This window comes from Gorilla gorilla, chromosome 5 (genome assembly GCF_029281585.2).
Source record: "Gorilla gorilla gorilla isolate KB3781 chromosome 5, NHGRI_mGorGor1-v2.1_pri, whole genome shotgun sequence".
In the NCBI taxonomy this organism is placed as follows: Eukaryota; Metazoa; Chordata; class Mammalia; order Primates; family Hominidae; genus Gorilla; species Gorilla gorilla.
The window spans coordinates 73,789,573-74,033,365 of record NC_073229.2 but is presented as its reverse complement, the minus strand read 5'-3'; the positions used below and the strand labels follow the sequence as shown (position 1 = coordinate 74,033,365).

Here is a 243,793-nt window from a genome sequence, read left to right as displayed (position 1 = left end):
CTGCGAAATGCCATCACAACAGTTTCCTAGTTTAGGTTAGTTTTTTCTTCTTCTCCTTCTTTTCAATTAAAGGAGTTGTCTTAAAGGAACCCTATGAATATTTCCCTAAGTATGTATGTGCCACATGGCATATTTTGGGAATGGGGATGATGAAATCAAGCAACGATTGTGCAGACATGTTTTAAAAAATTGTGAATTCACTTAGGACAAGAATAGTTCTCTAGAGAGCCATGACAAAATTTAGAGGAATATTTTACAGTTCAGTTAAAACCAGTGCATTTTATTTCTTATTTTTAATAACATCTTTATTGACCTACAATTCATGCATCATAAAATTTACCCACTAAAATGGTACAAATCAGTGTTTTAAAACTGATATATAATTCACATACTATAAAATTGACCATTCTAAAGTCAACAATTCAGTAGTTTTTAGTATATTCAAAATCGTCACTATCAGCAGGAACTCCAGAGCATTTTTATCACCCCAAAGCAAAGCCCATTCCCATTAACACTCACTCCCATTTCTTCCTTCTACCAGCACTTCATGTATTATAGGTATGGATTTACTACATACTTCAAGTAGTTATGGATTTGCTTATTCTGAACATTTTATATTGACAGAGTCATACAATAAGTGTTTTTTGTGTGTGTGACTGGCTTGTTTTAGCTAACATGCTCAGGTTCAACCATGCTTTAGCATGTAGTGTTTCATTCCTTTTTATGTCAGAATAATATTCCATTGTAGGGATATAACACTTTTCTTATCCATTCATCTGCTGATAGACATTTGGGTTGTTACTGCCTTTGGCTTTTTGAGTAACATTCCTATGAATATTCATATAGAAGTGTTGATGTGGATATATGTTTTTGATTTTCTTGGCTATCTACTGAAGAATGAATTTGTCAGGTCATAAGTTAACTCTACATTGAACATTTTAGAGAATGGCAAACTGTTTTCCAAAGTGGCTTAATCATTTTTACAAGCCCACTAGGAATATATGAGTGTTCCAATTTCTCCATATCCTCCCTAACACTTATTGTTTGTCTTTCTTATTTTAGCCATCCTAGTGGTATAAAGTGTATCTGCTTGTGGTTTTAATTTTCATTTCCCCAATGGCTAATTACGTTTAGCATTCATTCATGTTCTCATTGGCCATTAGTAGATCTTCTTTGGAGAAACGTCTAAATACTTTGTGCATTTTAAAACTGTCTTTTTACTCTTGAGTTGTAAGATTTTTGTATATCTGGACGCAAGAATCTAATTGTATAGATGGTATGCAAATATTTTCTTAGTATGTGGGCTGTTTACTTTCTAGATAGTGTGGTTTGAAGCACAACATTTTAAATTTTGATGGAGTCTAACTTATTTTTTCTTGAATTGCTTGTGCTTTTGGTGTCATATCTAAGAAGATGTTACCAAATCCAAAGCAATGTTCTCCTATCATGTTTTTGTAACAGTAGAATCTAACACGAATGAATAAGGAAATTCAGGAAATGATCATTTGAAGATGTTTGTATCACACCTGAATTAAGTGAGATTTAGTTATTGAAGAAGGCATTTCTTTGTGAACCTGTTCCCACAGGGAGAAATTAATTCACACATTCATTTAGCCAATATTTATCGAGCACCTTGTATATTCCAGGTATTGTTCTAGGCTCGGGGGACACAGCTGGGAACAAGACCAATTTCCTGCCCTCATAGGGCATACCTTGAGTTGGATAGGAAACACACAAGCAACGAAGATATGAAAAACTTCAGATAGCAATAAGTGATCTGTTGAAACCAAAGTGGGGTTGGGCATTCCATTTGGATGGGATGTACAGGAAGGACTCACTCTCAAAGTGTCACTTGAGTGGAGAATTTGATGAACAGAAGCAGGCAACTATGATAAGGTCTGGGACAGAGTTTTGGAGGCAGAAGAAATGCCAAGTGAGATGAGATCACACTGGTGTGTATAAGAAAGGGCAAACAGGTCTTGTGTGTGTTGGGGTAGGAGGGGTGCAGGGTGAGAAAAGAAAAGTTGCAGGTAATAGGGGACGCATATGAATGTTAAATAACTTTCTGGCTGCTCTGTGAAGAATGGACTCAAAGGGGCAGAGCAGACAGCATCTTTATCTTGTCATAAGGCTGTCACCTTATTCCGAGGCTTCCTTTGTAATCGCTAAACCCTTAAAGGTCACTGCCTACTTGACTATTTGAAAGTGAACTTCCCTCAGGTTTTGGAGCAGCTCTTACTTTTGGTTAAAAGCAAGGAACATCAGTCCGCTGCAACGTACCTTGGAGCCCCAGAGGGGGGTTCTTCTTGGGCAAGGGAGGCAGGCCTCCTTCGATCAGTGCAGGCGATGCTCTGGTGTTGCCCAAGTCTTTGCCTCCTTTAGTGCTTGCCCTTTCAACTGAGTTGCCTTTCCTGCTTTCCTGGCAGTCCCTTATTTTGCCTCTCTCCTCGCGCTTCCCTGGTCCTCCTTCACCCTCGTTTTCAATCCTCAATCGTGCATTTTCTGATGCTAGCAGGATTTGAACTGAGTGTTTCCACCAGGGCGACACTAGCAGTTCGCCCTTCAAGATCCAGATCCAAAATCCACCCTCTGGTCTTCGGCCAAGGAAAGGGGGCGGGTGGGGAGCGCGAACCTTATCTCCCGGGCTCCGCCTCCAGGGGGCTGAGAGCGAGTTTCTGAGCCTCTGCGCTCTGCACTGGCCGCTGCAGGGAGAACGGACTCCGGGCGGAGGGCAGCCAATCCGTTTCAGCGCAGGTCTTGCTCGGGTTGGGCTTGCCACTGCCTGGAACATACCTGTCCCCCTGGCGCAACACTCAGCTGGCTGCGACGGCAACCCCGAGCCTGGACGCTGCGCCAGGTAAGGAGACACCTCCTACTCCCCTCTCGCTGCCAGAATGACATCTCGGGGGGCCTCAGGGCTGGCTCTCCAGGGGCTGCAATTTGGCATTTTGGGTTTCCTGGGGGTGCAGTCTTCTCCCTGCGCCAAAGCAGTTGGTGAACCGTCCGGTGAATTCCGCGCCCAGCTGGAGGCTGAGATGTCAGGATTTGTCTTGCAAAGTTACTTCATGTTAATGAATCTTGGGAGGTTCTCTGGGTGCAGATTCCTGCCTTGGAGTGTTTGGCTTCTGAGTACGATAACGTGCGTTGATTTACTCCCCTGAGCTCAACCCCACCCTCAGCTTTTAGCTTCTTGGAAGGGTCTCCAGCGTCCACACGTGGCGCTGAGCGCGCAGGGCTGTGGGTCTGGGGCTGTGTTGAGTGGGCCAGTGGTTCTTTACGGCTGCTGCATTATGGACTCATTCCGGGACCTTTAAAAAAATCGGTGCTTGAGCAGCACCCCAGACCAATTACTCAGAATCTCTGGGGGTGGGACTTTGAGCATTAACATATTTAAAACTTTTCTCAGGTGATTCCAACGTGCAGTCGAGTATAGAAAGCAGCGAACTACAGCAGTGATTCGCTGTGTGGCATCTGGCCCGCAGCAGCAAGCACCTGGTAACTTTGAGAAATACAAACAAAATCTAGGGCTCTAGCTCCGCCCTAGACCCACTGAACCTAAAACCCTGAGGTTGGGGCCCAGAAACCTGTGTTTTAATGAGCCCTCCAGGTGATGCTAGTGCTTGCTCAAGTTTGGAAACTGTTGGGTTGGACCTTACTTAATCAGAGAAGACACCTGCAATTTTCCCTTCACCAAGGGAGGAGGCAACAGACCACTTTTCAGAAAAACCTTAGTTATTTATTAGCAGAGTTTTGCCCATATTGAAAAAAAAAGCATATTGGGGACTTTGAAAGATCTTATAAAGGGGAGACTTAAGCATCACCGAATAATTTTTAAGCAGTAGAATTTGTATACTTGCTTTAGGAGAGAATAGGAATTTTTCCTTTTCTAAAAGTTGAAATGAAGCCAAGGAAGAAATATACACGAGTCTTCCAGCTGTAATAACAGGAATCTTTGACCCCTGATGAAATGTTCCTGGATCATCACTGTCATCAGTGCAGGTTACAGAACTCATATGCAGTATTTTTTCTTTTCCTAAAGTAGTTGAGGGTTTAAGGGATTCATGCCAATTCTCTTTAGTGAAAGGGAATTCAGTGTTGCAGGCCTCTGGATTATTGAAGTGGACCATTTTTTTTTTCTTTTTATAGATATCTGAGATTTCAAAATTTTGGCTAAAATAGTTCCAGCTGTTTCTAAGCCATTAGTACAAAAATAGAATGACTTTGCAAATGGGCTTAAATGGATTAGAAATCTGACATTGGATAAGAAAATCTAGAATAGGCATGACTCCAATCCCAGCACATGTGTGCTGCAATGAACACAGGGCTAACTGTACCAAGACTTTCTGTACAGAGAACATTTATTTTCCAAACTGCTTTTTTTCTGTGCCAATTTGTGACTGAGGTATATAAACTTGTTAAGGGTTAGGTACTAAGCTTGTATTTAGAGAATTTGGGGGAAATTTAGATAGTGGTTAGGAACAGGAACTTTGGTCTGAGGCAGACCTGGGTTCAAGACCTGCTCTTCTGCTTCTCTGTGCTCTTGGATAGTTGCATAGCTTCTCCGAGCCTCATTTTCCTCATCTGTGAAATGTGGGGCGTACTGGTACACTTACCTCATAATTCACATTGTTGTCAGAGTTAAATAATGCTTCTAAAGTGCCTAGCATAGTAAGTTAAATATTTGTTAGCTCAAAATACAAACTCATGTATACACACCATAAAACAACATAATCCTCAACCACCTTAAAATAATATCTATGTTGATACATGATTAGATTTTTATTTAAATATCAACTGCACTCTTAGAAGGCGACTATATGGACATCCTCAAATTATCCTTGTAATTTGATTACATACTTTATATGGAACTTTCTGGAAAAAGTTTTAGATTAGCTTCAAATCAATAGCCTAGGTTTTTTTTAGTCACTGTGGTGAAGGATTTCACCTTCTGGTAGCCTTTATAATGTATTAACATTCATATTTAAATAGCCGTAAAATCTGGTTCTTCAGAATACTTTTCTTTATAAAAGAAAATCCAAATGAGAGAGCATCTAAAAGTGGCATGGTGTAGTCTCCAGGAAAGCTAGTTTAGAAGTACTATCTGGTGTTTCTTAGGTTCTTAACAGAGTGAATAAAGGAAACCCTATCCAGTTACATCATGATTTGTTCAAGAAAATATAAGAGAAAGCAAAATGAGGACACAGAGCAAGGACAAGCCTAAACTGGCAAAAAGAGTAGGTGAGGTAATGAGTCCTTTTCTTCCTTAGCTGCAATAATTTCAAAATGCTTCAAGTCACACACACACGCATACAATCAATTCCTTTCACATTATTTGATTGGAACTGATCTCTATTATCCTCTTAGGACCAAGTAGATCTAGTGAAAATATTTATGGTATTAATGCCAAAAAAGATGCCAAATGATCTGTACTTTGAAATTAATTTCCATTCTCTTTTATTTTAGCGATAAGTTGAATAGTGTATTACTGAGAATGCCTTTTATGACTCATCTGGCATCTTTAAATGCAAGAGGTTGTAACCTGCCAATTACCAATCATATATGACTTCTATAAGACTAAACATAAAGCAAGTTCCGGCATCTAAGCACTTTAGTAAGTCCTCCATTCAAGAAATCAGATCTTCATTAGGATACTTTAAAAATTATAATTTAATATTATTAAAATGATTAGAATTAGAATTTAATGTTATTAAACTAAATGTAATTCCAATTTATTATAAATAGGGTTTTCTATTTGACTCACCGTGGAAAGAGGAGTAGCTGTGGGGATGAAAAAGAAGGTCAGAGGCATACCTGTTGATGGGGAAAATGGAGACATATAGGAGCAAGTTCAGATTCTCAGTAATCAAATGATGTGTTCTGGATAACTTAACTGAAAAGCTAAGAGAGTCTATGATGTTGCAATTCAGAGTGACAGATGGGGCAGCACTGCTTGCAGTGAATGGCCAACTAGGAATGATCAATATTGCAATGCCCCACAGTGACTTTATGATTCTCCTCTCATAGGTATAGGGTCCAGAGCAGATATAATCATAAAGAAGTTGTGCTTGGTTTACATAACCTGGCTCACTTAGAAATGTTCTGATGAGGGTTACCTGGCATTCATTTAGGTTCATTTTCAGGGCCCTCTTTGTTCCATAGTGGATGGTTTTACTATTAAGGTCAATCTTGAAACTGTTGTGTGTAAGGCCTATCACAGGAAATGGATACGTGTTTTTATTTTGTATTTATTATCTTTGGATTATATTTCTCAGCATGCAATAGTAATTCTTTAGTTTGCTTCATTATTATTCTTGTGAGAAACAAAGTTGAAATGTTTATTTCTGGTACGTGGTCCAGTCTCATAGGAAGAAAATGAACCATGAGGCTAAATTCCCCAACTTTCTGCATAGACTCTTGGTTAAAGACAAGGTACTCTGCAGCCAGAGTGCCTAGCCCTGAATCCTGACCTCATTACTTTCTAGTTGTTTAAACTTGGACAAGTTACATAATCACTTTTGCTTCTGTTTCCTCATTGGTAAAATTGGGGAAGTAGAACCTACCTCAGTAGGGCTGTTGTGAGGAGTAAATGAGTTAACATATGTGAAGTTCTTAAAACAGTGCCTGGCTCATAGTAAGTGCTTAATAAGAATTTGCTATTATTTTACTTTGGGCCTTAATGAATGCTTTAAGCTGAAGCTCTCTTTTCTGTTTTCACCTCTGAAAGTGAGATCCTAAAAGGAAATAGTAATTTAGGTTATTAATTTGGTGTTCCCATGATTTTTCTGTTTTATTTAATGGGATAATTTGTCTCAGAATAAGTGAAGTACTTAAAGTTTCTCAGAAAATAATAAATTTAGAACAACATTTTTGTAAGGTCCCAGTTGATGCTACTGTGGCTGGCCAGAGACCACACCTAGGGAATCACTGCTTTAACCCACTGGTTAACCCACTTGACTGGACATTTGAATCACCTGAGAACAGTTTTTTAGACTGTGTTCTGTGTTAGAATGTTTGAAATTTATTGTGAAAAGAGTAAAGTAATCATGTCATTTATAAAGAGAGTCCCTGGAACATATCTACACACTATATCCATGGGATTCTCATGTACTCATAGAATTTTTAGAATGGTTAGGGATATTAGAATTTGCTTAATATAAATGAGGGAACAGGTTTGGAGATGTCATTCTTAGCCAAGGGCTCATGAAGAGTTAGTGGTGGCACTGGATAACAATTCATATTTTTTTAGTACTTTAATCCTACTTAGTACACTTTTCATTCAACTGTCTTGCATTCCAAAAAATCAGATAATGTTGACAAAGAGATGCACAATCCAACTTACAGAATACCACTGGAATACTATAGTTATACCTGTTCCACTTATCCCAGTTTAATTTCAGGGACATTTACTTAAAATATTTCTTTAATTAAAGAGCACTGAAAGCAATATGTTTACAATGCCAAGAAAATAAATCTGAAGTTATCAGTTGTGAAAAAGATAATTTTTTCACCTTTGTCACTTCAAAGAATTCAATATAATTTTTTCTCCTTGTTGTTTCTTGGACATTTTCGTTTTTACCAGTGAAATACTCAGATAAATCTTTGAAAATTTCAGGAAACATTGACAATTTTCTGAAGTCCAAGCTTAGTGACCTTCTGGGAATCCTGCCAGATGCTTGTGTTTGATTCAGTGCTTAGTTTTTGTTTGGACTTGTCTTGTTTTCATCTAGGTCAATTTAGCCATGATTGCAGTGTTATGCTACCCCTTAACTGTTTGTTTGTGTACTCATTGGTGTCGAGAAGAAAAGACTAAGGACCAAGAAAAAGGTTTTTTTAATTCAAAGTAAAATGTTCTAGTGAAGTTTGAGCTTTTTAGAAAGTTCTTTTAAAAAGATTCTTTGGAATTTTAGTCTTTTGCATTAATTACGTAATGGAGTAAATAAAAGCACTCAAAGCTTATTTTTATATTTTTATGAGAACCTTTAAATTCATAGGTGATTCAATGGAAACAACTTATTAAAATATTAAATTAATATACTTTAACATTTTTAGACCTTGTTGTATACGTATTTTGCAACTTTATTAGGAAGAGAGAGTTTGGTTCCACTTATAGGGTATGTATAGGCATGTGTTTTCCAGCAGTACTCAGAAGATGGAATATTAAAGATAAAACAGGGAGGAACATTCCTTGTTAGTGTTCAGCCATTCATCAAATAACTATTAAGTGTCTACCAAGTGGTTGGCTATCTTAGGTAAAGGGGATTCCGACAAAAAGTTGCTAAAGTCTGTTTCAGAGAGTCTATTAATAGCCAATCTGCTGTTTCTTTTTTAAAAATGAAAAACTCCCTTCAATTCATTATTAAAAAATAATATTTTGTAAATACCTTGAACAATGTAGAAGGCAAAATGCTTCTAATTTAAATTTAAAAACCTCAACAAGCATAGCATGATGTATCACTGGATTTCTTAAACCATTTTTGATTGTCGTTTGACATAATACTGTTTATTAATCTTTAGAAAGTGTTCAGTGTGGTTTGAAGTAATGTCTTGGCAACAAGTGGGGAGAGATTATCCCAGAGAGAAGCATTGTGGAGAAGGTAAATACCCAGGGTCCTGAGAATCAGGCTGCTCTCCACCGTTTCCCTATTGATCATCACCTGTTCTCTTTGGCAGTTTGCCTTTGGATCATTTTACAGCTCTTTTACTTTTTTTCTCCCTGTTCAGATTCCTTGTTAGCTAGCAACACTAGGCTGAGTTTTGAAATGAGATAAAGAGAAATATCAACTAGGGATGATATGTGTCTCAGTTAGCCCAGGCTGCTAAAGTAAAATTCCATACAGCAGGTGGCTTAAACAACAGAAATTTATTTCTCATGTTTCTGGAGGCTAGAGAGTCCAAGATCAAGGTGCCGGCCAATTTGGCTTTTGAAAGGGCTCTATTTCTGGCTTACAGAGAGTGATATTTTTGTTCTTTTCTCATGATGAAGAGAAAGAAAACAAGCTCTCTGTCTATTTATAAGGGCCTACCAGTCCTGAGGGCACCAGTCTTGTTATCTAATTACCTCCGAAAGGCCTTGTGTTCAAATATCACCATGTTGGGAGTTAAGGCTTGTACACATGATTTTTGGGAGGGCAGCTTTCAGTTCATAGCAACATGATAATTGTTTTAACCAGAGTGGTATAGGAATGGGCAGAGCTCCTACTTGGGTGCCTATGGAATGGGGAGGGAGCAGGGTTGAAAAGGGAAAGTAAGATGCAGAGCTCTTAATGGAAGCAGAAGCACTTGGAACCTAATTCAAACTTTTGTATTTTTGTAACGACAGCAAACATGTGAGTGTGAAGTGTGAGCGATAGGTACCTATAATCTAAATTATGTGTCATTTCTACACTACTATTTAGATAATGTTAATATTGACATGTCAAATACTAAATAAAGGCCAAGAAGACCCTGGGCCGGGAAATGGCTTCTCGTCCAGCCTGCCACCAACTTACTGAGATGCTGGAAGCTTAGAAAAGCCTGCAGTAAGGAGAGTTAGACAGGTGTGCTTGCAAAGTTCTCTTTCATTTTGCCATTTGTATATTTTTCTTAGTTAAAAGCACCATTATAGGCCATCATGGAACATCTAAAGGGTTGCATCTGAGAGCATCTCTATATAGAGTTTAAGTCAGCATGAAGTCATTGGATCCTTTAGGAAATCGGTTTACTGAGAAATGTAGAGTTTATTTATTCCTAAGATTCCATTTGAGGTATATCTCAGTTCATTTTATGCTGCTATAACAAAATACTTGAGACTTGGTAATTTATAAAGAACAGAAATTTATTTCCTCACAGTTCTGGAGGCTGGAATCTAAGATCAAGGCACTGGCAGTTCTGTTGTCAGGTGGAGGCTGCTTCCAGGGTGGCGCCTCATGGCTGCACCCTCCAGAGGAGAGAAACACTGCGTCCTCACATGGTGGAAGACTAAGGGAAAGCCAGCTGAAAGCTGCCTGAAACCTCTTTTATAACAGCTTTGTATTATTCTGTTCTCACACTGCTGATAGAGACATACCTGAGACTGGGTAGTTTATTTAAAAAAAAAAAAAAAGTTTAATGGACTCACAGTTCCATGTGGATAGGAAGGCCTTATAATCATGGTGGAAGGCAAATGACACATGTTGCCTGGTGGCAGACAGAGAAAATGAGAGCCAAGTGGAAGGGGTTTCCCCTTATAATACCATCAGATTCCTGAGACTTATTCAACCCCATGAGAACAGTATGGGGGAAATCATCCCCATGATTCAATTATCTCCCACCGGGTCCCTCTCACAACACATTGGAATTATGGGAGCTGTAATTCAAGATGAGATTTGGGTGGGACACAGGCAAACCCTACCAGGCTTTAATCCCATTCATATTGGAGGAGCCCTTATGGCCTAATCACCTCCTAAAGGCCTTACCCCTTAATACAATCACATTGGCATCATGTAAATTTTGGAGGGGACACATTGAAACCATAGCAACATACTTGAATGTTCACTGAAGATGGTTGTTACTGTGAATGGTGAGTAATAACAGCTTTTTCTTCCAAACAAATTGTAAACTCTTTTTCATGATGACTAAACAAATTTATCTTTGACTTCTATGTGGAAATTATATAAAAAAATTTTTTTCATTGGTCTTTCCAACACTTGAAAAAAAATTTTAAATTTGAATTATGGCTTTTTGTTGGAAATCATGTTTATATGAGTAATCAAATTATATTTTCGAGCTCTAAATTACATGTTTCCCAAAATGTTAACAGTTGTGTTTGGGTTGTGAGATGGTAGACTTTTTTATGCTTTTCTTTGTTTTCTCATATGTATTTTTAAATACATGTATTATTTTTATGATGCAAAAATGAATACTTAGATACATGCTTTGTATATGGAAACATTTGGAATTATAATTCCAAATTCCCATACAAGTGAGAGATAATGATTGTTAGAATGTGATTAATTCATGTTCCTATAATTCATAAAGTACACGTTGTGCCAGATGTACTTAGACACTAATTAGAGATGGTAATATCTGGTGAAAATGAAATAATTATTTCTAAAAAGCAGAAAATATTATTACTCCTTGTGAATGCAAAAAAATAGTTACATGCTCTAATACATTGAGGCCATATAGAGTAATAGCTAAGATTATGAGTGTTGTATGGTTGTGGCTCTGACATTTACCACTTGTGTGACTTTGTGCATGGTGCTTGACCTTTTAAAGCTTAATTTGCTATGTGTCAAGTGTGTATTCAGAGGACCTACTTCATAGTATGGTCAGAAGGGTTAAATAAAACAATGCACATAAACCCTTTGGCATAAGGGCTGGCAGATACAAAGTATTCAGATTAGTTCAAATTAGTTATTATCATAAGTAATATTCTCCTAAGCTTTTTCACACTTACATTTGAATCCCTATGTTTTGGAAAGCTTGTTGCTTCTTTAGGTGAGAATATTCTTCATATAACTGAGGACCTGGAGCAGAGGCAAATCCAGATTTTAGCCATTATCCACCTAGTACTTGGGAGAGGGAACTGAGAATGCGGGAGAAAGGTATCTGCTGAAGGTGGCAGGGCAGTGGCAGCTCTAACAGAAGCTTTTGAGGTAAAGCTTTGTGGCCGTAGGTGTTGATTCTGGGGTCCATGAGGCTGTCAGTCTTTGCTGTAATGGCACAGTTGTGGTCACTGTGGTGGTTGGGTGAGACTGAGGGTATCCTCAGGTCTTGCTTGTAACTGCAAGTGGTTTGTGGTGAGCTCCTGGATTTAGCAATTGTGGAGGCTTTTTTGTTGTTGTTGTTTTTGTTTTTGTTTTAAGAAGACTGCCCCGAGTTTCAGCATCCACTGCCTTCTCAGCAGGTGCCTTCATGCTTCTGCAGTCCAGATTTGCTGTAACAGTATAGATATGCATCAATTTATCCATTCAACAAATATTTATTCAGCCTTTTCCATAGATTAGATGAGGTGCTAGGGATGCAGCCCTAAATATGACATGATTCCTGTCCTCGAGCACTCAGTTTGTTAGTCAGTTTCCCCTTAGATTCTCTGGATGCCATGACTGGTTGTCATATCACAAGGCTCCCAGCCCTAATCAATTGCTGCTTATAGTAGAGTACTTTGAGCAGGTTGATGATTGTTTCATACCCAGTAATGTGAAGGCTAATAATTGGAATATGTGGTCAAATCTATGTTCTCCTCAAAACTGTGGTGAAGTCTGTGTATGTAATGTACATAAATTTTTACATGGTATTTAGACTAACCACGTAGTCTATTAAGCTAAAAATAAAACAAAAACACCATAATTGAATTGAATGAACTGAGGCTTTATAGAATAAAGCTGTGGAGGCACTGGGAGAATCAGAATCAATTACTTTTAGACTATACATCTCAGAATACTGGAAAAAATGAATATTTTTGACCTCTGATTCATTCTAAATTAATTAAATGAGTGTCCAGTTGCCTCTGTAGAATAGTTATAGCCATTTACGTATGTGTGTTTCCTTAACTGTGCCTCTAAATATTTTTAATTTTCAGGTGGAGAGTGTAATTTCACATTGGACATTTTTGGCCAGACTTATGACATTATTAAATGCTAAGGTTGACTAATTTAATAAATGTACATTTTAAATTATTCTATGCCACTTTGGATATGGTTGCTAAGTTGAGTTCCAAATCTCCTTTCTAGTAACCTGTCATATTTTTGAGCCTTTGGCCTAAAGAGCCTAAGCGAGATTAGAGAAGCAATTATATTTTTACATTTTCAAACTTGATTTGAACACTAATGACTTAATTTAAAACCTAAATGTGTTTATGCTTTCTACCTTATCTACTCTTTCATTTTATCCCTAAGGATTAGCATTTATCATAAAGTTAACTGAGGAGAACATTTTCCTTTTTAAAAATTTCGTTGTTTTAGTATTGCCAATGCTTAGACAGGACAAACCTGTTTTACTCAAGGAAGTGTCCTCAGGTAATCAGGACGGTATAGAGCTGCAGACTTTTCAAGTTGCAATGAAGACATGTAGCCCTGGTTCTTTAGAGTGCACTACTTTGCTACTGTCTATTACTGTAGACTCTAGAGAATTTTAAAATTTGGCTTTTTTTCCTTTCGAATTTTTCTTTTCCTGGGATTTCTGTTTTCTCAGAGCCATCTATTGATAGGTTCTCATGTAAAAACAGGGAGAAAAAGGCACATTTTGCTCTCATCAAAAGCTGTAAGAATGGATTTCAGTTTTTATAACCATTGTTTTCAATAGGGAGTTGAGAAGTTTTAAATGGAAAAATATAGAAATTTTAAACTATCAAGATGGAGAGGCACCACCAGGAACTCCCAAATAGTCATTACTGTATATTTCATCACTTTTGCAGCAAGGAGGTATTGTCAGCTGTAAAAACATTGAATATATGCCATAAGAAAACAAGAGGAGCAATGAGTAGACAAGTTTAATTTCAGTGGCCATTAGGTACTTAGTAGATCGAGGCAAGCCATAGCCAGATTGCTTATGATACAGTTGTGAGATGGACTATTTTAAATACAATTTTTAGAAAGCAAACTAACACTCTGTTTAATTGAGTTCCATATGGTCTAATGCTAGAGGTAAGCACTGTGGAAGATATGATCTGTTTTTGTCATGATTTGCTTCATGGAGGAGATGGGGCTTGACCCAGCCTTTTGAAGCATGCTTCAGTTTGAACAAATGTTTCTGTTTAGACACACTCTAGTTAACACAAGTCATAGGGCTGGCAGTATCCTACAAATTGTTGTTCGTGATATGAATATTGTTTATCCCAACAATACTTGATGCCTTCACCCCTCCTTATAGCATACATATTGAGCATACTTTCCAATACCAAACACCTCCAATGATGGGAAACTTTCTATTTTAGGGAAATCCCCATCTATTGAAAACTTTTTTCTTAAACTGAAAAACTTCTCCCTGGCGTTTCCAGGCTTTAGACCTAGTTGTGTACTCTGGGAGTGACAGAAACAAGCCTTATTTCTTTTTCCATGTTCCCAGCATTTGAAGACAGCTAATATATGCCCCAAGTGGGACATCATATTCTGAAACGACTTCTTTGAGATGGTTTGTATTTATATCTCCACTCTGGTCAGCCTTCCCTAAACACATTCAGTTTTGATATCTCTGGCCATTGGTTGCTTAATAGAAAGGATGTAGCCCTGTTCTTTCCTCAATGTAGTTCAAGAGCAAATTAATTCTTGACAGCCAGTTCACATGAATGAATTCAATTTGGCATCAGCTAAGACCATTTAGTCAACTCAGACCTGCTGCTGTTAAGCCACTTTTTTCCTAACGAGCATTCTACAATCCAAATTTTGGATCCCAGAAGTTTTGTATTTCTTTTGAATTTTGCCTTGTTGCAGTGGTCTATTATTTATTCAGTTAAGATATTCTTTTTGTCCAAAGTCTTCTATTCCATCAGTTAGTCATCTTTCAGGGTTTGCTTTGTCTAGAAATTTAATTTGCAAGCCATCATCTCCCTCATTCAAATTATGAATAACCAATTAGACAGGGAAAAGCATAGAACTCTAAAACATACCACCAGAAACCTCCTACCAGGCTGACATCAGGTGTTATTCTTCATTAGGGGGCCATTTAAATAGTCTTATATCCAACTGACATTAATTCATTTTCATTTTTGAACTATCACGAACAGTATTCCCCTGATGTCAGCCTAGTACAGCTATCAAAGAAGTACAGGTTAGTTTTATATGATCTATTTTTGACACTTAGCAAGCACTGCAGAGTGTTCAGTGACTCATTCCTTTTGTAATTTTTGTAAGTGCTCACAAACGGGAGTGAGGCTTAGAATATTAAACAATCAGAAAAGCCAGAACATCAGCCAATTGGAGTGGGTTCAGATCCAGTCAAAACAAATGTGCATACACAATCTGTACAGCAACCTTGCTTTCTACCAGCTGAATATAGGCCTGGTTCACAATTGTTTTTAACCTTCAGGCTTGTGGGTTTACCAGAGGCATATATATGCATTGATATTCATAGCTATTTCTGTTCCCTTTTGCCTCCCATTTCTTGATTGCATATACAGATTACTTATACCAAGTTTCTGTAAGTTTGTGGTGTTTATTACCTAGACCCTGAACATTAATCTATAAGCCACAAATTAAGGTGTGTTTTCAGATAAGCCTTAGAACTATGAATGGAAATGGCTTATTTAAGGGACTCAATATAACTTGCCTAGTAGGAATGGAAGGTTTAGGTGTGGAGAAATAGGAAATAAGATATTTCAGTATGCACGAACTGAAGTCCTTGAGTGGGAGCAATCACTGGAGCAGGGGAAGATGTTGTGTTTTCTGGATGAGGGGCAGTGATCAGTTGGCTAAGAATACATTTGTCAATAGTCTGCCAAAAACAAAAAGGCCAAAAGAAAATGACCAATCAGGAGAAAGGATAGCTTTTAAGAGATGAATATGAGAAAGCATGAGAAGAGTGATTAAGAGTGTGTGATTTTTTAAGCAGAGGAAGACAAAGGAGGGAAGTGCGAGAGTATGGGTGAGGGAGCTATTGAATTGGGAAATGAGGAGGTCATTACTCTTCAGGTGAGCATTTCTGCTGGTGATGGAGATGAAAGTGCAATTTTTTTGTATTTTAGAAAAAAAAAATCCTAAATGTGTACTATTAGGGAAAACGTTGCCTTTTGTATTGATTATGAAGCAGTGTTAAAAATGATGTTTAACAGTAAATGTGTCTTTAGAGATAATAGAAAATATAGAAAGTAAATAACTTTATAGAAAATGTTCATGACAAAATATTAAAATGGTTACAGTTTCATAACTTATTTCTTAGGAAGTGCATCTTATATAAATATGAAATACTCCTTTTTGATCCTGTTTAATACTTTTGCTTTGAATTCTATTTTTCATACTATATTTATTTTCTTTTATTAGTATTTACCTAGTAAATTATATTTCTGCCCCTTTATATTCAACATTTTCTGTCACTGAGTTTTAGGTGGATTTCTTGTAAACAGCACATACAAAGACTTTAAAAAACACAATTTCAAATTTTTCTGGATCCCAAATAGGCAAATTTAACCCATTAAACTTTATTATGATTGCTAATATGTTTGGACTTTTTCCTTGAAGTTTACTTATGTTTTCTGTTTTTACCATGCTTACTTGTTTTTTATTATAATGATTTTTTCTGTTATTTGGAATTGTTTACTTTATTTTCCTTTTCTACCAGTCATCTCTGGAAGTTATAATCCTATTTATATCATAATTGTTATAATTACATTTCTACGTATTAACTAAAACATATTTTCCTATTAATGGCTGATTGGTATCAGTTACCCCCTCATTGTTTTTTAGCTTCACTTTTGTGATAAGAAGTCTCTAGACAATTTAAATTTATTTCTTTTTAGGCATCCTGCCCCTCCCCCAAACACTTAGGATTTTTTTGCTCTATTTGAATTATAACTTTTCACAAAAATATGAAATAGGTCTTTTTTTTTTTGCCTATTCAAGCAGCTTGATATTTGTAATGCTTTTTCAGTTTGAAGATTCAAATGTTAATTTAGCACTGAAATTTTTTCCTTTACCGTTTCTCTCCTATATTTCTCCATATGTCTCTTTTTAGTTTTTTCTTCTGAATATTCTTCTGAAATATTTTGTAAAATCTGTGTTCTTTTGCATTGTAATCTGGTAGAAGTCTTCAACTTGATTTTCCATCTAGCTATTTCCATCTTCAACTATATCCATTATTAAGTTTTTAATTTTCTAAGATACTAATTGATTTTCTCTTTTTATTCACTAATATTCTTACATATATATTTGAATATATCAATTAGATTTAACTGAGTCCTTTTACTGTTATTAACTGTTTCTATGGCTGTTAATGTATTCATTGAGTTCATGGTTTTTCTTCATGTTGCTGGTTTTTACTGATATTTGTTCACTCTTATTTGTTGCCTATTTTCATGTTTGCAATTTTGTATTTAAAACTATCTGGAGCTTGCCCCCAATAATTATAAAGTTGGGCAATGTATTCGTGTCTTATTTATTGGATATGGCTGCTTCTTCTCTTGGGTTTTGCTAGTGGGGAAGCTACCTGGGGCCTGTCTTGTCAGTCTAGTCTAAGTGCCCAAACTCATAGATTACTGTGGATACAAATAGAAGGGGTTGCACAGTGTTCAAGAGGCCACTCTTCCTCATTTGTGTAAAGTATATCCTTCTCTGAAAGGCACCTACCTCTGTCAGAGCACTTTTCTTCCCCCTGCTCTGAGAATTCTTTTACTTCCAGCTCTGAGTATTATTGTTCTTCTAATCTTCCCAGCAATATAGGCTATGGAGTTGTAGAGGTATCCCATTCAGTGTTAATCTGACAATATTCTAAAGCACCTGTAATTATAGAAAGGAACAAGAGTCATTTTGATATCTGCTTTATTACTTCTACTATGTAGTGAACATTTTGGACCAAGCAATATGTGGCTCTGGGGATCTTGTTTGCAATTTCTTCTGAAAAGCATTTGGATGATGTAGTAAAATAAGAGCATCTCCTTTTGGATAAAGTCTGACATACTGTAATTATAAGACTGCACTTGGCACATGCTTGAGAAATGTCTGTTTTTCAGGATGAAAGAAGTCCAGTGCAGCTGTTTCTGCTTTACACCATTGAATCTGAAAGTCTGTATAACAGAACGTAACCAACTGACTTTGGAGTGAACAGTGAGATAGGAAAGTTTCCCACCTCATGAATCTCCTGCTTTGTAGGAAGCAAACTTGATAACAATACTGTCTTGAGTTTATACAACATGACCCCTTTTAGAGATCTGTTCTGCAAGAATTTTTCAAAATATTTAATGACAGTATCAATGTTTGTAATTCACTTTGTCATGCTAGTCTAACATAGCAGAGTTTAAAATATCTTTTTAAACACTGCATATTGTTCTTGTTTTCTAAGATGTGAGGCAAAATATTTACTAATTAGATTGTTTTTTAGTTCTCTTGAGTTGCTTTTTCCTAGGATGTTTTCATTTTTTACTCAGTTGGAAGTATAGTATTGTCAATTTTCAGAATGCCAGACATAGTTTTATTCAAATATAAGAATAAGACACATTCCAGTGCCCAATTATATGTCTTTCCCAACTCTCCACAATTTAAGGTTATATGTACTAGTTCTCTCTTGTCATCCCACTTGGCAGATAGTCAACATTTGACTGTAGTATTCATTTGCTAACTTTTTTTGTGTGTGTTGAAAACAATGTCAAATAGTTTAAGAAATCTCATATGTTGGAGTCCTAAACCACATACTGCAAGAAATCAGTTGGATTTTTGAAGTGCTTGTTACTCATTTAAAAGGAAGAACATTTTCATGGGATTATTTTTCATCTTGATAGCTTAGCAATCAAAAAACTTATGAAAAGAGAATGATCTGAATGTTACCGTATATGTCTTTGGAGCTCTTTAAAAGTAATAGAACTAGGGATAGATATTATAATTTTGATCATAAAATGTTAATTATAGAGAAGTCATAACACATTAGATCTAGTGGATCCAGTTTGAATAATGAAAACGAATGACTTTTTTTGCAGCTTTAGAAAGCTGATTATTAACCATGTACTTACTAGTATACATAATTGGTAAAATATTTAAGACAATAGAACGGTAGCCAATTGGAAATGGAAGAGATTCTCAAATTTGCTTATCTTCTCAGCCCCTGGTTTTACAGAGGAGATACTGAAGTCTAGCCAGGCTTGTTTTCTTGCTCAAATTCCTGCAATGTCTTAGTGGTCTTGGTTGGGATACAGAGAGTCTAGTTCTCAGTACTATCCTCTTTTACCCACACCTAGCTGAATAACGCCAGGAAGGAACTGAATATTGTGACTCATCACTTTTAAAAAAGTTGCTGTTACCGAACTGAATATAATGCTTCCTTTACTAACAAATGCAGGATGTTTATCATTTTTCCATACCAGAGCTTCCTTTTATATGGTAAGAAATCGCACACCAAGTTATTTTTGAGGATAGTCTTTTTATTTTCCGTTCTTTTAAACATAGTCATGTTTTATTTGGGTCTCCTGAATGTCGGGATGGTATTAATTCACATTGATTGTTTCTTCCTCAGGAAACCTCTTCTGGCATCCTTAGTAAATGGCAGTAGAGTCATCTGGGAGGTAAAAGAAGATTGTACCATGTGAGGTGTGTTTTATTCTTGGCTGGTCAGCAAGCATTTTTCCTGTAGAAACAAAAGGCTGGCTTTTGAACTGGTGGTGCTATGAAGGCTAGGTAGGAAAAAGCATGGCGGTTTATTTGAGGGAAGGGTAGAAAACACTGATTGGAGCTCGTATATTTAAGTAAGCAATTATAAACCTTTCACATGGGTGATAGAAACTAAGAGTTAAGATGAATTTATTTTGGAAATGAAAAATTTGAAACTAAATTGATAAATGACATGTTTCCCATAAACATGTACAGCTAGCGTATTTCAAATTTGTATTTTCTCAGTTGAAAATAAGAAATAAAACATTTAAAATTGTGCAATATTAAGCATGTGGTAAGGAGTTAGATACTCATACAAAAGGTATTTTGCAATCGATTATGGTTTTGAAGTGTGATTTCTTCCCTTAAACATCAAAAAATAGTAAGCCTGATAAAAATCATCACCTTATAAAACATGACAATACTTTATGTTAATAACAATACAAACTAAAAAAAATTATATTACAATTCATCCTCGTCAAGGATGCCATTTGAATTAATATAAGAAGTATATCTATTCCTTAAAAAAATAAAATGAGGCTGTACGGAATTAAGAAAAACTTTGGAAACTTGACTTTTTTTATTTTAGGAGAAATAAAATGTAATTATACCCTTACCACTTGAAGGATGCTAAACATTGAATTTGCTTTATGATATTTCTTGACTGATTTATCACTGAGAGACCATACTATTAAAAAAGAGTAAAAAGTTGACTGAGTTCTTTGAGATTGATACAAGATTCCCCCAGCCTTTCACAGAGTCATAGGGCACTGGACTAGAAAAACCTAGTATGCAAATTGTTATGTTTCCATATATCTGGCTTAGTTGGGACTCCTATAGAAAAATGACTTTCAATTTTTTTTACAGGACCCACAGGAAGAAATAAATTTTACATTGTGACACATCTGTATTTATTCGAAATATGTATACCAAATATATCATAATATTTACCTTTTGCACATTCAATGTGCTCTGACATTTTCTGTTCCCTTCCATTCTATTAAACACTATTGGTCATAGACCACTGAGTTGATTTCAAGATCAACCAGTGAATCGTGATTTGCATTTTAAAAAACACTACCGTAAAAATCCCTCCAGTTTTTTGTTGCTGCTGGTGGTGGTGGTGGAGGGGATGAATTTGTACTTATAGGAGATCCTTATTAGTTCTGTTTGTCAAATAAATTTCAGGTACACAGTCAGATTACGTTTTCTGGCCCCATGATACTCATGGCCAACGAGTTGAGTGGAAATTAACATATATTTCTGCACTGGAACATTTATTTTCAGTGTGAGAACCTCCAGAGCTCTTTACCCTTACCTTGGAAAATGACCATACTCCTCAGACTCAATCCTAAAATGAGGAATGTGGAGCAGAGCCACTAGACAGTTCATAGTGGATGTAGAGTATGAGCAAAAAATAAATGTTTGTTGTTATAAGGCACAACAATTTTTGGATATATTTGTTACTCAGCATAATCTAACCTCTTGTGGTTAGTGTACGACAATTCAATTATGTGTTTTGCTGGTGGAGCACAGTCTCCTTTAGAGATATTAACTTTATCTAAAACATATGTAAGTTTAAAAATGTTTATTATTTCTGATTTTAAAATAATGCATATTCTGTTGTTTTTGAGACAGGGTCTCTCTCTATTGGCCAGGCTAAAGTGCAGCAGTGCAATTCAAACTCCTGGGCTCAATGGTTCTGTCCCCTCAGGCTCCTGAGTATCCAGGACTACAGGCATGAGCCACCATGCTCAGCTAATTAAAAATTTTTTTTTTTTTTTGTAGAGACAGGGTTTCTATGTATTGCCCAGGCTGGGCTTGAACTCCTGATCTCAAGCAATTCTCCTGCCTCAGCCTTCTAAAGTGCTGAGATTCCAGGTGTGAGCCATCATACCCAGCCAAAATAATGCATATCCTTTATAGAAAAGTTGGAAAGCATCAAAAAATAAAAATTACATATCCATAATGCTATTATCTGGAAGTAACAATTTTTGACATTTCTGTGAAAGAGATATAATATCACATAATTAGCTTACTATATAGTTTTGCATTTTTTTGCATTTTTTCTTTTATTGATATTTTTAAAATTGTCATTAAGTATTCTTGGAACATTTGAATTTTATGCCTCTGTAGTACTCCATCATATGCATGAACCAGCAATTACTTAGTTATTCTTGTACTTTAGTCATTTGTTTTATTCCATACAAGGAGTTTTAATGGACTAAAAATCTCACCCTTGACACTCAAAAGCAAACAGTAAGCCAGACCAGAATCCATGTCCACTCACTCTGCTTAGCGTCAGTTGCATCTCCCCATTACTCAAATCCTGGCACACAGGGGGTCTATATATTCACCTGTCAAGTAAGCATTTTCATCTGTCCATACGTTTTTAGAAAATTAAGCACAAATTTCATGTATGAACCATTTCATGTCCATACATGAAATTTGTGCTTAATTTTCTAAAAGCTAAGATGCTTTATATTTCTTCTCCTCTACCCTCTAGCAGGAAAATTTGGTTTATATTTCCTGAATTCTTTCAGGGAAAGACATCGCTATCCACAAGACGTTCAAGCCAGAGGCTGGGGTCATTCTCTTTCTCCTGTCACTACAATCAAACAGTCATAGGACCTGGCCCGTTTTTAACTCCTGAATGCCTCTCAAATCAATTTCTGCTCTCACTATCCTTCAGGCCCTTACTGCCTCTCATTTGACTGCTGCCATAAACTTTCCATCTTCCTGTACACCATTCTCCCTATTGCTGCCATTGTGAGCTTTCTAAAATGTGAACCAGAATATGTTTCTCTCTGCTAAAAATCTTTCCTGTAGTAAACTTTAAAGACAAAGTCCACTCCTCTTCACTTAATGCAAAAGACCATGTTCATGCTCTGTTTCCTGAGTACCTGTCCCATCATTCATTTCCTTCACACCTCACCCCTTTCCCACTCTCCGTGGGCGGTTCACTTCATAAATACCTTTTCACTGAGCACATCTTGTTCTTTAGTGATGTTAAGCATTTTCAGGTACTATCTTCCTGTCTTCTTAAGGTCATCTAGCAAATCCCTGGTTTGCCTTTAATTCACAGATGAACTTTACTTCCTCTCAGAGAATGTACCCATTTCCTCTCAGCCAGCCAGGAACTAGGTATTCACTCCACCAAGCTCCCAATACCCTGCACATACCACCATTAACGTCTCTGTTATTGTATTGTAGTTATATATTTGATATCTTTTCACAAAAACCCTATACTTGCTGAGGCTATCACTAGGCTTTCTCATCTGTGTATCCTCAGTGCTTTGTACATTGCCTGAATAATAGTAGATGACTGTGCATATTGTGGAATGAATGGATAAACAGACAAATAATAGTGGGAAAATATGTATTAAATTTTATCTCTTGATGATTCTTTCTTTTACAATCTAAACAACCAAGCTTCATGTATTTTTCATATCAGAACCAACTGTCAAGACAGGATCTGAAGTTCATTTACTCTGAAGTGTAATAACTGATAAAAGTTTATGTCTCCCAAGGGGGTTTTTATTGAACAAGGATGGAATGCTTAATCTAAAGAAAGGAACCTTACTTAGTAGAATTTCCCACAGGCTTAACAAGCATATGGGATTAGTTTTAATTGGGGATTGGAGGTGGGACTTAGAGGTTTTCTCTTTACTCCAAATAGTCCATAGGCTTTGTCTAGATATGAGACCAGTTTTCTTGCTTGCTGGCTCACAGAATGAACTAGCATGTCATATTACACAGCACATTCATTTTTGTTTCTATTATACAGCATAGATCCTATGAACTTCACATCTGGTAAACATTTGTACATTGAATGTGCAGCTGCCAAGAATTGTGGTTTCTTGGTAACATCCCAGTGACGCTGAGTCAAGGTCACAAAACCAGCATTGCAGAGTTTTCATGATCTGGAACTGTATCCTGCTTTTACTTATTGAGAAAGTTGCTCTCTTAGTTCCTCTGAGGACCTGTCATGGCACCATTTTAAGTTTGGAAAATAACTTGGGCGATTCGAAGTCCATTATACTGTTTGTGGGCTCCCCCTATACGAGCCATCCCACAGAGATGGGAATCTTATCTACTTAAAAAAATCCAAAGAAAGTATTTCTTAATTCTTCTCAGTGACCTGTTTTCAAAGTTTGATAGTCTCATCGAAAGTTTCATTGTCATAACAACATAACTCTTCCCTAATTTAGTTTTATCACCTTGCACTGTTTTTTATGGAAGTGAGGAACATTGGATTTTCATATAAACTGCAGTGCTGAAGATACCAGTGCATTGTACCATAAAAGCAAACCAAACAACACCATCACACAAACAATTCAAGATAAATTGTTAGGAAAATGGGGTTTCACAGTGTGACTCAAACTAGGCTTGCCAGTTAGCTTTTGCCTCCAAATGGAAGTCTAACATTTTGGTGTGTGGTTTATATTTTCAACATCCTTAGTGAATTCTGTCTTGAAAAGCCAGATACCATTAATATAATGGAGGAACTGGTTTATTTTATATTGATATAATATATAAAGCTTTTAAAAATGTTTCATGATAGTTACCTTTTCCCTCTGGGATTATGAGGAAGAGGGACAAATATCTATCTCTTGAAAGTTACAGTAGAATCATTAGTAGATGTGTTCATATACATTAAATAATGAGGAACATTTTGTAAAAAGTTACTTTGCTCTTCTTTCTAGAAAGGAATGATACAACATTCCTATATTTCCAGGTGAAGAAAGCAAAGTGACTTTTTTTGGTATACACCTGACTGTAAAAGCTACCCTGTAGGTAATTCGGCTATGCCCTATACTTATTTTTCTCCCTGATGTTAAATGAATTAACAATTGGTAACATTTCTAAAATTAGATTTGAAAAGAAAAAGTCAAGATATTTGGATTCTTTAAACAATTCTATGTACTATTTGTACTCTTATTCTTGGGAAGAATATTTGAAATAAGGTGAGAAAAGGACATCATGAAATGCAGGCATAATACTCTTTGTAACTTCCAGAAACGTGTACACCACAATGAAGACAAGATGCTCTGTGATTAATCTATTTAAACACTGTATGCTTCCAGGGATCTCCTACCCGGGAAACAAAGCCCACAGGAAGACCATCACATAGGAATGGTAAGACATCTCAGGCACTTGGGTGACTAGCTGAGTCCAATTTTACCTTCTGCCATTCTAGAATTACTCAAACTTAATTTCAAAATATTCTTTTTTGTTCCCATAATTATTGTGTTTCTTGTCTTTTTAAAGTAATTAAATTTTAAGAAGACTAAAAAAATTAAAGGCCATGAATATGTTTAAAATTTGGAATCCTTTTGTTTTTATGCCAAAGTTCTCATCAGATTATTTTCTGATGTAGATTATTTTTCATTGAGTACCTGAAAATAGCACATCCTTTGGACAGGAACAAGCTGAAAATTTGCCCAAATGGCAACCTGTAGGCAGCCAAATACCAGGTCTCTGCTGTCAAGTACATTTTTGTTGCCTTCATTCCACCAGCTACCATAGATTCCGTCTGGGCTAGAGTAGAGAACTTAGCTGCTTAAGGCTTTCAAGTTTCCTTACTGAGGAGTGAGTAGTAGCCCACCCAAAGTGAAGCTCTAAAAGAGTTCAGAAATTTTGAGTCATTCTATCACTCAGCAGCAGGTGTTGGAATGAATGAAGACCAGTTGACCTAGTGGTTAGTTTCTTGATAGCTTGGGGGGTTTCAAAAAGATTTAAAGAAATGATTGTTGAGTACAGGGGCAGTTGTTTGCTTTAGTAGAAATCTTATTGTAACTTGCATAATGTCAAAGGAAAATGAAATGTTTTCAGGCTTTGTGGGGAAAAATTTAAAATTTGTGGCTTTGGAGGAGTCAGTGGTGTTTAAACTAATTTAGTGGTTAAAGTGATCATTTTTTAGAATTTGAGAAAAGGGCAATCTTTTCTGACTTTTTTTTCCTGGAGGGTCAGAATTTTGTTTTTCTTTCCCTGTTTATTACATTTTAGTTTTATGTTACAATTTACACTGCATGCATGGTATCTTGCTCAACAGCATTGCTGTTCTTTATCACCATGAATTTGATGATGAGAGGTAGGTAGGAAAAGAGGTTGGTGTGATTTGGTTCACTAGTTGTGATAGGTTAAGTAGTACTTTTTGTTAAATAATGAAGTTTAATTTAACTATAATATTTCAGCATATTTGTCCAAATGAAATCCAGTATGTCATTATTTTCATTTAATGGCCCATATTGATGTGCCTTTTCCATTAAGGGACTTGGTAAAACAGAGAAATATCAGAGAAAGAACAGCCCATAATGTCGATGTTTTTGTTTTGATTTAGTTACATCTGCTGATTTTTAGAAACCCAATCCTTTTTTGGTATTAAATATGATTTTTAAAAAATTCGTTTATGTCTCCCATATTCCAAAAAGACTGTGAATTATTCAGTAGCATCACTTATTGACATAAGGTATATGGGTTTCAGAATGAGAAGCATTAAAATAGTATTTTTGTTTTAATTACATATAAAATAAAGTACAGACTATGACACACTTTTGCTAAAGAAAATTGTAAGCCTCCACGTTAAGTCATGGAATTCAGCTATACATGGATATTTGTTCTCTTTGTTTAAGAAGTAATTATTGTCTGTTTACTGTTTTTATATCAAGAACTATGAGCCTGAGATTTTACCCTACTTGCAAGCTAACTAGTCTGGTACAGTTTTATAGGTGTTGGCAGAGAGGAGACTGTTGAGTCAGGGACAAAAGACTTTATTACTCACAGCTTCATGTTTGCATTGGTTGCTTTTTCCCCTAAGCCCCGTGGGGTGATATGGAAGGACCCAGATAGATGCTGTGTACATAGTGGGTGTGTGTCATGGCTGAAGAACTCCAAGCTCAATAAATCCCCAGTCTTATAAAAAGGGTACTAGTAAATCTCTCCAATGTTTATACTGGAAAAAATTACCTTTATTATTTCAGTCAGGAAACAAATTTGCCCTTATCCCAGGAGAGAGATACTGTCTCCCAAGGCTGTAGGGGATGTATCTCAACACCTTTGGGAAAATAGGTGGAAATAAGATGCACAGAACACTCCATGAGTATCTTCCAATACTTTACAGTTTAAAAAATCAAATAAAATGTAAAGTCTTAATGCATGTATCAATTAATTTACTTCTCATAAGGTGAAAGCCTTTTGGTGACTATCAAGATGAATCATGGTACATTTTGTTACCCTGGCAATAGCTAATGATGTTACACACTTGAGCATCTTTGATTTAAAGGTAGTTTACCATGAATGCATTATGCAAATATCATTCTACATTGCTTAAAATTTTTATTTTTTTTTAAAAATTAGTATTATCCCCTTACCCAAAACCCCAATGTAATAGCTGGAATTATCATAAGAAACATTTACTGGTGACTGCCAGAAAATTTTAATGTGTTTTGTTTGGCACATTAAACAAATGTGCTAAGCATGTAAAGAAAATTGCATAAACCTAGTACCTAAATTTTTAGAGGAATTTAATATAGTTTTTAAATTTAATGATTCAGTTACTTGGAAAAGCAAATAAATAGGTGTTTCAGTAAGTCATGTTATAGAATGAAGGATATTACTTATGGCATCCAAACAAAGCCTGAATAAAATATGAAATAAGAAAGTACAGTCTTTCCCTTCACATTAGAGGGACACTTTTACTTTTCAGTGGGAAGACAAAAATAAGCTCAAGACAATAAAGAGGAAAATGATATAAAAAAATAACATGCTACTGTCCTCTCATCTACTGATGTTACTGTCAGTCATGATCAGCCTGTCTTCAGATGAAAAGACAACAAATACATGAACTGATTATCCCGGAAAGTAATGTTGGAAGAACACGGGTTATCCCAGAAGTGACTGGTAGAGTAACAGCAATAAAAGCTTATCCAGGGATTTCAATTTTTTTTTTGTTCTGAATAGAATGTGGATATCTCTTCCTTTAATATAACTTTGTCCGCATTTAATAAAAAAAAAATACTGATTGAGTCACATGATACTCACTGGTATGAGAGCAAAAAATGTAGAAGGATGGTCAAAGTCAAGGACATAGATTAATCCACTCACCCTCCATTGCCAAAGCCACCAAGTAGGCTTTGGTTTTTTGGAAACTGTAAGTACTAATCTGTGTGACTCACTTTGAAATTCTTGCAAACATTCCCTGGGAGTCCCTTTTTTTTTTAAAGAATAGGAGCTTACACTGAATAAAAAGATATCTGATTGATAACCTCATGAAAATCCTCTAGGCTGAAAGCCAAAGAATCTTTGTGTACATGATTTTTTTCTGAACCTTAAATGTAACCAGATGTATTTTCTTTTGATACTCTCCTACTCAACTGATTTAAATGAATGATTTGTCTTCTAATGGGAAATCTGCGTTTCATCATAGAAATGGATTACATGTCTTAACTTTAATTACTCCCTAGAGAAGCAATGCCTCTTTTGTTTTATATTCTTTAAAGGTACTGAAGACTTATATAACAATTTTATTATAGGCATGAAATATTAGAGCTTTTTAGATGAATGGATGGAGAAATATGAAAAATATAACCACCATTATCATGTGAGTAAAGTATAATAAAAATCCTCATAGACAACATTATTAACCTCCATTTTACAATTAGTTACCTGTAAAGCTAAAATAAAATAAAAGGAAAACACTTTCAATTTTTTTTTTTGAGACAGAATTTCACTCTTGCTGCCAAGGCTAGAGTGCAATAGCACGATCTCGGCTCACTGCAACCTCCACCTCCCGGGTTCAAGTGATTCTCCTGCCTCAGCCTCCCGAGTAGTTGGGATTACAGGCATGCACCACCATGCCTGGCTAATTTTTGTATTTTTAGTAGAGATGGGGTTTCACCATGTTGGTCAGGCTGGTCTCGAATTCCTGACCTCAGGTAATCCATCCGCCTCGGCCTCCCAAAGTGCTGGGATTACAGGCGTGAGCCACCATGCCTGGCCAACACTTTCAATTTTAAATGGACTCCATAGTTCATGGCCAAAGAATAAAAAGCAAATATAAGCCATGAAATTGTGTGTGTGTTTAGTAGCTTTCTCGATTTGCTTTTAAATTGTTTTTTGGCAATACTTAATCTATTTCAAAAACATTTTGATTCTGAAATAGAAGCGTTACCCTGGAAACACTGATAGTAAAAGAATAGAGCTACGTCAAACCTGATACAGAGAAGAATATCCAATAAATTCAAGTCTTTATAATATTTTATTTTTTATTTTTTAAAGAAAGTCTTGTTCTGTCACTCAGCGCAGTGGTGTGGTCATGGCTCACTGCAGCCTGGAACTCCTGGGCTCAAGCAGTTCTCTCACCTCACCTCCTGAGTCACTGGAATTATAGGTGTGTGACACCACAGTCAGCTAACTTTTAAAAATTTTTTATAGAGGCAGGGTCTTGCCATGTCTTCCAGACTGTTTTAAAACTTGTAGGCTCAAGTAATCCTCCTGCTTTGACCTCCCAAAGTGCTGGGATTATAAGCATGAACCACCGTGCCCGACCCTTTTCAATATTTTAAACAAATTGAGCTTTTACCTTAACTGCCTTATTTGGGCAGAGGAATGTGAACATGGTGGCTGATTCCTAGTTTGGACCCTAAGACTTACAAACTTCAAAGTCAGTTTCATTAATTAAGGTCCAATTATCAATCCTTGAGGTAAAGCCTCTATTTATTGACTAAATCAGTGATTTCCAATAGAGGGATTTGGTGCCACAGAGAAATTTGTTCATATCTGGGAACATCTGTGGTTGTCACAGCTGGAGGTGATGCTACCAGCATCTGGTGGGTGGAAGGATGCTGCAAACCTCCTAAAATGCATGAGACAGACTCCACAATAAAGAGCTAATGTGGTTTCAAATGCCAGTAGTTGAGAAACTCTGGACTAATATACATAACAGTACACTTAATGCATAAAGAAGAACTACAAAATATCAATTAACAAGAGGCAGATTTTTCCCTTAAGAATGGAATTGAATTGTGTAGTGGAAATCAGAGGTCATATAACCTCAAAGAGACTTTGCTAAAACTGTGGGCTCCACCTTTTTGTGACCAGCTTCCTTTAAATATCTCAGAGCCTCTCTGTGCTCTTGTAAAATTGAGGTAACAGTATAGTTTCTACTTCAAAGTCTTGTAGGATTAAATAAAATAATATGTGTAATTGCTTAGTCCATTGCCTGGTTCCTATAGGATCTCAATAAAAGTCAGCTATTTTTCAAAGTATGACAATGAAGAAGAGCCTTGTAGCAATCAGAACTGTCTAAAGATAGAATGGTTTGTTTAGAAGGTAGCAAGTTTCCTCTTCTCGGATAAGTTCAAGTACAGTGTGGACATCTTGTGTTCTTCCGACTCTGTTATGAGTGAATGGCATTCCATCTTTCTTAGTTATACAGAACCATTCTTAAATAAAACATAAAGTTTTCGTAAAACATAAAGGTTTTTCACAAGTCTTTAGCAGTTAAGAAATTTTAGGTAAGAATGACACCAAATAAGCATAGACAACACTGATATTGTTCAGCAATTTTAAACTTCCTTTGTGTTTTAATACCAAATGATGACTAACTTTTTTGCAAACATATTCCCTTTGTTCCTTCTACTAATCAGTGTCAGTTATTTGCTTGGATTACCCCAGGCTATTTTCTCTGCTTCTGTAGCACCAGAATTCTTTGTACATCTTTTGTGTGGTTATTGCCTGTTACAAGTCGTGGCTGGCCTGCCATTTATCTCTCCATATAACATGACATTAATTGTGCACTCCTTGTATGCCAGTACTGTGCAATGTGCTGTTTATGTATTATGCCATTTGATAAGCAGGCAATAAATGTTAATTCAATGTATAAATATGTTAAGCATAAATGCAATATTGATTGAGCTTCAATGCATTATATACCAATACAGTCTATTATTGAAAATTGAAAAAAAGATAAAAAACACCTTGAGCCCACCCTCTAAAAACTCTTTTTCTGAAGAAACAAGATAATTTATAGTAAACTTCCTGTATACAGTTAAGTGCCTTGATTGGAAGAATTGTGATTATTATGTCTTCATAACACCTCAGTGTTTATCAGGCATTTAATAAATAGAGGTATTCAGTAAATCAGGCACTCAATACATATTTGCTTGAAAAATGAATAAAGTGTAAGTCAGTGGATAGATGGGCAAAAATATTCATTGCAACAAGTCAGCTGCTTGACAAAATGCTATCTTAATTGGGTAATAAAATGAAATGTATCCTGATGATATCACGAATGATAATTGACGTGTATCATCACATCCATTGTCAGGATATAATAATATGCTTCAATTATGCAGTAGATGCTTTATTGCAATTTTTTTGTTAATAACAGTTTTGTAAACCAGATCATGTTTATTTATTTTAAATAATTTGAATTTGCAAAAAGTCGAGACTCTTGAAGAAATGGTAGTTTGTTGGCAAGAGGTCAGGTGAATAAGGCGAATGAAGCAAAAGTTTGTAGCCCAATGTCTTCAACTTTTGAAGTGTTGGTTATATGGTGTGCAGTTGGGCATTGTTGTGGAGAAGAATTGGGCCCTTTCTGTTGATCAATGCTGGCTGCAGGCATTGCAGTTTTCAGTGCATGTCATCAATTTACTGAGCATACTTCTCAGATGTAATGGTTTCGCTGGGATTCAGAAAGCTGTAGTGGTGCAGTGGATTAGACCGACAGCAGACCACCAAACAGTGACCGTGACCTTTTTTTTTTTTTTTTTTGGTGCAAGTTTGGCTTTGGGAAGTGCTTTGGAGCTTCTGGGCTTGGCTCAACCATTGAGCTAGCAGTCGCTGGTTGTTTGCATAAAATCCACTTTTCATTGCATGTTACAGTTTGATCGAGAACTGGTTCATTGTTGTTGCATAGAATAAGAGATGACACTTCAAAACGATGATATTTTTGATTTTTGCTCAGCTCATGAGGCACCCACTTATTGAACTTTTTCATTTTTCCAATTTGCTTCAAATGCCGAATGACCATAGAATGGTTGACACTGAGTTCTTCAGCAACTTCTCATGTAGTTGTAAGAGGATCAGCTTCAGTGACTGCTCTCAGCTGGTCATTGTCAACTTCCGATGGCTGGCCACTATGCTTCTCATCTTCAAGGCTCTTGTCTCCTTTGCAAAACTTGAACTACTACTGCACTGTACATTCATTAGCAGTTCCTGGGCCAAATGCGTTGCTGATGTTGCAAGTTGTCTCTGCTGCTTTAAGACCCATTTTCAACTCGAATAAGAAAATCGCTCAAATTTGCTTTTTGTCTAACATCATTTCCACAGCCTAAAATAAATGTAAAATGAGCAGTAAGTAATAAGACATTAGTAAAAAAGAATAAAGCAAGAAATGTGCATTTAAATAGTGTATAACATAACACATTTATTTAAGAATGTATTCCAATATCAAATGGCAAATTTCAACAAGGCAAAAAAACACAATAACATTTGCACCAACCTATTTCCATCTAAGAGGGAGCTGTTGTCTTATAGATTTATAACAATAACAAGCCATGTGGTGATTTTACTATACAGTTAAAGAGCAGCTTTTGATTTTAGGAAGTGTTGGGAAATGTACTAAGAACAAAACAATGATATGGCTAACAACTTTCATGAATTTATTCTGTTGTTTTTCTTATTCTTTTTTTTTTTTTACAAAGCCATATACTTTTATGCTAGGAAATAATGTTAGGGGACAGTTCTGAGTATTGAATATTCATCAAGTGCATTTTCTTTACACTTTGAAAACAAGGTAATTCAGCAAAGTTTGACTATCCCCCTAATATTTTGTACCAAGTTTGTGATCTATAAACATTTTTAGTGTATTCCTCTTAAAAGAGGGTACTAAATTGTGTTTAGACAACTTTATAGTACAGATTAAGCAATCTTCTCATTTAGGGACACAGAATTTTAAGTACTTTGCATAGTGTGTCATAATATGTGAAGCTCTTGAGGTTTCATCATTACATGTCATTCTCATGTGAGATGGATTAGAATTGGCTTGCCATCCCCTTTTACATATGCAACCTCTAGCTCTCAGAGGTGCTTAAGCGATCAGGAGGATCACATACCTGGTGCTTTGCAGTTAGGACTGGAGTTGACTGGGGTTGGAATGGTTTTGCTCTGTGTTGAGAAGTGAGTGAAGTTTTCTTGTTGTTCCTAGGATACTACATGTGGGTGGAAGCCTTCTTCATGTTTAAGCCATGCACTGACTCCTATAGGTTGTTTCCAGAGCAATAACATTATGCCTTTTCCCATTTTAAGAGAGACAGTGTGGTAGATTGGAGAGAACACAGTTTGGGGAGTCAACGCACTCAAGTTCTGATATTGGTCTGTCATTATACTTAATACTGGTTAGAATATTTAACCTTATTGTGCTTCAGATTCTATCTGCTAAACAACGAAATTGGGTTGGAAGGACGTTCTGGTAACTTTCGGTCATTTGGTTTATGTTTTTGAGGAAAATTCTCTTTATTTTTCTATTTATAGGTAGTTTCTTATTGAAATGTATTTAATGTGCAGTCTTCTGAACTTCTGAGAAAATTCATGGTTGACAGTGCTGTGGAGGGTGAGAGCCACATTTGGGATGGAGTTCTGTTCAGACAGGTAGTTATCTGAGATAAAGCATTGACTTAATTGGTGATTTTGTTTCAGATGACCCAGGAGTGGGAACCCACCAAGTGGAGTCCTCCTTATTTATTGGTCCAGTTGTTTAGACAGAGGACGCCATTCACTGGAACTAATATAGTGTCCATTTACAGAAATTATAATTAAAAAGCTAGCAATATACTTTTATTACACTTGAGAGTATTACTCTCCAACACTATTCCTTTTTATTTGGAAACTTAATATATTTTATAATTAGTACCCAAACTCTACACCTTAAAAGTTTCTTAAAAATATAGATTGGCCATATTTTTATTAGAATTTTAACATTTGAAGAATATGTGCACAACTGAATGTGTTTGCTTAATACAGAAAATACTTGTAGGTTGCTTTGGAACATCTAATCAGGTCTTACCTTCTAAATATATATTCTCATGTTCTTAATTTTCAGAAAGAAATTATTCTGTAATTATCTTGCTATTTTAGAAATAAAATTGATACTGAGATAGATGATCTCATAAGATTTTTCATTGTTTAAAAATGCAAGCAGGTATGGAAAAATCCAGCTTAGTGCCCATGTATTAAGAAGTTTTGGCCTGAGTAAAAAGATATGTCGGGAAAGTATAGCTTCAATATTCTACAGGTGGTTAGAGAAAAGAATTGAACTGGAATCTTCTCTTGGTCAGAGGCTGCGAATAATGTTGACCTAGCATTGGCTGTGTACAACTAGTGAGTCTCACATCTGTATGATGTTGACCCTTATCAAGAATTTCTTTTGATGATTCCCATGGGAATTATTTGGTTAACAGAGTAAAAAGAGATGGGGCAGAATTTTCAGCACATTTAAAAGTTATCCTAGTATGAATTGGGCTTTAAAAGACTTCTTTGGTCAAAAAAGGAAAGTTAGGCGTGTGTGAGCAGAAGAGGGATAAATTTTTGCTGTTTGTATATTTGGTTGTATCAACTTTTGGCTCTACTTGGTTCATACTTTCAAAGCTAAAATATGAATTTCCTAAAAATAAATTATCCAAAAATAATAATGTTGGTCCTCTCTGTAGGGTTGGATGTATCTGAGTTGGCTTGGTTGGTTGGAACACGGCCACTAATGCAGCAATAAGTCCCATATCGCAGTGGACTATATAGTGTTCCACATGTATTCTGTACACTTTGTCCTAGCCAGTCATTCCACTGATATGTGGCTCCAAGAGAAGCCATCACAGAAAGTGTAGGTGGATTAGCATAAATTTATCACCATTGTGAAAAAATGAAACTAAATGTCTTACCAGTGACAGGTGAGCCATTAAAATATTTAATTGCTTGTAACATGTGAGGAATTGTGAGGTTAGAGAATTATTGGCTTTAAACTCTGCCCTCAAGGAACTCACAGGCAAGTAGTCAAGCAGTTGGAATATATAAACATATACACATGAACATGTAATACCTTACAGAAAAATGACAGATGACTGCTTGCAATTAGCAGATAATGCATTATAAGTATTCAGGAAAAGGAGATTCCTTTCTTTTTTTTTTTCTTTTTTTTTATTATACTTTAAGTTTTAGGGTACATGTGCACATTGTGCAGGTTAGTTACATACGTATACATGTGCCATGCTGGTGCGCTGCACCCACTAACTCGTCATCTAGCATTAGGTATATCTCCCAGTGCTATCCCTCCCCCCTCCCCCCACCCCACCACAGTCCCCAGAGTGTGATATTCCCCTTCCTGTGTCCATGTGATCTCATTGTTCAATTCCCACCTATGAGTGAGAATATGCGGTGTTTGGTTTTTTGTTCTTGCGATAGTTTACTGAGAATGATGATTTCCAATTTTATCCATGTCCCTACAAAGGACATGAACTCATCATTTTTTATGGCTGCATAGTATTCCATGGTGTATATGTGCCACATTTTCTTAATCCAGTCTATCATTGTTGGACATTTGGGTTGGTTCCAAGTCTTTGCTATTGTGAATAATGCCACAATAAACATATGTGTGCATGTGTCTTTATAGGAGCATGATTTATAGTCATTTGGGTATATACCCAGTAATGGGATGGCTGGGTCAAATGGTATTTCTAGTTCTAGATTCCTTTCAACCATAACAATCACTTGTTTTTCCACTCATGCTTTTGCAAATTTTGCTGTTAAAAAATTTAAAGGAAGGGAAGAAAAATATTATTTATTTAGTTCTTACAGTTGGTTAGAGACTGTGGAAAGTGCTTTTATGCCATTTTACTTAGCATTTTACTTAACAACCCTTCAAGGTAGTTGGGGTAGATTTATCCTTGCTTTTAGAGAGGAGGATAGTAAGATTTAGAGAGAATTAAGAAACTTGCTTTAGTCACACAGGGAGTGAGAATTTAAGCATGTTTTAACTGAAAACCAGTACTGTTTCAACTATGCCATAGTTTCTAGTAGTATGTGCAGGGAGATGCAAAAGTGCCTAGATTTGGGCAAATCTCCAGAAACATTTCCATCTTGATCCATAGTTGCACTGCCAGGTGAGGATTGTGGACCCTTCTGCAAGTAGTGCGTGAGTCTGGAGTCAGAAGGGTGTCCAAAGAGAACACAGCTGCAGGATAAGGTGTCCTACACCGGTCTTTGAAAAGCGGATATTTGGGATAATAAAGGATATGGAAGAAGAGAGGTGCTACCCACACTCTCAGAGATATTATTGCAATGGGTTGAATATTTAGCAGGAGGTGAGAAAATGGACGGAATCAGATGAAGACTTCTGTCTCATCAGGCTTTGCCATGAGGGGACGGAAATAAAAGAACATGCCAATAAAAGAATCAAGGGAAGAACAATACTTCAAGATTAAGTGTCAAATTTCTCAGTTTTGAAATTGCCTGCCACACGTATATAACATAGGACGTTAAGCATTTGTGAACATGGTTAGGAGAGAGTTACTGGATGTGATGAAGAGCTGACCAAGGTTATGTGACTGGACAGTTTTAATTTAAAGTTGACTGTTCAGCTATATATTAACCTGCCCTTTGGCTCTTTTTATTTGTTGTGCCTAAAAGCATTGAGTCACGTAAAAGAAACTTACATGAAGCAAAGTCAAAGACTGGAGTCAATCCTGGGTTAACAATGAAGTGCTTAAATAAGGGTAAAAACTTTTAATAAATGGAAAACATAAGACAAAAATCTTTTTAAAATCATTAATGTAAAATATAACCGTTTTGGTTCTTATTTTTGTTTTGCTTAACTACCATATGCCATGATCAAACGGATTTCTAATTTGCAAAAAATGTTCTAAATGAAAAAAAAAGGGGGGGCCTTGACTGTTTAGGGTAGAATGTTGAGTCTATTTTGGTTATCATGATTCAGTAAAAGCTATTAAACCCACAGACTCTGCTAGCCTGTAATAGAGGAAGTCCTTGTCCCTGTTGTTTCTCCAACATTGGAATCAGAGGATAACCATACTCTAGATTCTATTTATTCTGGCACAACTTAGTTCATTGGATTTGTTTCCAATTTAAATGATATCTTTGCCAGGTGAAGTTGGTAATGATTAAAGGAATTTAAAAATGTGTATTCAATTCAGTGAAATGCTTTTCACATATTTAGCTATCATTTAGAAATTCCATTCATGATAGGATGGATAAATATTTTAAGTTGCCAGATTTATTTTTATAGTTGAAATTAGCCCAAATTGCCAACTTAAGTTGGATTGCAACAAACCAGTTCAGGGTTTCCATGGAAACATGATTTCATCCCATCTATGAAAACCATTTTGTGTTTTCTCCTTTATCATGGAACTTGAAATTCTGCAATGTTTTTCGTGTGATTCCTGCTCCAAGAAAAAGAAAACAGGTTTCCAATTATACAGATATTCACATTTAGCTTATTAAAGTTTAACTCCAAGGGACATTTTAATTTAGGGAGATAGACAATGCTATAGCGTAAAATCTTTCCTGTTTAGGTACCACTTTGTGTTTCTGTTATTTTTGTTTTTTATTTTTAAATACTTGGGTCACCCTCCAGTCACAATTGTTCTAAGCTATGTTAAATTCATACTTCTAATATCCCTGTTATTTGGTGTTTAGCTGATTTAGAAATCTTCAGGAAAGAGCTGTGACATTCTTCATTTTTACTTTCTCCCATGCCTGGTGCAAATAGGTTCTCAGTAAATATTTATTGAATAAATTATGGATCTGACATTTGTGTGCCCTCTGTGGGCTTAGCACTGTTAAGGGCTCTGTAGTACACACACAAAAAATGTATACAATATACTATTTTTTTTCCGTAAAGGAGTGCTCTACGGAGGGAAAATAATGAAATGTATTTGCTTGATACTTACTATTTAACCTCATATATGCCAGAGTTTTACTATTTTGTTTAATCTTTACAACAATCATTGAAGGCCTAGTGAATTATACTGATGTCTTCAGATGAAGATACTGTGGCTAAGCAAGGCTAGGTAAGTTGCCCATGAGAGTGATTGTTGGGCCAAGGTTTGAATACCAGCCCAGCATTGGCAAGTACACTTGCTAGTTGGAGAGACAAGTCCCTCCACACAAAGCAATTAGTGAGCTAGGAGGTATTATTGGCTCTGAGGAGTTCAGACAAGGAAAGATTATGTAGATGAGGGTAATCATGGATAATGTAAGTGAAAACGTCATTACGTAGTGAGCTCTATACCATATACTAATCAATACTACATATTTGTATTTTATCTATTGAAATAAAATGTCTTGGCTTTTGGACTTGTTTATTAAATGTATACAATTTTTTAAAAATAAGACTATGAAATGGCATACAGATACTTTTGTCATAGAAACAACCAAAGGAATACATGCAAATTGATTTATCATAGAGTCACAGAATATCAGACTGGTCAGCCCTCTACTTTTTAACAGAAAAGAAAACTGAGTCTAAGATAGCAGTCACACCTAATTTTTTCTTTCTCTCTTGCTTAAATTCATATGATGGCAGAATCAGGCAAAACTCAGTCTTCCAACATCCACTCTAATATTCTTTAAGCTGCGTAATGCTTTCATTCTTTCATTTGCAGCATAGGTACCTATTAATGAATAAAAATAATTATAAGAATTTTGAGTATATATCATTCATTTTTTCATGCTCCAATAAACTATTATATAAACATGTTGTGGTGAAAACCATGCATTTCACATCCTTGTGAAGATATTCTTAGAGATCATTGAGATGTTAAGTGCTCTATTAAGTGAGGTGAAAATGATGCTCTGTATCAATTCATTACCTATTTTTCTGTGCCTTTTCCTTGGTTATATTTTGTTTCTTTGCTGACTCCAAGCTATAGTTTTTTCCTAGGTCTTCTCCTGGGTTCCATGTAGTGTTAAGCACTTTTGTTTTTCATGATTAGTTGTTTTCCTTGAAAGGGAAAAGTTTCAAGTTTAGAAAGATAATTATAATCATTCTTAAATGCTAAGTCCTTATCAATACGTCATTAGTCTAACACTAGAATTTCTCGTATAAACCTAGAATCCCTCAGAGTAGGAATAGGTATTTTATTGGTAGCAAACCTATGCTATAAAATTTCTTATTAAGTAGTGTATATTCACAGTAAGAATAATATTCTTTTGGTGGAGGGCTGTGTTCCTGATTAGCAATTAACATTAAATAATATGTATCAATGGTGATCTCAGAATAGCAATCACAGAACCAGGATAATTCAAAGTAGAAAAATAATGATCCAAACTTTAAAAATGAACCTAATTAGAGAGTACAAATCAATTATACAGGGCTCCAAAGAACCATAATGCATTTCTAGGAAACCCTCTATTGTATTACATATACAATTTGAATATAAGAAATGTTAATGAAGTACTTAGCACTAATCTTGCTTGCCCTTCTTAGAATTAAGAATAATTTAGGAGTGAATGATTTAGGTTAGACCAAATTTCTTAAACTTTCCAGGAAATTTGAGTTGATACCACCTTTTTCTCCAGTGCCTACGTCACAATTTTAAAATCTTTCAAACTCATCAAACTTGGTTAGAAAAATTTGAAAAATAATTACTCAACTCTTCCTTAGAATTGCTGACATATGCAATGAACAAATATTCATTGGGTTTTGATAAAAGTGGTATAGATTGATGTATTTTATTAATTAGGCTGGCTTAAATTGGTTCAACTGGAAACTAGGGACTGGGAGAAGGGGCAATTAAAAAATAAGTAGTTTGAATTTTTAGAGACTGACCCAGTGAAATAGCATTTGTTTAAAAAAATGGTGACAATCACAGTAATTTAATTATGTGTATCATACATTCGAGTGACATCTTCCTCTCTCCCCCAGTTTGGTAATTCTTCTAGAAACACTGCAAATCAGATGAGTTGTTTTTGCCTTTTGTTTTGCTTTGTTTTGAATTGAGGTAAATAATTCAATATAGGACTTTCCTGCCTGCCACGGCTGTTTACATTACTACCCTGCATGCTCTGTGAGAATAATGCTGCTATTGGCCACACCTAAGAACAGGAAAGAATATTTGTGACATATTTTTTAGTAACTCCAACTAGTAAAAAGGTTTAAGGTAAGAGAAAAACAAGACTAACTGGGTTAATTTTTTTCTAACTCATTTTAGAAACAAATTAGAAATAAATAAAAATTTGTATTCAGAATACAAATTCCTTGGTGACTGTGCATTACAAATATTTTCTCCCACTGTGTGGCCTATCCTTTCATTATATATACATATATATGTATGTATGTATACATTATGTATACATATGTACATATATGTATATATGTATGTATAATGTATATGTACATATACATTATGTATACATATACATATATATGTATATGTACATATACACACAAAATTTACACACATAGAATTTGCTTTTGCTATATAAAGATTATATATATTTATAAATAAAAGTATATATATAGAATTCTACATAAAGCTTATATGTCCATTTGAATACTTAAGGACTTAAAGGAAACACAACCACCTTGCTACTGTCACACACATTTTTTTTAAATGGTGAATATCATCTAATGTCCTGTCCATGTTCAGTTTTCTCTGATTGACTCAAAAATATCTATTTACATTCAATGGTTTAAATTAGGATCTCAACAAAGTCCACAACTGCATGTAATCGATGCCTCTTAAGTTTCCTTACCCTTGTCATACCATTTATTTATTGAATAATTTTAGAATTTCTAGATTTCACTGATTTTGTCCTCTTGGTGTCATATAACACAGTACTGAATTTCTTTTATTTAGGTAGCTATAGAGACTTGAGTAGATTCAAGTTTTACTTTTTATTGACAAAAGCAATTCACAGAAGAGGGTGATGTGCTCCTCCTATTATATCTTGTTTGGAGGAATATATGTCTTATTCTACTTTAATGATGTTAAGGTAGATTAGTGGGTTCACATGTAGTACAGCCTAATGCATCTGTCATAAATTTTCTCTCTAATCTTCCACCTAACAATATTAGCAGCCACTGGTAGTCCTTGCCTAGATTTATTATTCATTAAGGGTTGAAAAGCATGAATTTTGAATTCTGTTACTCTAGAATTTATTGTTTCTCCATCATGTTTTATTACCTTGAAATATCATCATGTAGGAAAAGTAGGATAAATGTTTATTATCTTTATTTGTGCCCATTTATTAGCAGCCTTCAAAGGTGACCGACCCATCGTGTTTTCTTATATTTGTCATTGTAAGCTCATATGTAGTTCAAGCTATTTAAATTATTCTTTTTTTATTATTATACTTTAAGTTCGGGGGTACATGTGCAGAACGTGCAGGTTTGTTACATAGGTTTACACATGCCATGGTGGTTTGCTGCACCCATCAAACCGTCATCTGTGTTAGGTATTCCTCCTAATGCTACCCCTCCCCCAGCCCCCCATGACCCAACAGGCCCCAGTGTGTGATGCCTCCCACCTGAGTCCATGTGCTCTCATTGTTCAACTCCTACTTATGAGTGAGAACACGTGGTGTTTGGTTTGCTGAGAATGATGGTTTCCAGCTTCATCCGTGTCCCTGCAAAGGACATGAACTCATCCTTCTTTATGGCTGTATAGTATTCCATGGTGTATATGTGCCACATTTTCTTAATCCAGTCTATCATTGATGGACATTTAGGTTGACTCCAAGGCTTTGCTATTGTGAACAGTGCTGCAATAAACATACATGTGGATGAGTCTTTATAGTAGAATGATTTATAATCCTTGGGTATATACCCAGTAATGGGATTGCTGGGTGAAATGGTATTTCTAGTTCTAGATCCTTGAGGAATCGCCACACTGTCTTCCACAATGGTTGAACTAATTTACACTCCCACCAAGTGTAAAAGTGTTCCTATTTCTCCACATCCTCTCCAGCATCTGTTGTTTCCTGACTTTTTAATGATCGTCATTCTAAATGGTGTGAGATGGTATCTCATTGTGGTTTTGATTTACATTTCTCTAAAGACCAGTGATGATGAGCATTTTTCATATGCTTGTTGGTTGCAAAAGTGTTTTCTTTTGAGAAGTGTCTGGTCATATCCTTTGCCCACTTTTTGATGGGGTTGCTTATTTTTTTCTTGTAAATTCATTTATGTTCTTTGTAGATTCTGGATGTTAGCCCTTTGTCAGATGAGTAGGTTGCAAAAATTTTCTCCCATTCTGTAGGTTGCCTGTTCACTCTGATGGTAGTTTCTTTTGCTGTGCAGAAGCTCTTTAGTTTAATTAGATCCCATTTGTCAATTTTGGCTTTTGTTGCCATTGCTTTTGGTGTTTTAGTCATAAAGGCTTTGCCCATGCCTAAGTCCTGAATGGTATTGCCAAGGTTTTATTCTAGGATTTTTATTGTTTTAGGTCTTAGTTTAAGTCTTTAATCCATCTTGGCTTAATTTTTATATTAGATGCCTATGTCCTGAATGGTATTGCCAAGGTTTTATTCTAGGGTTTTTATTGTTTTAGGTCTTAGTTTAAGTCTTTAATCCATCTTGGGTTAATTTTTTTATAAGATGTAAGGAATGGATCCAGTTTCAGCTTTCTGCATATGGCTAGCCAGTTTTCTGAACACCATTTATTAAATAAGGAATCCTTTCCCCGTTGCTTGTTTGTGTCAGGTTTGTCAAAGATAAGATGGTTGTAGATGTGTGGTGTTATTTCTGAGGCCTCTGTCCTGTTCCGTCGGTCTGTATACTTGTTTTGGTACCAGTACCATAATGTTTTGATTACTGTAGCCTTGTAGTATAATTTGAAGTCAGGTAGCATCATGCCTCCAGCTTTGTTCTTTTTACTTAGGATTGTCTTGGCTATGCGGGCTCTTTTTCGGTTTCCATGTGAAATTTAACATAGTGTTTTCTAATTCAGTGAAGAAACTCAATGGTCACTTGGTGGGGATAGCACTGAATCTATAAATTACTTTGGGCAGTATGGTCATTTTCACGATATCGATTCTTCCTATCCATGAGCATGGAATGTTTTTCCATTTGTTGTGTCCTCTTTTATTTCCTTGAGCAGTGGTTTGTAGTTCTCATTGAAGAATGCTTCACATCCCTTGTAAGTTGTATTCATAGGTATTTTATTCTCTTTGTAGCAATTGTGAATGGGAGTTCACACATGATTTGGCTCTCTGTTTGTCTATTATTTGTGTATAGGAATGCTTGTGATTTTTGCACATAGATTTTGTATCCTGAGACTGTTGAAGTTGCTTATCAGTTTAAGGAGATTTTGGGCTGAGACAATGGGGTTTTCTATATATACAATCATGTCATCTTTCCAAATATACAATCATATCATCTATTTGAATACTCTTTATTTTTTTTCTCTTGCCTGATTGCCCTGACCAGAACTTCCAATATTATGTTGAATAGGAGTGGTGAGAGAGGGCATCCTTGTCTTGTGCCAGTTTTCAGAGGGAGTGCTTCCAGTTTTTGCCCATTCAGTATAACATTGGCTGTGGGTTTGTCATAAATAGCTCTTATGATTTTGAGATACATTCCATCGATACCTAGCTTATGGAGAGTTTTTAGCATGAAGGGGTGTTGAATTTTGTCGAAGGCCTTTTCTGCATCTATTGAGATAATCATGTGATTTTTGTCATTGGTGCTGTTTATGTGATGGATTATGTTTATTGATTTGCATATGTTGAATCAGCCTTGCATCTCAGGGATGAACCTGATTTGATTGTGGTGGATAAGGTTTTTGATATGCTGCTGGATTCAGTCTGCCAGTATTTTATTGAGGATTTTTGCATCAATGTTCATCAGGGATATTTGCCTGAAATTTTCTTTTTTTTGTTGTGTCTCTGCCAGGTTTTGGTATCAGGATGATGCTGGCCTCATAAAATGAGTTAGGGAGGATTCCCTCTTTTTCTATTGTTTGGAATAGTTTCAGCAGGAATGGTACCAGCTCCTCTTTGTACCTCTGGCAGAATTCGGCTGTGAATCCATCTGGTCCTGGACTTTTTTGGTTGGTAGGCTATTAATTTCTGCCTCAATTTCAGAACTTGTTATTGGTCTATTCAGGGACTTGACTTCTTCCTGGTTTAGACTTCGGAGTGTGTTAGTGGCCAGGAATTTATCCATTTATTCTACACTTTCTAGTTTATTTGTGTAGAGGTGTTTATAGTATTCTCTGATGGTAGTTTGTATTTCTGTGGGATCAGTGGTGATATCCCCTATATCATATTTTATTGAATCTATGTGATTCTTCTCTCTTTTCTTCTTTGTTAGTCTGGTTAGCTGTCTATCTATTTTGTTGATCTTTTCAGAAAACCAGCTCCTGGATTCATGGATTTTTTGAAGGGTTTTTCCTTTCTCTATCTCCTTCAGTTTTGCTCTGATCTTAGTTATTTCTTATCTTCTGCTAGCTTTTGAATTTGTTTGCTGTTGCTTCTCTAGTTCTTTTAATTTTGATGTTAGGGTGTCAATTTTAGATCTTTCCTGCTTTCTCTTGTGGGCATTTAGTGCTATAAATTTCCCTCTACACATTGCTTTAAATGTGTCCCAGAGATTTTGGTATGTTTTGTCTTTGCTGTCATTGGTTTCAAAGAACATCTTTATTTCTGCCTTCATTTTGTTATTTATCCAGTCGTCATTCAGGAGTAGGTTGTTCAGTTTCCGTGTAGTTGTGCAGTTTTGAGTGAGTTTCTTAATCCTGAGTTCCATTTTGATTCCACTTTGCTCTGAGAGACTGTTTGTTATGATTTTCATTCTTTTGCATTTTCTGAGGAGTGTTTTATTTCCAATTATGTGGTCAATTCTAGAATAAGTGTGATGTGGTGCTGATTAGAATATATATATATATATATATATATATTTATTTATTTATTTATTTATTTTGTTGAATTGGGGTGGAGAGTTCTGTAGATGTCTATTAGGTCCACTTGGTCTAGAGCTGAGTTCAAGTCCTGAATATCCTTGTTAATTTTCTGTCTCGTTGATCTGTCTAATATTGACAGTGGGATTTTAAAGTCTCCCATTGTTATTGTGTGAGAGTCTACATCTCTTGGTAGGTCTCCAATAACTTGCTTTATGAATCTGGGTGCTCCTGTATTAGTTGCATATATATTTAGGGTAGTTAGCTCTTCTTATTGCATTGATCCCTTTACCATTATGTAATGCCCTTCTTTGTCTCTTTTGATCTTTGTTGGTTTAAAGTCTGTTTCATCAAAGACTAGGATTGCAACCCCTGCTTTTTTTTTTTTTTTTTTTTTGCTTTCCATTTGCTTGGTAAATATTCCCCCATCCCTTTATTTTGAGTCTATGTGTGTCTTTGCACATTGGTTGGATCTCCTGGATACAGCACACTGATGGGTCTTGACTCTTTATCCAATTTGCCAGTCTGTGTCTTTTAATTGGGGCATTTAGCCCATTTACATTGAAGGTTCATACTGTGATGTGTGAATTTGATCCTGTCATTATAATGCTACCTGCTTATTTTGCCCATTAGTTGATGCAGTTTCTTCATAGTGTCAATGGTCTTTACAATTTGGTTTGTTTTTGCAGTGGCTGCTACCGGTTTTTCCTCTCCATGTTTAGTGCTTCCTTCAGGAGCTCTTGTAAGGCAGGCCTGGTGGTGATAAAATCTCTCAGCATTTGCTTGTCTGTAAAGGATTTTATTTCTCCTTCACTTGTGAAGCTTAGTTTGGCTGGATATGAAATTCTGCGTTGAAAATTCTTTTCTTAACGAATGTTGAATATTGGTCCCCACTCTCTTCTGGCTTATAGGGTTTCTGCCAAGAGATCTGCTGTGTCTGATGGGCTTCCATTCGTGGGTAACCCAACCTTTCTCTCTGGCTGCCCTTAATATTTTTTCCTTCAGTTCAACCTTGGTGAATGTGACGATTATGTGTCTTGGGGTTTCTCTTCTCAAGGAGTATCTTTGTGGTGTTCTCTGTATTTCCTGAATTTGAATGTTGGCCTATTTTGCTAGGTTGGGGAAGTTCTCCTGGATAATATCCTGAAGAGTGTTTTCCAACTTGGTTCCATTCTCCCCATCACTTTCAGGTATGCCAATCAAACATAGATTTTGTCTTTACACATATTCCCATATTTCTTGGAGCCTTTATTCATCTCTTTTCACTCTTTTTTCTCTAATCTTGTCTTCTCGCTTTATTTCATTAAGTTGACCTTCAGTCTCTGATATCCTTTCTTCCTCTTGATCGATTTGGCTATTGATACTTGTTTATGCTTCACGAAGTTCTCGTCCTGTGTTTTTCAGCTCCATCAGGTCATTTGTGTTCTTCTCTAAACTGGGTTATTCTAGTTATCAATTTATCCAACCTTTTTTCAAGGTTCTTAGCTTCCTTGCTTTGGGTTAGAACATGCTCCTTTAGCTCGAAGGAGTTTGTTATTACCCACCTTCTGAAGCCTACTTCTGTCAATTTGTCAAACTCATTCTCTGTACTGTTTTTTTCCCTTGCTGGCGAGGAGTTGTGATCCTTTGGAGGAGAAGAGGTGTTCTGGTTTTTGGAATTTTCAGCCTTCTTTTTGCACTGGTTTCTCCCCATCTTTGTGGATTTATCTACCTTTGGTCTGTGATGTTGGTGACCTTTGGATGGGATCTCTGAATGGACATCCTTTTTGTTGATGTTGATACTATTCCTTTCCATTTGTTAGTTTTCCTTCTAACAGTCAGGCCCCTCTGCTGCAGGTCTGCTGGAGTTTGCCATAGGTTCACTCCAGATCCTGTTTGCCTGGGTATCACCAGCGGATGCTACAGAACAGCAAAAATTGCTGGCTGTTCCTTCCTCTGGAAGTTTCATCCCATAGCGGCATCTGCCAGTTGCCAGCCAGAGCTCTCCTGTATGAGGTGTCTGTCAGCCCCTACTGGAGGTATCTCCCAGTCAGGATACACGGGGGTCAGGGACCCACTGTGGAGGCAGTCTGTCCCTTAGCAGAGCTTGTACACTGTGCTGGGAGATTTGCTGCTGTCTTCAGAGCTGTCAAGTAGGGATGTTTACGTATGTTGAGCTGCACCCACAGCCACCCACCCCTTCCCCCTGGTGCTCTGTCCCAGGGAGATGGGAGTTTTATCTTATCAGACCCTGGCTGGGGTTGCTGCCTTTGTTTTTTTTTTAGAGATACCCTGCCCAGAGAGGAGGAATCTATAGAGGCAGTCTGGCAGCAATGGCCTTGCTGAGCTGTGGTGGGCTCCGCCCAGTTTGAACTTCCCTCTGGCTTTGTTTACACTGTGAGGGTTAAACTGCCTACTCAAGTCTCAGCAATGTTGCATGCCCCTCCCCATACCAAGCTCAAGCATCTCAGACTGCTGTCCTAGCAGCAAGAATTTCAAGCCAGTGAATCTTAGCTTGCTGGGCTCCGTGGGGGTGCGACCCACAGAGCCAGACCACTTGGCTCCCTGGTTTCCGCCCCCTTTCCAGGGGAGTGAACGATTCTGTCTCGCTGGCGTTCCAGGTGACACTGGGGTATTAAAAAAACAAAAGCAAACAAACAAAAAAACTCCACAGCTAGCGGGGTATCTGCCCAAACGGCCACCCAGTTTTGTGCTTGAAACCCAGGGCCCTGGTGGTGTAGGCACCAGAGGGAATCTCCTGGTTTACTGGTTGTGAAGACCATGGGAAAAGTGCAGTATCTGGGCCAGAGTGCACCATTCCTCCCAGTACAGTCTCTCATGGCTTCCCTTGGCTGGGGGAGGGAGATCCCCGACCCCTTGCACTTCCCAGCTGAGGTGATGCCCCACCCTGCTTCAGCTCGCCCTCTGTGGGCTGCACCCACTGTCCAACCAGTCCCAGTGAGATGAACTGCGTACCTCAGTTGGAAATGCAGAAATCACCCACCTTCTGTGTTGATCTTGCTGGGAGCTGCAGACTGGAGCTGTTCCTATTCGGCCATCTTACCTGGAAATTAAATAATCAAATGATTTCGTCTTTAGTCAATGGAAGCCTTTCAAATTGGCTCTTGGGTCCCGTTGATCTAATCCCAGTAGAGTTTGACAGTTTTCTTGTTTTCAGAATGACAAGATATCTGTCTTATGTCTCACATGCCTCAGATCTGGAATCTGCTATTTTTCCAAAGAGCTTTGGTTCCTTTTAATGGAAAATGATATTTAGAAACTGCAATTGGGGTGGTAGAGTTACTTATTGATGATTTTATTCATATCACTTGATGTCTCAAAGACTGCTCATTTCCATTCATTTCCTTTCACTGACTCCTCTTTTGTCTATGCCTTTTATTTTGATTTACTATCCTGTATTATTTAACCTTGGATATGCTAGCACTGTATTTTCTAAGTAGGCAAACCAGGCACATCCAGGACTGGAATTCACATCACTTGACTTGCTATCCAGAATTCTTTTTGGTGTATCATGAATGAATTGGAAGGTTAGATAGTTGGAGAAAAATTTTGACCTGAGTTAGAAATTTTATTAGTCTTAGAAGTTTTATTAGTTTTCCATTTGGAAACCAGTAAAATAAAATATTTTGACAATATTTTATTGTCAAAATTAAAGCTGAGTCAAGAAAAACAAGTAAGAAATTAGGCTAATTAATGTAATGTAAGAGGAATTCAGAGCTAGAGAAAAAGGCTGCATTTATAAGCAGAGTTTAAAATCACCAATGGAATCCTGTGGCCTGTTTTCAGTGCATTTGCTGGCACAGGCAAATAAAATACACTGTACACCATTTCTTGGCTTGCACTGGTCTCATTATATAGACATGTATATTCTTTTGTTGCTTGAATATTTAGAAGTTGCTATGGCCAGATTAGATTTTTAAACTATTCATACAAACTCCAGACAAGCAAGTTACTGCAGTTCTCTCTTTCATGTGTGGTTTTGACGGATATTATGTAATATAGTGTACAACCCAATCAAGAAATAACTCACCTACTCTGCAGTGTGAAAACAGACTCTGAAACTAGCAGTTTAAATTAGGTGGGGATGTGATAGTGGTTAAGAGATCACTTAGGTGGATACCACTGTAGACTAAGTGTGAGATGAGGAAGGCATTATCAGTGGGGTCAAATAAGAGGATGATAGAAGAGATGCTGGAAGTAGAAAAAGATCGAATTAAACCAACATTTATTGAGGGTCAGTGATCTGCCAAGTACGATTTGAGGCACTAATCATGCAGTGATGAAAGAGAATGGCAAAGTGGTCCTCCTTATGAGTTATCCATTAAATTTAGGGGAGATAAGGAAGATGGATGTGTGCTCTTGGGTTTTTAGCTTCAAAAATGGCTAGAAGCCAAGCCATTACTGTAGCAATGGGAAATGCTGTGATTTTCCCTTTTTCCTCCAGAAAAACAATACACAGTTTTATTAATTAATTGACACATCTATGATGCCTTTACCCTTGCATTTTTGGTGGTACACTCTTTAGTTACCTTTTCACACTACATTTTTAAAAAATATATCTTTCTTTGGAAAGAGTAAAAACTTCAGTCTTGATCATCTAGATTGAAAGATAGTTTAATCTTTCATCTGTACTATCCTTGATTAGGGTTAATCAAAATCAGTGTTTTAGGGGATTTCCTTTGATCCTGAACTTTTTCAGTTGGAAATGGATTATTATTCTGTTCTTATACTTCAAGCCAGGTATTCAAATAATATTAAATAATATTCAGTAACTGAGGGAAGAGTAAACATTTTTATGAAACAAGTTTAAAAATGAATGCTTTAGTTTCTCATTAATTTTTAGTATACTAAAATGTAACAGTTAAATAGTGGGTTGGCTATAAGTCTTTATGCTTCCTATTCAAGCATTTATTGTCATTTTAAAAATTGAAATGTATTTTTGTCTATAATTATGACAATAGCTTCTATTTATTAAGAGCTCACTAATTGTCAGACCCATTTCTTTGTGGTTTCCATACTTTATTTCTCATAGCCTTATGAGAAATTAATACATATAAAGACACATACAAATGAATTCTTAAATTTTTAAATGCTGCATATCTACAACTATCTGATCTTTGACAAACCTGACAAAAACAAGAAATGGGGAAACGATTCCCTATTTAATAAATGATGCTGGGAAAACTGGCTAGCCATATGTAGAAAGCTGAAACTGGATCCCTTCCTTACACCTTATACAAAAATTAATTCAAGATGGATTAAAGACTTAAATGTTAGACCTAAAACCATAAAAACCCTAGAAGAAAACCTAGGCAATACCATTCAGGACATAGGCATGGGCAAGGACTTCGTGTCCAAATCACCAAAAGCAATGGCAACAAAAGCCAAAATTGACAAATGGGATCTAATTAAACTAAAGAGCTTCTGCACAGCAAAAGAAACTACCATCAGAGTGAACAGGCAACCTACAGAATGGGAGAAAATTTTTGCAACCTACTCACCTGACAAAGGGCTAATATCCAGAATCTACAATGAACTCCAACAAATTTACAAGAAAAAAGCAAACAACCCCATCAAAAAGTGGGCAAAGGATATGAACAGACACTTCTCAAAAGGAGACATTTATGCAGCCAAGAGACACATGAAAAAATGCTCATCATCACTGGCCATCAGAGAAATGCAAATCAAAACCACAATGAGATACCATCTCACACCAGTGAGAATGGTGATCATTAAAAAGTCAGGAAACAACAGGTGCTGGAGAGGATTTGGAGAAATAGGAACACTTTTACACTGTTGGTGGGACTGTAAACTAGTTCAACCATTGTGGAAGTCAGTGTGGTGATTCCTTAGGGATCTAGAACTAGAAGTACCATTTGACCCAGCCATCCCATTACTGGGTATATACCCAAAGGATTATAAATCATGCTGCTATAAAGACACATGCAGACATATGTTTATTGCAGTACTATTCACAATAGCCAAGACTTCCAAGCCAAATGTCCAACAATGATATACTGGATTAAGAAAATGTGGCACATATACACCATGGAATACTATGCAGCCATAAAAAATGTTGAGTTCATGTCCTTTGTAGGGACATGAATGAAGCTGGAAACCATCATTCTCAGCAAACTATCACAAGGACAAAAAACCAAACACCGCATGTTCTCACTCACAGGTGGGAATTAAACAATGAGAACACATGGACACAGGAAGGGGAACATCACACTAGGGCCTGTTGTGGGGTGGGGGGAGGGGGTAGGGATAGCATTAGGAGATATAACTAATGTTAAATGACGAGTTACTGGGTGCAGCACACCAACATGGCACATGTATACATAGGTAACCAACCTGCACGTTGTGCACATGTACCCTAAAACTTAAAGTATAATAATTAAAAAAAAGCAGATCATGATGCACCCATGCTTAAAACCCTTTAATAGACACACTTTGCATTTAGGGAAAACAATTCTAAACTGAACGTAATGCTTGTGAATCATGCTACTTTACTTTAGTCCCTGTCATTCTTCCTCTTGCTCCCACATGCATGACTCACTGACCTTTCTGTTCCTGGGACAAACCAAACTTACTCCATCAATGGAATGGAAATCTTCTCCCCAGATCTGATCAAGTGTGGCTCCTTCATGTTGCTGAAGTGTCAGCTCAAGTGTTACCTTTTTAGAGAGGCCTTCTTTGACCTCCAAATCTAACAGAGCCCTTCCTCTCCTCCTGGCCTCAAGTGATACATTACTGTTTTCATTATACACTTACCAGTATCTGAAATGATCTCATGTATTTATTTAGTCTCTGGCACAAACTGCATGGAAGCAGATTCCTTATTTAGTTTTGTCACCTCTGAATTCCCAGCACCTAAAAGAGTATCTGCCACACAATAGGCACTTAATAAATGTTTGTCGTTGAATGAATGTAATGGAAAGGACTCTGGAGTCAGCAAACTTGGTTTTTGAGTCTGTTGCTTTTGAGTACATGCAGGAGGCAAACCATATGACCCAATCAGGCCTTATTCTCTCAACATTCTCAAGATTAAATAAACCAAAGTTTTCTCAAAGCAGTTTTAAAAGTATAAATTTTAATTATCACAATAATCCTTTGACGACAGATAATATAAATCATTGTTTTCATAGTTGAAAAGGAAGATACAGATTACCAAGTTTACCTCTCTTTTTTCTAAGCATTAGAAAACCACTAAGAAGGATGTTCTTTAAGTTATAGTTAGTTAATGGCAGTGTTAACTCTATAATCTGGATTTCTTGGTGTCTATTTAGCCTACTATATATTCCATATTAACAGGTGAGCTCAGTTTAAATTCCTACATTCTGGTAAAAATAATTTCTTCTTTTTCTGTCACCCATTAAGAATTATTTATGTACCATTAAAAGGTTGATTTAAAAAAAAACAGAATTCCATATTTGAGAAGGTAGCATATATATCAATATTCTTTACAGCCCAATTCACTAGAAGTGAGGCAAGTAACCAAGGACTTTCTGCTGTTGAGGATGTAAGCATCATTTAATGGAGACCCTACAACTGTAATAGTTACCATCACAAGCAGGCTTTAAGCAGTTCTGGATACAGGTTAGACCCAATTCTGCAGGTGAATTGCAGCACTGTACCTCTGTCTCTGTGGTAGCATTTCTCACAAGGTTTTGTGGGAAGAGCGGAGAAGGGAAAGATTCAATGTCTATGCCCAGGATCTCTGACTCCAAATATCATCCTAGTCCTTCTACATCTGTAGAGCCCCTTTCAGTTAATAAAAAAGAAAACTCATGTTTTAATTAGTAATGTCATTCTTGAGGGAAACCATTATTTTCCATCTTAGTTCACTCCTGCCACCATAGTTATTCCAAATTCATATCAAGACAAATTTTAAGCATACATATTCTAAAGCTTTTGGAAAACTAGAATATAGGCGAAGTGTCTAATGACCCATTTAATTTCTTACTGAGAAGGAAGATGAGCTATGATATAGTATTTCCAAATGACATGTGAAATAGATCTGAAAGCATGGCCTCCTTACTCTCCCTTTCACTTTTTGTTTCTTAATATAAAATACTTTTTGTTTGCTTAGTATGCCATTCATTGGTCTATGGATTGTGCTGCAGGCCTTGTTGGCCTGTATTCTTTTTTTCTCATTTTAATCATTATTTATGTGAGGTCAAACAATTTTACCCCAGCTTTTTGAGGTATGACTGACAAATAAAAATTGTATATATTTTAGGTTGACAACATGATGTGATATAAGTGTACATTATGAAATGATTACCACAATCAAGCTAACTGGCATATCGATTACCTCATTAGGTATCATTTTTTTCTGTGGTAAGGAAACTTGAGATCTATCCTTTCAGCTAATTTCAAGTATAAAATAAATTATTAACTGTAGTTACTATGCTGTACATTAGGTCTCCAGAATGTATTCATCATATATCTCAAAATTTGCACCCTTTGACCAACATCTCCTCTCTTCCTCCTCCCCAGCCTGGGTTAATCAACATTCTACTCTCTGTTTCTGAGTTTGACTTTTATTTTTTAGATTTCAACATGTGATCATGCAGTATTTGTCTTTCTGCGTATGGCTTATTCACTTAGCTCACTCTCCTCCAGCTTTATCCATGTTGTTGCAAATGGGAGGATTTCCTTTTTTTGTAAGTCTAAATAGTATTCTCTCCTGTGTGAGTGTGTATACATGTACACACACCCCAGTTTCTTTATTCATTCTTCAGTTGATGAACACTTAGGTTGTTTCCATATCTCGGCTACTGTAAATAATGCTGCATTGAATATGGGACTATAGATACCTCTTTGAGATAGTGATTTTATTTCCTTTGGAAACATCTCCAGTAGTAAAATTACTGGTTCATATAGTAGTTCTATTTTTAATTTTTTTGAGGAACCTCTATACTATTTTTCATAATGGCTGTACCAATTTAAAGTTCCACCAACAGTGTACAAGTGTTCCCTTTTCTCCAATCTTCACCAACGCTTGCTATCTTTTGACTTTTTGATAATAGCCGTGCTAACAGGTATGAAGTGGTGCTACTTTGATTTGCATTTCCCTGATAACTAGTGATGTAGTGATGTTGAACATCTTATATACCTGTTGACCATTTGTATGTCTTCTTTGGAAAATTGTCTATTTACATCATTTGCCCATTCTTTAATCAGTTTTTTTATTTGCTATTGAATTGTATGGGTTTCTTATGTATTTTAGATACTAATTCTTTATCAGATATATGGTTTGCAGACATTTTCTTCCATTCTGTAGATTACCTTTTTATTTCATCAATTGTTTCCTTTGCTGTGCATAAACTTATTAGTTTGATGTAGTCCCACTTGTTTATTTTTATCTTTGTTGTCTGTGCTTTTGTTGTCAAATACAAAAAGTCATTGCCAAGACCAGTGTTATTAAGCTTTTCCCCCGTGTTTTCTTCTAGGAGTTTTGTGATTTCAGGTCTTTTGTTTGTCTTTAATCCATTTTGAGTTAGTTTTTGTGTATGCTCTAAGGGTCCAATTTCATTCTTTTCCACATGGATATCTAGTTTTCCCAGCACTATTTGTTGAAGAGACTATCCTTTCTTGACATTTTGTGGAAAATTAGTTAATTATATATGCGTGGATTTATTTCTTGGTTCTCTATTCTGTTCCAGTGGTTTGTGCATCTGTTTTTATGCCAGTGCCATATTGTTTTAATTACTATAGCTTTATAATATAACTTGAATCAGGAAGTGTGATGCCTCCAGCTTTGTTCTTCTTGTTCAAGATTGCTTTAGATATTTGGGTTTTTTTGTGGTTCCATACAAATTTTAGGACTTAAATTTTCTATTTTTGTAAAAAATGCCATTGGGATCTTGATAATGATTGAACTAAATCTATAGATCCCTTTGGGTGGTATGGACATTTTAACAATATTAATTCCTCCAATTCATGAACATGGATATCTTTCCATTTATCAGAGTGAAGAATTGTATCTGTGTCTTCTTCAATTTCTTTCATCAATGTTTTAGAGTTTTCAATGTACAGATATTTCACCTCCTTGGCTAAATTTATTCTTGAGTATTTTATTCCTTTTGATGCTATTGCAAATTATATTCCTTTCTTAATTTGTTTTAGGATAGTTCATTATTAATACATAGAAATGACAACTGACTTTTATATGTTGATTTCGTATCCCACAAGTTTATTGAATGTACTTCTTTTAATACTTTCTTGGTAGAGTCTTTATGGTCTTCTGTAATAAGATTATGTCACATGCTAATAGAGACAATCTTACTTCTTCCTTTCCAATTTGGATGCCTTCATTTCTTTTTCTTGCCTAATTGGTTTGGCTAGGACTTCCAGTACTATGTTGTAGAGAAGTAGTGAGACTGGGCACCCTTGTTTCTTCCTGATCTTAGAGGAAAAGCTTTCAGCTTTTAACCATTAGTATAAAGTTAGCTGTGGATTTGTCATATATGGCTTTTATTATGTTGAAGTTCATTCATTCCATGCCTAATTTGTTGAGTTTTTTAAATTATAAAATGATGGAGAATTTTGTCAGATGCTTTTGTTTTGGTATGTATTTAGATGATTGTATAATTTTATTCTTTGTTTTTAATGTGGTATATCATGTTTATTGATTTACCTATGTTGGACCATCCTTGCATCTCAGGGATAAATCCCACTAGGTCATGCATATGACACTTTGAATGTACTGTTGAATTTAGTTTACTAGTAGGTTATTGAGAAATTTTACATCCATGTTCATCAGGGCCTGTGATTTTTTTTCTTGTAGTGTTCTTGTCTGGCTTTGTTATTAGGGTAAAGCCAGCCTCATAAAATGAGTTTGAAGTATTTTCTTTTCTTTAATTTTTTGGAAGAGTTTGGGGAGAATTGGCATTAATTCTCCTTTTAAAGTCTAATAGAATTCATCATGAAGCTGTCTGGTCCTGGACCTTTTCTGTTGGGAGGTTTTGTTTACTGATTTAATCTCTTTACTAGTTCTAGGTCTGTTAGGATTTTGTATTTCATCATCATTCAGTTTTGGTAAATTTTAAGTTTCTAGAAATTTATTTATATTATGCAGTTTGTTAGCATATAATTTTTATAGTAGTCTCATAATTTTTTGTATTTCTGAACTATCATTTATAATGGCTCCTCTTTAATTATAATTTTATTTATTCAAGTTGTCTCTCTTTTTTTTTTCTTAGTATTCTAAGTTAACTAAAATAGATATTAAAATACTCACAATTCTGCCTCTCTTTCCCTCCCCCACCACATTTGTTTCAGGAAGACAGAGAGACTGGGGCTCAGATTCTTAAAACCAGGGAGATACTATTCCTGATATTGTATAAATTTCAATACTATTTTTACTTTTGGGAAAAGAACAACCAAAGACAAAAACTTTTAGCACCTAAATACACAAAGTATGGTCTATGGACCAGCAGAATCAGCATCACTTGGGAGCTTGCTAGAAGTTGTTTTAGTATGTTTTCTATTGCTTGTAAGAGAATACTCAAAACTGCATAATTTATAAAGAAAAAAATTATTTCTTATGGAGGCTGAGAAATCCAAGGTCAAGAGGCCACATCTGGTGAGGCCTCCATGCTTGTGGGGACTCTCTGCAGAGTCACAAGGCTACAGAGGGCATCACATGGTGAGGGGACTGAGCATGCTAGCCGAGGTCTCTCTTCCTTTTTTCATAAAGCCACCAGTCCCATTCCTATTCTAGTCCATTAATTTATTAATTTATTAATCCACTAATCTGTGAATGGATTAACCCATTCAAAAAGGCAGAGCCCTCATGACCAATCACCTTTTAAAAGCCCTGCCTCTCAGTACTGCTGCATTAAGGATTAAGTTTTAACATGAATTTTGGAGGGGACAAACATTCAAACCGTAGCCAAAATGAAGGCCCTTCATCTACAGACTAAAGCTATGTAATCAGTATCTACATTTTAATAAGATCTCTAAGTGATTTTTATACACCTTAACATTTGAGATATGGGAATGCTAAAGGTCACCTGATTACTCTGAGTATCAAGGCTTTATAATTTTTTTGCTTGTAGAAATTCTGAGTTATACTACCCTATTTTGGGTTGCTAATTTACTTCTCTACCAAGGGAATAGGGACTTTTTTTCTTATTTACCATTTTGCATTGCCCCATACTAGAATTTATAAAACTTTGGTGCATGTTAGCATATGAGGAGATTCATTTATTTATTTTTAAAGAATAATTGGTCCCTTCCCCTACAATCTGAAGCTACTGGATTAGGGTTAGGGCATCCATATGTTTAACACACTCCCTATTCAACTAAGTGTTAAAACTTGATAAGCCTAACTTCATTTGAAGTGTACATAAACGTGTATAATGAAATATTTATGAAACACACTAGTTTTAATGATTAAATAACATGGTAATAATATGAATTTAGTATCCTTTTGTATCTTCTATTTTAATGATTGTCAATTTAAATTATAATAACATCAGGGAATTAACTTTACCCAAAAAATCTGAATGAATTACATATACATAGAAATACTGAGATGTTTTTGGTAGAGGAGCTTAATAACTTAATTTTGAGGCTTTTGGGAAGAAAGGTGGTGAAAATTTATTAGGACATGTTGTTACCATAAAACAGCACATCCTGGTGATGACTCATCAAAAATGCCTCTCAGCTGGGCATGGTGGCTCACGCCTGTAATCCCAGCACTTCAGGATCATGAGATCAAGAAATCAAGACCATCCTGGCCAATAAGGTGAAACCCAGTCTCTACTAAAAATACAAAAGTTAACGGGGCATGGTGTCGCACGCCTGTAGTCCCAGCTAATCTGGAGGCTGAGGGAGGAGAATCGCTTGAGCCTGGGAGGTGGAGACTGCAGTGAGCTGGGATAGCACCACTGCAGTCCAGCCTGGTGACAGAGTGAGACTCCTTCTCAAAAAAAAAAGCCTCCTTTTGTACCTTTATAACTCTTTATGCAGAGGGGTGGGCCTAATTTGGAAATAGACAGTAATGGACTAATTTTTTTTTCATTGAAGTATAATTTATAGACAATAAATTATACAGATATAACACATCTGGTTTAATTGCCTTAGATGAGTTTATATATCTGAATACTGACTTTGCAAATGTAGCCTATGTCTGTGACCCAGGAAGTTTACTTGTGCCACTTTCAGGCAAAGGTTTCCTGATTTCTAACACCATAGATTAGTTTTGCCTGTTTTGGGGCTTCATACAACTAGAAACATACTGTATGCATTATTTTGTGTCTGGCTTCTTTTATTAAATACAATGTGTTTTATATTTATTCATGTTGTTTCCTATAACAGTTCATGATTTTTTGATTGCTGATTAGTATTTCTTTTTTTTAATTTTTTAATTTTTATTTTTTATTATATTTAAGTTCTGGGATATATCAACAGAATGTGCAGTTTTGTTACATAGGTATACAAATGCCAGGGTGATTTGCTGCACCCATCAACCTGTCACCTACGTTGGGAATTTCTCCTAATGCTATTCCTAGGCCCCCACCCCCTGACAGGCCCTGGTGTGTGATATTACCCTCCCTGGGTCCATGTGTTCTCATTGTTCAACTCCCACTTATGAGTGAGAACATGCGGTGTTTGATTTTCTGTTCTTGGAATAGTTTGCCGAGAATGGTGATTCCCAGCTTCATCTATGTCCCTGCAAAGGACATGAACTCATCCTTTTTTATGGCTGCATAGTATTCCATGGTGTATATGTGCCACATTTTCTTAATCCAGTCTATCGTTGATGGACATTTGGGTTGGTTCCAAGTCTTTGCCATTGTGAATAGTGCTGCAATAAACATATGTGTGCATATGTCCCTACAGTAGAATGATTTATAATCCTGGGATTGCTGGGTCAAATGGTATTTCTAGTTCTAGATCCTTGAGGAATCACCACACTGTCTTCCACAATGGTTGAACTAATTTACACTCCCACCAACAGTGTAAAAGCATTCCGATTTCTCCACATCCTCTCCAGCATCTGTTGTTTCTTGACTTTTTAATGATTGTCATTCTAACTGGCATGAGATGGTATCTCATTGTGGTTTTGATTTGTATTTCTCTAATGACCAGTAATGATGAGCTTTTTTCATATGCTTGTTGGCTGCATAAATGTCTTCTTTTGAGAAATGTCTGCTCTTATCCTTTGTCCACTTTTTGATGGGGTTTTTTTTTTCTTGTAAATTTGTTTAAGTTCTATGTAGATTCTGGATATTAGCCCTTTGTCAGTTGGATAGATGGATAGATTTCAAAAATTTTCTCCCATTCTGATGGTAGTTTCTTTTGCTGTGCAGAAGCTCTTTAGTTTAATTAGATCCCATTTGTCAATTTTTGCATTTGTTGCCATTGCTTTTGGTATTTTAGACATGAAGTCTTAGCCCATGCTTATGTCCTGAATGGTATTGCCTAGGTTTTCTTCTGGGATTTTTATGGTTTAAGGTCTTATGTTTAAGTCTTTAATCTATCTTGAGTTGATTTTTGTATATGGTGTAAGGAAGGGGTCCAGTTTCACTTTTCTGCATAAGGCTAGCTAGTTTTCCCAACACCATTTATTAATAGGGAATCTTTTCCCTGTTGCTTGTTTTTCTCAGGTTTGTCAAAGATAAGATCGTTGTAAGTATGTGGTTTTATTTCTGAGGCCTCCGTTCTGTTCCATTGGTCTATATATCTGTTTTGGTACCCGTACCATGCTGTTTTGGTTACTGTAGCCTCGTAGTATAGTTTGGAGTCAGGTAGCATGATGCCTCCAGCTTTGTTCTTTTTGCTTAGGATTGTCTTGGTTATGTGGGCTCTTTTTTGGTTCTATATGAAGTTTAAAGTAGTTTTTTCCAGTTCTGTGAAGAAAAGCAATGGGCAGTGTGGCCATTTTCATGATACTGATTCTTCCTTTCCATGAGTATGGACTGTTTTCCCATTTGTTTGTGTCCTCTCTTATTTCCTTGAGCAGTGGTTTGTAGTTCTTCTTGAAGAGGTCCTTCCCTTGTAAGTTGTATTCCTAGGTATTTTATTCTCTTTGTAGCAATAGTGAATGGGAGTTCACTCATGATTTGGCTGTCTGGATTTTTTTTTTTTTTTTTGAGATAGAGTCTTGCCCTGTCACCCAGGCTGGAGTGCAGTGGTGTGATCTCAGCTCCCTGCAACCTCTGCTTCCCTGGTTCAAGCATTTCTCCTGCCTCAGCCTCCCCAGTAGCTGGGATTACAGGCAACTGCCACCACACCAGACTTTTTTTTTTTTTTTTTTTGTATTTTTAGTAGAGATGGGTTTCACCATGTTGGTCAGGCTGGTCTTGAACTCCTGACCTCGTGATCCGCCGACCTCTGCCTCCCAAAGCGCTGGGATTATTGGCTCTCTGTTTGTCTATTATTGGTGTATGGGAATACTTGTGCTTTTTGCACATTGATTTTGTACCCTGAGACTTTGCTGAAGTGCTTACCAGCTTAAGAAGATTTTGGGCTGAGACAATGGGGTTTTCTAAATATACAATCTTGTCATCTGCAAACTGAGAAAATTCGACTTCCTCTCTTCCTATTTGAATACCCAATATTTCTTTCTCTTGCCTGATTGCCCTGGCCAGAAGTTCCAATACTATGTTGAAAAGGAATGGTGAGAGAGGGCATCCTTGTCTTGTGACGGTTTTCAAAGGGAATGCTTCCAGTTTTTGCCTATTCAGTATGATATTGGCTGTGGGTTTGTCATAAATAGCTCTTACTATTTTAAGATACGTTCCATCGATACCTAGCTTATGGGGAGTTTTTAGCATGAAGGGGTGTTGAATTTTGTTGAAGGCCTTTTCTGCACCTATTGAGATAATCATGTGGTTTTTGACATTGTTGCTGTTTATGTGATGAATCACATTTATTGATTTGCATATGTTGAACCAGCCTTGCATCCCAGGGATGAACCTGACTTGATTGTGGTGGATAAGGTTTTTGATGTGCTGCTGGATTCGGTTTGCCAGTATTTTATTGAGGATTTTTGCGTCGATGTTCATCAGGGATATTTGCCTGAAATTTTCTTTTTTTGTTGTGTCTCTGCCAGGTTTTGGTATAAGGATGATGCTGGCCTCATAAAATGAGTTAGGGAGGATTCCCTCTTTTTCTATTGTTTGGAATAATTTCAGAAGGAATGATACCAGCTCCTCTTTTTACCTCTGGCAGAATTTGGCTGTAAATCCATCTGGTCCTGGACTTTTTTGGTTGGTAGGCTATTAATTACTGCCTCAATTTCAGAACTTGTTATTGCTCTATTCAGGGATTCAACTTTTTCCTGGTTTAGACATGGGAGGGTGTATGTGTCCAGGAATTTATCCATTTATTCTAGATTTTCTAGTTTATTTGCGTAGACATGTTTATAGTAGTCTCTGATGGTAGTTTGTATTTCTGTGAGATCAGTGGTGATATCCCCTATATCATTTTTTATTGCATCTATTTGATTCTTCTCTCTTTTCTTCTTTATTAGGCTTGCTAGCAGTCTGTCTATTTTGTTGATCTTTTCAAAAAACCAGCTCCTGGATTCATTGATTTTTTGAAGGGTTTTTCGTGTCTCTATTTTCTTCAGTTTTGCTCTGATCTTAGTTATTTCTTGTCTTCTGCTAGCTTTTGAATTTGTTTCTTCGTAGTGTCCATGGTCTTTACAATTTTGTATGTTTTTGCAGTGGTTGCTACCAGTTTTTCCTTGCCATGTTTAGTGCTTCCTTCAGGAGCTCTTGTAAGGCAGACCTGATGGTGATAAAATCTCTCAGCATTTGCTTGTCTCTAAAGGATTTTATTTCTCCTTAGCTTATGAAGCTTAGTTTGGCTGGATATGAAATTCTGGGTTGAAAATTCTTTTCTTTAAGAATGTTGAATATTGGCCCCCGCTCTCTTCTGGCTTAGAGGGTTTCTGCTGAGAGATTCACTGTTAGTCTGATGGGCTTCTGTTTATGGGTAACCTGACCTTTCTCTCTGGCTGCCCTTAACATTTTTTTCTTCATTTCAACCTTGGTGAATCTGACAATTATGTGTCTTGGGGTTGCTCTTCTCGAGGAGTATCTTTGTGGTGTTCTCTGTATTTCCTTAATTTGAATGTTGGCCTGTCTTGCTAGGTTGGGGAAGTTCTCCTGGAAAATATCCTGAAGTGTGTTTTCCAACTTGGTTCCATTCTCCCTGTCACTTTCAGGTACATCAATCAAATATAGATTTGGTCTTTTCACATATTCCCATATTTCTTGGAGGCTTTATTCATTCCTTTTTATTCTTTTTTCTCTAATCTTTTATTTCTTTTTTCTCTAAAGTCTTTTCACTTTATTTCATTAAGTTGATCTTCAATTTCTGATATCCTTTCTTCTGCTTGATTGATTCAGCTATTGATACTTGTTTATGCTTCATGAAGTTCTCGTGCTGTGTTTTTCAGCTCCATCAGGTCATTTATATTCTTCTCTAAACTGGTTATTCTAGTTATCAATTCATCTAACCTTTTTTCAAGGTTCTTAGCTTCCTTACATTGGGTTAGAACATGCTCCTTTAGCTTGAAGGAGTTTGTTATTACCCACCTTCTGAAGCCTACTTCTGTCAATTCGTCAAACTCATTCTCTGCGCAGTTTTGTTCCCTTGCTGGTGAGGAGTTGTGATCCTTTGGAGGAGAAGAGGTGTTCTGGTTCTTGGAATTTTCAGCCTTTTTGCACTGGTTTCTCCCCATCTTTGTGGATTTATCTGCCTTTGGTCTTTGATGTTGGTGACCTTCAGATGGGGTCCTTGAGTGGACGTGCTATTCCTTTCTGTTTGTTAGTTTTCCTTCTGACAGTCAGGAAACTGTCTGCTGCAGGTCCACTGGAGTTTGCTGGAGGTCCATTCCACATCCTGTTTGCCTGGGTATCACCAGTAGAGTCTGCAGAACAGCAAAGATTGCTGCCTGTTCTTTCCCCTTTCCAGGGAAGCTTTGTCCCAGAGGGGCACCTGCCAGATGCCAGCCAGAGCTCTTCTCTATGAGGTGTCTGTCGGTCCCTACTGGGGACCCAGGATAAACGGGCGTCAGGGACCCACGTGAGGAGGCAGTCCGACCCTTAGCAGAGCTCGAACGCTGTGCTGGCATATCCACTGATCTCTTCAGAGCTGTCAGGCAGGGAGATTTAAGTCTGCTGAAGCTGTGCCCACAGCTGCCCTTCGCCCAGGTGCTCTGTCCAGGGAGATGGGAGTTTTATCTATAAGTTCCTGACTGGCGCTGCTGCCTTATTTTCAGAGATTCCCTGCCCAGAGCTGCGGAGTAGTATTTCATTGTATGAATATATCACACAACTTGTATATTTATTGTCCTGTTGATAGCATTTGGGTTATTTTTAGTTTGGAATTATTATGAATAAAACTACTGTAAACATTGCTAAAGTCTTTTGCTGTGGACACACAATTTCATTTCTCTAGATTACATATCTAGCAGAAAAATCATTGGCCATAGTTTAACCTTATAAGAAACTTTACCTAACAGTTCTCTAAAGTGATTACATCTGTTTTCAATCTCACCAACAATGTATGAATTCCAATTTCTTCACATATACATGTAAACATTGGATATTATGTCTTGTAATTTTAGCTATTTTTGTAGGTGTGAAATCATACCTTACTGTGGTTTTACTGTGCATTTCCCTGATGGCTAGTGATGATGAGTACTATTTTATGTGCTTATTGGCCATTTCTGTATCTTCTGTAATATGTCTGTTCAAGACCTTTTACTCATTTAAAAAATTGTGTTGTTTTTCTTTTTATTATCTATATGTTTTCTGATATGAGTCATTTGTCAGAAATATTTAATGCAAACATTGGCTTGCATTCTTAAATGGTGTCTTTTAAGGAATGGAAATGTTTAATTTTGATGAAATCTCATGCACTTATTTTAAAACTGCTAGTGGTTTTTGTGTCCTGAGAAATATTCATCTTAATCCAAACTTGTGAAGATACTCTCTTATGTTTTTTCTTTGAAGACTTATAGTTTTAGTTTTTACATCTAGATCTATGTTCCATTTAATTTTCTTATGTGAAATGAGGTAGGAGTCCAGGTTCATTTTATTGCATGTGTTTATTCAGTTGATTCAGCAATGTTTGTTGAAAAGACTTTCCTTTTCTATCCAACTACTTTGACATTTTTGTTGAAAATCAATCGACCATGTGAGTGTGGGTCTGTTACCGAAACTCTATTGTGTTCTGTTCTATGCCTATCTTTATGTCAATATAGTACCATGCTTTCTTGATTTCTGCAGCTTATAGTAAGTTGCTATGGTTTGGATGTTTGCCCCCTCTGAAACTCATGTTGAAACTTAATCTCCAGTGTAAAGGTACTGGGAGGTGGGTCCTTTAAGAGGTGATTGGGTCATGAGGGTTCTGTTCTCACTGTTAGATACATCCTTATCATGGGTTAGTTGATTAGTGGGTTACCATGGGAGTGGGTTAGTTATCAGGAAAGTAGTTCTGTTGTAAAAAGCCAGGTAGGTTCTCTCTCCTGAGCCCCCTCACCATGTGGTACCCTGCACCACATTGAGACTCTGCAGAAAACCCCCACCAGCTGTAAGGTCCTCACCAGATTTCGCCCTTAGACTTTGGACGTTCCAGCCTTCAGAACTATAAAAAATAAATGTATTTTCTTTATAAATTACTCCATCTCAGGTATTGAGTTATAACAACAGAAAGCAGACTGACATAAGTCAGTATCAGTTAATATCAGTTCTCCAACTTTGTTATTAAGAGAGTTCTTTTTCAAGACTGTTCCAATTCAAAATCATTTGCATTTTATATCTGTTTTAGGATATTTGTTAATTTAAAAAATTGGGATTTTGTTAAATCTATAGACCATATGCGGAGGGTGGACATGTTAATAATATTGAGTCTTTTAATTCTGAATATGGATCTCTCCATTTATTTGGTTTCTTTAATTTTGCAATGTTTCAGTACAGAGGTCTTTCCATATTTCATTAGCTTTATTTCCACATTTATAATACTTTTGATACTATTGAAAATGGTATTTTTTTCCCAATAAAGAAACCATTAATCTTGTGTATTGTGACCTTGCTAAATTCGCTTTGTTCTACTATTGTTTTTGTAGATTCCACTTTCTATGTAGATTATCATGTTTTCCATAAAAAATGATGGTTTTATTTTTTCCTTTATAATCTTTACATGTTTTATTTCTCATTTGTGCCCATGGCTGTAGCTAGAACTATCCTCGTACATTTTTGAATAGAAATGGTATGAGAATGTATCCTTAGCTACTTACTGATTTAAGAAGGAAAGAATTTAGTATTTCACAACTCAATGTGATGTTATATGTAGATTTTTTTATAGACAGCATTCACATTCATAGGTTAAGTTCTACTCTTAGTTTGCTGAAAGTTTTATCATAAATGAGTGTTAAATTTTGTTAGGAACTTTTGATGCTCTACCCATAAATTGAGATGTTCATGTGATTTTTTTTCTAGTCTCTTACCATAGTACATTATATAAGTTGAATTTTGAGTGTTAAACCAATCTTGCATCTCTCTAATAAATCCCACATGGTCATGATATTTTAAATTATATTGCTAGATTTAATTAGCTAGTATTTTGTTTTAGATTTTTATATCCTTGTTCATAAAGAATAATGGAAAATTTACTTGTATGCTAAATCAATGGACTGTAATTTTCTTACTTTGTAATATCTTTGTCTAGGTTTTCTTTTAATTAGGGCTATGTTGGCCTCATAATAAAAATTGGGGGGAGTTCACTTATCCTTTATTTTCACTTAATTCCACCGAAACAAATAGTTTTATTTTATTTTTTTCCCTTGACTCTTTTGTAGAAATTGTTGGAAGAAATTACTGGTGAAGCTATCTGGACCAGGAGTTTTCTTTGTGTGAATGTTTTTGATTAATAATTTAACTTCTTTAACAAATAATTGGACCAATTTCAATAAATAGTGTTTTTCAAAGACTTTGTTCATTTTGCCTGTCCACTTACCCTTTTAATGTTTATACAATCTGTAGTGGTGCTTTCTATTTGAATACTGACTTAGGCAATTATTTATGTTTTCTCTGTTGTTTCTTGGTTATAATTACTAAGGCATATCAGTATATTTATTTGTCCAAAGAATTAACTTTTTAATTATTTATTTTTTAATTGTCTTTCAAATTTATATTTCATAGTTTTTTATACCTTTTCTACTTTTTTTCTACTTTTTTATTGTACTTTTTCTAGCTTCTTAAGGTGGAAGCTTAGATATTGGTTTCTTTTTTTTAATATATGCTTTTAAAGCTCAAAATTTCTCTGTAAGTGCTGCTTTAGCTGTATCATGAAATATTTGATTTAAAAAATTATTCAGTTTGAAATATTTAAAAACTTTTCCTTTGACTTTTTAAAACTCATGGATTATTTAGAAGTATGTTGCTTAATTTCAAAGTATTTTAGGAATTTCACTTCTGAAAATCTGTAGGACAACTACAGATCCTACAGATAATAGAAAGATGATAAGTGGACAGGTGAAATAGCCAAAGTCCTAGAAAAATACTATTTATTGAAACTGGTCCAATTATCTATTAATAAGTTACATTTGTAATAAAAAGCATTTCTGCAAAACTTCATATCCAGATGCCATCACCAATATTTTCTAATTAAATGCCCTTTGGTCAAGGAACATAATCTGTATGGTTTCAATTTTTTGAAATCTGAAACTTGTTCTCTCTCCAGCGTATTGTGTTTTTGGTGACTGTTTCATAGGCATTACAAAACAATGTGTCTTCTTCTGTTGTTAGTTGGAGTGTTTTGTAAATAATAACTAGGTGAAGCTGGTTAATAATAGTGTTGTCCAAACCTTCTGTTCCACTACTAATTTTTTCTGTTCTAATTAAATAATACTGAGGACTGGATATTAAAACTTCACATTATTTTTAATGTGTCTCTGCTTATTTTTTTTCATTTTTTGTTTCATATATTTAGAAGCTTTAATATTAGATGTCTACACATTTAGGATTTTTATCTCTTTCTGATTGAATGCTCAGTTTATTACCAGAAAATTTCTGTCTAAAATTCTTACTGCTGTCCCTCTGTAGGTAATGTATCACTTTTCCTCTGGCCACTTTTAGGAATTTTATATTTTATTTTGATTTTCAGTTGATTGAATATGATATATGTAGGCATGATTTACTTTGTGTCTCGCTTGGGGTTTGCTGAAGTTCTTTGATCTGAGAATTGGCGGCTTTCATTAATTCGGAAAACTTTTGGCCATGTCTTTTCAAATATTTCTTCATTCTCTCCTTTTCACCAGAAAAATTTACTTATATGCTAAATCAAGATCACTTGATATTGTTCCATAAGTTCTAGATGCTCTATCCCTTTTGTCATGTTTTTATGCCTTGGGGTTTCATTTTTTGATAATTTCTGTTGACTTATCTTCAAGTTTACTTATCTTTTCCTCCAATGGATGGAGGTAAACCCGTTGCATAAACCATTTTCTGATGTTTGTTTAATTGCAAGCATTTTTCTTTGTATCTTTTTGTATAGTTTTCATCTGCCTTCTGAAATTTCCCACATCTTTGTACATGTTTTCCATCTTATTCACTAGATCCTTTAATGTATTTATCACTGCCATTTTGCAAACACTTTTTGCTACTTCTGATATTTAGATAATCTTTGGATCTGCTTATGGTGTTTTTCTCCTGATCAGGAATAAAAATTTCTTGCTTCTTTTCAAGTCTTGGCCACTGTTTTATATTTGAGGAAGTCTCTGGGTACCTGGATAGGAAGAGGGACAGACTCTCTCTAGGCTGTTCTATACTGTTTCCAACTTTCTGTGGACTACTTATCTACTCCGTATATTTAGTTAAGGCTCACCAGAAGGAACTGCTGAATGAAGGAATGCTTGTTGCGTGGCAGAGACTCCTCAGATTTCCAATCTGTTACACCAGCTTTGAGTGATTTTTTACATGCTGTGGCAAATTCCTTCTCATCAGTATTCCCTTTCTGCCAGAGATTAAAGCAGTTGTGAATCATTTCTATATGATGAAGGGTTAATAACTTCTGGAATTTGGTTCTTTTAGGTTTCTTTAAATTATTTCATTTCTGCTGGGCTTAAAAAGCATATGAATTTGTACTTTATCTGGTATGTACTCATTGTTGTGAATGACAGTCTCTTGCAACTTTCTACATTCTAACCAGAAATGAAGTTCTTGGACTTATTTTAGATGGTGTATGAAAACTATGTAACTGAGTGTTTATGAATTAAATAAAACAGGTCTTAATGTTTATAATTACATCTTATTTTAAAAATTAAATTCCATCAGCTGTATCTTAGAAATATTTTCACTAAATACTCTTTGAGTGTCCCTTAAATACAAACCCACATTTAAAAGAAAAATGTTTGCTAATATTCAGATAGTAAAAGGAATGAGATAAGGTTCTACAGGCTACGCCCAAAGGATAAATTTGAGTAAATATTTTGCAAAAAGCTCAAATTTTAGAAAATGTGTATACTTTTCTGAAGACAATTAAGAATTAAGGTTTATCATGGTCTTTAGCCACTATTCATTGTCCTCCTGCATTAATATATTTAACATTTGGCTGTTTTAAACAGATTTAAGTTAATTCTAATAGTCACAAAATTAGCTGTACTTCAATTGGCTCTTGTTTCAAAATATAAATGTATAATGGCTAGATGTTGACTTTAATTAATATATTTAACTTGCCTTTTTTTTCCCCTAGGAGTCCTAAAACCAAAATATTAGAACGAAAACAGAAACATGGCTCACTATATTACATTTCTCTGCATGGTTTTGGTGCTGCTTCTTCAGAATTCTGTGTTAGCCGAAGATGGGGAAGTAAGATCAAGTAAGAACTATCAGCATTGTCCTTTTTTGTTATCAACAAATTAATCTGGAAATTAAACTAGGGGAGTTCAAGTAATGGTTTTAAGGATCTCATTCTTACTGTCTTTGATTCTATAACTCCCTAAAATAAATGAATTACTATGTTACTCATTAACTGAGAAGAAAAGCTTCCCTCAGAGATAATTTTGAGATGACTCTATGGCAATAGTTTATTCAATGAACACATCAAGCTTTGGAACAAACAGTCTGGTATTGAGTCCATGTTCAGCCACTTTTGAGCTGCATGATAGGAAGATGAGAAAGCCTTCTAGATTGGTTATCAGGACTGAATGAGATAATGCATGTCAAAGGCTTAGCACAGTACATCTCAGTGAATGTTATTATTGCTTGTAGGAAAGCTTGCCTATAGAGATAAAGAGCTATATTAATTATAGTTCTGTTACCCAGACTATCATTTAGAGATATCACACTTTTTTTTTAAAAAAAGTTTGCGTATGTTCACATTTTAAAACTCATAAGCATCCTACTATAAATTAACTAAGGTCTCTATAAAAGTTAAATGAGATGGTTTGACAATTTGATTCAACTTGGCTTAAAATTTATTAATACAATAATATTTAAAGCTTGCTTAACACTTTTATAGTTTAATTCATGCAATCACTGTATAATGTGGATGCCCTTTCCTTTGTTTTTTCTTGGGTGGGAAAAGGGATTTTAATAAGTTAAGGGGCTTACCTAGCATCATACAGCTTGTGAGGGCAGTAACTAGTATTTGAACCATGTTTTTGCTCTTCAATCCCATTTCTTTTCTATGATGTCATTCATCTCTCTAAGGAAGAGGTTCTCAGGACGGATATTATGTCTAGGGCTTATAAATGGCATTATTTGCTTGTATGCCCATGCTCTTGACTAACTTTACAGTTATGAAATACATGCTCTGTGGCCCTGTGACAGGGAGAAGGGTAGGAAGGGCCAAGAATAACCCTCTTAGAGTGAAAACCACTGAATCAGGTGGCACACAAACACTAACAACTTCAGACAACGAGTCTCAGTATTTAGGAAGGGCCACCATTGAAAAGCTCTGCCAACAAGCTTTTCTATCCTTTCGTCTCCCCGCAAAAAAAACACAAAAAACAAAAAACAATAAAAGCATAACCCTTTAATCCTAGTCCATCCAGCTTCCAAGCTTCCAAAAATAACAGAAAAATTGCATTCCCTTGGGTTAGGAAGTTTGCCTCTGGACAGAACTCCATTTCTGCTGTCCCTACCTTGACCTCTGGCAGTGGCCGCCATGGCAGAGGTTGTTGGAATTGTGTCCCTTACACCTTCTGAGGATACTACCACCTGCAGTAGAACACTTTAGGAATAATGTCATAATCACAGACACATTTTTGAGACAAATCCATATTTTGGCAATTCTTTTTATTTTTGGAACTTCTTGACTGCTATAAATTTAGGAGGGGATGGCAACCTAACTGTAGAAGGTCAGGACAGGTTTTATGATAAAGCTGACAGGCGATCAGAGATCTGAAACAAGAGTATTAGTCAGGTGAAGAGGAAGACATTCTAATAAAAGGGAAGAGCAACTGCAAAGGCCCAGAGCTGGGAGACTAACACAGACTAAAAGATAAACTGGTTCGTTGGGGCAATTCCAATAGTTTGGAATGGCTAACAGAATGCGCAGAAAAGAACAGCTATATTTGTCTTCTTCTCTAACTTCTGTTCTTAAAGCAGCAGTAATAGTTATTATTTATAGCCCGTATGATAATGAGATAATTTTATATTCATGCTTTGTTTTACATTTAGCATGTTAGCATTTGTAACAGGGGAAGTCTTTTTCTTTCCACAACTGCTTATAACTTGTTCAAATGTAACTTGCACCAAAGATGGTATTTTTTTTTCCCCAAAAGGACCTTAGGATGTGTTGACCACATGTGTTTCCTGGTATCTTGAAACAAGAATCTCTATCTCTACTAAGCAAGGAATAGCTTTATACCTTTAACCATAGATTGTTAGTACAAGCTAATGCTCTGACATTATTCACTGAATATGAGACATCAGACCTTTAGAAACTCATCTTGGATATAATGCAAGAGTTGATTCATTGGGTGATCTTGGTTCATTTAACTTTTATCAACTATTAATATATCAAAGATGAAATTTTATTAGCTAGCTAAGTCCTGGAGTTGGTAGAAAATTTGTTTTTAATTTTTTTCTCCCTATTCACTGGCTTATATTTTTGTAATATTTCAGGTTAGCATTAAGCTAAACATATTTCACTGACAATTTAAAATAAGCAATGATATTAGTGTACAGCTGAAACTCATATATTTAAAATCTCTCCCTTTTTGCTTTTTATATAAAAGATGTGCTATGATGGTTTTCTTTTGCACTTAGGTTGTCGTACTGCTCCGACAGATTTAGTTTTCATCTTAGATGGCTCTTATAGTGTTGGCCCAGAAAACTTCGAAATAGTGAAAAAGTGGCTCGTCAATATCACAAAAAACTTTGACATAGGGCCGAAGTTTATTCAAGTTGGAGTGGTTCAATATAGTGACTACCCTGTGCTGGAGATTCCTCTCGGAAGCTATGATTCAGGAGAACATTTGACGGCAGCAGTGGAATCCATACTCTACTTAGGAGGAAACACAAGGACAGGGAAGGCCATCCAGTTTGCGCTCGATTACCTTTTTGCCAAGTCCTCACGATTTCTGACTAAGATAGCAGTGGTACTTACGGATGGCAAATCCCAAGATGACGTCAAGGATGCAGCTCAAGCAGCAAGAGATAGTAAGATAACATTATTTGCTATTGGTGTTGGTTCAGAAACAGAAGATGCCGAACTTAGAGCTATTGCCAACAAGCCTTCGTCTACTTATGTGTTTTATGTGGAAGACTATATTGCAATATCCAAAATAAGGGAAGTGATGAAGCAGAAACTTTGTGAAGGTAAGCCTTAAAATGCCTTAATATAATTTGGAAGCAATTAATAATTGTGCTTTTTACATTTTGATATAATTTCTTCATTAACACTGGTGTAAATTGTTATATTTAATGTCAATTATAATGTTACAACATTTATAATGTTATAAATGTTATATTTATACTGTGAGCATAAATTTTTTGTGTTGTATGTATTTAGGATAAATTTTGGTTTTTAGAAATAATTTACAAATCTATGTATGGAAAATACAATATTTTGTAACGTTTATTATTTTTCCTTTCAATTATAACATGTCTATTGTAGAAACTGTAGAAAAAGGCACAAAGAATAAAAATATATATAAATCACACATAATCATATCACCCCTGTTAATGAGTTTTTCTGTACTTTACATTCTAGTTTTTTTCCTTTTTTCCCCAGTGTGTTATAGTTTATCCTTCTGCCTAAATCAAGATACTATTGCATATATAATTTCATACTTTATTTTTGTATTATATACTCTTGTGTATACAATTTTTATACTCTATTCACAGGATAGCAGACAATTTCCTACTGTAATTTATTTAAAATTTTTCCTGTTTTTGTACATTTAGTTTATTTCTAAGTTTTGCTAATATAAATGACAAAAATGAATATTCTTGTACATAATTCTGAGCTAGAATTTCATTATTTCTTCAGAAAAAAGCTTCAAATTACTGACATTTTTAAAGTTGGGGGAAAACGTTAAAATTGCACTTTAAAAAGCTTAACTTCCCTTTCACAGAACATTTGAAAATAACAGTTTATTAATTATGTTTATATCATTTCATAAAATCTAACTTCATGTTCATGATAACTGCATGGTATGGGAGGGTCCCAGTTTTGGTAAATATTAATCCTATTAGGGCATAGATATGCTAATATTCAGATTATTTTAGGGGAGAGTAATTTTTTGTATCTCTTATTTTTAATATTATAGGCATTTAGTGTACCATATTAAAGTAATATTCATATAAAGTGAATATTAGTTTGTCTACAAAAACTCCCAAAGTGGGTGGCTTCACATTTGACAAAAAAATCCTGTGTGTTTATGAGTTAGGAAACAAATTATATCATTAATTCCTCTGTTTTCTTCATATTTGCTTGTGCGATATGGTAGAGAAAAACATTTTTAAATTTTCATATTTAAGAGAATATAGAAAATTAAACGTCTTCTTCCATGAAACTTTAAATAAAGGTACTGTAATAAGTACAAATCACCACCATAGTTCTTCTTTTTATGAATCTCTAGTAGTTAGATTTTGTTGACATTTATCATACTGAACAGGCCAATGGGATTTAAATTTTTAATATGTGGTCATATTAGTTAGAATTCTTTGATTTTGAAGCCAGGTATATTTCATTCTTAAAACAGACTTTTCCTGTAGAAATTTCACTTATCATTCATTTTTATCTTTAAATATAAATGTAACTGATAAAATGTTTGTTCAATATTTGCTTCAGAGACTTTTTCTGTGGATCTGTATTTTGGTAAATGCATTCTATTTTAATGATTCTAACTACACATGAAAGAGTAGATGTGCTTAGAAGAGTTAAACACTCTTTTAGCTAAAATGTATCATCTATAAACACAATCAAAATTGAAATCTTGCCAAATATATTTTCATCCACACTCAAAAAGATATAAATAATTTATGTGTCTAATCAGTTCACATCTGTTGCACAATAGCCATCTTTTAAAATCTTTTTGAAAATGCACTTATGGAATTTATATGGATGTTTTCTGCACTCGACTTTTTTTTTTTTTTTTTTTTTTTTTTTTTTTTTGAGGCAGAGTCTCGCTCTGTCACCCAGGCTGGAGTGCAGTGGTGCAATCTCGGCTCACTTCAAACTCCGCCTCCCGGGTTCATGCCATTCTCCTGCCTCAGCCTCCCGAGTAGCTGGGACTACAGGCGCCCACCACTACGCCCGGCTAATTTTTTCTATTTTTTAGTAGAGAACGGGTTTCACCGTGTTAGCCAGGATGAATCTCTATCTCCTGACCTCATGATCCGCCCGCCTCAGCCTCCCAAAGTGCTGGGATTACAGGCGTGAGCCACCGCACCCAGCCTGCACTTGACTTTTTATACTGTATTAGAGTATGATTAATGCATTAAACTAAAACATTGCTATATTACAACAGCCACAAACCATGTAATCTGTATTTGAATCATTTGATAAATTCACATGCTTTTTCTTTGACACATACTTAACTTCTATGTTGAAGTGTTAGCATGTAGGATGACCATTTCCTAATACTGTTTATTTTTGTACTCTGCTGTAGTTGAATCACAAGAAAATATTATTGAGTTAAATAATATTTACCACAGTTTATTCCATCTTTATGGACCTATTATTTCTCTGGAAGAGTTGTCTCTAATACTTTCCTTTCTCTGATAGGTGATGATTCCTTTATCTGTGTAAAAGACTTGTGCTGCTGCTGCAGCTACTACTGCTAGTACTGCTACTACTACTACTACTTCTACTACTACCACTTCCTCTTCTACTACTACTTCTTTTTCTACTACTACTTCTGCTACTACTACTACTTCCTCCTCCTCCTCCTCCTCTTCTTCTTCCTCCTCCTTCTCCCTCCTCCTTCCTCCTCCTTCCTCCTCCCCCTTCCTCCCCCGTCCTCCCCCTTCCTCCCCCTTCCTCCTCTTTCCTCCCTTTCCTCCCCCTTCCTCCCCTTTCCTCCCCTTTCCTCTCCCTTCCTTCTTCTTCTTCATTTTTCTCTTTCCCCCTCATATAAAACACATTAACATGAAACCTAGTCTTCTAACAAATCTTTAAGTGTACAGTATTGTGAATCATAAGCACAATGTTGTACAGCATATCTTTGGAACTTTTTCATCTTGCTTGACTGAAACCTCCCTCCTTCCTTCCCTCCCTCCTTCTCTTCCTTCCTTCCTTTCTTCCTCCCTCCCTCCCTCTTTTCCTTTCTCTTTCTTTCTTTCTTTTTTTTTTTTGGTAATGGCCAGTCTAACATGTATGAGGTGACATTTCATTGTAGTATTGATTTGCATTTCTCTGATGATTAGTGATGTTGGACATTTTTTCATATACCTGTGGCCATTTGTATGTCATTTTTGGAGAAATGTTTATTTAAGTCCTTAATAAAATTCCTTAATCAGTTTTTTTTTGTTGCTGAGTTAGAGTTTATTATTTATTTTGAATGTTAACCCCTTATCAGATATATGGTTTGCAAATATTTTATCCCACTTCATAGATTGCCTTTTTTACAGTGTTTTTTTTTCTCCTTTGCTGCAGAGAGGCTTTTTAGTTTGCTGTAATCCCAGTTGTCTATTTTTGCTTTTTTTGTTGCCTGTGATTTTGGAATAAATCCAAGAAATCATTACGAGACTGATGTTATGAAGCTTTTCCTAGTTTTCTTTTAGAAATTTTATAGTTTCAGATCTTATGTTTAAGTCTTTATTTTGAGTTGTTTTTTGTGTATGGTGTAAAATAAGGGTCCAAAGTTATTCTTTTGCATGTGGATATCCAGTTTTCCCAGCACTATTGATTGAAGAGATCCTTTCCCCGTTGGGCAGTCTTACCACCCTTGTCAAAGATAATTTCATTGATGCATGCAAGAGTGTTTTCTGGGCTCTGTATTCTGTTCCATTTGTCTATATGTTTGTTTTTATGCCTTTACCATACTGTTTTCATTACTCTAGCTTTGCAATATATTTTGAAATCAGGAAGTGTGAGGCCTCCAGCTTAGTTTTTGTTTCCCAAGATTGTTTTGACTGTTTGAGGTCTTTTGAGGTTTCATATAAATTTTAGGAATGCTTTTTCTACTTCTGTAAAAAACGTTATTGGGATTTTTATAGGGATTGCATTGAATCTGTAGATCAAGTTAGGCAGTATGGACTTTTTAAATAATATTGTCTACCAATCCGTGAACACAAGATATATTTCCATTTATTCCTTCTTCAGTTTCTTTTATCAATGTTTTGTAGTTTTCAGTGTACAAGTTTTTGATTCTTTGGTTAAGTTTATTTCTAAGTATTTTATTTTTATGTTTTATAAATGAGATTATTTTCTTAATTTTCTTTTTAAATTGTTGTTACTGAATAGAAACACAACTGATTTTTATATGTTGAATTTGTATTCTCCAAATTTGCTTAATTGGTTTCTTCTAACCAATTTTTTTTGGCATGGAGTCTTTTATGTATAATCATTAGGGTTTTCTATGTTTATGATCATGCTATCTGTGAACAGAGATAATTTTATTTCTTTTGTGATTTGAATGCCTTTTATTTCTTTTCTTGCCTAATTCCTCTGGCTAGTACAATGTTGAATAGAAGTGGTGAAATTAGGTATCTTTGTCTTGTTCCTCATCTTAGAGGAAAAGCTTTTAACATTTTATCATTGAGTGTGATGTTAGCTGTGAACTTTTCAAATACGGTCTTTATTATGTTAAAGTAGTTTCCTTCTATTCCTTACTTGTTGAGTGCTTTTATCATAAAATAGTGCTGATTTTTGTCAATTATTTTTCTGCCTCCATTGAGATGATCATGTTATCTTTTCCTTCATTCTGTCAATGACACATTTATTGATTTTATATGTCAAACTCTTTCATCCTGTGGATAATTCCCATTTGGTCATGGTGTATGATGTTTTTGATGTGCTGTTAAATTCAGTTTGTTAGTGTTTTATTGGGGATATTTACATCTATATTCATCAGGGATATTGGCTTGTAGTTTTATTTTATTATGGTATCTTTTTCTGGCTTTGGTATCAGGTTAATGCTGGCCTTATAAAAATAGTTTAGAAGTGTTTACTCCTCTTCAATTTTTTGAAAGATCTTAAGAAAGACAGATATTAATTCTTCTTTAAATGTCTGGTAGAATTCACCACTGAAGCCACCTGGTACTAGGCTTTTATTGTTGGGGTGTTTTGATTACTGATTTAATTTCCTGTAATCTCTAGTTATAGGTATGTTCATATATTCTATTTATTCATGTTTCAGTTTTGGTAGGTTATATGTTCTAGGAATTTATTCATTTCTTCTAGGTTACCAATTTGTTGATATATAGTCGTTCATAGTGGTCACTTAAAATCCTTTTTATTTCTGTGGCATCAATTGTAATATCTCTTCTTTCACTTCTTGTTTTGAGTCTTCTCTGTTTTTACTTAATTTAAAGTTTTGTCAATTTTGTTGATTTTTCCAAAAAAGCAACTCTTAGCTTTGTTGACTTCTTTCCATTTTCTATTTTATTTATTACTGCTTAAATCTAAATTATTTTTTTCCTCCTGCCAACTTTGGGCTTAGTTTGTCTTTTTTTTTCTGTAGGTCCTTGAGGTGTAAAGTTGTTTATTTGATTATTTGATATCCTTTTTCTTTTTTAATGTAGGCATTTATTGCTATAAACTTCTCTCTTAGTACTGTTTTCCTGCATCTCATAAATTTTGGATGTAGTGATTTTGTTTGTCATCACGTATTTTCTAACTTTGTCTCTGATTTCTTCTTTGACCTGATGGCTATTCAAAAGTGTGCTATTTAATTTTTACATATTTGTGAATTTTTCAATTTTCCTCCTGTTGTTAATTTTTAGTTTTATTCCATTGTGGTTGGAAAATATACTGGTATGATTTCAGCCTTCTTAAATAAGACATGTTTTGTGATTTAACATGTGGTCTGTCCTGGAGAATGTTTCATGTGCAATTGAAGGGAATGTGTATTCTGCTGCTGTTTGGTGGAATATTCTGTATGTATCTGCTAGGTTCATTTGGTCTATAGTATTGTTCAAGTCTTCTATTTCCTTATTGATCTTCTGTTTGAATGTTCTAATCATTATTGAAATCCTCTACTATTACTGTGTTTCTTTCTATTTCTCCCTTCAGTTCTGTATATGTCTGCCTCATATTTTTGTTATCATGATGTTGGCTGCATATATAATCATAATTATTATATCTTCCTGGTGAGTTGACCCTTTTATCGTAGTAGGATATCTTTCTTTGTCTCTTGTTATAGTTTTGTACTGTGTGATGTAAGTATAGACATCTCTGATGTCTTTTGGCTACCATTTGCATGGAATATCTTTTTTCATTTTTTCACTTACAGCCTATGTGTGTCCTTAAATTTAAAGTGAGTCCTTTTCATTTCTCTTTTCTTTTCCTTTCCCTTTTCCCTTTTCCTCACTTCCCTTCCCTTTCTTTCCCTTCCTTCCCCTTCCCCTTCTCCTTTCCCTTTCCTTTGTCTCATTCTGTTGCCCAGGCTGGAGTGCAGTGGCATGATCATAGCTCACTGCAGCTTCAACCTCCCAGACTCAGTCAATCCTCCCACCTCAGCCTCTTGAGTAGCTGAGACTACAGGCACATGCCACCATGCATGGCTAATTTTGTTGTTTTTTGTTTGTTTGATTTTGCTTTTGTTTTTGTTTTTGTAGAGATGGGGTTTTGCCATGTTGCCCAGGCTAGAGTCTTTCATAGATAGTATATAGCTGGATCTGTAGCTCTAAACCATTCAGCCTTTCTATGTACTTTGATTAAGGAGTATAATCACTTACATTTTACTGATCACTTACAATCACTTACAATTACTGATAGGGAAAAATTATTGTTGCCATTTTGGTAATTATTTTCTGTCTTTCCTGTAGCTTTTTGTCCCTCTTTTTTTCTTTTACTGTCTTCCTTTGTGTTTTATTGCTTTTTTTGTAGTGATGTCCTTTATCATTTTATTTATCATCCATAGGTATTTTCTTTGAGGTTATCATAGGGGTTACATGAAACATCATGTAATTATAACAACTTATTTTAAGTTGGTATGAAATTAAATTACATATAAATATTCTATATTTTTGCTACCTGTCCTTTGTTACTGATGCCACAAATTGCATCTTTTTATATTTTATATCTGTTAACATATTTTTAAAGTTACAGTTTTTAAAAATGCTTTTGTCTTTTAACTTTTACACCAGAATTAAAAGTCATTTATGCACACTATTACAGTATTATAATATTGTGTGTCTGTCTATATATTTACTTTTATCTGAAAAATTTATACTATCTTATGCTTTTATGTTGCTGATTAGTATACTTTTGTTTGATCTTGAAGGACTCCTTGAGAATTTCTTATAAGGCAGGTCTGATGGTGATGAACTTTCTCAGCTTGTGTTTATCTAGAAAAGTCTTTATTTCTCCTTCATTTTTGAGGAACAGTTCTGCCAGACATAGCATTCTTGGTTGGCAGGTTTTTTCTTTCCTTTCAGCACTTTGAATATGTCATCCCACTCCTGGCCTGCAATGGTGCTATTGATAAATCTGCTGATAGTCTTATCAAGGTTCCCTTGTACATAACAAGTCTCTTTTTTCTTGCTGCTTTCAAAATGTGATCGTTGCCTTTAACTTTTGACAATTAGATTACAATGTGTCTCAGTGTGGATTTCTTTGGGTTTAACTTAGCATATATTAGGCTTCTTGAATTCGAGTATCCATATCCTTTTCCAGATTTGGGAAGTTGTTGGCCTCATCTCTTTAAATAAGCTTTTTGTCCCCTTTTCACCCTCTTCTTTTTTTTTTTCTGGAACTCGCAAAATGCATATATTGGTATGCTTGATGGTGTTGCTTAAGTCTCTTAGGCTTTCTTCACTCTTTCTCTTCCTTTTTCTTTGTGTTTCTCTAACTGGATAATTTCAAATGACCAATTATTGAGTTTGCTGGTTCTTTTCCCTCTGCTTGTTAAAGTCTGCTATTAATCATCTTTAGTAAATTTTTTCAGTTATTGTATTCTTCAGCTAAAGTATATCATACTTATTACCTATATAGCTGACTATGTAGTGCTAATGATTATTCTTAAGAAAATATTCTTTATAAGTATGATTAATATATAATTATAGATGAGATAATATGTCCGTCTGAAGAACTTTCATGAATAGATGGGACCCACGTTAAGTTTTTTCCAGAGAGACAGACTAATGATATTTGAGCTATAGAAATATAAGCTGCTTGAACTGGAAAGAAAAATCAAGAACAGAAAATACTTTTTACCCCTTAAATGCTAAGAATGCAAGAAAAGAATTTTAGTGTTCATTTTTGAATTAAATAAATTAAAAGCATTATCCAAAGTTGTATGACTAGTTAATAGGGAATCCTGGATGAGAATCATAAATCCTGTTCCATTGTTTTTCTTTTCCATAGGTGTTAGATTGTCTCATATTCCTATTGTCTCAGTTTTTGCTAAAGACAATACATTAACAAATATTTATCTTATATTTTTGTTTTACTTTAATCCCTTATTTTTTAGAGAAAAAAGCATATTAAGATCTCACTCTTAAATGTGTAAAATACTTCTACATTTTCTCAGAAAATGTATTCATATACATTTATATACTATACATTTGTATACATATGTAGATTTTATAATTCTAATGATAGAATACTATATTGTCTAGTATTTCTCCCTTGATTTTTCTTTTATTGTTTGAGTAGTCCATGATTAATCAACTTTTATTGCTTTTGCTTTATAGAATCTGTCTGTCCAACACGAATTCCAGTGGCAGCTCGTGATGAAAGGGGATTTGATATTCTTTTAGGTTTAGATGTAAATAAAAAGGTTAAGAAAAGAATACAGCTTTCACCAAAAAAGATAAAAGGATATGAAGTAACATCAAAAGTTGATTTATCAGAACTCACAAGGTATGCATTATATGTTGACACAACTTTTTTGGGGGGATATGTCTGTGGACATGTCAAGAATTCTTTAAGCTTACACTTGCTCTTCTTTTTCTAGCAATGTTTTCCCAGAAGGTCTTCCTCCATCATATGTATTTGTGTCTACTCAAAGATTTAAAGTCAAGAAAATTTGGGATTTATGGAGAATATTAACTATTGATGGAAGCCCACAAATAGCAGTTACCTTAAATGGTGTGGACAAAATCTTATTATTTACAACAACCAGCGTAATTAATGGCTCACAAGTGGTTACCTTTGCTAACCCTCAAGTTAAGGTAAAGATGCCTGGGATAATACCATGATTATGATATTCATGGGGAAGTACCATTGGGTTTATGTGTGTTGGGGAAAAGAGGGCTATAATTTTAACATGATTGGAAATATTTTTACTTTAAATTTTAATGTTTCTGTGTTGAAGAAAACTAACAAAGAAAGGAGAATTGTTTCTTGATCAATATGGGGACAAATGCTGAGGGGAACTGACATATTTTGAGTGCCTACTACTAGGTACCAGGCACATTTAATTATAATAGCCATCCAATAAAGAAACCATTGCTCCCATTTTGCAGACAAACTGATATTCAAGGATGTTAAGTTCTCCCTCAAAGTAGAACAGCTAATAAGTGATGACATCAGGAATTAAATTTTGGTCTAGTTGATGTCAAAGTCCATATTGGTCTGTTTTACACTGCCATGTTCTACAGGATATTTACATGAAGACATATCTGTTAGAATATTAAATACCAGATACATAATAGGTATGAAATTTACCTTAATTTAGGAGGACATTTTATTTCCCAAATGGAATACATATTTAATAGAATATACAAACTTGAAAAAGTTTATTTTCAAAATCATGTTTTCAGAATCCAGATGCAATAATAAAAGTAATTAAGTTTTGCTCATTATTATAATTATGATAGTCTAAAGCCATATTACACAGTTTAGGAAATATATATGGTAATATATATAAAGTATGCAATTTCTTCATTTAGTAATTATATTACATTAAAAAAATTGTTATTTGCTGTCTTCATTAAAGCCAGTGTGCCAGATTCTGTAAGAAATGACAAACAAATAAGGCATGTTTCTTACCTTCAAAGAGCGTATTTACAATAGGATATTCAAGGCAACTGGTATCAAATAGAAGTACAAAGTGTTAGTGGAATGTGGATGGGAAAATGTGTTCTAACATAAAATAAGAGGAAATCTGCATAAATGAAATAATTTTTGAACTGGACCTTGAAGGATGTATAGCATTTTGATGGAGATGAATATAAGGGCGCATTAAATAAATGATTCAGTATTGAGTCGTCAGGTGTGTAATAAAATGCAGGGTTTTTATTTAGAGAATGCAAAGTGACTCTCCTGTGTTTACAGTATAAGATGCATGGAAGAAAAAGCTATCTAGGTGTAAGCCCAATTTATGAGGGTCCTGGAAAGCCATATAATGTGGTTTGGACTTTATTCAGTGAATGTTTCATCAAAAGGTCTTGACCATAGTGTGTCACGGTCAAGGCAATCTTCTCTACTTCTTTTTCTTCTTCTGTCCATAAATAATACTTTCAACTTTATCCTAAAATTAGGCCAGGTCCTGGGGATACAGGAATTAATAAGATGGAACATCTCCCCTAACAGAACTGTAGGGAGAGAGATTAATTCTAGTGGTGATCTGAAGGATGGCTTGGAAATGAAAGGGTGAGAGATCTAGATAGATATGAAAATTATTGAAGTAAAACAAGAGTTCCATGAGCCTAAATTATGGTAGTGACAATGAAAATGAAGAAATGAATTTGAGTCAAGTTGAAGAAATATATTGGGTAGAACTCTGCATCTGGTTAGTTACTGCAACTCAAAGAAAGAAACTTATGTTTAGAGGATGCTATTACGTAGGGAAATGGGGTCAAGAAGAAAACTCTGGGGGGTAGTTCAAGTTTATTTTGTTGCATACGTTGTTGGGCTAATTGTGAAACATCCTGAAAAATTATTCTACCTAGTATTAGAATTATAGGACCCACACATAGGAGAGGTACAGGCTGTTAGTGTAGACATGGGAGTTATTATATACCAGTGATAATTGGCCTGGAGGAATGGATGAGTCAAAGAGGGGGTGAAAAATGTCCAGAATAGACCTATGAGTAATGCCCTCATTAAAGGGTAGGTTGAAGGAGAAGAACACTCAGAGACAGAGAGAGAGAATGAGCAACTAGGGAGGAAGAAATGAAAATGATCAAGATTGTTTGAATTCCAGAAGTTGAGTGAGATTATCAAGGAAGACTGATTAGTTATGGGGCCCAAAGTTGCAATGAAATAAACGAGATGAGGAAGGAGGGAAGCCATTTGGATTTAGAGATTATTAAACTCATTTATGATTTTGAGGTAGTTGCTTTAGTAAGTTGTTTGACAGTTTCTTTGAAATATGTAATAGGAACTCAGATAAAGATTAATGAAATAATTGGTGGATAGCATATGAGGTCCACCTTGGATCAGGGTGAATTAATGTATAATACAGTCAGTCTGTGTGGGATGAAGTTTCTCAGCAATGGTTAGGAACAAGGGAGTAAGAACAAAGAAAATAAAATATTGTTAGGGGCTTTATTTATGAATCTTCCACACTTTCTTTTTGTAGACATTGTTTGATGAAGGCTGGCACCAAATTCGTCTCTTAGTAACAGAGCAAGATGTAACTTTGTATATTGATGACCAACAAATTGAAAACAAGCCCTTACATCCAGTTTTAGGGATCTTAATCAATGGGCAAACCCAAATTGGAAAATATTCTGGAAAAGAAGAAACTGTTCAGGTAGATAAATAATGATTTACTCTTTGAATTATATAGAATGAAACTTTTGCTGTCCTTTGTAATCGTTTTCACCACATTTGATCATATTTAACGTAATTATGAATTCCCTTAAGTTGTTCACCAAAATGTGGTCAGTTCATTAGTGAAATTATGCGTATGTATATGTATTAAAATGCAGAATTGGACTTAATCTATTTCATAAGAATATTTAGAAAAACGTTCCCCTGGGTTCAGGATAGAATTCTACATTTCTAGGAAACATTAATTTCATGTTTCCCAAGAGAAACATAGTTTAAGTAATAAATTTGGAAAAGAAAATATAGTTTCATCTGTAATTGGGGCTATAAAAATGTCTGCTGCTGCAAGGATAAAATTAGATTAATTCATGTCAGGGTTCTTCACAAACAAAACTGTTCCTTAAAAATAAAGCAATTGTGGTATGTTCAAATTATACCTACAAAAGTTTTGTTTTGACTTTTTGATACCTCCTTAAACTGGAGTATCTGTATTTGGATGGAGAAATGTGTCTGTAAATGCCATTTCTAGAAAAACCCTTTATTTGAAAAGGTATGTCCCTCCTGCACTGTTTCTATTAAAGGAAGAGTCTGTCATTTTCATATACATGTTTACACATGTGGTCTCTATGAATTAATGCTACATGTCAAATTGTAGTAAATATTTAAACATTAACAGGTGCCGGGCCTACTAATCACACAACACTCCATGCCAGCAACTAAATAGCGAAGACCAAAGATGGCTTCTTGAGTCCACCCTATACCGTCAGGAATGTTGTGGAGATTTAAGATAAACACAGAAAACCTGGGAAAACTTTTAAGTGTCTGACAAAATGCTCTTTAGATTAGCTTTTAATACAGGAGTACTAAAAAAGCCTCACTGAGTTCTGGAAGAAAATCGATTTGCTCTTGGTTCTAGGGAATTTTTCTTTAGTAGTTATGTTGCATCACATCTTTATAGTGTAAAGTATTAAAATTTTGTATTTTCATTGTTTTAGCTAAATGCTGTGATGTAAACCTTACACAATTACTAACCATAGTGGATGTTTCTATGTATCTGAGTTGCTCTTATAAAACAATTAGCTTGTGCCTCAACTTTAATTCTACTGGGTTTATGTTCTTAGTTTGATGTCCAAAAGTTGCGAATCTACTGTGACCCAGAACAGAACAACCGGGAGACAGCATGTGAGATTCCTGGATTTGTAAGTAGGAGGGATTGTTTTTTCCCCAGATGTTGCTTTAGTACTTTCAAAGCAATAAATAAAAAGCAGATACTATCTGAGTATTAATTTAATATGTAGACTTAATTTTATCTTTTAATGTGAGTGGAAGTGAAGTTACATGAAGCAAAACATATTTTGAGGTTATAATTGAAATGAAATTGTTATGTGTCACTGTGCAAGCGTGAATGAAAGACCACAAGGAAATGTTTTCTTGTTGTGTTTTGTTTTTTTTTTTGATTTGGAGTCTCACTCTTGTCGCCCAGGCTGGAGTGCAGTGGCGCGATCTCGGGTCACTGCAACCTCCGTGTCTGGGTTCAGGAAATTCTCCTGCCTCAGCCTCCAGAGTAGCTGGGATTACAGATGCCCGCCACCACACCCAGCTAATGTTTGTAGTTTTAGTAGAGACAGGGTTTCACCATGTTGGCCAGGCTGGTCTCGAACTCCTGACCGCAGGTGATTTGCCGGCCTAAGCCCTCTAAAGTGCTGGGATTACAAGCTTGAGCCACCACGCCCTGTCAGTAATGTTTTTCCCCGTCGTCTATGACTATGACTATTCCAGTGCTCAGGTAAAGCAAGATGAGACCTGCTCCAGAAAAATGTAGGATGCTTTGAATGTCAGTGTGTGAAATACATTATTATACTTAATATAATCATGTATAATATAACATAACAATATAATAATGTACATTAAACATGTGGACAGAACACCCCAAACAGCACAGTTCTGAAGAGCAAGAAATAATTATTTTTCCTTTTCACTGACACTTTTTCTCAAAGTATCAGTGTAATAATGAATAGATACTTTTCTTGTTGTTGATATTTAAGTAAAAATTTATTATAGTTCTAGAATATAAGCAGTGTTTCTATTTATTTAGCTATTTTCATTAATGTGTTAGGAGGAAAAAGATTATGAGCTAAAATGTTATAGCATCGCATGGAGTGTGTGTGTGTGTGTGTGTGTGTGTGTGTGTGTAATCAATCCCCTTTCCCCTGGGCAAAATATTGGTGTATTACTGCCAGTGGAAATATGGTAGAATGTTGTACAACTTTTTGAGAATGTAAATTCCCAGTGATATTTGAGTCAACCATAGTTTTTAAAATGTGTGTAGTTATGTTGTCATCATCTTCTTTTTTCCCATCAAATGGAATAACGTATGGATTCACATGTTCTAAAACCTTGAAGACACAGAACAGTACATTTAAAAGATCTGTAATCAAACAGAGTTTTCTAGAAAGGATTTATTCTGGGTTTTCTAGATAAATAACTGTTTAAGCACTATAGTTTTAGATATTTATAACTTGAAATATAAATCTGTTTTAAAAGTGTTAATAAGCTATGGCATTTGAGAATTCATTGTGCATACTTCATTTATTGATGTCTCTGCATTGACATATGATGATTACCATTATCCTTCTGTATGATGAAGCACAGCTTTAGATAGCTGATTTTGAATTCTCCCTTCCACTTTATGTTTTAATGTCTCCTTCCTTACTCTCAGATGTGACTTTCTGTGGCCCGTTTGCCTTTTGCACCTTCAATCCAACCTTCTCATTTTTGAACTAATTTTTATTGATTGGAAAGATGATTGTCCTTTTAAAATTGTATGTTTAGGAGAAGCTCTCCTAAAGTGCAAGATTTTAATGCATGCAGTTTGTGACTTCCTCAGATGTGTTTCAACATTTTTTTTCTGGTTCTTAAATGATTTCCTAAAATTTCAAGACAGCATATAAATCTCATCTGGAGGTATTTTTTAATCTTGCATGGCTATTATATCAAGCAGCTCTGGTGTTTTAATTTTCTTCTTCTACTCACCTTAAAAATATATATCCTTTCTGTATTCTCCTATATGAATGGAGTAGTAACATGTATAGATAGGTGACTTTTTAGGATAAATGCAGGGAAATATTTTGGTTTTTGTTGGTTTTCATACTTCATATATCTCTAATCTGGATGGTGAAATATCTGTAAATTAGGCTGATAATTTATAAATTTTATTAAAAACATTTTAAAACACATTTGTTGTTTTTCTTTCAGAATGGAGAGGTAGGCTTGGATACTGTTGTTCCCCTTAAGGTAATATTTGTATTGTGGGACCACTTAGCTCTTTTCCAACAACTGTAAGTATGTATATTAGACAAATGGAACCCATTTTTATGTAACTTCAATGTATTTAATATTTATAGATTTTTGTGATTTGGAATTTCCTATTGGGTTGGGCTAGATAAAATTTGAAAGTGAATGTGAGATATTTTTGCCATTTTACACAAATTTATAAATGCATAAACATACGTGTGCATGTACCTATATGTCTTTCCATGCTTGTTGTCTGTTTCCATTTTTGTCTTTATAGTGCCTTAATGGTCCCAGTGATGTAGGTTCAACTCCAGCTCCCTGTATTTGTCCTCCAGGAAAACCAGGACTTCAAGGCCCCAAAGTGAGTAACACCTAACTTGCTGTTTTTGTTAAAACACACAAACAAGAGCTGGGTAAACCATACAATTCCTAATCACCATTGATCCTGTTGAGAAATTTCTATCTGATTTCTTATAGAGTTTAAAACCTCAGTTTTAGTCATTTTTTTTTCTAGAAAAACAAGTGTATTCTAGCCTAGATTAGGATACCTTTTGAACCCAAAACTGTATCTGTCATCCACATTAAACTGAGACAGTATTATTTGTTTGGTTGGTTTTTTTCCCCAAATACTGCTGGTAGATCCCAAGAACAATACTTCCTTACAATCTGGTAAAAAATGAAGAAAGGGCATTTGTGAAGACATGGTCTGAATTCTTAAATGTCTCAGTTCTTAATTTGTCAAAATAATTTTTGGATGGAAAAAATGAAGTAAGAAATTTCAAATTGATTTTATTATTGTGAGTTTGATGTCTAGTTCAAAAATAGAGCCACATACATTTATTTCACTTAATCATGTACTTTTGGGGAGTATATTCTTTTAGTCATTTCCATATTTCTATATATGCGCTTGTTCCAGTTACATTTACATATTGATTTGTATACAAATGTACATATACATTTTTATATGATCGGAGCCATTGTGTGCGTACTACTTTATAACTGGTTGTTTTATACATAATATGTTCTGAATATTTTTCTATGCAATTTAATATTAATGACTAAATTTTTTTTTTTTTTTTGAGACGGAGCCTTGCTCTATCGCCAGCTGGAGTGCAGTGGCGCAATCTCGGCTCACTGCAAGCTCCGCCTCCCGGGTTCAAGCGATTTCCCTGCCTCAGCCTCCCGAGTAGCTAGGATTACAGGCGATCGCCACTGCGCCTGGCTAATTTTTTGTATTTTAGTAGAGACGGGGTTTCACCATGTTGGCAAGGATAGTGTCGATCTCTTGACCTCGTGATCCGCCCGCATCCACCTCCCAAAGTGCTGGGATTACAGGCGTGAGCCACCGCGCCCAGCAAATGGCTAAATTTTTAAGTAAGTTGTGCTTCTTGTGGCATCACTTAGACACAGCCTAAGTAAGACACTAAGAAGTGTAGCGGTTTGTCCATGATATATAAATCTTGTTTACTTAACATTATATTAAAATATCACCTAAATAAAATAATGTGTAACTTGAAAGCAAGTATGTTTCCCTAAGCAAAAAGATAATGTTTATGTGTATTGATCACCTCTTACTTGAAGCGACCATAATCATTTTTGTTAAATATGAATCGTAATGTTCATTTAGACTGAATTTTCTGATTAGCGAATTTTCTGATTTTTCTGCTGGCCCAAGATAATTTAATTCTTTCTATCTTTTGTGTATGTTTCTCTATTCATTTTCGGGCCTAACCATTAAAATAAAGAAAGATATGGAATTTAAGAAGTATACATTTGATCTGTCATTCAAAGTAAATCTGTGTCTGGCTTTAAATTTGAATGCCATACATGATAATCAATGTATTATTGTGAATTATTTTTAGATAGCATTTAGAAGAGTTAATTCAAATCATCTTTAAAGTAACCGTCTATTATTTTAGATGCCTTGACATAAAGGAGAAATACTTATAAAATTCTCCTGGGAGAATATAACCTGGAAGACACCTTGGTGTGTCCTACCAGTAGATTCTTTTAAAAATATATATATTCACATAATTTATTCACCTTGGAATATTATACATAAAAGTAATTTGACCTGCATGAGATATAATGTAGAAATTAGAGACCCATGCTGTCTGACCCATCAAAGCCTAGAGTGCTTTTCTGACTCTCAGTGAGGTTCAAGCCACCTCTACCATCTCCAGGGTCTCCAAGGGGCTGTTCACTTTTGGGAGGCACCTGAAGCCTCTGCTGTTTTCTGATTGTCATTTGTGGTCCAATAGATGTCTTGTAGTGTCACCTATTTTTACTCATGTACTTTCTACACTAAATTTTTAGCACACCCATTGTCTTATCTGATGAAGCCTCTAATTTTTTAATATTTCCAAGTTTCATGTGTTTCTCATTTTCATTTTCTTTTCTTAGTCATAATCTAGCCCTATTGCCACCTACTACTCTAAGTGAAATTGCAGTTTTCCACCAATCTTCAAGTTGGCGTGCCTTTTTGATCTGCTTTCCATTTTCTTCAGAAAATCTGGCGGGAGGACAGGAACACACACACACTCTTCCATCCATTTAGGGCTCTTTATCCTGGAAGTGGTTCCTTACCCAGAACATGGACCTGTATGTAAAAAACAGAATCCCTAGCAACACTCTAAGTTGCACTTCTTTTCTGGCTTTGAAAGTTGATAGGGTTTTAATTAGTTCAACAGAACCTGAATTAAAACAGAGGAGACAAGTTTACTTTAGGTTCCACTGAGGCTTATTGGCCATTTTTATTATATGCTTTCTGGAAAGGTTTGCAGAAGTCCATCAAATTGAGTGACCTGTAAAGAACAGATCTAGCTTTTCTATTAACCAGAAATAGAGTTTTAGGAGATGAGTGTGGGGTCGAGACTGAAACAGAGGAGAAATTTTTGTGTTGATAAATGGGGAAGTGCTGATTCTAAGATAGTTATTTTTTTAAAGTTCTTTAGATTTCTGGAAAATATGACAACACTATTGCAAAACCAGGTCAAAATGACAAGGTACACCACACTTAGACTTATCATTGTCATTGTAACTCTTTATCAGGCATCAAAAAATTATCTGTCACTAGACTGTGATCTCCTGGAAGAATAGCTTATTTTTTATCCCTAATGACAAACATAGGGAATGATTAATGAATCCGTTGGAATCATTTGTATATGCAAGCCCTTGTTTTGTTCACAATAAAGGTTAATAAAAAGAAAATTCTCCTCTGGCACTCCAGTCTGGCACAGTGCTTAACAGTAATAATTTTTGTTAAAGGAATTGTGAAATTGTCAAAACAATAAGATCCACCCCTCCCCCCCATTTAACCTATATGGAACGCGCTTCTGTCCTGCGAGAAAGATCCAGGTCAACCCCAGCTTGCAGATAACTTCCTTTCAAATGACCCGTGTATGCAAATGACAGCTTCTTCCCCTGCTTCAGTAGCCAGAGGAACAGTTGTGGTAACAAACTCCTACATTTGCTCTAATCTGAAATGTTAGATGTATTAGGTCAGAAGTGGAAAGAAGACATTTTTGTCTTTTTTAGGTTAGGACAATTTTTTAATAACTTCTTTGCTCCGAGATACCATTTTACTATAGCCATATCTCTGTTGATACCCTTTGTTACACCCTAGTAATTTTGCCAATTAGAGATTCATTGGGACTATCAAGGTACCCTCTGTCTAAACACAAAAGCCTTTGGAAAATTTCAAAGGCCAAGGGCATTTACATTTTTATGTTAAAATTTTTCAGACTGAGTAGAGTCCTTCTAGATTCAGGGAGTGGTACTTGGGTTCTGAGGGAGGAAAGAGGTTGATTTTGGAGAATGGAATAGGTCTTAGGTCAGATGCTCTTGTGGAGACCAGAGGGGTAGCACGAAGGCGTAAGGTTTTTGAAATGAAGGCTTACAAACGTCGTATTTGGACCTATATGAATTATTCCAAAGTTTTGCCTTGGATGAACAACTTAAAATATTAGCTTATTTTTATAAGCATAACTTTTTCTTACTTTATTTATATTTATATTACTTAAGAGACCATATTCAGAGATGTTTTAGTTTAGTCCATGACATTTCCACTCCTGTCAACAACTTAAAAATCCTGTGGCACAAATTCAAACAAACATAAATAGATACTGCTTTTCAGCTGAGTACATATTTTTGAAAACTCAAAATGTACAAATGTTTCAACTAAATTAGAATAAGGTGGATTGGGAATTTAGTCACAGTTTTATAATAATAAGTCGTGTGTCTAATTTAATGTATTGGGGAATTTTTTTTTCCATATTAAATTTTCTAGCATTCTTCAGTCTTGTTCTGATCAGTGTATCATTGTGGACAGGAATGGTAGTGTTTAGGAGCTTGGACCCTGGAGCTGAACTGGTTGGGTTTGAATCCCATCTCTGTCACTGCTGTGTGACCTCAGGCAACTTACCTAACTTTCCTGGCCCTCAGTTTTCCTACATAGAAAATGGGAATAATAAAAGTATCTGCTTCATAGGATTATTACAAGAATTCGGTAACTCAATATATGCAAATCTGTTGGACCAGTGCTTAGCACATAACAGTCAATAAAGGTTGAATGTCAGCTTTTATTAACAGTAATAAAATTGGCTTTCTCTCCAGTCAGCTAAATTAATTAGGATTTTACTTTATTCTTCCAGTTTTATAGGAACAATACCAAACCTACCTGAGTTTTTGCGAATAACTTAGTGACAGCAATAGTCAAAATAACCAGTAAAATCTAACAGCAATAGCAGAACCTACAAGAAATTATTTTCTTCTTGGGGCTGTTGACCAGTGTCATAAAGACTGTTGACCAGTCTTTATGAAGTCACATTGGATTTATCTTGTGGGTAATTTTTTCATTTGGGAACTTAATTTTGATTAACTGAAAACATTATTATTATATATCTTTTTTATAATTGTATGCAGCATAAAAAGCACAAGTCCCTTTTCCGTGCCAAATTTTTATTTCAGCCTGATGATGATAGAGATTAAACCCTGTCAAATCCTTTTGATATCTTAGGTTTTGCTGATAATTGATATTCTACAAATGAGTGGGTCAATGACAGATTGTATTTGAAGCATATCAGACAAAAAGTAGTTATTGAATCTCTACTTGATACCCAGCATTGTACCAAAAAAAAAAAAAAAAAAAAGTAAGGCCAGGCATGGTGGCTTACACCTGTAATCCCAACACTTTGGGAGACAGAGGTGGATGGATCATGAGGTCAGGAGTTCAAGACCAGCCTGGCCAACATGGCGAAACCCTGTCTCTACTAAAATTATAAAAATTAGCTGAGCATGGTGGCGCATGCCTGTAATCCCAGCTACTTGGGAGGGTGAGGCAGGAGAATCACTTGAACCTGTGGGGTGGAGGTTGCGGTGAGCCAAGATCATGCTATTGCACTCCAGCCTGGGTGACAGAGCAAGACTCCGTCTCAAAAAAAAAAAAAAAAATGTAATTCAGACTTTGCTACAGTCTCAATCCAAGTGATAAATGAAGACTAACCAAGGGAAAACTTTGAGAAAACACTAGTTATGAATAAGTGATTTAAGGGCTCTCATAGCATTTCAGTAGAAAAAGACACCAGGAAAAAATGGAGTAAGAAAGTTGCAGTGAGGATAATTTTCTCTTATTAACTCTAGAGTGGAAAAAGAGGAAAATTTATTCCAGGGAAAAGAAAAACATGGAATTTCTTGAAAGGCAGCAAGTCCAATCAGCACATGGATAAGGAAGGATGGCAGGGAGGCTGGAGATTAATGCGCACCTTCTCAAAATAAGAGAGAAATTCTAACTCCCTAGAGACACAAAAAATTGTTTCCTAATGCCCAGCCACCACTGCAAGTCCTTGGATTAGAATTACAAATTACATTTATTCAGCGAGACATTACATGGTTCAGCATTATTTTCCCCCCTTGGATTTACAGCTCTTCTTTCTGTCTTTTAAAAATGACATTTCCCTTCTTCTCAAGCCTTTCCTCAAGCTAAGCCTCTTGGGGGGCAGCTGCTAAGTGAACAGCTCATCCCTGCTTTATTGGTTCCTTATTAGAGTTCACTTAGTTCTTTCCATTTTTTTCCTGTTGTTTCAGGAACAAATTTCCCTAGCCAGGAGTCTGAAGTAGTATTTCCATGAAATTTGGCTCTGTAATAGTACCCTTAATCACAGGGTAGGTGACTGATTTCTATGTGAATGATTTCTTGATAAAAAATAGTAAAGAGATCAGGCTCAGTAGTTCACACCTGTAATACCACCACTTTGGGAGGTTGAGGAAGGAGGATCACTTGAGCCCAGGAGTTCAAGACCAGTCTGGGCAACATATGAGACCCCACCTCTACAAAAAATATGAAAATTAGCTGGGCATGATGGCTTGTACCTGTAACCTCAGCTACTTGGGAGGCTGAGGTGGAAGGATCACTTGAGCCTTGGAGGTTGAAGCTACAGTGAGCTGTGATCACACCACTGCACTCCAGTCTGGGTGACAAAGCAAGACCCCATCGAAAAAAAAAAAAGAAAAAAAAAAAAGAAAAAACCCACAAGTGAAGAATTAATAGAAATCATGTGCATCTATATAGGAACACCCTGATACTTATGGCAGTGACTTCATATTTTTCAGCAGGATGCTCCATTTAGACTTCACAAATTCAGAGATAGATACCTACGATATTTTTTAGTTTTTTTTTAGTATTAAATTATAAAACACCCTCACCTCACAAGAAGTATTGCTTTCATGTTTTTTTTACATGGATGGTGACCATCTGAATGGTCAGTACTGGCCATTGGGCAACACGCAAGAGTTCCATAGAGTGTGACTGAGCTCATTGCCATGTGGTATTAAACAGTGTTCTTTAAAGATCTTAGGTTTTTGAGGATAAAGGTTTTTTTCTTCATTTAAATATTACATGTATTCAAGAATTATGGGACTTGGAATAGAGTTGTTTGGCCTGGGCCTTGCTCTCATAGTAATATTATGTTAATCTGAGATTGCAAGTATAGACAGAGTAACACAGCAACACACTTACAGGATTGAAAGAAATGATAGTCATGCAGCTTTAAACTTGAATTCTACATGAGAGATCACATGGTCTACAGACTATTTTTAAAATAAATATGAGTTAAGTTGTATTATAGGACATCGATATCTATATATGTAGAACCTATACGAGATAATTAAGTCTATAGGCTGGGTGCAGTGGCTCACCTAGCAGTTTGGAAGGCTGAGGCAGACAGATCACTTGAAGTCAGGAGTTCAAGACCAGACTGGCAAACATGGTGAAACCCCATCTCTACTAAAAATATAAAAATTAGTTGAATGTGGTGGCACATGCCTGTAGTCCCAGCGACTCGAGAGGCTGAGACAGGAGAACCTCTTTAACCCAGAAGGTGGAGGTTGCAGTGAGCCGAGATCGCATCACTGCACTGCAGCCTGGGTGACAGAGCAAGACTCCATCTCAAAAAGAAAAAAAAAAAAGTCTTATGAGTCAAATATTGCTATCATGGAGACCATATTTGTTTTGCTATGACAGTTTACAGTTCGTTCAGAATTCTAAAAATGTATCCTACCATAAATGTGCATATTTTGCATCAGTGAAAAATACTTTACTTGCTATAGTTATACTTGGTGTGGTCACCTAAATAAATCATTGAAAGTTCAATATAATAAAATGCATTATTTATTAAGTAAGCATTTAAAATATGGCTTTTTTTTTACTTTTGTTTTTAACATACAAAAAGCCTCAAATAATGGAATTGGTTTTGAACTTTTTTTTTTTATTTATTTATTTTTTATTATACTTTAAGTTTTAGGGTACATGTGCACATTGTGCAGGTTAGTTACATATGTATACATGTGCCGTGCTGGTGCGCTGCACCCACTAACTCGTCATCTAGCATTAGGTATATCTCCCAATGCTATCCCTCCCCCCTTTTGAACTTTTATTGATTCTGACTGCACCAATGTGGCTGGTTGTTTTGTACTCAAAAGTTTGTTTGCTTCCTGCTTAGGGTGACCCTGGACTGCCTGGGAACCCTGGCTACCCTGGACAACCTGGTCAAGATGGTAAGCCTGTGAGTACTGAAAGCTTAGTCATCTCCGGTATATCTGGGATTACAGTGTCAAAGTAAAATTTTGCTGAGCAAAGCTAAATAGACAAGGAAAGCTTTATTCATGACTGCTGCCTTAGGAAGGAGAGACTGAACTCAACTCTGTTGGAACGAAAGGAGCTAGGGTGTGTGAGCACTAGGACAAGTTAATGGAAAAGTAGTAGAGGACTTTAGATGGGAGGGATAGTGGGGACACTATCTTCCTTGATGATTACATTAAAAAGGGGTGGCTCTCAGGTCCTTGAGAAAGACATTTCTGGGTTATAAAATTGACAAGTAGCTTTTTAGAGTATTTACATTTCAAAGGAGCAGAGAAGGAATTTACAATTTTAAGTCCTCTAAAGCAAATGCTCTAAGGAAAAGGGAGGTCAGGGATCCACAGTCAGGAAGAAAGCTGCCTGAGTTTAGTCAAGTTGAAGAGAATGTTAAGGCCAGCTTGTGAAGAGAGTTAGTGTTCTAGTCAGCTTTTAGTTATCTTACTTCAAAATTGCATACATCTTTGCTGCAAAGAAAATATTGTCCAGTGAGTTCTCAGTATCATGAAGGGCTGGTTTTAGAAATTCTATTGTCTTTTCTCTGCACATCTGTGGAAGCTTTCAAATTAAAAACACTTTTAAAGGTAATGTTATTTTCCTAATAATGTATACACTGGGATATATTTATAGTTTGACTAAAAAATACAATATCCTCTAAGGCTCAAGGAAACTTAGAGATGTAAAGGGAACATAAATCAACTTTAAAGCACTTTAGGCAAATATTTACCGTTAAGTCACTATCAGCATGTTTATAAGAGTAAACATTAAGAATTAGCTTTTGGCTGGGCATGGTGGCTCATGCCTATAATCCCAGCAATTCACAAGGCTTAGGTGGGTGGGTCACTTGAGACCAGGAGTTTGAGACCAGCCTGGCCAACTTGGTGAAACCCCATCTCTATTAAAAAAAAAGAAATACAAAAATTAGCTGGGTGTGGTGGCACACACCTATAATCCCAGCTACTTAAGAGGCTGAGGCACAAGAATCACTTGACCACGAGAGGCGGAGGCTACATGAGCTGAGATCATGCCAGCCTGGGTGACAGCACAAAACTCTGTCTCAAAATAAAATGAAAAGGAATTAGCTTTTGAATGTTTGAATGTCAAATTATAATTGTCACCAAAATGAAGCATTTCCTGAGATTTTCTTTATCATGAGGCATTAATTCTTACTATGAAAGAGTGGAAATGTTTACATTGTGAATCAAAATTGTTCAAGGAATGAAAGAACCATAGATATAATGTGAAATCATCAATACCTTAACCATGAGGATGAAAGAGTTGCTTAAGTTCCTGAGAGAGATTTCCTAAGAAATTAAAAAACAAAAAATAAAACAAACAAACAAACAAACAAAAAAACCCACAACTAGCCAGATTTTGAAGACGTAGTAATGTGCTGAGGCTTTTTATACTAGGGAAATGTGCTGCATGGGAAGAGGATGGATAAACAGGTAAACCTCTCTAGAGAAAGACTATCCAAAAAGGGAGGTTAATTATCCTTAGCAAACTAACACAGAAAATGAGATATTGCATCTTCTCACTTATCACTGGGAGCTAAATCATGAAAACATATGGACGCATAGAGGAGAACAACACACACTGGAGCTTATTGGAAGGTGGAAGGTGGGAGGGGGGAGAGGGTCAGGAATAATAACTAATGGGTACTAGGCTTAATACCTGGGTGATGAAATTATCTGTGCAACAAATCCCCATGACACAAGTTTACCTATGTAACAAACCTGCACATGTACCCCTGAACTCAAAAAAGAAAAAAGAAAGCAAACTTGGGGAAATTTTTTTTTTCTTAAAAAGTAGGGAGGCTGAAGGGGTAAACAAAAGTGGTAGCCACCTGGAAATGCAGACAGCTAAGGCGATGTTGTGTGGTTGTTGGGGCAGCATTTTTTCAGCTGACACACAGGGATTCAGGGTGTGAGGGCAATCTACTTAGGGACTTTGAGAAAGACAGTGATTTGATCTGTTTTATGATTTACAAGGATAAATATAAATGCTATTTGGAGAGTAGATTATACGGGGGCAAGAGTAGAAGAAAGGAGACTATGCAGGAGGTTGTTTCATGATTGTGAGTGGTAAGAGTAGTTTGTACTAGGGTGATATGGTGGGAGAATGGAGAAGTAGTCAGATTCTGGGTTATTCTTAATGGAAAGCTGACTAGAATAGCTAGCAAATTTAGATATAGGATATGAAAGGAAGAGAGGAATCAAAGAAGAATCAAAGGAGTATAGCTTGAGCAACTGGGTGAATTGTGGTGCCATTTACTGTACTGGGCAAGACTGGGGGAGACAGAAGTTTTATAGACATATCTTAGTCCATTTTCTGTTGCATAACAGAATGCCACAGACTAAGTAATTTATAAAGAAAGGTTTATTTGGCTCATGATTCTGCAGGCTGGGAAGTCCAAGAGCATGACACTAGTATTTGGCAAGGTCTTGGCAGAAATTATCAGAAGATGAGAGTGTGAGTGAGAGGTAGTGGAGTGGGAGTGAGCAGGAGAACAAGGGGGTCAGTCATCCTTTTTATCAAGAATTCACTCCCTTGGTAACTAACCCACTCCCACAATAAGTGTCTCCATGACCTAACTACCTCTTAAAGCTGCACATATTATTACTGTTACAATAGCAATTAAATCTCAATGTGAATTTTCAAGGGGGCAAGCATCCAAACCATAGCAGGGGGGAATTGGGACTATATTTTTGGACAGGTTGGAGGTGGCCAGTTGGGACTTATTTTCATGCAGATGTACGCAAAACCATAAGAGTGGATGAGATCACTTAGGAAGTTAATACAAATAAATAGAGAAGAGAAGCTGGCAGGGGACTGACACAGGGCTCTCTTACAGGTGAAAAAGAGAAAGTGGGTCCAGCCCAGGAATTTGGGAAGGACTTATCAGTGAGATGGGAGGAATACCAGGGGAGTGTCATCCTATTAGGTGTGTTATTGTTGTCAAGAGATCCAGAAGAATGAAGCCTAGACTAGACCATGGATTTGCTGTACGAGAGTATTTGAGGACCTTGATGAGTAGGATTTCAGGGAGGGTAATACAAACAACAGATTGAAATGAATTAAGCACAGAGAGGGAGATAAGAAAAATGGTGACAGTGAATATAGATTTTTTTTTTTTTCTGAGAGATAGAAAAGGAAGCAGAGACCCAGAGCAGTAGAATTGGGGCAATGTTTTAAAGGCAGGGTTTTTAAAAAATGGGAGATATTGTAGCATGTTTTTATAATGATGAAAATGAGGCAAAAGAAAAAAATGAAAGTTTGGAAGCTAGGGGATATTTTCAGGAGGAAAATCCATAGGCAGGTTGGAGGGCATTGATTCTAGTTAGAAAAGTAGAGGTTGGCCTGGATGGAGAGTGTGGGCAATTAAATCTTTATATGAGACAGAAGTCAAGCCGATAGCACTGAAATAGCTAAGTAGGCTATTTTGGGGGAATTTAATTGAGGGAATTATCATAAGACAGCTTCTATTTGAATGAAATTGAATTGAAGGAATAGACTCCAAACCTAACCTCTCCTCTTTTGTATTTATCTTCAACCCCCATTATATGCCAACATTTGCCTTATAATTTCCCTTATAACCCATTCCTTTCTCACTTTTACTTAAGATGTCATATGACTTTATTGCATTTCCTCACTGCAATTCTTTAACCTCACTGAAGATACTTCCCTGAGGTCCTATGTGAGTTTCGCCCTAATTACACTGGGTGAGCTGAGTTTTATAAATGTGAGCCTCCTTAGCCTGCAGACCCCTTTCCTGGGACCTACTTTTTCTGTGACTGGCAGCTGAAGTGCTGTACTGACTCCAGAGCCAATGCAGTTCACACACTGATGTCATCTGCTCATGCCTAATAATGACACAGAGCTCCCAGACAGCACTGCTAAATTATTTAGGTCTTCTTTTTAGTGATAAAAAATCCTGGGTAATGTTTGGAAGTGAGTGCTGAGCAGGCCTTCCACAGGCTATCAGCTCTTGGTTTTCTTTGTTTAAAAAAAAAATCTTCCCATGCATGAAGCACTGGAGGTGAATTATTGTTAGCCTGATATAATACTCATGGATATTACTCTGTGACTCTGACTAAGTTATAATAGACTTATTTATTGCCTCATCTCATTTAGTACATGTATGTGTTTTGGTGTCTGTGTGTATGATTTTATATATAGATAACTATGGTAGTATCTGATAGTAGTCTCAAAGAAAAACACAACTGTGGTAGGAAGAATAATGGTCCCTCAAAGATGTCCACATCCTAATCTTTAAGACCTGTAAATGTGTTACTTTACATGCAAAAGGAACTTTGCAGATATCATTAATTTAATGATCTTGAGATGGGAGATTGTCCTGGATTATCTGGGCAGCCAGATATAAACACAAAATTCTTTATAAAAGGGAGGCAGCAGTGTCAGAGTCAGAGAAAGAGAGTCTGTGATGGAAGCAGAGAGCACAGTGAGGTAATCGTGAGCCCAGGAACAATGGCAGCCTCTAGAAGCTAGAAAAGGGAAGCTCCTCTAGAGCCTCCAGAAAGAATGCAGTCTGGCTGGTACCTTAATTGTATCTAAGATTCCTTTCAGACTTCTGACCACTGAAACTGTAAGGTAATGAATTGGTGTTGTTTTAAGCCGCTGTGTTTGGGTTAATTTGTTATAGCAGCAGTAGGAAACTGATACATCAGCCCAAATCCTGTCTTCCCAAAGGTATGACTTTTTCTTAAATATCCAGCCCCTCCCCACAGTGTCTCCCTACTTCCCCCATATTTCTTTTCCTCTGTAGGGGATGTGACGTTGGGTGGTCAGGCAGGAAGAACAAGCAAGCCTGGGAGCCAAAACAGCTGAGGGTCATTAGTATGTGTTCAAGGCCAGCACCCAGTGGGAGTGGGAAGGTGTGGGTGGGGCCTCTGGCTGGCTATTGGAGCCATCTGGACCAAGGAAACTTGGAAGGAACAATTTGAAGGGAATTCTGCTTTGTTTGGACTTGTTTCTGTGCAACCCCCCTCAATAAGCAATTTGAATCTCTTTCACACATTATAACCAGGCCAAGCCAACTGAAACTTTAAATAGGAAATTATTCCACTCTGGAGAAATACTAATTTTCATAATTGAAAAGTGCCTTCAACCAAAATTAAAGAGCTATTTCAGATCCTTCCATTTCTTTCTCAGTTCTTTGTCAGTTAAATAACCTCTATTATCACAGTGTCTGAATATATTATTGCTTTACAATTTTAACATTACAAAAGAGGTAGGGGAAATATTTATATATCCTGCCAGGTAATTCAGAGGAGTACAGCTACTGAAGGCATTATACAGATTTATACATTGATTTGTTAAAGAAGGCCATATGTGGAAATAGCACTAGCTTATGAGTTTATATTTTTACAGTGCTCATTTCTGTTTTCTGTTATCATTAGTTACTCTTTTTTTGTTTGTTTTGTTTTGTTTGAGACAGAGTCTTGCTCTGTCGCCCAGGCTGGAGTGCAGCCGAGCGATCTCGGCTCACTGCAAGCTCCGCCTCCTGGGTTCAGGCCATTCTCCTGCCTCAGCCTCCCGAGTAGCTGGGACTACAGGCGCCCGCCACCACGCCCGGCTAATTTTTAGTATTTTTAGTAGAGACGGGGTTTCACCATGTTAGCCAGGATGGTCTTGATCTCCTGACCTCGTGATCCACCCGCCTCGGCCTCCCAAAGAGCTGGGATTACAGGTGTGAGCCACTGCCCCCGGCCGAGTTACTCTTTATGAAGTAAAGTACTTTACTAAAGCAAAAGCCCAAGCTGATCATTAGAGAGATCTGGGGTTGTTTTACTCTTTGCTGAACATAGGCTGCTTTGCTTTTATGGGCCTCAGTTTCTCTGTTTGGAAAATGAGAAGATGGTTCCAGATGAGGCCTAGGTTCTCTCTAATCTGATATTCTAGGATTCCGTGAAGACCATCATATTGGCTAAGAGAGAAGTAGACTGAGCTGTAAAATTCTAGAGATGATTTTCTATATTAGTGGGCTCAGGAAGTGAGTTGGGAAAACTGATAGCTCACTGCTACCAATAGACAAAAGAGTGGATTGGTCACTGGGTCGCAGTTCGTGATTCAGTTCCCCCTACTCTGTGTGTGTGTGTGTGTGTGTGTGTGTGTGTGTGTGTGTGTGTGTGTGTGTGTGTGTGAGATGGAGTCTCGCTCTGTCGCCCAGGCTGGAGCGCAGTGGCGCGCTCTCGGCTCACTGCAAGCTCCGCCTCCCGGGTTCACGCCATTCTCCTGCCTCAGCCTCCCGAGTAGCTGGGACTACAAGCGCCCGCCACCACGCCCTGCTAATTTTTTGTATTTTTAGTAGAGACGGGGTTTCACCGTGTTAGCTAGGATGGTCACGATCTCCTGGCCTCGTGATCCGCCCGCCTCGACCTCCCAAAGAGTGGGATTACAGGCGTGAGCCACCACACCCAGCCAGTTCCCCCAACTCTTTAATGTGCCACTGAGTGAACTAGAGGTGCAGACAGGAGCAGCCTTCTATGGAGCATTAAACCTCATAGAAATATGAGGTTTAATATGAGGTCATCACAGGTGGGGAATTTCAAAGTTACATGACTGATGAAACCACAAAAATATAAAGTACTGGTTGGGGGAAGGTTAATAGGAAGTCAATTTGGATATGGAGGAAGGAGAAGGAAGGGAAGATGGCATAGAGTTCGTAGACCATTGTTATGAGTTTGGCTTTCAGTTGGAGTGAGCAATGGAGTAACTGGAGTAGGAGACCGATGTGATTTAACTTATTTTTAAAAGAAATTACTTTGGCTTCTGGGTTGAGAGTAGATTTTAGGGAGATGAGCGCAAACACAGAAGGAGAAGTCAGGAGGCTCTTGTAACAATCCAGGGGTGAGAGGATGGCAGCTAGGGTCAGAGTGATAGTGGTGAGGTGAAGAGAACTGCTTACATTTGGGGGATATTTTGAAGTTAGAGCTAACAGGACTTGCTGATCTATTGGATATGGGTTTGAGAGAAAGAGAGAAGTCAAAGGAGACTATGGATTTGTGGGAGAATGGAGGAGATAGAACTGGGTGAGGAAAATCAGGACTGTGGTTTTGGCAATGTTTAAATTTATATGTTAGTCATTCAAGTAGAAATTTTAGGTAGGCAGATGAATATAGAAGTCTGACATTTAGGATGAGTTGTCTTCTTGTGAAGTATCTTTTCTTGTCCTTTGCCTATTTTCTATAGGAGTGAGGGTATATTTCATATGGGCCAATAAGATCTTATGCATTAAGAGAATTAATTCTTTGCTATATATGGTGTAAATGTTTCTTCTGACTACTAATCTGGTCTATAATTTTGTTTTTAATTTTTAGAAATGTAAAATTTCCCCAGAATGTAATGTTTTCTTTTTATTAGTTCAAGTGTTATTTTTCTTTAGCATTAGCTACTCATGTATGTTAATTTATCTTATTATGATCTTTAATGCCTACTAAGTCTTGATTTCATTGGGAATTTATTTTTGCATTTGAGGTAACATGAAGATCCAAAAAGATTTGGGGAACTTAGAAAATGAGCTATTTACAGTGAAATTCAACTGGAATAAATGTATGGGTCTTACTTGTCTTTGAGATGTTATTTAAGCTTGATGAAAAAGGGATTAATGTATGTAATAGGGCTGCCTAAAAGGCTGATGCAATTTTTTGGCATAGTTTGTAAATGCATAACATCTGTATTGAGAGAGATGACAGCCCTGCTTCTGGAGTGTTAGATTTGCTTTAGAACTCTATACTTGAGGCACACGAAGGAACTGGAATTCATTCGGAAGTGTATAACTTGGAGTGGGCCAGAACTCAGAAGACAGCCTGTGAGGGAAGATTCACTGAACTTCAGGTATAATCCAAACAAGAGATGCTACTTTGAAATATTCAAGAATGGTGATAGAGAATAAGAGGACGGGGTGGACAAGCAGCCCTTAGGCTTGCAGAGTACACTTGTTGAGGGTGAGTAATTAAAAAAACAAGTAAGGCCTATGAGATAAGCTTATTTATTATGCTTTCCTTTTTCCAGACCCTTAACTGAACATGGTGCCAGTTGTGGACTCAACAGTTTAAGAGCTGTTGGGAATTTGGGGCTGAATGCCATGAAGATTAAAGAATTGGAAAATGGGATACAGCTGATTAAAGGCCAAGGAAATGGCTATTATTTAGCTTGGAGAAGAGAATTACAAGCGATGGCTTACTTACAAAGTATATGAAATACATTCTAGATAGAACAGTCTACCTGAACTCTCACCTCAGTTTGAACTCCTTGGCAAATAGATTTATTTATTTATTTTATGTATTTCTCTCTCTCTCTCTCTGTCTCTTGTCTCACTAATAAGCTAAAATATGAACCATTTACTACAAATGAACTATCCTACACTTGGGCAGTTTATTGCTTTTTTAGTTATTTAAAACTATGCCTTCATAAGGCTTTCCTAGAGAAAGCTTTAACCTTGGTGAAAAGGCATCGCTGTATGAAATGTGGCTGCCTAAGAGGCTGATATAATTTTTAGCATAGTTAGTAGATATATGACAACTGTATTGAAAGAAATGACAGTCCTGCCTCTTGGAGTGTTGGATTTGGTTTAGGACTCCACACTTGAGGGGCATGCAGGAACTGGAATTCATTCAGAAGAGCATAACTGGGAGCATTTAAAACTCAGAAGACAGCCTGTGAGGGAGGGTTTACTGAACTTTGCATATAATCCAAACAAGAGATACTATTTTCAGATATTCAAGAATGATGCTAGAGAAAAAGAGGACAGGGAGGAAAACTAGCTCTCAGGCTTGCGGAGTATCTTGGCAGGGGTTGAATGGTTAGTAAAACAAGTAGGACCCATGAGATGAGCCTGACCAGCTAATTCATTTTTCTTCAACATTCTCCTTCTGTGAAAATCATATGTAGATTATTCCGTGTTTATCTCACATGTCTCTTAAATAGGTTACTTAGATATATATTATAGGTAGTATATATAATAATGTGTGTAGACATGTATGTATATATATACACACACCAATGTTATTGGTATATTAAATTCTTCAAAGAATTGGTCACTGATGCATCCAACATCTATGATTTTAAAGATAAGTTTGTGCATGTGAATGTAGGGCTGTTTCTACTATTAGAGTTCTCGGTTGGTGATAACTGGTTGAACTCAGTAATTATTGATTTGTTTGCTTATTTATTCTGTTCCTCACTCAGCCATATACCTATACTTGCTGGGTGTTTACTGTATTCCTGGCACTCTTCTAGGCTAAGGATATATAGCAATGAACAAAACAGAAAAAAAAAAGCAAAAAACAACCCCCAACCTTGTCATTTTGAAGCTCACATTCTATTGGGGAGAAATAGGTAATAAATGCACACACACAACATCAGATGGTGTTAAGTACTATGGAAAAAATGTAGCAGGACAGCAAGAGAGGAAATGAAGTTAGCTATTGATCGCCTCTCTTTGAGTATGAAAAGCACAATTACTAGAGATTTATGTTGGGAAGTAAGATTTACTAAAGATGGTTTAAGTTACCTTAGAAAGTTGCACATTCTCCTTTTGAAATAAGCTTAGTATAAGTGTAACCTAACTCAGGGAATAAGGCAGTTTACCAAAGTTTAATTAAATTCTGTGAATTTAAGGACCTAGCTCTATCTGCAGAGATTATTTGTCAAAGGTAGGCAATGTTTTTCATTTATGTGCTTAGCTCAAGGGAAATATTATAGGAAACTGGATGATGTTGCTCTATATTTATCTATCCACTATTTACCTTTCCTATATGAGAAAGGATTAGATTTAGGCTAAATCTCATTTATAGTTAATGTAGTTTTCTTTAATTTGAAGTAGAAATGTTTTTGAGTCCTTTGTAAGACCCACGAGCTGTGCAGATAACCTCGTCTACCATTCCGATATGTTTTTCAGCCTGCTTCCCCTTATTCTCTCTCTTTTGGCTTTGTGGATATGGTATATCTTTTCCTGATGCATGGCATGTTGGAGGAATTCCTCTTAGGCATTGTGCTTTCTTTAGTATTCCTTTGTCTCTTAGAAAAACTCCCAACTGCTTGCCCTTCACCTCCCATAGCAGTGTAGTTCTTTCATAGCACCTAGCTCAGGTGTAATTTTACATATATTAATGGAACTTATTAATGAAGTAATCTAAGCAATCAGTAAAAGCATATAAACCACTTGACTAATAGTTGGGTTAGGTAGCAAACTAGTTTCTATATTAGTTATACATAGAATGACAGAGATTTATTAATTTTCTTGAAATTTAATTGCATAGAGCTATAAAGCCTGCCAACAACAACTAGAAGATTCCACAGTGGACATTAAAAATACACACTTGGTTTTGGTTACCTAGTTACGTTGGCTGTGTACCCAAGACTATCTGTTGGAATTTTGGAAATCTTTGAAGAAAATTATTTAATGGAATAAACTTTAAATCACATTCTTACATTTTTAAAAGGAGGGTGACATCCAAAATTATTTCTTTGGAATTTATTCTTATTTTTAAGTTTAGAGTATTTCAAGGAAACTAATATCTCTACCCTCCTCACTACTTTGCAAAAATGTGTATATTTAGATTGGCAGAATATTTTATGACATGATTAGAATTGAGCACAGAAGAGTTGGTGACCCTTGCACATTTGGGGATTTTATTTCCTTAATTTCCATTTCAATGCTATACATATTTCCTAAAGCTTTGTAACTATGAATCATGGAGGAAAATTAAATTGATTCTGTATTCTTTCCTTCAACCCTACAATTTGGCAGTGAGAATATTTTTTTCCCTAAAAAAAAAAGTGACTCATTTATAAAGAAGTTTTCTGTGAACATGGAAAAGACTTAAATACTGTCAGAAATCTTGCAGATGGGGGCAGGGTGGATATTTGGACCTGCTAATAAATGCAAAATGGCAAAATTCGTGTTGAACAGTATTAACCACTCAAAGATCATAGGAAAGTTACAGTTCTAAAATGAGACATGAAACATGTGTTCTGAAAAATAAGAACTCAATAAGGTATATAAAAAGCTTATTTTTTCCTGTTTTAAGGCATTTTCCTTTCTTTAAGGTTGACCCTGCTATGAGTCAACCAATGTTTTATTTCTTTTTCCTCTTGGAAATTGTTCTGTGTTGTAATATTCCCCCTTTTAAGCTTTATTTTCCTGGTTTTTAGTCCAAAATTTGTTTTTCTGAATTTCATTCTATTTCTTCTGGTGTTTTGCCCTAGGATTCCCCCAGCTTGGATGTTGTTTGGTTTTCTTTATTTTGTTACTAACCATGTTTCCTGTAGCTTCTAAAACAACATTTGAATTTCTTTCTGCAATTAGTACTTTAAGAATGCATCTAATTGTAACCTTAAAAATATACATATCACAACATTCTCAAATTGTGAGAAGCACTTATTATTCCTATATTGTAATTCCTCCAAAGATATAACAAAGACAGCCATTATAAAATACACTGAGGCCATGTTTGCATGTTTAGCATTAGATCTGTATAAGTTGGAAAAGAGTTAAATCATAAAGATGATGACTGGACCTGCCATTCCCAATGTACTAATGGTGGCTGATAAGGCTGTGGAGTAACATTCTGCAGAAGTATTCTTGTGGTCTTGTACAATAGTCATTGAGTCTGAAGAAAAGAAAGAAACGCACATTTATTGAGTTCCTAACACCTGCCAGAATCTTCACCTGTGACTCCATTTGTTTCTTTTCAAAAGTGAAGTGGATAATAATAACAGTTTATGGTAAGAAACTAAGTCTTTGCTAGGCAAAGTGACTTAGCCAAAATCTCATAGAAAGTAAAAGGAAGGGCAAAAATTCAGTGCAAGGTCTTTTCCAATTTCAAATTCATCGTCTTTCCACTTAACTGTGTTGCCTCCCAGGGTTTGGGGATTGATGACTCTGCCTGAGGTCACATTATGAGTCAGAGGTAAGCTGGGAACACAGGGCATCTCCAAGTTGTTTTAATCTGTTAAAATGCAATGCGTCCTCTATAACAAATACCACATCAACTTCTTCGAAGAGGAGAGACAGCACAGCAGCATTTGATCTTTTATGAAAGATTAATTTTCCTAAAAAAGTAGTAAGGCAGATATGACATTTGGCTTAACTTTTGAAAAACTGTAAAAGAAAAACAATTCATTAAATGTGAACTTTGCAGATGATCAACCATTTTGATCAATAGCCAATTTCCATGGTAACTTTCTTTTGAGGAATTTTATGAACATTCCTTTCCTCTGGGCACTCAGAATTCTAAATAATTTAAAAATAGTCTTGCAAAATGGATTTCTTTGAATCAGTTGAGTCAATCTACAATGATCAGATCTGACCCACCATAAAGCACTTTCTGATAGAGGATGTTCCCGCTGGCTCTATCAACTTGCTAGCTATGTAACTTTGGGCAAGTTACTTAATTCTGTGCCTTAGTTTCCTCATCTGAAAAAAGATAATTTAGAACCTACATTAAAGAATAGTTGTAAGGAGGAAAGTGAATTCTAGATTTGTACATTGCTAGCAGTGACAGAGCTGAGAGTGAATTCCAGGCCTATCTGATTCCAAAGTGGTTGAGGGAAGGAGATTCAATGATAACTAGAGTAGTAGACATACAGGGCTGAGCAAATTCCATGTAGATTGAATTTCTTCTTACTTTTGAGTAATCCTGAGAACAGGAAACATGAGATTACTAAACGTTTCCATTTTCTACAGAAAGGTGCACAAACATAACATGATTCATTGGAGAAGGAGATTTTTTTTACACATTCATGTATAGAGTTGATGACTTTAAATTATTCCAATGTTCTATCAACAGAAGTGTGCCAAAGAATGTGTTCAATGCCAAAAATACAGAAATGAATTAAACCTGGTCTTTGATCTCAAGGGGGCTCATAATCTAGTGACGGAGAGAGTGCTAGTCTAGCGAACAGATGATGGGTTGGAAAAATGTACGTTGTTTTGTCTGGAGTATGGAGAGGTTGATAATCAGACTCATTGTTTCCTGGTGAAGTGCAATGGTTAAGGATTGGGCAAAGACACTCAAGAAAAAGGTTTGAATCTGAGAAGTCATGGAGAAATCATAACAATATATTCTGTGAAGAACTGAATAGAGTATGAAGGAAAGGGTGATGGTTGGTGATAAAAAATTGTATAGTCGGCTGGGTGCAGTGGCTCACGCCTGTAATCCTAGCACTTTGGGAGGCCGAGGAGGGCGGATCATGAGGTCAGGATATTGAGACCATCCTGGCTAACATGGTGAAACCCCATCTCTACTAAAAATACAAAAAATTAGCTGGGTGTGATGGCGGATGCCTGTAGTCCCAACTACAAGGGAGGCTGAGGCAGGAGAATGGCGTGAACCCGGGAGGCAGAGCTTGTAGTGAGCCGAGATTGCACCACAGCACTCCAGTCTGAGTGACAGAGTGAGAATCTGTCTCAAAAAAAAAAAAAAAAAAAAAGAAAAATTGTATAGTCATTGTCATTCATTCTATAAGTAACTGAGAAGGCAATTTACACATTAGAAAATGTAAATGCAAGTAAAAGGAGAAAAACAATAAGACTGATCTTTCAGAGACAACTCATTACTAGAGGTAGCAAAGAATATTAGAAAGGATACTTGAAAATGTGAACAGAAAAACAGGGAATTGTGATGTCTCTAAAATTACAGTTAAAAACATATTGACAGATAAGTGGATGAATATGGAGACCAGTGCAGACACCCATGAATAGCCACATAGAAATGAAGCTTTTAGATTTATGAATGAAGATGTAATTGGAAACATTAATGAGATCTGTGTTAACATAGTTGACAATGAAGACTGGTACCCAAACAGTAAGATCTAAGAAAAATGGAGTCTGAATAAAGAATGTGAGAAAGATGGAACTTGATAGTGGTTATTATGTTTGTAGGTGCCAGGTGGTCCATTAACCTGACAATCAGCCCTAAGAAACCTAGATAAATGTTTAGAGCCTAGAAGTTAATTTGGAGACTTTAGCTGCCATGTGCTAAACCAACAATAAATAGTTCAACTCTGTCTAAAAAAATTGTGCTATTTTACCAAAGTTCCAGTTTTTGAGGAGGGATGTCTAAGAAGCAGTGGGGATGAGAGTGACTTCTCTCATCCCCCTCCCCTAAGCAAACAGCCCAGCCTTGGGGGACCATGGGGGATATGTCATAACCACCTTCTTACATTTAACATCAGCAGCTTTCTAAAATGAGTAATTTAAAGATTGAATAATAATATTAATTAAAGATTAATTTATTCTAGGGACTAACTCAGATGGCCATTAATTAGGTGGTTTACAAATACACATTTGTTTAATCCTCCAATCTCTTGAAGTGTTTCTCTCTTGGATATGTTGAATGTATTTCTAATAAATCCAGTACATTTCTTAAGAAACTGTGAACATTAACTCTCCTCTTAAGATTTTCTAAATATTTTTATTAATTTACAAATATTTAGGGCCCTATATACTTTTTAAAGGATTTCATAAAGATCCAAGGTTATGAATTCCTTATTAAGCATTTAACACTTTATTATTTTGGATTTGTCTCTAAGTGAAGTTTTAGGCGTGAGAAACTTGAGATAAGAGTGAATTCTGAAACGAAGAACTTCTCTTGGTAAATATGATGAAATATTAATTTTTTTCTTTTTAAATTTTTCTTTAGGGATATCAGGGAATTGCAGGGACACCAGGTGTTCCAGGATCTCCAGGAATACAAGTATGTGACCCACTTATATACATTTTATAAATTTTATTTTTAGTGAACTAAAACCAATAATTAACAAAATTTTATTTTCTGGTTAATTTAGGGAGCTCGAGGACTACCAGGTTACAAAGGAGAACCAGGGCGAGATGGTGACAAGGTAAACACACACAAAAATGCAATCAATGGTGTTAGCCCCTCAAAGATAAAGGATGTTAGCTATGATGGTTTCCATTCAATAGTCTGCGTCTTGGTGAATTCTAAGATTTGTGGGCTCAGAAATTTGTCAGTGGCTATTAGACAATAAAGCTTATAGAAGGCTTTATCACTACATAAAAGGAGTTATCATTGACCACTATCAAATGAAACAGACATTGGCATTGCCCTATGCCATGTTCTCTCCCTGTGGTTAAGCTCCACAGGGAGTTACCTTCTTAGAGGGGAGTGGGTTATGTGAAAGGAAAGTGTTACCATGTTAACCTCAGATAGTCCAATACCCAAGGGACCATCTCCACAATTGGTATCTATCTGGCACGTGGCCTATTGGCTCAGCCACATTTTTTAGATTCCACATATAAGTGAGATGATATGGTATTTGTCTTTTTGTCCCTGACTTATTTCGCTTAACAAAAATGTCTTCCAGGTTCATTCATGTTGTTGAAAATGACAGGATTTCCTTCTTTTTTATAGCTGAATAGTATTCCATTATGTATATATACCACAATTTCTTTATCCATTCATCCATTGACAGAACTTAGGTTTAGGCCATGTCCTGGCTACTGTGAATAGTGCTGCAATAAAATGGGAGTGCAAATACCTCCCCAACATACTGATTTCATTCTTTAGTTGAGTTTTACACACTAAACATAAAAAGGGGGATTTTATTTGTACATCCTAAAATAATTGAACTAAATTTTTGTGGGAATAAATGTTCCTTATTTTAAAATAAAAGAATAACTATAATTCTACTAGTGGCATCTTATGCTGACTGCTTTATTGTTTTGGGTCATTATGTTGTCTTTTAAATATAGGTCTGTGAATTTTACAATGTCATACATTTTACTGGATAAGATAAATAAGATGTATATTTAGGCAAGGTCTCTGTTTTCAGACCAGTCGTGGATTTTGTTCAGAGTTGATTGTTTTCTGAAGTTCATTGTTGGGGTTAAACTCTGATTTGACATAGTCATTGTGGGTCTAAAATCACCGTGTACTACCTTCCAAGTTTCCGCTTCACATTCCATGTGGCTTCTGAGAGTTCTTTGCCCAGAGCTAAAATAATTTAGTAAGTTAATTGAAGGTTTTTCCTTGATTATTCCTTTATAACATGGTTCCTTGATTTTTGGAAATGAAGGGTTAAAGAACATACCCCTGAGATGACTTTGACTTGTGGCAGTGCAGGATACTTTTCCAGGCATCACGCAGTGGCCTTTGGAAGATTGTTCCACACAATACTGTTCCCCATTAGGACATTTTCCCAGAATAATTTCCATTTTGTGGATTTTCTCCAAAGACTCCTACAGTAGGAATTTCCACTTAAGATAATTGAAATTAGATGTGCTTTCTTTCTGACTTTAACATTTGTTCTTCACATATCACACAATAGAATATACATAGATTTTGCAGGATGTTTTTTCCTGAATTTGCAAAATCAAAAGGAATACTTACTCAGCAAATAGTCTTCAGTTGGTAACTAATTTTATTACATGCTTTAAAGCTATTCTTTGAAATCTAAAAAATACTTTAAATGCTTTAAAATACTTCCTCAATATTAAAAAACTAATATATTTAAATTGTATGGAGAACTATTTTTTGTTAAAACTTACATTAGGCGATGCTGGTTAATTGATATGTATTTATGAATTTTCCAATTGAGTGTGAAACTTTTCCATGGCAAATTCAATTTTACAGATGTAGGAAGTATGAGTAATTTATTTTTTAATCTATCCAGACTCTGTACAAACTCATTACTTGACTTTTCTGGGATTAAGAAATAAAATATCATAATTATATCTAGGGTATTATTGGAAGAATTATAGATTTTATTTTATTTGTTAGTACATTCAACTTTTAAGTGGTCCCTTCAAAGCTTCACTTTCCCATTGTCCTCAGCATCCAGACTGGAGCACCATGTGATGGGTAAGACTTCCCTGCCTGAATAAAGTTCCTTACCTCTGGGCCTCCAACATCGAAAAACGAAGTGGTTTTACAGTGATTTCTGTTATAGAGTCAGTCATAACCAAGGAACTCCAATATATATTTTGAGAGAACAGGGGTAAAAAAGCTAAAAAATGTTAGAGAATACATGTTAAAACAGTATGTTAGTGGTATTACTTCTTTCAGTGTTCCTGAAGACCAAACAAACAAAAATTACCAAAACAGGGAGAGAGTCTACCCATGTGATTTTCTGATAACACCATGCCCAAACACTTGTGTGTGTGTGTGTGTATGTGCACAAGTGTGTGTGCACAAGTGTGCATGTGTGTGAGATTTGGGGGCTTAAACAGTTACAGATTATAGATTATAGGCTTAGTTCTGAATTCAGACTGCTTACCTCCCAAATCACACTTAAACCTGGTTTTTATCATCTGGAAAGTGGAAGCCATAGTATTACTTATTGCGTAGGCTTTTTGTGAAGATTAATGAGGGCATGCATGTGGTTGGCCTAAATTAAATGCTATAAATTGGTGATGATAGTGATGATGATCATGATTTGTTATTGGGCCACAATTCTGCTGATTACTTAAGGCAAAATTTTTGGAAATATCTTTGAGTGATCCTTTATCCTTCCTCTCTCTGTTGAAGTGCTGCATCTGAAACAATCAGACAGAAATTCCCTAAATGTCTTCCCACTATGTCTACCCTCCTACCCGTATATGTACCTATATTCTGCCTTTCCTCCTCTTATTATGGGCGAAGTGTCCATGTGGAGTCCACAGGCCTCCTCTTGCACTCTGGATCCCATCTTTTTCCATTACTTTGTGTATTAACTAGCCCTTCTCTTCTGTGTCAATAGTCATTTTCTTTTCTGGTTAAATTTTCCCAATAGCCTAAAGGATGATCCATTTGAAACCACCCAAACCTCCCCACTTCCTCTACCACATAGCTTCCTTTAGCTACCAGGCCATTTCCCTGTTTCTCATTGTAGTACAAGTGCTCCAAAAGGTTTGCCTTTATTTCCTGCACATTTTCACTGCCATTTCTCTCTCTGTCCCACTCTAGTAGGACTTCCATCCCAACCTTCTGCTGCATATTTAGATCACCAGTCTTCCATCTTTGAAATCCAGTAGTCAGTATTTTTCAGTTGTTTCTTCTTGTCTTGCTGTATGTCTCTACAGTGTTTGACACTGTTGACTATTCCCTCCTTCTTGGGACAATTTCTTCTCTTGGCTTCTGGGATACCACATGCTTCTAGATTTCTCCTTGCCGTCACTAGTTACCTTTTCATGTTTTCTCGTTGGCTCTTTCTCTTCCTCCTCCACACATTCTCTAAATGTTTGGGTGCCTCCAGGATTCAGCCCTGTCCTCTTCCCCTTCCTCATTAAGAGATTTTATTATTGTAATATTAAGAAGTATAAACATATATGGATATAAATGTATATATAAAATATATATGCATATATTTTATAATTATAGTAATAAGTATTGATATGATTACTATAGTAAATAATAAGAATATTAAATACAGACATACACATATGCACAACCTCTTTTCTAAAAAATATTTTGCTTCATCTGAATCTGGAGAAACTTGGAGTTGTTACAATCGAGTTTTCAGAAAACAAATTTCTCTACTTTTTATGGAAGTGGTGTTACTATTAGGTTGGTGCAAAAGTAATTGTGATTTTTGACATTACTTTCAATGGCAAAAACTGCAATTTCCTTTAAAAAAATCCTTTCCTCAGAGGATTTTCTCCCCAAACAGCACTAGCTCTGCCCTCCCTAAATATTGTCTGATATTAGGCATTGTTGAGTGTCCTTTCTGTACACATGGTGCTGACTTATGTGTGCTCAGGTTTTAACTAATTCTGTGGCTGCTTTTGCAATCTGGATTATCTCCTGATCTTTCAACCTTTTTTCTTTTAAAACTATAATATAGTGGATTTAACATCTTAGTTTATTATGAAGAACCATTAATTCCATGTCTTGCCTTATTTATTGGATGTTATTCCTCTTCTGTCCTGGTTTTCTCTTTTTTCTGTTGGTATTATAAGGAAACTTAAAACTTTTATTGAATTTTTTAAAATGCTTTATATTTTGTTGGTTCTAAACTTGATTTTTATCTTCTCTTTGGATGTCTTCTGTTGTATGGTCATTGAGAAGCTACTGCAGAGACTCAGTAGTAGAAGTTTAGAAATCTATTTCTTTTGTAGGCATGAGTAATTCAATGGTAATCCCAAACCCCAAATGGAATCCCCATCACTGTGTTAGAAAGAGGAATTATTTTAGTAGATTAAAATAGTTTCCCATAGGTCATTATTGCCTGAGCTTGTGTAAGACTTAGGATTTGTGTTTTTGTTGTTGTTTTTGCTTTTATTTTTTCTGAGAGGAAAAGAAGCCACGGATCCGTACAAAACTTTATGTATTGGGTGCCTTCAGGATTTTTACTGTGGTGTGTACCCTTTTCTATTTTACTCCTGATATGTTTTGCATTGATTTTGTCCATATGCGTTCCCCTTTACATTAAATCCTCACAAAAAGTCCTATGGGATTAGTACAGTAAGTCATACTGTGCTCATTTTAGATTAATTGTGAAGTAAATTATCCTCATTTTACATTTTGGAGAACTGAAAAATGAAGAGCTTAAGTCATTTGTCTCAAGTTACTCAAGGATTTAGGGGGTTGAAATAAAATACCTTGATCCCAATCTGGCTTTCTTTTTCCTGTATTTTTCTGCTTTGGCCAGAGTAGTTTTTCACTGTGTGACTTGTGCTTCTTTTAGTCTACTGCCTGCACTGTGAGAAGAATCCCTGAATCCCTGTCAAGAGCCAAGAAGATAGGCAGGGGAGGGAGAAGATGAATGAGTACCCACAGTTGTGCTGACTGCGCCATAAGAGTGTTCATGGTTTACATTTCTCTCTAGGGAAGAGGGATAGTTCATTCTAGATCATAGGTCATCAAACCTTTAAATTGCAAAATGTATTGCAGTAAAAGACTTTTGGACATGTAGACTCATATATAAAAATTATATGTCTGTGCTACTGAGCAAAGTATTATGTGAATTTGAAACACACACACAAAGACTTTTTTTTAAATGAATTTTAAAAATAGTAGTTCTCATGTTCTTTTACTAGCCCCAAAAATAATCTTGACCTGACTGAAGACTATGACTCTAGATCGGCTTAAAAGATGGACAGGCTCATCAAAGTTATATTCATCAGCCATGAAAGGTTTGGAAAGCAGCCTGTGGGAAGTGGAATTATCTTACTAGTTTGGATTCTCTTTGACTTTAATCACTTGTAAACTCTGATAGGACCAAGAGTGTGACTCTCCCAAATATTTGTTTTATTGAAATTTTCTTTGAGCACCCAAGAATGTTGACTGTGTTTTGGGAAATGAAAACATTCTGTATATTCAGCAAATTATTATTAATCACAAGCAAGACAATAGGCAGGCTAGAGTAGCTTATGCTACAGTAACAAGCAAACCCCACATGCTTGTGGCTTAAATCAAAGGTTTATTGCTCCTTAAACTACATATTTATCAGCAGCAGTGAGGAGCTTCCCATTGTCTTCACAGGGAGACTCAGATTAACAGATATTTCACCATCTAGATCATGACTAATTATAGTGGCAGGTGCAGAGAGAATCAAACATTGGCTTTTAAATCACTACCATTCATGTTTAATTAACTAGAGCAAATTGTGCAAACCACATGTATTTTAACAGATTAGGTAAGTATGATTTCCCATATGCCAGAGAGTGGAGAGGAATCTGGATATGAGTAAATGGTAGTTGTACCGAGAAAAAAATAGGAATGAGTTAAGGATGAATTGTTTCCTCAAAGAGGTTGGAGTCTGATAAAGGACATAACACAAAGTAACTGTATTTCAAGATAGTCAGTGTTAAGTGCCAAAGAAGAAAGTCAAATAAAATTCTCTAGGAGTTTAAAGGAAAGTTAAAAATTGGAAAGCCTTCATGAAAGAAAGTATAAATAAAAGGTTAATCACAGCTATACAATGTAGGGACTGTTTTATCAAATTTAAGAAATCTCAAAGATTGCCTTGGTTCTTTATTTATTATTATTATTTAGGCATTACCAATAAGACTGTAAGAAACATCTTTGAATATATTTCTCAGTAGTTTTTCATGAGTTTATCAACAGGAAAAGTCCTCGGAAGTGAAATTGATTATTAGATCAAAGGGTTAACTTCATAGTTAAACTTTGATTTAAATTGCTTATTGAGTTCACAGAAAGTTGATTCTCTTTCAACAAGTATATGAGAATATCTTTCCTCACATTCTTATCAGCACTGTTTTTTTTTAATTCTAATTTTCACCAGTATAGTTTAGAAATGATACTGGTTTGATTTTCATTGCTTTATTAGTGAGTTGGGTAAGGTATCTTGACATGCGATTTGGGGGCATTGTGTTACTTCTGTGTAATTTGCCGGTTTTCTCATATCTTTTATTTTCCTACTGGGCTGTGATCCTTTTAAAGACTGATTTTTATATGTGTTTCATAAGTTGTTGTTTGTATGTGTGAAAATATTTTTTCTGGGTTGTATTATGTGTTTTTACTTGGTTTTTGGAATTTTAGCCATAGAGAAAATTTTCATTTTCATGTCAAGTAGTTTTTTCTTCTTTTTTTCTCCTATCTTTGTATATAAATAGAAAAGTTTTACATTCTAGCATGTTGATTATAATTACTGATTATTTTATTTTTGTAATTTTATTATTTTATTTTTTACCTTTAATTTTTGGTTTTTGGAGTAAAGTTAGGTAAGCATTTTTATTAGTGTGTTTCCACACTGCTAATAAAGACATACCTGAGACTGGGCAATTTACAAAAGAAAGAGGTTTAATGGACTTAAAGTTCCATGTGACTGGGGAGGCCTCACAATCATGGGAGGGGGCCTCACAATCATGGTGGAAGGCAAGGAGGAGCAAGTCACATCTTACATGGATGGCAGCAGGCAAAGAGAAAGAGCTTGTGCAGGGAAACTCCCATTTTTAAAACGATCAGATCTTATGAGACTTATTCACTATCATGTGAACAGCACAGGAAAGACCCACCCCATGATTCAATTGCCTCCTGTTGGGTTCCTCCCACAAGTGGGAATTATGGAAGTTATAATTCAATTTGAGATTTGGGTGGGGACATAGCCAAACCGTATCATTCCACTCCTGTTCCCTCCCAAATCTTATGTCTTCACATTTCAAAACCAATCATGCCTTCCCAACAGTACCCCAAAGTCTTAAATCATTTCAGCATTAACTTGAAAGTCCATAGTCCAAAGTCTCATTTGAGACAAGGCAAGTCCTTTCCACTTATGAGCCAGTAAAATCAAAAGCAACTTAATTATTTCCTAGATAAAATAGGGGTACAGGCATTGGATAAATACTCCCATTCCGAATGGGAGAAATTGACCAAAACGAAGGGGGTAAAGGCCCTATGCAAGTCTGAAATCCAGCGGTGCAGTCAAATCTTAAAGCTCCAAAATGCTCTCCTTTTACTCCATGTCTTACATCCAGGTCATGCTGATGCAAGAAGGGGGTTCCCGTGGTCTTGGGCAGCTCTGCTTCTGTAGCTTTGCAGGGTACAGCCTCCCTCTCGATTGCTTTCACAGTCTGGCGTTGAGTGTCTGTGGCTTTTCCAGGTGCATGGTGCAAGCTATTGGTAGATATACCATTCTGGGGTTTGGAGGACTGTGACCTTCTTCTCACAGCTCTGCTAGGCAGTACCCCAGTAGGGACTCTGGGGGCTCCAACCCCACATTTCCCTTCCTCACTGCCCAAGCAGAGGTTTTCCACCAGGACCCTGCCCCTGCAGCAAATTTCTGCCTGGGCATCCAGGCATTTCCATACATCCTCTGAAGTCTAGGTGGAGGTTCCCAAACCTCAGTTCTTGACTTCTGTGCATCTGCAGTGTCAACACCACATGGAAGCTGCCAAGGCTTGGGGCCTGCACCCTCTGAAGCAATGGCTCATGCTGTACCTTGGTCCCTTTTAGCCGTGGCTGGAGTGGCTGGAACGTAGGGTACCAAGTCCCTAGGCTGCACAGAGCAAGGGGGCCCTGGCCCTGGCCCATGAAAACATTTTTCCCTCATAGGCCTCCAGGCCTGTGATGGGAGGGGCTGCCATGAAGACCTCTGACATGCCCTGAAGACATTTTTGCCATTTTGTTGGAGATTAACATTCAGCTGCTTGTTACTTATGCAAATTCCTGCAGCCAGCTTAAATTTCTCCACAGAAAATGGGATTTTCTTTTCTATCACATTATCAGGCTGCAAATTTTCCAAACTTTTATACTCTACTTCATTTATAAAATTGAATGCCTTTAACAGCACCCAAGTTACCTCTTGAATGCCTTGCTCCTTAGAAATTTCTTCTGCCAGATACTCTAAATAATCTCAAAGTTCTACAAATCTTTAGGGCAGGGGAAAAATGCCACCAGTCTCTTTGCTAAAACATAACAAGAGTTGCTTTTACTCCAGTTCCCAACAAGTTTCTCATCTCCATCTGAGATCACCTGAACCTGGGTTTCATTGTCCATGTCATTGTCAGCATTTTGGTCAAAGCCATTCAACAAGTCTCTGGGGAGTTCAAAACTTTCTCACATTTTTCTGTGTTCTTCTGAGCCCTCCAAACTGTTCCAACCTCTGCCAGTTACCCAGTTCCAAAGTTGCTTCCACATTTTTGGTTATCTTTTCAGCAGCACCCTACTCCACTGGTACCAATTAATGGATTAGTTCATTTTCACATTGCTGATAAAGACATAGCTGAGACTGGGCAATTTACAAAAGAAAGAGGTTTAATGGACTGACAGTTTCATGTGGCTGGGGAGGCCTCACAATCATGGTGGAGGGCAAGGAGGAGCAAGTCAAGTCTTACATGGATGGCAGCAGGAAAACAGCCAGCTTGTGGAGGGAAACTTGCATTTTTAAAACCATCAGATCTTATGAAACATATTCACTATCATGAGAGCAGCACGTGAAAGACCCGCCCGTATGATTCAATTACCTCCCACTGGGTTCCTCCAATGACAAGTGGGAATTGTGGGAGGTACAATTCAAAATGAGATTTGGGTGGGGACACAGCCAAACCATACCAGCATTCTTATTTTATGAAATCATTTTTCTAAATAAAGAGCCAGTTGCCATAGTATTCATGGAATACCACTTTTTTCTCCATTTATTTCCATTAAATTTCCATTTTCATTTGGGCCTGGTGTTTTGGCTTTACATTCTGTTCCATTGACCTGTCTACATCTTCTCCACTGCAGAATTGTTTTAATTATTGTCACTTCATGATCTGACTTAATATTGGCAGGGGTAATCCTTCCTCATTATTCTTTATAATCAAAATTTCCTGGCTATTTTTGAATACTTATTTTTCCAGATAAAGCTCAATATCTTTCCTTCAATTTTTTAGAAATTGCTATTCACATTTCAGTTAGGATCCCTTTGCACATATGGATTAGTTTTAGAAGCATTGACATCTTTCCAATTGCTATTCAAGATTATGGCTTATTTTTCTTTTTACTTCAATCTTGAATTTTTTGATATTAGTCCCGAACATTATCCAATTTTATTTTAACCTAAAAATTTTTTATCTCTTTTGTTTTTATTATAAATGGAGCCCTTTAAAAATATATTTTGTATTGGTTATATTATATATAAAAAGCTATTTATTTTTTATATTTTTAAAGCACCAAGTGAAATCATTTCTCTTACTCATTTAGGTTATTAGATCTATTGACATATTAGAGGTATAATCTTAAAAATAATTTTTCTTCCTTTTATTTTTAGCCTTTTTTCTATATTTGTCTAAATTTGTTGGTAGTCCAGAAAAAGTATTAAAAATAGTGCAAATACAAGGTAACTTTGTTTTCATGTTAAGTCTCCAACAGGCAGAGTCTCTTTTAGTTCAGGTTGGTGGTTCCTGTGGTATTATATAACTCTCTCAACAGCATATAGTATATGTATATGTGTGTGTGTATTTGCAATTTTATGTTTTTGACTTTTGATTCCAGCCAGTAGCAGCATCCACAATCTTGTTTCAATCACATCTCTTTCTCTACACTTAATAATGGGTGACCTAAATTAATCAGGCATCCACTACACTCTTTGTTTACTTTTCATGAGTCACACTGTCCAGCTTGACAGGATTTATTGAACCTCCCCTTAATGGACTCAGAGATTTTTAAGGATGGTGTTTATAGCCACATCTTTGATTTCATCCCTCCCAGAGGCTGAGTTTTAACTGGACTTTTATTTTTTAAAAGCATTCACCATTACATTAGAGATGAGAAAAACAATTGTATCTCCCAATCCCAGTGTTTTTATACTTGTTCTATTTCTTTTAATTACTACTTGCAACCTGGCCAATTATTTTGTGAGCGCATATATTTTTTAAAATAGTACCTTGTCAAATACTTCCAATAACAGTCAATTCATAATATATATTTACATTCTGTTTTCTCAGTTCTTTACCTCTAGCTATAAGTTCGTTTGATATATTATTTTCCTTTGGAAGTTATTACAAGCAAGGCTTTTTATCAATTATTTCACCACAATTTTACATAAGAAACCATTTTTTCAACCTTCAGTAATTGTTTTTCATTGCTCACTACCTGTCCCAAAAGCCAATGACATATATACATTTTAATATTGTTGTTTTGGCAGCCTCCTATTTCTAATATTCCAACTGTACTAATTAACTTAGGCTAAGCTGCATTATAGTAACAAATGACCCAGTGGCTCAGAGGCCAACACAGGAGCCATTTATCTTTTATGTTACATGCCCATCCTGGATAGGCTTTGGCCCAACTTTATCTCTTCTTTGCTATCCATTGCTGTTAAACCTTATAAATAACTTGATTGAGTATAAGGTGTTTGAGCCATACTTTTTTGTGTTCCATATTTTGTACATACTGTTTCAATATTCCCCAACAGTTTTGCTGACAACTTGTTGCTGCTTGCTCTCTCCTTCTTTCTCTCTCTCTCACACTGATTTATGTTAACATGAATACTACACCTTTTTATTATACTTAAAAATCTTCCTTCGGCACATGAGAGTAGCTTTGTCCAGACCTTGTATTTTTTCTGTCCCAACATGAGTGGATGTTCCTAGTCTTCCTACTTCATCTGAGATCTGTTTGCTATCTCCAATAAAAGAAAGTTTGGATATTATGTCTTTTATAACCTATAGCCAGAGAATGGAAGTCATAGCTTGGACTTTGTTCAACCTTAATAGGGAATCTCAGCTTACCTCTTTCCTCTATAGTTTTATTAAGCATTCATTACCCAGCTAAATTCCATCTTACTAATAGTATATCTTAGTCTAGCTCTGCCTTTAACTGGTTATCTCAATGTAGTGTTTTCTAAAGAGTCAACTCAGATTGTTTTCTTAACTCCAGTCCTCGTTCTCTCTCTCAGAACTCTGCCCACTCCTTCTGCTCCAAGCAAAAGGGAAATATATGTATATAATATACATATATATAATTTGAAATTTTAATTTCAAATTTTAAATTATAAATATGTAATTTGAAATTTTATATATATATATATAAAACCCTGTCATGAATGCTCTCAGGGAGGCAGAACCCCTGCTACACCCTGCTTCAGCTGTATTCCTCAGTGTTGAGTGAGGAATCTTCAGAACCTGAAGAACACATTCCATCACACCATTGAGCTTAACCAAAAACAAGCAAACAAAAAACACATTCTGGATCTTAGATATAAAATTTCTGAATGACACACACAAACACACACACACACACTTTGAATATATATATTCAAAAGGTAGTTTGGGTTAGGTTCTTGTATTAGGAGTTCATATGGTAGGGGAAAGAATACCCAGTTTTCTTGTGTCATTTGGTCTTCCCCTAAAATTTATTTATTTTTTCTTTTGTCCTCTGGGTAAATTGTTGAATTTGGGGAATAATTCGTTGTAGGGTGTTATAGGCTTTTATTGGGTCTTTTCTCTCCCTACCTATCTTTCTGTCTGTCTGTCTCTCTCTCTCTCTCTCTCTCTCACACACACACACACGCACGTGATAGAGGAAGCAATTATTCTTGAGAAAGACATTTAGTATAAGCTAAAAAATATGATTCCTTTTAGACTGGAAACATAGTTATTCTTTGTATTTGTTAGGTGGGTGGCAAAGATCAATAACAAATAGACCAAATGCAGTAGTTTAAGTGAGAAAGAAGTTTGTTTTTCTCATATAATTGGTTGTCTACAAACTCATTCAGGGACTTGTGTTTTTCCCTCTTGTTGCTCTAGTCTCTCTGAGTGTTGCTGTCACTTATAAAGTCAAGGTTATATCACCAGTTACTGTATTATCTGCATTCTAGGATACTGGGAAGCTGAATCCTAAAATTAGAAGAGATCTGATTTATATAACAGAGGCCCCCCTTTTGCCAGTACACACACACACTTATATGTACACATGCACACATATGCACAGATACTCCACAGGTTCCGGAAATGATAATATCAATGTTTCTAAAGTGGAGGTGAAAGCAGAGCTAAAATTGCAAACATGACTGAATGTCCATTTAAGAAGAGTTAAATCCCACTATCCCTTCCTCAACTCTGTGTAGCCAAGTGAATCTCTCCTCCACCGTAGCAGAAACACAAAACTTTATTTTCTGGAGAAGAGAAAGCTGAGGGTCTCTAGCCTGGGGAGAAGAGGGAGAGTTGTACTAAAATTAAAACAATAGGAGTAGGCTGAGCATGGTGGCTCATGCCTGTAATCCTAGCACTTTGGGAGGCCGAGGCAGGTAGATCACCTGAGGTCAGGAGTTTGAGACCACCATGGCCAACATGGTGAAACCCTGTCTCTACTAAAAATACAAAAATTAGCCAGGCATGGTGGTGGGTACCTGTAATCCCAGCTACTCAGGAGGCTGAGGCAGGAGACTCACTTGAGCCTGGGGGGGCAGAGGTTGCAGTGAGCCGCGATCACACCACTTCACTCCAGCCTGGGCGAAAGAGCGAAACTCCATCTCAAAAAACAAAACAAAACAAAAACAATGGGAATTGGTGATAGTTTACTCATGTGGCGACCTCCTTCTCGTCTTTCTCTACGTGGCCTCCAGAATGCAGTCAGCCAGTCCTATAAACTAGAGACATAGAAGATCCTTGTATGGGAAGTCTACTGACATCTAGAACAGCATCCAATGAAATGGCACAGCCAGACCACATTACAGTGAAGTTCAGAGTCATTGAACTCTACCCACGGAGAGATTCTCCTATCACCTTCCATGTGAGCTGACAATAAAGAATCACCAAATATCACAGGAACATTAAAGATCAACAAACAAAAAGTCTTGGAAGAAACTGATACAAGACAGGGAGAGGAAGAATTGAAAAAACCCTGTCATGAATGCTTTCAGGGAGGCAGAACCCCTGCTACACCCTGCTTCAGCTGTGTTCCTCAGTGTTGAGTGAGGAGTCTTCAGAACCTGAAGAACACATTCCATCACACCATTGAGCTTAACCAAAAACAAGCAAACAAAAAACACATTCTGGATCTTAGATTCTGGCAGTCCCTGAACAATCTACCCCAATCCCATTTCCAGGGTTTGCCGTCCCCTTTCCTGCCTTTGTCTTCCTAAAGACCTTCCAGCACAATTGTGTGTCCACCCCTATGCTTACAGGTGGCTGAGAGGAGCCTGTTTATGTGATGTATGGATGAGGATGGAGCTTGGAAGTGCAGTCTGGGATGTCCACGTGTATGGGCATGAGTTCTCTATAGATGAAAAGACCTATAGAGTACCTAGCATAATGGATGATTATAGACCACACCAGTGTATAATAGCATAATACTTCAAGACACTGGAAACAAGAGGAAGATCTGCAAGCTTCTTCGGGAAAAAACTGCACCAGTCCTACCATCCCTACCCTCCCACTCCAGGCTCCAAAAAACACACAAGAAACAAAAGGCTACATACAAATGATCAGGAATCAGACTTCACACGTCTTATTAGTGACACTGAACTCAAGAACTGAGTGAAGCAGAGCCTTCAAAAGTCTGATTTAAAAATTCTAAATTATCATCAATTATATAAATGAATAGAATAAGGACATTTTCAGAGATTTAAGGTAGCAGAAAGTAATCTCCCGTGTATTCCTTCTCAGGAAGCCATTGGATATTATATTCCCCTAAACAAGATAGTGAACTCAGAAATAAAGAACATCAAATTCATACTGAAATGAGACAGGTCTAGGAGATATTTATTAAAGAAAAATTTTCAATGCAAATGAATACAATCAAGTGAATTTGACAGTTGGAAACATTTTGGAGTTCAATATAACAATAAGTTTATAGGAAACTAAACGATTAAAATGGCCATATTTGAACTCCAGGAAAGATAAACATTTGGGCAAGAAAAGGCAAGTAATGAGAATATATTTATAGCTTATCTGCAAGTCTTAACAAAATAAACCCTGACTACTGATTTAACCAAAGCTGTAATTGAGGGTTAAGGGGATTTGTGTCTGTTAGAAGTGGAGATGGGGAGGAGGTGTTGGATGCTATGAGAGATTAATCCTCTGCGTTCATGGTGGGAAGTCAGTAGATAATGAAGAAAATGGAAAATGTAGCTATAACCAATGGTTTGGTGATTTGAACTCAAAGAGATGCAGAACTTTGGAATAAAAAGAGTTGCCTTTGGAGGGTTCTATAAGCCTTGAATAAATATATCACTCTTTAAATCATATGAATCAATAACTTTTATAAAAATTATATCAGTCACAGATGATATAATCTTTAATATGTCTACCAGACAAGCTAGGAGTATAATTGATTGCTTGTGTATAATCTTAATTTGTCTAGATAAAAGTGAATCTGACCCAAATTTTGCCATGAAAGTCATTGGTTCTTTATTTACTATGTCTCCACAATTAAGATTTTGAAGCTAAAGCAGTACCATCCAACATATCCCGCTGAACTAAGTACTAAACTTATATCTACTAAATAACAAGTTGTTATGACTTTTCTTCATCTTTTCTCTTTTGGAGAAAAGTTACGGCCTTCATGTTCATAGACACATATGAACAGATACCTTCTATGAGTAATTAGTAAGATAAGCAATTTTTAAAAATTCCACAGAATCCTAGTCTGTGTTTAGACTTTATGCTTAGGGTCTTTCGTTACTGAGCTGGATAGGACCTCAGAGGTTAACTGTTTCCTGAGTGTGTTGGGACTAGATCATTTCAATTAATTCATATGTCTTGCCCCTGTAAAAGCCTAAGACTTTTTCAGAATAGGTGGTAGCTAACTAAGGGTGGAGTCAGGATTGCTAGTGAGATTTTCTTAGCTCCAAAATACTTATCTTCTCTGATTATAAATGAAACCCTGAAAAGTAGGGATAATTTTTCATAGAGATGATTGAATGCTGATATGAAATTAACTGTTTGCAGATAGATTTGAAGTGGATTTTGACAAGGGTGAAGTTGAAGAATAGATGATGATATTGTTTAGGCTGGAATGGTTTTTCTTTGTAATTAATTTCAGTTTTATTTTCAGGGTGATCGTGGACTTCCTGGTTTTCCTGGGCTTCATGGCATGCCAGGATCAAAGGTTGAAGAAATCTGTTTCTTTTAAATATAGCAAAGCCATTTTTAAATTCAAATATAAAGTACTTTTATATTACAAATGTGTTATAAATAAATGTTCATATATAATTAGAGATAAAGTAAACAATGGGCTAAGATTAATATTAGTTTATAAAAAACTTTACAAAATTCCCTTTAAAGTTTCCAGTTATAAATATATGATTTTATAGTATTTAAAAATTGATGTTATACTGTATACAAGTTTTCTTAAATATAGGCCTTAAACTATAAGCCTTGTTATAGCATTAAATGTTATTTTTAAAATTTTTCTTTATAAAGCCTGGAAATGAAGGCCTTTTAAAGCAAACTTTAAATTATTTTATTTCTATTTTGTTTTGCTTTTGGCATATTAAACTCTTTTGCTTATAATCTGTATTTTTTCTTTATAAGAAAAATATTCATATTTCTTAAATATTCACTATTTATATTTTGTCTTTTAGGGTGAAATGGGTGCCAAAGGAGACAAAGGATCACCTGGATTTTATGGCAAAAAGGGAAGTATAGATCACACAACAAAGTATTCATATTGAACTTTTAATGTAATGGAAACAGAAAACTTGAATTGCAGTTCTAACCCAGCATTAGAACAGCTAGCTCTGTTCACCCTTCTTAGGGGATTAATTCAGAACAATGAAAAAAGAAAAAAAAGAAAAAAAGAACTGGTGACTGCAGAGTGCTATTATGGTATCCTATAAGATTATGTTGTATTGTTGATCATTCTGAGCTTTTAAAAGATTTACAGGCCGGGTGCGGTGGCTCACGCCTGTAATCCCAGCACTTTGGGAGGCCGAGGCGGGTGGATGATGAAGTCAGGAGTTCAAGACCAGCCTGGCCAACATGGTAAAACCCTGTCTCTACTAAAAATACAAAAAGTAGCTGGGCGTGGTGGTGTGAGCCTGTAGTCCCAGCTGCTCGGGAGGCTAAGGCAGGAGAATCACTTGAACCTGGGAGGCGGAGGTTGCGGAGAGCCAAGATCACGCCACTGCACTCCAGCCTGGGTGACAGAGCAAGACTCCGTCTCAAAAAAAAAAAAAAAAAAAAAAAAAAAAAAAAAAAGATTTACAGATTTACAGTGAGAGATTCCTTAGGAAGCAGTAGCTGCTTAAAAAACGTGTCCACTGAAGGCCGGGCGCAGTGGCTCATAAACGTGTCCACTGAAGGCCGGGCGCAGTGTCTCATGCCTGTAATCCCAGCACTTTGGGAGGCTGAGGTGGGCAGATCACGAGGTCAGGAGATCGAGACCATCCTGGCTAACACGGTGAAACCCCGTCTCTAGTAAAAATACAAAAACAAAATTAGCCAGGAGTGGTAGTGGGCGCCTGTAGTCCCAGCTACTCGGGAGGCTGAGGCAGGAGAATGGCGTGAACCCGGGAGGCGGAGCTTGCAGTGAGTGGAGATTGCACCACTGCACTCCAGCCTGGGCAACAGAGTGAGACTCCGTCTCAAAAACAAACAAACAAAAAACATGTCCACTGAAATTTGATGTTATGGGCCTTTCTAGTTCCTCACACTGAGGGAAGAATATTTAAAATACCCACTGCTTTTTAATTTTGCCAAGATGTTATTTCTATGTTTAGATGCTTGTAATGATAATTCTGCATCTATCAACATTTTTAATGTCTTGATATTGCATCCACTGGGTTGGTAAAATAGTGCTTTGCAGAGTCAACATGAGTTGTAGTTCCATGAGTTTTTACTACATAATGATGTTAACTTAGTAGCTTTTCTATTTAAGTTTTGGTTGGAACTTGAAAACATTATTGTAAAGATTGTGTTTTAAGTGTTTGTTTTCGATACAGGGTGCAAAAGGTGAAAAGGGGAATGCTGGCTTCCCTGGCCTCCCTGGACCTGCTGTGAGTTTGATAGAAAAAAGCTCTTAGTATTTTGCTTTAAATAAAATCTATCTTATAGTATCTGTCTTAAAAGAGAAAAAATTAGTGCAAAAATATATTAAAGCATATGTATTTATTTTTTAGGGAGAACCAGGAAGACATGGAAAGGATGGATTAATGGGTAGTCCTGGTTTCAAGGTATTTACAAAAAAAAAAAAAAAAGGACAAAACAAAAAGATTTTTGTATCTTGTGAGGAAACATAAGAAAAATGTACCAATATTAAAATTTTTTAACATGTGGCATTGGGATAAAATTCATGAGCTAAAAGGTTTTTTACGTGTAATTTAAAAATGCTGCTGAATTTCTTTTGACTTTATTGTGGACTCTTAGGTGTCAGAAGTGAATCATAGGATATTACAAGGTTGAGCTTCTTCAATAAGCCCTTCAGATGGGTTTGTTTGGCAGGTTAGAAGCAGAGGTGCTTTTCTGTGTCTCCCAAAGATTTGAGGTTTCAGTGGGCTGGGAAACTGTCTTCTTAACCCCGGCTTCTTTATCAGTTGTGTGGTATGGGCATGAGAGCATTAGAGTAAGTGGGGAACTGCAAAGTGTCAATAATTCATTGTCTATGAAAAAACTCAAGGGCACATGCCCTTGGGGTGGTCCATTAGCACCATCATATTCTTACAGTTAGGAGTTAGCTGATTTGGATGCCTAAGGAGAAGGTTTGTATAAGCCATCAGAGCTGAAGAGGCCATTTGGTCAAGCATTGGACATAGGGATGTTATCTTGTTTTCTAACGGTCAGTTCTTTGAATCCCAAAGTTGCTCAGAAATTCAGTCCAAATTTTCTTGGTCTGTAGGTGTTTTCTAAAGGAAAAATTATTCATTTATTTGCTTCAAGTGCTATGAAGGTTTTTCAAATATCCATGATTCTTCAAAGAGTATACTTTGAGACAACACTTCCTAAGACAGTAGTAACCTGACTATAAAATATGGGAACCCACTTTAAAGTCCTTGGTTCCTTCTTGTTAATTATGCTTCAGTGGTTTCATATTTTCTCACTTATTTAATTGAACAGATTTTATTGATATTTATTAGAAACTAGACATATAGAGGTGAATAAAGCCATCATGGCTTCTACTCTTACAGAGTTTATAATCTAGACTATGTGAGAGAACACAGACTTTATCTTTGCCTACAACCTAAGCATTCATTTTAATTAATATTTTGTCCTCTGTTAGCATAAATCCATATGCCCCAAGAAATGGGACTATTCTTTTTGGGAGGCAGGAGAGCTTAGAGAATAGAATGGAGTTGGATTTCCAGCTTGCAATGACTTTCTCTAACTAGCTGTATGTTCTCTGGCAAATATTTTGACAGTTTCTATTTCGAAAATAGAGTAAATGTTACCTATCTAGAATGGTATGAAAGGGACTTGAGTAAGACAAATCACCCAGCACAGTTCCTGGCAAAAAATAAGTGTTAAATAAGGAATTAGTTCTTATATTCATTTCCTGATTTGAACACAGCTTTAAGATTCCTTTTTAGTCTTAATCTGGGTAGTATGTGCATTCATGTACCTGCAAATGTAAACATCAGTTCACTGTTTTCTAGCAGCTATATTGCTATATAATTGAAATACCATAAAATTCACCCATTTAATGTGTAGAATTCAATAGTTTTTGTGTATTTACAGAGTTATGAAACCTCATTAGAGTCAATTTTTAGAACATTTTCATTATCCCATAAAGAAACACCATGCCCTACTAAAAATACAAAAAAATTAGCTGGGCGTGGTGGTGGACGCCTGTAGTCCCAGCTACTCAGGAGGCTGAGGCAGGAGAATGGCATGATCCCAGGAGGCGGAGCTTGCAGTGAGCTGAGATGGCGCCACTGCACGCCAGCCTGGGCAACACAGCCAGACTCCATCTCAAAGAAAAAAAAAAAAAAGAAGCAACATGCTCATGTAGTGGTCACTCCCCATTTCTCAACAAGCTACTACCTGTACATTAAACCCTTGGCAACTATTACTCTGTTTTCAGTCTCTGCAGATTTGTGTATTCTGGACATTTCATATAAATGGAAACATGTAATATATGGCCTTTTGTTCTTTCAATTACCATGACATTTTTGTGGGTCATTCATGCTTTGGCTTGTATCGGTAGTACTTCATTCCTTTTTAATGCTAATAGTATTTTATTGTAGGAATATATCACTATGTTCAACATTTTGAGGTCAGTTCACTCTTGATATTTGCCTTCCTTATAGGTTCATACCACCCTTCATATTTGACCTTTGTTATGTCTCCTATTTTCTCATTAGCATGGGTCTCCTAAAAACAATGAAGTTTTTCTGTATTGTCTGTTTGTAAATTTTTAATGGAAACATTCATGAATTGAAAAAAAAAGCTATTTTTTTTTGTTTAAATTATTTTTAACAACAGTTTTAGGTTTATAGCAAAATTGAATGGAAAGTGCAGCATATTCCCACACATCCCCTGCCACTTCCCAACCCTGTACACAGGCTCTCCCATGATCAACATCTCCACCAGAGTAGTACATTTGTTACAATTGACACATCACTATTACCCAAGGTTCATAGTTTATATAGTTAGAGTTAATTCTTGGTATTGTACACTTGACAAATATATACATATATATATGTATATGTGTGTGTGTGTGTATATATATATATATATATACACACACATGACAAAAATAACCTTGTAGTATCATAGACAATAGTTTCACTCCCTTAAAAATCCTGTGGGCTCTACCTTTTGATCCTTTCTTCTCTTCAACCACTCACAACCATTGATCTTTTTACTCTCTCCAGAGTTTTTCCTTTTTCAGGATATCATATAGTTGGAATGATACATTATGTAGCCTTTTCGGATTGGCTTCTTGCTCTTAAGAATATGCATTTAAAGTTCCCCCATGTCTTTTCATAGTTTGATGGCTACCCTTCCCAGCCTCTGTAACCATCCTTCTACCCTCTATGCCATGAGTTCAATTGTTTTGATTATTAGTTCCCACAAATACATGAGAACATGTGATGTTTGTCTTTCTGTTCCTGGCTTATTTCACTTAGCATAATGATCTCTAGTTTGATCCATGTTGTTGCAAATGACTGGATCTCATTGATTTTTATGGCTGAATAGTGCTCCATTGTGTGTATGTGCCACATTTTCTTCATTCATCTGTTGATGGATACTTAGGTGACTTCCAAATCTTAGCCATTGTAAGTGCTGCCAGAAACACAGAAGTGCAGATATCCCTTTAATATGCTGATTTCCTTTCTTCTTTTGGGTACATACCCAGCAGTGGGATTGCTGGATCATATGGTAGCTCCATTTTTAGTTTTTTTTTTTTTTAAATTGAGACAGAGTTTCGCTCTTGTTGCCCAGGCTGGAGTGCAATGGCATGATCTCAGCTCACTGCAACCTCTGCCTCCTGGGTTCAAGCAATTCTCCTGCCTCAGCTTCCCAAGTAGCAGGGATTACAGGCAACTGCCACGATGCCCGGCTAATTTTTGTATTTTTAGTAGAGACATTTCGGCATGTTGACAAGGCTGGTCTCGAATTCCTGACCTCAGGCGATCCACCCTCCTTGGCCTCCCAAAAGTTCTGGGATTACAGGCATGAGCCACTGCGCCTAACCCATTTTCAGGTTTTTTGAGGAATCTTCAAACTGTCCTTCACAGTGGTTGTACTAATTTACATTCCCACCAACAGTGTAGAAGTGTTCCCTTTTCTCCACATCCTCACCAGCATTTGTTATTGTTTGCCTTTTGGATAGAAGCCATTTTAACTGGAGAAAGATGATATCTCATTTTAGTTTTGATTTGCATTTCTTTGATTATCAATGATGAACATCTTTTCATATGCCTGTTTGCCATTTGTATGTCTTCTTTTGAGTAATGTCTATTCAAATATTTTGCCCATCTTTTGATAAGATTATTGGATTTTTTTTCTATAGAGTCCTTTGAAATTTTTGTATTTTCTGATTACTAATCTCTTGTCAGATGGGTAGTTCGCAAATATTTTCTTGAATTTCATGGACTATCTCTTCACTTTGTTGATTGTATACTTTTCTGTGCAGAAGCTTTTCAACATGATTTGTCCATGTTTACTTGGGTTACCTATGGTTGTAAGGTATTGCTCAAGAAATCTTTTCTGAGATCAATGTCCTGGAGATTTCCCCCCAATGTTTTTCTGTAGTAGTTTCATAGTTTGAGGTCTTAGATTTAAGTCTTTAGTCAATTTTGATTTGATTTTTGTATATGCCAGGAGATAGGGGTCTAGTTTCATTGTTCTGCATAGGAACATCCAGTGTTCCTAGCACCATTTCTTGAAGAAACTGTCTTTTCCCTAGTGTATGTTCTCAGAATCTTTGTCAAAAATGAGCTCACTGTAGGCATGTAGATTTGTTTCTGGGTTCTCTGTTCTGTTTCATTGGTCTTTGTATCTGTTTGTATGCCAGTACCATGTTGTTTTGATTAATATAGGTCTGTACTATAATTTGATGTCGGGTAATGTAATTCCTCCACTTTTATTCCTTATGCTTAGGATAGCTGTGGCTATTCTGGGTCTTTGGTGATTCCATATAAATTATAGGATTGGTTTTTGTATGTTTCTGAAGAATGTCATAGGTATTTTGATAGGAAGTTCATTGAATCTGTAAATTCCTTTGGTAGTATGGACATTTAAACATAAATATTGATTCTTCAAACCCATGAACATGAAATATTTTTTTATTTTTTGGTGTCCTCTTCAATTTCTTTCATTAGTGTTTTATAACTTTCATTGTAGAGATCTTTCAATTCTTTGGTTAATTCTTAGATATTTAATTTTATTTGTGACTATTGTAAATGGGATTACTTTTTAAATTTCTATTTCAGATTGTTCACCATTGGCATATAGAGATGCTACTGATTTTTGTATGTTGACTTTGTATCCTGCAACTTTACCAAATTTATCAGTTTAATAGTTTGTTGGTGGAGTCTTTAGGTTTTTCTAAATAAAAGATTATATCATCAGCAAACAAGGATAATTTTATTTCTCCCTTTCCAATTTGGATGCCTTTTATAACTTTCTCTTGTCTGATTTCTCTAGCTAGGACTTCCAGTACTATGTTGAATAAGAGTGGTGACAATGGACATCCTGTCATGTTTCAGATCTTACAGGAAAGGCTTTTATTTTTTTGTCCCCATTCAGTGTGATGCTAGCTGTGGGTTTGTCATAGATGGCCTTTATTATGTTGAGGTGTGTTCCTTCTATATCTACTTTTTTGAGGATTTTTATCATGAAGAGATATTTAATTTTATCAAATGCTTTGTCAGCATCAATTGAAATGATCATATGGTTATCTTTCATTCTGTTGATATGATGTATCATATTGATTGATTTGCATACATTTAACCATTCTTTTATCCCAGCGATGAATCCCACTTGGTTGTTGTGATGAATGATCTTTCTAATATATTGTTGAATTTGGTTTGTTAGTATTTTGTTGAAGATTTTTGCATCAATATTCATCAGAGATATTGGCCTGTAGTTTTGTTTTGTGGTATGTTTTTGTCTGGTTTGGTGTCAGGGTAATACTGGCCTCGTAGAAAGAGTTTGGAAGTATTCCTTCTTCCTCTATTTTTCAGAATAGTTTGAGTAGGATTGGTATTAGTTCTTTAAATGTTGGGTCAAATCCAGCAGTGAAGCCATTAGGTCCCAGGCTTTTCTTTACTGGAAGGCTTTTTATGACAGTTTGCATCTTGTTACTTGTTATTGGTCCTTTCAGGTTTTGGATTTCTTCCTGGTTTAATCTCAGTAGGTTTTATGTATCTAGGAGTTTGTCCATTTCATGTATATTTTCCAATTTATTGGCATATAGTTGCTCATAGTAGCCGCTAATGATCCTTTGAATTTCTGCAGTATCATTTATAATATCTCCTTTCTCATTTCTGACTGTATTTTATTTGGGTATCCTTTTTTATTTTCTCGGTTACACTGGCTAAAAATTTGTTAATTTTGTTTGTCTTTTCAAAAAAACCAACTTTTTGTTTCATTGATCTTTGTGCTTTTAAATTTCAATTTCATTGATATCTGCTCTGATCTTTATTATTTCTTTTCTTCTACTAATTTTGGGTTTGGTTTGCCCTTGCTTTTCTAATTCTTTAAGATGAATTGTTAGATTGCTTATTTGAAGTTTTTTTCTCTTTTTTGATGTAGATACTTAGAGCTATAAACTTCCATCTTACTAATGTTTTTGCTGTATCCCATAGATTTTGGTATGCTGTGTTTCCATGATTACTTGCTTCAAGAATTTTTTCAATTTTCTTCTTAATTTCTTCATTGACTCACTGGGCATTCAGGAGCATATTGTTTAATTTCCATGTATTTGTATAGTTTCCAAAATACCTCTTGTTATTGATTTTTAGCTTTATTATATTATCATCAGAGAAGATGCTTGATATTATTCCATTTTTGGAATGTTTGAAGACTTGTTTTGTGACCTAACCTATGGTCTGTCTTTGAGAATAATCCACATGCTAAGAAAACAATTTATATTCTGCAGCTCTTGGATAAAATGTTCTGTAAATATCTATTTGATTCGTTTGGTCTGTAGTGCAGATTAAGTCTAATGTTTCTTTGTTGATTTTCTATCTGGAAAATCTGTCCAATGCTGAAAATGGAATGATGAAGTCTCCAGCTATTATTGTATTGGGGTCTATCACTCTCTTTAGCTCTAATAATATTTCCTTGATATATCTGGATGCTTGGGTGTTAGGTGCATTTAAAATTGTTATATCCTCTGCTGAATTAACCCCTTTATCATTGTATAGAGACCCTTTTCTCTTAGTTTTTGACTTGAAAGCCATTGTGTCTGACATAAATATAGCTAGTCCTGTTCTTTTTTGGTTTCTGTTGGCATGGAATATCTTTTTCCATCCCTTTATTTTTAGTCTATGTGTGTCTTTATAGGTGAAGTGTGTTTACTGTAGGCGATAGATCAATGGGTCTTGTTTTTTCATCCAGTCAGCCAGTCTATGTCTTTTGATTGGAGAGTTCAGTTCATTTACATTAAATGTTATTATTTATAAGTAAGGACCTACTCCTGTTATGTTGTTATTTGTTTTCTGGTTGTATTTTGGTCTTCCCTTCCTTCTTTCTTTCATTCCTATTGTCCTCTAGTGAAGATGATTTTCTCTGGTGATATAACTTAGTTTCTTGCTTTTTATTTTTTGTGTATTCATTGTATGTATTTATGAGCCTTACAGATATTATTTTATAACCCATTATTTTAAACTGATAACAACTTAATGCTATTTGCATAAACAAACAAGCAAAAAGAAAACTAATAAAAACTTGCCTTAACTTTGTGCCCCTGGTTTTTAACTTTTTATTGTTTCAATTTATATTTTATTGTACTGATTATGTTTTTTAAAGTTGTTATAGTTATTATTTTTGATTGGTTCATTATTTAGTCTTTCTATTTACGATAAGAGGAATTTACACACCACAGTAACAGTGTATAATATTCCGTGTTTTTCTGTGTGCTTATTATTACCAGTAAGTTTTTTACCTTCAGATGATTATTTATTGCTCATTAATGTTCTTTTCTTTCTGTTTAAAGTACTGCCTTTAGCATTTCTTGTATGGTGGGTCTGGTATTGATGAAATCACTCATCTATTGTTTGTCCGGGAAAGCCTGTCTTTCTCCTTCATGTTGAAGGATATTTTTGTGGATATACTATACTAGGGTAAAGTTTTTTTTTTTTTTTTTTTTTTTTTTACCTTTGGCACTTTAAAAATGTCATGCATCATGCTACTCTCTCCTGGCCTGTAAGCCTTCCACTGAAAAGTCTGATACCAGACATATTGGAGCTCCATTGTATGTTATTTATTTATTTTTGTCTTTTGCTGCTTCTAGGATCCTTTCTTTATCCTTGACCTTGTAGAGTTTGATTATTAAATGTCTTCAGGTAGTCTTTGGGTTAAATCTGCTTGGTGTTCTATAGCCTTCAAGTACTTGGATATTGATATCTTTCTCTAGGTTTGGGAAGTTCTCTGTTAACCCTTTGAATAAAGTTTCTACCTCCTATCTCTTTCTCTACCTCATCTTTAAGGCCAATAACTCTTAGATTTGCCCTTTTGAGACTATTTTCTAGATCCTGTAGGCATACTCTATCATTTATTATTATTTGTCTCTTCTGTTTATTTCCAAAGTCTATCTTCAAGCTCACCAATTATTTCTTCTGCTTGATTCATTATGCTATTAAAGGACTCTGATACATTCTTCAGTATGCTAATTGCATTTTTCAGCTCCAGAATTTCTGCTTTGTTTCTTTGTAATTATTTCAATTTCTTTGTGAAATTTATCTAATATAATTCTGAATTCCTTCTCTGCATATGTTGAATTTTTTACAGTTTTCTCAACACACCTATTTTGAATTCTTTGTCTTAAAGGTCACATATTTCTGTTTCTCTAGAATTGATTCCTGGTGTCTTACTTAGTTGATTTGGTGAGGTCATGTTTTCCTGAATGGTGTTGATGCTAGTAGATGTTCTTCAGTGTCTGGGCATTGAAGAGTTAGGTCTTTATTGTAGTGTTCACTGTCTGGGCTTATTTGTAGTCATCCTTCTTGGGAAGCTTTTCCAGTTATCTGAAAGGACTTGGCTGTTGTGATCTAAGCTGTTTCTGCTTTAGGGTACACCCCAAGCCCAGTAACATTGTGGTTCTTGCAGACTTGTAGAGGTACCACCTTGATTGTCTTGAACAAAGTCTGGGAGAATTCTCTGGATTACCAGGCAGAGATTCTTTTTCTCTTCCCTTACTTTCTCCCAAACATACAGAATCTTTGTCTCTGTTCTGATACACCTAAAGCTGGGGATGGAGTGATACAAGCACCCCTGTAACCACCACCACTATGCTCTGGGTCAGATCTGAAGCCAGCACAGCACTGGGTCTCACCCAATGTCTGCTCTGACCACTCTCTGGCTGCTGCCTATGTTCATTCAAGGCCCTATGACCCTACAATCAGCAGGTGGCAAAGCCAGCCAGGCCTATGTCTTTCCCTTCAGGATGGTGAGGTCCACCAACCCCCGAATGGGTCCAGAAGTTCCATCTTGGAGTCAGGGACTAGAGTCAAAAGCCTTAGATGTCTACCTGGTATACTGTTGTGTTGCAGCAGAGCTGGCACTTAAACCACAAGACGCAGTCCTTCTCACTTTTTTCTCTCCTTTCAAAGGCAGAGGAGCCTCACTTCATATCCACCACCACCCCTAGCCATGAGGAGTACTGCCAGATGACCACTGAAGTTTCTTTGAGCCCCAAAGTCTCATAAGTCAGCTTGTGGTGAATGCTGCCTGGCCTGGGACTCACTCTTTAGGGCAGTGGGATCCCTTGTGGCCCAAGGCAGGTCCAGAAATGCTGTCTAAGACTCGAGTCCTGGAATTGGAGACCTCAAGACTCTGCTTGGTGCTCTACTTCCCTGTGGCAGTGTTGGTACCTAAGGTGTAATACAGAGTTTCCTTTAATTTTCCCTTTGCTTGTCTCAAGCAGAAGGAGTTTTACCCCATAGCCACCACAGCTTGAGGCTGAGTCTCACATGAAGCCAACAAGTCTCAGAGGTTCACCAAGGCCCTTGGTGTAGTACATAGGTATCGCTGCTAGTTATTCAGGGCCCAAGGGCTCTTCAGTTAACAGGTGATGAATGCTGGCAGGACTGCATCCTTTCCTTCAAGGCAGTGGGTTTACTTCTGGCCCAGGGTGTGTCTAGAAATGTCAGAAATGTCTAGAAATGAGCTAGGGCCTGGAAAGGGGGCCTCTCGACTCTGGCCAGTACCCTATCCTGCTGTGGCTGAGCTGGTATTCAAGATACAAGACAAAGTCCTCTTCACTCTTTCCTCTCCTCTCCTCAAGGATAATAGAAGGAAGGGGTCTCTTTTGGAGCCTTGAGCTTTGCAGTCTGGGGTTAGGAGAAGGATGCTGTCAACACTCTCTTGGCTGCCCCAGTGTGGGTCTCAGTATGTTGTGTGCCTCCCCAGTCTACTGTCTCTGGGCCTAGTTCAGCACTAGGATTCTTTTATGAGTTGCAGACATTATGGCCTAGGCTCCCTTTCAAGTTTACTTGGAGACTGAAGCGCTTTGGCCCTTGGTGGTGAGGTTTACAGGCACTCAAGTTCAGACCACTGGGATGGGTAATTCTCCTTTGGCTGGGGCTGGTTTAAATGCTTCCTCTGGGCCTAGCGCCGTGACTCATGCCTGTAATCCCAGCACTTTGGGAGGCCAAGGCGGGTGGATCACCTGAGGTCAGGAGTTTGAGACCAGCCTGACCAACATGGAGAAACCCCGTCTCCACTAAAAATACAAAATTAGCCGGGCATGGCGGTGCATGCCTCTAATCCCAGCTACTTGGGAGGCTGAGGCAGGAGAATCGGTTGAACCTGGGAGGCGGAGGTTGCAGTGAGCTGAAATCACGCCATTGCACTCCAGTCTGGCCAACAAGAGCGAAACTCCGTCTCAAAAAAAAAAAGAAAAAAAAAAAGCTTCTTCTGTGGGCAGGCATCAGTTGAGTTCGGTCTGGTTTTCCTTTCTGCTTTAACAGGAGAGCACTGGTTTCAGTGGTTCACAATTGTTGTGTTCTCCCTTCATTAGCACCCAGAAATGCTTTCCACTCCATGCTGCCTCTGCTGGGGAAGGGGAAGGGGTGGCATCGGTAATTCAGGATTGTTTTTTCTCTCTCTTCAGTGCCTCTTTCAGCAATGTGGAGTTAAAACCAGGTACTGTGAGTGCTCACCTGATTTTTGGTTCTTTGAAGGTGTTTTTTCTTTGTAGATAATTGTTAACTTGGTGTTCTTGCTGGGAGGGGGTGACAATGGGTGGAGCTTTCTACTCCATCTTGCTTGCCTCCCTCCTGATTTATTTTGAATTAATTTATATGTATGGTATGAGATAAAAATCAGGTCTCATTGTTTTCCCATATGGAGATTCAGTTATTCTAGCACCATTTATTGAAGACTATCATTTCCCTTTGAATTACATTAGAACGTTTGCCAAATATGATTTGATCAATATGTGGGAAACTATTTTTAGATTCTCAATTCCATTCCACTAATTTATACCCATATTCTTTCCTCAACAATGCAGTCTTAATTATTATAGCTTTAAAATAAACCTTGAAATTGTGTGGTGTAAATACTCTAATTTTTTTTTTTTAGAAATCATAATGGATATTATAGATTTACATGAATTCCATATTATTTTTAGTATCAGTTTTAAAATTTTTACCAAGAGAGCCTGTGGGATGTGTTAAAGTTTTTTCTTTTTCTTTTTTTTTGAGACAGAGTCTCACCCTTGTCACCCAGGCTGAAGTGCAATGGCACGATCTTGGCTCACTGCAACCTCTGCCTTCCAGGTTCAAGCCATTCTCCTGCCTCAGCCTCCTGAGTAGCTGGGATTACAGGCACCTGCCACCATGCATGGCTAATTTTTTTTTTTTTGTATTTTTAGTAGAGACGGGATTTCACCATGTTGGCCAGGCTGGTCTCAAACTACTGACCTCAGGTGATTCACCCACCTCAGATTCCCAAAGTGCTGGGATTACAGGCATGAGCCACCATGCCTGGCCAAAGTTTTTAGTGTGGAATAATTGTAGATTGCAGAAAAGTTGCAAATATAGCAGAGAATTCCTCTACCCTTTATCCAACTTCTGTTGAAGTTAACATTTTATATTACTATGGTATATTTGTCAAAACTAAGAAACCAATATTGGCACATTACTGTCAACTGGACTCCATACTTTATTTGGGTTTCATTAGTTTTTCTACTAATGTAATTTTTCTGTGCCAGGATCCAGTCCAGGATACCACATTACATTTATTTGTCATGCCTTCCTATTTCCCACTGATCTGTGATAGTTTATCAGTCATTTCTTGTCTGTCATGACTTTGATGGTTTTGAAGAGTATTGACCAGGTATTTTGTAGAATATCACTCAGTTTGAGTTTGTTTCATGCTTTCCTCATGATTAGATTTGGATTATAGTTTTTTTTTTTTTTTTGGAAAAGGATAACAGAGGGTTCAAGTGCCCTTTTTATCAAATCAGAATGTACATGCTACCCAGATGAAAATTCATTGGTGATACTAATGATGATCACCTGTTTTATAGTATTTAGAAGCTTTCTTACTACTTTTTCATCCCATATTCTGTTCTTTGGAAGCAAGTCACCAAATTCAAGCCCTACTCAAGGTGGGGTGTAGACGTAAGCTCCAAATCTTAGAGGGAAGAGCATCTTCATGTCTCTAAATTTATTTGGGGAGAGTTGCCATCTTAACAATATTGAATTTTTCAATCCATGAACATGGTATATTGTTTCACTTATGTGAGTTTTCTTTATTTTATCTCAGCAAAGTTTCATAGTTTTCAGATCTTGTAAGTCTTCTGTTAAGTTCATATCTAAGTATTTTATTGTATTTCTTCATACTCATAAATAGACTTTGAAAAATTTTTCAGTTTGTTGCTAGCATATGGAAATATTATTAGTTTTGGTATATTGATTGTATATCCTACAATCTTGTTAAATTCACTTATTAGTTCCTGCAACTTTTTTTGTTGATTTCTCAGGTTTTTCTACATAGATGATTATATTGACTACAAATAAAGACAGTTTTCTTCTTCTATACTAATTTATATGAAATTTATTTATTTTAATAGTTTTATTCACTAAACAAGCCCTCAATACAATAACAAATAGAAGGGATAAAAGCACATATTTTTGCCTTGCTTCTGACCTTAGGTAGAAACCATCAGTCTTTTAACATTGAATGTTAGTTGTTGGTTTTACATAAAAGCCCTGCATCAGGATGAGAAAATTCCCTTTTATTCCCAGTCTATTGAGAGTTTTCTTTTAAAATGTCATGATTAGATGTTGACTTTTGCAAAAAAAAAAAAAAAAAAAACAAGCTTTTTCTGCCTTCACTGACTTGATTATATAATTTTCCTCTCATATTTTCTTAATATACAACATTGATTTTTGTATGTTACACTAATTTTGCATTATTGGGATAAACCACAATTGGTTATCTTATAATATTCTTTTTATACATTACTGGATTCAATTTGCAAATGTTTTATTTCATATTATTTGTGTCTATGTTCATGGATGATTTTGATCAGCAGTTTTCTTTTTCGTGATATTTTTGTCCAGCTTTAATATCAAAACAATACTGGCTTTTCTTTTCTGAAAGCATTTGTGTAGTGTTAGTGTCATTTCTTCTTTATATGTTTGGTAGAATTCACCAGTGAAACACTCTGGGCCTGAGCTTTGCAGGTGTGTTGTGTGTCTAAGGAACATTTTAATTAATAATACACCTATTTAGATTTTATCTTTCTTCTTGAGAAACCTTCAGCAATTTGTACCTTTCAGTGAATTTGTCCATATCATTTAACTTGCAAATTTCTTGGCATATTTTGTTTACAATATTGCCTTATTCTTGTCCTTTTAATGTCTGTAGGTTTTTAGTAATGTCCTTTATTTCATTCCTGATATTATTTTGTAATGATAATTTCTTATTGATACTTTACAATTGAAATCAAGCACTGCAGAATATTTCCTACTCTTCCCCTCTGTCATTTGAGCCTGGTTCTTTTTGTTCTTGGATAATTTTCTCTTATTTTTTCCCATGGGAATTTGTCTGTTTAAGCATTCTTTCTCTCATAGGGTCAATAATAATAAGCTTCACTCTCCTAGGGAACTATTATTTCATCTATATTTTTCAAGTGACTTGTATAAAATTGTGCAAGTTCCTCTCATGATTTTTAAAAAGTTTTCTCTGTTTTAATGATTATTCTCCCTTGGTCATCATTTCTTACTTTGAATACATATGCTTTCACTCTCTACTTTTCTTTTTTTTACTTTTGTATGTTTCTGGTTTCCCTCCTGTGTTGGATTTTTTCAAAGATCCAACATTGTAATTTAATTTTTGACTTCATTAAATTTTTGTTTTTTACTTTTATCCTATTTTATTTCTTTATTCTTTTTTCCTACATTTTTTCTAGCTTTTGCAATTGAGAATTGAATTCATTTACATTCGTTTTTTGTTATTTTTTACTAAGTAGTTAAACTGAATATTTTTCTCATCTTTGTTTTAAGTTGTATCCCCTTGATTCTGATATGCAATGTTTTCATTAACTTTTTTTAAAATAAGTTTTGTAATTCTAGTTTTTCTCTGTTTCCTAAGAGTTGTTTAAAGAGTTAAAAGTCTTTTTAGGGTGAAAATCCTTTTATTTAGATTTTGTTGCTAATTTCTGATATTATTGTGCTGTATCAGAGAATGTTTGTATAATTTCTTCTTTATAAGTTTTAGTGAATTTTTTCTTTGACTTATTGTATGTTTAATTTTCAGGAATGTTCCCTGTGCATATGAGAAGGTAAATCTCTATTTTCAGAGTGTAAAACTCAATATACATTCATAAGAACTACCTTATTGAATATCTTATTTAGATCTTCTATAACTTAATTCTTTGTTTGTTTGGCCTGTCTTGAACAGAGAGTGGTGTATTAGTGTCCTATTATTCGTGCATTTTTGTCTATTTTTTCTTTCACCTTCTGTTTCATGAATGTAGTTTCTACGTTATTCATTGTATAGATATTTTTAACTCCTACATCTTCATTTTGAATTGTGGCTTTAGCATTATAAAATATATTTTTTGTTTCCTTTAATAATTTTTCACTTGAATTTTACCTTCTCCAGTATCAGGATTACACGTTTTCTTTTTGATTATTTTTATTTGCTTGCTGCACCTTCGCCCATCCTTCTATTGTCTAGCTTTAGCTTTTTGAGTCAACTTGTTTTAGTTGTGTCTCTTGTATCAAGTGTAGAGTTGGTCTTTGCTTCTTAAAGCAATCGGAATTTTTTTATTTTAATAGATTAAGTCTATTTTCACCCATTGTCTGATAGGTTTGGTCTTATCTCTGTCAAAATACTCACGTTGTAATTTTGTTATTATGTAAATTATGCTATACTGACTATATTTCTTTCTCAATGTGTTTTTGTTGCCTTTTCCTATTCTGCTTTTAATTTCTTTGGGATTTAGGAAAATTTATATTTTTATTTTAGTGGTCTTTATACTACGTTTACTATTCCTTGTAAATATCCGTTTCAGAATTCTGTTATTCTCCCTTTACATACGTTGAGCATCAACTCTTTGTTGTGTTAAATTTAAATTATACCCTATTATCTATGTGGAAATTAATGAATTCTATTTTCTCCTTTTCTTTAATCTTTTCTTGTTTATTTCTACCTTATCAGATTATATAATATTTATAAAATACTTTTTACACTTTATCTTTGTTTCAGATCTGCAATTAAATATACTCAGTGTTTGTCACCAGCACCTTTACCAATATTCCACAGTCACATTTGGGTTTAATAAAGGTTTTCCTCCTTTGGAAGGGCTTGTGAATACAGTATTCTGAATTCTTGATATTTTAGTATGTTTTTCTACACTTTTATTATTTGAATGACAGCTTGGCTACCTATAAAACCCTTGTCTCACCATTTTTCACTGTTTTTTTTTCTGAATTTCTTAGAAATATTGCTTACACTGCCAACATGTGTGTTGCTGATGCCAATCTAATTGTCTTTCCTTTCTCTTTTTCCTATGAAGATGAGAGTTTAAAACAAAAACAATTTTGCATTTAAAGTCTAATAGCATATGTTTCAGAATTTAAAATCCCAGTTACTCCAAAAAGCTTTAGAAAGGAAGATTCAGGGATTTTTTTTTTTTTCTGGAATGTTCTTTTGAATTATAGTTTTAAATATAAATTCTGTTACTTTTTTTGGTTTATATCTCAAGGACTCCAATTACAGATATATTGAAATTTATTTGTCTTCTATCGTTTCTGATCCTTTAATGTGTTTCAAAAGTCTATTTTTATTGGCTATGCTTGTTTTCTCCTCATTGCCATTTATAATTTTAAGTGAAATCTATTCTCCCTTGGTTTCTAGTAATTTAATCATCGTTCTCATCTGAGATGATTTTGTCTTTTTTGATTCCTGAATAAATTCTTATTTCATATCTTCCTTTTATACATTTTTATTCTGAATTTTTTAACTAATAAAAATACTTGGCCGGGCGTGGTGGCTCACGCCTGTAATCCCAGCACTTTCGGAGGCCGAGGTGGGTGGATCATGAGGTTAGGAGATCGAGACCCTCCTGGCTAACACGGTGAAACCCCGTCTCTACTAAAAATTCAAAAAAATTAGCCGGGCGTGGTGGCGGGCGCCTGTAGTTCCAGCTACTGAGGAGGCTGAGGCAGGAGAATGGCGTGAACCCGGGAGGCGGAGCTTGCAGTGAGCCGAGATGGCGCCACTGCACTCCAGCCTGGGCGACAGAGCGAAACTCCGTCTCAAAAAAAAAAAACTTGTATAATGTTTGTTAATCCAGGTTACAGTATTTTGTTTCAGTTTTCTTTATGTTTATTTTTGTGTGAGGAAAATATGAAAAGTTTTTATTATTTTTTTCTTTTTGTTCTCTTTTTTGGATATTATCTGCCAATTCTTTTCAAATTTGAACTATCCTGTATATATTTTGACCTGTAATAATAAACAGGGTTGTACATGTTTGGATAGCTTGCTGGTCTTCTTAGTTGTAGATTCTCTCTTATGTATAATGAAGTTAGAAGTTTCTTTAGTTAATGAGTGCTGGGTAGGACTTGGTGTGTTTTCTGCTGGGGATGTGGAGGAGTGAGAAACATAATGTGTTGATTTTAGATTCTTGTGGCACATTCACGGGAAGAAGTTGAGTAAGCAGTTATACACAGATAAGAAGCTCCATCTTATTTAGAGAAGGGGAAAGAATGGGATATAGAACAGAGTTGTAAGGAATTATCTTAGATTGAATGAAGGACTCCTGTTTACTGTAATAAAATAAAAGGAATGGATGGGTGCAAATGCAGGTAAGTGTGTTGGTTTGGTGGCAGAATGTTTGTATCCTGTTTTTTCTTAGAATGTTGGGAGAAGGAGAAAAAAGCTTTTGTTGATTGGAGAATATTTTATATAGCAGAAACTTTCTATATACATGAAAAATGTGGCAGAGAAGAGATAAAGGAAATATAGAAGTTGCATTAAAGTCCAGTTGAAGCTGGAAGTTATAATCTGTATGATTATTATAGTATTTTTCCTCCATAGCCATACTTTGAACGTAAGCATAGGCTGAGGCTGTTTTCAGTTTGGTTTACTCAACACTGGAATTTGCATAAACCAGTATGGTGGATGCAGAGTGACGTAAAGGACAAGAATTTTAGTTAGAAAGTGGTTGAAATAATTAAATGCGGTATTTAAGCTGGATATACGAAGAACCAAAGACAGAAAAGGAGAGATTATAACAAAAGGCGTAACTCATTGGATATTTCCAAGAGCTTGGCTCTTTTTACAGCACTGTACATGCATTTTCTCATTAATCTCATAAATCATTATCAGTTGTAAGTGGAAAAAATTTATCCTTTCACAGATGAGGAAACAAAGAACTAGAGTAAATAACTTGTCCAAGGTGACATGGCCATAACAACAACCAATGAAAATTCTGCTCACCAACTGGTTGGAAATCATGTTATACCCAAATATTCTCTCCTAGTTATAGAAAATAATGATGAAACTATTGACCCTACTGTTTTTAATGATATCTTAACTAGAATAAAGAAGGATTGGCTTTATGTTTAAAAATACTCATTTTGCCAAAATTATAATGACAAACTATAGCAGTTCAAGTATTGAAATAACATATATTATTTGAAAATAATATAGCCAAAAATACATCGTGAATAAAGGATTGTTAAAACCTCAACTTTTTGGTGGCAGTGGATCTCCCTTTCTGTGCCAAGAGTTGCATAAGGCATTTTCACAAAGGATCTTATTTTCCTAAAAAACAAATCTATGAAGTTTGGAGTATTAATGGCATTTTATGCATAACATCAGGTTCAAAGACAGCACGGGATTTAGTTAAACATGCACAGCTAGTTCCATGGCAGAGTGAGGGTTCCAGGTCTAGTTCGTATGCTCACTGATGTGCATGATACCTTCCAAATGTCCTGTCTGTTTACTTGGTCAGCTAGGAGAAGCTTCCTCAGTCTTACATCTTTAATACATCCGCAGGCATGCTAGAGATTTGTTTACAAATGAAGAATAAACTATGCCGTAAGATCAAAGTCAAAATAAAGTGTTTCCTTAACAAAGCAAGGATCTTCCTCAAAATTAAACTATATTTTCATGATCAGTAAACCATACCTTCCACCTGATTTTGAGGATTGCTATAGCAAACTAAATTACTTTCCATCATTTTATTTTTTTGGGGTAAATACCAAAGACCACAGCATGAAAGGAAATACACATGGAATGCAAGTTTCACATGCCTGGTTTTAGTTAAATTTCCTTTTTTTTAAAGAACTGTTTTGTTGTGGAATAAATCATTTTTGATGTTAGCTGTAGAAATTAGATTGAGAAATAATGTTAAGCATGACATTTTCTCAATTATGTTATATCAAGAAGGGAGTTAATAACAGAATAGAAAAACAATAAATCGGATATGGGACCATGTTTTGTACTTTTTCAAATGCCAAACAAACTGACCTGCACCAGGTTATCCAGGTCATAAAAGTAATCAAGTGATCAGGTTAAGTACTGGTAACAATATTAAATTTCACAGGCTGGTTGTAACTTGCATTTGATTATTTCAAGGAAAATGCCAAGTAGAAATTATCCTTTCATTTCTTGATGAAACATTATTAAAATCCGTTATTAAAAAATGAAGAGAGTGTTCTTAGGTAAAGATGACTGGCCATTATCTTGTAATAACTAACTGCATAATTGTCCAACAGTAAGTGCTAGCGCTTTATCCACAAATGTTTTTCCCATTTCCTTTATCCCTTTGAAATAGAACATTGAAGAATAAATAGTCTGTTCCTCCTTCCTTGATATACTGCAATGATTGTAAAGAAGGGTACTTGTAGTTTTATATTATGTTTGGCACTAGTCTAAGTATTGTAGGTGATTAAAAAATCCTCCTATAAATTATGTTTTCTACCTTTAAAAGAATGTGCAAGTCAAGCAAATAACACATATAAACAAGACACCTGCTGAACAACTTAGCATAAGAAAATTCAGTGCTAAGTGAAAAGCTATATAATGTTATACTAGTTCATAGAAGAGAGGGATTCATAAGTGCAGAAAGAGTCTGTAAGTCTGTTTTGAGATCTGGGCTAGAGTAGTGTTTCTCAAAGTGTTGTCCAAGACTAGCAGTCTCAGCACCTTCTGTAAACTTATTAGAAATACAGATTCCAGGGGTTGCCCCAGACCTACCATATCAGGAACTCCGGGTTGGGGTCCACAATCTGCAGTTTAACAAACCTTCCGGGTGATTCAGATGAAGTTAAATTTTGAGAATCACTGCTATAGATAATAAACAATGTGATATTTTATTCAGTTAATATGTTAAGTGTCTAATATAAAGTAAGAAGAACGTAATAAGTTAAATCCTCAAATAATTGTGGAACTTCATTATTGATGAACCTTGCTGATGGCTACTTACGTTTTTAAAACTCCTGATAATTAAAATAAAATGATATTAGGTCAATGGACAGATAGAAAAAAGTAGAGATTTTATAAATCAAAGTAGTCATGATTTTATAAATCAAAGTAGTCATCTAATCATGTATTTTGCCATTACTTTTAATGGCAAAAACTGCAATTACTTTTGCACCAACCTAATAATTTCAAATTAATTGTTTCTACTATTTGGCAGGTGCCTTACCCTCTTTATTTTAAATACAGAAAATTTAACCACAGATTGTTTTATAAGTCACATATGACAGTACCTGGAAGTAGGAGAAGTTAAATGATATAATGACTTACAGCAGGGCTGGTTCTCAAATGGCTGCATTAGAATCACCTGGAAGAATTATTAACACAGATTGCTGGCCCCTACCCAGAGATTCTGGCTTAATATGCTGCAGTATGGCCTGAAATTTTATATTCTGAAGAAGTTCCCATGTTAAATGAAGAAGTTGATCTTGCCTGGTCTGAGGACCATATTTGAGAACTACTAATAGGAGAGATTCCTTCTGAGTATTGATATGAGTGTTAAGTTCAGAAAAAATATTGCATTATTTCTTCATAGTATTAGGATCTAACATATCCCTTGTCTTGAATTTTTCAGGCTTTTTAAGCTAGCTTTCAAACTAAGTGGATCCAACATTTTTTCCTCCAATATTTTTATATGCTTTTCTGTAGAGCTATTGGATTAGCAATAACTTCTCTCCCTCTAATTTGGTTGATTTTCAGGAAAGCATTAATCTTTGCTCCTTCTATTCTCAACTAGTGTTTATAAATAAAACTGGTATAGATGAAATATTTGGCTTTAGTTGGCATTTCACAGTTCTAATAAAATGCAGGAATTCATACAAGTGGGAGAACTGTTGTTTATGTAATGTGATATGGTTGAATTTTTTTCTAAGTACTGATTATGTTTGCCAAATTTTAGAGGTGCTTCTGTGCTTTATTTTCTATAATTCTGGGAAATTCATTAGAATATGAAATTATGGATGACAGTGTTGTAATATGCTTCAGTGCATTGCATTCTTAGACTCTTTCTCCCTTAAACTTATTTCAACTCAGGTATTTGAGACATTTACGGGAAAAAATGCTTTTATTTTACCTCCTATCTTGCTTTCATCTAGGATAAAATGTTCTTTCTGGTATGAAACAAGTGTGGCAAATTGCTTGCAGAGAACTTTGCTTGTTGTGATGCAGCATTTTGCTGGACAGAAACAAATGCATGGCTCATAATGACTGTTAGATTTCAAAAAGTCTGGGGTGTGTACATGTGTGTATATGTGTCAACAGGCTCTTCCTTGCTATCCTTTATTTTGCTCAGACAGTTTAATAGTTGTACTAATCTGCAGATATTATACATTTTAGGATTATATTCAGCTAATATTTATCGTTTTAGTAGAAGAAGTGTCAGATACATTTGTATTCACTAGCAATTGATTCATTTGGGAAAAAAATTTAGCTTCCAAAACGTAGATGTAAAATAAGATGCTTAACTTGAGCATAGTAATGTAAAGGTATATATCACTAAAAACAATTATAATTTAACAGCTACCTAAAATATGCATTATAGATGTTTATTTTAAATACGTATATACTAAAGTGCCAGATAATTTCAACTAATAACCTATAAATAACTCCAGTCCTAATGAAAGTTTTGTTTTTACTTTAAAATGTAACTCTTTGAAGGCAAGGTCAAATTAGGTCCAACATAGTGATCAATTTTAAAATAAAAATGAAAAAGTATATATGAATAGGACTGATATAGAATATTGGTCACATTTACCTTGGAAGTAAGACGGTCTATTCTCATAAGAATGACTATACAGTACCACAGTTATTTTATAACTTAACTCAATTATCTGCCATTATGTACACATTTTTATTGTTTATATAGTCACTTTATGAATTTCTGAAAAAGTTATTTGATGTCAGGAAAAGTTAATATCAGTAGTCCAGAAGTAATTTTAATTTTTCTGTTTGTATCTAATGTTCTTTAATATGTAATGTTATATATTGTTATTTTGGTAAGCAGACCTCAAAACTGAATTCTCTGTTTCTTTTTGTCAAATCATTAAAAGGGAGAAGCAGGATCCCCTGGTGCTCCGGGGCAGGATGGAACACGGGGAGAGCCTGTGAGTACCTTCTCATTTCAGTTCTAAAAGATGAAGTTCTTTTCCTGTTACGAAATCCTTTTTGGTTATTTAAATTCTTCTCTCAGATGCCCTATTATTTGTTCAGTGACTTCCAGATTTTAGATGTTGTAGAAGCTCCTTGTGAAACACCATAAAATATTGAAATGTTGAATCCTCTTTTAGAAACCAGGAAGAATTTTGCAAACAGTGTGAGTCACAAACCACAAGCACTCATGCCCAAACAAATGCGTGGTTAACACAAACATCATGCTCTGTTGCTGAGCCTTTAGTCGACGTCACTTTACCACTCATCTATTGTTTCATAGTATACTCTTTGGGATCTTGTGTTCAATAAAAATCAGGGGTAGAGAAACATGACTAAGAAAGTATTGAATCTGAATCCTAGATATCTACATTTTTAGCAAGTGTCCCAGGTGATTCTGAACTTCAGGTGAGTTTTAAAAATATAGTTTGCCCCCACATTTTATTCCTACAACTCATGGCCAACATTTAAATACCAGCAGATCTTATTTTATTCATCAAAGGTACCTACCCTCAAGAAATCTGAAATTTGCCTTGTGCGGAGCTAGGTTAAGAATTGAAGTAATAGCTGAGGTGTATTTTTATCACATTTATCACAAAGTGTTCAGTTGAGATTTCAGAATTTAAATATTGTACATAAGAGGGAGAGAGGTATCACCAAAGCTTCTTAAATAGGGTAGAGGGATTAAACTACTCTTAAAGTTACTTAAGAAAATTTTCGTTGAATTTCATCTTGTGTATGATTATGTACTGGGCCAAGTTCTATATAATGCTATTACCTTCCAGAAGCTTATAATTTAATTTGGAAGACTGAAAAAAATGATGCAAATAATTACCAACTCTTTTTATTATGTGCCAAATATGAATCTGATATGGAGTCAGAAAGCCAGGGTTTGGAGATGACTACTGCTACATTTCAGCAGTATGAGCTTGGAGAAGTCACTTCACATCCCTGAATATTTTTCTCTAAGTGTGAATAGTGTAGATGCTTATAATGTAATGCTTACTTCATAGGGTTGTTGTGAAGCTTACGTAGGAAATTTTTTAAAATTGTAAAAACATTGCACAAATGCATGGGCTATTCTAAGTGCTGAAAGAGTATAGGAAGGTAATCCTGTTATTGAGGTGCTTGAAAAAATTTTACCAAGGGTTTGCGCCAGATTTGTTCGTGAAAGGATGACTGGGAATCAAAGGAAGACAGGAAAGAGAGAACTCATCTGAATGAAGACACATATGTGAGATGGTTAAAGGTGTGCCCAGGAAATTATGAAATGATCTTAATGAGGTCCTGAATCTGCAGAGAAGGGTCTCTGTTGCGTGTTAGAAAGTAAAGGTAGAAACTTGGCTAGGGCCATAAAATGGAGAGCCTTGACTGCAAGTTTGAAAAGTAAACCTTATTCATTTGTCATTGAAGTTTTGTGAGAAAAAAAGAGAACATAGTAAAAAGAACTGTTTTAGAGGCAGTGTATGAGCTCCTGGTGTGTGTGGAATGATTGGAAAGGAGAAGAAACTGGAAACAGGGTGCTAGTTAGCAGGCTGTTTTGACAGACCAGGCATGAAGTAGAAGGCCTCGACTAGGGCATTAATAAGCATGGAGTGGGTTCAATAGGGTAGCATGAGCTCAACATATGTGAGCCATAATTGCTGTTATTTAAGAAAAATTATGAGACTTGGTAACTGGATATAAGACTGGGTGTGATTATTTGTTTATGTTATTGTTTCAGAATATAAAGTAGGTGTGTGTGTGTGTATGTGGGTGTGCGTGTATGAGGGAAAGAGCATAAGAAACACAAAGAGAGGTGAGAGAAAGAAAGGTGAATGGGAAGAAAAGAAGGAAAAAGAGGAAGAGGGAAATAAGAGATAATAGACATGAGAGCTTGGATATAATTTAGGATGTGAAGGCCGGGTGCAGTGGCTCACGCTTGTAATCCCAGCACTTTGGGAGGCCGAGGCGGCTGGATCACGAGGCCAGGAGATCGAGACCATCCTGGCTAACACGGTGAAACCCCGTCTCTACTAAAAATACAAAAAATTAGCCAGGCGTGGTGGCGGGCGCCTGTAGTCCCAGCTACTCGGAGAGGGGCTGAGGCCGGAGAATGGTGTGAAACCGGGAGGCGGAGCTTGCAGTGAGCCGAGATGGCGCCACTGCGCTCCAGCCTGGGCGACAGAGCTAAACTCCCTCTCAAAAAAAAAAAAAAAAAAAAAAAAAAAAAAATTTAGGTTGTGACTGTTTTCTAAATGTCTGTGAGTTAGTTATTTGGAATCTGTAATTCATTCTCCCGTAGAAACAATGTTAGAAAGGGCAGACTGACCGGCAAGTCTGTGTAGACCATAATTCAATGTGAGGAGCACATATTTACTTTGAACATGATACTATTGAAATATCTTCATAAAACCTAAAAAGATAAAAGAAATATTAAACATAGGCCGGGTGCAGTGGCTCACGCCTGTAATCCCAGCACTTTGGGAGGCCGAGGTGGGCGGATCATGAGGGCAGGAGATTGAGACCATCCTGGCTAACACGGTGAAACCCCGTCTCTACTAAAAATACAAAAAAGTAGCAGGGCGTGGTGGCACGTGCCTGTAGTCCCAGCTACTCGGGAGGCTGAGGCAGGAGAATCGCTTGAACCTGGGAGGTGGGGGTTGCAGTGAGCCAAGATCGCGCTACTGCACTCCAGCCTGGGCGACAGAGTAAGACCCTGTCTCAATATACATATATATATAATATATAATATAATATATAATATATAATATAATAATATATAATAATATAATATTTTATATATATATAATATAAAATGAGGAGTGCTTAGAAGTTGCTTTCCTTTCCCATGGCTGCTTGTTTCTCATTTTTATCCCCAAGCACACACTGATTTGGGTTTGTTTTTGCCCTGCCTGCTCCCACTTTATTCAAGACTTATTCCTGTCTAGAGTTGTTGCACTAGAATAATTTACCATTCCAGGGAGTGTGGCCCTTTAGATTTTAACCATTTCCTTCTTTTCTTTTTTTTCTTTCCTCCCAATATTCCTTCCACCCCTGTAATGTTTAGCTTCAGTGGTGAGGGAAACACAGTGACTGCCTCATGGAGGCTTACAGCCTAGTTGGGGAGATAGGTGGTAAAAGGATAAACAAGCAAAAACTAAATTACCAAGTTCAAAAAGATAGACAAACAAGGTGCTGAGGCAAAGAATAATGTGAATGGGGTAGTAGACTTTATTGAGATGAAATTTTTCCTCCTAAATCTAGTGGTAAAAAACTGGGAGTTACTGAGTGAGACTCTCCCACTCCAGCCCAATGGATTGGGGAACACAGGAGAGGTTCCTTTACTTCTTTTCTTCCATTCCCCTCTCTTTCTTGATGAATGGCAAAGAGGAAGCCAAGTTTCCTATGCCAGGAAATGCACCCTGTTAGGAAAGCAATTCACAGGTTAAGTGTCTCAAATTTGCTGATGTCTGGAAACAATTCTTCTGGTCTGTATTTTCTTCCAAATAAGAACAGATAGCGTTACAAGCTATTTTTTTTTTAACAATTAATGAAAACTTGGTTTTTATTATGCTGTGCAAATGGATTCTTATCATTTGTGGAAAAGCTTTGAAAATAGAAAAAAAATCCATAAAGTTTATATATTTTGTGACACAAGGAAATAAACATTCTTCCATTGTGTGGGAATAATGGTTTTAAGTAGTTGTAATAAATGACTTGGCTCTACTATAAAGGGCATATTCACTTTATTCTATAATGTGGCAGCCAAGAAAATTAATGGAGTTTCACATGGAAGGACAGAAGCTCTTGGAAAAATGCTTTAAAGCTAATTAAACACAGCTTATGTCAGTTTAATGGTGATTCATCCCTGTAAGCAGATTGATACATATGAACACTAACTCCCAGAATTAAAATTAATGGCTAGCACTATAATTTATTAGGAAATGATTATATTACTTCAAAATACAAGTACATTCACATGTCAATACTTTGAATTTGAAAGCTAGTATTTGTCAATCCTAAAAGTAATTCAATCCTAAAAGTAATTTACTTTCTAAGTAGTAAATTATACCTAATTAACTTCAATTCAGGAAACTGTAAACTCAGGTCTAACACCAGATAGATTTATTATAGCTTGTTTCAACCATGAATTGCTATGTTTAAAGATTATATTCTTTCAATTATTCAGCAGTATTTACTGAGTGTCTACTTTGTGCCAGACATTGTACTAATTGAGGAGAATATGAAGATTAATTAATCATGGCCTGGCCATCAAGGAGTCAAATGAGCCAATAGATGGCAACACAGTATGAATGTTATGAACATAGGTATGGGGGGAGCCTGAAAGGCTGTGGAAGATGTGTATAACCTTACATGAGGCTGCAGGCACTGTCGAAAGGTATGCATTGTTTAAAAAAAAAAAAATTGCAGGCCAGATGTGGTGGCCCAAGCCTGTAATCCCAGCATTTTGGGAGGCCAAGGCAGGTGGATTACTTGAGGTCAGGAGTTTGAAACCAGCCTGGCAAACATGGTGAAATCCCATCTCTACTAAAAATACAAAAATCAGCCAGGCGTGGTGGTGGGCGCCTGTAATCCCAGCTACTCAGGAGGCTGTGGCAGGAGGATTGCTTGAACCTGGAAGGTGGAGACTGCAGTGAGCCAAGATCATGCCACTGCACTCCAGCCTGGGTGACAGAGTGAGACTCTGTCTCAAAAGAAACAAAAACAAAAAAACCAATATTATGAGATATAATTCACATACAGTTCACCTATTTAAAATGCATAGGGATGGCTTCTTAAAAACACAACTCTCTTGGCCAAATTCTGGGTGATAAATATGAGTGTGCTAGTTGTTTGGCCTGGCAAGGCAGGAGTGTGTAGCATGCATCTTCCAAAATATAGAGGCAGAAGAAAGCATACTCTGAGAAGAACTGACAGTAGTTGAGGCTGCCATGCGGTACATGAAAGGGAAGTGACAAACAGTAGGTGAGCTTTTAGGGATAGATAGAGGCCAAACCAGGAAGGGCTTTAGGTGTCTGTGCTGTTTGCACTTAATTCTGAGAGTAATGGGAGCCCTACTTCCCTACTTAAAACTTTTGACTGGAAGCAGTTAGTGAGCTCTGTCACCTCTAGTAACAACTAAAGTGAGAGTGGTCAGAGTTGGGAGAGGGGGAGTGGGACGGATTTGAAATGAACTAAACAGGTACTAGCAGGGCTTGAGGATCCATTAAATGCGGGTAAGATAAGAGATGACTCTTCAAAAGTCTTACTGCATGGATGGATACAGAGGAACACCAAACAGTAAACAGGGAATAGAACACAAAGAACCAGTTTTGGCTAGTGCAGGTGATCCTAAAGTATGTTTAAATGGAACATATCTAAATAATAACAAAGGCATTTAAAGAGAAGGTCTATATTTTGGGATAATTAGAACATAATAGGCTTGTAAAAATAGAAGTTAATAAAATTTCAATAAAAAGTTGTGGGTCAGATCCAAGGAAATTTTAGATGAATTTCTGTAAATACTAGTGGTAGTAGGTTAAAAATTGCCTCCCCCTCAGAAATATCAGATCTTAACTTCTGAAACCTGTAAATATGGTTTTATTTGGATAAAAAGGTCTTTGTAGAAATGATTAAGTTAAAGATCTTCTGATGGGGAGATTATCTTGGATTTTCTGGTGGGCATGAACCAGTCAGTTGAGAGTTCAGAGCAAAACTGAAGTTTCCTAGAAAAAGAAGAAATTCTCTCCATGGATTACAGCGTCAGTTCCTGTGTGAGAGTTTCCAACTTACACCTCCTAATTGCCTGTCTCATGGATTGGTATTTGCCTAGCCAGTCCCCACTCTTGCATAAACCAATACTTTGCAACAAATCTCTGCCATGTATATGTGTGTATACATACATTCATATATCTCAGCTGGTTCTGTTTCTCTGCTGGAACCCTGACTGATGCAGATTTTGTTTCCGGGAGTAAGTACCTAAGTACCTAAAATGTAGAGTGGCTTGGGAACTGGGTAATGTATAGAGGCTGTATGAATTTTGAGACACATGGTAGAAGTAGTCTATATTGCCTTGAACAGACTATTGGTAGAAATATGAATGTTAAAGATTGATAGTGAGGGCTCAGTGAAGAAGTGGAGGTCATGTGGAGAAAGCCTTTCTCATCTTAGAAAATATGTATAGCATCATCAACACACTGTTGCTAGATGAATGGACATTAAAGACACTGTTGATAAAGGAGGAAAGAGGAACGTGCTGTAGGAAACTGGAAGAATAGTGACACCTTGCCATAAAGTGGCAGAAAATTTAGCTAAATGATGTCCTGCGGTTGTGTGGAAAGTAAGACTTCTAAGTGATGAACTTGTATATTTAGCTGACGAGATTGCCAAGCAAAGTGCTGAAGACAGAGCATGATTTTTTTTTCTTACTGCTTATAGTAAAGTGTGAGGAGAAAAAGATATTTGAGGAAAGAACTGTTAAGCAAAAAGGAGCCAGCACTTGATGATTTGGGAAATATCCTGCTTATATAGATTACAAAAGATGTTAAAATTAGCAGATTCACTGTTACACAAGCATGCTGGAAAAAAGGTTAAGGTTGTGGCTAGACAAAGTTTGCTAGTGCAAAAGAGATTAGGTACAGGACTCATGAATCCATTCAACCAGCCCAGTGGAAGCCACAAATAAAGATATGAGACTATCCAGGAAAAACCTGGGGAGGAGCCTCTTGTCTAATTGTGTAAATCCTCGTTATATATACAGGAAACTTACAAGGTTTTGATAATGTTATATCAGCAGAAACTCTGCCAGTTTGGAATGAAAGGTACAGAGACAAGACAAAGTGAGGGAAGGCTGTTGGACGCTCAAAATTTTTATAGGTAGGAAGCAGGCTGATAAAACTACTCAACTTCAATTATGTACTATCTTTCAAGTAAAAAAAGAATAGTGATTCCAAGGCTGGCAGGGCCTCAAGCCCAGAGGGGTATTCCTAGGTCATGAAATCTGATGGAATTTTTTCTGCTGGATTCAACATTGCAGAGGGTCAGTGACTCTTTTCTTCTTTTTGAGTGGGTATGTTGATAACTTATCCTTTGCCTGTCTTAACATCATAATGGGGAAATAGATAACTTGCTCTGTAGTCTATAGGTTCACAGATGGAAAGGGATATTGTCCTAGGATGGATCATACCCATAACTGATTTAGATAACAAGATTTAGGACTTTAGAGCGATTTATTATTTAGATAAGAATTTGAACCTCACTGTAAATTGTTGAGACTTTTGTGGACATTGGATTGGGGTGGATGTATACTGTATGTGGGATGAATGTGAATCTTTGAAGGCCAGAGGGTAGACTGTGTCAGGCTGAAAATTACCCTTCCCCGAGACATCAGCTCTTAATCCCCGGAATCTGTAAATATTACCTTATTTGAAAAAAAGGTCTTTTGTAGATATGAATGAGTATCTTGTCATAGGGAGATTATCTTGGCTTATCCCAGTGGACCCTAAATGTCACACTAGTGTCCTTGTAAGAGAGAGGCAGAGGAAAATTTCACACAGGGAAGAGGAGGAATGAGACCATGGTGGCTAAGATTGGAGTGATGTATCCACAAGCCAAAGAATGCTGGCACTGACCAAAAATTGAGAGAGGCAAGTAATGGAATCTTCCCTTGAGCTTCTGGGGGACACACAGCCCTGAAAAGACTTTGACTTCAGACTTGTGCATTCCAGAACTGTGAGGGAATAAAATTCTGTTGTGTAAACCAAGTTTGTGGTAATTTGTTACAGTAGCTTTTGGAAACTAGTACACTAGGCTTTTCATTTAGTCTAATTCTTAATCATTTTATGTAATGAACCTATATAAAATGTATGTGAGTACATATTGGTGTATATTGCAAACTGTTGGTAGTATATGTGTTGATCAAAAATATTTGGGCTTCAGCAAGTCAATAAACAAGTCGGTTTCAATGACAATTTGAAAGCAAGACTCTTCAGTCAATATTTTCTGTACTATCAATTTTGTTAAATTATCATGTATTTTTAAAAACTTAATTTGTCTATTTCTCATTTTCCTACATTTTTCATTGTTATATTTAGTAACTTTTAGCCCATATTTCTTCTCTGTGTTATCATATTGTAAATTTGAAGCAATTAAATGGATGATACTTAATGTGCTATATATAATAGTTAAACAATATATAAATATGTATGCGTAAAAAAGGATCTGCATGGATACAAATCATATAGTTTAATTATGTTTCAATTACTTTGCTTATTTTTCCCCAGTTGGGTTTTTGATGTCTGTTATGTTGCATTTTTCTTGCCTTTATTTTATGTTCTCCCATGAGCATAAACATAATAAACATAAACATATGTTCTCCCATGAGCATAAACAAAAATAATTATTGTTTTTGTACTATAACAACAATTGAGGCCTAGATTTTGAGTGCTTTTTAGTGTTTTTTTTCTTTTAAAAGATGCCAGCTTTGCTAGACTACATTTTAGTTTTTATTCTAAGAATAAAGGACAAGATTGCTTCAAAGAATCCTTAATATTTTGGAAATTTCTTTTCCTAACTTAATATTTTGGAATTTTCTTTTCCTAAAATCACTCTGATTTTATCTTGGGCAGCTAGGTGGATGGTGAGGACAGAGCAACATGAGGGCAACAGTAGTATAAATTTACCAGTAGTTGAAAAAACCATAACAGAAAATACTCATTTTCAACTGAATTCAATGTTAGACCAAGTTATCATGTTGACGAGTTAGTCTTCTTTGGTCAATTCTTGCCAACCAAATTATCTGCAGAATAGTTTCCACTGCTGCTTTGTCATAGCTATTTTTGTCCTGGTGCTCAATCCTGATGGCATGTTGTATTTGATGTTAACATTTTCATCAGGCAATCTAAATCATTTGCTTTCTAGTTCTCTGCTCACCAGCTGGCCCCATTGTGTACAGGGAGCCTTATGGCTCACAGTGAAAATTTGTAGGCAGGGACTGGGTTCTACTGTGAGCTGAGATCCCTGGAGCTCCATGAAAAGGAGAAAAAGAATGCCGTGTTTCCTGGATCTATGGAGGTGAGTGCATATTTCTTAATGAAGGATGGCCTTAGCAGTTTTATTTTGGAAATGTTTGCTGTCTCATTTTTCCAGGAATAAACACATGGGGATCACTGTAGTGTGGTTGAAACACTGGCTCATAGAGGCTTTTATTGTTTCCTTTCCTCATGCCTTTCAAATTCTTGCTTAACCACATGTTATGCTTGTCTTTATGATGTAATGTTTACTGCTGAGCCAGTCCAAGTTACCATGTACTTAAGAGACAAGTAGGTCTTTTGTTTAATCACCTTTTCTGCAGCGTGATTATTTGGCATATCAGTTTTATGCATATATGCAGAAGACATGCATAAAATTATTGGGGAACATTAATGATGAATTGCTGTGATAATTTCCCATGTGGAATTACCAATCTACTTTGTGATGCTAGTAAAGTGGAGGTATCTTTATTTGCCTGCTTGACTATATTTTTTATTTAGATTGCAAAGAAAGAGGAGAAAAACCCGCTAGTTCTATTATTGTTTTTACTTGATTTGCAATTGTATGGTAAGATGTTTCAGTCTTTTGTACAGATTTGTAATACTTTTTCTCACCCCTTTTTCAGGCTCCAGGAGTGGTACATACCAAGTACGTGCTGAGTAAACCAACTTTAACTTGAAACTCATATATCTGCTATGACAAATTTCATACAGCAGTTCTTAGTGTGAAGGCAACCCACATGTAACAATTTGGATAGTACAATTTGAAAATTCAATTGTATTTATTACTGTAATAATGTAATTATGTATATAATTATTATAAAACAATATTACTACATAAAACTATTACAATAATTTATTGTCATAGTAATTATGTTTTAAAATCTAATTGAGAATAACTCTTACAATGCATGTTGAAATAGGCTTTATCTAAAATAATGTAAATGCTCAGTTTATCTGTAGGATTGACTAAATTTGTAAGCAATATCTGTAACTTTTTGGTCTTCTACAATATGACAGTTGGCAATGTAGTGACTGTGAAAATATTGTGTCATTAATTTTGACCTCACACGCAAATGTTGGCTCATTATCTGTACAAATTAGTTAATAAAGTCCCACCAGGTTTAATCACAGATCTGTTTTATTCTTTCCTATCGTAAATGACATAAATATCATTGACACAGCAAAACTGGACTACCATCAAACAATAACATAAAGTAACATTGTTGATTTTAAATTTAGAAGCTCTGTGTCTACGGCACTGATCATTTTTTTGTATTGTTCTAAGAAATCTTTTTTTTTTCGACGGAGTCTTGCTCTGTTGCCAGGCTGGAGTGCAGTGGCACGATCTTGACTCACTGCAACCTCTGCCTCCTGGGTTCAAGCAATTCTCCTGCCTCAGCCTCCTGAGTAGCTGAGACTACAGGCGCGTGCCACCATGCCCTGCTAATTTTTGTATTTTAGTAGAGACAGGGTTTCACCATTTTGGCCAGAATGGTCTTGATCTCTTGACATCATGATCCGCCCTCCTCAGCCTCCCAAAGTGCTGAGATTACAGGCATGAGCCACCGCACCCAGCCAGAAGTCCTTTAAATTATTGTTATTGTAAGAACCACTGATAAGCATTAACGTATTTTATTTGATTTTTTTCTCTTTTCTATCCATTTCTTTATAATTTGAAAGAGGCTTTATTGAGCCCTGAAATTTCCAGAGGAATAAATGCAATTGCAAATATGAGATGACGTATGATTAATTCTTAGAATGGATAACATATCCTCTAAGTAAATAGAATCTCATTATTGCTTATGTAGGCTCAGTAGTCTTGCTGGTATGGAGACTGATTATATTCATCTCTGATTTGAAGAGAATGGATGAGAGGAAACTTACCATGTATACAGGATATCAAGTCTAACTTTTATGGGTTGATGTCATGTAAACAGACTTTCACTTTAACAATATGGATTTGAATTGTTTGGGTCCACTTATATGTGGATTTTTTTCAATACATATAGTGAAAAATTTTTTTGGAGAGTTTTGACAGTTTTAAAAACTTGTAGATGAACCATGTTGCATAGAAATATTTTTTTAAAATAAAAAGTTATGCCATGAGTGCAAAATATATATATAGATGTTAGTCTGTATTATTTACTATAATAAAAATTTTAAATTTATCACAACTTACATATACAAACATTTACAGAACATACATAGTGCCATTTGCAGTTGAGATGAATGTAAACAAATGTAAAGATGCAATATTAAATCATAATTGCCTAAAATTAACTGTAGTGCATATTGTATTACTGTAATAATTTCATAGCCACCTCCTGTTGCTATTTTGGTGAGCTCAACTGTTGCAGGTATCAGCTTAAAATGCCATGTGATGCTAATCATCTCCATGGGAGCAGTTTGTCTTTCCAATAAATTGTGTATTACAGTAAAAAGTGATCTCAGCCAGGTGTGGTGGCTCAAGCCTGTAACCCCAGCATTTTGGGAGTTAAGGGGGGCGGACCACTTGACCAAGCCCAGGAGTTTGAGACTAGCCTGGGTAGCATCGCAAAACCCCATCTCTACAAAACATACAAAAAATTAGCCAGATGTGGTGATGTGTGCCTAGCACCAGCTACTCAGGAGGCTGAGGTGGGGGGATCACCTGAGCCTGGGAGGTCGAGCCCCATTCAGCAGAGATCACACCACTGTACTCCAGCCTGGGTGATAGAGTGAGTGAGACACTATCTCAAAGAAAAAGATCTCTTGTGGTTTTTTGCGTATTTTTCATTGTTTAGTGCAATACTGTAAACTCTGAATAACATCATGAAACACATAGGAAGTGCCACTATTGATTTTGGAAGTGCTCCCAAAAAGCAGAAAAAAAGTTGTGACATTATAAGAAAAGGTTTTATTGCTTGATATGTACCATAGATTGAGGTCTGCTGCTGCAATTGCCCACGAATTTTGAGATAATACAGTGTAAGGACCATTGTAAAAAAAAGAAAAGGAAATTTGTGAAACTGTTGCTGCAGCTATGCTGGCAGGTGCAAAAATTTTGTACTTTCTGCAAAATTCCTTTTTGTCTCATATTGAAAATTCAGCTTTTAGTGAATGCAGGCTTACTATAAGAAAGGCATACTAATAGACACAAATATGATTTTTAAAGAGCAAAAATTTTTTTTTTTTGAGATGGAGTTTCGCTCTGTTGCCCAGGCTGGAGTGCAGTGGTGCAATCTCAGCTCACTGCAACCTCCACCTCCCGGGGTCAAGCAATTCTCCTGCTTCATCGTCCTGAGTAGCTGAGAATATAGGCATGTGCCACCATGCCTGGCTAATTTTTGTATTTTTAGTAGAGACGGGGTTTCACCCTGTTGGCCAGGCTGGTCTTGAAGTCCTGACCTCAGGTGATCCACCCACCTCGGCCTCCCAATGTGCTAGGATTACAGGTGTGAGCCACTGTGCCCGGCCTAAAAAGCAAAATTATTATATGATAAATTAAAGCAAAGCAAAGATGAAGAATTTATCAATTCTCCAGCTTTTTCAAACAAAAGCTGGAGAATTTAATGTCAGCAAAGGATGGTTTGATAATTTTAAAAACAGGTTTGGCTTAAAAATTGTCAAACACAGGAGAAGCAGCTTCTGCCAACAAAGCAGCAGCACAAGCATTTCCAGATGCCACTAAGAATCTCATTGAGGAGAAATGGATATCTTCCTGAACAAATTTTTAATGCAGATAGAATTGTCCTACTCTGGAAGAAAGAAATGCCACAAAGGACATTTATTAGTAAGGAAGAGAAACAAGCCCCAGGATTTAAGTCAGGAAAGGATAGGCTAACTGTACTGTTTTGTACAAATGCAGTTGGGTTTATAATCAGGACCTCCCTTATCTATAGAGCTGTTAACTCCCAAGCCTTGAAGGGAAACTATAAACACCAGCTGGCAGTCTTTTGGTTGTATAACAAGAAAGCCTGGATGACAGAATGCTTTTTCTGGATTGGTTCCATCAATGCTTTGTCCCTGAAATCAGGAAGTACATTGCTAGTAAGGGACTGCATTTTAAAGTTCTTTTGATATTAGACAATGTCTCCAGCCACCCAGAACCCCGTGAGTTCAACACTGAAGACATCTGAATGGTCTGCTTGCCCCCTAAGACAATGTATCTAATTCAGCCCCTAGATTGTATAATAAGGAGGACCTTTAAAGCTTATTACACATGGTATTGTATGGAAAGGTTGTCAATGCTATAGAAGAGAACCCCAGCAGAGAGAATGTCATGAAAGTCTGGAAGAATTACACCACTGAAGATGCTATCATTGTTATAGAAAAAGCCATGAAGCCTGAAACATAAAATTCTACTGGAGAAAACTGTGTCTAAATGTTGTACATGATCTTATGACACAACCAATCAGGGAAATCACAAAAGAGATTGTGGATATGGCAAAACAAAACAAAACAAAAGGTGAAGGGACAAGGGTCCCAAGATATGGATCGTGGAGAGATTCAAGAGGTAACAGACACCAAATCAGAGGAATTAACAGAAGACAACTTGATGGTGATGAGTGCCTCCAAACCAGTGCCAGACTATGGGAAGAAGACAGAGAAGAAGCAATGCCAGAAAACAAATTGACATTAGACAAGCTGGCAGAATGGTTCGGATTATTCAAGACTGCTTTTGACTTCTTTTATGGCATGGACACTTCTATGATATGGGTACTGACACTGAAGCAAATAGTGGAAGAAGGATTGCTGCCTTATAGGAACCTTTCTAGATGAATGAAAAGCAAAAAATCGGGCAGAAATTACAGTGTGCTTTCACAAAATTACACCCAGTGCGCCTGCCTTTCCTGCTTCCCCTTTTACCCCTTCCACATCTGTCTCTGTCACCCCTTGAGACAGCAAGACCAACCCCTCCTCTTCTTCTTCCTCAGCCTACTTAACATGAAGATGATGAGGGTGAAGACCTTTATGATGATCCACTTCCACTTAATGAATAGTAGATATATTTTCTCTTCCATATTATCTTAATAACATTTGCTTTTCTCTAGTTTCTTTATTGTAATAATATAGTATACAATACATATAACATGCAAAACACGCATTAATTGACTGTTTATGTTATTGGTAATGCTTTCAGCCAAAACTAGGCTATTAGTAGTTACATTTTGGGGGAGTCAAAATTTAACCATGGATTTTCAACTGTGCAATGGTTTGGCACCACTAACCCCTGTGTAGTTCAAGGGTCAACTGTATATAAAAATCTTGTGGTGGGTTAAAACTCCTAAAATCCATTAAAGATAAGCACATTTAATCATGACAGGCAGAGTGTTAAGAATTTTGTTCAAAGGTTATAGCTTGGTGGAAAAATAATGTATATGTAATGGTTTTTAAGCAGAGGCATAAAATGGATTATTTTAAAATTTAATTAGTAGATAATCATAAATTTAAAACCCCTGATGACAATCCAAGCTTAATACCTATAATACAGATAGTTTTCAGGAGAGTCTCACTTATATATAAATAATTTAGATATTTTTATATATAATATAAAATAAATGAGACTCTGTAAATGAGAATCTTGAAAATTATCTGTATTATGAATATAAATATATTTATATATAAATAAATGATACTCTCTTGGAAATGATCTGTATGTTTATCTCTTGAAAAAATATATAAAGAACACTATTTCTCAAGCTCTGATCCACAGAGTACCTCAAAATTACTAGAAATGCCTATTAAAATTCAGTTTTCTAGGGGCCATTCTGCTCCTGATAAATCAAAATTTGGGGTCAAAGCCCAAGAAACTAGATTTTTAACGGCAACTGCATGTGAGTCTGATGTAAAGTTTAATAACTACTGATATAGAGACTTTGAGACAAGTAGATCAAAAAGAGGAATATGAACACAGTAGGAAGACAAAAGTTACCTACTAGAGGAGAACAATTAGTTTTAGTGATATTGGTACAAGAAAATAATTCTGACATTTTAATATTTTTCAGACCATACATGCTTTAATATGTATTTCTCTGATTAAATAAGCTTTGATGTTGTCATAAATGATAATATGAAATTATATTTCCAAATGGGTTCGGTTTCCTTTGCCTATTTATAATATTTTGTGTTTTGTTTATTGACAAAAATAACAAAAACAAATCTATTTTGTAAAACAAAAATACATCTATATGCAATTGAAGAGGACTAAACTTGCTTATATGAGAGAGGTAAATCCTTACAAAGATAGAAATTAGATAACTTAAATTTATGAGTTTTATTATACCTTCAATTTTAATGAAATTTTTAGGTTATTATTTTTTCCAGATTTAAAAAATTTTATGTAATAGACAAAAGTGACAATCTGTAATTATAGATCTAATATATTACCATTTTTTGTTTTAGAAAAGTTCTATGACTGTGGGAAAATGGGGGAAATGGTGCCTGGGAAAGCTGATTTTGCCAAATGTTGAATTCCTAGCTCTCCTGTGAAAGAAAGTGCTCCTTAAACACAGCATTATCTTTCCCTGAGCAATATGAATGCCTTTGTCCAACACAGTGTACTTAGCAATATGTGAAAATTATCTGCAAGAATAACCTCCCAAGGCATGAAAACTTAGCAGATGTGTTACACAGGGAGATCATAGCAGGGAGGTGTATTAAGATCTCCCCAGCATTGATTTCTGAGTCTGCAGTATAATTCTTTCCAGTTGTTCTAGTTCTCTTACCAAATGATAGCCACAACCTTTAATATCTTTACTTTTTTATTTTGAAAGACCAACGTTTAACAGTAATTTCTTGAATGATTTAAATGTGAGGAAAATAACTCAGACATTTTTTGAGAACTTTTTAAGATAAGAAATTTGTGTGGGCCAACTTTTCATTTGTTTATTATTATGTATTGTATATTTGACTACATTTTATTAGTTTTATCTAATCCTTTTATTCATTATTTATCACTTCTTACATATGTTTATTTACTTAGTTTATCTTAAGTACTCAAAAAGTATAGAAGTTGTATTGTAAATTTGAGTCTGCTTTCACTTACCCAAATTCCATTCCCATTCCCAGCAGTAACAATTGTTATTCATTTAACGAGATTATGTCTGGACTTTGTCTTTACAAATACATAAGAACATACACAATTTTTTTAAACAACAAATTGGATCCACTGAAACTTTTATTTAACTTTGTAATATGAACATTTACCATATAAGGTTATAAGACAATATAAAATCTATCTCATTTCATTTATAGCATAGCTATAAATCAATCTAATCTCTCATTAATGTTTTATATATATATATATATTTTTCTGCATACTTAGGCAATATTTTCCCCGAGAGATATATCCCTATAAGTTTGACTACTGGTTTAAAATATAAATTATGGTTTATTCCTGAATTTAAGTAGAAATGTCTAGTGTTTCACCAAATCTGATGTTTAAAATGGGTTTCTGATTGATTCAGACTTTGGTTTCAAATATTAGTTCTATTCCTAGATTATTGGGAGTTTTCACAAATATTGCATGATAAATTTTTAATAATGAATCTTTTGAGATGATTTTGTGTGTTTTTCTTCTAAATTGTTAATATGGGAATGTTATTAGGATAGTATATTATACGGATATATTTCTTTATATTGGACATTTCTTGCATGCTGAGACAAACTCTTCTTAACCATGCTCTACTTTTGTTCTGACACACTGCTATATTTATCTTACTAGCCTTATAGTAAGTCCATTTGCATTTATTTGAACAAATTACATCAGCTTGTAGATTTCTTTTTTAGGTATTATTATTGACTTAGTATTAGTAGCTTCATAATTTGAATTTAGATGATCATCCTTTTAATGCCATGGAGGAATTTAAATTACATAGAAACTATCTGGTCCTCAGATATTAGATAATATTTCTGTGGTAGGCAAAATATGACAACTCTCTCCTCTCCCCAAAGATAGCCATAATTTAATCCCTGGAACCTGGTACTTTCCACAGCAAAGAGATTTTGTAGATGTGATTAAAGTTAATGTCCTTGAGATGGAAATTTTATTCCAGATTATCTAAGGAGGCCCAATCTGATCATGAGTAATTGAAAGTGGAAAAATACAGAGCAGGAATGGGGCAAAAAGATGTGACTGAAGAAGGACCTGACCCATATGAAGACAGAGAAAATGAAGGATAGATTCCTTGGGGCTGCAAACCAAGGAATGTAGTCGCCCCTGGAAGCTGGAAATGGACCTCAAGTTTACAGCCAGTAAGAAAATGGCTACCTTGGTCCTACAGCTGCAAGAAACAGAATTCTGCCAATAACCTGAATGCACAGGAAGCAGATTCTTTCCCAGAGACTCCAGAAAGGGGTGCAGCATTGCTGACTCTTGGAATTTAGCCCTGTGAGACCCATGCTGGACTTCTGACCCACAGAACTGTAAGATAATAAATGTGTGTTGTTTTAATGCACTAAATATGTGGTCATTGGTTATGAATCAATAGAAAACAAATTTAATTTTTTTACTTTAATCAATGCTTGTCTATCAATTGTTTCATTATTTTTATAAGAAAATGGGATTTACATTATATAAACATAAAATTCACAATGGGCTGTGTTATGCAATAACTAGTATAGAGATTTAGATGGAATAGCATACACATTTCAAAAATATGAGGTTATAAATAAGATATAGAAGATATTAGATTAGATACAATTTTAAATACCTAGTTATTTTTATCGTATAAATTAAGTTTAAAAATTCACTTATTAGTGTGTTTTCTTTATCAAACTGATTTCATTTTTTATTTGGTGGGGATGGTTAATGGTGCTTTAAAATATTTTGGTATGATTACCTCTATTATATATAAAATTCAAAAAAAATAGAATTTTCCGGTTTCTCTGGAAAAGATTTGACTTCTATTTTAACTTCTATTCAGCACCAAGTTAAAGTTTCTAAAGTTAAAAAGGGTCTTTGAAAAATTCACTTTTAGTTTTCTTCTTAATGAGAAATTGACCATAATTTGTTTTGAGTTATGTAGTAACAAAAAATGTACCCCAAAAATGTGGTAGGTACTTTTCAGGCTTTCAGAGGATCAGAGCCCATTTTAGAACAACTCTGGTATTATTTTGGAACTTTCTCTTTCAAAATGGAATTGATTTTAAGTTTTACATATGTCTGTACATACATGCTTGTTTGTTTGTTTGTTTTTTAACACATCCATGTATTTCATATGCATTTCACTTACTGATATAAAGGGGTAGGTGGTTTTCCTGGACCTTTGCGCTCTGGTGGCTACATGACTTTCCCACCATGTGACAGGGGTCCCAGATCTCTTAATCCTTTCCCTTCCTCTCCAGATAGTCTTCGTCCTTGTCTGAGTTTTCGGGTTTGTTATTTTAATTTGCTAAGAATTTGTGATTTTGTCTTGTCCTGGAAAAGGATGCTTTTGCAACGTAACATTGTTCAGACTATTTTATTTGTTTATAAAAATGTAGAAATGCCTTTAGGTGTGGAAAAGAAATGCCAGTTACTGCAGTAGCCTTGAAAATGGCCTCCAAATGGCTTTTCCTTCCTATGATATCTTTGTTTTCTTTTTTTGTAGCCTATAAGGTGAAACTTGTGACACTTTCTGCTTTATTATAAACATGAGTAGCCTATATTTATTGGCTAAAGTATTTTCTACTTAAATTGTTTATCTTTGGGTAATTTGGGTCCAGTCCCAAGTGGGCCCTTGTCTACAGGCCAGGGTGAATAAGTTCATCCAACGTTCTTAGATTTTTTTTTCCTTAAAGATTAATTACAGCATAATATGGGAATAGAAAACTGGTCATTTCCTTATCAAGGGTTTATTGCAAGTACTTGTATATTGGTTTCTTTTAGGTCTGGCAACTGCGAGTGTAAGTTACTTCTCCCTATAGTTACCTTACCACAGAATAATCTGTTGTAAATCATTCATAATGGCCTGCCAGTTACTGTGGAAAAAAAAATAATTGCAAAACATTGCAGGGTTCAACTACAAATATATTTAATACTCTTGGTCATCTTTTTCTGAACAAATAGTGATGAATTATTTAAAATATTTAAAAAGCAAAAGTCATGATAGTATTACTCTGTAATCAAGATCAGCCAAACATGAAAAGGAAAGGTATTGAATGGGGGGGCAATGCCGACTTGTTGGCATCCTCGAGTGGGGGACTTTAGATTGCTAGCATCATCCTACATATAATGGACATTTTTGGAAATGCAAGTAGGGAAAGGCAAGGTAGAAAGGCAATAAGAAAAAAAAAAGAAAAAAAAAGCCTCACAATGGAGAAAGAGGACAAAACGTAGAGACATGGAAAAATGTTGACTTCAAGTATTTCACAACTTTCAAAGGTCAGGGAGGAGCTGTGAAGAGACAGTTATAAAAATTTGTTCATTGTTGTGCCAGCACTGAGCTAAATATTTGTGAAAGCTAATTGATAGAATGTACCAACTCTATGAGATAGGTTTTATTATTTTCCCGACAAAGAAAACTGGGATTCAGAGATTTTACAGTTTAAATAACTGGCCTGGAGTGGATCTGCTATTAGGACATGGGCTGGCTGACTCCAGCATCTATTTTTTAGCTGCTTCCTATGGCTTCTACTATGCTCTTTACTGATAATCAGATTGGAATATTTTTAGTTAATGAGAATGATACTTTCAACATGTGAATTTTTTCTTCATTGAATCTTTAAGAATGAATAAATCACTTCTTGATATAATGAAGAAAACATGTAATATACTTCTGATATTTTGATAACTGGATATTAAATATCTCTACCATTGTGTAGAAAGGTAGATAATTTGATATAAAAATACCATTAATAGTTTAGATCTTTTTTAGTGAATTGAAAATATTGCATTACTTAAAAGCAAATTTGATCTAAGATGGTCCAATTTCATATAAGTAAATACATTCGTTACATATGGGGAGTATACTGTGATATTTTGTCTTTTCTAAGTAATATTGTCATAGACACATTCCCTTCATTACAAAGTATTCTCTAGGAAATAGAAGTCAAACCCTTTATTCTAAAGTATGTATTTCTATTCTTAACAACTTGTTTGTTGTACAGCAGTGGTTTAAATGGTTATAGAGAAGCTTCTAGAACAATTTTTTGTGTCAACATTCTTTAACCACAACATTATGCAGGATTTTCTGGTTGACTTTCTGCTCTTCCTCAAACCCAAACTGAAATCACAGAAGTAGAGGAAATATGTCCACTTACTCTTACTTCTTTCTGTCTTTACTTGGACATTGTCACAGTTGCCTGAACCCAAAACCACAGCAAAATAGAAAATAGTCTCCTTGGAAACACATTTGCTCTATAAAATAATTGTCACTAAATACTTTGCGATCAACAAACTGTTAACTTTCAAATGCTTTTGGATAATATTACTGCTAACTTAAAATTAGCAAAGTTTAGTCAATTTCAATACACATATTGGGAGCCCAGGAAAATATTACCTTGGAGAATTTTATTAACTAATATAGCTCTGAATGATTTCAGTTTCCCTGGTTAACCTCTCCCTCAATAAGCTGGTATTCTGTGCATGCTTGTGGTATTATATTAGTTTTGCCAAGAATTCCTTAGATAAATCAGGCCTATGTTTTGTTTTTGATATCATGTAGTTTTTATATATTTTTACTTGGTATTTGTAAAAGAAGTAATAATTCTTAGCATAATTGGACATAGAAGATCCATTAGGACTTCATGGACATACATATCTATGAAATGTATGTAAATTTTTGGCCAGTTTGAGAGGATGAACAAAAAGAAAAGGAATTTTTTTATAGTCTGGAATCTCCCCCAAATAATCTTAGTATCAGATATATTGAAATAATGTAAGATTTGTGGCTATGTTCTACTACAGACCAAGCTCAGTATTACAGTGTCTCAGATAAAAGGGTGTCAGATCAAATCCAAGGAATAAACTGTGGGGAAATGGGCTCTCAAGGGCTTTGAGGAGGTGGAAGCCAAGGTGCTGTTCGTGGAAACCTGGGTATAACTGTTTTCTCCAGGGAAAGGATGTGAACTTGCTAACACTGGGATTGTCTTCAGGATATCTGTAACTAATTCTGCTAACATCACAGACTGTGTAAGGGCACAGGGACTTGAATAGTGATAAAAACTTTAAATAATTAAAGACTAGTAAGAAATTCAGCTTCTCAGGTCTGACACTGTCATCGGTAATCACATGTGCCCGTTAGGGATTCTGGGAGCCAAGGTTATTACATTGACAGAACTGTACCAGTTTTCCAGCATAGAACAATGTATAGCCACCTTCCTTCTGAGAAGAATTTACACACGTATTTTAGTTAAATTCAGAACTTGATCTCAACTTTTAGTGAATTTTCACATGTGTGTGGGTATTTGAATGGGAGGAGGTCACAGGGTGGTTTCACACCAAATTATGGTTCATTCAAATGGAGGCCCTTATTCTGAATAATGTTTATCTTAATTCATTGCATTGAGAATATACATTTTCTGCCTAAGAAGGTACAATTCATTTTATATTCATAACTCAGTGATTTTACTTTCACTTTATGTTTTAGAGTGCTTATTAGGTGTACTGTGATCGTGTTTTATATTGTTACTTTAAGGTATTTTTATTGTTTTCATATTATTCTCTACTTACGTTTATAAAGGCCTGTCTTTGCAACTAGATTGCGAGTCCCTTGTTGATAGTCATCGCTCACATACCACTTTTGTTCTCTGCAAATGGTATAGTGAAGTGGCAAACTGAATTGAGCTGAATAGAATCAAACTGAATTCCAATGTATGATTTGAGTTCAGATTTTAAAACTAGAACTATGTGTTTATTATGTCTTGCCCTATGATGGCGATTAGCACATTGATCAATAAAGGTTGTATTTATAAACTCAGGGTGTGAAAATAAAGATAATGGCAGATTCTCCCTGCAATAGAAGAAGACATTTGATCTCATTGGCAATGGCAGCTCTAGCACCTGCTGTGATTTACTGAAGAGTACTGCTTTCCTTTGGAAGGCCTGCTAGTGCAGAGGGTTTTCAAAGTCATACGGATGTGACCCAATTTTCTTGTCTTTCAGTGTCAATACATTTGTATAAATATAAATGTTGTTAACAGTTTCAGCTCAAATGTCACCAAAATAGGTGCTAAGAAAATGGAATAAAAAGCAAAAATTGATTAGTACAATCACTGTTTTGCATGATAAATGATCATTTTGGGTAAATGCATCAAAAGGCAGACAATAGAACTGTTCTGCAAGCAATAAATGTGCTAAATTTATTCTTAACTTGATATAATTAATATTAATTTTTTCTGAATGTTGCTACAGACATGTGCATATGAGTTCAGCCATGTGAAAGAGTGACTTGTACTTCTTTATGTCTCTTCACAAACTGTGGTCTTCATATTCTTCATGATTGCATCAGTAAGGGAGTTATTAAGAGAAAAGATTGCCATTTTTTATATGAATATTTAGGTTCTTGGGTATTTCAAGGCTCAGGTTGGAGGAAATCATTTAATTAAATTAATTTTTAACTAAGGTGGTGAGACTGAGGGCTTGTGGAACTGTTGTGCTAAATCAGAACTTATATCGTTTAACAGATTTCTTGCATGATTCATTAGAATACAAGAATGTGTTCAAATGAAACATCATTTTAATTTTATCACTCGTGTTGGGGTGCAAGAACTGAGATGAATTTCCTCATAGTTTCTTTTTCAAAAAGCCTTTATTTAAAGCTCTAAATATCAGTAATATTCATATAATGCTATATCTGATAAGTTGTCTTTTCCATATTGGATTATTACAAATAGCAATATTATAATATGTATACATTTGAAAATATGTTATTTACCAGTTAAAATTCCAATTGTGACTGTTTCTTCTTTAATGATAAAGTCTTCAATTTTTTATAAGTTAAAAATCTATTTTATTTGTTTTTAGGGAATCCCAGGATTTCCTGGAAACCGAGGATTAATGGGCCAAAAGGTAAGTATTCATGAGAGTTAGCTTTGGGCCTGGATCTGCTCATTTAATGCATTGTTGTCTACAATAAAATACAGTTTTACATTTGTGGTAACAGTTAATTTTTCAAATATTATATAATTTTAGAAGCCATTGTTTTGGCTTTACAAATTTGTATATATTGTTTTGTGGTTGTTTTATATAGATAATATTAATTTAGATTTACATTATATGCTTCCTCCTTTACTTTGTTACTTTTCAACTTTGTTCTCTAACATAATTATGGCATAATTTACTTCTTTATAGTTAATTTACTTAACTATATTTTTGAATGTCTTTTTAGTACAGATATCTTGGTAATAAACTTTCAGTTTTTATTTAATTATAAACTTCTTTATTTTGCTCTTGTTTTGAAGGACAGTTTTGTAGACTATACAACTCAAAGTTGACAATTATTTTCTCTTAGTAAATTGAAGATTTTCTTCTATGGTTTTTTTGGCTTTCATTGTTAACTTTGAAAAATCTGCTGTCATTCTAATTATCATTCTTTTGTAAGTGATCTGTTTCTTTCTTTTGGAACCTTTTAAGGTATTTTATTTGTTTTTAGTGTTCTTCAAATTCACTACAATATGTCTAGACATGGATATGTGTTTATTCATCTTGCTGGGAATTCAGTTTGCTTCTTTGCTCTGTGGAATTATTTCCAGTAGTTCTGGAAAGAATCACCATTATCTCCATATGACCTCTGCTCCATTCTCTGTTTCTGGAATTCTGGTTAGACATTTTTTTAATTTCTTCTAATTTTATGCTCTACATCTCTTTTTAGCATTACCTACCATATTTCCATAGTTTTGGTTGTCTTACATTCTGGTTAAATGTTTTAGATATACCTTATAGTTTACTTATTCTTTATTGTGTCTAATCTGTTAGAATGATCAATTGATTTTTTTAAAAAATGATAAACTCATAATTTTCACTTTTAGAGTTTATAATTTTTTAAACCACAACTTTTTGTTCTTGAAGTCTCTTGTTATATTTTCAGTACTAATAGTCTTTCATGATTCTGTTTTTTTAATTTAAAAAAATCTCATATCTAGTTCTAAATTGTTTGTAACAATTCTAATATCTGCAGTTAATTATTTATTATTTATTATTCTCATTCCTGTAGCTTGCTGTCTCTTGTTTCTATATTGTTTATTATGAGCTCATTGCTTCATCTTAATTTAGAGGGTGTCCTGTCAGCCTAACTAGGAAATGAAGACCTGCCTTTTGCTGGTAGCCATGGATACCATTTCAGCCCCCTTTGAAAGTCCTGAGTCATCATAGGTATTGAAGATTCCTGCTTCCTTTCCATGACTGGCCAGCATTCAGTTTCCCAAGAGCTGAAGATCCACCCTCAGATACTTCCACTTTTCTTGGCTTCTACAGTTCTGTCTCTGGCATGGTTTCTGTATAGTTCAAATTCTCATAATTATAGCCCCAACTCAAAGTATATTTCATTAAAATGAGAGATCTTTGAATACCTCTCCTACTTCTTGGAAGACCAGCACTCTCTCACAGAGGATGTTCCTTCTAGGATTTTTGTTCTGGACTTAGAGGACCTAGTCAGCCGCAACCCTGGAAGTTGAAGTCTAATGCTGTTATTTTTTTACTCTATTTTTCTTTATTAATTTATGTTCACTATCATATTTCTTAAACTCTATGATAAATAGAAACATTTTTCACCTGATTTTTATTTCTGTTGTTTACCAACTCCATCTAAGCTACTAGGTCTTCCTTTGAAAGAATAGCAAATGTTACTACAAATGTCATAATAAAAATATTGAGAGTAAATCCTCAGACTCTATGCCAAGGTCTTTAAGGCCTTGCTCCTTCCTTACAGTAGTGGAAGAGAAAGCAGAAAAAGGTGAACTGATTGATATTCAATTGTCATTCCATTGTGCTTTGGCAGAAACTTTCTTGAAATAAATTGATAATTTATAATTTATAATGTTTTTAATATTTGATTTTTTAGGGAGAAATTGGGCCTCCAGGACAGCAAGGAAAAAAAGGAGCCCCAGGGATGCCTGTATGTTGATGTCATTATCATCAATGTGTTTGCAGTGTTGCTACTACCTACTAGGAGTTCATATTCAAGAGTTCATAAAAATGTAGGGGATACAGCAATAAAATATTTGAGGTCCATGAATTCCATTCCGTTGTATGAAACATATTATGTCTATGTGCATTTTTCTAAAAGAGTAAAGATTTCTTCAGTTTCTCAAAAAGTTGGCCACTCAAAAAAACATCAGGGACCCTAACTGTAGATAAATTAGAAAACATATATTCTAGCTATTAATTTAAAAATACTAAGTACCATTAAGTCTAAATCTCAGTGATTTTTTATTTTAAATTAAATTCACAAACATATTACACTAATGGGAAAGAATATGTATAGAAGACATAGTATGGGAAGCTCCTAAAATAGAGTAAATTATTTTAGAATTTTCAAGAGTGAAGATGGCATATGAAACTGATTCAAAATTATGAAAATTCATGTGTGCAAGAATCGCCCCCGAAATTTTAAGTTTATTGCTAGAAGTGATGTTGATTTTAATATATGAATCAAATTGTCTGTTATAGGTTCATATTGAGATTATATTTTCTAATGATATAATGATTTTTTAATCCCTTTTCCTTTGTAAAGTGTGTTAAATATGTATAATAGTATTTAAAGTAGAATCTAAATTAAATCAAGTCCTAATTGAAAGAGTAGTTATCATTTTTTATTTTGAATGTTATGATTAAAGATACGGCCATTTTGTACCTTGAAGAAAGATTATCCAGAGAGTTTATTAGAATGTAACTCTTTTAAAATATTGTTCAAGATAATAGAATTCTAAGTAATGTTAATCAGGATAACATCTATGAAGACACCTAATTCTTAGCCATCCTAACAAAATAAAAAGTGTAGAAAAAAATTTTTTTTCTTTATATTTTTCTTTTACTAGCTCTCCATTTTCTCTATTTGTAGTTTTTGTAAGCAATAGAATCATAAGCGCTCTGCTAGCCTTCATGCTATCTTGCATAGTTTGATTTTTTACTTTTATTATCCTTTATGGATGTATGGTGGAGTAACTTTCCAAATATTGTATTATATTTTCAGATCTGTATTATAATTTAGTGAATTAATTATGAGAATGTGTAACTTGGAAATTGATTTAATATTTTTTAATAATCTTCTCTAAGTTACTCTTGAAATTCCTTTTTAAAATTGTAGGGTTTAATGGGAAGCAATGGCTCACCAGGCCAGCCTGGAACACCGGGATCTAAGGTAAATATGATAAAATAAACAAGACTGGGAACTTTGTATAATCACAGTGGTCATTTATAACTGATGAAAATTTTACTACTACTTTGATTGTATTTTAAATGTGGTTTTTATTCTATGAAAAAAAATCACTTGTAAGAATTAAATCTGGCAAGGCTCAGCATAAGAAACAGGCTAAAGTAAAGCTCATCCTGTTATGTTGGAAAGGGTCCAGAATCTCCTGCTGCTCAGCCCCCTTCTCCCTTTTTGGTGTCTTGGCGTCTAGTATTGAGGAATACTAGAGCTGTATGGAGGAGCTCAGTGCCAAAACCACCAGTCTAGAGCATTCATAGTTATGAATATCTCTTACAATATCAGTTTTCTAGTCTTCTTTTTGGTATTTTTATTTAGTGGAATGTATATAGAGTGCCTTGTAAATTATACTGGTTCTGTGAGTAAGAGCATATTATCTTTACTTTTAGATTTTAAATAAGTAAGGCAAGCTTAACAAATATATTTAGGATATGAGGTCAGTTATTCTCAAGGTAGAACTGAAACTCTTTGAATGTCATTATTTGACCATTTTCTAGCTATATGTAATCCTGTGGTACGATAACTATTTTGTTTTCTTGGTTAACCAGAGGATCAGACAAAACACTCAGAAAACTGTTCCCAACTATTTTGCAAATAGATTCTAGGACAGCCTTCCAAAAGGAAGTGATGGAATTGCTATTTTGGAAGCAGTCAACCTTTGACTAAGCATTGCCTCAGGGGAATAGACCCTGGCGTATGAGTAGATGACCTAATCTATTTTACTTTTAATTTCTAAAGTATTTAGAAAAGAGAAAAAAAGACATGAGAGCCCAATAATGAGAAAAGGTAGCTGCTCTTCCATCAGTGGTAGACCCTTGTGGATCCTTGGTGTATTGTGGGCTCCAGCAGCTATAGATACACACAGAGTTGGTATAATACACTGGAATGACTGAGCTTGCTAAGCAGGTCTCCACAGTTTCTCAAGGTCATTTTGTAAGAAAATACCCCTTATTAACTGGTGCACAATGGGCTCTCTCAATGTCTTTTGGATTCTCTAATTCTTAAGAATGCAGCCTAAAATTTCATCAGGTTTTTTTTTTTTTTCATTAGATACACCACACTGTTGATTCACACTGTGTTGAAGGTCAATTGTATCTGTTGGACTTTCCGTAAAAGGTTTTAGAACAATGTGTGCTGTCTACCACTTAAGCAGATTCTGCTGATTTGGCTGGGTAGGCCAGTGAGGATTTCCAGTATCACAGTTTGTTTATTTTTACATGAATTACTCTAAAGTTGGTTTTCTGCATCTTGTGCTTGTACAATTATTTTGTTAAAAGTAGATCTAAGAAGTTAAAATTACACATATTAAAAATACACATAATCTTTTCAATGAAACATTTTAATTTTTTTCTTGCTGTATATTAGGTGTTGGAAACTTTTTCTGAAAAGGGACAGAAAGTAAATATTTCAGGCTTATAGAGAGCCATACAAGTCTCTGTTGTAACTACTCAATTTTACCATTATAGTGCAAAATTGGCCACAGGCAATACCTAATCAAATGGGTATGGGGTGTGGCTATGTTCTGGTTAAACTTTAAGAACTTGCATTGGGCTGGATTTAACCCATGGGTCATAGTGTACTGACCTCTATATTCGTTTCTTTCTGCTAGTTTTGTCAGCTTATGTTTGTGGCTTGTGCTGTCAATATCACTGATAGAAGTTCTAGGGTGAGACAAAAATGTATTCAGTAGGGCAGAGATAAGGCTGAAACTGAGGCAGATCTTTAGAAAACCTCTAATTTATATTATAATACTTAAAAATAGCTGCAGAAACATTTATAAGCCTATTTAACTATACTATGTTTTGGTTTTAAAAAACATTATCTGCCCTTTACTCGGTATGTATCCAAAGGAATATAAATCATTCTGTTACAAAGATACAAGCACACATATGTTCACTGCAGCACTATTCACAATAGAAAAGACATGGATTGAACCCAAATGCCCATCAGTGATAGACTGGAAAAAGAACCATGGAATATTATGCAGCCATAAAAAAGAACGAGGTCATGTCCTTTGCCAGGGATATGGATACAGCTGGAAGTCATTATCCTCAGCAATCTAATACAGGAACAGAAAACCAAACACCACACGTTCTCACTTATAAGTGGGAGCTGAACAATGAGAACACATGGACACAGGGAGAGGAACAACACACACTGGGGCCTGTTAGTAGGGGAGGGAGGTTGGGAGTGGAAGAGCATCATAAAAAATAGCTAATGCATGCTGGGCTTAATACCTAGGTGATGGGTTGATAGGTGCAGCAAACCACCGTGGCACATGTTTACCTATGTAACAAACTTGCACATCCTGCACATATAACCCAGAACTTAAAAAGATAATAATTATCTAAATAATATTAAAATATATTAGCTTTATCGAGTCAGATAACTTTCAACAAATCTCATGTCTGTGAATTTCAGTTTAATAACTTATAAAATTAGAAATTTTAAGGAATCATTCTGTGGTTCAATAACACTGTTATGTGCTAAATGCTTTAATTAAATCTAATGTGATCTTCACGTGTTTCTTACCACGAGCAGCCTACAAAACTTTTTTAAAAGCTGAAAATGGCATTGGTTTGCCTCACTGATTAGTAAACCCAAGTTGGTTGTGGGTAATTATTGTGTTCCCCTTCTAGGTGTCACACCAACCTGCTTAATTATGGGCTTTTGCCAGACATTGGGTTGTGATATCAGGTATCAAAGTATTTGAAAACCAGAACTACATTTGACAATCTCTCCTTATTAGCCAGAAGACTTGTTTTCTCTTTCTCTATCCACTTTTCCTTTTCTGTATTACATTCTTTGCCCTGTCAACTTAGCCTTGTACTCCTAGTTTCCATCTGTTAGAAAGAACTGCACTGGAATCCTGAAAAAGCACAAACTAAACATTTTCTGATTCACACTTCTTCAAAAAAGCCATTGTGCATTTGAAGCTACTTTTCTTTCCTTCAGTTGCATACTGAAGATGAGTCCTACTGAGAAAGTGAGACAGGATAATGATGAGGATCTCAGCCCGGAGGATGCTGTTAAAATACGTGTCTCCCACCTGTGCAATGTGGTGGCTGGACTTATTAGTGCTGGCCACTAAAGATTCGACTCTCCTCCCTTATACTTGAAGCTACCAGCTTTAACACAGGTTTTTAGAGAGGCTTATGAATGTTTGGAACCCCTTCCTTGCCTAAAAGAATTTTTCATTTTTCTTAATATATAGGTCTAATGTACAGAGTCTATCAAACAATCGGAAAGTTAAAAATGTAAAAGTTATTTTAAATATATTCCCTTAAGTGTCTATATCAGATATATTATGACAGAATTGTTTTTAAAAAACTCCAATGTTTTTGATGTGTTGACAGGGAAGCAAAGGTGAACCTGGAATTCAAGGGATGCCTGGGGCTTCTGGGCTCAAGGTAATTTTGATGCATTTGAAAATATTTTCAAAGAAATTATAATGTAAATTCCCCTCATTATTTAAGAAAATTAACATTTTGTATCTCTGAAGAGATACATGAAGTTAAGGATTACCTTTATCATGAAATTAAGGTACCTGAAATGAAATTGTCAATACAGAGTTTCATTTCTGTTTTTTAGATACTTTGTCATTGGATAATAAAGATATACACTTTGGCTTAATTTTTTGAAAAATGGTAAAATTGTATGCAAACATGAACTTACTTTCTGGTCCAGAGAATAGATTTCCCTTAAACAGCTGAAAACAAGAGCGTGTAGTTCTCATGAATGATACTGTTCTTTGTTTGCTTATGGGAGTTTCATCTTTGATATAGAACTCACAATGGCCTTTACCAGTTTCCTCCAAACCACATGGGTTGATGTTTATTTCAATGGGATTTTTAATACACTTCCAACCTTCAAAAATCTAGAGAATGATTTGATGGCTAGGAAGTAAGTACAGTAAGCAAAGAGAATAAAGCCTCCTTTTCTTTTAAAACAGAGAGTGATCTTTAGTTGATGTTACAGAGTTTTGGACTAACGGTAAAACACAAAACGAAACAGAACCATGAAGCATGTTCAGGATTATGTTGCATCTCTTACAAATGTATCCTAAATATGTCAATGCATTATTAATACGTGCTTGCAAATAATTTATTTAAGACTTTAAAACAAAAAACTTTATTTCAGAAAGGACAATTCCTGTAGGATGATGGAGAGTGGAGAACTGGAATTAAGATAACTCATGTAATACACCCTGTACTGAAAAATAGCTCAATAATTTATTTCTAACAAAATAATATTACACATATGTAAATAAATACATATAAATAATTAAATTTAACTACCAGGATGTTCATTCCAATATTTTTTATAAAAACAAAAATTGTGAAAACTGTAATGTTTAACAATAAGAATTGTATTAAATAAAATATAGTTGATAAATATGGATAAATACTCTTCCATAATTAAAAATTATGTTATGAAAAATATGATAGCATAAGAGCTTTATAATATTAATATATTTAGAGATTAAAAGATAAAATTATGCATGTATATGAGCACATTTTATTAACTATATATGTGTGTTTATGAATTAGAGTTAGAGAAAAAATACATAACAAAATAAAAATATTGGGTTATAAGATTTTTAATAATTTTTATTATTTCTATTATTTTGTAACAAGAAAATAAGCTTTTTTTAAAGTAGCAATTTGAGAAAAAGCAGTTTCAAGGAGAATAAGTGTTAGTAAATAGGTAAACAAAAAAGAGATACTTGTGTTTATTATTTTTACAACTTTATTATTTCGTTTATTATTGAAATTATAAAGTATCATAAAAATAACAAATATTTACAGAATTTTAAAATATGAAATGCTGTGAGAATTTTTCAACTGGAAAAGATAGAGAAAAGTACAAGAAATTTTACTGGGATTCTAGTAAACATTTTATTCTTTACTATTTCTGTAGTAGTAACTGTCAATACATTTTTTTAACCATTCATTTTAAAATTGAGATATGTAGAGATAAAAACAGTGGTGCTTTTCATAAGCAGTAGATCTGTGACCTTTGTGGAATTTCTGTGTTACATAGGGAGAACCAGGAGCAATGGGTTCCCCAGGAGAACCAGGATACATGGGTTTACCCGGGATTCAAGGAAAAAAGGTATGCATTGGTTAGGAGATACAGTTCGCTTTTAACCAGTTACTTGCAAACAAGTTTCTCTTTTGTGAAATTCTTAAAGTAGGACTTGTTATTAATATATTTTTAATGATAAAGTACCCTATATATTCGATGTCTGTATAATATGTTCAGCCCCATGCTAATAGCTGTGGCATCTTTTATATACCCACATGGGTATTGTCTTCTAGATGAAGACCTTAGAAAAGACATGCAGATCAGAAAATATGAATGTACAATTAAGTAATATCCTGTAAATTCAGGTTTTTTTCACAATCCAGGTGAGCTAAGAATTTTTTGAGGAAAATTATCCAATGTCAGGCATTCCTATCAAAATGCGAATACCCCTCTTGCCAAAACCGGATCAAATTCTGGAAGGATAAAACTTATGTCCAAAATGTTTGACCATGAAGTTCCTGTCTATGAAACAATTATGTTACATAGAAGTTTATTTAAAATTAATTTAAGTCAAATATACTAATTTAAAATATTTTGGCAAGGAAAGACAGTAAAACTAGGTTCTCTCTCTCTCATTTTGGTCAAGTAAGGGAACCTTGACTTGTATGTATATAAATAATATATGCTTTTATTTGTTTGGAGGTTTTGAGCAACAATTGATGCCTGTGTGCCTGAGAAGTCCATGCTACTGCAAATACAAACATTTCAGGTTAAAAGTAAATTATCGGTTTTTATTCTGGAAAAGACACAAACTCTTATGTCTCCATCTTCATGTCCCTTGCTATTTATTTTTCAACATCTTATTTTCTATCCCTCATGTGTTGTCTACATGGCGCCTAGATCATACACAGTGTGATCCTTGGGCTTTTTGTTCTGATGATCAGTAGGCAGCACTAGCTGAGACAGAAACGTCCCCACATAACAGCCATCAAGTGTCAGACTCTTAGTAAATGTTAAGTAAATCTACTACGAATATATGTTTGGGATGAAGAGAATTTTCTTGTTCAGAACTTGTTGCCATTTAAAAGAAAATCTGTATTTTTTTGTTGAAATGCAAAACTGTACTCTATGTTTAGATAGTACGGCGAAGTATTAATAGAAAGGAAATTCGGAAACCGTGTCCAAGTTTAGCTTTGGGCAGGTGCTTAACTGGCTGTTTCATTATCTATAAAAACAAGGGCATTGTATAAGTTGGTTTCTAATTTCCCTTCTAGCTGATAATCTATAAAACTTATTTTTATGGAATATAATTTTTCTTCCAAAAGCTCACTTTTGAAATATATGTTTTCTAAAATAGCACTTAAACGTTATGCTTTACTTTGTCATTGTTTCCTATAAACTTGTGGCTACTGATAGCTTAATGGAAGATTTTCAGTTTGATTTCATAAAACAACATTTGTCAAAATAAGTCCTCTCTTGTTAGTTTGTCTAACCTAAAACTGTGAACCATGTAGAAGTTTTCTCCTTTCTGGGAAATTAAAGATTGTGGTGAAATTTCTTTCAAATGTAGGAGCATACAAAAGTGTTCTTTTACAATATCATTTTGACATAATGTGGTTCTGCTCCCTTCCCAAATATTGTGTTAGGAGTCAACTTCTGTGTATACAGGCACTTGTGGAGTTTGCACGAGATGTTGTTTTTCTTCAGCAGAGAAAAATATATGTTTATTTGAAACTGTACAGAATATGCTAGATTATGATACAGATCAAACTGCCTTTTTGTAGGGGGACAAAGGAAATCAAGGTGAAAAAGGTATTCAGGTATGTTGTTTGCTTTTTTTTTAGTAGGCTGAGCAATAAAATCAGAGCTTTTAAAAAATTCTTATTTTACTTTTAAATTCCTTTCTGTTTCAACATTAATATAAAGTTGTTAAATCCTATTTTCTCCTTTTGCTATTGAGCTTTACAGACAAGACCAAATTTGACTTTAAAATTCCTCACCACTTTGCTGTTGCAGAAAACTTAGAAACAAAATGATTCAACAAAATAAAGACATAAATTTTATTATATACTTCTAATATGTATTTATATACATATATACATATATATACCACACACACACACACACACACACACATATATATATACACACACACACACACACAGTATGTTTCCAAAAATGATTTGAAATTGTTTTATGGCAAAAGTTTGATAAAAAACCTTTAACCCTAAATATAAAACATATTCAAATCAATATGTGAAAGGAAAATTAAACCAGAAAATTATAACAGGCTAGGGAAATCTAGGGTGATTTAGAAAGACATTTAGTTTTGGGTGTCTTAGCAGCAAAGGCAAAGAGGAGACCTATTTTACTACTTCAGGAGACAAGGATAGTTTCACCTCAATTAAAGTGTCTATGGAATGGGTTTTTTCATTCACTGAAGACTGACTTTCGAATAAGATGCCACTAGCTGAGTCAATGAAATAGTTATCTGGGATAAATTATATCTGATGGTCTTTCAACCTTTTAAGTTTTAGAAATATAAAACTTTTCCAACCATAAATTACCAATCAAGTGTTCAGACAGTATTTTCATGATGTTTTTAAGTTTGTAAGTCTCAGTGATAGTGTCTGAGCTTTGCTATGCAGAATAAGCTGAAAATATAAAGAAAAATACTCTGGACATTTTCACAAATGTAGAATTCTGAATGCTCTAGAATTTCTGGAATCGTAAGAGAAAATTTCAAATTGAAATAGTCATAGGCAAAATTTGCTATATCCACAATTATAACAGTTCCTATTAATGAACTTATTCTTCATAACATACATAAGATGTTTTAGAGTGGTATGACAAAATTCAGTTGTTTTTTAGACAATTTTTATTGAAGATCTTCAAGTACTATGATATAGGATTCCTTTAAGTTAAGATTGAAGTTGGGAGTGAGGTAAATGTTAAGTAAATGTCTGTGAGCTCTAGACCCATATATTCTAATTTCCTTCTTGGTACTGCATTTAGATGACTCATGGGAACCTCAGGTTCAATATGTCCAAAACTGAACTTGTCATCTTTCCCCATAAACCGCTTCGTACTCACAGATTTCCTGTCATGATAATCAATGCTAAATATCTCTTGAACTTGGCACCTTCTACCTCTCCTGACTGTACCAGTTATTTCTTGTCAGGGGTCCTGGGCTACTGCAATATCTTCCTAACTGGTCTCCTTGAGTCCAGTCTACTTCCTTCTTCCACACTTTTACTTGCATAAAATAGCTAAGCTATATATCTGCTTAGCAGTCCTTTAATCGTGCCCCACACATGTTAAGATAAAGCCTGTGCCATCAAGTGCCTTCTGGGCTGACTGAATCTTTTTTAGTGTTATCTCTTGCCACTCCGCCCATTCTTATCCAATCCTGCTCTGCTGCTATAGCCAAAAGAAACTACCTGCCTTTCACCTGTGTCTTCTCTCCCTGATACACCCTCCTATCCTTTCTCCAGTTGGCTACCTCTTACTCATCCCTCAAGGCTGCACAAAGGATGAGTCACATTCCCTACCCTTTCTGTCAGATGCCCCTTCCTAAGTTCCAATAATATCCAACCCAGATGTTTAATTATACATTGTAGACTTAGCAGCAGTATTTTCATCATTCTAGATTTAATTGCTTATCTCTCTTACCACACAGTAAGTGACTTGAAGGCCACAATGATATCTTTGTTTCAGTGTCCCTAAGTGCCAGCAAATAGGTGCTGCTCAAAAAATGTTAGCAATTCACTTAATTAAATTGATGAATTCATTACTAGGCAAGGGTGATGTAAAATTGTAGTCACTAGATCTTTCATCAATTACCTTATCTAGGTGTATGTCTTCCTAGAAACTGCTAATTATTTTGCACAATAAATATAAGGATGAAGTAGTGCTTCAGAGTCTAGCATAATGTCCCATGAATGGTAGATACCCAAAAATATTTATTGAATAGATAAATGTGTTTATACCTTTATTAATTTTTCTGTTCTCTTATTTATGCTGATTTAAAGCTCTTCATTTAAATGGCTTTTTTTTTACTAAAATGTGACAGTATATTTTAATTTTTAAAAATAAAATTTTAAAGAGATCTTCTTGTCCTCACATGTCCATAGTCAACAATGAACATAATTGCCACTGAAATTAATAAAATGTCCATATACATTGACTTTTTAAACTATTTTCCCACTATTAATATGGACTTAGAAGAACATCCTCATTGTCTAGAATTATTTACCTGTTTCACCCAAATCAGTAATTTGTTCCTTATCTCTGTCCATTTTAACTATAAGATTAGGATGACTTTTCTTCTTTTTCGCTGAGTAACTGATTTTCCCATCTCTCACATAATTTATATATTTGTATCGCTGCTTTTGTTACATTTCTTCTGGAACTCAAGGTAATACATAGTTTGTCTTGCATATGTGATTGCATCGTAAGTGTGCAAACTAATCAATAATGTTTTTTTATTTTAAAGGGTCAAAAGGGAGAAAATGGAAGACAGGGAATTCCAGGGCAACAGGTATTTTTTGGTTTCCTTCTGATAAAAAATGAAATAACAAGTCACATAACTGGACAATGCTGAGAGAGGATTACTTGCAAATAAAAATGGGTGGGGAGAAGGATAATATAGTATGCATTCTAAGCATATAAGGTTGAACATGTAGGTAGTGTGGCGATAATGAGTTTCTTTCATTATTTGTTTTGTATTTTCACTTTCCCATACTGATAACATTGGTGGCTCTGAATTTTGTTTTTTAATGCGTCCAAGCAAATGACTGCAGGTAGAAAATTCCACCCATTTCTTGGGGGTAGTTATTGGCCAGAGACAGCCAGTCACACAATGGCAGCTTGTTCATCCCTGCTGGTTTGTCTTGCTTTTCTTCTTGAAAATCAGTTGGGGCCACATGTGGTGGAGAAATGTACTTGTTTCCCTTTAGTTTGTTCAGCGAGACAATTTACTGCTCTGGAGATATATTAAAATGCTATCCTGAGAGACAGTGTTGTAGAACAGACACACAGTAAGATGGCTTTGCTTCTTTCTTGACTAAACTGTTCTCATTAGGTAATGTTTCAGTGAGATTGCCATGTGACTGTAAGTTCAGTCAGAGCCAAAGTGGACGGACAAAGGCATAAAGGAGATTGGTACTTAGGTAGCATGTTTGCTGCTGTGTTGCTTGTAGCTGCAGAATGCTGGACATGGTTCCAACTTGATCAGGTCTGAAAGGGCAAGCTGGATATGTGAGTCCTCCCATGGGATGGACCTCTTTCTCTGAGGGTGAGTGGGAGAAAGATTCTGCAATTACACCAACTCTAGAGAGAGTGGAATAAAACTGGGTAGTGATGTCTCCAAGGACAGGGGTCTCTGTGTCCCTTACTTGGAGGAGTCTGAGAGACCATTGGGAAGAGTGTAAGCATAGGGCCCCAAGGTTATCTGCAATGTGGGATGGAAGTTGAGTGCCAGATGTTAAGAAGAATTGAGAATTTAGAAGCTAACAATAAAAGTAAAAGTAAAAGTAACCAAGAGGAGGAATGATTGGAATTGCCTCAGTACAATTATGTTCAATAAAATGTCTTTCAGTTTTCGTGATCCTCCACTTGACTCAGACCCACTTGATGACACAGACAACTCCATCCCTATTCCCCAACCTGGCAACACAGATCAACTCTCTGAGTTTCCTTAAGTCAATCACAAAACATCTATAAACTGCTGTTCCCATAGGACCTTCTTCCCTTCATTTAACCTCCACAGCCCAGACCTTTTATCAAAAAATGTTACTTACAATAACTCTCAGAAAAGAAGGATATTTCCTTTAGAATTTGAACTCACAACTTAGCTAGCTCACTGGCTTATGGATCACACTTTCTCTAAGGTTCCACTAGCTTTTTCACTTCTGAAGGAAAAGAGAGTGTGTGCTCTCCTAAGGCAGGATTTGGGCTCCCTAGAAAGCTTCTGCCCTAGATTGGTTGGAAGCTACATTTCTCACCACCAGGAGCTTAGCCTACATGGAGTACCCACGGCCAGAGCAGCTGTTGCTTTTCAGCAGCTGAATAGTCATCCCAAACTGTTCATGTAAACACAGTCTTAGTTACCTGTCACTCTACCAAGCACAGCACATGTGTATTTTTTGGCCCTCGGTTTGTGAATGGAGTCAAAGTGAATATTTCTCTCAGAGAATCATCTTAATGCGTTCTCAGATGACAGCTGTTTTTAGTTTTAGCTCTAATTCAATTCCCATATTGAGAACTTAACTGTTTTGTCTCTCTTATGTTGGTCCTAGTTGTTGGATTATATCTTGTAAGGATCACTCCCGCATTTCTTCAGAAACAAAATTCAAGTATGACCATACGAAGTTTGTTTTACTTACTAAAAGATTCATATATAAAAACTAAATATTTGGTGTTTTATGATGATTTTTATTTAATTCTTTTCTTTGTCTAATTTGGATAGCCATGTTTGAGGAGCCTGAAAATTAATCAACAGATATACCCCAACTCAGACTTCATTGTGTGCAACATTATACATTAAATTTCATATTAAATTGCAGAACACTGATTTTTTATTTTAAAGTTGAATAATGAAAACCTACCTGTTATTAAAGTTTTATCTTTTTTCCTGAGTGAACATTAGGAGATTTTTGAGCCCAGGTGTGCAATGAATTTCAAAAATGGAAAATGTTAATACCTTTCCTGAGAGTTTTTTTCCTCTATAATACACCACTGAAATAAATATGGAAAAGAGGAGTGAGAAAGACTTTAATGGAGCCATCCAGATGTAGCTAGTAATTATAGTTGAATGAGCTTCATGCATGGGCTCCCCAGTGTTTATATCACTGTGAAAAAATACCATCTTTTAGATGACATTGCTTCTCTGGTCTCTTAATTACTGTCAGTGAATGGTTTAAGCACAAGACAGCTGGGGGTTTTCTCTCTTACTAGTCACTTTTAATGGTATCTTTGCTTTAACCCATCCTTTGTCAATAGCACCCAATCAAAATTTAATTTTAAGAACATAAACTTGGGAAAATAGACTAGTCATCTTAATCACTGAACACAAGAAACAATATACCTAATATTTAATCTGATTTGAGTTTTTATTATTATTAAAATAGTACTATATTTTAAATTCAGTAGAATCCCATTCTTACCCACATGATTCAACCTGCAGCATTTGAAAATATTCATATCTAAGAAGGAAACAGTTAAGCAAATTAAAATTTTTATATTATTCAGTTAACATATTTCCGGGTCATTAGCCTTCTCTAAAAGGTAAAAAGGGTCTCTTTTATGTGCAATTCTGTCACTAATGCTATCAATATTTTCCAAATTGAAATTTTAAATTTGATTAAGTATGTGGTAAAAGGTGGATGCCACATTACAGTACTGTAGCTTGCACATTTATTATAGTTTTTTTTCTATTAATTTTCAAAGGGAATTCAAGGCCATCATGGCGCAAAAGGAGAGGTATGTTTCTTCATATATTATGCTCTCTTGCTCTCTTTCTTCGGTCCTTTTTGCTTGGGTTTCAATACTATATAAATCTAGCTTTTGAGTAAAAACCAGAAAATGAAATGTTTTTCATCGTCTTCAGTAGAAGTTCCCAATTAGTTGTTTTCAGAATATGTACATTTATACTGAATTTGATATGAAATGTGAATTGTCAATATTATTGGTTTTTCTTCCAGACTTGGAGCTGAATTTTTTCTCCATATTTTTGAATAAAGAATATTGTGCATTTCTGTATCTGTCGGACCCACTAAAATGCAAGCTCCTTGTGAATAGGACTGTGTTATGCCCATTGTTTTATCTCTGGCAGTATGCATATTACCTATACAATATACTCAATCAGTTGTGGATACTTGTAGGTCTGGCTGGTTGGATGGATGGATAAATGACAGTTTAATATGATATGAAATTTCCCTTCTGGTCAATGACAATATTTCCGGCTATTCCTTACATACCTTACATATTTACATATATGTATACATGCATATTCACATCCTTAATGAGTTTCATGATGCAATTATACCTCCTGAAATATTTAAATAGAACTTGTAAAGATTTCTTTTGCTTTTAGAGAGGTGAAAAGGGAGAACCTGGTGTCCGAGGTGCCATTGGATCAAAAGGAGAATCTGGGGTGGATGGCTTGATGGGGCCCGCAGGTCCTAAGGGGCAACCTGGGGATCCAGGTCCTCAGGGACCCCCAGGTTTGGATGGGAAGCCTGTATGTATTCTGCTTCTTTCACAGTTATTACATTTTCATTGGTTTTTGCTCATGTTCTTTATGTGCATGTTATAACCCCTAATACTTTGATGCAGGGAAGAGAGTTTTCAGAACAATTTATTCGACAAGTTTGCACAGATGTAATAAGAGGTAGGTATCAAATATAGCATTTTAATAACTTTTCTCAAATTACAAAAGTAATACAAATTCTTAGGACATATTGTAGAGGATATAAGTGAGGTGAGGAAGAAAACAGATAACATAAGCCTCATCTACTTTTCTTCAATGAGTATTTTTATAAAGATTTATAATATATACTCTTTTATAATCTTTTTAATAAAGACATTTATTATTTTGCCATTATTTGAATTTTCTTTTGTAGCATATTTTTTGATAATTTAGTTCATAAATATGAATATAGTCCACCAATTTCTTTTGGGGGCACTTTCACTTTTTCTCCTATTTTAAGCAATTGCTCTAATAAAATTACCACACAGAGCAATATTTCCATAGTCAAATTCCTAGAAGTGAAATTATTGGCCAAGAAATATGCACATATTCAATGTTCATAGTTTTTTCTCTGTAAACTGAAAAAAAATTAAACATATAATTAACACCAACTCACCATTTAAACAGAAGGGATGGGGTTTCTTTGTTTTTGAAAGCCCAGCTACCAGTCTTACTTCAGAGTGGAAGAATTAGAAATTGTGATCATTGCCTGTCCCAACATGGCTCCCCGGGTATTCCTGGGCCACCTGGTCCGATAGGCCCAGAGGGTCCCAGAGGATTACCTGGTTTGCCAGGAAGAGATGGTGTTCCTGGATTAGTGGGTGTCCCTGGACGTCCAGGTGTCAGAGGATTAAAAGGTATGCAGTTAGTTTCAACAAGAAAGTGAATTTTAAAAAGTCTTTTTTTTAAAATTCATACCCTATATCCATTTAATAGTCAAGAGTTAACTTTTTTCATGATAAAAAAATCTGTAAATGCTCGTCTTTAAATAATTTGCCAACTGAATTAAAGAGAAATTATTTTCTTAATGCAATATTCTCAAATAGAGAAGTCAAATTTATGAACACACAAACTTACAGATTAGAAAATGTTGCCAATGTACTGAGAAATTTTGCTTGAGTCTACAAAAGTTTTTAAATAGAAAATCACAGATGCCATCTCCTTTATTTCGACTTTGGTAACTTTCTGCACTGTTACCTTATTCATTTTTTTTCTATTATAGGAAAAAATAAGTTTTGTGATAAAACTGCCTAATAGCCCAGAATTTCTCCTGTTTTTGAATGTTTATGTGGAATGTTGATTGATAATTATTTCCTTTTTGTTTAATAGTATATAAGCAATTTAGATGTTTCATAAAGTAATTTTAAAAAACTATGATTAACACAAAGGGCTAATAATTCCAAACCATTTTCTTTTCTAAATATTTGATTCCCATTAAATCTTGGATCTAAACCACTGATCATTTTAGAAATTATTGCTTCAAAACTTGTTTTCCATTAGTAAGAAAAAATAGATGGCAAGCTGGTTTTTAAAAGACATTTTTCTTTCATGAGTATCTTAACAGCTTTGAATGAAACAATCTAGAAGGCAGTGATTTTAAGTAAACTTACTCAGATGTTTGACACCCTGCAGGCCTACCAGGAAGAAATGGGGAAAAAGGGAGCCAAGGGTTTGGGCATCCTGGAGAACAAGGTCCTCCTGGTCCCCCAGGTGAGAATTGCTACCTGCTCATAAGTGTTACTGCTCATTTTGCTTTAAGAAAAGTCATCATAGATCTATGTGAAATAAATTGAAACTGAGACATCTGTTTTCTTTTTTGAGTGATTCACATTTAACACACTGAAGTCTAACTTCTGGAATATTTTTTCATATATTACCCTCAATTTATGAATCCTTCAATATTATCTCTTGCTTATCATTTAGACAGTTTAATATCTATTCCTTAGAAGAGTTCTAGAATCGTTTTAGTCACCCCTGCTTATCTGGTGTATAACACTGTTTAGTCTTTATGACTCTCAGGGAAGCAGAGAAATGCTGAAGCTGTTAAGTAATCTCTGCTAGCTGTGCAATTTAACTCTGCCATGTCTCAGTTTCCTCATTGGTAAAATGGTGATGATAATGTTATCTCCATCATGACGTTATTGGGAGATTAAATACTTTCTATATGTAGTGCTTTCAGAACAGTGCAGGACAATCACAGTTATGTTTTCAATAAATGTATGCTATGATTAGATGTTATTAATAGGCTTTGGAGTTGATCAAATGACTTAATACTATTTATGTAAAATACTTTGAACAACACTTACAATTGCAGTTAAGTGCTAAATAGATGTTTATTAGTAGTAGTAGCAGGGAGTAGAGGAGTAAGAAGTGGCCCAAACCACTGTGCTCCTTCCCAAAATCTGAATATTTTTTGTTATTTTGAATCAACTTTAAAAGGCCAGTATCGTAAGCTAGCTTTTGTTTCATTGAGCATGCTAATTGAACTAATCAGGCTATGTTTGACAAATTAGGGCTTTAATACCTATGAGTATTGATGATATTGATGACTATAATACTAAAGTAATAAGAATAATGCATTTAGATATGGAAACTAAAAATATGTATAATAAAAACAGTTTTTTTGTTGCAAATATGGCACAAAAATGACTCAGCTTTGGCTTACGTAGGTATCACCTGTTAATTTATAATAATATTGGTAAAAGATAGGCTGAAAGGAAGAAATAAGATTGGACAATACACAAAATGGAATATTCTAATGTTAGCTAAATGTTTTAATCAGTAGCATGGTTACTATGTTAATATGCTTAGCCTAGTTTTCAAAAATTACTGATAACTTTAACTTTTGGATGGTTCTTTTCAAAGCAGAAGACATGTAGAATTATCAAGAAAATGCCTCTACTATATAATTAGTGCAAATATGTAAAATATTCAAGGTTTTTTTTTTCAGTTTAAGTTTCTTGCAGAATTGGCTATTTCATTATAAAAAACTAAAGTCCTCTGTTTACGTCTTGCCAATGTCCCATCTTAGGTCCAGAGGGCCCTCCTGGAATAAGCAAAGAAGGTCCTCCAGGAGACCCAGGTCTCCCTGGCAAAGATGGAGATCATGGAAAACCTGGAATCCAAGGGCAACCAGGCCCCCCAGGCATCTGCGACCCGTCACTATGTTTTAGTGTAATTGCCAGAAGAGATCCGTTCAGAAAAGGACCAAACTATTAGTGTCTGATGCCTCATTCAGCAGCCTAGGCATGGTGCTTTTTCTGTGGTCTTTTGCATCTCAGGAAGATAACCAACAGTAATCCCTTGAAAAGAAACTTAAGTACCTCGGTGTTTTTATTTTTTTTTCTTATGGAAAAAAATATAAAAGATCACATATACTGATTTTAAAGGCTCCTCAGTCATTTGGAGCCCTTGGATTAGCAGCATTAATTAAATCTCAAGGGTTTCTTGTAAAGTCCATTTATGTTAATCAAAGTTGAATATAAAAATCCACCATTGCCTGTTAGCCAGTCGATTTTAGTCACTGTGAAATATTTCACATTCAGCCTCCATGCAGTAGAGATTTGAGTTTAATTTCATGTCCATGTGACTTTCATGTTTCATATCTCATAGCTCATGCTACTACATAAGCCAAAACATGTATCTCATCATTGGAAGTAAGATCAGGGCTGATATTCACCTGGGATAGACAGTATTGGTGAACTACTCATTTACTACAGTGTCTCAGCCTTGATAAGGGGCAGTGGATTGCCTGTTGTTCGGTGTTGTGAATAGCACCTCTGAATACGATTAGTGTGTTTCTTAATTCATTTCAAACTCTAAAATTAGATTAATGGTGGTGCTAAGAAAGAGTATTAATTACTTTGGGAATGGTCAAAATTAACATTAAAAACATTTTAGACAAAAAGTTTCATTGTACATTCGAAGAAAATGTTAAGTTCGGAAGTACTAAAAGACTATTTTATACTTGTTGATTAATCGGAATGTTTGTTGTATGCCTTCATTTTCCATTTCACTTATATGTGTATGTCCATATATGTTAATTTTCATTGTAGCAAAGCTAATGGAAATAAAGCTAATGCTCTAGTTGAAAGAAAAGGAAAACTCCTGAAATCCTAGAACGTCTTGTTATTTTTAGCTGACTGTAAAATATTATGAACAGTCTTTGTGTATTGTTCTTAATGCTTTTGTAAGAAACAGAATTTCAAATATTTCATCCTTGTCATGCTCAAAATTTTGTTACATGCTTGTTATTCAGAGTATAATAAAGTTTTGTACAGGCCTGATTACAATGTCTTTTTTTATACCTAATTTTAACTGATTGTTGAGTATGGTATGTATATTGCATGGTCATTTATTCAATGGATATAATTTATGAAATCATTCACCCTATTCTTAAAAAATGTGTTCACCTGAAATAAGAAATTACAAATTGAATTGGTGTGCTACACACCTGAACAGTTGAAACACTTGCTTCCTAGCACAGTCATGGCTGTTGCCCAATGTTTAACTTTATTGTCGTGCAAATTCTACTATTTTGAGGAGGACTTTGGAGGGGACTAAAATTCATGATGTTTAGTGGCTGAATGAGCATAAGGCTTGTTCTGATGTTTTATCTCCAGTAAAGGCCCAGGTATCTGCTTAAGCCAACAAACCTATTACTTACTCCTGCTTTAATTATGACATTTGCTTCTAAGAGCTGGTAAAGAATCAGAATAAAGCCATTTGGTATCATTGATTTATTCATCCAACAGTACTCACTACATGGATAGGTTCGGTGCCTGGGATACAATGGCAATATAGTTAGAATTTGGCCTGAGGGAACACATGTATAACGAGACACAGGTAAGTATACAGGTGATTCCAATACATTAATTCTAAGAATGGAGAAAATGCAATTGAAATGTAAAAGATGATGTTATGGACTGACTTGTATGCCCCCGATTCATATATGGAAGCCCTTACCCCCAATGTGACTATTTTTGAATATAGGGCTTTCAGGAGGAAACCAAGATAAATGAGGTCATAAGGGTGGAGTCCTAATCCCATAGAATTGGTGGCTTTATAAGAAGAGGAAGAGGTTGCTCTCCCCTACTGCCCTCCCTCCGTTCATCTGCTTCATCTACCTCATGGCCTTCCAGCTCTCACACCCAGGGAAGACTATGTGAGTACATTGTGAAAGGTGACTCTCTGCAACCTGGAAAAGGGACCTCACCAGAATCCGACTATACTGGCACCCTAATTTCGAACTTCCAGCCTTCAGAACTGTATGAACAAAAATTTCTGTTGCTTAAGCCAGCAAGTCAATGATATTTTGTTATGGCATTCCAAGCAGAGTAGTGCAGATTATAGTAGGCTAGGAGGTATTGGCATAACTAAGTCATGTAAAGATAATGAAAATGAGCAAAGGGTGGAGGGTTAGAAAAAGCATGAAGAATTCCAAGAACAACAAAATCTATGGAATGTAAACTATATTTACTTGCAGTATTTCTGCTTTAAAATTTGCCATCTCAAGATGAAATATTTCCATAATTTAGCATGGCATACATTGTGTCATAGTTTTGCCTTGGAGAAATTTAAGACTAACTCATAACACACTGATTTTCAAGAATGAATAGGTGAATAATCTTGCTCTGCAAGTACATTTTTGCAACATAACTATGTTACGTGCTCAGCACCATGTTACGTGAAAGGCCTTTTAGTGTGGTTGCTGAGAGCATGACTTCTGTCCTGAGATTTCCTGCATCAAAATTCCTATGTTTTGTTTCTAGCTGCGAGACTTCAGAAAATTTATTTCCATCTTTGTGCTTAAATTCTTTCATATGATAAGTTGGGGATATTAATAATACTTACTTCATAGTATTAAAAAGATTAAATGAGAGAAAAGAAATTCGTCAGTGAAATAAAGTCATACAATTTGCTAGAACTAGACAGAAAATATGGGGTTACCAAATCTTTTTTTTTTTTTTTCTTGAGACAGTTTGGCTCTTGTTGCCCGGGCTGGAGTGCAATAGCATGGTCTCGGCTCACTGCAACCTCTGCTTCCCAGGTTCAAGTGACTTTCCTGCCTCAGCCTCTGGAGTAGCTGGGATTACAGGGATGTGTCACCATGCCTGGCTGATTTTGTTTTTTTAGTAGAGACGGGTTTCTCCCCGTTGGTTAGGCTGGTCTTGAACTCCTGACCTCAGGTGATCCACCCGCCTCGGCCTGCCAAAGTGCTGGGATTACAGATGTGAGCCATCATGCCCAGCCTTTTTTTGTTTTTTTCTTTGAGATAGAATCTTGCTCTGTCACCCAGGCTGGAGTGCAGTGGCGCAATCTCGGCTCACTGCAACCTCCGCTTCCCAGGTTTAAGTGATTCTCCTGCCTCAGGCTCCCGAGTAGCTGAGATTACAGACACCCAACACCATGCCCAGCTGATTTTTGTATTTTTAGTAGAGACAGGGTTTCACCATGTTGGCCTCAAGTGTTGGTCTCAAACTCCTGGCCTCAAGTGATCTGCCTGCCCCAGCCTCCCAAAGTGTTGGGATTATAGGCATGAGCTGCCATGCCCGGCCAAGGTTACCAAATCTTGAGAGTGAAAAAATTTTAAAAATACTAAAATCATTTTATATGTGTGTAACTGATACTGAATAAAGCTGATCTGACTCATTGGCATTCATCCTGAATGTCAATTCAGAATGAAACTCTCAGTCTTAAGGGTAAAAATCATTCTCAGTAAAGGCTGTCTTTGCATGATTTCAACGATTTTCCTCTAAAATGTAAAGTAGGGTCAATTTAGAAAAAAAAAAAAACAAAAACCTTTAGGATTTATAGTCTTGTGGTACTATACTTTGTCTCTGGTACTTAGAACTTTGCTAGGTGCTTGATTTAATTTTTGTCATGAAGAGATTTTCAGCTGGAATTAAGCTGGGAGAACTCAATTGAGAACTCGTCCTTTGGTCCCCAGTAGAGGGCAGCAACACACACACACACACACACACACACACACACACACACACACACACACACACACACACACACACACACACACACACACACACACACACACACACACACACACACACAATGATAATCTCTTCTTCATTATATTAATCTTGTAAGTCTTATAAGTTATAACTATATATCTTTAGCCTGAACATTTTCTCATTTTTAAAAGTATGGCTAGATTTATTTTCTTACAACTTAATTATTCCAAAGAAGAAAAAAATTGTTCTCATAAGTTGAATACCTAAATCACAATTAAGCCGTTTATATTTTGATGTGTTGCCTATCTGCTTTACCTTTGCATAGTTCCATTTGTTAAAGTCCTCAGCTAGGAGGTTTGGTTAATTCTTCTGATTGATAACGTTATCACCAAAGGCAAGGTTCAAAGCTCACTCCTGGTAGTCCTAAATTATAGATCTGGCCTATTGGCTGTGCCTCACCTTGGGGAGGCAGAAACTTGCTCTTATCATTATCTACAGATTGCAATTAATAGTCAAAGGACATGTCACCATAATCCAGGCACAATAGGTTGTATGAAATAACACAAAAGGTTAGCACCTCTGTGCCTAAAGCACTGAGAGCCTCATCTTTGAGGACTGGGAAACAGAATGGGGAACACAGAGGGATGCCTCAGATTCAGATTCACTTCTGTAGTTTTAAGGCAAAAGACCAGAAATCAACTCATAGTTTAAATTTAGCTGCAAAGATTTATCTTTGGAATATCTTAACCAAAGTTTTATTTTGCCCCTAATAACACATTTGAAATAAGGAACATAAATGATAACCCAGTGCGTTATTCCTGGGTTATGCCTTCTCAAAAGTAGGTTTTCACAGAGAAATTTTACAGATTCCAAAATTCTCATATTAGTATCTGTTTTAGCTTACTTTAAGTTCAGGGGTGCCTGTACAGGTTTGTTACATAGGTAAACTTGTGTCATGGGGGTTTGTCATACAGATTATTTCATTACCCAGGTATTAAGTCTAGTACCCATTAGTTATTTTTCCTGATCTTCTCCCTCCTCCCAACCTCCACCCTCCACCCTCCACCCTCCACCTTCCAGTAGGCCCCAGTGTGTATCGTTCCCCTCCATGTGTCTATGTGTTCTCATTATTTAGCTCCCACTTATAAGTGAGAACATATAGTATTTGGTTTTCTGTTCCTGGGTTAGTTTGCTAAGTTTAATGGCCTCCAGCTCCATCCATCCCTGCAAAGAACATGATTTCGCTGGTGAGGTTGTGAAGAAAAACGAATGCTTATACACCGTTGGTAAGAATGTAAATTAGTTCAGTGTGGAAGACAGTATGATGATTTCTCAAAGACCTAAAGCCAAAAATACCATTAGACCTAGCAATCCCGTTACTGGGTATATACCCAAAGAAATATAAACCGTTCTATTATAAAGTTGCATGCACACATTATGTTCATTACAGCACTATTCACAATAACAAATACATGGGATCAACCTAAATGCACATCAATGATAGACTGGATGAAGAAAATGTGGTACATATACACCATGGAATACTATGCAGCCATATTGATATCTTAACTAAAAATGACAACCCGAAATAGCTGACTGTAGGATCATTTTGAAGAAGGTAAGAACTGACATGCAGTGCGAATGTTTTCCCATTGCATCCCCTGTTCAGTTGCTACTTCAAAATAATATTTAAAAATCAAATTTAGAAAGTGTCTATAGCTGTGATTGACATTCAAAGAATCATTAATTATGAGATACCTTATTTTGGGGAAACAAAGGTAAAAAGAATCCTGTGGCATGCGATCTTGGATAAACTTGATAACTTCTCTGAATTTTTTTTTTTAGTAAAGCAAGGGTTTAAATTACTATGTTTTCCAACACTGGCTGTACATTAGAAGCACCTAGGGAGCTTTAAAAGAATACCCTTGCTTGTGCCCCACCCAGAGGTTCTAGTGTAATTGGATTGGCTTCCAGGTGGGGAAACAGTTTGTATAAAGGCCTTGAGCCTGAGAACATAGCTCAATGGGAGGGAAAGTAATTCTACATTTTGGGATTTCAGGAAACTGATGGTGGACAGAGGTAAAGGATAAGTGTAGAGATGCTGGGAGTAGGAGAAGGGATGAAGAGGGAAGGAAGAGATATCACATATCTTGCAAAATTTTAAGGAGGAAGTAGCATGAAGAGATTTGCATTTGAAATAGATCTCTCTGGTCACAGAAAAAATACAGTAGTCCCCCCTTATTTGAGTGGGTTATGTTTCAAGACCCCCGGGGGTGCCTGAAACCACAGACAGCACTAAATCCTATATACACTGTTGTTTTCCTGTAAGTACATACCTATGATAAAATTTAATTTATAAATTAGTTACAGTAAGAGATTAACAACAATAGCCTATAATAAAATAGAACACTTATAACAGCATACTCTAATAAAAGTTATGTGACTGTGGTCTCTCTCTTACAAACGCACACACACATAATATTTTATTGCATGTAAAATTTTCCATCCAAGGCTGGTGGCAGGCAACTGAAACTTTGACAATTGAAACTGCATGTACGGGGGTGACTACTGCTGATGAAACCAAGAAAGAATGCAAGGGGAGAAGCTAATTAAAAGTCATTTCAGTGGCACTGAGGATGATGGTGAAAATAAGAGTATGAGACAGAAGCAGAGGGTTTAGAAAAAAAAAAAAGACCATCAATTTATTAGTTCTACTATAATCATGGTGAACTTCCAGAATGTACACACAGCCCCCTCAGTGACTTGAGGAAGTTGGAGGCTTACCATTAAATAGTGTGAAATAAATGCCTGAACAAAATGTTTTAGGCTTTGGATCTTGTTGTCGGACATAGAATAAGCTTGTTTGCAGGGATAAAGGCCTCATCTTAGGGGCCTCTCTTGAAATGTTGGCAGGGTCAGAGTGACGACTGTGGTCTGAAATGTGAATGCAGAAATATTCCTTTCAACTTCAACTGGGACAAAATGCACCAGTCTGTTTTTTTCTCTACCTCTGTTAGTGACCAGAAGTCTCCACCCGCAAGTCTTATTCACAACAAGGTTTCACTGATTACAACAGTGAAATTTATCTGTTTCTCTCTGATGCTTAAGGATTCAGGAGAATATTATCTTGCTGGTGCTGGGATCCTTTCGGAACATCTAATTGTTAAAGTGCAGTGGCATGTGTCACAACCACAGGTGTCAGAATGTGATGAATGAGCTTTGTTTTTATGAAGTGACACTACAGTAAAATGAACTATATTTTATGAGGAAATGAAAGTATATGTAATGGGTGTCATTTTGGATGGAAATTCTGTTAATCCAATTAGCTGTTTAAGATAAAAAGATACACTTTAGTCTCCCCAGATCACGCGCAGTTCCTCTAAATTCTAGGAAGAAACACCAGAGCCCTTCAACCAGAATCAGTTAGTAGAAGCTTTCAGAGACATATCCTAGCAATCGTTTAGTGGTTGCTTGGAAGAATGCAAAATCAAATTTAGATGTGATTTTCCTTGCCTTAAGGATGAAGCAGTGAGATTAAAGGAGTTGTGGAGTAGAGGAGTAAATGAGGATCTCTGTGTGTGGGTTGGATTTAGAAGAAAATCGGTTTGAAACTGATTTTTCCATCTGTGACCTCTCCCAGGGATTTTGGAGCAACAAACTTGAATTTGTAACTTTAATAATGCTTCTATTTATCTTGGAATTGACTGTATAAAGTATGTACATTTTATTCATTTTAGATATTAAAGAACCTCAGGTGCAGATTTTTCATGGTTACATAGGAATGAAAGAGAACAGCAAGGATTCAAATCTAAGTCTTGTCTCCAAAGATAGGGTCGACTTCTTTCATACTGTCTTCTCCTATGAGAACTGAAAACGAAGTGATATAAGCCCCTTGTATCCCTGGTTTAATTTAAGCGGTTTTCACCTGCTTCTCCTCCTGGTGAATTTAGCAATTAAAAAAATTCTTAAAGAAGCTCTGAGCTCACCTTAAGGATTATTAAAAAGGGGAGAAACTTGTGCAACAGTGTCCAACTCATTTGTCAGTCATTTGTGGTCACTCTATAAGGCTCTTACTGGAAATGTCTTTGTCTGGCAATAGCTAAAACAAAAATATTTCTAGATCCAGAGATTAAGAAATACATTTAATAACTCATCCTAAATGAGAAGTCAAGAAGTGATAGAAACTAAGAAAATCAGAAGTATTAGATGTAATTACAGAAATGCTGTCAGAAATGTATTGTCTTAAGGTTCATTAAACTTTTGAATTAGAAAGAATTCACTGGACAATTGAGCTTTGAGGATTTCTCAGTGCTTTGAAAAAGTAAAGGGTTGTTTCCTTCACAATTGAGGGGCAAAAAGGAGAGGGGGAAGCTTGTTTGGTATGAAGTAGCTCACTGGAAAGAGAACATCCTCAAGGTTAACTTGGAGAGGCTTAACCCTAGTCAATAAATAGACTTCAGATGGTATTTAGAAAGGAATGAGTGGGAACACAGAAGAATAGTGATTGGTGCTTGTATGGTTTTCATGGAGAAAAACCATGGAGAGTACGTTTTCATGACAGCAGTGAACTTACGTGTATTCAAAGATGAATTTCCTTATGCTTACATAATGAAAGACTGAAATACAGTCGTATTTCCCCATGTTTTATTTCTATAATTATGAGTCCAGGGAAACAAAGGGCCTAGTTAAAAAAAAAATTGAGAGAATAGTGGAGAGTAAGGAGCAGGGTGTAATGGCTGAAGATGGCTTTTATCACAGATCTTGCGAGTTAACTTTTCATTTTTAGATGCAAAGTTTTAAGGTTAATTAATATTTTGTTTCTACCAAAGAGTAATGTGGAGGAAACAGAACATATTTGGTTAAAGATGGTGGTCACTGTGGATAAAAAGAAAGAATGTTAAGAACCAAGCAAACATTTTCTAAAATTTTTCTTTAAAAGTTTAGAAACATCTAAAATTATTTCCCATTTACCTGAAGGAGGATTATAAGGATGCCTGTAATCCTAGGATGGTGCTGAGGAGTTCTTTTGATAATAACATATTTAATTCCACTTAAGACAACCTACTTTTCAGCTTCTCTAAATTTAAGTGACAGCAGCTATTCTGGCTTTCCTTTAACTGACAAGGACTCTCTCACACCTTGTGCAGACTTGGGAAGTGGGGAAGATCTCATTATAGGAATAAGTGGCACCCACGTAGGAAAAAGAGGGAAAAAGAGAGCTGGCATTGACTAGTTTTACCCCACACCATCCCATGATTCTCTTGTTCATTTTAAGGCAAACTAGTAAAATTTTAGAGGCATAAGCTCACATAGGAAATGATCGCTATCTCCAATAACACCCAGAGAGTAAAAGAGATGAATGTTATTGCCTGTCCCCATGAAATGTTAATGGGCCCTTGCAGGTTTTAAGAGTCCTAAGAGCCTGGAGGAAAGAAATTAGTGCTGAGCTCTCTAAAGGAGAAAGTTACCTTAGGAAGCCACAGCAGAGACACTCACAACAGCTATTGATTCAGTGATTTCCAAAACATTCCACCCTGAGTCTTCACAGCTTCCTTAGGAGTAGGTAATGTTTTCATTTCATAAAGGAAAACACTGAGCTTCACGCTAATAAGCAGTGACAAATCTAGAATGCAAACTCAGATCTGCCAGGCTCCAAAGCTCGTGTTTTCAGTTTTACTATAACTAAAGTGTGTTCTCTCTATTGTTCCTGTTTCAATACAATACTTAGTTGGCAATTGGAGGCCAATTAATTATTCCATCACTGTGATGGGCAGAATTTTTCACTGCACTGAATTTTTTCTACCTTTTGGAATGTTATTTGCAGGTTTCATTCCGAGTGACTATTCCAGGTCCTTTTTTGGACCTCTCCCAAGTGTTCTTACTAATATCCTATATAAGGCCCCATGATAACATTTTTTGTTTTTAATCCTATATTGCAATTGTTCTTTGTAATTGCAATTGTCCCTATGAGACAGTGAGCTTGTTAAAGGCAAACCTCATGCAGTGTTTAAAAATATGTTTTGAAGTACACCTTTTGCCAAGGTTGATTTCAAATTCTTTTTGAACCATATTTATTAGTATAAAGATCACATAAAGGAGAATTATGATGTGGCCTGTAGTGCTAGGATTTGGGTGAATTAATAGAGTAAAATTCTTAGATGAGTAGCTGGAACATAATAAGTACCTGATAATTGTTAGCTGTTATTATTACAACTTTCTGATGATTAGCTTATTTTATTAGGTTCCCCCACTAATGTGAAGAACACAAAATGGGAACCAGAAGTTCTTTAATATCCCAGGTTTGGGACAGACCTTTTAACATTTCCTACCTGTGCGGCCTTGAAATTTGTTGCGATAAGCCTCAGTATTTGAAAGGGAATCGCTGTGATAAACCAAATTAGTTGTGATAAGCCTCATCTTTGAAAGGGAATAGCAATAATATTTCAGGATTGTTTCCAAATGTGATAATTAAAAATACATAACAATTGTTCAACACACAGTAGGCTGTTGTTATATGATTACCAGTGGAGACAGCGGTTTTACATTGGCCTCTATATTGTCCTTTGTGGCTAATTGCATACATATTGAAACAAATTTGAGCCACACAGACAATTATCAGGTCTCCTCTCTTCGATCCTAAACGTCTCTCTAGTCCTCTGTATAACAGAATTAATGCAGTCTCTTCACAGAATGTCCTACCATCAGTTAACTGTGAATGTGTAAAACAGAATTTGATATTTTCACCCTTGCTACTTAAATGCTGTTGTCACTCTTGGTGGCACCAGTATTACCCTAGATTAGCCAGGGAACTGCTTTCTTTTTTTTCTTTTTTTGAGATGGAGTTTCACTCTCGTTTCCCAGGTTGGAGTGCAGTGGCGTGATCTTGGCTCAGCGCAACCTCCACCTCCCAGATTCAAGTGATTCTCCTGCCTCAGCCTCCCGAGTAGCTGGAATTGCAGGTGTGCACCACCACTCCCAGTGTATTTGTAAAATACAAATTTGTATTTGTAAAAATACAAAAAAAAAAATTTGTATTTTTAGTAGAGACGGGTTTTCACCATGCTGGCCAGGCTGGTCTCAAACTCCTGACCTCAGGGGATCCACTCGCCTCAGGCTCCCAAAGTTCTGGGATTACAGGCATGAGCTACCGTGCCCGGCCCACTGCTTTCTTTATACAGTGACCGAACAGGCTGCCTGCCATCTAGCTGTGGCTTCTGTGGTCACTGTTGGCAGGGCAACAACTTGTTGCTCTGTTCCTCTGCTTCCTGAAATATGTGATAACTTTTTTTCCTGAATAAATCTATTCAACTTGATTAGGATTGTTTAGAATCAAGCCTCACCGTTGCTGAGAATTGCAGCTAACTGAGAATTTTTAGGACATTTTGGGGTACACTTTGTAAGTTACTACTCCTATTTCATGTAGTCACTCATTAACTCATTAAATAACTCCACAGAGAAAAATAAAAGTATTTGCTTTCTTCTGTGATTTTGGAAAAAAAAAAGATTTGTATTATTTCAACGAAACTTACTACATCTATGTAGAAAGGATGTGTTCAAACTTTTCTCCATTTTAAAATTTGCGCAAAACAATAAGCAATGTGGTGTCCCTTTTGTTAACACTGCAAAACCCTATATTGCTTTATAGGAAATGGGAAAATAAGGCTTTAAATTTTAATCACTTGGGCTAATTTAATGCCCTAAAAACACTGAACATTAGATAGAAAATTAGTCAGTTTGGGGAAAAAGTGGGGAAGTGGGAAACAGGAAAAAAAGACACATATGTTGCTAGGGAAAATTATAATTCACAGTTTCATTTTTTTTCTGATGTTCCAGTAATTTAATATTGGTGCTCTAAAGACATGGCCATGTTATCTAATTGTCAGTGGAATAATGTGATTTTATGGCACCAAATTCTGTATTCCACAAGAGTAACTGCTAATAAAATTAAAAGAGTTTGTTGAATATTAGAGATTCTGGTCTTTTGGCATGGAAATTAAAGAAAAGCATTCAACCACAAAACTTTTTATGCCTAGTATTTATCTAATTTCTACATTGAAATTGGCAAAGAAACATTCTTTCCCAAATATGTATTTATATGAGAATCTGTCTAAATGCCTATGTAATGAAATTTGTACATGATGTTACTCAGAGGAAAGAAAATTCTGAGGACAAAAATAATTGCAATGGTTTTGTAGTTTTGATTACACAAAAAACACTTCAAATAAAAATAGACAAATCCAAATAAATCAAATAACTCTTCCACCTCCTCATTTTACAATTTTGAAAGAAACTGAAATTGACCTATATTCTATTTTTTCTGCATCTTGCCTTTCTCTTTTTTCTCCTTTCATTCTTTTTGCTTATAAAAAGCTTCAAATAGAAACTGAAACTTAATTTTGTTTACTGTGTATATTTAATAAATATAATTAGTAACTTAAAAATAAATTTTATTGAGGTATAAAGTTTACATACAACAAAATGCATCCATTTTTAAGTCTGTATTTTGATGGGGTTTGACAAACATAGGCACCCATGAAACCATCACCACAATTAAGATATAGAACATTTCCATCACCCTTAAAAAGTTTCCTTGTGCCTCTCCCCAGGTAATTTATCCCTCCTCCAGGTCCAGGCAATCCCTGCTCTGCTTTCTGTCACATAGATGATAATTTTCTTTGCTAGAGTTACATAAAAATGGAATCATCCTTTATGTAATCTTTTGTTTCTTGGCATCCTTCATTCATTATAATGTTTTTGAGATTCATCTATGATGTGGTATCAATAGTTTATTCCTGTTTTGTTACTTGGTAGTATTCCTTTGTATGACTGTATTTCTGATTATTTATTCACCTGTTTATGGACAACTGGCTTATGTCCAGTGTGGGGCTACTCTGAATAACACTGTTATGAACATTCATTTACAAATCTTTGTGTGGAAATATGTTTTTATTCTTCTTAAGTGGAGTTATTGGGATGTATTGTAAGTATATTCTAAACTTTGTCAGCAACTGTATTTTCTGGATGCAAGTCCTTTGTTACATATTGCAAATTTTTCATGTCTGTGGCTTGCATTTTTATTTTCTTAATGTAGTCCATCAAAGAGTAGAAGTTATAAGATTTTTATAAAGTACAATTTTATCAATTTTCTCTTTTATAATTTGTACTTTTTTATATTCTATTTAAGAAATCTTTACCTATCCAGAGATTGCAAATATTACTTACTTTGTTTTCTGCTAGAATAGCACTGTCCAATGGAAGCTTATCCAATGGAATTTTGATTGGGATTGTAATAAATATATTGGTCATTTTAAGGAGAATTGACATTTTAAAAATATTTAGTCTTTCCTTCCCTGAGCATGATATATCTCTTCATTTACTTATCTCTCCATTTTATTTTTCTCAGAAATGTTTTATAATTTTCATTGTATAGGTTTGTGCACATTATTTAACAAAATTTATCTGTAAATCATGTTTGTGGATGCTATTATAAATGCCATGTTTTAGACATCGTTTTCCATTTGTTCTTTGCTAGTTTATCAAAATACTGTTGATCTTTTGTATATTGACTTTTATCCTTTGACCTTGCTAATAAATGCACTTGTTATTACTAGTTTAAGTAGCTTTTTGTAGAATTTCAAAGAATCAGATAGATATTAGTTATATAAATTTTCTACATTTCCCCCATTTTCTCTTTCATTACTTTCAGCTCTTATATTTATTGCTTTACTCTTTGACTTACTTTGGATTTAATTTGCTCTCTTATTCTAGCTGCTTAAGGTAGATATTGTTTAATTGAATTTCTTTAGATCTTTCTTATTTTAAGAAATAAGAAAATCAATTTTACTGTAAGCATCATTTTAGTGAAATTTTAAAATCTTGATATACTGCTTTTTTATTTTCATGAAGCTCAAAATATTTTCTAATTCCTCTTGTGATTCCTTCTTTGACAGATGGTGCCTTAGTCAGTTTCCTGTTGCTTATAACAGAATATGTGAAACTGGAAAATTTATAAAGAAAAAGAATTTATTTCTCATAGTGGAGGCTGGAAAGTCCAAGGTTGAGGGGCACATCTGGTGAGGGCATTCTTTCTGGTGGGACCTCTGCACAGACCCGAGGCGGAACAGGGTATCACATGGCAAGAGGGCTGAGAGTGCTAACGTGGTTGCTCAGGTTTTTATTTTTCTCCCTATGAAGCCACCAGTACTCCCATGGTAGCCCATTAATTCATTAACTTGTTAATTCTTTAGTCCATGAATAGATTAATCCATTCATGAGAGCAGAGCCTTCATCATCCAGTCACTTCTTAATGTCCCCACCTTTCAATGCTGCCACATTGGGCATTAAGTTCCCAATACATGATATTTGAGGGACACATACCAACCATAACAGATGGTTATTTAAAACTGTGATATTTGATTTTCACATATTTGGATATGTTTTAGATGTCCTTTTGTTATTGATTTCTAATTTAATTTTGTTGTCAGAAAAGAAACTCTATCAATTCTTTTAAATTTAATGAGACATTTTATGAAGCAGAAAATGGTCTGCCTTGGAAATACATCATTTGCACTTGAAAATAATGGGTATTCTGCTGTCATCAGATTGAGAGTTCTATAAATAAAGCCATATTGGCTAATAGTATTGTTCATACTTTCTCCATTCTTAATAATCTTGTATCTACTTGTTCTCTCAGTTCCTGAGACAGGAGTATACAAATCTCCTGTAATTGTGGATTTGTGTTTCCTTTTAATTCTGTCAGTTTTTTGCTTCCTGCATTTTTTAGCTCTCTTACAGTATGCACACACATTTAGGAATGTTATGTCTTCTTGATGAATTGACCTATTTTCATTATAAATGCCCCCTTTTTATTCCTGATAAAGTCCTTCTTCTGGAGTATACCATCTGACATTAATATAGACACCTCAGAATTCTTTTGAAAAGCGTTTGCATAGTAATAGTTTTTTTTCATCCTTTGACTTTATCTTATCTGTATCTTTATATCCAGAATATATTTCTTGTAGGCAGTCATTGGATCTTTCTTTTAATCCAGTCTGGTAATTTCTGTTTTTACCTGGAGTATTTAGATCAGGAGTCAGGAAACCTGTTCTGCAAAGAGCCAGATAGTAAACAGCTTAAGCCTTGCAGGCCATGTGGTCTCTCCTTGAATCTACTCAGCTTTAACACTGTAGTGTGAAAGCAGTCATAGGCAATGGGTAAACAAACAAGGATGGCTGTGTTCCAACAAAACATTATTTACAAAAACACTTGGCAGGCTGGATTTGTCCCATAGGTTGAAGCTTACCAACCAGGGTTGGACCACTTAAATTTAAATTAATTTTTAATATGGTTAGGTGTATAGCTATCATCTTTCTATTTTTTTGTTTCATCTGGTCTTTATTTCTTTTTCCCCTTACTTGTGCCTTCTGATGTGATGAGTATATTTTAGTATTCCTTTTTATCACCATTATTGGATTATTAGCTACACTTATGCATTTTATTTTTGTAGCAGTAACTCTAGGGTTTGTAGCATACATTTTTTAATTTAATATAGTCTACATTAAAATAATATTATGCCATTTACAATATAATGAGTATACTTTCTTTTCCCTGCTCATCCTACATGCTATTGACATACATTTTGCTTCTACCTGTTCTATAAATCCCACAGTACATTTTTATTATTTTTGCTTTATATGGTCAATATTATTTTAAATAACTTAAAAATGAGAAAAGAGTATTTATCCTTCTATTTGCTACTTCTGGAACTCTTCATTCTGTTGCATAGATTCAAATTTCCATCTGTTATCATTTTCTTTCTCTCAGGAGAGCTTCCTTTAACATTTGTTGTAGTGCAGGTCTGCTGGTGATAGTATTTTGGCTTGCATATTTATGGAAAGAAGTCCGCAGTTATTTCTTTGATCTTTTGTTTATAAGGTGTCTCTTTTCTGACAGCTTTCAAGAGCATGCCTTTATCAGTCGTTTCAAGAAATTTTATTATGCTGCTTGTTTGTCTACACCCATGTGTGAGTGCATGCATTTTATGTTTATCTTCCACGGGATTTGTAGAGATTCTTGGATTTGTGATTTTATAGTTTTCATTAAATTTGGGTGATTTTTCACTTTACTTCTTCAATTATCTCTCCCTTGTTGACTCCAATTTGGCATATGTTAGACCAAGCAATCTTGTTCTGCTAATCATGATGCTCAGCATTTTTTTTTCCTCCCTCTATGCTTCACTTTGGATAGATCCTATTATTAAGTTTTCAAGTTCACAGTTTTTTTTTCTGAAATGTCTAATCCACTGGTATTTCCGTCTAATAAATTTTTATTTCAATATTGTATTTTTCTGTATTTTTCATCTCTAGGAATTGTATTTTTTATATCTTTTCTTGTGATCTGCTTTAGGTACATGCTTCCCTTTATATAGTTGAACATAGTCACAACAGCTATTTTAATATGCTTGAATGGTAAACTCATAACCTATGTCATCTCCGTTTCATTGCTTTATTGAGTGACTCTCTTGTTTCTCAGGGACACAAAGGGGTTCAGAATGAGGGGGGCCATTCTCCCTGACTTTTGCAGAACCCTCAATGCCTTAGCATATTTGTGACTGGGTTTGTTAATGGTATTGTGAGATTTTAGCCTTGGCACAAACATTGGTGTGCTCATGACGTCACACTCAGAAATGGGAATGACCAGAACTGATCAAGTAGATTTGTGGACATCAGATAGTTTGTGCCCCAAGGGAACATGAACAAAAGTGGAAGAATATATGAATGCCAGATATCATCTATAACTGGCAGGCTAATTATGACTCCTATGAGCATTACCAGAAACATTTGTAACATGTGAACAGTTCTGAAAATATAGGAAGAGGCAAAAACACAAACTTTGGTTTCTTGGCATTGCAACTTTGTATCCACAGATAAGTATTTGGAATATGTACAATTTTTAAGAAAGAATGTGGCAGACACTCTTGATTTCCTCCCCCAAAGACATTCTATTTCATTCCTTTCTAAGACAGCTGCTAGTTTGTTCAGGCAGCAATGCATTTAAGCCAAAAGGAGAAATGTTTTGGATGAGAAGTAGATCATTGCAGTCTCCTAATCCATTTCGCTGTGTCTGAAAAACTCCTGGGAGTCTCTGATCAAAATTTTCTGCTCTGAAAAGAATGCAGCACGGGGGAACTCTTCTTGCTCCTTCCTTTTCTTTCTGCTATAATTTTGTCATATGGGGCTACAATGCCTGGATCTGCTGTTTTACGTACACTAGGGGAAAGCGTTTCTGACACATTGAGGATGGAAGTTTAGGAAGATAGAACCGTAAACATATTATTGAGCTACTAAACCATCTCTAGGACTTTCTACCACTAAACTTCTTGTTAACTCAATGGCAGTTGTCCTTTTAAAAGGTTTTAAGCCACTGTTAGTTTATATTACTTATATTCAAATGTGGGCTAAATGATACTGATACAACTTGTGGGAAGGAGTTTCAAGACTTATCATGAGTCATCTTTCTGATGAAACTTCCACTGCTATAACCTTGTTTCTAAATCAGTGGGTAAATTATGCATACAGAAAATTGGCTGTACAATATACAGTCTAACTGCAGCTGAGAAAAATGTATTTTCAAGTTTTGCTTGCTGTTAGGTATAATTATACTAGTTTACCATTTCCCAAAGAGTATTCCATGAAATGCTAATTTTAAACAAGGCGTATCATATGAACTATGTTAGAGAAATGGAAGGAAAACCAAAGCATGTTTTTGAACAGCGGATCTTAGAGGCATGAATATGCCAATATACATTGAGAAACTCTAAAACAAAGATAGATGTATATTTCCAAAACTTACTTGGGTGGTGAATCTTTTATTCCTAAAGATTTTACTAGTGTAATATTCTTCAGAAACAGTAGTGTTCTTGAGGAACACTAATTAATGCGACTTTTGTATATTTCCTTTTTTGTTAAGACAAAGAAAAGCCTATGTTCTATATCATCTTTACCTCATGAATAATGTATTTGTTCATCCTGTATACCCACCTTTTAAAAAAAGATGATATTCTTTTTTATTTAAAATAGGGAAAAAACTCAAACTCATGTATAGTAATTTGATTTTGGAAGCATAAAAAGTAGGTATTAGAAAAAAATCCAGTAGCAAGCTTACATACAGTTTAAAGATATTATTGAATATTTGGCAAACACAGTTGTTATTAAATGAAACTTATAGAAAAGCAACAATAAAAAAGCAATTAAAATATTGTTTAAATGACTAAACAAATACATTCATAAGAAAGAGAAAAGTGCTCACAATGCATAGGGCTACTGCCATCTTAAATAAACAAATATGTGTTCAAGAGATTATGTAAAGATGATGAGAACTTTCCTTACATATGTCAAAATGTGAATTCTGATACTAAACCTCAGTATGTCTCTTTGATGATCATGTTTGTAAAATGGGCAGTTAGAATTAAGAAAGAAAAAAGAGACTCAATTTATCCTTTGTGTCTGATTTTTTGAAAGATATGAAGGAAAACTCTGAAATTTTCTTATGCAATGAACCCTGGATTTGTTGTAAAAGCAGGTGCCAGCCCCCTACCAAATTAGCCAGTCTTGGCATATGAACATTTAAATGTCCTCTTTTAAATTTGCATTCTATGCCAGCTCAGCTTCTAATTCAGCTTCCCTGAATCACAGCCTAGCTATACTCTGATAGTATCTGTGTCTACTTCCAGCAAAGCTTAGCTTCTGTGGTTTTAAGCTGGATGAAAGCAAATACAGTACCACGTTACATAGCAAGTTATAAACTTATAGGATTCATTATCCCACATGATGGTGCATAAACAAAATTGGAGAGAAAGCTTTGAGGGACTTTAAGTTCAGAATAAGTTGTGTATTTAGTCCGTTCTCACAATGCTATGAAGAAATACCTAACACTAGGTAATTTATAAAGAAAAGAGGTTTAATTGGCTCATGGTTCTGCAGTCTGTACCTGAAGCATGGTGGTGTCAGCTTCTGGGGAGGCCTCCGGGAACTTAGAGTCATGGTGGAAGGTGAAGTGGGAGTCAGCCATCGCATATGGGGGAAGCAGGAGCAAGAAATAGAGACGGGAGGTGCTACACGCTTTTAAATAACCAGGTCTTGTGAGAACTCACTCACCATATAGTACCAAGGCGGGATGGTGCTAAATCCTTCATGAGAACTCCACCCCCATAATCCAGTTACCTCCTACCAAGCCCTACCTCCAATACTGGGGATTGCAATTCAACATGAGATTTGGGTGGGGACACAAATCCAAACCATATCAAGTTGTAAAGAGATACTACAATATTCAGATACAATCATCTCCTATAGTGTCCTTGAGGACCACTTCTGAGACAACTGTAGAAAAGCCAACTGTTTCCTGACAACTATTAAAAAAGTAGAGGAGTAGACAAATAAATGAGGGAGTAGGGAGAGGTGGAGAGAGAGAAAGAGAGAGAAAGAGAAAGAGAATTAATATGTTGATCATGAGAAAAAGGGGAAGAGAGTAACATATATACAGGAGTACTTTCAAAAGTTGAGTGAAGTCCCATACCTTTTGCAGACTTCTGTAGAGAGTACAGGAGTTGGCTGAACTTTGAAATGAGGACAATGGGTGTCTCTAATGTTGCTGTAAGCACCACAACACTGTATTTCAATCTGTGTGTGGAGAGAGTGGTGAAATCCTCTTGGATGTGGCTATGACTGGAAAGAATGACCTTAGCCCATTGTAGAAGGCCACAGCTCCCTCAATGTTTATAGCCACCAAACACATCATGTACTGAAAACACATCATGTAGAACTTTAGATACAATTGTTTGAGTTTGAAATTAAATGTGTATGTCTATAGCTTTTGCAAAGAAAGGAAGGAAAGGAAAATAAGAAGTAGGTTATAAAACACTTGTATTTCTTAAAACAGACTGTTAAAGCAATGGTATGCTTGGAAGAAAAATGTTATTGTTGTCATTACAGAAATCCCAGTTTAGAAAGTTCACAAATTTGTGAACTAACTAAGCAACTATTTTTATCTCATTTTACAGAAGGATGCAGAGGCATAGAATCATTGGCTTTCCTAATGTTAAGTACCCAGTTAGTAGTAGAAAATATGCTGTAACTTTTATCTCCTAATTCCCAGTGCAATATATTTTCTTGTCAACTCTACTGCCTCACTCTGCTCATATCAAAATAGCTCTTAAAAATTATAGTGAAATCTATGTAGTCACTGGAGTTCAACTTAAGATTAATAAACAATGTAGTTTTGCTAGCCTTTGAACAGGTACAGCACATATTATAGACCCTGCATTTGAACAATAAGAATTTAACATATTTATTTTAATAGACTGGTATGCCTGTTGAATTCTTGAAGTAAACATTTTTTCCAATTGTGAACTTCATTATATAATTTTTTAAAATATCAGGATTAGAGCACATTTGATTTTTTTAATTGATATATTTTAGACAATGTAGCACATTTGTATGAACTTTGAAGCTGTTCACTCAGGGGATTACAAGTATTTTTTTTTTTTACTTGGATTTTCAAGATATGAGAGTCTTGGCACAGCTTCTTTAGCTCTGTCTTCCAATAAACAGTCTGAATAACCATGACATTGAAGGAAGATCATATTTGGAACTAATTTTACTTTAGCTACTGCTTTTCAGAACATGCATTTACAATTCCTCTGAAATGGTCTTTGAAACAAAATTAAATGATACTATAAATAGACTTGAAGTTTAGAATAAAAAGTAAAAAGTTAATTCTTTATCACTTAAAAAAAAAAAAACCTTGTTTGGACCTTTATTCAAACATACCAGCTGCAACAAGATATTTTTGGGACAGCTGGGAAATCTGAATATGAGCTGATGTTGTAAGGTACTGTTAATTTGTTAAATTTGATGACAGCATGGTGTGTGTGTTTCAGAAAATTACAGATTTAAAGGTGTAGACTGAAGTATTTATGATAAGATAATAAGATTGTAACAATATTAATAATTATTAATGTTTGGATGATAGATGAGGAAGTCTTTATATTATTATTTCTAACTTTGTGTATGTTTGAAAATATCTAAATACAAAACTTTTAAAAAAATAAAAAGCAATGAATGGGGGTGGCAGATGAGATGTGTAAAAGATGTTGTAAGACTAAATAGGGATATTAGAGATGGCTTCACTAAAAAGATGACATTACAGCAAAGATTTGAAGGACGTATAAGAGAGAGCTATGTGGATCTCTGTGGAAGAACATTCCAAGCAGAAGTAGAAGCTAATGCAGTGCTGTGAGGTGTAAGTATAACTGCCGTGTTCAAAAGATACGAAGACTGACCGCTGGGAAGAATGAGAAATAAGTAAAATAGTGGTAAAATAGTAGGAGGCAGTCAGAGAGTTAACATGGATGGGTAGGGAGGAGAGGGAATGCATTCAGAACCATATCTGACAATAAATTTATATCCAAAATACGTAAAGAATAGCATACCTCCAAGCCAGAAAGAAAAACAGGCAACCCAATAGAAAAATGGGCAAAATACTTGAAAAAGTACTTCATAGAAATAAGATGAACAGCCAGTAACAACATGAAACTGTGCTCTAGTTCATTAGATACTAGAGAAATACAAATTAAAACTACAATGCTATACCCCTACATTTCACAGAAAGGTTAAAATTTTAAAGGCAAGCAATACTGGGTATTAGAAAAGAAACAATTAGTGCGTAAGCTGGTACAAACTGCAGTATGTACTAAAATTAAAAATATGCATATCTTATAAGCCAGCAAGTAATATCTAGGTATATAGCCAAAAGAAAAGCATGTATGTCAATGATAGACTGGATAAAGAAAAGGTGGTACATACACACCATGGAAAACTATGCAGCCATACAAAGGAATGAGATTATGTCCTTTGCAGGGACATGGATGGAACTGGAAGCTGTTATCCTCAGCAAACTAATGCAAGAACAGAAAACAAAACACCACACATACCAACCTGTCCACTGATTATTTGTGCACTTTCCTATATTTCCTATACTACTTCTATGAACAATTAAAAAAAAATCCTATGGGAGCATCTTTACTTCCATCTCCTGAGGTACCAGTACCATATCTAGCACCCAGACTGTGCTGCCCAGCCTGCGTGCAGCTTAATAGTTGGTTAGTTTTCAAAAGGCAAGAGTAGAAGACTTGCTTTGTCAACCTACAGCTATTACCTCTGCATTTCAAGATACAGAAAGGTAGATAGTGAGTTCAACGACTTGTGGGAAGGAGAAATCTACTCCAAAGAAACTGAGGAAAACGGTTAATAAGAAATGAAAATATGATGAAACCCAGCTTCCCCTCAGCTTCATAGATGTTAGTAATATACCTTGATGTGTCTTATACAGCAGAACATTTTTGTATAATTTTATAATGTCAATTAAACATTGGCATTGTTTTGGAACAAACAGTTTAAAGAAAAAGAAATAGAATATTTTAAGTATAGACATTATGAGCTGTTTAAAAGCCAAAAATTATAATATCTTTTCAAACTGAAAATGAAGATGTCACTGAAACCTCCTGCAGGTTTTAATTTCCAATAAAGTAAATATTGATAGCTATAACCCATGTAAACAAAATGCTCCTTGGGGTCTTCAATAAATTTATTTTATTTCATTTTTATTTATTTAGTTTTAGTTTTTGTTTTTTTTCCTCTAACTTTTATTTTAGGTTCAGGGGGAACGTATGCAGGTTTGTTACGTGGGTAGTTTGCGTGTCATGGGGGTTTCGTGTACAGATCATTTTGTCACCCAGGTAATGAGCATAGTACCTGATAATAGTTTTTTTAAAACAGTAAAGTGTTCTTGGGACTAAAATTCAAGGAAGCCACTGTGGATTATCCCCAGACTTGAAAGGTCCATGCTTATTGTTGTGCCATTGTTGTGAAATTCCACCTTCCCATTCAAATCTTTCCATGATTTAAGAACCCAGTTTTCAGTGACTTGAATAGGTTTGACCCTCAGGAGGAAAGTTGGCTTATTTCCTTCTTGGCATTGTGGAGGTTTTGTTTATTTTGTTTATTATTGTCATTTCTTTTTAAAACATTTTAAATCTATTTATTTATTTATTTATTTATTTAGAGATTAGGTTATAAGACTGGGTAGTTTTTGTGTTTTGGGTAGAGACACGGTTTTGCCCTGTTGCCCAGGTTAGTCTTGAACTCCTGGACTCAAGCAATCCACCTGCCTTGGCCTCCCAAAGTGCTGGAATTATAGGCGTGAACCACCTTGATGGAATATTATTTCTTTTTAAACTTTTTATCATTTTACTATTTTTTGTTTCTCTCTTCATTTTTTATTTATTATTTTCTCTTTTTTTTCTGTTTTCTTTTTTTCCCTTTTTCTCATTTTAAAATTTTGAACTTTTTGTCTAGCATTGTGAGTTTTCTTTTTTGAATTATACTTTAAGTTCTAGGGTACATGTGCACAACATGCAGGTTTGTTACATATGTATACATGTGCCATGTTGGTGTCCTGCACCCATTAACTCGTCATTTACATTAGGTATATCTTTCTTTTTTTTTTTTTTTTAGAACGGAGTCTTCCTCTGTCCCAGGCTGGAGTGCAGTGGCGTGATCTCAGCTCACTGAAACCTCTGCCTCCCGGGTTCAAGCGATTCTCCTGCCTCAGCCTCCTGAGTAGCTGGGACTACAGGCATGCACCACCACACTCAGCTAATTTTTGTATTTTTAGTAGAGACAGGGTTTCGCCATGTTGGCCAGGATGGTCTTGATCTCCTTACCTCATGATCCATCTGCCTTGGCCTCCCAAGGTGCCAGGAGGCATTGTGTTTTGATTCCATTATAAAGATTGGTTTGTCAGGTGGACTTTGGAAGTGACTTTCTTTTGAGGTGATTTGGACCAAGTTTCTCACCCACTTTTCTCAATCTTAAGCTAATCCTGGGACAGCTTAACTCTAAGCCAGGAGTAAGGCCAATATGCTTCAAAGCCTCTTTGCCAGCCAGCTCTGCAAAGGAAGAGACCCATATTGGCAGCTACCAGTTTCTCAAGACCATAGCCAAGGTCTTGAGACCATGGCCAAGGTCTTTCAATTACTTTTTTCCTACTCAGGATGTGCTGGACCCAGGAAAAAAGTAATTGAAATAAAAAGTTCATTGACCAGACTAAACAGAAAGAAAGAAGGAATTTCTAGAGGTAAGTTGTACATACAGGGAGTATAAAGATCTTGAGCTTCTCCTGGAGCCTGAGAAGATGATATAGGAGATCAGCAAGATGCAGGAAGAAAACAGCTGCCAGTGCAAACTGAATCAGAAATACATGCAGCTGTGCATGCATGGTGCGCTGTGCCAAGAGGATTTTATGCAGTGGAGGATAAACAGCAGTGACTATGCTAGTGTATTTCACTTGAGGCCCTTCTCCTTTCCTGTCTTTCTCCCTCTTTTCTCCTCTGTTTGTCCAGAAGGGGAGACAGTTCTTTAGGACAAAACACTTCATCTAGTTATTGTCAGAGAAGTGGGTCTCCAATTTTCTCAGAAGAAACGGGCACTGGTATGAAAAACATCTTAATGACATCACAGTAGCTGCCTTCTATGACTGCACAGTTGCTCTCCATTGAAGAAGAAACTTTGGCTTACAGAAGTAAGGGATGAAGATGATATTAGTCCTCTGATGATGAATTCCGAGTTTACATTTGAATTCAAAATGTAAAACCACAATACACAAGGATCTTGAGTAGCCATTGTGCATCTAAATTCTTCTAGTATGCTCCGCTCTAACAAATGATTTACTATGTTTTTCCTCTTAAAAAATACTCTTGGGACTTTTGATTTCCAGTCTGGCTTATAAGAATCTTACAAGTCGCCACTCTATTCTAACAATAAGTAAAAAGCTAAGCAAAGTGAAAAATCAGCAACTGTTTTTAGATCCACAGAGAAATGAGGTAACAGGGCAAACCACTGCTCCCCAGATTGAAGAAACTGACAGGAGAATACAGAGAATCACAACTTACTTGAGAACCTGCTAATAGAAACCTCTGTGGGAATCAGTGCCAGGAGAAACTTGGACTATTATAAGTGATGAATTGCTGGAGGCTCAGTGTTGACAAGTCTGAGAGATAAGAACTCTAAGGGGACCGTGTCATTAAAAGACCTCCACACTTTTGTGATTTTGATCACCTGAGGCTCTGTAAGGTTCTCACAGTGAATATCAGAGAAAAAACCTCTTGTGCTTCCAGCAGAGGGAGGGGCAATGGAACCATTTAAAAACCACGATACATTCTGTTCTTCTTAACAAAATCTGCTTGAAAAAAAGCAAGTATTCAACTGGGACCTAATTTTCTGGGATTTTATCAGAGCCTAACTGACCTGGGAAATGAAAATATCCAACTCCAGCTCTAGCCATCCAGTTCCACCTAAAGGGGTGAGGAATGGGGCACTGACAGACACTTGTGAAGTCCACAGTCCAGGGGAACATGCTCACTAAAAGACTAGGACCTAATCATAGGACTACAGAAAATGTCTCCTTCACTGACACCTTACCAGCCCATTACTAAAGGCCTACTGACACTAGTTCCTTTTACCCAGTAGTATACCACGTTTGACTATTAAGAGCATTATAAGCCACACTAAAATTCAGACAACACAATTTGAAGAGACAAAGCAAGCAGCAGAATTGGACTCAGATATGACAGTTATGTTGTAATTATCACATCAAAATTTTTAAAACAATTATAATTAAGATACTAAGGGAGCTAATGAATAAGGTAGGTCGCATAGAGGAAGACATGGATAATGTAGGCAGAGAGATGAAGTTCTAAGAAAGAGCTAAAAAGAAGTAATAAAGATATTTTAAAAACACTGTAACAGACTAAGGAATGCCTTGGATGAGCTTATTAATAGACTGGTCATGGCTGAGAAAAGAAAAGAATCTCTGACTTTGAGTATATTTTAATAAAAATCTCTAAAAATAAACAGCAAAGAGAAAAAAGAGTGAAAAAACACAATAAAATTTCAAAGTTGTGTGACAACTCCAAAGTTAACACAGGCATAATTGGAATACCAAGGGAAAAGAAAAGGAGAAAGAGGAAATATGTAAAGCAACATTAATAGAAAATTTTTACAAATTAATGTCAGAAACCAAACCATAGATCCACAAAGCTCAGAGAATACCAAGCAGGATAAATACAAAATAGCAACATCAAAAACAAAACCCAAACTACACCAAGGAATATCATTTTCAAACTAGAAAATGTCAAATATAAAGAAGTAGTCTTGAAAGAAGCCAGAGGTGGAATAAAACAACACCTTACCTATACAGAGCAAAGATAAAAATTACATCTGACGTCTCAGAAAGCATACAAGTAAGAAGAGAGTGGAGTGAAATATTTAAATTGTTGAGAGAAACAAACACCAACTTAGAATTTTTCACCCTGAGAAATTATCTTTCAAAATGAAGAAGTCAAAGACTTTCTCAAACAAAAATTGAGGGAACTTATTGTTGGTACACCTGCTTTGTAATTATGTTAAAATAAGTTCTTTAGAGAAAATAAAAGTCATGTAGGTCATAGACTTAGATCTACACAAAGAAAATAACAACAGAGAAGGAAGAGGTGGAGGTAAAAATAAAAACGTTTATTTTTCTTATTCTGAATTGATCTAACAGATAACACTTTGTTCAAAATAATAATAGCAATAATGTATTTGACTACACTTATGTATAGTATATTTTCTTATGTATTTTTAATGTATAAATAAAATAAGTGACAGGAACAGCAATAATACAAAGGAAAAAAAGGGAGGAATTAGGATCATTTTGTTAATGTTAGGTACCCACGGTACTTGTGAAGTGATATAGTGTTATTTGAACATGGACTTGGATTAGTTATTAAATATATAATGCAAACTTTAGGGCAATTCAATCATTAAAAAATGCTCAGTGGAAACCACAAAGGCTTAAAGAATAGAAGAGAAAAACAGGAACAAAGACCAAGTGCAATAAATAGAAAACAATAACATATGGTAGATATTAATCCAATCATTTTTTGTTTTGTTTTGTTTTTGTTTTTGAGACAGCCTCACTTGCTCTGTCACCCAGGCTGGAGTGCAGTGGCGCGATCTCGGTTCACTGCAACCTCCACCTCCCAGGTTCACACCATCCTCCTGCCTCAGCCTCCCGAGCAGCTGGGACTACAGGTGCCCGCCACCACGCCCAGCTAATTTTTTTTGTATTTTCAGTAGAGACAGGGTTTCACCGTATTAGCCATGATGGTCTCAATCTCCTGACCTTGTGATCCACCTGCCTTGGCCTCCCAAAGTGTCGGGATTACAGGCGTGAGCCACCGCACCTGGCCTAATTCAATCATTTTTAAAAAGTAATTGGATTTTAACTTAAAAGACACAAAAAATCAAAGTGGATAAAAAAAAAGACCCAAATATATGTTGTCTACTAGAAACCAACTTTAAATATAAACACACATATAGATTGAAAGTAGATGGATAGAAAAAAGACATACCATGTGTATTAGTCCATCCTCATGCTGCTAATAAAGACATACCTGAGACTGGGTAATTTATAAAGGAAAGAGGTTTAAAGGACTCACTGTTCAGCATGGCAGGGGAGGCCTCAGGAAACTAATGATCATGGTGGAAGGGGAAGCAAACATGTCCTTCTTCACACAACAGCAGCAAGGAGAAGTGCAGCTTTTGTAGGAGAGCAAGCCCTTTTTGTCCTTGGATTGATTTTTAACTCCTTTTGCCATTTTTGATAGTTTCTACTCAAGGGTACATTGTTGTAAAACAGGGAATTGTTCTCATGAAATGGAGTAGGGAGCAGCTACAGAAGGATAACTTTTTTTCTTTTTTTCTTATCATGTCCCCTTATGCCATGAGTTAAGGGCCACCAAAGTGCAATAAGATGCCATATGGCAACAATTTCTTTATTGAGAAATAATTTTTCCCAGCCAACCTAGCAGTTTGCCATTCCTTTTCTCTTTCCTTTTTAAAGTGGAGAATGGGCCAGTCTGAAATATGGAATCATATCTATATCCAAAGGCGTACAAAATGATAAAGCTCTGTTACCAGGATAATTTGCTTTTGAATATGTTCATAACATCAGTTTTCCTACTCAAAGACATGAGTTTTCCATTTCTCTTCTACTAGATTTTCCTGGGTGAGTGTTTCACCCTTAAAATTTGGCTAAGTTTTCTGTTCTCATAAAAGATACAAACTTAGCAAACTCCTATTGCTCAAGTTTTTAAAAAGATATTTAAAGTTCTTTATAATTTTTATAAACTGTTATCTCTGTCCCATTTCACCTCCTGGTCTGCACCATGCTTCTCATAAATGATGTGTCTTTCTGCACCATAGTTCTTTCTATATTATGACATATTCGCTAAGAAAGCATTTTGTTGCTGTTAAATGTTTCATTAGGCAGCAACTGAAATAGAGCTGCTTAAATGCAAGCTTATTTTGCACTCAGTGGGGAAACCTTTGGGGTAAATATTTCTGGCAAGGGGCTTGTTTAAATCCCGGTTGTGCTATAGGAACTTGCACTGGATAGAGGCTGCCAGTCAGACTAAAAAGGCACAATTGCAGTTGGCATCATCAAGTCAACATCTTGTCATGAAAGTTAGAGATATTCATTCTCATGTGTGAAATTTTAATTAGAAAAATCTTCAGGCTGAACATCATTTATAGATCAGGAGTTCTCCCATTTTTATTACTCTTCTCAATGGAAGATGATAAAGACATCTAAATGGTGTTCTGACTGGAGCACTTATTGGAAAAGATGTAACCTTATTTCGGCTTTCCTGGTACTTAAGACTACATCATATTACATGTAAATGGCCCTTCTTCTCTAGGGTCAAAAATCATAATAATTAGTCATCACTAATGCTTGAAAAAGTGAAAGAGAAAAGAACTAAGCATCAGGAAACTTGAGTTATGGCCCTAGTTTTCCAACTTTCTGACTTCAGACAAGTGAATTTAATACGGGCTTAATACTGGTTGTGAAGATTAAATAAAAATAAATAAAACTACATCTAGGGTTTAGTAAATGGAAATAAATGGACTTTTGGCTCAAGAGCATGTCACAGTGGGCCTATCAGGTGTGAAAACTTAGCCTCCTACTATTCACCTCCTGTTTAAGAATTATTGTTAGATTAGATATACTCAGCACATTTCCAAAATGACATGAAGAAAATGGAAGAAGAGTCAAGCAGTAGATTCTGCAATACTAATTCGCTGCCAAAATGTAAGAAGTACTACAACTCCAGGGAACTATAGAGACTCATTCCACTATCAAAAACTGTAAGATGAAGATGTGGCTATTTTTATTACAGGCTCATTTAGCTTACCTGTTTTACTTGGGTCTTGGAGAATAAAGGTTATGTATGTAGGCTTAGTAAATTGGTAACTCCATTGTAGATGTAGTCTCCGAGATGGTTGGGATCTGTTTTCCTGCCCAAATGTCATGCCAAATTGTAATCCCCAATATTGAAGGTGGATCCTGGTGGGAGGTGATTGAATCATGGAGATAGTTTCTAAGGGTTTAGCACCATCCCTCTAGTCTCGTGACAGTCTAGTTGTCTCGTGATAGGGTTCTCACGAGATCTGTTTGTTTAAAAGTATTTGGCACCTCCACACCACCTCCCCTTCCTTCTGCTCTAGCCATGTGAAGATGCCTGCTGCAGCTTTGCCTTCTGCCATGAGTGAAAGCTGCCTGAAGCTTCCCCAGCCATGATTCCTGTACAGCCTGTGGAATTGTGAGCCAAAACTCTTTTCTTTAACAATTACCCAGTCTCAGGCATTTATTTATAGCAACATGAGACCAGACTAACACAGTCTTTACCAGATCAAATTAACACAGCCCTTCATAGTTGATTGATCTGAAAAATGCTATTCTCACCACTCCCATCCCCACCCTTCATTTCAATAACTAGTTCTGAAAGAGTTGCTTCCACCCAGCAGAGACAGCAGTACACTTTCAGGGTCAACAGGAATAGCTTCAATAGATATAACATTGCTCCAGTTTCTTAGCCCTGATTTCAGGAGGGCACTAAAACTAGAGATGCCAAGGGTGATCAATGAATCCTTGATAATGGAATTGCAGATTGAACTATACTGTAATCTAGTCTTATATTTTATGTTGTATAGCATCCAGATTAATATAATCTACCAGGTTTGGGTAGTATAGTCACTGGCACTTATCCAGATTAGTCTGTGTGAAGAACTTCTCTAGGTTTAAATATATTCGACTGGGGTGGAAGAGGAGCATTTGGGCTTCCAGAAACCTTGACATAAGTTTCAATCAGATTTTTCACCTGCAATTATTTTCTTTTTTAGGGGAACATGGACATTTATACCAACATACCAACATTTATTAAAGGACAATTGTCCTGATCCCTTTGCCATATTCTGATTGCACTTTTTTCTATAGTAGGATAAGAAAGTCTTACTTAGATAAGTAAACCTTATTTTACTTATGTCTGTGTCTACTCTCACCGATAGTCTGAAATGACTGTAAATCTTTTCTAATATGAAGGCTTTCCAGCTCAACATGGATGTTCCTTCATAAGAGCTCACCAGGTTACTGACACTGCTAAGTACCTAGGTTTTTAGTGGTAGTACCCACTGCTGACACCACCTCCCTCCCCACTTCCCATTTCCTGACCTATCAAAATACAGTTGCATACTCTGGAGGATTGGCAGCCAATTGATAACATATTAATATGATGGGCACTTTCTGTCGTGGACAGGAAAGCCCTTTGCTCTTACTGGAATACACACGTGGATTTAGATATGCCTTTTCTGACTACCATGCTTCTGAAAGTCCTTCCATCAGATACATCCATGCAGGTCTTAGATTTAGAAGTGAGCAATGTGAGGAGATAGCCACATTTGGAAGATGTGATTTGTTATGGTTGATGTCATAGGAGACTGCCAAGATTCCCTCTTCAAGGTTAAGGCACTCATCTTGCAGTTGCCATGAGTGTTGCTGCTGATAGCAATCAGCTTAGTCTGTCTCTGAGTCTTGTTCTTGGAGGGCAGCCAAAGGAAACCTGTGTCTGTCCCCTCTCCAGAGAGCTCGTATCTAATGACTGGTAAATTCGGGGGGCCAACCTTTTGGTCTAAATTGGGGATAACTCTGAATGTCCAAAGCTCCCTAAGGGCTTAACTATGGCCTCTGGTACAGTTTTCTCTCTCTACCCAATGTTACTTCCTTCACTCTCTTACAGGGGTTGTTCCTGAGAGTGTTTTCTGATAAACTCCTTGCACATGAAATCTCTACCTCAGAGCCGGTTTCCCCAGTAATCTGACATAAGCATCTGGCTAGTAGAGAGGTGACGTATAGTGCTTTTAGGGAGAAGCAGTGTGAGAATTTCTAGCATCTGGTCCCAGACATTGTTGGGATTGTTTTATTCATCTTTATTAATTTTATTCTGAATGTGCACCTGAAGTTTTCTGGATCAGAGATTTACTTATTTATTTATTTATTTATTTATTTATTTATTACCTTACAATAAATAAGCATGTGATTCTCCCTTACTTTAGTCCTTACCTCTGGGGTGATATGATGAAAGCCAGGTGGAAAAATCTTGTATGTGAGTAGCTAAATAGTTTCTCAGTGAGAAAAATGAATTCTCTTCTTCCACACAGGAGAAAGAGACAGCTGTTTCCCCCTTCCCTCCAAAAAGGGGGAAAACCTTTGCCCTGCAGAGATGCAGTGCAAAGGATCCTGAGTACTCACTCTCACCTTCTGGAATGCACATACATCTTTCCAGGGGCTGCATAAGCCTTGCATATCTCTCTGGCTTTTTGTAAGCTATGGATTTCTCCAAGGTCCTGGGACTCATTTTCTCTTAAAATGTAAACTATCCAGAGTTAGCTAAATCTCTCTGGACTTCTCTCACCATCTACTCCACTGTAAATTAACTTCCCAAGCCTGGCTCTTATCCCAAGATGCTGAGTTTTCAGGAAATGTATTCAGAAAGCCCAGACAGTGCAGAAACAAAAATATTTCCTCCACATCCCACAGCTTCATGGTTGCTGATTAGAAGCATGAGTGTTTTTATTAGATAAGATTTTGTGATGTGTTGGACTGTATATTTTCAGACTCTAACTTTCTTGGGATCTTAGAGAGTCTATGAACTACATAATATTCTATGATAAATTACTTTTGTAGTTAAAGTAGCCAAAGTAGATTCTTTTGTGTTTGCAACTAAGATTCCAGGCAGATAAAGATAACATTTGAATAATATTCTAAAACATGCAAATAAAGCTACACATTATATATTGGAAACATACGTATTCAGTAAAACTATGAAAACGTGTGGTAATAATAAACATCGAATTCAAGATTACTTGATGGTAACTTTGGAAGTTGAGGGAAGGGAAAATTTGGACTAATATAGAGTATGCAAGAGATATAGCCATGTTGGTAATGTTTTATTATAAGTGAAGGGTACAGGGATAGTCACTGTTTTTTCATTTATATCTATACATCTAACTTAAACATACACACACACACATACTTTATAATAATTTAAAAATATCTGCAGAAAATCTTTTAGTATAAAAGCTACTACAACAAAGAAGCTCCCAAATATTTTGACTTAAAGAAAAAATTAATTTATTCTTCCCTCACGTAACAATCCTTAGATAAACCAGATTGTTGAGAAACCTCAGATCCGCACAGTGATTCAGGGACCCAGGTCTCTTTTGCCTTATCATTCTGTCTTCCCCCAGGGCATTGTCCTCATCTGTATGCTAAAAACTGGGTCACAGGTATGTGCATTCCAGTGCACAGGATAGGAGAAAAAATAATAAATACCAGTATTAAAACAAAACAAAGACAAGGAAATGGCTCACATCATCTCTATTTACATTGCAGTGGAGAGAACTCTATGTACATGGCCAGACTGGACTGCGAAAGAGTCTGGGAAGTGTCTTCCCAGCTAGACTATGTGCCCAGTGACAACATTTTGTCGTGGAGGAAAGGGAAAGTGGATTTTGATGAAAACCAGCAGTTTCTTCCAAAGGGATTTTATGAAAGCTGTATTCAAAAATGATTTAATAAGATATAAAAAAATCTGCGTACAACTTTCTTCTCTGCTCACAAATCTACTAACATTATCAGTCACCTTTTAATTTCACTTCAGAGGTAAAATTCTGTATCTTAGAGTCAGAATAACTCTAGAGAAAATACCTTGTCTATCTATCTCATGGAGGGATCAAGGACTTCATGTGAGTAACAACCTACTTAAGACTTCAGAGGAAAATAACTAACTTTCATAACCCTCCTCACTCCATCTCTTGCCACTATTTATCAACACTGCATATGAGGAATGTAATGATCTTCCTCAAATTAGGAAAAGGTTACCTTGGCAGCAGTGTTTCTAAATTATTCTCTCCAACTAACTAATCCTGATTCCTGTCCACGCTTAAATTTTTAGCCCTGGTTTTCTGAAGCAGAATTTCAGCTGCTCAATTAATTAGTTTGTATATTCAGCACAAATTTTCTCTGAATATTTTTTATTTTTGAATATTTTTATTTCATTTTGGAATAAAACAATTGTTAGGTAGAAAAATATGTTTTTTTAAAAAAAATTCTACTCGTTTCAGTTATAAAAGTACCAGATAAAAGGATGTTTAAGTGACAGGCATTCCCCTCTCATTCCACTGGCAGGGCTTCAGTAGGTTTGGGACTTTAGTTGGAGTCATAATTTTAGTTTTGGGTTAACACAGATCACTAGATAACATGAATTCAGGTGTTAAAAACAAACCAAAAAGAAAACTTCAGATGAATTAAATGTAACAGTGTACAATTGAGCAAAAAGCAGTTCAAGAATTGGCAGTCCTTAGAACTAGAAGAGGCTCAGAGAGCTCCACTCAGCAATGTGGGAAGGTGGCTTTTATGGATGGAGAATAGAGGTGAGGTACAGAAACAGTCTGATTGGTTACCGCTTGATTGGTGACAGCTAGTCATTTGCCTTGTTTGAACATGATCCAATCAATAGGAAACCCGTGATTGACTAAAGCTTGGCTGCTTGATTGGCTGAGACTCAGCTATTTGTTACAAAAGTAACCTCCTAAAGTAGGCTTTAGATTAGTTTACATACTAAGGTTGCAATTCCCTCTGAAAGGACTGAAACTACAGAGGCATCCTCAGGCCACATGTAGCTGAATGTAACACAGTTTTGGTTTAAAACACTCTCCATTAAGATGGCTTGCCTTGCTATAATCACTATAGTTTTTCTTTCCTGTTGTATGTTGATATCCCTTCCTTTAATAGACTACATCCTTTTTCTCCTTTGCAAGATTGGATATAAACAAAAAATTGATAGATTTGGATTTTAAAAAATGATTTATTAAGTGCTTTCAAATTATTACACATGGTATATAATCCTTATTAGTGAAGGGAATAGACTGTATGTCTTCTTAGACAGACCTTGTAACTGTGTTTGATGTTTTATGTTAATGTCATGAGACTTCTTTATGGAATTATTTTAGCTACTAGTGTGAAAACAAGAAACAATGATTTCTTCTTGAAACACTTTGACATTTTGTTTTAGTAAAACCATGTGTGGCGTATAATTGTAATGTTATCCAGTAAACACAGCTCTTAACAAGCTTTCAAATCAGATTTTATGACAATTAATCCTGAATTATTTCTTTTCATTAAATTTTTCTGAAAAAACTGCCAAGATGAGTTATATATTTACAATGTGTATATGTTATCAAAAATCTTAAGTACTTATTCCTAAAATGCATGAGTGCAATTTGCACACATTTATAATTATAGAACTGATATTTTATCTAAATTATTTGTATAACAGTGAAAATTATGGCATAATAAATATTAAACTGCTGAACTGGAATGCAAGAGACAAAGATCTAGACTAGGGTTAACAAATAGCTTCAACTGAAGTATGAATTCCAAATAACAAGGCCTATCTGGAACACTTTGTTGAGAATGAGTTTCGGGCCACATGTATGTTCAGCAAGAAAAACACTGATTAGCAATTTTTGCCATGGATAGGTATGGAAAGCAGTGTGTACTGGGTAGAGGGAGGAAGTGGTGAATGTGTGGCATCCCTGTCCTAAGCCACATTGCCCACAACTAACCAGCTGTGTGATTTTTTTCCAAGTCCTTTTTTCAGCTTTGTTATTTGTAAAACAACAGGGTTGGACTTTATCATATCTAAGATTGTTAGACTCTATAAATATTTTATGTAAATCTCATAACTTCTGTGGTATCTAGATAGCCAATTATTCATATTTTTCCAAAGCACAATTATTTCATTAAAAATGAAATTATTTCTCCTATTTTCCAAATTCTTTCTATAATTTTAGTCTTTTTCAGAATATACTAACAGATACATTAACAGACAACATGTAAAGTAACGGCTGCTGAACCAGAAAAATATGACAAACAAAACGGAATGCCCTTAAGACAGGATATTGGGCCAAGTTCTATCATAAATCTACACACGAGACTTTCAGTAAGACATTCTCTCCAAAATGAAGGGGGAAATTTAGATTTTGATGGTTATATCTGTGTCCAACTTGAGGGATAAAAAAAGAAAGGGGTTGAAATAATTCAGAGTTCTGGCCATTGTTCTTTGTTATGCTTTTGGTAGACTTTGTAAATAGTTTGAATTAGACTCCAAGAAGAAAGACCACACAGAAAACCAATCTTTCATCTCATTCCAGCTTTACAAGTCAGTTTCTCCATTTCTTGTGATAATGAATACACATTTAAGAGAAGGAAAGTGGCTATTCAAATTTCCATGGTCTCACCATTCAGCAAAGAATGCCATGCTAATTAGATTACAGTCTCTCTGTTCAGGGTAACTGCTGCCTCCTGGCGCCCTGGATAGACACTGAAGTTTTGAGTATCATTCAGTGCCTAACTATGAACCAAAAATACTGCTTCTTTTAACTAGAAAGGAAACTTTCAGGTTCTCTATTAGACTGTTGGTGATTTTTGTGTATTAGTAACTATATTGATAGATGATTCAGGATTCATGAAAAGTCATAGTAAATTATAATCCAGGTTTATCCCCCTGTATTATGTCAAAAAGTAGATTTCTAAATATTTTATCTGAGTTTTTCTTGGATCCAATATCTCTTTTAACTTGGCTTAATTACAATATTCATGTAACTTGGTCTCCAGGAGCTTAAAAGGCTTATTGTGTCTGTCTTCCATCCCTATTCCTTAGTGCTGCCCTATTCTGTAGAAGAATCAAGTGGTAGCACCACAGATAATGGTGTTTTCTCACTTTTGTTTTCTTTTTTCTTATTGTGAGTTCTTTGTAGAGTCATAAAAGTGCTAGGATTACAGGCATGAGCCTCTGTGCTCAGCCAGAACTGGCATATTCCTTGAGTTAGAGAAATTTGATTAGGGGGCATAAATTTCTGCAATCATTATCTTATACCTGAATTATGGTTGAAAAGATTTTATGGATAGATTCTATGTTTTTCTTTTTATTTTGTCTAAATCTGTAGAAGATTTTTTTTTGAAATTCACCTACATTGCCAGTGGCAGAAATGTTACTTTCTAAATTATACCTTCAGAAATAGAAGTTCTTCAGCCTTGTTTTCTGGAGTGACCCTAGTGATGTGACTTACTTCTACCCTATTATCTCTCTCTTTCAAGCATTAAATTCTTGGAAGCCAGGTTCTTAATGTCCCAGTTCAGGTCAGAAGACTACCTATGAATTAATTAATAATATGGTCAGGGTGTCTGGTCTCTTAGCCCAAAAATGGTTTCAGAACACCCACATCTGTATGTTAAAGAGATTCCCAGAAAAGAATGAGTTCTTATGAATTGATCTTCACCCCTTCCGTACTAGTTATCCATTGCTATATAATATATTAGTGCAAATGTAGTGGCTTAAAACAACATACATTTATTACATTACACTTTGGTTAGGTCAAGAGTCTGGGAATGACTTCACTGGGTCTTCTGCTTCAGGGTTTTTTATGATGCATTCAAGGTTTTGGCCAGGGTTAGGGTCTCATCTGAAGGCTCTACTGGGGAAAGATCTTCCAACTGGATAAGTTGGCCAGAATTCAGTTTTTCAAGGGTTGATAGATTGAAAATATCATTTCCTAGCTGGCTGTTGGCTATATTTTATCATGTGGATCTCTCCAACATTGCACCCTGCTTCATCAAAGCATACAAGCAAAGAAAGCAACAGAGAGAGTCAGCTAGGAAGATGCAAGTTACAATATTATTTAAACTAATCATGGAAATGATATTTTATCACATTTGACACTTTTATTGCTTAGAACAAGTCACGGTTTCTGTCTACACTCAAAGAGAGAAGATGACACAAGAGAATGAATACCAAGAGGCAAGGATCATTGAAGAGTGATATCTGCCACATTCCCCACAAGCGTTGTTAATCAACCGTAAAGGCCTTTATAAATTAGCTTGACAAGTACCAAATATCAGGCATTAGTTAGATGCTTAGGGATCAAATAAATAGACAAGATTCCTTCCCTTGCCCTTATAAAATTATAGCCTAGCACATAAGATTTTAACATAAATTTAATATACAAATATATTCCTCTATTTAAAACCTTTCAACTGCTTTGTGTTGCTCTGAAATTAAAATAAAATTTCTTATCATGGCTAAGCAGGGTCTGTGTTATCTTATACCTGCCTACTTTGACATTTTCGTCTTGTGTTTTCCCCAATGTTCTACTATGCTCAACCCATATTAGCTTCTCATATCCCAGGATATGTGTATGTTTGAAAACATTTTTTTAAGTTTTCAAGTGAAGTGATGTAATCGAATTCCTACCATTAAGACCTCAGTCACCCAAAGAATGCCTAGCTTTAAACAATATAATTTCATACTGTAACCTCTTAGATAAACTAGTCATCAAAATATACCCTTTGGTAATAAACTGCATTGAATTGCTTTCTAAGATTGTTAGTTACATTGGTTGATTGTTGAAGGCAACCATCCAAAGATGAATGTTTTGATTTAAAGAAGTAACTCAACTAGCCCTCAAAATGTTTGGAACACTATGGAAGTGTAGAAATTATTCTTAAAGGTCACATATGCCACTAATATTTTGTTTGTTTGTTTTGTTTTTCCTGCATCACCTAATGTATTCTTACTGAGAAACCCAGAAGAAATTCTCTCTGTTCCAAGAAAACTTCTATTTAGTCATTGTTTTTACCTCATCTTACAGATATCAAATTGTAAAACTGATCAGAATCCTGTTTCTTTGTCAAAAGACCCCTTTGAAGTCACAGCTACAACTCAAACTTACATAATCTGACTCCAAAGTCCATGGTCTTTCTTTCCTTTGGAGTTTACGTATTTTCCCCTAAGTCCTTGTTTCTGCTTTAGAGTTCACCCAAATTAATAAGAAATGCCTGCATTAGAAAACTCCTTTTCGTTGTTAGTTTAGAGTCCATCAAACTACAACCATGATCTATTTAAGATTCTGGAAGATTTGGGGTTACCTGTATTAGTTCCCTTGCACGTTTTCTCCACTTGTTACTTTGATATAAAAAAATCTGATCCAAGAATTATGAATAAGAAGATAGAAGAAAATTCTTTTCATTTCCCCCCTTCTTTCTTTTCTCTTGCACTTCTTACCTTTCTTCAATTTCTCCCTTCACCATCCACCCTATATATGATATTTTTGTCATACCTGTGCTTAAGGTAGAATACATAAACTTTGAACAACAATAATAATAACAACAACAACAAAAAACAAACACACAGAAACCAGAAATTCTCAGGTTCCATGATAAAGTCTGTAGAGTTGGCAAATTATACATATGCTTGTGATCTTCCTTACTTTTCCACATAAGTGACTATGTTACTTGAGAATATTTTATTGGTGTTGCCTGGAATAGAAGAAAAGAGAGAAATAAAAGGAAAGGACAGAGAAGAATGACTTCATAATTAGCCTGAGGATACAGGCTTTCACAGTGTGAATTACATACGGAGTAGTGTTTTCAGTCAAGTGAAAACTTACTTACAAATGGGTTTAGCTACACGTTTTAGGTCTCTAAGGGACCTTGACTTTTACTTATGTTATTTAAAGATGATTGCTCTCTGGGTGAGCCAAGTTGCGGCCAAGAGAACAAGGCTCCCATGGCTCTCATGAACGTGTTGAGATTTATTTTCTCTGGGTGGCCTAAGTGAGTACTCGTTCATTCCAACAAATCACCCCGTTTTCATTTAGAGATTCATATGTTATAATATAATACCCAAAGAAAACTGGAGGAATTAGTAATGATATATTTTGAGAACCTTCTTACCATAAAACAAATTGAAAACATAGGGCCTGTTGTATATTTAGATATGTAGAAAATTGTAGGAGATTACCTAAAGGGATAATAATTTTGAAACCTAGGGCAAGGCGCTAAAGAATTAAAGTATTTCTCTTCCACATTCATTGATAAGAAACCATCAAAGAAGTTACATTTAGGATTAACAATCTGTGTTATGTTGATTTTCATTTTTGCTGTTAGGATTTATTTACATTCATCCCATCCCATTTAAATGTAATTTGTTCACTTATCCATTCAATTGATTCAATAAATATCTCTTGTGTGGTAAATACATGCCAGGTGTAGGATCGAAATATACATAAGTTGCACTATCCTGCTGCAAGGAATTTATAGACCATTGAGACTGAGTCTCTGAGGAGCTGCTCCCTCTCTCTTCACCCCTCCTTTTACTTCATAGGAGTAATAGAGGAAAACAATGATGAAATAGGATTTAATGCTATTTTGAAATTAAAAGATATATATCTAGCATATGATACACTTATATGATCATATTAGTTAATTTTCTCAAAATCATCTAATTCTGTATTTATTAATTTGGGCTGGATACCTCCCATTTGTCCTTCCAAATCCAGTCCTCACATCAAATGGTGTTCTTGACTTCTGGCTTCTTCAAGCTGGGTTTTATCAATGAGAAGCCCCAGTAGATCAGATGGAGGCTGGAGAGTAGGGTCAGGGTATTGATCCCTTCCTCCATACTTGTAAATAAAATTTTCCTTGAACGTTTCTATTTTGAATTTTGGGAACCTGATTATTGCAATGTCCATTCAATTATTGTATCATGTTTTATTCATTTATTTGCTTTCTGCCTTGTCCTGAAAAGATCTAAGAAAATTCAGGTAGTATATTTTTATTGTTATTAAATATAAATTTTTAATTTTAAACTATATAAATTAAATATTTAAAAATCAGAAAATAATGTTTTTTCTTAAATCAGTAAATATTTTCTCACCTGTTTTCATATGCTTTATGATGATCACTATAAATTACAAAAATACAGATCAAAATGGGATTAATAAAATTGTGCCCTAAACAGAAATAATTTACTCTTTGGCCTCTTTGGAACTTCTTGTTCTTGATTTTTTTTTTCCATTCATCAAAACAGAAATGAAATAATACTTCTTTTATTTTTTTATTTCAATATTTTCATGGTCTTCTCTTTTAATGGAGCATGTGTAGTCTCACAGTATGACAAATTTGGCAAGATGCCTTAAAAGAAGCAGAAGTAACATTGCTTAGTTAACAGGTGTTCTGTTATTCTCAAAGGCTCAATCAAGTGACTGACTTAAAAGTTCAAATGAAGTTTAGCAAACTTGCTTTAGACCAAAGAACATTTTTTTGTTAAGATGGCTCAATGAATATTTCTGAAAGTGCAAAACAAATAATGGTAGATTAAATAACTTTTTAATTACTATGTATCACAAATGTTTAATACATTCCTTTATATTTAGTCCATGGAATATTTTGATGTGTATACAAACAGATTATGATTTATAGTCAGCAGGATTAGCATATACTCTGGCTTTCTCAAAATACCACCTTTCAATTTTATAAAAAATTATAACACTTGTCTAAAATTTCTCCAGGTCCGAAGCTATAAAACATCAAAACTAATCAGGGGTTCTTAACCTAGAGCCAATTGCCTTTGGTCTTTGGGTAGATTACAGGAGTTTCACAAAGCCCAGGATATTATATGAGAAATATTTATATTTGTTATACATTTGGACTTTTCTGAAAAGGGAGTCCAAACCTCCCTAAGAATCCAAAAGAGGGTAAGAAACACTAGTTTAATTTTTAGTGAACATGGTAGATTTTATTATTGTTCTCAATATTCAGAAACCTTACATACGGGCCCTGTCAGGCCTCTGAGCCCAAGCTAAGCCATCATATCCCCTGTGACCTGCACATAAACATCCAGATGGCCTGTTCCTTGCCTTAACTGATGACATTCCACCACAAAAGAAGTGAAAATGGCCAGTCCTTGCTTTAAGTGATGACATTATCTTGTGAAATTCCCTGTCCTGGCTCATCCTGGCTCAAAAGCTCCCCTACTGAGCACCTTGTGACCCCCACTCCTGCCAGCCAGAGAACAACCCCCCTTTGACTGTAATTATAAATCTTGTAAAATGGCCCTACCCTTATCTCCCTTCGCTGACTCTCTTTTCGGACTCAGCCCACCTGCACCCAGGTGATTAAGAAACTTTATTGCTCACACAAAACCTGTTTGGTGGTCTCTTCACATGGACGCGAGTGAAATTTGGTGCCATGACTCGGATCGGGGGACCTCCCTTAGGAGATCAATCCCCTGTCCTCCTGCTCTTTGCTCCATGAGAAAGATCCACCTACAACCTCCGGTCCTCAGACCCACTAGCCCAAGGAACATCTCATCAATTTTAAATCCGGTAAGCGGCCTCTTTTTACTCTCTTCTCCAACCTCTCTCACTATCCCTCAACCTCTTTCTCCTTTCAATCTTGGTGCCACACTTCAATCTCTCCCTTCTCTTAATTTCAGTTCCTTTCCTTTTCTGGTAGAGATGAAGGAGACGCGTTTTATCTGTGGACCGAAAACTCCGGTGCCAGTCACGGACTCAGGAAGACAGTTTTCCCTTGGTGTTTAATCACGCAGGGATGCCTGCCTGATTATTCACCCACGTTTCAGAGGTGTCTGACCACGCGGGGATGCCTGCCTTGGTCCTTCACCCTTAGCAGCAAGTACTGCTTTTCTGGGGGGCAAGAACCCCCCCTGACCCCTTCTCTCCATGTCTCTACCCCTTCTCCACTTCTTCTCCTTCACCCTTAGCAGCAAGTACCACTTTTCTGGGGGGCAAGAACTCCCCAACCCCTTCTCTCTGTATCTCTACCCCTTCTTCACTTTTCTGGGGGGCAAGAACCCCCCAACCCCTTCTCCTTCACCCTTAGCAGCAAGTACTGCTTTTCTGGGGGGCAAGAACCCCCCAACCCCTTCTCTCTATGTCTCTACCCCTTCTCTGCTTTTCTGGGGGGCAACAACCCCCCAACCCCTTCTCCTTCACCCTTAGTTGCAAGTACTGCTTTTCTGGGGGACAAGAACCCCCCAAACCCCTTCTCTCCATGTCTCTACCCCTTCTCCACTTTTCTGGGGGGCAAGAACCCCCCAACCCCTTCTCCTTCACCCTTAGTGGCAAGTACCACTTTTCTAGGGGGCAAGGACCCCCCAACCCCTTCTCTCCATGTCACTACCCCTTCTCCACTTTTCTGGGGGGCAAGAACCCCCCAACCCCTTCTCCTTCACCCCTAGCGGCAAGTACCACTTTTCTAAGGGGCAAGAACCCCCCAACCCCTTCTCTCCATGTCTCTACCCCTTCTCCACTTTTCTGGAGGGCAAGAACCCCCCAACCCCTTCTCTCCATGTCTCTACTCTCTCATTTTTATGGGCTTGCCTCCTTCACTATGGGCAACCTTCCACCCTCCATTCCTCCCTCTTCTCCCTTAGCCTGTGTTCTCAAGAACTTAAAATCTCTTCAACTCACACCTGACCTAAACCTAAACACCTTATTTTCTTCTGCAATGCCGCTTGACCCCAGTACAAACTCGACAGTGGTTCCAAATAGCCAGAAAACAGCACTTTCAATTTTTCCGTCCTACAAGATCTAAATAATTCTTGTCGTAAAATAGGCAAACAGTCTGAGGTGCCTGACGTCCAGGCATTCTTTTACAGATTGTTCCCTCCCTAGTCTCTGTTCCCAATGCGACTTGTCCCCAATCCTCCTTCTTTCCCTCTCGTCTGTCCCCTCAGTCCCAACCCCAAGCGTCGCTGAGTCTTTCTAATCTTACTTTTCTACAGACCCATCTGACCTCTTTCCTCCTCCCCAGGCTGCTCCTCGCCTGGCCGAGCTAGGTCCCAATTCTTCCTCTGCCTTGGCTCCTCCACCCTATAATCTTTTTATCACCTCCCCTGCTCACACCCAGTCTGGCTTACAGTTTCTTTCTGTGACTAGCCCTCCCCCACCTGCCCAGCAATTTCCTCTTAAATAGGTGGCTGGAGCTAAAGGCATAGTCAAGGTTAATGCTCCTTTTTCTTTATCTGACCTCTCTCGAATCAGTTAGCCTTTAGGCTCTTTTTCGTCAAATATGAAAAACCCAGCCCAGTTCATGGCTCGTTTGGCAGCAACCCTGAGACGCTTTACAGCCTAGACCCTAAAATGTCAAAAGGCCGTCTAATTATCAATATACATTTTATTACCCAATCCACTCCCAACTTTAAATAAAGCTCCAAAAATTAAATTCCAGCCCTCAAACCCCACCACAGGACTTAATTAACCTCGCCTTCAAGGTGTACAATAATAGAAAAAAGTTGCAATTCCTTGCCTCCACTGTGAGACAAACCCCAGCCACATCTCCAGCACACAAGAACTTCCAAATGCCTGAACCACACAGGCCAGGCGTTCCTCCAGAACCTCCTCCCCAAGGAGCTTGCTACAAGTGCTGGAAATCTGGCCACTGGGCCAAGGAATGCCCGCAGCCCAGGATTCCTCCTAAGCTGTGCGGGACCCCACTGAAAATTGGACTGTTCAACTCACATGGCAGCCACTCCCAGAGCCCCTGGAACTCTGGCCCAAGGCTCTCTGACTCCTTCCCAGATCTTCTCAGCTTAGCGGCTGAAGGCTGACACTGCCCAATCGCCTTGGAAGCCCCCTAAACCATCACGGATGCCGAGCTTCGGGTAACTCTCACAGTGGAGGGTAAGTCCATCCCCTTCTTAATCAATACGGAGGCTACTCAGCCCACATTACCTTCTTTTCAAGGGCCTGTTTCTCTTGCCTCCATAACTGTTGTAGGTATTGACAGCCAGGCTTCTAAACCTCTTAAAACTCCCCAACTCTGGTGCCAACTTAGACAATACTCTTTTAAGCACTCCTTTTTAGTTATCCCCACCTGCCCAGTTCCCTTATTAGGCTGAGACGCTTTAACTAAATTATCTGCTTCCCTGACTATTCCTGGGCTACAGCTACACCTCATTGCCACCTTTTCCCCCAGTTCAAAGCCTCCTTCACATCCTCCTCTTGTATCTCCCCACCTTAACCCACAAGTATAAGACACCTCTACTCCCTCCTTAGTGACCAATCATGCACCCCTTACCATCCCATTAAAACCTATTCACTCTTACCCCACTCAATGCCAATATCCCATCCCACAGCATGCTTTAAAAGGATTAAAGTCTGTTATCACTCACCTGCTACAGCATGGCCTCTTAAAGCCTATAAGCTCCCCTTACAATTCCCCCATTTTACCTGTCCTAAAACCAGACAAGCCTTACAGGTTAGTTCAGGATCTGCGCCTTCTCAACCAAATTGTTTTGCCTATCTACCATGTGGTGCCAAACCCATATACTCTCCTATCCTCAATACCTCCCTCCACAACCCATTATTCTGTTCTAGATCACAAACGTGCTTTCTTTACTATTCCTTTGCACCCCTCATCCCAGCCTCTCTTCTCTTTCACTTGGACTGACTCTGACACCCATCAGGCTCAGCAAATTACCTAGGCTGTACTGCCGCAAGGCTTCACAGACAGCCCCCATTACTTCAGTCAAGCCCAAATTTCTTCCTCATCTGTTACCTATCTCGGCATAATTCTCATAAAAACACACGTGCTGTCCCTGCTGATCGTGTCCAGCTGATCTCCCAAACCCCAATCCCTTCTACAAAACAACAACTCCTTTCCTTCCTAGGCATGGTTGGTAAGATTAGAATTCTTACACAAGAGCCGGGACAGCATCCTGTAGCCTTTCTGTCCAAACAACTTGACCTTACTATTTTAGCCTAGCCCTCACATCTGCGTGCAGCAGCTACCGCTGCCTTAATACTTTTAAAGGCCTTAAAAATCACAAACTATACTCAACTCACTCTCATAACTTCCAAAATCTATTTTCTTCCTCACACCTGACACATATACTTTCCGTTCCCCGGCCCCTTCAGCTGTACTCACCCTTTGTTGAGTCTCCTATAGTTATCATTGTTCCTGGCCTGGACTTCAATCCGGCCTCCCACATTATTCCGGATACCACACCTGACCCCCATGACTGTATCTCTCTGATCCACCTGATATTCACCGTATTTCACCATATTTCCTTCTTTCCTGTTCCTCACCCTGAACACACTTGGTTTAGTGATAGTAGTTCCACCAGGCCTAATCGCCACATACCAGCAAAGGCAGGCTATGCTATAGTAAAAGCCACCAGCCTGCCTCTTAGAACCTATCATTTCCTTTCCATCGTGGAAATCTATCCTCAGGAAATAACTTCTCAGTGTTGCATCTGCTATTCTAGTACTACTCAGGGATTATTCAGGCCCCCTCCCTTCCCTACACATCAAGCTCAAGGATTTGCCCTATCCCAGGACTGGCAACTCTTAACTCCCTCTTAGAGTGGATAGATGGTCTTTGCTGGCAGGGGACCCTCCGATACTTTCACCCTGATGAAGTTTTATTCTTTACTTTTATACTCACTCTTATTCTCATTCTTATTCTTATGTCACCCTCTACCTCTCCCCAGCTATCTCCACCACACTATCAACCTTACTCATTCTCTCCTAGCCGTTTCTAATCCATCCTTAGCGAACAACCACTGGCTTTGCATTTCCCTTTCTTCCAGCGCCTACACAGCTGTCCCCGTCTTACATGCAGACTAGGCAACATCTCCTGTCTCCCTACACCTCCGAACTTCCCTTAACAGCCCTCACCTTTACCCTCCTGAAGAACTCATTTACTTTCTAGACAGGTCCAGGAATACCTCCCCAGACATTTCACAACAGCAAGCTGCCGCCCTCCTCTCCACTTACTTAAAAAACCTTTCTCCTTATATCAACTCTACTCCCCACATATTGAGACCTCTCACAACACAAACTACTATTCCTGTGGCTGCTCCTTTATGTATCTCTCAGCAAAGACCCACTGGAATTCCCCTAGGTAACCTTCCACCTTCTCGATGTTCCTTTACTCTTCATCTCCAAAGCCCTCTTCTTGTTTACTTATATCCAGCCCCAAAAATAACAGTGAAAGTTTGCTCGTTGATACTCAATGTTTTCTCCTACACCATGCAAATCGAACCTCCCCCTCTATGCAGTTACCTCATCAGTCCCCATTACAACCTCTGACGGCTGCTGCCCTAGCTAGATCCCTAGGAGTCTAGGTACAAGACGCCCCTTTCAGCACTCCTTTTCATCTTTTTACTTTTCATCTCCAGTTTTGCTTCGCACAAGGTCTCTTCTTCCTCTGTGGATCCTCTACCTACATGTGTCTACCTGCTAATTGGACAGGCATATGCACACTAGTTTTCCTTACTCCCAAAATTAAATTTGCATATTTGGACCAAAAGAGCTCCCTTTCCCCTCATGACACCGACACGACAAAAAAGAGTTACTCCACTAATTCCCTTGCTTGTCAGTTTAAGATTTTCTGCCTCCACTATTGCTCTCAGTACTGGAATAGCAGCAACCTCGTCACAACCTTCTGTAGCCTCTCTAATGACTTCTCTGCTAGCATCACAGACATATCACAAACTTTGTCAGTCCTTTAGGCCCAAGTTGAATCTTTAGCTGCAGTTGTCCTCCAAAACTGCCGAGGCCTTGACTTACTGCTGAAAAAAGAGGACTCCGTATATTCTTAAATGAAGAGCGTTGTTTTTACCTAAATCAATCTGGCCTGGTGTATGACAACATAAAAAACTCGAGGATAGAGCCTAAAAACTTGCCAACCAAGCAAGTAATTACTCTGAACCCCCTTGGACACTCTCTAATTAGATGTCCTAGATCCTCCCAATTCTTAGTCCTTTAATACCTGTTTTTCTCCTTCTCTTATTCTGTTTAGTTTTCAATTCATACAAAACTGTATCCAGGCCATCACCAATAATTCTATATGGCAAATATTTCTTCTAACAACCCCACAATATCACCCCTTACCACAAAATCTTCCTTCAGTTTAATCTCTCCCACTCTAGGTTCCCACGCCTCCTAGATGACGATAAGTATGTCATTGGTTTTGGTTATTAAAAGATGGGTGAACATGATTTGTCTCCTGTTTGAACAAAGCTATAAGACATATTGTAGTTTCAGCACTTTCTGATTTATCTCTGCCATGAAACTAGTTATATTCCAGAGAGAGGCTGCTCCATCATCCTGGGTCCTATGATGGAGCAATAAATAAACTTTTGAGGGATTGCTTTGTGTCTGCAGCAAAAATTACCCTAAGCTTACTGATAAGTAAGGTGGTCAATTTCCACATATTTTCTAAGTAGGCTAAACCAATCTCCTTGTGCCTGGGTTAAATAATAAATCAGTTAAATTTTCATTCTTATTTTCTGAGCTATTTCATAATGACTAGTAAGTCACCATGTATAATTTCATCTCAAGGCTTTCCCTCTTTCAAAAACTTTTCTTGAATCCTTTCTTGTTAAAATGTGTTTAAATACTTCAGCTTCCAGCCTAGAAGTAGTAACAGAGGATGAAACTACCTCCCCTCCTGGAACAATAGCAAGAAAAAGAAAAATACAGACAAAATTTGTGAAACAAATGTTTTCAAGATACTGGACATTAGGCAACAAAGGACAGTGGGCCCTGAGAGACAGGAAACAAATAATGTGAATCCTACCTAATAAAAATTCTTCAATTGATTTATTAATCTACTAATATTTAAAGTTGAAAATTAGTTTAGCCCATTAAATAGTAAGTTTAAATCAGAAACATTTTTTTTTTCTTTAACATTGAAGGTATTTTCATTGCTTGGCTAGCCTCACCAAAAGAAACAAGAATGCCATTTAGACATATGTAGATTTAATGCTAAAATAGCTGAAGCCATCTATTCTGCAGCCAAACAATTTGTGGTTTATTAAACTGTAGAAAAAAATTATAGTCAGATGACAAACAGCTTCTGAGTGTGAGTTATCTTTGAGGGTTTTAAAAAACTATAAATAGGATTGCCATACGATCCATCAGTTCCACTCCTGGGTATACAGTAATGCACCACATAACAATGTTTGGTTAACAGTGGACTACATATATGATCGTGGTCTCCTAAGACTATCATACTGTGTTTTTAATGTACTTTTCCTATGTTTAAATATGTTTAGATATGCAATACTTACCTTTGTCTTACAATTGCCCATAGTATTCAGTACAGTAACTGCTATAAAGGTTTGTAGCCTAGGACCATAGGCTATACTATATAGCCTAGGTGTGTAGTAGGCCATGCCATCTAGGTTTGTGCAAGTACAGTCTATGGTGTTCACACAATGGTGAAATTGCCTAACAAAATGTTTCTCAGAACATATCCCCATTGTTAAGTGATGCATGACTGTTTATTGAAAGGATTTTAAATTAGTATTTTGAAGCTATATCTGCACTCCCATGTTCATTTCAGCTTTATTCACAATAGCCCAGATATGAAAGCAACCTAAGTGTCCATCAATGGATGAATGGATAGATAAAATCTAATATAAATACACAATGGAATACTATGCAGCCTTAAAAAAGGGAGAAATGTCATGTGGGACATGGATGGAACTGGAAGACATTATACTAAGCAAAATAAACTAGGCATAGAAAGACAAATACTGTATGATGTCACTTATATGTGGAATCTAAAATAGTTGATCACATGGAAACAGAGTAGAAAGGTCATTACTAGAGGATAAGGGAAAGGGTAAGGGTTGGGAAAGGGAAAATGTTTATAAAAGGGTGCAACGTTTAAGTTAGACTACTGAGGAATAAATTTTAGTGGCATATTGCACTGCATGGTGACTACAGTCAATAATGCATTGCGTATTTCAAAATTGCTGAAACAGATTTTTAACATTCTTACCATTAAAAAAATGATAAATTGGTGAAATGATGGATATGTTAATTAGCTTAATTGAATCTTTGTATAATGTATACATAGATCAAAACATGACATTGTACCCCATAAATATTGTCAATTAAAATTTAAAAATAAGTTTAAAAACTCGAGAATTTCTTATCTAAAAGAACTTCCACAAGTTGGCTTACAAAATTCTGCTTGTTTCTTGTTGCATTTGGAAATTCAAATTTCATCCTAATATTAAAGTATGACACTTTTGCTATAAAAAGATTAAGAACAACTGAAAATTCCTTCATTGAAATTAAAGATTTTTTGACCCTGGGATTCCATTAGGAAATAATACTCACAGCTTTCTATAGGCATACATTTGAGGAAATTTTTAGTTGGTAATTTTATTTAGAAAATCACAAAAGTAGAAAATATATGACATTGTGAATGTGGAAAGTTGCTCTCAAATATTAAGATTATTAAGATTATGTATACGAAAGTTTTAAAAAGTAGAATGTAAGATGATTTCGAAGCTTTTGAGACTGATTTTGGAATAGGAGGATCTCTCTAATGAGACATAAAGCAGGAGGGAAATGGGAAGCAAGACACGAGATTTTATAGGCAGATCAGACACAAGCAGCTGTCTCTAGGACTTCGAGCAAGGTAATTAAGCTTTGCCTTTCTTTCTTCATTCTTTTCTTTTTTTTAAACTTTTATTTTAGGTTCAAGGGTACATGTGCAGGTTTCTTAAATAGGTAAACTGTGTGCCATGAAGGTTTGGTTTGCAGGTTATTTCATCACCCAGGTAATAAGCCTAGTATCCAGTAGGTATTTTCTTTGATCCGCTCAGTCTCTTCCCTCAAGTAGGCCCCAGTGTCTGTTCCCCTTTTTGTGTACATGTGTTCTTATTGCTTAGCTCTCACTTATAAGTGAGAACATGTGTATTTGATTTTTCTGTTCCTGTATTAGTTTGCTTAGGACAATGGCCTCTAGCTCCATCCATGTTGTTGCAAAGGACATAATCGCATTCATTTTTATGGCTGCGTGGTATTCTAAGGGTGTATGTGTACCACATTTTCTTTATCTAGTTTTCTATTGACGGGCACTTAGGTTGATTCCATGTCTTTGCTGTTGTGAATAGTGCTGCGATAAACTTACGTGTGCATGTATTTTCATGGTAGAACAATTTATACTCTGGGTATATACTCAATAATGGGATTGCTGAGTCTAACAGTAATTCTGTTTTAAGTTGTCTGAGGAATTGCCACACTGCTTTCCACAATGGCTGAACTAAGCATTGTATAAGCCTTCCCTTTTCTCCTCAACCTCGCCAGCATCTGTTATTTTTTGATATAATAATAACCATTCTGACTGGTGTGAGATGGTATCTCGTTGTTTTCCCATTCTTAAAGTGAAAATTTTGGAAGTCTCTCCCCACTAGAAAATGAATGTTATGAAACAACATAAGATAGCTTTCCAAAGAAATAAAATGTAACTGCCATCAATTTCAAAATGTTACAAAGCTTTCAAATAATTACCATGCTACAGTGAAATGTGAGAAAACAAAATAAATCTGTAGTTTTCATTTTGAATTCAAACTCTTACTTATCCAGGAATAGATTTTTCTAGAGCTAGTCAGTTTAAGCTATTGTAATATATGAAAATGCTATTAAGTTCAGTTTTAAACATTTTGCTTTTTATTAAAAATACATACATAGACACACATGCACAGACAGTAAACGTTAGAAACATTAGTTGGATAAAGAATTAATCTGTATGCATTTGATGGTATTTATATTCTTTCTTCTCTAGAGAATACACAGAGAGGTATGCACACATCTGTATATCTTGGCCAGCTTGAAATCCAGCTTGGTGCTGGGAATGGGTGAGGAGTTGCTTCTCTGCTTTCTCTGACAGTCATTTACTTCAGATTCCAAGAAGTCATCAATTTTATTTTAAATCGGTGAACATATTTGGGATTGCTACTGCACAAATATACAGCTGCTAGAAATGTTGTAAACAATATTTAAGGCAAAATAAATGGATAATGTCTAAAAGTTAAGGGCACTTGAAATTTTGATGTCTTACTGGAATACACATTCAATAGACAATTATAAAAATTGATACATAAACTTACAAATGAGATTCTACATATGCATTTTTAAGTAAAATCATGAACAAATCTGACTCCAGATGGGGTCACTTATTTTATTTACCATATATTTGAGCATCTCAGCTTAAAACTGTGGTTTTCAAATAGCTGTAGTAGGAATATTTTCATCTGGATAATTAACGCCAGCAACTCCCAAAATTCAGTGGCTAAGCACAATAAGAGTTAATTCATCACTGACACCCAGTTGTAGGATGGGTCAGTGTATTAGTCCATTCTCACATTGCTGTAAAGAACTACCTGAGACTAAGTAATTATAAAGAGAAGAGAGTAATTGGCACATGATTCTACAGGCTGTATAGGAAGTATGGCTGGGGAGGCCTCAGGAAACTTACAATCATGGTGGAGGGTGAAGGGGAAGCCGGCATGTCCTACATGGCAGGAGCAGAAGAAAAAGAGTGAAGGGGGAGGCGCTGCACACATTTAAAAAACCAGATCTCATGAGAATTCTATCCTGAGACAGCACTAGGGGGATGGTGCTAAGTCATGAGAAACCACCCCCATGATCCAATCAGCTTTCACCAGGCCCCATCTCTAACACTGGAGATTACAATTCAACATGAGATTGGGGTGAGTACGCAGAGGCAAACCCTATCAGTCAGGTAGCTCCTTTGTTGGCTGCCTTTGGTCGGTAATTCAGGGGTCCAAGCTTCTTCCAAAGAGTATAGTGGCTGTAGCATTTGAGAAAAAGGAGAGAGAGTGTATGGAGGATATCTCTGGAGGTTTTTGGGCCAGACCTGAAAGTGCACCATCCTCTTCCTTTCACACCCCATTGGTTGGAATCAACTCAGATGGCTTCAGCCTAATGGAAAGGATGGCTGGGAAATATCATTTTCCTGACTGCCCAGGAAAAGGAAACCCAATTGGAAGCTCTAGTCATTCTCTGTTACAAGGAAAAATTGTTAACATTTTTTAATCAATATGTTTTTATCCTTCTCTCCCCAAATTCCTGTTTCCCACTAACCATTCTGCCCTTCTCCAGGCAAGGAAAAAAAAATGTATGGCCTGAGAAAAAGTGAATAAGACATAAGAAATGCTCTGAACAAATAAAAAGAGGAAGTTGTAACATGTGTTTGTAGGGAATCAGTGGATGGTAGGAAAAAGGAAAACAGAAATGAGAAGGTGGTTTCTTATAAGTTTCTAAATTTAAAAACCCTGAAAATCCTCCTGGTAAAAAACAGAAATGCTAGAGACACAGTATTCCTTAAAAATAGATAGAAGAGCTCAAAAGAAAGTTAGGGAAATATTTAGGAGGCAGAAAATGAAGTTTTGATGGTCTGCATGGACTGCTCCAAGTACTCTGGCCATAGGTAGTGGTGTGCTGTCTTAATACTCCAGGGACTTGGGTTGTTATATCTATGTGGCGGTAGGAGATTGGGTCCATGTAAATTATGGAGTTGAAACTAAAATCTCAGTATAAGGTCAAATCCTTTGGAAGGCTAAAAGAAATGCACCTGCTGGGAAAGGAAGATGATAAAGAAGTTTTCTATATTAGTCTAAATTCTAGGTGATCTAATTAAAAAAAAAAGCTTCCTTTTGAATGTTAGAAGACCCTCTACTGATTTTATCACTTATATTTATTACCCCTGTTTGTTATTTCAGGAGGTGAGAAGTGCTATGGTAGCAAATGGCAGAAAGAAAAAGAATAACAAATATTACCAGTAAACGAATACTAGTAAGAAAGTTGTGTTCAAATTTAGTTCCATTTTGTATTAGAAAAATGTGTGATTTCAAGCAAGCTAAGTCACTCTGTTTCTCTGTTTGTAAAATGGGATAATAATATTATCTCCTCAGTTTAATTTGAGAGTCAAGCAAACGCAAAGTGATTAGAACTATATCTGGTATAGTGAAAATGTTAGCTACAAATAATAACACACAATGTACTTTAT

General features: G+C 35.8%; 1 protein-coding gene across 4 annotated transcripts; it reads left to right on the top strand.

Annotated features, from left to right (window-relative positions):
* The first annotated feature begins 2,633 nt into the window (after positions 1-2,633).
* On the top strand, positions 2,634-191,914 carry COL21A1 (collagen type XXI alpha 1 chain). 4 transcript variants are annotated; one of them, XM_063707669.1, is made up of 30 exons: positions 2,634-2,857; positions 67,886-68,011; positions 70,408-70,959; positions 79,447-79,615; positions 79,710-79,926; positions 82,281-82,454; positions 83,593-83,670; positions 85,727-85,735; positions 86,043-86,126; positions 93,763-93,825; positions 108,566-108,619; positions 108,711-108,764; positions 124,304-124,357; positions 124,833-124,888; positions 126,194-126,245; positions 126,369-126,422; positions 147,909-147,962; positions 170,947-170,991; positions 172,982-173,035; positions 174,227-174,280; positions 177,706-177,759; positions 179,393-179,464; positions 181,162-181,197; positions 183,873-183,917; positions 186,827-186,859; positions 187,473-187,619; positions 187,715-187,769; positions 188,285-188,485; positions 189,261-189,338; positions 190,660-191,907. In XM_063707669.1, the coding sequence occupies exons 2-30, from the start codon at positions 67,924-67,926 to the stop codon at positions 190,845-190,847; spliced, it is 2,874 nt and encodes a 957-aa protein (XP_063563739.1). In that variant the 5' UTR covers positions 2,634-2,857; positions 67,886-67,923; the 3' UTR covers positions 190,848-191,907. The 4 variants fall into 4 exon arrangements, with proteins under 4 accessions (XP_063563739.1, XP_063563737.1, XP_063563738.1 ...); XM_063707667.1 differs by lacking the exons at positions 2,634-2,857; positions 67,886-68,011; positions 70,408-70,959; ... (3 more) ...; positions 83,593-83,670; positions 85,727-85,735 and having other exon boundaries at positions 86,026-86,126; positions 93,763-93,817; positions 190,660-191,914; XM_063707668.1 differs by lacking the exons at positions 2,634-2,857; positions 67,886-68,011; positions 70,408-70,959; ... (9 more) ...; positions 124,304-124,357; positions 124,833-124,888 and adding an exon at positions 124,935-125,232 and having other exon boundaries at positions 126,192-126,245.
* The last annotated feature ends 51,879 nt before the right edge of the window (positions 191,915-243,793 follow it).

Bases quoted from the DNA above. Each gene is read 5' to 3' on its own strand.
- COL21A1 (XM_063707669.1), top strand. From the start codon at position 67,924: ATGGCTCACTATATTACATTTCTCTGCATGGTTTTGGTGCTGCTTCTT. The intron at 79,616-79,709 runs GTATGCATTATA...TTCTTTTTCTAG, and splicing joins GATTTATCAGAACTCACAAG to CAATGTTTTCCCAGAAGGTC. The intron at 186,860-187,472 runs GTATGTTTCTTC...TTTTGCTTTTAG, and splicing joins ATCATGGCGCAAAAGGAGAG to AGAGGTGAAAAGGGAGAACC.